The 288,358-nt window shown below is 37.4% G+C and overlaps 1 protein-coding gene across 2 annotated transcripts; it reads left to right on the top strand.

Moving 5' to 3' along the window:
• Positions 1-19,287: 19,287 nt before the first annotated feature.
• On the top strand, positions 19,288-213,848 carry LOC149267572 (secretory carrier-associated membrane protein 1-like). Of its 2 annotated transcripts, none has more exons than XM_089399159.1 (13): positions 19,288-19,661; positions 63,976-64,041; positions 90,877-90,987; positions 91,088-91,150; positions 91,699-91,732; positions 91,826-91,951; positions 156,073-156,135; positions 156,259-156,351; positions 156,445-156,491; positions 156,623-156,690; positions 210,941-210,986; positions 211,087-211,152; positions 213,564-213,848. In XM_089399159.1, exons 1-13 carry the CDS (start codon positions 19,605-19,607, stop codon positions 213,594-213,596), a joined length of 873 nt encoding a protein of 290 aa, XP_089255285.1. In that variant the 5' UTR covers positions 19,288-19,604; the 3' UTR covers positions 213,597-213,848. The 2 variants fall into 2 exon arrangements, with proteins under 2 accessions (XP_089255285.1, XP_089255283.1); XM_089399157.1 differs by lacking the exon at positions 213,564-213,848 and adding an exon at positions 211,833-212,073.
• The last annotated feature ends 74,510 nt before the right edge of the window (positions 213,849-288,358 follow it).

Consider the following 288,358-nt stretch of genomic DNA (forward strand, 5'->3'; position numbering starts at 1 on the left):
AAAGTTATAGCGAAAATTCCACGATGACCTGTTTGGAGCAGCGAAACCCTAGAATCCAAAGCTCTGATACCAAATGTTATGAAACCAGCTCACAAAAAGATAGAAAAGAGAGATCCACGCCTTAGAATTCAGCCTCTTCGAGGGGGCAACCTCCTTTACATTACATAAATGAACAATTCTTGGATGATACAAATGACAAAACCTCCTTTCTATATATAGGAGTCTAAGGAGTCACAATATAATCCAGCCGACCTAACAATAATAATATAAAGCCACAAAAATAACAATAGAGGGATTCTATGGGGCACATAAATAACAATATGGGGGTAATAGGGGCACAACAATATAAATAGGGGGTATAACTACAATAGTAATGGGGTAATCACTAGTATTATAGGGACCCAACACTCTAACACCTGTCTCCACTGAACTGTACATGCACTGAGTTAATTGATGTATTCTTCAGTTGCTTTATGAGTTAATAATTAGTGAATTAATTAATAATTAATTCACACAACTCATCACTAGTGTATTCTTTAGTTAGAATAAACTACAGCTAGTTCAACCAAGTCAAATTGAACACAACTCCATCAACTCCACAATCAACTCCACCAAACTCAACCACATGAGTTCTAACTGAAGTCCTGCATGCAATAGCTCAACTGACCCACAAGAAAAGCATATTTCCTTCTAACAGCTGCATGTGCCACATCTGTAGCTGTTACACTAAAAAATGTCACCTTGACTACTTACAGTTAGTATGGCTCAAATCAACAGTCATACTACCCTCTTAGGCAAGTCTCATGCCTCTGTTATCCATCTCAAACTCAAAGAAGAGAGAAAGTCTTGTAAAAACTATGTTTATCTCTGGGGTCGCAGGTTCTCTCTAGCCTTACCTGCGGGGACGCTGACCATGTTCACAAAATCTGCGTCCATGGACGCTCTGTATGTTAAGGGACAGGTGCGTCCCTCTGTAAAAGGCAAAATGCGCGAGTTTTATCTTGAAAAAGTTACTTGTGGTTACTTCTAGAACATTCTAGAGGTCGGTTTGATGAAATGGATGCGCCTCCAGTTGGTTCATGTATCTCTATTAAGGGGGAACTTATCCCATCAATAAGGGAGCTATCCCACCCAAAGAGGGGGATGATCCCATTGATAGTGGACCTGAATAACCTCTTTACAGCACTATAAATAAAGGCATTGAGCCAGAAGGAGAGGAGGTTGGAGCTATACATTTTCTTTGGGTAAATGCTGCAGGATTTAGGTCTTCCATTAGAGCCCTTGTGAGGAGAGATTGTCTTCACTTGATTCTACTTGGGAGAGGGTGAGCTTTGTCAAAGTAGAGGAAAACCCTTGATGGACCCTGGGAGGAACTTGCACAACACCAAGGCCAGGTTGTAAGAGTTTCTTTGTTTCGTTATTAATACAAACTGGTTTATTTTTCTCAATAGCTTGTGTTAATGAGTTATTTCATGTGTTCCTTGGTCTGCATGTTGAATATATGTTTTATTATATGAAATGCAAGTGCTTGGTAATTGTTTGATTGTTTGTGGTTGCAGGAATTGACTTGAAGGAGGAGCTCATCCGGATCGTCAAGAACGGACTTCAACAACAGCGTTTTGGAATAAGGTAAGCCTAAACACTTGTAGTTTTCATGTTGTAAAAGGTGTATTTAGAGAAAGATCACTCCATTTTGTCTTGTTTGTCATTAGAATGTCTTAGACTTCTAGGAAGGTCAGTCGTGTCCGCACCCTTGACAGATTCCGTGTGACAAATTGGCGACTTCGCTGGGGAATCCATTAATGAGAGAGTCTTTTCCTTTATATGAACTTTGCTTTGAGAAAATCGTTTTTATTTTCTGGTTTTTGACTGTGAGAATTAGTATTTGGGTGGCTTAGCTTTAGATTTAGTTAGATTTGGTTTTTCTTCATTTTTCCAGACGGACGCACCCTCTTAGTACTGCACAGTGCGTCTTTGGACGCGCTTTTGCCGTCTGCACAGAGCGGGGCCGCACCTGTGACAACGGGTTGCCTGCGTCTTCCTGTAAAACTTAAGAAAATTCCATTTTTGCTTTAAATTGCTTTTAGATTTTGTTTTTCCTTAGTGTTTTCTGCCCAGATCCTTTAGTACCCTGTCAAAAATCTTCACCTAAGCTTGTTCCTGCTCTTAGCTTTCATCAATTGGGTGTTTTGAGTCTCTTTCTTGAGAAATTCTTGATTTGGTTTCCTTTGATCATTACTTGGAGGTTTGTCTCAGTCTTTTCACAATTTTGCATCTTTTTGCTTTTGTTTTTGCAAAAAAATTTCCCCCTCATTCGCCGGGGGGGGCTAAATTGTGTATGAGTGTTAATCGCCTTTGAGTGTTTTTATGTTTTGATCTTTGGAACTCTCACCCAATTTTCTCAATTTGCACTTGATTGGTTCTTAGATCACATTAGAATCGTCTTGTGTTTGAGAATTCTTTTGCATAGATCACATTTGCACAATTAGAATTCTCATTTTCAGAATATTATTGAAGAATGTGCATAGATTACATTTGCATACTTTTCGAGTGAATTGTGCTTAGATTACAATTGCATAGTTTACATTCTGAAAAATCTATTGTAGATTTAGATCAGCTTTCTTTGATTTGAATTTACACAAAAATAAAAATAAAAAATGGTTTGGAATTGATTTGCATTAGTTTTTCTTGATAAAATTAGTGCATCAATTTTTTGCATTGTCGGAAGTGAATGGAAACTCTCTCCTTACTTTAGTTAGGATTCATCGAATTGGAAAGATTACATTATCATATTCGATTGCATTCAGTTGAGTCGGGTCATAACACCATTGGTTTCATCTCCATTTACCCCTTTGAGTAATAACAGCCTTAATAACACAGCGCTTAATTAAAATTCATCTAGTAATTTTTACATTTCTAGGGCTCTGATACACCAACATAGCTTAGGCTAGGGTCTTGGAGTAGGTGAGTACTTAACTCTCCAAGACTACAAAACCAAACAGATAGTTTATCTTGAGTAGAATAAATCCAATTGTTTCAATTGCACTCTGGGAAAGCTCCTCTTAAAGGAGAAGCACGAGCTCGTGTCCGAACCAGTGAGGGGATCATTCCCCCCTCGTTGGGAACGACGCCAGACAGTACGTATTACAAACGGTAAACCTCGGATTAACCATTGTCGAGGAGCCAGGGGTCACTTATCGGTAAACCTTGGATTGTTGTCAAGGAGCCGGTAAGGGGATTGAGCTTGCTACTCTGCCCTTGCGTGCTGTCGGAGTTTAGACTGTTCCCCCAGGTGTATTTGTTACTGTTGGTGACCTTAGTGACCATAATCTTTAGGGTTCTACCGAGGTGACGGTGGAGGGAAGGTCCCACTGTACCTGGAGCAGACGTCGGTTATACTCACTTGGATTTTCCGGGGGGTTCACTTCACTTCGAGACGGTTAAAGTGGAGGAACTTGTGCCGGTCTATTCATTAAGCAGGTTGCCGGGGTAACTGTTCCACCCCCCATTTCTGTACTGAATTCTGCGAGGTTGGGCTTCATCACCAACTAGTGTTTTCGGTCCGGAGAGCTTACTGTTTGTGTGTGGTTTGACTCCTAGATTTGATAGCGCGTGTTAATTTGTTTGTTTTTACTTTTAGAGACCATAGGTGTGAATTGTGAATTTTAGTTGTTAAGTGTGAATTGTGAATTGTTAATTTTAGTTTTAAATTGTTAATAAAATTCACTGAAGTTGAATATAATGGCAAATGTTCCGGAATTTATCAACCTAGGAACCCCTCCTAATGAGAATCCTAGTACTTTTCCTTACTTTGGAAATGTTGGTCCTCCTTATATGGCTACTTTGTCATTACCTGGATTTACAATAGGTTTACCAATATGGTTATTTTCAACTTCTTTGGCCCAAAATACTCCAATTGTTCCACCTCAACCGGATGCTTCACCTCAACAGAGTTCACCATCTCAACATCACCAACCTTCTGTTGACCCTTTACCTTCTTCGCCTAATTTTTCTTCCTCCATTTCTTCCTCTTCGCCTGGTAAAAGCCTTGATGTTACTAACCAGGAGGTTAAGAAGAAGAAGAAAGGGAAGAAGAAGAAGAAGAAGAAGAAGCAAGATAAGAAAGAAGTCAACCAACCAACCATGGCTGTAAGTGTTAGTTGTGTTGAGGAAAATTCCGACATGCACCGTAAACCCAAATACCCTTGCAGGCTTTGTAAGGGTGACCACTTCCTTGTCAATTGTCCTGGTATTCCAAAGGTCTTGGAAGTATGGTCAGAAAAATCTCATCAACTTTCTGTTGATCCATCAACCAGTGATAGTCAGGTTCCTGGGAAAAAGGTAAAGTTAGGTTTCCTTGTAAGTTATGCAAAGGGAGTCATCAAACTCACATTTGCCCTCACATGGATGAAGCCTCAACATTGTTGGAAAAACTTACTGTTCTACAGCAAGAATTTCCAAGTGGCTACCGTAAACTTTCTCCCAACCTACCGTCAACTGACGGAGTGATTGATCTAAATTCAAGTACAGTCGATCACACTCTCCCATTGGAGAGTGAAACTCATGTCACTCAGGTTGATGATCCATTAGTTGATCAAGTGGTCGATTCAATTTCACATTCGGTCGATCACACTCTCCTTTTCGAGAGTAAATTTCATACCGCTGATGTTCTTCTTGTTACATCGGATTCTTCTATGCCGGGGGGCATTTCACCTGTTCCTACAGAACCCCCTCCAAGTACTGAGGTCTTTTCCTTTGATTGGAATAGACTGACAGAACCTCGTCTTCCTTCCTCCATCCCTTTCCAAATCATTGTCAAGGCTGGTGGTAGGGACATACATCGTACTCAGGTAGATGAAGGTGCTTCTGTTAGTATTTTATCCTCAGCTGTTTGGAAAGCTTTGGGTTCCCCTCAGCTTGCGCCTATTACGCAGAATCTGAAAGCTTTTAACAGAACAATTAGTGAACCTTTAGGGATCCTTCCTAAGTTTTCTATTACCTTGGAAGGTAAAACTGTCTGTATTGATCTTATGGTAGTTCGAGGTCCCTTGGATTTCAATTTACTCCTTGGGCGAGACTATGTTTATGCAATGAAAGCTGTCGTATCGACACTCTTTCGCGTGATGTCTTTCCCTCACAATGGCAGTATTGTGACTGTAGACCAGCTTTCGTTCCCTAGTCTTGTCTCAACTACCAATAATATGACACCCCTAAATGTTCCTGATTCTAAAGTGGTATCTACCCTGCCACGGGTTAATTATGTGGCAACTGATCCCATGTTTTCAGTTACCAATGTAAGTGAGCCTCTCACTGGTTGCTCATCTTCCTTTGATTTAGATACGGTAATTGACATGGAAAACTCTATGGGATTACTTGAACACGATGTTCTTATCCCTTTTGAGTCCCTTGACATGTGTTCCTTCCAGAGAACTATTCTTCCTTCTGATGAAGATCTCTTGGAAGCCATGATCAAGGTGTGTCCATTGACATGATCAGTGTGTACGAGGATAGTTTGTTCCTCTCTCAACCTCGTTAAAAAATGAAACTGGATGGAACGAGGATAGTTTGTTCCTCTCTCAACCTCGTTAAAAAATGAATCAGGTACGAGGATAGTTTGTTCCTCTCTCAACCTCGTTAAAAAATGAAACTGGATGGAACGAGGATAGTTTGTTCCTCTCTCAACCTCGTTAAAAAATGAATCAAGTACGAGGATAGTTTGTTCCTCTCTCAACCTCGTTAAAAAATGAAACTGGATGGAACGAGGATAGTTTGTTCCTCTCTCAACCTCGTTAAAAAATGAATCAGGTACGAGGATAGTTTGTTCCTCTCTCAACCTCGTTAAAAAATGAAACTGGATGGAACGAGGATAGTTTGTTCCTCTCTCAACCTCGTTAAAAAATGAATCAGGTACGAGGATAGTTTGTTCCTCTCTCAACCTCGTTAAAAAATGAAACTGGATGGAACGAGGATAGTTTATTCCTCTCTCAACCTCGTTAAAAAATGAAATTGGATAGTACGAGGAAAGTTCCTTTTACTGTGTCAACCTCGTTAAAAAATGAATCAGTTAGGTATGAGGATAGTTCCTTTTACTGTGTCAACCTCGTTAAAAAATGAATCAGTGTGTTCGAGGATAGTTCCTTGTCTTGTGTCAACCTCGTTAAAAAAGAAAACAAGGATAGGTTATATAGATAGTTAGAAAGTAGGGTTGCGAGGATAGTTTTTTCTTGTATCAACCTCGTTAAAAAATGAAATAGGCTAGCATGAGGACAGTTCTTTTACTGAGTCAACCTCATTAAAAAATGAATCAGCTAGATTTTAGGATATGTAGGTAGATTGTAGAAAGTAGGGTTTTGAGGACAGTTCCTGTTACTGAGTCAACCTCATTAAAAAATGAATCAGGTTTGAGGATAGTTCCTGTTACTGAGTCAACCTCGTTAAAAAATGAATCAGGTATGAGGATAGTTATTTTCTTGTGTCAACCTCTTTAAAAATGAAACAACTCCCTTTTCAAGTTAAATATTGAAAGTAAACCTTCATTTCATCCAGCTGGTTGAATGAAATGAAGCCTGGGGGGCATGTACCTCGCTTTGCATCGTTATGCTGGGGGCATGCGAACGTCTTGAGCATAGTTCCTTGTCTTGTGTCAAGCTCGTTAAAAAATGAAACAAGGGTAGGTTAAGTAAGTAGATGGTAGAGAGTAGTCATGAGCATAGTTCTTTGTCTTGTGTCAAGCTCGTTAAAAAATGAAACAAGGATTTTAGAGCATAGTTCCTTGTCTTGTGTCAAGCTCATTAAAAAATGAATCAAGGTTTTTAGAGCACAGTTCCTTGTCTTGTGTCAAGCTCGTTAAAAAATGAATCAAGGTTTTTTAGAGTATAGTTTTTTGTTAGGTAGATTGTAGAGAGTAGTTATGAGCATAGTTCCTTGTCTTGTGTCAAGCTCACTAAAAAATGAAACAACTCCCACAAGTCTTTCCAAGATCTTGAAAGTAAAGCTTCATTCCATCCACCTCATTGAATGCAATGAAGCTTGGGGGGCATGTACCTTGATTTGCATCATTATGCTGGGGTCATGCGAATTTATAACAAGCATAGTTTTTCGTTTCAAGCTTGCGTAAACATGAAACCGAATCCGAGCATAGTTCTTTTCCTGTGTCAAGCTCGTTAAAAAATGAAACAAATCCTCCTCTACTTGAGTCGAGAGATTGACTAGATCTCGTAAATGTTAAGTTGTATTTTTAGGTTAGTTATTTCAGTTTTTTACGTAATTTTGGGTCGGGTCTTTCAACTGATCTCGTACTTGAACCTTCATTTCATCCACCATAGTTGAGTGAAATGAAGCTGGGGGGGGCATGCACTCTAGTAGTTATGCTTAGGGGGCATCAAGCATAGTTTTTATCTGTTTCAAGCTTTTGTAAAAATGAAACCTATCTCGAGTCAATTTTAGTTATTTTCAAGACTCGTTAAACTCATGAAAATCCCGAGATTATTTTGCTATCTTTCATTCTCGTAAAACAAATGAAAATGCCGAGTTCTTTCCGTCTTTTCCTGCTCGTAAATTGAAAGTCGGCCATATGAGTACATTTTTTTTATCATTTTTTCGAACTCATTAAAACTTACGAAAAAATGAAAACCATGAGTACATTTTTATCCCTTTTTCGAACTCGTTAAAACTTACGAAAAAGTGAAACCTTGGAGTTCTCTTTTAAGCCCTTTTCAGACTCTTAAAACATGAAAAGATTGCCGAGCGTTTCTTTTACACTCGTTAAAACGGAATTAAAAGACGGTCCCCTTTTAGCTCTTTTCTGACCGCAAAATCAGGAAAAGATTGCCGGGTTTTTGTCGTTTCAAACTCGATAAGGAAATAAAACGACGTGTCCTTGATCGCTTTTTACTTTTCAGGTCAACGACACTATTATGAAAGTACTCCTTGGTCGCAAGATCAAGCGGTTCCCCTAGGTATTATTTTATACTTTTTCGGGCTTGAGGGACACAAATGTACGAAAAAGTTCAACGTGGAGTCTCCTTTAGTTTTTTCAGACTCTCTAAAATTGAAAAACGCCGAGTTTCTCCTATACTGGGCTCGTTAAACTTTTACAGTAGAGGACCTGTTCAATTACAAACAGGAACGAACCACTCCTTCCTAGGGTTCGAATTTAAACTAGGTTGGACTCGTCCGAAGGATGAGCTTATAATCAAGCATATGTTATCCTCCTCAAGCTTGTTAAAAATAAAGAGGTACTTGCCAGAAATGGTGGGGGAAAAGAGAGAAGAATGAACGTGTTTGTTACCTTTTGTCTCAAAAGAAACTTTATTACCACTCTTGAACACGACACTTTTTCATTCACCTGGGTTGGGAAATCTTTTACCTCACAGTTGACCAAACCACTTTGAAAGTCTTTAACCGGGTTTCGGGGATTAACTTTGAGTTATTCGTCACCAAGCCATCTGTCGTGTCGTTATGTGTTCAAGAGGTCTGCAAGCAAAACTTTCATCTGCAAAATACTTGTCATCCATTTGACCATCCCTGAGTCAGTCCTTACAGCAACATTTCTTCAACTTGAACAATGATTTCGTGTTGCGGGCTTGCCTGCAACGGGTCGCTTTCTATCGACATCGACACATTATCTAGAAAGATGACTTAGGAATCGACAGTACCTTGAAGTCTGCATGCATCAATGGCAGGTTTCTCGCCTTTGACGTCAGTTTACATCATTGACTTTCGATCAAAGGATTCCGTGAAGTGTTCGACATCAAAACATCTATTCACATTTCACGGGTTGTGCTTGGTACTTTGAGAACCATTGACATTACTGGTGGTCTCTCTCACGCTTGTTAACAGTTTACATCATCGACTGGTAATCAAGTGGTTTCTAACATGTTCGACATCAAATCATTTAAATCACATGGCTAGAATCGTACCAATTCGGGAAGTAGAAGTGAAGACCCTGGATCTAGTTTCTACCATCCAGGCTGCGAGGAGTTTTGTATTCATTATCTATGTAGACTAATCCTAAACAGATGGCTACGTCCATACTGTGTCTACAAAAGTCTATTAAAATGATGTACTGCAAGATCATTCCTGTATCAGAATAGTTAGTCCATTAGTTAAAGTTTTGAATCTGAGTATGGGAATGCCTACCTCAGTGATGATATAATCTTATCCATGTATTTTGTGTTGAAAATTGCAGGTTCCAACCAGGCCATCCACAAGACAATCCTTGAAATGATAAAGCGCTTCACCCTTCCTAGAATTACAAAACCCTATTCTATTCCAGGCTTCGCACTTTAGGGGGCAATCTGTTACACTAAAAAATGTCACCTTGACTACTTACAGTTAGTATGGCTCAAATCAACAGTCATACTACCCTCTTAGGCAAGTCTCATGCCTCTGTTATCCATCTCAAACTCAAAGAAGAGAGAAAGTCTTGTAAAAACTATGTTTATCTCTGGGGTCGCAGGTTCTCTCTAGCCTTACCTGCGGGGACGCTGACCATGTTCACAAAATCTGCATCCATGGACGCTCTGTATGTTAAGGGACAGGTGCGTCCCTCTGTAAAAGGCAAAATGCGCGAGTTTTATCTTGAAAAAGTTACTTGTGGTTACTTCTAGAACATTCTAGAGGTCGGTTTGATGAAATGGATGCGCCTCCAGTTGGTTCATGTATCTCTATTAAGGGGAACTTATCCCATCAATAAGGGAGCTATCCCACCCAAAGAGGGGGATGATCCCATTGATAGTGGACCTGAATAACCTCTTTACAGCACTATAAATAAAGGCATTGAGCCAGAAGGAGAGGAGGTTGGAGCTATACATTTTCTTTGGGTAAATGCTGCAGGATTTAGGTCTTCCATTAGAGCCCTTGTGAGGAGAGATTGTCTTCACTTGATTCTACTTGGGAGAGGGTGAGCTTTGTCAAAGTAGAGGAAAACCCTTGATGGACCCTGGGAGGAACTTGCACAACACCAAGGCCAGGTTGTAAGAGTTTCTTTGTTTCGTTATTAATACAAATTGGTTTATTTTTCTCAATAGCTTGTGTTAATGAGTTATTTCATGTGTTCCTTGGTCTGCATGTTGAATATATGTTTTATTATATGAAATGCAAGTGCTTGGTAATTGTTTGATTGTTTGTGGTTGCAGGAATTGACTTGAAGGAGGAGCTCATCCGGATCGTCAAGAACGGACTTCAACAACAGCGTTTTGGAATAAGGTAAGCCTAAACACTTGTAGTTTTCATGTTGTAAAAGGTGTATTTAGAGAAAGATCACTCCATTTTGTCTTGTTTGTCATTAGAATGTCTTAGACTTCTAGGAAGGTCAGTCGTGTCCGCACCCTTGACAGATTCCGTGTGACAGTAGCTCAAACTGAAGTGCTCCAAGAGGATAAGATAATGTTTATAGTCCAAATATTATTATGAGACAATAATATTCGACTGTTCTATTTTTAGCCTGGCAATCTAAAAATAGAAACCGCCCATATGTCTAAAAATAGAAGTCCATCTATTTTTACCAACATGACCAATCATCCACAAATAGCATCCTGCAACTCATAGACCATGATCCATATGTCTAAAAATAGACAAAGTCTAAAAATAGACTTTGCGCCAAAAATAGCCTGCGGGCCCACTTAGTGAAGGCGACTTCTTTCTACTAAGCTCCATCATCTTGTTGCATTCTCAACAAGTCCCTTAATCAATCTCCACAGAGCATTAATGATGGGGCCAGCCCACGTGGTCTTGCCGTCTAAACGCCGATGTGTTATGTACTTACGATATGTATAACAATGTAATTGATTTTGGAAATAAATGTTATTTGATTTTTAATCTGCTTGGGTTACGGCATGGGTACCTTAATGGTCTGCCTGTTGGACAACTGTCCCTCCTCGGGATTTTGCAAAACCCGCCTTGGTTTGTGGTTTTACACTGTTCGCGCTCCTTTGGTTTTCATTGTTACTCCGGTCTTTGGCTCTGTGAGCTCTTGGCGATTCCTTGTAACTTCTGTATTTTCTGTTGTGAGTTTGTGAGTTCTGCCTGCCTGGTCAACGGAGTGGTGTGCTTCTGGTTGCGGTCGTGGTCTCAGTCGTTCTAAGTCTCGGCCTGTATGCTATTGTTTGCTCGGTGAAACCCTGGTAAGGTTTGCATTACGGGATTTGTTTGCATGTGTTTTCGCTGTCACTGTGGTATATATTCGACTTTAATGTCTGCCTCTGTGTGTTCTGGTCAATGTCTGCCCGTATCTCACAAGGGTTTACAGCTAGTTGAGAGCTGTAAGGTTCATGGTGACATTTGCTTCAGCTCTGGTTTGTTGGCTTCCAAATTCGACAGGTTGTGGTGGCATGCTCTGTTCGTCCCTCCGTCAACTTAACCTGGTAAGCTTTCGTTCTATGCTGGACTTTTCTTTAGCTGTTTGGTTAGAGTCTAATGGCCTGGCTCCTCTGTGAGCAGGGGGTTCATCCGGGTGAGAAATTACAGTTATGGCTTGCCTATCAGGTAATGGCACTCGTTTATCTTACTCCATAGCTTTGTTCTAGTTCTCCGTTTTTGCTTTTCTGTGGTTGGAACCTAACCCTTCCTCTGTGTGCCTTTGTGCAGGTGGAGCCATTCGTTGGTTTGGATGCTTGGACTTCCGGCTGCCCCGAACAGTATACGGGTAGAATCATTCTGTTGTTCTAGCTTTGCTTGGCTGGGTTTTCCGACTTGTAGGGTCTGTTTGTTTTTCGTTGGCCTTGTGCCGCTGTCTGTCGTTGGTTCCTTAGTTGTTAAGCTTGGTGGTAGCTTCAAGAGATGGGTTTGAACTCTATGCTGATGGCTTTTGTCTATAGTCGTGTCAGTTCCCATGTCTGCGAACTGGGTTGGTCTTGTAATTCTTTGAACAGAGAATGTGAATGCTTATATATATTTTGGACGACTATGTTATAATCCTGTGAATTTATGTGGAAATAAATCTGGAACCGCTCATGTGGTTTTGTTTACATACCCGTTATAAGTGTATACGCCTGAACACTATGATTGTGTGGCCTGCGCTGGTCGTTGTGGCTCTTCGTTTGATTTAGTTGTCTTTTCGTTCTGGTTCAGAATCTATAGTGATAGTTTAACAATGTTTACACCATAAAAGGAATGCACAGCATTGAATTGTACAGTATTTGAGGACGCTCGTAGGAATTGTATGTGCACTGAAAAAAATAATGAATATATTCTTTTATGTTAATTACTTTTTCACAGTCAAACCCGTATTGGGCTTGTTTTCCTCCTTTTATATCACTGTTCTCAAACAGTTGGATAACTGCTGTTAGTTGTTTTGTTGACGGTTACAGTAGTTATTTCATATTTGAAACTTATCCATAACTAGCACATTTTCCTTTACTTATATTTACAACAGTAATATAACTGTTCGGTAACGAATGATTCTAACTAATTACTACTGTTCCTAATTAGAAGTCATTACATTATTCTAGGCATTTTAAATAGAAAAGTAAAATAAAAACAACAGATAAAAATAAAGACAGACATGCTGTTCGTCCAGTGAGCTGTGTTCTCTGTCCTTCTCAGAAACCATGTCAATCTTCTTTCCGTCTTCACGCTGTTAGCGAGATGCTCCTACATCAGGCTCCCGGGGTAAAAGAAATTCATGGCTCCGTTCCATGAATTCCTCCACCGAATAACCAGCCTTCTGTATCTGCGTCGCGTCGAGCCATGAGCTGTCCTCCATTGGACGGTCTCTCCACTTGAAGAGGTAATGCAGATATTCTTTCCTACGTGTCTTCTTGGCTACCCGGGTGCTGAGGATCCCTTCAATCTCATGGGACTGGGCCGAAAGCAATTGTTTCTTCCAAGGATTGTCTCGAAACTGGGTGTCCCGTTTTGGCTGTACCACACTATCATCCTCTGCTTGGGCATTATATGGGAACAGATCCGCCACATTGAAAATAGGTGATATGCCTATGTCAGGTGGCAGCTGAATCTCGTAAGCATTGGCTGAAAATTTACGTAAGATTTTGCATGGACCAATTTTCTTATATTTTAGTTTATTATACGTGCCCTTAGGAAACCGTTCCCGGCGCAGGTGCGCAAGGACCTCATCCCCAACATTAAAATGCACCTCTCGTCGCTTTGAGTCTGCTTGCTGCTTGTATTTCTGTACGCTGTCCTGCAACCTTGTTTTGACTTTTTCATGAAGTTCGCTCATTGCTTCTGCAAAGTCTTCCCCATCTGCGCTTCTCCGTTCCAACTTTCCCAAATCTCACAGTTCATGTATTCCCCGAGGATGCATGCCATACAAGATCTGAAATGGGTTGTGTCCGGTGCTACGATTGGGTGAATCGTTATAAGCGAATTCTTCCTGGGCGAGAGCTCGATCCCATAACCGCGAATTTTCTCCAGTTAAACTCCGTAGTAAGTTCCCCAAGCTTCTGTTCACCACTTCCGTTTGTCCATCAGTCTGTGGATGATACGCAGAGCTGAAATTCAGTTGCGTGCCCAACTTTTTCCACAGGGTGCACCAAAAGTGTCCTGTGAATTTTACATCCCTGTCTGAAATGATAGTTCTGGGTAGGCCATGTAATCTAACAATCTCCGTGAAAAACAAGTGTGCCACGTACGTGGCGTCACTAGTTTTCCGGCAAGGAATAAAATGAGCCATTTTTGAAAATCTATCTACCACCACCATTACTGAATCATACCCCCGTTGTGTTCTAGGCAGTCCGAGAACAAAGTCAATGCTGACCGAGTCCCATGGCCTGCTTGGAACAGGTAGTGGTGTGTAAAGTCCAGTATTCTGACTGTGTCCTTTTGACAGTTGGCAGAATTTACACCTGTTTACATATCTCTGTACATCCCTGCTCATTTTAGGCCAATAATAAAAATGTCCGAGTTGCTCCAAAGTTTTGTTGATGCCAAAATGTCCCGCTAATCCGCCACTATGCTTTTCCCGTACAATATTCTCCCTCATTGAACAGTCCAAGATATATAATTGCCCACCTCTGAACAATAATCCTTCCTGCAAATTATAGTCTAACCATGGGCTTGCATTCCTTAATACGGGATTTTGGCAGGCTTCAAAAGCTTCCTTGAAATCCGTGCCTGTTTGGTACAAATCTTTCAAATGTTCGAATCCCAATACCTGTATGCTGCTCTCCTGTAAGAGCAAGGCTCTTCTGCTCAAAGCATCTGCCACTTTGTTGGCTTGCCCACTTATGTATTTTAACACGAAAGTGAAACTCTGCAAGTATTCTACCCACTTGGTGTGCTTATGGTTTAACTTGTGCTGCTGCATTACATATTGTAATGCCGAATTATCAGAAAACAAAACGAAATCATTGCCCAGCAGGTAGTGCCTCCAATGTTTTAAAGCTTGGACCACTGCATAAAATTCCTTGTCATATGAGGAATATTTCTGCCAGCTTTCATTTAGTTTTTCACTAAAAAATGCCACTGGTCTATCTTCTTGACTGAGCACAGCGCCAATAGCTGTTCCACTTGCGTCACACCAAACTTGAAAAGGTTTATTGAAATCGGGCAGCCTCAAGATTGGCCTCTCCGTGATCTTTCGCTTCAAAAGCTGAAAACTGTCTTCTGCCATCTTGGTCCAACAAAAAGGCTGACTGGCCTTTTTGATGGTCTCTAACATTGGTGCGCAGATTTCACTGAAATTTCTAATAAATTTTCGATAGAAACTTGCATTTCCATGGAAACTACGTACCTCAAATAAGCTCTTCGGTGATGGCCAACTTACAATTGCTGCAATCTTCTCGGGGTCCATTTTTAATTAATTTTCTGCAACTACAAACCCCAAATAGGCCAGCTCCTTCTGCAGGAAAGTGCATTTCTTTAAGTTTATCAGCAGTTTGTTCTGCTGTAACTTCTCTAACACCTTTCGAACATGTTGAAGATGCTGGGTTTTCCGACTTGTAGGGTCTGTTTGTTTTTCGTTGGCCTTGTGCCGCTGTCTGTCGTTGGTTCCTTAGTTGTTAACTATGCTGATGGCTTTTGTCTATAGTCGTGTCAGTTCCCACGTCTGTGAACTGGGTTGGTTTTGTAATTATTTTGAACAGAGAATGTGAATGCTTATATAGATTTTGGATGACTATGTTATAATCCTGTGAATTTATGTGGAAATAAATCTGGAACCGCTCTTGTGGTTTTGTTTACATACCCGTTATAAGTGTATACGCCTGAACGCTATGATTGTGTGGCCTGCGCTGGTCGTTGTGGCTCTTCGTTTGATTTAGTTGTCTTTTCGTTCTGGTTCAGAATCTGTAGTGATAGTTTAACAATGTTTACACCATAAAAGGAATGCACAGCATTGAATTGTACAGTATTTGAGGACGCTCGTAGGAATTGTATGTGCACTGAAAAATAATGAATATATTCTTTTCTGTTAATTACTTTTTCACAGTCGAACCCGTATTGGGCTTGTTTTCCTCCTTTTGTATCACTGTTCTCAAACAGTTGGATAACTGCTGTTAGTTGTTTTGTTGTCGGTTACAGTAGTTATTTCATATTTGAAACTTATCCATAACTAGCACATTTTCCTTTACTTATATTTACAACAGTAATATAACTGTTCGGTAACTAATGATTCTAACTAATTACTACTGTTCCTAATTAGAATTCATTACATTATTCTAGGCATTTTAAACAGAAAAGTAAAATAAAAACAACAGATAAAAATAAAGACAGACATGCTGTCCGTCCAGTGAGATGTGTTCTCTGTCCTTCTCAGAAACCATGTCAACCTTCTTTCCGTCTTCGCCCTGTTAGCCAGATGCTCCTGCATCAATTAATCTTGCTCTAATACCACAAATGACGCAGGAATCAACCATTATGCCCACAGTGTGCATAAACATTACATAAATTCTATATGCCCCAGGAATTTTAGCTCCCAACGAGTTAAAAACTTCGATAGTGAATGATTAAGGCCCCTTTAATAGTCTCATGCAGAATGATCTATAGACTAGCCACAGTCTATACTAAACCCCTCTTTAAACCTTAGTTTATAACCTTAAGCCTGCATATATAAACTAAACCCCATTCTTTGTAACTATGATAATTCACAAATTTACCACGTAAATCCTTCATATCGACGATTTCATGGTTATAAACCCTTTATACGGGCAATACAATCAAACATACCTTTTTTCACTTTAATGCGGGCTTTGCACACTTTCCAATAAACGCCTTTATCGCAATCGGGTTATCACTCCTCGCGGTCACACTACTCATGCCTCTATCACATCCGATATGCAATTACATAACTTTTTGGAATACATAGGAAACACCGGAAAACCAAAGAAAACCCTGCTTTACCCTTGGGTCTGATCTCAAATATTATACACTTGCATATATAAGTATCGTCAGGTCTGCTCTTTAGTTGTTCCAATCCTTTCTGCCGACCTTTACGATCTCTGATTATTGGCTATAGCTATATCAGAGTTTTGACATATCACATAATCGCCCATCGCAACTTCGCATGTCGGCTTTCCATTACCGCTACACTCCTCCGATCTCCGATTTGTGATTGAATCGCGACAGTCGATCTGGCACTTGATCTGACAGTTGTTGCTTCATCGGCGATTTCTCATCGCAACTGTCCAAGGGCTAACTCCGATATCTCCAAAAGGTTTCCGCCAATGCGACTTAATTGCTCATTCTTCTCTTTGCTTGTGTTTTTATGCACTCTTCAATGTTTCTGTAGTTTTCGGGTTTCTTCAAGGTTTTGCCTTTTGCTCCTCCGCTTCTCTGTGTTTCGCCGAATTCTAACTGCATATATTTATATTTCAAATCTCTGATTCATTATAATTCAACACTCAAAACAAACTTATATAGTCTGGAATTAAATCACTGTATATACATATATGAATGAAAAATTACATATCAAGTTACTCTGTCTCTCTGGCCTGATTCTTCACGTTAGTGGCCTCTATTCCAACTTTGCCTGTAGGCTTACAGACACTCCAAATATCTAACCTTTTTCCTAACCTGTCTAACGTATCTAACCTCTTGAATTATCTAAAATATTACAATTTATACAAGAATCGATTCATGAGCCAATTTAGTTAAGATCCAACAATCTCTCACTTTCTCCTAAAGTATCTCTTCAACTCCACCTCTATCTCAAACAAATCCTAAATGAAGCTTTTGAATCCCTCAAATCCTATTCAAACCAAATAAATTTAACTGCTTGGCCTGATCTCCACACAGGGAGGATCAATCAGCCACTATACCCTTTTTCTCAATAAATAAAACACTCTCACATATTTAAATAAATAAAATCAATTAAACTCTTGTCTTCCAACCCTTTGTTAGTCACAACATGTGATCATTCCATCACATTGCTGACCAGGTCTAAATGCTCTTGCATCACATAGTGAGGAGTAACGTTAACCTTCTGTATTGAGCAGCAAAGTTCTCACAGACATGGAACATGTCAAATAGTAATGAACTGAGGAGCAAAGTTCTTACAATGAGGAGTAACGTTAACCTTCTGTGCTGAGCAACAAAGTTCTCAAAGACATGGAAGATGTCATATACTAAATCTACCCGAACCGTTCCCGCAAGACTTTTTGCATTAGCAGGTACTTGCTACTTGGCACCTCTCGTTAAATTTGAAATTAACTTTATGAAGATTAGAAAGAACTATTATTCCATGCTCATTTTGAATGGTATAATGTTTTTGACTTGTAAGATTATTTTCAATGGTGTAATGTTTTTGACTTATATATTAACCAATCAAAATGAATGTCAAAGCTCTTTCCTAAAGATAAAATTTAGAAAAGGTGATCCATGCCATTGCGAATACGACAAACTAAAAGAACTCCATATTCGCTCATTTTAAAAGCGATTTGAAAATTGTTAATTTGAATTATTTTTTCCGAATAAGTTAAAAAGTACCCAAATTGTTAAATATTTAAATTTGAAAATGGAAAGAAGATAGACGTCTAAAATTTATTAATAAAAATGAAAGTCTGATATCCTTATTTAGGCATGCCGTTTCAAAATAAAAATGTTTAAATACATTTTATAAATGTTAATATAGTATAGTATGTTTTTATAATTAAGTCTTAATCAAGATTCTAAAATTTATTAATAAAAATGAAAGCCTGATTCCTTATTTTTTCCCACATAGTATGAGGCATGCCGTTTCAAAATGTCAAAATAAAAAATATTTAAATACATTTTATAAATGTTAATATAGTATAGTATGTTTTTATAATTAAGTCTTAATCAAGATTTTTTTGTTTGAGGATAAAATTTAGTATAAATGGGCTGGCCATTTTAAAATGCTAATAAAATAAATACTTAAATAAATTTTATAAATGTTAATACACTATTTAATGTGTTTATAATTAAATTTTAATAAAATATCTTATAATTGAAGTTGACCGTTGTTTATAATTAAAGTTTAATAAAATATCTTATAATTGAAATTACATTGTGTTGCATGTTAGGTTTATCGTTAGCGAGATTGTGGGTATGGGAAAGGGATTGTGCGCAGCAAAGTCAACGGTTATCTGAGTTTATAATGGTATTGTTTTTGTCTAATTTTTTAGATTTTTTGGTGATAGAATTTGGTGGAAAATTTTGGTGAAATTTTGATTTGTGTTATTTAAACTGTTTTTTAATTGTATATATGAATTTAATCTTTTGAAAAATTTCTAGGGCACTCACTTTTATTGTCCAAATATTACCTATCAACCTTGTGGTTTCAATAAATCCTTGCTAAATTTTAGAAAAATTACAATGAAAAATCTACTGGAAACACTTCCAAAAAAATCACTAAATACAATTCTTTTTATAGTTAAGTCTTCTACCAATCTACAAGAAGTTGCTGTTAACTATATAATTTTCCAAATTTTTATTTTTCAACTTCAAAAATAGTTTTTAGAGTTGTTTTGGGGCATTGATAATTGTTGAATTGAGACTTCTGTGATCCATAATAGTTATAAGAAGAGCTTCGCCGTAAATCACATATAGAAAGATCTTTGTCTACGCGTTTCGAGCCAGCGAGTGTCGCTCATCCTCAGGACAAGTTGAAGAAACAGATCCAGCGTGGCGTGTTAAATAGTCTGAGCAAGGCTTCCAACAGCTATCTAGATTAATGGCTAGCCTTAACTTGGGGACAGTCAAAAATCAAATTGATTATTTCAAAGAATAATTAGTTAAAATGATAATTTAATAATTAAAATTTTTTATTAAAGAAATAATTAAGCATTGATAATCTTGCTATTAAACAGTGGGACCAAACCCCTAGACCACATCCTAATAACTATGCTTCTAAATTCCTCACACAGTTGTAATTCAAAATTTACATATAACAACATTGAACGACAATTGAGCCTGTTCTTGACAATTATCCATAAACCTCTTCTTGACTGAAGAGTGCAGATTTCTAGGTGTTGTTGGCCTGTTCTTCACTGAAGAGAGCAGATTTCTAGGTGTTGTTGGCCTGTTAGAGAGCAGATGGTCTGTTACTTGTTGGCCTGTTCTTGACTGAAGAGAGCCGATGGTCTGTTACTTGTTGGCCTGTTCTTGACTGAAGAGAGCAGATGGTCTGTTACTTGAAGTGAAATTTGTGATTCAAACTCGCGACTCGTAGTCTCCATTCAGCAATGGCGGGTCGTGCAGATCCGAATCCCTTCGAAGAAGACGACGTTAACCCCTTCTCGGTACCAAACTTTTCTCTCTCACTCCATTCGATTTTGAGCTTCTCAGGTTATTCTGTTTGCAGATGTTTTATCCTCTTTTCTAAGCTCTTCTTATTGTGTTTTGCGAGCAGGAGTTTTTTTGAATTTTAATTTAGAACCTTTGCATATGTCAATTAGTTTTTTTAGAAGAAAAAGAATACTATTTTTCTATTTATAAAAACAAAAATCGAATACATATTTATGAAATTTGAAAGAATAACTTGGGCGTAAATCACATGTAGAATCTACATGTGATTTATGTCGAAGTTACTCTTTTAAATATTATGGATCACAGAAACCTCAATTCAACTATATTCATGAAATGTTTTGTAATCTGTTCTCGATTCTCTTACATCTCTTTTATATATATATCTTATAACAATGCATATTGTCCATAAAAAAACATTTCACAAACAAAACTGCCAACTCCTAAGTGTGATTGATGCATTCAGCATTTGTCATTACACCCTATTCATAAACAGCAAAATGTATCTTACAGGGTTCTTTTTGAGATTCTTACCAGATGCTAGATTCTATCATCAAGTTAGATAAAATGGGAAGATTAAACAGCGTGTAATACTTAAATCAATCAATGATGCCTTTCACCTCCCCATAAACTAGAAATTCCTCAAAACCCAGCTTCAAAAGAGCGATAATTTTAATTATCCACACAAGCTCTTAGTTAGAGTTTGAATTTATTGCATTTATTATAATTAGATTTACAGGCCTGGTTTATTGGAGAATAGGGTTTTCAAAATATGAATCAATAATTTGAAAGTATTTTCAGTTGGACACATAATTTTATGAAATTAAGTTTTTTAGTTTTAATAAATATATATTTCGAAAAAATTACATTGACAATATTCGGTGGAAGAGTTTCCAATCAGTCAGTGTGGTTCATCTGACAAGATGAAAAAGCAGATCTCAGGGCACAGTTAAATAAAGTGAAAAGTCAACTTAACCGCTAGAGGAATGGCTAAGAAACAGATCAACCAGCCAGTGTGGTTCATCTCCAGGACAAAATGAAAAAACAAATCTCAAGACACAGTTAAATAAAGCGAAAAGTCAACTTAACCACTGAGAAACGGCTAAGAAACAAATCTCATCTCAGGGGACCCTTAAATAAGGCGAAAAGTCAACTTAACCGCTGAGGAACCGCTAAGAAACAGATCTCATCTCAGGGGACCCGCTGAGGAACGGCTAAGAAACAGATCTCATCTCAGGGGACCCTTAAATAAGGCGAAAAGTCAACTTAACCGCTAAATTTGACTCTGATTTTTTTTTTATATAATATAATACTTTAATTATTTTGATGGACTGTTAGCTAAATTTTATCAACCATTAATAAGGTTCGGTAGAAATAAACAAATCGTTAACTGAGGATGCTGCCTGCAACCAGTACAATCCCCCAGCATTTTCCATTCTAAACGATCTTTGTAATAAAATGATGTGGGCGTAATCCATTCTAAACAATCTTTGTGCTAAAATGATCTGGGTCCCGTGACCCCTGGGATCATGGTGATTTAAATGTGAAGACAGCGGCATGTGAGGTCACCCAACAAGGTTCAATTTCTGTGGGAACGAATATGCTGTTTGAGGCTGGCGATTCTGACGATTTTGACAGAAGAGCACTCTTGTCGCACTGGCTTAAGGAAACATAAATGTTTATGCTCACTGTTTCACAATCATTCTGTCCTCCAAGGCTACTGAATTATTTCAACTTCAAATAGGAGCATTTTTAAGGAGGGGAGGGCAGGTGAAGGGATAGGATAGGAGTGGCCAATGGAAAAAAATAAAAATAAGAGATGGCAGAGATGTTCATCCATATTTTTCAGTTTTTTTATTACTTGAAGTTAAAAGTTTGATTTACTGGATGTTTGGCTTTGTTTACTAATTGAATATGGAATCTGTTTATTTATTAATTAATGTATTATTAAATTTTAAATAAGAGCATTTTTAGAAAGGGAGGGGAGAGGAAAATGAAATAAAAATAAAAAAAATAATAGATGGCAGAGATGTTCATCAGTTTTTTATTACCTTGGTGGAAGTTAAAAGCTTGATTCACTAAATGCTTTGTTTTGTTTACTAATTGAATTATTGAATCTGTTTACTTATTAATTAATGCATTACTATTATATTTTAATTTATGTGAGTTTTGAGATAATTGGTATGACTAGCTGCAAGAGCATTTAGATCATCAAAATCATGAAGATCACACCCAGCATGAGTCACATTAACTCTTAGCACAGATAGATTTTTTCCCACTAAACCAATGACATTTACATCATGAAATGCCTTGTCATCTTATATTCTAGACCTCTAAGTATTAATTTATTTTAATTTAATATTAATTAACTAAAATCATTTTAATTGAAAATTTATTAAAGAATCTTAAACTACTCCTAAATTTTATACTTTCTACTCAAAGAAAATTATAAGAGTGGTTATTATCTAATAATTTATATTAAAGTATAACGTTAGATTAAAATTATATAAATATATAGTTATATTAACGTATTAATTATGAAAAGTATAAATTCCACTAAGTTATATTAAAATATAATGCTTTCTTAATTTATGAAGTTTTATTAAAGTTAAATATAATTATATTAAAATATATGTTATGGTTTTATTAAAGCTAAATAGAATTATATTAAAATATATGGTTATAGTTTTATTAAAGCTCTACAGTGATATTAAAAGTGTAGAGTTATAAAACATCACTGGGGTGATGGATCATATCTAAATAACTAGCTAGACATGGGAGGTGGTTGAAGAGAATTAACATATGGTAAAGTGGATGGAGGTGGTAGAGACCAATTATATTTTTCGTTAGAAATGCTTTGAATGAGTTTCTTTGTCTGTTTTTCCCTCATCTTTGCATCATGTTACTACCCCTAGTTAAGAGTCTAGATATGAATTCCATCGATAACTGAATTGTGTGAGTTGGTTCATCTAATGGGTACCATGGGTGGATACATGGAGATAGGACCTCCCATGTTGAAAATGCAACAAGAAAAGTCTTAATATTTTATTTTTCCTTAATCAAATTGAGGAAATTCGAAATTCCACATCAGCAAACAACTTGGAGGAGTTAACTAAGGTGAAAAGGCTCTTATCACTCATTTAAGAACACTCAATTTGAGTTAATGAGTTGTGTTGGCTTAGTGGGGCCTGACCCAGGTTTGGAAGTGATTTAGCCAAGCAAATCCAGGTACTATTGGCCCTTTCGGCAACAGTCCGTGGAGCGCGGACTGAGGTCTAACCCGAAGTAGTATGGGAGCGTGCTAGAACCAGGTTTCCGTACCTTGGGGATGTCTGATATGTGGTGATTGATACACGATCCAACCTTTGCACTTACTGCGCTACACGCACTTGCGGGCGCCCCGCGACCTGTGATACTGTCTTCGTGCAGTTCTAGTCGCAGCGTGACCCGTGTTATTTACCCAAGTCTTCCTTAATTAGTCTCTGGTAGCCGATTACTTAGATTAAATTCACATATAAGCATTCATATACATAATTATCAATTACGCGTAGTAAATAATAGAGTAAAGTAACACATAACATCAACATACAGATTCAAGAATAGATGCACAAAATAAACTTCTTTATTAGCTTCCAAATCCAAGTACAATCCTACTTACAGACTCGACTTCGCCCTGCGCACTCAACTGCAGGGGTCCGCGCACTCAGCTGCGGACTCTACTAGGCCTTTGCGCACTCGGCTACAGAGCCTCTTCCTACTACTACGACCCAATACACTTCAACTTTCACTCTATGCTTTTACCATTGCTTCGCATCTATCCATTACTTGTTTTCCAACTCACTGGCTTTACACTTAGAGCCTCGCTCTATTTATACAATCCCATGGTCCGCGAACCATGGGTAGGCCGACACAAATTTACATTATTTTACAATTCTTAAGGCGAACAACCCTATTACTCATCCTATACATTCGCGCTCCGTGCCCGTACTTTGTGGAGTCTTACAATACAATGGACCAAAACTCAGGCTTTAAGCCCCAAAACCTGCTGCGGGGGATCCCATGCCCAACAAGTTGGGTTCAGTTAATTCGAGTTAGGGGGCATGAAGTTCAGTTGTGTGCAGTGATTCCTAAATTTTAGGATCCTAGGTTGAGTTAATTTCAGTTGTAGCAATTTAATATAGTTAAATTGAGTTATGGTGAGTTAAACTAGTTCTAACTGTTGGAGGAACTAGTGGAAGGTCAAGTTATGGAAGTGTGACTTCAACCACACTTGATGATCATCGAGATAAATGATCAATCAACTTAAATTAGCTCATGCATGTAGAGAATTCGAGTTACCCAGTTGAGATGGAGATTCCAAGGCAGTTTACTATCAGTTGTAGACTATTCCAATGTGTACAGGTGGTGCATGTAGTCAGAGGGAGAACCTAGAGAAATTCCGCAATCCAATTGAGGTAATTTATTAAATAATAGGGGCTAATTTCCTCAAGGACCAACACAATGAAATAAGAGCTTGGAGGGCTTGAAAATTGGCTAAGTGTAAAAGTCAGTCAGTGAGGCAAAGAGAGAGACCATACACTTGTAGGTTGTGCTCAGGCTTAAGCAAGCATATGCATTTATCTCTATTCTTTGATTAATGCAATACATATAGGAAGGGGTTTTGAGCAATTTCTTTCCCCTAGATAAATCTCTGTGCATGTGTGATGTTTCTTCTTGCATGTCTATGATTTGTGTTCTAGATTGTGAATTGAATTCCGCAGAGCAATAGAGTAGCTTCGAGTCTTGTGATTTAGTAAATTGCATGACCAGTTTCAAATCTACAGTCTAATTTCTACATGGTATCAAATCAGAATTCACAGCAGAGCATAAATTTCGAAGTTGTTATTGCAGGAGGATTGGATTTGCAGTATCAATTCTTCAGAGCTAGAAGCATGGATTTCTATGGAATAAGACTCGAGTATGCCCTTGAGGCAAGCTATAATTGTGTTTCTTGGAAGGACCACATGGAGGCAATGTTGGAAGATAATGGATTGAAGGAATTTATCGATAATGGCATCCTGAAATAATCAACAACTGATACTCAGAATCTAGCAAAATGGAAGAATTGTGTATCCAAGGCGAGAAGAATCATATTGGAGGGAGTACGTGACCACATTGTCTCAAATCTCCATGGGAAAGAGACTTTGTATCTAATGTGGAAAGAACTAACATATTTGTTCCAAAATAGTAGTGACCACAGGAAGCTAACGCTCAAGGATAAACTTCGAAATATCAAGATGCAAAACAACGAGACTACTTTGCAGTACCTGAGCAGGTTCACACAATGTCATGATGAACGTGGTCAAGTTGATGTTACTATTTCAGAAGATGATTTGGTAATCCTAGCCCTTATAGGCCTTCCCGAGAGCTGGCACAAATACCAAGATTCGATGAATTGGAGGGAGAAACTACCAAATTAGGAATTATTATGGTTTAATTTGGTACATGAAGAAATAATGTGGAATACCAAAGATGGGAGTTCATCCAAGGTCGAGGATGAAGAAAATTGTGCCTTGGATGGAAAGGAAAAGAAAATAAAAGAAAAGGGAAGAAATCCTAATCCAAACTAGAATCTAGTCAAGGGGGTAAGAAGAAAGACTTGTCCAAAATCAAGTGCTTTCATTGTCATGAATTCAGGCACTATGCCACAAAGTGTCCACACAAGAAGGCAAGAAAGAAGGAGCATGCATTAGCAACAACATGTGAAGCTTTGTCTTCACAGTTCGATCTTGAATTCACTCTCATCGCATGCATGACGGGAACAATGTTGGGAAGCGTGTGGTACTTGGACTTAGGTGCCTTATTCTACATGATGGGGAATAGAGAATTTTTCAGTGACTTGGAGGAAAATATCTCTAGATGAACATTGTGTTTGGAGACGATGGAAGGTACAACACGATCGATAGTGGTATAGTCACCTTTTAGAGGGAGTTGAGCTCCCCTCTCAGACTCAAGGATGTAATTTTCGTTTCAAGACTAATGAAAAATCTCATCTCTATTGCAGTTTTGGAAGACCAGGGTTATGATGTGATCTTCAGCAAAGGGAAAGCATTCCCGAGACACATAGCCATGGGACAGATGAAGAAGATCGAGGTTTGAGTCAAGAACATGTATTAATTTAGGTAAAATATACATGAAGAACCTTGAGGAGCAAGGCAAAGACTAGAGATATGGTTGTTGAGAGGGAGCATGTTAGACATCTCAACATGAAACCTCGGAAGGAGCCTCAAGAAGTTGTGGAACAACCATAAATGGAGAGAAAAAGAGGAGGAAGTGTGGAGATATCCACTAAAGTAAATACCTCCAGTAAGGGGACAATTCGAGCCAAGTGGGCAGAGAGAGCACATGCAGCTATACCTCCAAGAGCGAGGTGGAGCAATGTAGATCCTTAGTCCAAGAGTTATAGAAATTTGGGTAGTGTCGATTGAAGAATTCTCCTCATGGATCATTACCTTGCTACGGGGCCCCACAATATTTAGTAGTATGAGGATTAGTGTTAGCCAGATATTGATGAGTCCAGAGGATTTTTGACAGCAGAGCAGGAGGCTTAGTAGTAGAGTTAGCAACAACACAATTTTCCCAGTAGACAGTTGTAGACACAGTTGATTTAATGTTTTCTTGGATGCTTCTCAGTTACAAGTGTTGTAGGAGCAACAAAAATAGTGAGAGGTGTTTCATGCAGTACATTCCACATGTGCGGGATAGGGGTGAGTGATAATCCTTTTCTTGCTAAGAGGGAGTGTTGAAATCGAAGCAAGAAAAGACTCAATTTTTTATTTTGCCTTAATAAAATCGACGAAATTCAAAATTCCACATCAAAAAACAATTTGGAGTAGTTAACTGAGGTGATATGGCTCTTGTCACTTAGTTAATAACCCTAAATTTGAGTTAATGAGTTGAAGTTCAGTTTGTTTAAGTTGATTCCTAAAAAATAGGAGTCTAGCTTAGTTAATTCGAGTTAGGGGTGTTATGGCCTAAATCTACCTCACGATGAGAAAGGCAGGTCTAGGATAACATCAAACCACGCTTAACCTGGTAGCTAGACCTACCCGGTTGGAAGAGGGCTCTCTCCTTGTCAATCTCAAGAAATATGGCAAATAATGCTAGAGATGACTGATGTAACTACTAATTTTAGGCTAGGTATATGCTCAAAGGAGTTTGATTGAGTTTAAAGTTGGTTTGTTGGATTAGATGAGGAAGGTAGTTTTGGGTCTGGGGAATGAACTCAGATTTGCAAAGGTTTCTGTGGGGTGAGGTAGGTAAGTGTTTTCGTACTTCAAATTAGGTGTAATGATGAGTCCAAAGAATGGTGAGGAGTTTGAGAGGGCATGAAAGTGTCATGAGTCCTCTTCAAACAGTAGAAAACATGTAAAACTAAATAAACCCCAAGGCAGAGCACTGAAACATCAATGAATTCTACCTTTACACTTGATCCATTTAGTTATGCAGAGAAAAAGAGAGATAATGGCACACATAAACATATGATAAACTAAATCATAGAGGAGAAAACAATACTAATTCACCTTGCCACAAGAATCCCACAAAATGCTGCAAAACCTTGGTCTATTTCCTTGCCAAACTGCAGAAGTGATGTACAATAGTGCTCAAAGCATCCACAAGAGTCCAACCTTGACAAATGACTGAAAAAACACATGATATAGACATCCAAACCACCTGTGCTATCCATCAGGGGTCGAATCCATGAGAAAAGGGGTGGTTTCAACCATATCTAAACTAGGAACACAAAAGTAGGCAGTGGAACAACTTGCCTCTAAAACTTAGGAAACCAATTCATTACAACTCAAAACCACTTACAACTGATGTATCTACCTTCTTAAGTCAATTTTCATCATTTTTACATCATAGTACATCAATTTACATCATATTACATCATGAATTTGACCATGAGAGAGAAAAAGTCAAACTGGAAGAAAACTAGGCGAAATTCTGAGCAAACAGGCAAAATTGGCAATTTTTCATCCTATGCATAGCGCCATTTTTTCTGTTCGTAGCACTTTTTCCAAGCCACTTTTGGAAGGCTTCCCGAAGTCCAAATCAGGTGCAAGATAGCTCATTGGAAAGCTTGGTGAGTCTAATTTCTGGGGAAACTTCAATTTTTTGATTTTGAGTCCATTTTCCCCTCCAAAAATGAAATTTCCCAATACTGCTTCCTGTGTGGCCAAAATGTGGTAGAGAGGGCATTTTTTAGGTGTTTTTGACCCTTTTGGAGGTCTAGAACTTGTCAAAAATTCACAACCATTTCTGAGCAAGCATATTTTTTGGTGCTAATTCCAAATATGTAAGCCATTTTGCAAATGGAGGCGCCCATCAAAAGCGTAGCGCTGGTGGCGCTACGCACCTGCCGGAAACACCTGTTTTTTCCCTGAAAAATTCAAAAAAGTAAAAAATTTCACCAAATTTCTTGAAATTTGGCATGAGTGATTTGTGTTAGGTGCTATGCTGGACCAATCAATCTTCAACCAAGATCTTGAGCTTATCTTGCTCTTTTTTTCTCCTCAAAGCTCTCTTTAACTTGGCTTTTAGGCTTCTTATCCTTGTCTTACAAATTTTGTTTCAGGTCAAAAAGTGATAAGCCATGTGGTGGAACATTTCTTCTCCTTGTTAGCTTTATCAAGCAGCTTATTCAAGTGCATATTCACCTTCTCCAACAAATATTCTCGATCATTGTCTTTTTGTTCAATGGATGTCAACTTGCCCTTTGCCCTCTTGGACTTTTGTTGGTTTTCTTTGATGATCTGCAGCTCTAGGAGTTCTTATTTGTCGATAAGCTGCTTGTTTTCTTGCTTAAGGAAGTTGATAATCCACTTAGCCCTCTCAAGGTCAAGTGATAAAGCATGGATGATCGCTTCTTTCTCTTTGATGACCTCCTTGAGTCTTGAGCTTTGGGAGCCCAAATCAGTGTCCTCTTCCAGAATCAAAACAAAATTTCTCTCTTAACCTTCGGAAGGCCCTTCATCATGCAAAGGTTGCTTTCCTATATCCTGTACCTGTACTGCTGAAGAAGAAGGCAAATCCCCTTTCACCCCAAGTGAAGATATCATCTGCCTGTGGTCTGGTGAAGGAAACGAGACCCCTTCCACCCCTGGTGAAGATAATACTCGTTTGGTAGCTGCAAATAGTCTCCTTGTGCCTTTTTCATAAGTGACAAACACTGGCACGCCTGTTGTTTCAATCTCATGACCCTCTGGCTGATTTGAAGTCTCTCCTTCCTCTTGAAGCACTGATGGGGTCACCTGAGGGCTTTTGAAAACCTCATGTGAAATAAAGGTATCCCATGAAATATTCAACAAGCTTAGCTGATAAAAAACAATAATCTTAATTAATGAAAAATGGTAAATGCTACTGAACTTCTCAGGAAGAGGTTTCCTTTGCACATATGTAGCCATCTTCTCAATATTTTTGCATATGAAATATGGGAGGTTCATCATCCTCACCCTTGTGAAATGCATCAACAATATAACATGGTAAGTATACAAACAAGAAAACCTCCCTTCACAGGTGAAATATTTGATAATGAGTTTCAGGAGTGGAGCATAAGTATCTTGTAAGTATCTGAAAGGAAAGACCCTACTGATTTGCCTTTGATAACTAGCCTTGATGTAAGGCTCATAATGCTCTCTGCTCACATGCTCACATGTTTTCCCTTATTCCACTGTTCTCCCACATTAGGAATGCTTGTTGTTGTAGCTATGGTTTCAGGTGTCAAAGTGAAAGAGACACCAACTAGGTTCACCTGGCCATTGTGAAGATGAAGAACAAATAATCTAGCAAGCTCATAGTGATATTTCACCCTCTCCACCATCTCACAAAATTGGTAACAAGACTGATGTTTAAAACATGTTATTGCAAGAGGGCAAGCTAGTAACTCTGTGAGAGTGGTGGGCTCCTCCGGATGTGTTTCCCTCCTTTATGTGGTTTTTTTGGTGCATGAGCGTCTTGGGAAGAGCCACTGACAGTTTCATCATCCCTATCATATGCTGAATCTGTTTCCATACTTGCAAATGTGGAGTGAAGAATGATCAGTATGAAGAGATTTTTTAAAGTATAGGGTGACTGCTGTTTTTCTTTTGGGGATAAAAGGATTGACTGATAGTAGAACTGTGAATGAGGGTTTTAATGATGGAAGAATGGTTTTTGGGAATGTATAGGTTTTAGGAAATGAGAATTAGGGTTTTGGGAATGGATAGGGTTAATGCTTAGGAACTATGTATAGGGCTTAGGGTTTGGTGGTCATAGGGAGTAAGGTGAGTGCCAATGGAAGAGGGAAAGAGGAATGGATTTAGGGAAATTTAGTGCAGGGGCATGGGATATAGGAAAATAATCACAAGGGAGTTAAAACAACAAAAACAACAAAACCATAGACAATTTTGGCAAAACAGTTTGGAGGCAACTAGGGTTTCATTTTTGGACACTCAAATGACCACCATAGATGAAAAAATCTCTTGCGAGGTCAGATGAGAGGATTTACTTACTTGTTGAGAGGTTAGTTGTGGAATTGGAGGCTTGTGAAATCGATGCAATGTGTTTTGGAGCTCATCCAGCAGATGCGCCGCGCCAATGCCCAGGTTCGTAGCGCACTTTCTGTGCATAGCGCACGTTCAAATCCTAGTTCAAAACCTGCGCTCGGTGCGTAGCGCTAGACAGGTGCGTCGCGCCAGTGCCCAAGTGCATAGCACCAGATAGGTGCCTCATGCCAGTGCCCAGGTGCGTAGTGCCAGACAGATGTGTCGCGCCAGTGCCGAAGTGCGTAGCACCGGTGATAGTTTGAATTTTTGTTGCAAATTTCACTTCTTTCTCCTAAAAATGCGATTTTCTTCCTTGTGCTCTCTCTCTTGCACAAAATGAAGTCTTCAAACACCAAGAAGAACTTTATATCCATCTTGAATTTAATTTTTCATTTACAAACCCACTTTCCTAAAGTTCTTTTCACTTCGCTTTAAAAACCCTGTTTTTCATTTTGCAATTGACTCTTTTGGTCATTTGATGAATTGATGCTTGGATGTTTTTGTTTCTTTGTAGTGGCTGGAGTTGGCAAGGTGACCAAGGGTTGTAGCTAAAGTTTATTACATATGAAAACATTGAAATTACATAAAATTTGTACATGAAATAAAACCCTGTTTTCACCTCAAAACAGAGTTTTGAGGTAAAAACATTTTATGAAGCAAATCATCAGTGAAATTTGTGATTTTATGAATTTATTAGACATCCTCATGTGGGTATCACATTACATTGTTACAAATCACCTCAAATTTATTTTATAAAAAAATTAGGCATAGATGTTAGCCCACCTTATTTTAAAGGAGAGAGTAAAAAAAGTAAATTTATCCCTTGAAATTAGGAGTTACAACCTTCCATTCACCCTAATTTTCAAGAATAGGTATTATGATAGTTATTTCACCCTCCACATTCGTTGTAAAAACGGTTTTTTACTTTCATTTTCCTGTATTTCATGGTATTGGGGTTAATTTCAACAAAATGACCTTATTTTTTTGGAACAAATGGTCACAAAAGAATAATTCATTTTATTTAAAAATTCAAGTCTCTTATTTTCGTGTTTATTTAAAGATTGAATAATGTTCTTGCCATATTCCAAGTTTGCATCTGTTTAGTCATAATCATATAAAGAATAATGGAAAACATTTTTTTATATTTACTCCATAAGTCACCTTATATTTACATGTAAATAAATAAAAATAAAAATAAAGTGGAGTATGGTAAATAAATAAAACCTCTTTTTATACTTACTCCAAAGGTATGGTAAATATATATAAATATAAATAAACTAGAGGTATGGTAAATATATTTAACCTCTTTTTATATTTAGTCCATAATCCTCTTTCTATTTAAGAAGGATAAAAAAAGAGGTTTCATTTAAGTGAATCCTATGGGCCAAATACTATATTTATAAAAGAGGTATGGTGAATTAATAAAAATATAAATAAACGAGAGGTATGGTAAATAAATAAAACATTTTTTTATGTTTACTCCAGAAGTCACATTATATTTAAGAACATTCAAAAAGTGTGTTATATTTAGGTGAAGCCTATGGGCCAGATTATTATTAATACCATGCAAAAAAACATTATTAACCCTAATATTAGTATTAATAAAAATAAAGATGGCACATGGTATTGACCCATGGTATTCACGTGGAATGTAGGCTATTTAAAGGGGGGAATTAAAGCAGCATAAATCCATCTTTACTCTGGATCTACTCAGCCCCGGGAGGGATCAAATATTGTGATATGCAAACTAGCATAGATTGATCCTTGGGCTTGGTAGATCAAGGGTAAAAATGGATCTTGTAATTTAATGTCACTTAAACATTTTAATTTGGTTAAAATAAAAATCAATTATTAATTTTATTAATTTTTATAAATTAATGATAGTAGTTTTTAAGCTCCATGTTTATGATAACCCATGGTATTGACCATGGTAATATCATGGTATTCATGTGAGCATAGACTATTTAAAGGAGAAATTCTATGAGCTTAGATCCATCTTAATTTCGAGTCTACCAAGAGCTGAGAGGGATAAATAGATTTCATCCCTCCAAGAGTGGTAGTAAGTGGAGTTAAGATGGATATAGGTTGGTTTTTATGATAATGAATATATTAAATAGACTTAGGAAATTATATTATAAAAAACATCTTAAGGTGAATGGTTAAAGCTAGATTTAGTCACTTCACAAAATTTAGTAAAAAATACCAATATCTTCATTAATATGGTTTTTCTTATTTTACAAAAAAAAATAAAATCAAAACAGTGAAATCTTATCACTCTTTCCGCATCACCCTCGTAGAAGAGATAGTCAGTGCCCAGATTTCCCACCATTTTTCAAACGTTCTCAATATGATACCTTCATGAAAAAGTTAAGGTACTAATGTTGGATTAGTTGTTTAAAAAATGTGCTGGTTTGTACAACCTTTCATCTTCTCTGTTATTCTTAATTTGTCGTAATGATTTGTAGGGGTTGGGCCAGCGCTTGAAAAATATGCTGTTTTGTACAACCTTTCATCTTCTCTGTTTTTCTTAATTTGTCATAATGATCTGTAGGGGTTGGGCTAGTGCACCATATGGGGTTGGGTCAGTGCACCATATTGTCCTAAAAGGCGGAGATTGTGCACCAAAAGAAAATTAATCCACATGTTACAACATTTAAAAAAAATGCAAGACGTATGAAGGTAGTGAATTATGCTAATAAGCAATTTAGATTGGGAGAGACATAATGAAATTTTATTATTTAATTAAATATTTCCAATTAAAATAATAATAAATCTATATGTATATATTAATATATTGATTGGAAGGCTTCTCACAAGGTCACTTCTTTCCATTAGATCCCCTTCAGGCCTTTGGGATACCTACTAGTTTTTATATTATATAGTTGGTGCTTGCTACTTGTTGGCGTATTGGGGTAAACAAAATGTGTTTTGTTTTGTTTTGTTTTGTTTTTTTTTTCGCAGTTGGAGTCTATGGAATAAGAAAGAAATTTGATAGCTTGACAAAAGTGGTAGAGAAAAGATTAATCTCTCCTACCTTGACAGAACTAGTGGTCAAGATCAACCCCTACAAGAACTTTGTTGTGGAATATTATCAAAACTAATAGAAGGATATGAAAGAGTGTACAGTGAGAACCTTGACAATCATGGCCACTGAAACTTGCAACATTGTTTGTAGGAAGAGAAAATTATGTTTCTTTTTTCCAAACATGTATGTTAGTATATTACAATTTAATGAATATGTTTTCCTATTATCATATATGGTCTCATACTTTAACAAAACATTCCCCAAGACTTCACTTTTTATTATTCAGTCAAAGATTTGCCAAGATCTTAAGATTTTATAATTCAGTGACAGATTCCCCATGACTTTACAAGATAATATAATTCGGTGAGAAATTCGCCAAAAAAATTATATATACATATTATATTATTGATAAAATCGCCTCCCATTTTTCCTATGTATCATGAGGATTCGCCCATTTATTATACATATAAATTTAGGGTGGTTCTAAAAATTTTCCCTGCTTATTGAGGTTTTGAAGACCATGGTGGCAAACTCTAGACCTAGTGAAACCTAAAAACCCTAAAATGACTTTTGCAAATGGAATGAAATAAAAATGACAGCAAATGACCTGTACATGTGAAAATAGGCCAGCAGATAAATGACATGAGGGAAATTGACAAAGAATCATTGCCATCAGTTGATCCATGACCTAATGGAATGCAACCGATTGGATGAAACACCTAATATGCATGCAAAAAAGAGAAATTTGATCACTGATGGAGGGATGAAGATACCGACACTAACATTGGCTCCAATGGGGATGGTAGCTCATGAGAGGTGCCAAGAACCATAGATCTTTGGAAAGCAGACCAGTGTTTTCTTCCATTGGGCAATGGAGTCAATAAATTCCGCAAGCTAAAACCAATATGTTGCCTCAAAACTAACTCAATTATAAAGACTGAAAACTGACTCAAAAACTGACACTAAACAACCCAAAATTGAAACCAAACATTCAACTTTATAGCCTTCACTTCGGGCCCCAAACTGAATGAATGACAACAATACACACTTTGCAATGAGAGAAATAAAATGGTATGTACAATGACATATGTAACAACAGAAAATATCTCAAAGATAACACCGTTTCAGAAGCAAACCATTGACCGGCCCTCCTGGACAATCTTCCCCGTTTATTTCTTTCAATAGAAAAGCATTTTGACCTTGATACGTAGCAATCCTGTATGGTCCCTTCCACAGATTCTCAAACTTGCCATGCTTGCCTTTATCCTCGTTTATAGCATCCCATTTTAGCACTATGTCTTCAATCTGAAATTTGTCCGCCTTTGCCTTCCGATCATAAATCTTCTTAATTCTCTCTTGCAGCCTGAAGGTATTCTGAAAAACTTCCTCTCTCGTCTACTGTAAATGGATCATTTGGCTTATTCTTCGCTGTAAATGATCTTCCTTGCTGCCAGCTTCCTATAGAAGTTTAACAACCGAGATTGCGAGAGAAGTCGGGAACATCGTGTCAACACCATATACAATCTCGAAAGGAGACATGCTTATTGACTTCTTCTGACTTACTTTGTCTGCCCATAGTGCATTAACCAGTTTCTTATGCCAGCTCTTTTTGTTTGTTTCCAACAAATTTTTAATGATGTTGACAAATGATTTGTTTGATGATTCTGCCAATCCGTTACCTTGTGGATAGTATGCAGTAGAATATCCCAAGGTAATTTTTTATTTTCTACAAAAATCAATCATCCTTTTGGACTTGAAAGCTACTGCGTTATCTGTAATCAATTTGTTAGGACAACCAAAACGTGACAAAATATTATTTTCAAGAAACTGAATTATTACCAAGTCTGTAGCCTGCCGAGTGGGAATCGCCTCAATCCATTTTTTGAAATAATCTGTCGCTATTAAGATCCACTTGTGCTGAGCTGAGGATGTGGGATGAATCTCACCAATAAAATCAAGGCCCCACTGCTGAAATGGAGCACTAACTTCGACTAGCTTGAGAGGTAAAGGCTGCAACTTTCTCCTTCCCTGAAAAATCTGGCATTCATGATAGCTTGTGACAATTTTATAAACATCAGCGAAAAGGGTAGGCCAATAATACCCCACTCTCAAAATTTTATTGGCCGTCGTCTTCCAAAATAGGTGACCTCCACAGTCTCCTTTGTGAAAATCATCCATGACCTGTTTTGCTTCCTCCTCAACCAAACAATTCAGCAAAATGCCTATGGAATATTTCCAATAAAGTGCATTGTTCATAATACAAAATTTAGCAGCCTTCAATTTTAGAGTTCTACCTTTATTTTTAGCCATCCCTGGTGGCGGTTAAAGGTTCTAGAGCACATATACAATGTCTGAATACCAAGGAGAATGGAGAAAAATTTCAGATACCTAAACAAATGAACCATCTTCATCTTCTTCGGACATAGCAACAATCAGGTTTATGTCCGAGGCATGCAAATTAGACTCAGCCATCAACTTTTCTAGACCCAGCCCCTTGATCAGCTTTGTTAGATTTATCTCCAAGTCATATTCTAGCAACGCTGTGATCCATTTACCTCTCCTCCCTTTCGGATCTGTTTGTACCAAAACATCTTTGACTACTGTGTTAGGGACATAAGCAAGAATATGAGAGTGCATAATATATACCTGAAAATATTTCAAAGTTTTCACCAAGGCAAGAGCTTGCTTCTCAATAATGTTATATTTTAAGGCTACATCTCTTATTGTCCTACTGAAAAAGGCAATTGGCTTTTGAAGCTGGTCTTTTTTCTGCATTAGAATTGTTGCCATAGTATGCTCAAAAGCGAATGAAAATAATATAAAGTCTTGAGAATAATCTGGGCTGATTAAAATCGGAGCTGAAGAAAGAGCCAAATTTACCAGGTTGAAAGACTTCATGGCTTCTTCGGTCCACTTGACCACACTATCCTTCTTCAACATATTTGTAATCTCCCTCAAGTGTTCAGCTAGATTTGGCACAAAACGACGTAAGAAGTTCATCTTACCGTTAAATGCTTGGATCTCTTTCTTACTACGAGGAAAATCAATTTTCTGAATAGCTTCCACTCGAGCAGGATCAATGCGGATGCCTTCTTTGGATATTATGTGACCAAGAAGCTTTCCCTCGTCCATGGAAAACAAGCTCTTTTTGGGATTGAGTGATATTCCATATTTTCTACAACACTGAAAAACAATTTTCAGATGGTAAAGATGCTCCTCATCTGAATTTGAAAAGACAGTCAAATCATCAAGATATACTACTAGAAACACATCTTTTTCATTTGTGAAGGCGATGTCCATGGCGCGTTGGAATATTGCACTAGAGTTCTTTAATCTGAACGACATCTTGGCATAGTGGAATGTCCCCCACGGAATGGTGAATGCTATTTTGTCCCTGTCATCCTCATGGACCAAAATTTGATTGTAGCCAGAATACCCATCGAGCAGTGACAAACGAGATTCCCCAACTAATCTTTGGAGTATGTGGTCCATTTTCGACAATGGATAATTATATTTCAAGGACACCTTATTCAAATTTCTGAAATCAATGCACAATCTAATCTCACCTGTCTTCTTCTGCACGGGCACCAAATTGGAGATCCAATCTGAAAATCTTATCAGAACGATTATACCAGCCTTGTACAATCGGTTCACCTCTTTTTCTATTGATGGCAGTAACTTCGGATTTATCCTTCTTAATTTCTGACGAAATGGCTTTTGGTTTGGCTTGATTGGAATGATATGCTGAATTATACTTTTGTTGTACTCCTTCAAATCTGTATAGTCCCATGAAAATACATCAGAAAATGAAGAAAATAAACTAATGTATTTTTCTTTTACCTGAGGAGGTAATGCTTTTGACAACTTCACCATCTTTGGATTTTTTGCTGTTCCGATATTCACATCCTCAACTCCCTTCTCGGTCGGCACCAAGCTTGGTTTCCGAGCTACATCATCTTGATCAAATAATTCCTCTAAAGGCATTAAGCCTTTAGGGATGACATTGTCCTTCAGCTGTAAGACTTCCATCTGATTTACTTCTATGTCTGTTTCACCATCATCTATAGAAGTGTCTTTATATTTGCCTTCATTTTGCAGAAATTCTTCAATCTCTTTGTCATCATGAAACACCTGCCAATATCTTTGATTATCAGGGACAGTTGGGCGATGCTTCACATGAATTTCAAACTTATTGTTTGAATTCATTGGGATCTTTAAGTTACTTGCAGCTGTAGCAAGAGAATTTGCAATAACATTTTGTGTACGAGGAACACATGTCAAAGTATGATCTAGAAACAACTTCAAAATATCTAAAACCGCATTATGGTAAGCCCTCATTCGAGGATGTTTGGCTTGGTATTCACCCTTGACTTGTTTGATTACTAATTCGGAGTCGCCATAAACTGAAATTCTCTTTGCATTCAACTTCTTGAGGATTTTCAAACCAGCAATCAGTGCCTCATATTCGGCTTCATTATTGGAACAATCAAAAGCCAATTTATATGAACAAACTCTTACATTACTCGAGACTTTATTTGGTAGGAAAACAGGGCTGCGTATCCAAATACCAATTCCCGCACCATCCTTACCTACTGCTCCATCAAAGTCCATACTCCACAAGCCTGCTTCATCTTCCAAGTGCTGAAATTCTGCCTGCTCTTCTACCTTTGGCTGTTGTCCATCAATTTTCTATTGCTGGCAGAATGTTGACTGTTCAACGGTATTGTCAAGCCTTTGTCTCTCTTGATCAAGTACTGCTCTGAAATTTTCTTTTATCTTCAAAATATCTTCCACTTCAACTAGTTGACTATTCACATCATTAAAACTACTGTCAGAATAAAGAACAAAAGATTCTAAATCTGTATGTACATAATTAATTGAATGATTCAAAGGTTTTTCCTTGCTTGTGATCATATAATTCATCTTTTTCTCCTTATATAATTTCCTCAACTGACCAAACACGGGAGTAGTGGCATAGGAGAAATCTAACTGCAATGTCCCTTTGAGTTTTGCACTCCACGATCTAGATAAAAGCATGCCAAATCTAGGGGGAATGTCGGCCACAACCACATCCATGAGAACATTATTTGTTGGAATCTGATCTAAAGTCACAAAAAAATCCTAAATGAGACCAATACATCTGACCCTACCATAATCAAAGGAATAAAGATCATGATACTTGCGAGTGATGTCTAAACCCAATTTTTCCATAATTGCCTTTGGCATCAGATTATGAGATGCTTTTGTATCAAATATGGTGTTGTGCAAGACGTAATCATGCAATCTAAGGCTGACGTAAAAAGGGGCTACATCACTATCCTCAGATTGGCCTTCTAATGCCGGACCAAAAATAAGCTCGGGTTGGTCATCTTCCACATTAACCATATCAGACAAGGGATCTATATTCAAAATCTTTGACACTTGACCTTTATAACTGCTATTCTTCATTAATTTTGTCAAAGGTATCAACACTTTTAACTTAGCAATCTCATTCTCTAAGTTAAAGGCTGTAGTTTTCTCTACCTCTTTGAGTGGAGCATCCTTCTTTTCAGTCTTCTCCTTTGCTGCACTTGGCTGATTTGACTTGTCATTTGCTAATTGTGCTTTGCTGGAAGTAGGATCTGCTGCCTCCTTTCCTTTTTTCTGAACATTTGGAGAATCATTCTTTGATGGTGTTGCTTCCTTCCGCTTTTGAATTGGATTGATTGGTACATCCCTGCTCCTGAGTGAATACTGTCTTTGCTGCGCTGTCAATGCATTCATATATTCCCTCTGATTCTTCTTTTAGGACTGTTTCATTTGCTAATATAAAATATTCATATTTCTATACAGATGGGCTTTTTGAATACTCATGCTCCGTCATATAAATTGGTAAACCATTAGGTGTAAAAAATTGATTCTCCTCTCCTATCAGATTCTCATCATCATCTGATTCCGGGCCATGTACAAAATTCTGCTGTAATGGTGTTTTAACTTGCTGCTGTGCTGCTTGGTCTTGTGCTCTTTGCTCCCATTGTTTAATCCTGAACTGTGGTTGCTACTGACCACGGAAATTTGGATTTCTGATCTGTGTCTCGGGCTTATCTGCAATAGTTAATCTATCAAACATCTTTTCAATCTTGTGAAGCAAATGATCTGAGGAAGAAGCTTCTTCCTTTATGGTCACCTTCTTCTCGGTCTTCGCTCTAGCTCTCTTAGCTAGCAGATTTGCCTCCACACTCACTGCAATTTTCTGCATATCCTCCAATGTAGCCGGGTCTCTTTCTCTCAATTGATATGCCATGTCGGGATCAAAGCCATTGGGAAATTTTATCAAAGCCAACCCCATTGGTGGCTTTATATCAGCTGGAATAGCATCATAAATAGTATTGAATCCAACGCAGTAATCCTGGACACTCTCACCAACATTCCTCTTTATGTTTTCATACTTGGAAAGAATTTGGAGTGGATTTTTCTTTACCTCCCAACGATCTAGAAATTGTCTATGAAGAACTGCCAATGTATTGATAGTCCTAGCTGGCAATGCTCTGAACCACTTTCGCACTTCGCCTCCAAAAGTTTGTACAAATAATCTCATAGTCACATTTTCTTCATCTATCTCATGAAGGTCAAAGAAATCGTTCATCCTATCAACATGCTGCTGCGCTGTGATACCTTGGGTAGCATCAAACAATGGAATTTTACTTTGGTAATCAGCAGGCATAGCATCCAAGTTCTGTGGCAAAACGAGAGGTGCATATCGGGTAGCCATTGCTCTAGGTGGATTTGAAACTGGCCTTGGGGATGTAGGAGGAGTTGGAACAACAATAGTAGTCAATGTAATGGGTGTATGAGGTGTAGAAGGAGGGGAAGAAACGTTAGATGTTTGAGGTGTTGAAGGGGTTGATGGGGGAGAAGAGACAACGGGTCTCTCATCAGATATGGTGGACTTCACGGGAATGGTGGGGATAAAAGGAGTTTCAGTAGGAATTTTTGAACTAGATACAACAACAGATGAACCAAGAGTTGCGGATGCAGATTCTAAGAACTCGGGAATATTTGTAGCCACAATGGAAGTTTGAAGATTCAAAATATAATCATCAATTGATCTATTAGCCCTTTCAGTTTCAAGATCTTTGACAAACTTCAGATTTAGAACAGTAGCACCAATTGCACTTTCAGATTTAGTTTCAAACAATGATAGATCAAAATGTTCATCAAACTCAAGATCTTCAAGGTATTAAAAAACAATTGGACATGAATGAGATCTGAAAACCAGTATCACAGAACTTTCTTGCCGGAGAATTCTTGGAATGAGATTTGGGTTTTCATACATGGGAGGAGGATCAGGATTAGGATTGGCCCTGGTGTATCGTCTGGAAGCCAGTGTGTTGAATTATTCCCAAAATCAAATAGACATTACCAATTTGTCAGCCTATCAAATTCTAAACTCATCATCCAAAAGTATAGAAATGCTTTAAGATACTGCGGTAATAGTTTTCAGTTCTTCCCCAGTATGGTCGCCACTATGTTATGGCCTAAATCTACCTCAGGCTAAGAAAGGCAGGTCTAGGGTAACATCAAACCACGCTTAACCTTGTAGCTAGGTCTACTAGGTCTGGAGAGGGCTCTCTCCCTGTCAATCTCAAGAAATATGGAAAATAATGCTACAGATGACTGATGTAAATACTAATTTTAGGCTAGGTATATGCTCAGAGGAGTTTGATTGAGTTTAAAGTTGGTTTGTTGGATCAGATGAGGAAGGAAGTTTTGGGTCCGGGGAATGAACTCAGATTTGCAGAGGTTTCTGTGGGGCGAGGTAGGAAAGTGTTTTAGTACTTCAAATTAGGTGTAATGATGAGTCTAAAGACCGGTGAGGAGTTGGATAGGGCATGCAAGTGTCATGAGTTCTCTTCAAATAGTAGAAAACATGTGAAACTAAATAAACCATAGTCTATTTCTCTGCCAAACCGCAGAAGTGATGTACAATAGTGTTCAAAGCATCCACAAGAGTCCAATCTTGACAAATGACTGAAAAAACACATGATATAGACATCCAAACCACCTGTGCTATCCATAAGGGATTGAATCCATGAGAAAAGGGATGGTTTTAACCATATCTAAATTAGGAACACAAAAGTAGGCAGTGGAACAACTTGTCTCTAAAACTTAGGAAACCAATTCATTACAGCTCAAAACCACCTACAACTGATGTATTTACCTGCTTAAGTCAATTTTCGTCATTTTTACATCAGAGTACATCAATTTACATCATATTACATCATGAATTTGACCATGAGAGAGAAAAAGTCAAACTGGAAGAAAACTAGGCGAAATTCTGAGCAAACAGGCAAAATTGGCAATTTTTCATCCTATGCATAACGCTTTTTCCAAGCCACTTTTGGAAGGCTTCCCAAAGTCCAAATCAGGTGCAAAATAGCTCATTGGAAATATTGGTGAGTCTACCTTCTGGGACAACTTTAATTTTTTGATTTTGAGTCCATTTGCCCCTCCAAAAATACAATCTCCCAAGAATGCTTCCTGTGTGGCCAAAAAGTGGCAGAGAGGGCATTTTTTAGGTGTTTTTGACCCTTTTGGAGGTCCAGAACTTGTCAAAACTTCACAGCCATTTCTGAGCAAGCATATTTTTTGGTGATGATTCCAAATATATAAGCCATTTTGCAAATGGAGGTCCCCATCAAAAGCGTAGCATCGGTGGTACTACGCACCTGCCAGAAAAACCTGTTTTTGCCTGAAAAATTCAAAAATGTCAAAAATTTCACCAAATTTCTTGAAATTTGGCATGAGTAATCTGTGTTAGGTGCTATGCTGGGCCAATGAAGCTTCAGCCAATATCTTGAGCTTATCTTGCTCTTTCTTGCTCCTCAAAGCTCTCTTTAACTTGGCTTTTAGGCTTCTTATCCTTGTCTTACAAATTTTGTTTTGGGCCAAATAGTGATAAGCCATGTGGTGCAACATTTTCTTCTCCTTGTTAGCTTTCTCAAGCAACTTCTCCAAGTGCATATTCACCTTCTCCAACAAATATTCCTAGTCATTGTCTTTTTGTTCAATGGATGCCAACTTGCCCTTTGCCCTCTTGGACTTTTGCCGGTTTTCTTTGATGATCTGCAGCTCTAGGAGTTCTTGTTTGTCGGTAAGCTGCTTGTTTTCTTGCTCAAGGAAGTTGATAATCCACTTAGCCCTCTCAAGGTCAAATGATAAGGCATGGATGTCAGCTTCTTTCTCTTTGATGACCTCCTTAAGTCTTGAGCTTTGGGAACCCAAATAAATGTCCTCTTCCTGAATCAAAACAAAATCTCTCTATTGAACTTGAGAAGGCCCTTCATCATGCAAAGGTTGCTTTCCTTTATCTTGTACCTGTACTGCTGAAGAAGAAGGTAAATCCTGTGGTTTGGTGAGGAAATGAGACCCCTTCCACCCCTGGTGAAGATAATACTCGTTTGGTAGCTGCAAATAGTATCCTCGTGCCTTTTTCATAAGTGACAAATATTAGCACGCCTGTTGTTTTAGTTTCATGACCCTCTGGCTGATTTGAAGGCCCTCCTTCCTCTTGAAGCACTGATGGGGTCACCTGAGGGATTTTGAAAACCTCATGTGAAATTAAGGTATCCCATGAAATATTCAGCAAGCTTAGCTGATGCAAAACAACAATCTTAATCAATGAAAAATGGTAAATGCTACTGAACTACTGAGGAAGAGGTTTCCTTTGCACATATGTAGCCATCTTCTCAATATTTCTGCATATGAAATATGGGAGGTTCATCATCCTCACCCTTTTGAAATGCATCAGCAATCTAACATGGTAAGTATACAAACGAGAAAACCTCCCTTCACAGGTGAAATATTTGATAATGAGTTTCATGAGTGGAGCATAAGTATCTTGTAAGTATCTGAAAGGAAAGACCCTACTGATTTGCCTTTGATAACTAGCCTTGATGTAAGGCTCATAATGCTCTCTGTTCACATGTTGTCCCTTATTCCACTGTTCTCCCACATTAGGAATGCCTATTGCTGCAGCTATGGTTTCAGGTGTCAAAGTGAAAGAGACACCAGCTAGGTTCACCTGGCCATTGTGAAGATGAAGAACAAATAACCTAGCAAAATCATGGTGATATTTCACCGTCTTCACCATCTCACAAAACTGGTAACAAGACTAATGTTTAAAACATGTTACTGCAAGAGGGCAAGCTAGTAACTTTGTGAGTTGGTGGGCTCCTCCCGGATCTGTTTCCCTCCTTTATGTTATTTTCTTGGTGCATGAGCCTCTTGGGAAGAGTCACTAACAGTTTCATCATCCCTCTCATATGCTGAATCTGTTTCCATACTTGCAAATGTGGAGTGAAGAATGATGAGTATGAAGAGATTTTTTAAAGTATAGGGTGACTGTTGTTTTTCTTTTGGGGAAAAAGGATTGACTGATAGTAGAACTGTGAATGAGGATTTTAATGATGGAAGAAGGGTTTTTGGGAATGTATAGGTTTTAGGAAATGAGAATTAGGGTTTGGGGAATGGATAGGGTTAATGCTTAGGAATTATGTATAGGGTTTAGGGTTTGGTGGTCATAGGGAGTAAGGTGAGTGCCAATGGGAGAGGGAAAGAGGAAGGGATTTAGGGAAATTTAGTGCAGGGGCATGGGATATAGGAAAATAATCACAAGGGAGTTAAAACAACAAAAACAACAAAACCCTAGACAATTTTGGAAAAACAATTTGGAGGCAACTAGGGTTTCATTTTTGGACACTCAAATCACTACCATAGATGATAAAATCTCTTGCGAGGTCAGATGAGAGGATTTACTTGTTGAGAGGTTAGTTGTGGAATTGGAGGCTTGTGAAATTGATGCAATGTGTTTTGGAGCTCATCTAGCAGATGCGTTGTGCCAATGCCCAAGTGCATAGCACATTTTTTGTGCATAGCGCACGTTCAAATCCTAGTTCAAAACTTGCACTCGGTGCGTATCACCAGATAGGTACGTCGCGCCAGTGCCTAGGTGTGTAGTGCCAGTGACAGTTTGAATTTTTGCTGCAAATTTCACTTCTTTCTCCTAAAAATGCGATTTTCTTCCTTGTGCTCTCTCTCTTTCACAAAATAAAGTCTTCAAACACCAAGAAGAACTTTATATCCATCTTGACTTTAATTTTTCATTTACAAACCCACTTTCCTAGAGTTTTTTCACTTCACTTTAAAAACCCTGTTTTTCATTTTGCAATTGACTCTTTTGGTCATTTGATGAACTGATGCTTGGCTGTTTTTGTTTCTTTGCAGTGGCTGGAGTTGGCAAGGTGAACAAGGGCTGTAGCTGAAGCTTATTACATATGAAAACATTGAAATTACATAAACTTTGTACATGAAATAGAAAAACCCTGTTTTCACCTCAAAACAGAGTTTTGAGGCAAAAACCCTTTATGAAGCAAATCATCAGTGAAATTTTTGATTTTATGAATTTATTAGACATCCTCATGTGGCTGCTGATCTCTTATTGAGTTTTTGAATACCATGGTGGCAAACCCTAGACCTAGTGAAACCTAAAAACCCTAAAATGACTTTCGCAAATGGAATGAAATAAAAATGGCATCAAATGACCTGTACATGTGAAAATAGGCCAACAGATAAATGACATGAGGGAAATTGATAAAGAAACACTACCATCAGTTGATCCATGACCTAATGGAATGCAACTGATCGGATGAATCACCTAATATGCATGCAAAAAAGAGAAATTTGATCACTGATGGAGGGATGAAGATACAGACACTAACAAGGGGCATGAAGTTCAGTTGTTTTCAGTAATTCCTAAATTTTAGGTGCCTTGGTTGAGTTAATTTTAGTTGTAGCAATTAAATTTAGTTAAATTTAGTTATGGTTAGTTAATCTATTTCTAACTGTTGGAGGAACTAGTGGTAGGTCAAGTTGTGGAAATGTGACTTCAACCACACACAATTATCATCTAGATAACTGATGAATCAACTTAAATTTGGTCATGCATGCAAAGAATTCGAGTTACCCAGTTGAGATGGAGATTCCAAGGAAGTGTATTATCAGTTGTAGACTATTCCAATGTGTACAAGTGGTGCATGGAGCTAGAGGAAGAACCTAGAGGAATTACACAATCCAATTGAGGAATTTCCTAAATAATAGGGTTAATTTCCTCAAGGAACATTGGAAGTAAATTGGAACTTGGAGGGCTTGAAAGTTGACTAAGTGTTGGCCAAATTCAATCAATCAGGTAGAGAGATAGACTATACACTTGTAGGTCGTGCTTAGGCTTGAGAAAGCATATGTATTCATCTCTATTCTTTGGTTAATGCAATACATATAGGAAGGGGTTTTGAGTAGTTTCTTTCCCATAGAAATATCTGTGCATGTGTGATTTTTCTTCTTGCATGTCTATGATTTGTGTTCTAGATTGTGAATTGAATTCCACAGAGCAGTAGAGTAGATTCGAGTCTTGTGATTTAGTAAATTTCATGAGCAGTTTCGAATCTACAGTATAATTTTTACATCTCATAGGGTTGAATTTTAGTTGTGGATCATTCCAGCAACAAATTCCATGAATGCAGTAACATACCTAAGGGGGATGGCTTCAACTTGGCATAATTTCTTGGGAGTATGCTAACCAATTCTAAATATGATGAGGAAATCACAATTGAGGGTGAAAGATAGAGCTTTATTAGAAGGTGGATGTTATGGGCTTCACTTAATTCATACTTCTTTGAGTCTTCACAACTGATCTGATTCTTGCAGAGGGAGCCTATAAATGATACATACTGATTTGATCACCTCTTAAGGGTTATAAACTTAGGGATAATGGCTTTGACAAGATGTATAAGACAATGGTGGACTCTGAAAGCAAGGCACAACTTACAGTGATGGGGCCAAGGCACGTGACATGTGTAGAACAAGAAATGGAATGCATCCATAGCTTATTTGTATATGGGTGTCCTGCAAAAGGAAAATTAGCCATGGAGGAGGTAGATGCTATGGTGCAATGGGTTTTGGAAACTATGGATGTTGAACAAATCTTAGTGGAAACTCAGGGGTAGGCGCAGGATCTTGGAAACACGTGGAATCAAGAAACAAAATTCTTAAGTCCCGAAGAGATGTAGTGGACCAAAAGTCTCATTTTAATGCAAGCTATAGCTCGAGAGAGACTAGAAAGTGTAGAGTTGAAGAAACAACTCTTTCTCTTTGAGGAAAAAATTGAGGTTTTCATCTAAGGTTTCTTTGGGCTTACCATAGAAATCAAAGGCTCGGATGGAAATGGAGATCATGCAGACAACCTAGATGGAACATAACGTTCCAAAGAATGTCATGACAACCTAATTTTGATCATAGAAGATCCTCTCTCGCCCTCTTCAAGCCTAGCTAGTTCTTCAAGTTCGTGAATTCCAAGGTTCAATTAAAAAGTAGATCACTATAGGTGGTTCCCTACATGGCTACCTATAGTTTGATGCCTTTTAGTTATGCTAATGTATTTATTTCTTGTTATGTTTATGTCTCTCTCTTTTTTTTTATTATTATCTTGAGGAACTTATAGGGAGTAGAGCTTTTGTAGTATAGTCATAGAATTTTTTTGTTATCTAGCTATTAATAGACTTTGATGGTTGCCTTTAAGTAATTTTCTCTGTCAATGTGGACTAATGGGAAAACTTGGTTTCCTAGCAAAGCAAGCTGGCTTATGAAATTTTTAAAGGGGATTGGTTTTCTTAGTGGCAAGAACCCCAATAATTAGTCATGCTTAAATTTTATTACACAAACTCTGTATTTAAATGAATAAAATAAAATAAATAGTTATAAAGTTAAAAAATTATATATATATATATATATAAAATGCTTTTATTAAAATTTAATAAATTAACTGATGATAACATAATAATATTGCTCAATTACATTTATTGAAATTAAATTTGGTCTATCCCATTTTATTTATTTTGTTTTAAAATTTTAATTATGCTTGATAAAAGCTTTAATAAAAACATTTTTAAATCATTCTATTATATAGTTTTGACAAGTTAAAATATTGAATTTAGGCTTATGTGATCCATATCAAGTTTATTGAGAATTATGATGTGATTTTAGCTGAAAAATCTTCTCAATAAAGTTAAATTGTCACAAAATATATATTTTGTAACAAAGATCATAATTTAATAATTTAGTTTGAATCATTGAATAAAAAAAATTTAATATTTTGTTTAACTAAAGAGTTTTTTGAAATCCTAAGATTAACCTCTTCTACAAATATCTTGTATTGCATTTTCTAAAAATATTCGAACTAAAAACTCAAAATATATTTTTAAAATTAATTCGTACCGATAACTAACTTGCTTAACAAGAGAGATTTGTTTTCACTCCTCGTTAATCTAAATTATTACATTCATCAACACTAACAATTTCCTCTTAATTACAACCATTATTACTTGATGATCTAAGTATTAGAAATGGTTACAACACTTGATATCAATCCAAAAATTTATTTTACTTTTGCATGCTAGTGCATGTTGGTCTGCGCTCCATGTTGTACATACTTTTTCTTCCTTTTTCTCCAAAATATTCTGCGTATCTTTTTTTTCTTGAATATTTTTTTCCCTTTATTGTCTTCTTCATCTAATTCTTCCTTTGTATATATTTGTTCCTCAACTGGTGCTAATTGAACTTTTCTGTTGAATTGTTTAAGATTAAAAACAATATCTTCATGTTCTTTTATATCCTCTTCCACTACTATAATAGCTTAAGGAACTATAATGGTTACCTTTATCATTCATGTTTCATATTTTGATGTAGTTATGTAGCTTTTTCATACTTCCTTCCATATCCATCATACTTGGGCTTTGCAAGATGGGGTTTGCAAGCCACTCTTCAAGAAACGTTAATTCAGTTTCATAATCAAATTCAAAATTCACTACTAGGTTTTTCTCACCTATTGTTACTGCTCCAAAGGTGGTTTCAATTTACTTATTCCACACATGTATCTACATGGTGGACTTTACTTTCTACATTATATTGATACTTTTCGTATGCTTCTGCAAAACATTTCACATCATCTCTAATTATTTCTGTGATATCAAAATCTTCTTGTTACAATAGCAATTTCTCTGACAATTGCAACACTCCACAGACTGACCTTACTCTTCATTGTATGTCATTTCTAGAATATTTCAAGCTTCTTTGGATGTCCTTTTGGTTGCAATTTTGGGAGGAATTTTGTCATATAAAATTTTGTTAAATGAGAAACAATGTTGTTACATCATTCTTCTTGTTCACAAAGAGTTGATCCTTTGATCTCGTGTCATATATATCTGACTTGAGTGTTCCTCAAACCCATTCAAAACAATATTCAATAAATTATCTATTTGTAATCTAGTTATCATTTTAATGGCCAGAAATTCATAAATTTTACCTTAAAAAATATGGAGTTTAAATATGAGGTTGTAGCAAATAAGAATTGTTAATGAAATCCATGCTCATAAATATGAAGATAACTCAATCACCTTCTAAAACAACTATATAAAAAGAAACAAACCTTTTCAAATAAAACCCTTTTTTCTTTTATCTCTTCTTCTTTTCTCACTCCTTTTTAAAATCCTCAATTATCCTTTTCATTATATTTTTAAATAATAATTTAAAATAATTTAAAAAATATCCAAATCGAAAATAAAATTTCCTATTTCACATTGTTTTTAGTATATTCTCTCACATAAAAAAACCAGGTTTGTGTTCTGCGACATGCAGGGAACATATTTTTCTTCCTATGGCTAGCTTATATTAATGGTGGTAGGGGGCGTGATATTTGTTTATTTAATTTTTTTTTTCCAAAGCAGTGGTTTTTTATTTGGTTTTGTAGGGCTACTCACGAGACTGGAATTGTCATACATGGTTTTTTGTGTATTTTCATTGTATTCTCGATGGACGAGGCAGTGAACTATGAATATGACCTTGACTACTATGTAAACTCCTAGTCTAAGCCTCCAACCTGACAACAAAACATGGAGGCTTAGGGGACAAATGGTAGTCCCTCAGTAGGTATTTTAGAAGACACCAAGATCGTAACATATTTAATATCTGCCACTACAATGACAAAAGCCCGAAACTAAGTAGGGGGGATTTTTTTCATCATTGGGTTGGTTTCAAGGATTAGAGTTTACATATGCGAGCTCTTTTCTTGGCAGTGGGTTTTCTAGTTTTCCTTTTTTTTTTTTCTGTTGGAATACCAGCTTCAGTGGTTACCCCATTTCCTATCTTGGTCTCAACATAGGAAACTCCCTTTCCAATGGATTTACAACATGTTGATTTGACTCATAATGAAGGGTTGTGAGGGGAGAGGTATGCTTCAGGCACTTTGGATGTTATAAGTTCAACATGAGTGGATGGGTTACTCAAAATTATCCCATTGAGCCACTCAAATGGCATCCCCCATCTCAAACTATGTTGGGTTCATACTATTTCTATAGACGATGGTTACCCTTTTAACTGATAGGATCAGTCGCCAAAGTTAGAACCCTAGGGGTTCAAGAAACCATATAGGTAGTGCAAAAGGGTCAAATGCAGAGAAACATGTAAAGTACTTGGAAATCTTAGGGGTGTCAGTGAAATTTGAAGAACATAGGCAAGGGGGGCTGAAGAAGAATAATGGGAAGTGCACCAAAAGGAAGTTAGGGGTTCAAAAATTGGTCTCAAGTGAGGATGTGCAGGTGGCAAAAGTATTGGATATGGAGGATAAGATGTTGGTGGTAAAAGTTAGAGGGTGACGATCATCGATGGAGTCCTTGAAGGAGTGGGTGAAAAAGGAGTGGGGCGTTACGATAGAAAATACCTTGATGATAAACCTCTTGGAAAAGGGATGGTTCATGCTAAGCTTTGAATCAACTAAGCACGGTACATGGGAAATGAGAAAGGTATGGTGCATTGATTATTCCCCTATTTTGATGAAATGTTGGTCCCCTCTCTTCAACGAGAGTAAAGAAAGGATTGACATGGCTCCAGTTTGGGTTTGGCTACAAGGAATTCCCCCTTAGTTATGGTTGGTGGACATGTTACGGGAAAATGGAAATCACCTGGGTGATTTTCTGGAAGCATATCTATCTCATGTCTCTACCAAAATAATGTCATTTGTGCACATAATAGTTCACCTAGACCTAGCGAGGAATTTGAATAAGAACTTGATTTGTGTCATGGATGATTTACCCATTGACAGGTGTTTGATTATGAAAGGATCCCATTTTTGAGTTGAATATGTCACATGTATTGACAACTAATTAAAAATTATCCATATCCCTTCTCGGGCAAGAAGTGGTCATGGGACAAAAACTGTTGTAAGATGAGAGTTATTGAATTTTTTATCTCAATGTCTAAATCCTAGCCTCAAATGGTTCATAGGAAGTCAAAGGCACATGAAGTAGCAGGGACTCACCCAAAATCATCTCAATGAGGTCGAGAAGGATGAAGTAAGGGAAATGGATAACACACAGGGCCATATATGGGGACGTCCTCTATTGGTACTTCCCCTTATCTCCTCTCCATATCTACTATCTCTTCTTTTCAATGCATGGTTATGAGGTCGGGTCTATCATCAAATGTTCATTGAACCTATCTCATCTATGAAAGAATCATTGGATTCTATGTCTCATTACAACCTCAGTATGACATTATCTAAAGAACTATTCAAGACAAAATTTAGCGGTCAGGGGATAATATCACATGTCAAAACTAACATTAAGTCGATGGGAAGAAAATTAAACCTTTGCAAAGCCCAAAATAGATTCCTCATGGATGCAGAAAAGGTTTAAAAAAATTGATTATTGGGGTGCTTAGAGTAGCACAGGCCTGGGATAATCATCTCCATGATCATGCTCTCTTTCAACTCTAGGGTCTAGCTATTTCCTCTAAAATATTAGCTTTGAGAAATTTGATCAAAGTTGAGCACCGAAACATTCTTCTGCTTTAGGAAACCTTAGGGGATGGGGAAGCGATCTTGCTCTATATTCAATCTATTTCCCTAGGTTGGTTATTCATGGGGTCTGATGCAAGGGGCTGATCTAGGGGCCTTTCCATAGGACTCAACCAAAAATCTATCGAATTCCTCGACTCATGGATCTCTGAGATGGTTCAAGAGTAAAAATTTTCTTTGCAGAATCGAGGATGGAGCTCAGAAAAATAAATATCTATGGGCCTTATCAAAACCAAGCCCCCTTCTCGGACTATCTAATGAAAAAGTTCATAATTTCTATGGAGAACAAAGTGATCGGGAATGATTTGAATTTTCTAATTGGATCCTCAGAGATATGGGGTACCCATGCTAGAATTGATGCCCTTTTGGACTATTTTACTCAACTTCTTGTAGCCTAGAATCTAATTGATGTAGATATGATTAAATGCAAACCAACTTGGCGAAACAAAAGGGTAGGTGAGTCTATGATAGCTAAGTGCATAGATAGGTTCCTCATGGATGAGCCAGTGTTGGGAAATGTACCTCATGTTTGTCAGTGGATAAGATCTAGGTGGGAATCTGATCACCATCTAAGTCTCTTGGAATTAAAGTTGGGAATGCATAAACCACCTAGCCCTTTTAAATTTAATGTGACATGGCTCCAATATAACCAATTCATTGACTTGGTGAACGAAATTTGGATTCCTTATAATCGTGATTCGATAATCCCTATTGTGACCCAATTCACAAATAATTTGAAAATGGTCAAATAGGCAGTGACCCACTAATCCATTTAGAAGAAAGAAGGAGATGAGGAAGAGCTTAAATGGGTGGAGGAAGCCCTAGGAAGAATGGAGGATGATGATGGAGGAGGATATGAATTCGAGGAGGCCAAGCAAAAACTCTTGGAGCTGGAAGCTACCAAAAAAAGGATTTTGTTAGAACACAAAGAGTCATGGATATTAAAAAGCATAGCATTTTGGATTAAAAGTGGCAATGAAAACACAATTTTTTCAAAACTTTTCTAAGGGAAGAAATATGACGAACACAATATAGGCTTTAAATGACCTGAAAGGTGGTACAACATCCCCTTTCAAAGAACTCACCAATTTAGGAAAGAGGCACTTCAAGAATCTATATAAAGCATCCTCAAACACTTCTATTATGGAGGTGAGGCAGGTAGCACATCCATTATCACATTTCACCAATGACGAAGACAACTAGAACCTTATGGATCCTGTTACGGAAAAAGAGCTCCAGAAAGTCCTTCATAGTATGAAGAAAGAAAAGAGCCTAGGACCGGATGGATGGTTTGTGGAATTTTTGATGGCTTTTTATTAAACAATTAGGTAGGAATTGCTTCGACCGATGGAGGGATCTCGTCAATCAAGATGGATGCTTACTTATTTAATTAAACCTTCATATCCCTTATTCTAAAATATGATGATCCTCAATCTTATGAAGATTATAGGACCATATACCTATGCAATTGCATCTATAAGGTGATAATAAAAATAATTGCAAATAGGATCAACCCTATCCTATCCAGAAATGTTTCCAAAGAACAATTTGCATTGTTGAAGGACCTTCAAATCCATGAAACTATTGGAGTCACTCAAGGAGGTATTCACAACTTAAAAATTTATAATATTAAAAGGCCTAGTAATCAAAATTGACTTGTCCAAGGCATATGATAGAGTCAACTGGTTATTCATGAGGCTGATTCTTACACACATGTGATTCAAAGCCGCCTTTATTAACTCAATACTGAGTAGCACCACTATTATATCATTTGGTGTCCTAATAAATGGTTCAACTTCAGATGTCTTTCATGGAGAAAGGGGGTTGTGCCAAGGATTCCCACTATCCCCTCTTTTATTTCTTCTATCTATCGAAGGCCTCAATCAACTTCGATTGGATGCTAGGAGAAGGGGGGATCTGAAGGGCATAATTTTGGTTGAAGATCTGACAACAAAACTATTGGCTTATTGGGGCCTGACCCAAGTTCGGAGTTAATTAGCCAAACAAATCCCTGTACTACTGGCCCTTTCGGAAACTAGTATTAGAATTGTTTATCTAAGGTCTAGTCTTCTGCGGATTACTTGCAAAATGCAACGATCATTAAGAAAACCCAGGTCGGTAAAAAAGACAATTGAAGGCTCTTATGCACAGGGATTTATGGGAAAGGAGTCATGGCAATGTTTTGAATGGTAATCGAAGGTCGAATTACGTTACAGAGGTTCAGGGTGGCGTCGAAGGTTTAATGGGTTTTTACCGTGAAACAGGCAAAACGCATGAAAATGAGGGTTTTCACAGTTATAAGGTTTAACGGCCAACTTTTTGAATTTGGCGCGGAAATTCATATTAGGGATAATAGGTGGTTTATCGGGTTGGCGGGGAGGAAATATTGGAGGTCATCACACTGCTTATGAGGCGAAGGCAATTTTTAGGAGGGGTCACCCGATATACTCCAGAGCTTGACACATAGCCTTCGCGGGGTCGAGGAAAACTGCTTTATCGTGCGGGTAACGTTTGGCCATCAGGCGCAGCCGATATGGCTGTGGATCACTGGATGAGTGGGATGTTGATTAGACGATAATCAAGCAAGGGAAACGCGCAGGTGATAAAAGCATGCATTTAGAGGGGGCCTAGTGCTTTAAACTTTGGTGTTATGGGATTATTTAAGAGATTAATGATATGTTAAAAATCTATCGGGCGAGGCTTAATGAAGGTTTAATTTAGCTTTGGGTAAAGGTCGGGCGTTGGGTGAGCCCGATATGGCTGCACATCGTAGGATTTGGGCACAAATGATCAAATGGTGGTCGGGTGATAAAATAGCACGGACAAAACGTACAGAGGCTTAGGGGGGCCCGATGCTTTAATCACAAATGATTTGCGATTATTTAAGGTTAAGGAGGGGATTTTCTTATTTTGTCGGGATAAGGGGTAAACGTATAGTTTTTATTAAAACTAAGGGTTGGGGGTATTTACATAGGGATTTAACTAATATAAGGGAAAAGGGTTTTATCGGGGATTTATATAATAAAGTTAATAATTAATATGAAATTGACAGAGTGGGTATATCCTTAAGTAAAAAGGTCACATGTATGCATTTTGCGCGCTTCGCTTTATACTTAAGATAAAGTGTTTTTTGTGGGTTTTTGGGTGAAAAGGGATTTACATGGGGGGTTTTCACTTTTCTTAGGTAAATGAAGTTTATCCTTAGGAAAAGGGGTTTTTTCAGGGTGATGAAGGGGGAATGGATTTTATGAAGGGGGAATGAATTTTATGAAGGGGATTTTAGCACTTGATGTTCATAAGTCATTGAGCCGAGGGTCCGGTCCCACCAAAAGTCAGAGAAATGCTTTGAGCCTCTTTGACTTGTAGGATTTAAAGTACTAGAACATGCTTGTAGATGATAAATTAGTAAGTATAGGGGAAAATGAGTGAGGAAGAGCTAATCACATGATCTTACAAACCTTTGCCCTTTGCCTTCATAACTGATCATACATGTTGAAATATGTGTCTAAGCATGATGAAGGTGTTTTGATCCAATCAACTTTGTATTTCAACAACATTTCTTCTACTTACCCATTTCTTACCCTAACATGTTTTCTTCATTTCTTTAGGTGCATTTAGGCTAGCAAACCCTTATCATCTATTTTTCTTTCGACAAGTAATTTATCTAATACTAACCTTATATCATCCAAGGGCTCAGATTAAGCTTAGGAGCTCCTTTTATTTTTCTACCTATCTATGATCTTAAAGAGAGATTCTATACAGGCTGGCAGAATTTTTATGCTAGTGGAAAAACCTATGATCAATCTATGAAACCAACGTTTCGGACTAGCTAGGTGAGTCCATCATCAGGGCAATGAGATCTGTATTTTGAGAAGAGAGAGTCATGCAATGATGGACTCACCTAGCTAGTCCGAAACGTTGGTTTCATAAATTGTTCACAGGTTTTTCCACTAGCATAAAATTCTGCCAGCCTGTATGGAATCTCTCTTTAACACCATTAAGTCCCACCATGGAAGGGACATACTGAACAATGCTTTAAATTTTGAGAAGATGAGAATTTCAAGAGCTAGAAACCTATTCTAAACAACTATTAATAGCTCCTTAATTTTCTCGACTCTCTCTTCTCAAAATACAGATCTCATTGCCCTGATGATGGACTCACCTAGCTAGTCCGAAACATTGGTTTCATAAATTGTTCACAGGTTTTTCCACTAGCATAAAAATATCTATGATCTGCCAAGATTAAACTGTTTGGTCAGATTTTATTCTCTAATTATAAACATAAAATTCAAAGCATGAAATAACCAAGATTAAACAGTTTGATTACCATGGATTGTGGCATGAATAACAAGTTGCTAATGGCAGAAGTGTCCTCAGACACGTAATTTTATTAATCAGAAAAAATAATTACATAATTGATTTTGCAAGAGTTTACACCCGAACAACCAAACACTCTTGCAATGAGCTATTTATAAGCTCCATGTCCTAACTACCTCTAATTATGGATCACTTATTAAATAACAAGTGTCCATTTACATTAAATGCTATTCAAACCAACTAGCTAACTAATCTCCTAAAATAGAGCCTAAGATACCACACATTTGGAGAGTCATATCTTGTTACAACAATATACTAGTTCTAATTGTCTCCATTAAATAATTAATCATTCTAGAATAATAATTATTAATTTACTTTCTTAAATTAATAATTATTTTATTTCAATTTTATAACCTATGATAATAAATTATTTTTGGATCATCTAACATTCCCCCCTATGATCCAAAGATACATTACAACATATACCAAGTTCATCCCTGAACTTAGTAAATTTTATTCTGCCAAGCGGTTTTGTGAAAATATCGGAGATCTGATCTTCGGAAGGACAATAAACTGGCTTGAGGACATATTTGGCAATGAGAGATCTGATATGATGATACTTGGTGTCCACATGCTTTGTCTTTGAATGAAAAACTGGGTTCTTGGCAAGTTTGATGGCTGATTGGCTGTCAATGAATAATGATGTAGCTTCTGCCTGAGAAATGCCCAAGTCCTGCAAAATTCTGCGCAACCAAACAATTTCACATGATGCTTCCCATGCTGAAATGTACTCTGCTTCTGCTGAAGAAGTGGCCACTGTAGCTTGTTTCTTACAACTCCAAGATACTGCTGCTGACCCCATATTCATTAAATAACCTGATGTTGATGCTCGATCATCAATACTCACAGCAAAGTTGGCATCAGAATATCCACCAAGTACAAAATTTTTAGTCTTTGTGTAAAGAAGACCAAAATCTTTTGTTCCTTGGATATATCGAAGAACTCTTTTGGCTACATTCCAGTGGTTGTCTCGTGGTTCCTGCATAAAACGCGAAAGAATACTGACTACATAAGATAGATCAGGACGAGTATTTGTCAAATAAATCAAGCTGCAAATCAACTGTCTGTAAGTTGTACTGTCCACCTTCCCCCCCTTCAAATTTTGAAAGTTTCAAGTTTTGCTCCATGGGGGTGAGAACGGGCTTGCAATCTTGCATGCCAAATCGCTGAAGAACCTCTGCGGCATACTTACTCTGAGAAATGAAAATATGATGTGGACGTTGGAAGACTTCAACTCCAAGATAGTAGTGAAGTAATCCCAAATCTGTCATCTTAAAACCTGCATGTAACTCCTTTTTCACCTGTGCAATATGATCATCATGATTGCCAGTGATGATCAAATCATCTACATACATAACAAGAATTACCAGATATTTTCCCTGTTGTCGCACATACAAAGTATCATCAAATTCACTTCGTTGAAAACCGACTTTCTTAAGGTATTTGTCCATCTTTGCATACCAAGCTCGGGGAGCTTGTTTTAATCCATATAAAGCCTTGATCAATTTGCAGACTTTATGTTCTTGTCCTTCAACTTCAAAACCTGGTGGTTGGGTCATATACACTTCCTCCTGTAAATCCCCGTTGAGAAAAGCACTTTTCACATCCATTTGATGAAATTTCCATCCTTTTTGAGCGGCCAATGCAAGTGTTAATCGGATGGTGTTCCATTTAGCTGTTGGAGCAAAAGTTTCTTCATAATCAATGCCTTTCTGCTGCGCAAAACCTTTTACGACAAGTCGTGCTTATACTTTTCAAGTTCTCCCTTTTGATTATACTTAATTTTGTAAACCCATTTGCACCCTATGGGTTTAACATTTGCTGGACAATCAACAAGTTTCCAAGTGTTGTTATCAATTACTGCTTGATATTATTCAACCATAGCCTGTTGCCATTCTTCATGTTTTACTGCTTCTTTGTATGTGGAAGGTTCAGTAAAATCATTTGCTATCAAGGCAAAATTGCCTTCACTTCTATGTGTCCTTCTGGTGCCAGTTTTATTCTGTTCATCAGGCTTTACATCTTTCAAAAGTTGAACTGCCCATTTCGGAAGTTGGTGCTCACTTGTTTGCGCTTCTGTAAAGTCCCCATCATTGTAAAGAGGATCAATATAAACTGATGTTCGTCGTTCAAGTGAAGAATGTGGAGAATCACTATCAGAAGAACTGCTGTTGCTTGGAGATGCGGATGAACTGCTAAAAGACCCAGATGATGTTGCTGATGTAGATGGACTGGATGACTCATCTTCAGAGGAAGGAAAATCAAGTTCATACCAATTTTGTGAAGTTGGTTGACTTTGCATTTTTCCATTTCTTTTACTTCCTTTGGTTTCTAACTTGTGAAGAAGATTTTCAATTTATTCAGCACTCTTACTCTCTGTTTCATCAAAAATGACATCCCTGCTCACAATGAATTTTCCATTGGTCAAAAGACGATACCCTTTCTTCTAATTAGAATAGCCAATCATTATGCATTTTAAACTTCTTGAGTCAAGCTTAGTTCGTTTTTCTTTCTAAACTAAGGCATAACACACTGAAACAAAAACTCTAAGATGTTTAACTCGAGGTTTGAAACCAAACCAAGCTTCATAAGGTGTGATTCCGTATAAAGAAGCAGTTGGAGATCTGTTTCTTAAGTAGACAACTGTATGAATTGCTTCCGCTCAATATGTTGGACTTAACCTCTTGAAGGTTAAAATGGATCTCGCCATTCCTAACAAAGTGCGATTCATTCTTTCGACTACTCCATTTTGTTGTGGAGTGTAAACATTAGTAAGATGTCGTCTTATGCCATTTTCACTGCAATAAGTTTTGAATTCATTCGAAGTGAATTCTCCCCCATTATCTGTCCGGAGAGTACCTATCTTTTCTCTGACTTCATTTTCAACAAGTTGGCGAAAAATTTTAAACTTATCAAATGCTTCTGACTTGTTCTTCAAGAAGTAAACCCAAGTAATTCTGCTGAAATCATCAATGAATAGTAAGAAATATTTACAACCGCCAAATGAAGTTTGTAGTGGACCAAAAACATCACTGTGAACTAGTTGTAGCCGCCTGTTTGCACGCCATGAACTTGTTGGAAAACTTTCTCGATTTTGTTTTCCATAAATGCAAGCTTCACATTTTGCATTTTCCCTTTTGATTGTGGGAAGTCCTTTAACCATTCCTTGTTTCTGCAATTGAGAAAGACTCTCAAAATTCAAATGTCCATATCTTATATGCCATAGTCTTATAGGTGAAATACCTGTAGTCACTACCCCTGCAAAATCAGAATGCCTTGGAATAACTGTCCCTTTCATCCGTAACAGTTTTCCATCTTCATAACCTGTCATCACTGTTTTCAAGTTCTGTTTCACTGAATTAATCTTCACTAAACCATCTTCCATAATCACCTGATGTCCTGCTTGTCGAATCGTGACTAAAGAGAGCAAACTTTTCTTGAAACTGGGTACATACCATACATTGGAAATCATTTTTTCTCCAATACCAGGGAGAAAAACTTTTACTACTCCTTTTCCATAAGGAGTATGTTTTGTATCATCAGCAAGAAAAATGGAATTAAGTTGGAAATCTTGAAAATTCCAGAAAAAATCACGTCGACAAGTCATGTGCTGAGTTGCCCCAGAATCCAAGATCCAGGCATCTTCATAGTCACTTCTAAGATGGGATGAAATTTGTGATGCTGGTGAGGAAGTAAAAACATATTCGGAGTTATCTTCATCTTGATCATTTGCAAATTGTGCTGAATTCTGCTGAAACTTGGGAATTTTATTAAGTGATGTTCGACAATCTTCAGCATAATGGCCAACTTTGTTACATCTTCGACACACAATTTGACTTAAGTCTCTTCCTCTTCCTGAAGATTGTCCTCTGCCTCTGTTTTGACTTCTATTTTGAGATTGTCCTCTACCTTGATTATTATATCCTTGTTCTTGAAAATTTCCTCTTCCTTGGTTGTTTCCTCTACCTTGAAAATTATTTCTTCCTCCTCTGTTAAAATTGTTTCCTCTGATTTGGCTTCGACCTCTATTATGTGCTGCTTGATTCTGATTCCATCTGCCTCTTCCTCGAGAACTATCTGCTGATGACTTACTAGTGCTGGCCTCTGTGAGAAAAACATCTTCACCAACTTTCTTCTTCTTGCCAAAAGTTTTATCATGTTGACTCAACATTTCACAAAGCTCATCAAACTTTAGTTTCTCTAATTTCCCAGTTACTTGTAGAGTCTCTAAAAAATGCGTATAGGAAGAAGGAAGCCCAACAATTACAATTGTGACCATAAAGATATCATCAATTGCGGGAAAACCAGCATTAATAATTTCTTGCCTGATATTCTTAAGTCTTGAGAGATATTCGAGAACATCAATGCCTTCAGTTAATTTTTGTTGCAACAATTTTAATTGTAGATCGACTTTCTTTGATTCAGGCTGAGTATCAAAGAGGTCTTTAAAAGTTTTCAAGGCAAACCATGCATCTGTAGCATTTTCTATATGGACATACATTTCATCATTCACAGAAGATTTAATAAGAGCTAAGGCTTTAGTATTCTTGATTTCCCATTTTGCTAGTGCAACTGCATCTGTGGGTTTATTTGGCTTAACATCTCCATCACATATTCCCTGCCATAATTCATTGTAAATGAGTGTGCTTTCGATGAGACAATGCCATGTTTTATAAGATTTGGTGCCTTCTAGTTTGTCAGAATCAGAAAACAAATTAATCAACTTAGACATTTTAGCGTTGTAGCGTCGCACCAAGAATCAGAACAGAAATGACAAGATAGTCAACACAACACGCAAAAAACACGATCTATTGGGGCTTGGCCTTGACCCTCGAATAGTCGTCAAAACAGGAGACAATTGACTGAGCTTTGCACTTGGCTCTAGTCAATTTCTCAAAACAAAAGTGACTCGATAACAAAAGTGCCTTGAGCTGACAAAAACTTGGTTTCCTAGCACAAAAAAATTGAGAGGAACAATTCCTGGAGTTTGATACAAAAGAAAAGTCTTCATTCATACCCGAAATGAACTCTCCGCTAGTCAATGCTCCTGAAACTACCATAAAAGCAGTGGAAGGGATTTTAAACTGAGAAAAACCTTCAAATTATCCAATACTTGCAGCCATCAGACTCTACTGGTCCGTCAAACCATCTATCCCAGGCTGGGTTCTCTGGTCCTTTTGTGACAGAGAGAAGAGGATCTGGTGTATTCTCGATTATCAATAGCATTTCCTTGCAAGCAGATGTGGCTTTGTCTATTTTGTCCAAATCTTCTAATTCTTCCTCCAAATACCGAATTTCCTGATGCAGTATATTCAGTTCCACATTCCTGAACTGGTGCTATTTCTTGAGCATCTGAAAAATCAATGCCATCCCGATTTATGAACGCTTGCATTCTTGAAGGACTCGTTCCTCCAGTACCACCAATAACAGAAATACTTTTTATCTTTACATCAGACGTGAATGGTATAAAAACAATTAGCTCTGGATCACCATCATTTCTCTCCAAAAACTCAGATGAATTATCCAAACGTTGTTCCCAGCTTTTGAAAATAGACTTTACACTTCCTACCACAGATTCATTTAATGAAGAAACATGGGGCGTGTTAATGTGCTTGTAAAGAGACCATTCGGAGCTGCAGTCGTGGTCAGTGAAGCGGTTATGATCTGTGCAGATCCTCTCACAGTATCAATGCAATTTAACTTCGGAGAGAAGTGGCTACGCGTGATGAATAATGGAGAGAATCGATTTACATAGTTTGAAACAGAAAGCTCATCATCAAAACCAAAGATGATGATAAATACTGTATATATAAGAAACAACCAGCGATATGATATGTAAGGTTCGAAATCGATCAACAATATAGATTGGTAAAAAGAATGGCAGTTATCAATAATGGCAGAACCGACGACACCGCCATTGTGGACAAAAATACAAGCAGAAACAACAATATCATGGCCGCTTCTGTATCCAGTCGCGAGTTTCAGGCCAAACAGTGTTGAAGCGGAGCAGTAACAAAAATTCCAAAAAATAGGGGCAATTTTTGATAATACTAAAAAATGATTTATAGATTTTAAAAATCTAAAATCAATGATAAAATTTATTTTCTTTTTTAAACAAAAACTGGACAATTTCCATACCAATCATTTGCCGGTCAATTGAATGGAGTTTTCCAGGACTTTGTTGAGCTGGAATATCCTCATCACTTCCACTGCAGCATTACTGGAGCTCTGATACCACAATAATGGCAGAAGTGTCCTCAGACACGTAATTTTATTAATCAGAAAAAATAATTACATAATTGATTTTGCAAGAGTTTACACCCGAACAACCAAACACTCTTGCAATGAGCTATTTATAAACTCCATGTCCTAACTACCTCTAATTATGGATCACTTATTAAATAACAAGTGTCCATTTACATTAAATGCTATTCAAACCAACTAGCTAACTAATCTCCTAAAATAGAGCCTAAGATACGACACATTTGGAGAGTCATATCTTGTTACAACAATATACTAATTCTAATTGTCTCCATTAAATAATTAATCATTCTAGAATAATAATTATTAATTTAATTTCTTAAATTAATAATTATTTTATTTCAATTTTATAACCTATGATAATAAATTATTTTTGGATCATCTAACAGTTGCACACAATCATTATTATGCATAATGTAAATAGTAGTGGCAATTAGACTTGCACACTTTCATGGTCTATTTTTATTTTTGGGGTTCATATATTTTCATTTTTTTGACCTTTTCTTATTCCTTTTGTCCTTTGATTTTTCTTTTAGGACATACCCTCTTTACATTTTTTATTTTTTTTAATATGGAAAACAGTTGCAGAAAGCAAATGTATGTACAATATTACAAGGCTTAACCTTAGTCATTCAAAATTATGATTCCTATTGGTATAAGTACCTAACAGAGGCCAATATCTCTTGGAGAACCAAAATTCTTATTGCTCAGTTAAGGACAAATTCTCATCAACTCCATTTTGAACAGGGCACTGGAAAATGCCAAAAGAAGTGTGGGAGGAAAGAGTATGCATTTTTTGTTCTTCTTAAAAAGTGGAAACAAAAATGCATTTCCTTTTAGAATGTAATGCCTTCAAAGACAATAGGGGAAGTTATGCAGATATGCTGGCAGCTAGCTCTTGGGATAATTTATTTAGCGAGTGGTTTTTCGAGAAGCTTGGAGCATTTATTTTGAAGCTTCACAAAAAAAGGGCTGAATACATCAAGCAGATGAACAAACAATCTGTCCCATAGGCTATCTTTAACCTCGTGGACATTAAAATAATTTCTCTCTCTTTTTTATTTATTTCATATAGATAAAAACAACTACAATATAATTCAACGCAAAATGGAAAATCCTTTATAATTTTTTTAATTAAATATTTGTAAAATGAATCTTTAAAAATAAAAACTATATCCTATGGATATATTAAAATCTTTAAAGACATAAATATTACCACGTCAAAGTTGTAATATTCGAAAATATTAATTTAATATAATTTTCAAGCTATGTAAAAAATATCATTAAATCTAATATTCATATTTAAAAACTAATATTAATATTAATTGTTAATATATTATAATACTAATATTATTAGATTTAATAATTTTGGATAAATATTTTGAGTAAATGTTTGTATCTTTAAAGATTTGATCTTTTAAAATTACATGGATTTATATTGGTTTAATAAATTCCCAGATTTTGACATTTTAAGACTTCTTTTATCTTTTAAAATATTTTCAAAATTTTAAGTGAAATCAAACAATGACTTCGTTCTTATGAGAAAAATATTTTCCCATAAACCGTAGAATAGAGGTGATGTAAGGAGCTCAGTAGGTTGTTTTCCCATTTAGACCAGAAATTGAAGTGGAATGTAGACAATACTATTTTACTTTATTATATAGAATGAATCATGATATACATATATAAAAAGTTACATGCTCTACCATGGCAGCCATGAGTATTTATGTATTTTTAAAAGGTTGTAAAGTTCAGAGTGACTTTTACTGCAATCTGTTTCTTTTGATTCTCACTTTTGTTCACCACCTAAATTTCTATGATTATTGGTCAATATTTTGTGAACTTTTCATAAAGTTTGAAATACTTAGATGGATAGGAGAGAATTAGTATGCTATGCATGTGAAAGTTTATAACAGTCTATCCTAGCATTATATTTTCCTGGTTAGAATATTGCCATAAGAATGGCCCCATGGTGCAGAGGGAATTCAAAGAATTTTTAAAGAAGACTAATGAACCTTTTGTTGAAGTTACTGGGGAGGTATAATTTGGACTTGCAATAGTTCTTAGTTAAAACTCATTGTTATGTTGGAATTGCTCCTCGGCTTCTGACATATAGACATTGAACATGGTTGCTTTAGGAACCTGCTGTGCGGGCACAGATACCAGGAAAGCCACGTTATTCGGCGGGTCCATTTTACACAACAGTATGTGATGAACAACTCTATTACTTTTTTCACTGTATATAAGATATGCCATGTTCGGTTGGTTTATACATCTTTTAGTGTTTTTTTAAAGGAAGAAGAAAGTTGTAAAGTGAGTGTTTATTGTTTTTCGGTTCAAGTTTTTTTTTACGGATTTAAGTCCAAGAAAGAATCGTTCATAAAATGGTAAAATTTTTGTTAATCATATTAGTTGATTCGAAACGCATTGACAAATGATATTCCATGTGATTTTCGCCCAAAAATCTCTCACAAACTTGATATGGATCACAGAAGCCTGAACTCTATTTTTGTTGAAATGTTTATCATAAAATTGTTAAATGATTTTATTTTGAAATAGGGTTTAAGAATTTTAATTAAATAGATGGTAAAGATTTAATCTTCAAAGAATATTTAATTTTTTTAGTAGTCACATACTTTAAAGGTTAAGATTTATAATTATAATTAATAATTAAATTAGTCTAGATCCATCCTAAGTGCCTATCAAATCTAAGGTGTAAACTGGAATGAAAATGGATTTGATTCCTCTCCGCCCTTTGTTAGAACTTGAGTTAAGATGGATCTAGGGTGATTTAGCTCTCCACCCTAGTATGAAAGAGATTTCTTTATTTCTTTTTATGTTATGTAAATATTTTACTTGGTCAAATAAAATAAAATAATACAATTAAAAATTATATTTATTAATAAAATAAAAATAACCCTACTTTAAACATTTTTAGTGATGGTTTTTGAGATTCATGTTTATGCGAAGCCATGATATTCAAGTGGAATATAGACTATTTAAAAGAGGAAATTAAACCAACCTAAATTCATCTTAACTCTCCTCAACGTAGAGTGTTGAGAGGGATCAAACCTCTTTTAGAGTGAAAATAGATTTCATCCTTCTGGACTTGGTAAATCTCTAGTTAAGATGGTTTTATGCTGGTTATAATTATATTTATTAGTTTTATTTTTATTTTTTCACTTATTCGTAATATTTTAATTAATAACTGTAAAATTATTAATTTTATGATTTTATTTTATTTTTATTGTGGTGTAATTTAGTTAAAATGAATTTTCATTAGTGGTCCACAGAGAGTTGACCCTTCTGTGCCTGCAGGGGGCTTGTTCTGCAAAGGATCCACATGACCTTTCGCACTGTAACCCCGCATTTTGTAATCATTGAGATCTTTGATCAAAACGCAGAGACGAATATGCAGATTGTTGCTAAATTTGGAGAATAGTTGTCCACAGGTAGCCAATCAGTCGCCCAAGCTCATTGCATTGGCGGAGATCTTCCTTGACACCGACGCCTGCCAGAATTGACCCTTCTGTGCCTGTAGTCCCGCCTGCAGGGGGCTTGTTGTGCAAAGGATCCACGAGACCTTCCGCATTTTGTAATCATGGAGATCTTTATTAATTTGTATAAGGGCTCGATGATTCCGTTGGCAGCACGTCGGTGTTCGGCTTAGAATCTGCGCCTTCCGCCCTGGGTCACATGGAGGGATGAAGTTTGAGTAGCAAGGGATTTTCCCTCCGCCATTGTCGCACAAAGCTTTTCCAACAGAGTTGTTGGATCCACCAGCGATGTTGTGCGTTGTCCAAGTGATGGAGGAAATATATGAAGGATAAGATTCGACCCCGTCAGCAGCTCCAAGGACCAAACAAAAGTCCAATAAGCTTGGAATTCTTGTAGCAAAACATTTGGCATCAAAAGCAGCTCCAAGGACCAAACAAAAGTCCAATAAGCTTGGAATTCTTGTAGCAAAACATTTGGCATCAAAAGGGCCCATATCTATTAGAGGACACACTCTCGGAGGGAGATAAACTACAAGTCAACTATGAGTGAATTTAGAGGAATCAGTTCAACTACAGAAAACTTTGCGAGGTGTATAAGTTCCTACCTATTTTCTTCTTAAGTTTTTCTTATTTCCATGATAAGTACTCTTCATCTTTCTAAATCTCCCTCTAGCAAAGGGAGACCAAGTAAAATTACCCTAGAGAGTCTTTATGAGTACATTGAATTTTTAGAAAGACGAAGAGAAGAAAGAGAAAACCATTTAAAACTAGAATTAACTACAATGCCTGACAATAACCACAAATTCTTAGAAAATAAAATACTCTGACTGGAGAGTGAACTCCAAGGAATGAAAGGTAGAATTCAAGAAATCAAACATAGCAAGCAAGAAATGATTAAAGAAAATGACACTTTGAAAATGAAATTAAAAATCTAAAAGAACAACTACATAATAACTCAACGCTAAATAACATAGAGAATAAATTAGATATTAAACCCATAAAAGAAGAAATTAATAAACTAATTCTACTCCACCATGAGGGCCACACAAGAGAAAAACAATGAAGACACAATTAGAATTAGTTAAAGAACAACTAAAGACAAAATCTCAAATTTAAAGAACTTATCTCACCGAAGCAATAAGGGTAGGAAAGATACTTGACCATAAACATAGACTAATCTGTGTCAAGGTCAGTTTTAATGACCATAAATTAGATATACTTGGGAAATCTCCAAGCCTAAAAGGAACGGGAATATTTATAAATAAAGACCTCATTCCAGAAGACTAAGCTGAACTTAGGAAATAAGTACAAAACGTCAAGGAGGCAAGAAAAGAAGGGAAATGGGCCATCATTAGGAATCAAAAAGCTATTATGAGATATAGAGTGCCAAACACGAATGACAAATAGGGAATATCATCACTTTGGATCCTCTTCTGGAACTGTCGTGGTTTTCCATGGTGCAAAGGTCCTATGTTAAGTTGGATCCCGAGTGATATTGATCTTATTCTTTTAGTTGAAACTTGGGAGCACGACGAATCTCGGGTCCCTCACTTTGACGTGTTCTTTGGTCTACCTAGAATAAGAAAACTTCCACGAGAGGTTTTTCTGGTATTGCATGTTATATTAGGAACATTGTTTCCTCTCACATCTGACTTCATAAAACTGACCCCTTTAATCAATACATTTGGATCAAGATCTTTGATTCTACGACCAATAGGATCTTCCTTGCAATCTGCTATTTCGCCCCTCCCAACTCTACATCCTATAAGAAAAACAACTTGGATAAGAATTTTCCTTTCCATACCTTAGAAAAAGACATCTACAACCTAAGGAATGAAGGCAATATCCTTTTGCTTGGGAAAGTTAATGCTCGGACTGCTTCTAACCAAGCTATTATGTTAAGTAACAAATCTAGCCCCCACCCCTTGTGGCTTGATGAGGATGGTCACTTAACTAATAGATTCAAGAGAAAATATGAAGACATAATCGATATTTTATTCGGCAACGAGCTCCTCAAACTTTGTAGTTCTGAGGACCTAATTATTTGCAATGGTATTAATAAATGGCCTCTCTCCGGTCAGATGACCTATTTCCATGGGCTGGTAGCAGCGTCATGGATTATGTGATCTCTGACATCCATGTCGTCAACCATATTACAAACTTTGAGCTTCTTAATGGGTACGAGCAAGACTCTGACCACTACCTTTGTCTTTATCCCTCAATCTTGTTATGCATACCACCCACGTGCAGGAGACCAGTGAAAGAAAAAGTCACATTCACTTCGATAGAAGTAAGGTTGACCCTTTCTTAAGGGATTTGGAAAGGAATTTAGGCTCCCTAAATTATAATAACAACATTAATCAAATATATTTCCATTTTACTACTACCCTTTCTACCACCATTACCAAATTCTCTAATAAGACTTCGTATAAGAAAAAAATAATAAAACTTCCAAACCTTGGTATGATAAAGACTGTAAAATTGTCAGGAAAGCAATCAGAGGCGCCCCTAATGAAAGATTTAAGCTCCATAATATAAGTATATACAAAGCTCTCATTAAGAGGAAGAAGAGGTCATATATTAATAAGAGATCGGAGCATCTTCTCCACCTTTCTAAAGCTGTGCCCATAAAGTTATGGTGGAATGTGCTGGTTCGTAAAACTAAAGATAATCATTTTACCCCCCTAGAAAATTGGGATAACTATCTTAAGAAGTTGTATGATTCTCTAGACACCATGGGCACCATCTTAAACACTCCTATTAAGGATGATTTTTTTTCTTTGGAAGATGTGGAGTCTAGGATTAATAACCTCGCTAATGGGAAAGCCAAAGATATTGAAGGTTACCAAGCAGAGATCTTTAAAATGGGAAAATCTATCCTCATTCCTCATGTCCACAAGCTTCTCAATTTGGTTGTAAAGCATGTCTTCCCTAATCTTTGGATGCAAATCCTTATTGTGCCTATCTTCAAAAATGGGGACAAAAGCGTTCCTTCTAACTACATGACCGTTATGATTAGCCACATCCTAGCTAAGCTTTATGGGGCCATTCTAGAAAAAAATCTTAGCCTTTGGCTTGAGAACCAGGGTAAAAGAGTTAAAGGGAAAGTTGGTTTTAGGAGACATCACTCAAACATCGACCACCTTATCACCCTTAGGATCATCACAGAGGAATGTCACAGTAGTAAAACTGATCTCTTCTGTTGTTTTGTGAACTTTGGAAAAGCTTTCGACACTGTAGCCTTAGATAAGCTTTGGGAGAGACTTAAAGAGATCATGGTTCCTCCTGAACTGAGGATTGCTATGATCCGCCTCTACAAGACTATCATTCCGAAGCTTAAGACCAATGAAGGGTGGTCTAAAGATATTAAATGTAATATCGGGGTCAAGCAAGGTTCCCCCCTTTCCCCTACCCTCTTTGGTATTTACATCAATAAGGTAGAGGAGTGTCTAGAAACTACGAGCTGCAAAGGCATCAAGCTCGCTAGTATTATCATTACTCTTCTCCTTTATGCTGATGATATCGTTCTTCTTGCAAGGAGCCATGATGACCTAGACAAGCAGCTTAAGACTCTTCATGTATACTGCTCCAAGATGGGTATGACAGTTAATACCGACAAGACTAAAGTCATGATCATTAAATCCAAAAAGATCACCCATGGTAGTTTCATCTATGATAACCATTGCCTTGAGCATGTTTCTTCTTATAAATATTTGGGTATTGACTTTCCTCACAAGCTCAACTAGAATTTTAGCATCGAGAAAAGAATTATTGGAGCTTGGAAAGCCTACTATGAGCTTGAAAATAATTGTAAGTCAGATGATATTTACATTTGGAGTAGAAAAAGGTTCCTCTTTGAGTCTCTCGTCATCGTGGTTATCTTATACGGATGTGAAGTTTGGGGGTGTAGTATATCTAGGGAGTCGTGGACAAAGATTGAGATGATCCAAAAGCAATTCTTAACCTATCACCTCAAGGTAAGGGGAAATACTGCCTATCCTATCCTCTTTATCGAAGCTGGCATGTCGCCCATTGAAAGGGTGGCCATGTTTAGATATCTGATGTATAAGAAGAAGCTTCAAAATATGGAATCCAAGAGGCTCCCAAAAATTGCTTCTAACTTTAGTCAAAATCCCCACCTACACCTTAAGCCTGGGCAGCATCAGGATGCTCAGTCTTGGCTTAACCTTTGGGGGAGTAAGGAGGAGATCTTCATGGGAATAAAGGAAAATATCAAGGATACTATTGCCTCCAGTTTTAAGGACAAGATGTGGGATGCTAAGGAGCTGGAAGGTAAAAGGAAGCTAAGGTACTATAAGGAGGTGATCAACCCCACCCTCAATAACCAAAATTATCTCTCTATGTTGACTAGCACTAAGAAGAAAATGAACATCGCTAGGATTAGAACTAACTCTCATGAGGTTCGGAGTGAGACCGGGCAGTGGTCTACCCCCAAGTCTCCCCGGAACAATAGAATTTGTCAAATTTGTGATACTAAGAAAGTTGAACACGAAAAGCACTTCCTTTTAGATTGCCCAACTCTTGCCCACATCCACTCTCAATTCCATATCATCAGTCACACCTCCAATCTTCTTGACTTATTAAGCCAACCCAAATATAGCGATCTTGGAATGCTTATTCACTTGCTCTTTGATCACAGAAAGAAGATTTTGAAGAATGACAATTAGAATCTCTTTCTTGAGGTCCAATAGACCACATTGGTCTTAGTGGACGTTAATCATCGTCATCATCATCAATAATATATTTAAAATAAAATTATAATTTAATTAATTTTTAAATTTAACAATGTGAGTGATATACATATTATCTTAAAATAAATGTTATATTAAAACTTATAAATATGAGTAAACATCCTAATGAGCCTCAGTTTACAACAAGGATCTTGTAACTCCTAGGGCTACCAACTTTACTTTCTCAACTCGGGGTTTCGTACAAACATGGAGGTGATAGTGCTATATACACAACAGATGCAACATTCTACTCATGTCACTTCTCAACTGGGGCATTAGACCATTATGGTTCCAGACCAGTGTTCTATTGACTAGAAGGAGTCCGACTATTGACAATGAATGTAAAGCTAGTTCTAATGTAGGAAAGTAAAGTCTTTCCTATTTAAGAAATGAAAGTTACTGAATGGTAAAATGCTATGAAATACCATAAATCATCTAGCTAAGAAATAACACAAATTACTTGCAGAAACGAACTATGCTAACCTTGTAATTTATCCTCCATGCCTTAACTATCTCAGTTTACATTTGCAGAAAAAACTCTTTTAATTGCTAAATTCAGAAATGTAAATGCTATGCTATTTTGTCTGATCTTGTAGAGGGAGAAGGCATGGGAGAGTTGATCTTAGGTGGCACTGATAGGCATGGAATCCAAGATGAGGGCCTAACCTACTCTTATACTGTCATCTTTGGTCAAAAAAGGGTCAAACAGGCTACTACAGGAAACTGCTACAAGATGTCCTGATTTGCTACATGATGTCCTGGTCTGCTATAGGAAGTTCGCTGGTATGCCTTGGCAGAAGGCGGAGAGGACCTAGGTGAAGCTGGTTGGATGAGTTCCTCTCTGCAGATCAACAATCTCTGCAACAAAACCTATTTTTCTTTTCATTTATTCATCACTACATGTCAACTTGGAAAAGATGAATTGAATTTTGAGGAAGCTTATCTATTTATTGTTAAGAACTAGATCGATGAAATGGAATTCTTTTTAAGCTACACCAAACTTAAGGAAACAAGATAACAACTGTAGGTGCTTGCAACATCTGGTTCCTACAGCCTGTGTCCCTTTATCATAAAATGTCTGGTTGGTCGTGACGCTAGAGGACAACGCCTCTGTCTGGACATCCTTATTACAGACTGGTGTATCTTCTGTTTGGGCCGCTGCGTCTGTAACAGCCGCATGCTATTCCTTGCTGTCCTGAATGGATATGGGCTTAGCTTGAGTCCCCGTGGCCTTTATTTTATGGGGTTTCGTTCGGGTGGCTGCATCTCTTATTGTTGGGGTTCTTTTTGAGATTTTCCCCATTTTTAGGACCCTTATCTGCTGTCTGAGTTGTTTTATTACATTTAGTAGCCTTTTCTATTCCTTTCGCAGCCTCTTGATTTCATTCATCTTCTTCTTCTTTTTCTTGGGAGGAACAGCTGTTTCCTTGACTGGACTTGGCTGCTCAGCTGGGTTTTGTTCTTCAGGGATTGTGCCCTCACCCTGGCTTGTTCCCATATTTTCTGTTTGGAACACTTCTTCAGTGTTCTCGTCATCCTGATTAGGTTCCTTAGGGGAGGTAACCCTGATTTTATCTGCCACTTCTCGAGTGGCTTCTGCTTCTTCTTCTTCCTCGTCATTCATTTCCTCAGATGCACTCTTAGTCTGAGCAGAGTGTTCTTGTGACTGCCCTGCCTCAATATTGAGGTTGAGCGGGCTCTGGGGTTGAAAACACTCATTGATATTGGCCAAAATTTGGGCCAATTCACCTTCCTGCAATGGGCTTTGTAGTGGACTTGCACTAGAGCGCTCAGTTTCTTCCTCCAATTCCTTTTCCAATTCTTCTTCCACATTTTCCCCTCCTTCGAGTTGTGGGGGTTGCTCATCCTCGGAGCCTTGTATTTTTAAGGGTTGGCTACTGTTACCTTGGAGATTTTCCAACATTCCCCTGCTTCTCCTCAATCTGGAGGGCTGTCTACGTTTCTGCCGTCTAGTTGATGTGCTGGGGGTTCTTTTTCTTTTCGGGGCTGGTAAGGCCAATCCCCCGTCTATTGAAAATATCAATTCTTCCCAACTAGTCTGCTACTGAGCAAGAATACAACTGACTATTAATCGAATTAAACCATGATGAATTACTACGATTTATGTATGACGTGATTTCCTTATGCTTCGAGCGACGTCATGCAACAAAGAAATTAAATATGCAGGCAAATTTACAACACATTTCTGTTTTAATACTGCTAATAATTTGAGATGGTGTGGTCTTAACACATCCTTTTTCCCATCACACGTGATGTAGATTTGCACTATTCTGGCTGATTCTGCCCATGGTTCTCCCAGGGTTGCAGGTAGGACTCCTTTTCCTTTGACGGTAAGGTTCTGTTCTTTGTCCCAAAAGATAGCTATGGCCTCTTGAAGTCTCACTTTTTTCTGGGTCCATATTGGTCCAACAACTGGTAGTCTAGATACTTCAACAATTACCGCATTTGTTACTGTTATTTACCTTCCCCTCACCATGGAACGATCTTCCCGCAAATTCTGCAGAAATTCGATGGCCACCATTTCATGGGATTGCTGTAGTCGGGTCAGGTAGGCAATCCATCATGCTCTCTCTAGAATTTCTCGTGCAGCGTCAGAAATTATTAGCACCTGCGGTTCGCTGCGTATTTCTTTACCTCCCATTTCGTCTAAGCTTAGCACACTGTTAATTTTTTCAAAACATAGAAATGACAATGGAACAACACAATTGTGCATATTGGAAAATATCAATACCGTTAAACTTGCTATTTCTGAGATCTGATGGAGTCGTAGTACCTCCAAATAAGGAATTGACACATCTGCTAGTGTATTTTGGAGGTCACCCGCGCCCCCCCTGAAATATGATAGGTCGTCCTCGACCAGCAAATGGAGGAGCAGTGTACTGGACGAAAACCGTACGATAAAAAAAAGGAATGGCGTATATATCCATGACATGATTGCAAAAAGTAGCGAATTACTAAAATCGAGGCTTATGATGAAAATCATGAATAGATATGGAAATGCTATGAAATGATGCGAAAAATAGGGAAGAGGACAGCTGTCATAAGTAAAAATGCTTATGCGGTCATTATCCACTTTAACCATTATGATTGATTTTCAAACAATATTTCATGTGTAAGAGGTTCCAAAGGATTTTAAAGCATAACCTCATTTGAAATCAAGATAAAGATATAAGAAAAGGGTTTATAATGAATATTGATGTGTGAGAAATATGACTTCAATACCATCAGCAGAGCTCTGTTGCCCACAAGTGTTCATAACCTTGACAAAGTTGCTTTTTCACCCTTGGAACCATAATCCTTTATGTATGCCTAGGAAAGTGCTTTGTGATGTCAGAATGGAGGTCATTGTGCTAGCTTGGTAACTAGATGAATCACAATGCCATTCACCAGGAAGGAGTGAAAGGTGGGCAGGCCGACTCGTGATGAGACCTCCTGTTCCAAGGACTTTTTTATTTTTCTGATGTGCCTCTTGGATCATAACCCTGGTGTGGTGGCCATAGTGGGAATGCCACTTCACTGCTTCCTTATGATCATGGTAGGTTGGCTCTTGATGAGACCCCCTATCCTTCATCTGACAAATCATAGAATTGTTAGTAATCATATATATATATATCTATATATATATATATATATATATATATATATATATATATATATATATATATTCTTTTATATAGCACTTTCCTATTTATATACAGAGGATGGCTCAACACTCCTTAAGAGTAGGGATGGTGGAAGAAGTCTGAACATCTCAATAGAGGAAAATATGCCCTTATTCTTATTCAATAATAATGATCAAAGAGAATTATGAATATTAGGGAAGAACCAACATGATAAAAGTAATCAATCAAATTATTTTTAGTGAAAATAAAGACAACAAAGTGATATAAATAGTTGTGTCCTTTCCTCTTTTTTCTTATCGATACAAAGAAATTTCTCTAAAGATAACGATTTTTCTTTGGTTTGCTGATTTTAGTATCCTCTGGTTTTTGTATCCTTGCATAAATTTATATCTGTGCCTTGAAGGGATCATGAACAATGAACCATCATTCACAAAAATTCTCTAAATGATGTTTTTAAGAAACACACATACAAAAAAATGCACTCAAAAAGTGTTGTTCCTTAGATGGAACAGTTGTTGTTCCTTAAGAGGAATAGCAAAAAGAACATCTGCACACCAAACTGCGGTTCCTTTAAGAGGAACAACAAACAAAAGAAAAAGATACAGTCAAAACTGCTGTTCCTTAAGAGGAACAACAGCTGTTCCTTAAGCGGAACAACAAATAAAGCAAGCGCGAAATAAAATATTGATCCTTCGGCAGAACAACCTAAGAACATTCCAAATCGAAACTGCTGTTCCTTTAGAAGGAACGACAAAAAATAAAAAAAAATGTGAAGGGGGTTGTTCCTTTAAAAGGAACAATAAAAACAATCTAGCGGAAGTGCTGTTCCTTTAAGAGGAATAACAAAAACAATCTGGCGGAAGTGCTATTCCTTTAAGAGGAACAACAAAAACAATCACAGAGGAATGCTGTTCCTTTAAAAGGAACAACAAAAATAAACACGCAGAAGTGCTGTTCCTTTAAAAGGAACAACAAAAATAAACACGCAAAAGTGCTGTTCCTTTAAGAGGAACAACAAAAATAAACACGCAGAAGTGCTATTCCTTTAAAAGCAACAACAAAAATAAACACGCAAATGTGTTGTTCCTTAAGAGGAACGACTGCTATTCCTTTAAGAGGAATAGCAGTTGTTCGTTTAAAAGGAACAACGAAAATAAACGAGGGTGTGGAAATGTTGTTTCTTTAGAGGAACAATAGCTGTTCCTTTAAAAGGAATAGCAAAAATTGTGAAATACGCAGAAATGTTGTTCCTTTAGAGGAACAACAACTGCTCCTTTAAAAGGAACAACAAAAATTGTGAAATATGCAGAAATGTTGTTCCTAAAGAGGAACGACTGTTGTTCCTTTAGAGGAACGGCTGCTGTTCCTTTAGAGGAACAACAACTGTTCCTTTAAAGGAACAACAAACAAATGTAAGCACTCAAAATTGCTGTTCCTTAAGAGGAATGGCTGTTGTTCCTTCGAAGGAACAACAACTGTTCCTTAAGAGGAATAGCACGAAAAATACAGGCACGCAAAATTGCTGTCCCTTAAGAGGAACAATAGTAACAATCTATAAAAAAAACAATTTATACAGGCAAAATTAAAGAGAAAAATTTATATACAAAATTCAGAAACAAAAGAATTATTCAGTGAACTACTGCTGAGGAGGGGTTATCTTCCTCAGCAAGAATCTGCATAGTGGAATCTTCCTGTAATTGCTGGTAAAAGGATTCCCGAGTGAGTGGTTTGTGGTAAAGTCGCACTCGATGACCATTTGCTTTGAACGAATGTCCAGATCCATCAATGGTAGTCAATGTAATGGTGCCATTTTCATGCACTTTCTGTATCTCATAAGGTCCAAGCCATCGTGTCTGGAGTTTTCCTAGGAAATCCTGAAACCTGGAATCGTATAGGAGTGCCCAATCTCCTTCGTGGAAGATTTTCTTTTTGATAAGGGCGTCGTGCCATTTTGCTCTCTGCTGTTGAATTAATGCAGTGTGTTGAAGAGTTGAGAGCCTAATTTCATCTAGCTCGTTGATTTGTTGTAATCTGCTAGTCTGGGCTTCATTTAAATTCAAACCCACCTCCTGTGCTGTTCTTAATGTTTGTATTTCGAATTCTATTGGAAAGATGGGTTCTTTTCCAAATACTAGTTGATATGGTGAATGGCCGGTGGTATTTCTCCACATTGTTCGGTATGCCCACAAGGCCTCCGACAATCTTGAAGTCCAATCACACTTGTGTGATGCAACTATTTTTGTCAGTATTGCTTCTATGACTTTACTCGTGCTCTCTACTTGGCCATTTGTTTGTGGGTGGTACGGGGTGGTTATTTTGGGCCGAATGTGGTAAGTTTTTAATGTTGCAGTGATTTTATTACCTACAAATTGCTGTCCTCCATCCGTGATTATCTCCCTTGGGAGGCCATATCGCACAAATATTTGGAAAAGGAAATGTATTACAGAATCCTCTGTAGCTCTTGGAAGTGCCTCTGCTTCCACCCATTTGGTAACATACTCTGTTGCTACTAGAATGTATGTTTTCTGATTTGATGATGGGTTAATCAGACCAATAAAATCGAGCGTCCAACGCTCAAATGGCTCGATTACTAACTGTGGATTTAAAGGCATTTTGTCGGACTGTCCAGGGCATCCTGCTCTTTGGCAACTATCACAGGCTTGAACAAATTTCTTAGCATCTTTAAAGATTGTAGGCCAGTAATAGCCTGTTTGTAAAACCTTGTGACTAGTCCTGTGGTCTGCGAAATGTTCGCCACACGGTCTGTCACGACAAGATTTCAGAATGTCAAATATTTCGTCTTCGCGGACGCATCTTCTGATGTACATGTCCGCCCCTGTATGAAATAGGTAGCCCCCGATCCAGGAAAATCAGGTACTGCGTTGCACTATCGGTTTTCTTTCATTGGGCGTTAGATTTTTGGGTAATTTACCTACTGCTATATAATTTTCAACATCAGCGTACCATGGTGTTTTGACAGTAACAACAAACAAATGTTCATCTGGGAATTGATCTTCGACTGCTGTTGTGTCCGCTGGCTTTGGCATTCGTGAGAGAAAATTAGCTATAGGATTCTCTTTTCCAGGTCGATCCTTTATTGTGATGTCAAATTCCTGCAATAAAATCAACCATCTTGTTACTCTACCATTTGTAACAGGTTTATTTACTAAGTATTTTATGGCAGAGTGATCTATATATAAAACTACAGGATACCTAGTTATATAATGTTTAAACTTATTTACAACATGTATTATAGCTAAAAACTCTTTTTCAGTTACAATATAGTTTAGTTCAGTAGGAGATAGATTCTTGCTAATATAATAAATTGCATATGGCTTTTTATCTTCTTCCTGCCCAAGGACTGCTCCAATAGCTGTGTCTGAAGCATTTGATGAAATTTGGAATGGTAAATCCCAATTCGGGCCCCTTAGGATGGGGGCTGTCGATACAAGATTTTTCAGATCCTCGAAACCACAGTCACACTTATTTGTCCAAATAAAATCAACATTCCTAGTTAGTGCGTATAGAGGTGTAGCTATTTGAGAAAAATTCTCTATGAATCTCCTATAATAACCAGAAAAACCCAAAAAACTGCATACCTTTGTTTGTGTGGTAGGAGTAGGTATTAACAAAATTATCTGAATTTTAGTCGGATCTACCTGTATTCTAGCTACTGAGATATAATGACCTAGGATGAGTCCCTCGGTCATCATCATATGACACTTTTCATGGCTCAAGCAAAGCCTGGTGGCAATACATCTTTGCAACACCTTTTCCAATGTGTCTAGTGCTGGCTCAAAATCATCTCCATATGGTGTGAAGTCATCCATATATACTTCTAGCCCTTCATTTATTAAATCTGAAAAGATGCTGAGGATGGCCCTTTGAAATGTGGCAGGGGCATTGCATAGGCCAAAGGGTAGGACTCTGTAAGCAAATGTTCCCCAAGGACAGGTAAAAGTAGTTTTATCCTGGTCTTCAGGGGCAATCTGGATCTGATTGTATCCACTGAAGCCATCTAAGAAAGAAAAGAATTTCTTTCCTACTAACGTGTCTAATACCTGATCAATGAATGGAAGGGGGAAGTGGTCTTTCTGGGTTGCTTTGTTTAATTCTCTAGAGTCTACACATATCCTCCACTTTCCATTCTTCTTTGGCACCACTACTAGTGGAGAGACCCACTTGCTGTCAGATATTGGGTAAATAAAGTTTACATCTAGAAGTTTTTGTAATTCAGCTTTCACAATATCCTTAATATGAGGGTTTAGTCTCCGTTGGGGTTGGCGAATGGGTCTAGCATCCTTTTTTGTATAAATTTGGTGCATACATAGCTGGGGACCAATTCCTTTCATGTTCAGGAGATCCCATGCAAAATATTCCTTGTATTTTCTCAGTAGTTAGACCAGCTTTTCTTCTTGTTCAGGAGTTAGGTTTTTGTTAATGTTCAAGGTTTTTCCTGGATCAATCTCTATAGTTTTGTTGTTTGAAATAGAGGTAGTAGGTATTGATTGATCATGAGTGTCTTTGAGGGGATCTTATTCTAGTTCGTTATCAAATGCTGCCTCTATCATGTGACATTGTACATGGGATTTGGTTTTTGGTTGGTTAATGAAATTGTTAATGATGTCATCCTCTGTTTGGTCTTTAAATTCGAGGGCATCTTCTATGGTTAAAGGCGATCTAATGTTTTCTGTGAGATATGATACAGGTTGTTTGTTAGTTTTCATTATTGTTAGGCTTGGCTGGGCTGGAGGGTATAAAGCTAAATTCTTGACATTACTCCCTCTAGTTATAGTCATACTGCCTTGTCGGTAGCCAATGTAAGCATCAACAGTTGCTAGCCAAGGTCTACCTAAGATTAAAGGGTGTCCATCTAGCTGGTTTTTGGGATTAATGATTAGAAAGTCTGTAGGATATTCCCAGGAGTCTATAGAGACCATTACATCATGTAGTGTGCCTTCTGGTCTGACTACCGATCGGTCAACCAACTCCAATAAGGTTGTGGTTGGATCTAATGATGTAATACCAAGCTTTTGACAAGTGGTGGTTGTTAGGATATTGATTGCAGCTCCTAAATCAACTAAGGCATTTGGAAAGGAGTGTCCATTGATTTGCACCGTAACTATAGGATTCCCTGGGTCCTCATATTTTATGGGTGCCTCTCTTCCTGATAGTAAGTCAAATAGGGTGCCGACTACTTGGACGGTTGGGTTAGTTGTTATTCTCCTCTTTGGCTTTTTTATACATAACTCTTTGATGGTTTTTGCATAGATCGAGATATCTTGGATAGCCTGGAGGAGTGGGATCTTTATACACAAATTTCTTAGTTCTCCCAGAAGATCAAAGTCAGGATGTTCTATTGGGTGTGGTATGATTAGTCATTCTGGGAATGGGGGAGAAGAAGTGGTTGCTTGGTCGTGAGTTTGTTGTCTAGCCATATCCTCTTCTTGTAGTGGTTGTTCTAAAGGTAGCAAATTTTAGACTTGATCATTTTTATCTCCCTCAGTTTCTATTATGCGCCCAGACCTTAATTGAAGGTCATTGCACTCCCTTACCTCGGTTTCTAGTTCTGGTGCTTCGATTATTTGAACAGATTGAACCGGCCTATTATTAGGGTTCAGGTTGGGTTGGGCTGGGAGTTGTGGTCTTAAGTTGGTCTGAGGATTTTGTTGCAATGTATATGGTGCTGGAAGTGCAGGTTGAGGGAGAGGAATCGTTCCGGTTGGCTGATTCATAGGTCTTTGCTAGTTCGACTGCCAGGTTTGACTCTGTGAGGTGGAGGGTGACCATTGTGTCAGATATGAATTATTTTGCCAAAATGGTGGATAGTAAGGGAAGTTTGGCCAATTGGTTTGATTTGGCCATGGTGATGTAGGAAATGGCTGCTATGACCAGCTGGGGAAAGGTGGCTGATTTTGCCACATTCCATTACATTGCTGAGCATCATACTGAGGAGTCTAGAAAGAAGAGGATGGATCACTGGGTATACCTATTTATCGTGGCTACCATTGACGGCGCTGATTGAGTAGGTACATTGGTTCTGATTCTTCTTCTGCCTCCTTGTAGACTACTTTCAGGCCTGGGAGTGAGGGACAATTTTCTGTGGAGTGGTCTTTTGTGCAAATGGCACAGACTTGGACTACATCTAGTGGGCACTCTTTATGGCTGTGTTTCTTTCTGCATCTAGGGCAGAATATTGCCAAATTTTTCTCTGCTTCTGCTTGCTTTTGTTTAGCCTGCATAATGTCGAGCTGCGTTGTTAGAGTCCCTAGAATATTGGTTTTGAAGTCTTCCAGTAGATTCCCAATTTCTGCGCGGGTTACACCTCCATCGGAGATCTTGTTGTCCCTTGTGATTATGTCACATTCTGCTGGTTTTAGCCTTGTACTGCCTCTTGAACTCCTGATACATAAATCAATAATGTCAACAAAACTTTCCTGATATATGTCACCTTTTCCCATAATGTTTAATGTTTCAACCCATTGTTCCTTCATCCCTTTAATTAATGTAGTTTTTAACACATTGTCAGGTAAGGGTAAAGATGCATAAGGAGATCTCTGGAGATTGTATTGAAAGCGTTCTACATATTCCTCCAATGTTTCATTAGGTCTGGCTGTCATTTGAAATATTTCATCCTTTAATTCTCTAGACCTACAATAATCCTAATATTTCTTTAGAAAAGCCCCTTTCATCTGATCCCAGTCATTTATAACACCTCCACCTAACCCCATAAACCATCGTAAAGCTGCTCCTTTTAATGTGGAGGGAAATAGTTTTAGCTTTTGGGGATTGGTGGTATAGTCATACCCCCAACCTAATACATCGAATTCAAACAGAAATGCATCTGGATATTCCGATGTTAGGCCATGGAATGTAGGAATATGCTGGAGAGGAATGGCCTTTATAGGTGCATTAACTGCAATATCTACAATGGGATATTGCAGTGTGGAGGTTTGAGGTGTTTGCTGGTTCTGGGCCATTTGATCAAATATGTGCCAATATCCTTCTGGGATTTCTAGGGAGTTATTCCTAGGCTGAATAGAAGGAGTAGGAATGGCTTTAACAACACTTCCTTGGTCTGGGATAATGAGTGTTCCTTGCTGAACGATTATTTGGGGGGATTTTGGCTTTTTAGGTTCTTCAACTTTGTTTTGGATGATCTTGACAACACTTCCCTTATTTGGGCTGCTTAGTGTTTGAACTACTCCAAGAGGGGATCTTGGTTCTTCTATTTCCCCTGTTTCTCCTCCTCCTTCACAGAGATTACTAGAGTTCCCTTCTTGTAAAGAAATTGGGCGAGAATTCTCAATTTCTTGAAAATCTTGCTCAATTTCTTCTGTTTGGCTATGTACCTCAGCAAAGGCTACAAATGGTGATTCTGTGGCCCGAAGGGAGCTAGTAGGTTGTCTAGAAGCAACTTTTCTAGGACCTACTGATGGCTGAGATTCTACTTTCTTGATGATATCGTCTATAAAGGTCGATCGGCCAAGGGTCACCGGCCCCTTAGCTTTATCAGGTTTGGGTAGTGGTTTTTGATTCTTTTTCAGGCTTTTTCTACTTAGTCATGCACACAACTCAAATACTTATTTCTACCAAGAGTAATCAACAAATCTACAGGAAAGTGGGCGGGGGAGCAGTGCTGTTACATGCTCCGTACGCAGGTTCTTACCTTCCATTTTTAATACCCAATTCTCTCCTAGTAGGCACTTTATCAAATGCACACTACTCTTCTAAAAAAACAAATGGCTACACTCTCCCTGGCAACGACGCCAAAATGTTGAGGTATAAAAGATGTCTTTTGAACTCCTATTTATCCTACATTAATTATCAATCTAGGTACGATTTTTTATTTCAAGAGTGTACTCAGTTTGAGGCGGGCAATTTATTTCAAGAGTAATTTTTTCTAATTTGTAGTACAGTTCTAAATACAAGAGTAAATGGATGCTTGAAATAAAATTTAATTGCAATCAAAATAAACTTAATGCTCTGCAACTTAAATCATTCACTCAGAAAACTACAACAATTTATCAATCGAGGATGCAGTAGTGATAACTCTTTTCTCTGTCAACTGATATAAATGAAATCAAATATAAACAAGATCCATAATCTGAGAACTTAGACAGCGATAACCAATGTCCTTTATAATTGTTGATCTTACATTCCACACTAAAGCAATTAACTGGAAATGATAGATCACTAATGCTGCTAACAGAAATGTAGTAAAAACGCTCTTTGCAAAATACTTAAAAGCAAAACCAAATACTTGCAGGAAAGAAATAACACCTATCTAGTATGAATGAACAACAATGCTAACTTAATAGAAATGAACAACAACGCTAAATGGAAATGAACAACAACGTTATCTTAGTGGAAATGAACAACAATCTGTAATGAACTGCGAGGCTTTATAACTGAAATGAATAACGATATAAGTGGTAAAGGATAATAATCTTGTTATGATAGGAAGGGAATAACAACGTGATTCAATCACAGCTTATGCAATAAAATGATTCCATAAAGTATTAGAACTTGTAAAGACAGGAAACTGTAAAGCAATGCGATTCAAGGAAATGAAAAGTAAATCAAACCATCACACGACTGGAACTGTAAAATAATGGTACAGATAGCAAGTGGATCCACCAGGGTCGGGCCCTTAGCTGCTAGTGAAGCACCGTCAGGCTAATTCAGTAGGAAGGAATGGAACGACAACTGATTTATGTATTAATCATGTATAAAAAGTTTACAAGCAATCGTACTCTGTTTTAACCAACAAGAGTCGATGATCAAAGTAACAGCGCAATAGTAAGTTTTGCAAAATTATAATACATACCCCCCTGGGCTACAAGCATTGTCCTTTTTTTTAATGGCCAGGCGAATATATCAAGAGTACAGATAAGTTCTGAAGCAGCGATCCCTCAGGATCAAAGGATCCTGAGGGATTCACTCTATCTTTGATTTCCAGTTTATCGTTTTATCTTCTTGCGCTGATGCCGTGCTTTCCCTTTCTTCTCCTGGATTATGTGCTCTGATCTTGATCTCCTTGTCTGGATACGACTTCCTGGGGAAGGGAAAATAGTTGCTTCTACTTTGTCTTTTCCTCCTGAATAGTGGTTTTCCATTTCCTTCATTTTCCGTATAGAAAAAGACAATAATCAGTTATTTTGTATCAATCACAAATCTCCTTAATTCTACCATAATTATTTAACATATTACCATTTTAGAATGTAAATGAGTTATGATTCAAAGGAAAAGATAAAGAAATAAATGGCAAATGCATACCTTTTCCATCGCTCAATAGTTACTATCATTCATGACTATCTGACACATATGCATATGACTATACTAATCAAATATCATCTATCATGTATGTGATCATAGCATCAAAATACATGTACATAAACCTAATATATATAAACCTAATGCTTATAAAAATCCTTCACTTACTTACATGCATGCCAAACGTACAATACCTGTATGGCGATCTTCTCTTACCCCAAAGTCCAATGTTGCAACCTCATTATGATGATCTACATCTCTTGCTCTATCTTAGCCAACACATTATAATTATAACAACCAATAGCATCATGATGACCTAAATTACATACAATGACTTCACAAGGCATGTTTGACCTACATTTCATGCATAACTATAACCAAGGCCATGCATGCATAGCAACTACATATAGACATATAACATATGAGTACGAAACCATATACACATCATTCTCACCAGGGTACAGTCATCACTGCATGACCATATCAACTACACAAACCATGACCTCATGCATGAAAACAACAACCACATCATGTGCACTTGAGAATATGTGAACACTGATGTGCATAAAAAATGTATGTACAACCAGACGCTCATGACAACATACTCCACGACAACACCTTCAACCTTCACATAGCGAAATCACTACAACCATGCTCAACATGATGAAAATGCAACAAGCACCTGGACTACATGCATAAGGGACACATATGCAACCAACATGAAAGCATGATCAACACACAACCCAAGGAGAGTACAACCACGCTCTGATACCACTCTGTAACACCCTCCTCACACATCTACCCAAAAAACCGGTCAGCCGGGGTAAATATGCGACTAGAGGCCACTATGATATGATTCGACCTCCTAAGTCACGTTAAGGAAGTGAAACTGACAGAAACACACCATACAAACATTCAACATAAGCTTAAGGACCCTCACGAACCAATCCAACACTTTAGACAGCTTGCCCTTGGATCCCACTAAGCTTTTCGACAACTTAAGCCTTAGTGGCTCTCATGCTATAGGAATGCCAATGTCCATAAACCCAAAGTTTCTCTCACAGGCTTTCCTGCTAGTATCCAGAGACTCATTTCAGTAGTATGCCAGTGTCCCCGAGAGTTGAGCCACTTTTTCAGGCCCAGAGCCCAAGTCACTACCCAAAATTGAACCATCTCTTTAGAAGAGTAAAATAACATGGAAATAACATTACTAAAGAAAATACTTGTTTAAGACCTCAACTGAACCCCTACTAGCCATGACAAGCATTTTTTTAAACATATCATGAATATGTAAACTACAGGTGTAAATAACCATACTGAGCATAAGGGTCTCATACTTATCTGAGATTCCCCATGAAGCATTGATGCCTCAACACATTAAATAACATTCCATCAATTAGTCCATATTTACATTGATCATTTAGTTACAAGTAAAAACATGATGAGAGCCATACATAGCTACTGTCATAAAGCATATACATAACTACCATAATAGGGACAAAAATACCAATGAACTCATCGTCATATAAACCTCATATAATCTAGTATAATTATCATAGAAATACAACAATAAATAACCTCTTATTGATGATGAAAAATCCAACCTGGGATGGGACTTCCACGTTCCACCCGACTGTAGAATGGCTAAGCCAAATCTCTCTTCAGCCATTCACCCTTGTGCCATATTTCAAGCATGGATGTGAGATCTCATAGAACACATCAATCAAAACTCATCCATGGATTCCAGAGGCCATCCACCTCAACCTATGAAAAAGTGATTCCACCTCACGGTCAGACATCACAAAACCATCATTAGATTTGTCTTCATCCAAGCCTTCGAGGGCCTCTAGAGTATTTGTTCCAAGCAATGCTTCCAGGACTAGTAACTCAACCCACAACTGCTGTCGAGCTTCCAGAGTATTTGTCCAACCAAGGCTTCCAGGACTAGTAACTCAACTGACCAAGGGCTTCCAAAGCATTTTTCCAACTACGGCTTCTAGGATTAGTAACTCAACCTAAGTTGTTACAAGGCTTCTAGAGCTTTTTTCCAACGAGGGCTTCGAGGAACTAGTAACTCAACCCAAGCTAAGGAAACATGAGAACCAACCAAAAACAAACAACGAATGTAAACCTACAATCACCATGGCTATCCAGGAAATGGAAAGGCTAGGCAAATCCATTGCCAATCCAGGAAATCATCCATGCCAGTGATAGATCATAACCAAGAAACCACACGCATGTGCCATGCATGCCAAAACTAGTGAGGAAAACATACATGCAACTCGGTACTTACAAGAAAAACTAGTGTAGTTGTTGATCCCGATGCCCTCTTGCACTTTCTTGCTCTTCCTTTTCCTTCTTGCTCTAAGAATCCAAGTATGCCACACCCTCCAATAGTGCTCCAAGAAAATTCTAAGTCTCCAAGAGTATGGGAGAGAGAGAGAATAATGAGAGAGCTCCAAAACTGAAAGGAAAAAAGATTTCATTGGCCAAGCCTGAGCCAAGAGATTACACTCACTAAGATCTTTCCAACTGATCCTCAGAAGATGTTTTATTAATGAGGCCTCTATTTTCTTCATTTTCCATTATTTTCCTTCATTTTCCTCCTCACATGCAACCTGTGACCTTTGACCTTCCTTTTCTCCCAATTTCCTTTATTTTCATAAATAAATGTGCCAAAATGCCTTTTTTCCTTTCCAAATCCTTAGCCATTTCCTTTGTCAATTTCCTTAGCCATAAACAATCACAAGTGATCCCCATCACTAGGATTTTTCCCAACATTCAGCTTGGAATAATTGTCCCATCAACTGTGTCCTTCTATATTTTTACATGGATGTTTGTTACATGTTTTCATCATATGAGATTGCAGGTACACCCAATAGTTGTGAGGTGTATCAATGTACCCCACAAATATGCCCAACTAAGTTATTGGTTATAGATTTTTTCTTGCATCCTTGGTAACATGACAGTAGACTAATGAACCAAAGATCTTGAAGTGTTCCACATTTGGTTTCTTACCTGAAAAATCTTCTTCTGGTGTACTCATCCCAAGAATTCGATGAGGACTCTTGTTCTACACATATACAATTGTGTTGCATGATTTAGTGCACAAGTGCAATGGTAGGCCCTGATCATGTAACATTTCTCATTCAACTCCCACAATACTTATGTTCTTCCTTTCAGCCACCCCATTCTGCTGTCGGTTATGGGGTGCTATTAACTCCCATAAAATTCCTTCTGATGCATATAATTCCTTGAATTCATTTGACACATATTCTCCAACATTATCGCTCCTGAGAGCTTTAGCTTTCCTACCAGTGTCTTTCTCAACAAGTGCTTTAAATTTAAAAAATTTAGGGAACATCTAATCTTTCTTCTGCATGAAGAAAATCCAACATTTACATGAGAAATCATCTACAAATATTACATAATACCTGTGCTTGGCCATGGAGGGTGTCGAGAACTTTCCACACACATCTGAGTGAACTCTTTCAAGGATTGATTGCACTTGACTGTCCTTATCATGAAAGCTATCTTCGGTGTACTTACCTAATTTACACTCTTTCGATGTGTCTCTCTGCTCTAATGTACCATTGTGAAGTCATGTAGAAATTTGTTGCATGATCTTCAAAGCTCCGTGGTGCAAGTTACCTAATATTCTATGCCACAACTCACTGATGTCTCAACTTTGCACCTTCTTTGCTTTTGTTCTTAAAGAAACACAATCTTCTACATCCAATTTGTAGAGGTTCTTCACCTGAACCCCGATCCACTTCACTTGTCTTCAGGCTATGTGATGAAGGAAAGCATTTCCTTTGCTAAATATCACATTGTAGCCATAGTTCTCCAAAATGGAAACTCAAACCAAATTCTTCTTCAAATCCGAAACATACATGACATCTTCTAATGTGAGAGGAGAACCAAAATCCCTCTAAAATGTAATAATATCGATGCCGGTCACACTATACCTCCCATCATCTCCCATGATGTGCATCTGGAGGTCCTTCTCCTCCAAGTCACTGAAGAATTCTTTATTTTTGGTCATATAGAATGAGGTTCCACTATCCATATACCACAGACTACCCATCATCGATGTCATTATGCAACCAATGAGGGTGAAATCCATCTAGAATAGTGAAGCAAGAGCTTCACCTACCTCTCCTCTTCAGGGCTTCTTCCTGGCCTTCTTGTGCAGGCACTTCGTGGCATAATGTTCCAACTCATGACAATGAAAACATTTAATCTTCGACAAGTCCTTCTTCTTTCTGTCCTGATTGGAATCTGATTTGGAATGGGATGACTTCCCTTTCCCTTTATTCGCCTTTCCACTTAAGGCACAATTCTCCTCATCATCATTCTTGGATGAGGATCCATATATGGTGTTCCACCAAATGTCTTCTTGCACCAAGTCGGAAAAAAAACACTCCCACTCTGGTAGCTTCTTCCTCCCATTTACTGAGTCCTGGTAGCTATGCCAACTCTTGGGAAGGCCTAGAAGTGCTAGGCTAACCATATCATCTTCAACAATTGTAACACCAACACTTCCAAGATCATCCTGACATTGGGTGAACTTGGTCAAGTACTTTAGTATTGTGTCGTCCCATTCCATCTTGACTTTTATGAGCTTGTCCTTTAGCGCCAACGTCTAGTGGTCACTACTATTTGAAACAGGTTTGTCAAGGCCTTCCACATTGCACATGGAGTTTCCTTACAGTGGAGGTTCGAGACAGAATGATCTCAAACTCCTTATAGGATAATCCTTCTTGACTTTGTAACACATTTTCTCCACTCTTCCAGATCTTGAGTATCAGTGGCTAGAGGCTTAGGAATATCTTTGTCTTTGAATTCCTTAAGCTCATTGTCTTCTAACACTACCTCCATCCTGTCCTTTGAATAAATATAGTTCGAAATACCCTTAAGGGAATATTCGAGTCTCAATCCGTAGAATGACATCCTACTCGCTCTGAAGTATGATACTGCAAATTCGCTTTCAACTACAAAAGAGAAATTCATATTCTCCTCTTCTAGAGTGATTTCTTCTCTGATACCATGTAGAAATTCCTTGTAGATTTAAACTGCTAATTGTAATTTACTAAAACAATAGACTTGAATCTATTCTACTCATCAGCAGAATCAATTAAATGATCGCGAAATGACAAAGTATACAAGAGAAAGAATTCAATCAACACATTACACAAAGATTTCCTGGGGAAAGCCATAGCTAAAAACCCCTGTTATCTGTATATTGCATTCGTCAGAAAATATGAGAAGATTACAATGCTTTTCTCAATCTCGAGCAAGCTCTGCACTATCTCTATCTTTCTCACAACTTTCTAGACAAGCCCAAACCAATAGTTAACCAATTTTTCGCTTGCGCAAGTCCCTATTTCCTTGCACTGTTTCCTTAGGAATTAGCCCCCTATTAATTAGGGAAATTCCTCAAAGGAATTGCACAATCCATCATAGACCTTCCTCTGACTACATGCACCACCTATACAATTCATAGGATTATACAACTGATAGTACAATGACCTTGAACTCCAATCTCAACTGGGTAACTCTTAGATCCGACATGCATGAGTTATTTATGAGTGAATCATCAGTTAACTTGTTGATCACTTCAAGCAGCACCACACTACTAGACCTCCCACTAGTTCCTACAACAATTGGAACTAGTTTAATTGACTTTAATTCAGTTAAACTGAATTAATTAATTACAACTCAAAATAAAATCAACCAGGGCTCCTACAAAGTAGGATACACTCTACATGACTCAAGTTAGACCCTCAACTCGAATTAATGGAGCCAACTAAGTCAAATGAACTTAGTTAACTAATACAAGTTGTAATGAGATGTGGAATTACAATTTTATTCCTAATTTAATTTAATGAATTAATTAAATTAGTATTTTCTTGTTACATTTTCAACAAAGATTGTTTTGAGATGATAAAGAGATGGTGTTAATTGTTTTGTTGTTATTGACTATTGTACAAATTAATACATCTTAGATATTACTAATTTATATTTTTCTTAAAATACAAGTAATTGTTTTTCTTAATAATGAAGAAAATTATCTGTCATTGGTTGTCCATTTTTTTTTTTCATGGTAACTCGTGAATTGGTAACTTTGGAGTATTGTTCTGGGAAAGACCCAAGATCAAAACATAATGAATGCCACTGTTCACCTCAATATCAAGATATTCAATTTCTCCTGCTACGTTGAGCTTATAGGAATTACTCGTCACAATTTTCAACTTGTTCAAATTTTGGCCACACAGGCTAACATGCCTCTAGAGAGTAAAACCCATGTGGAGGGGGAATTAAACGCACTAGCTACACTTGAGCTATTATCATTTGTCTTCATTTATTTTAATTAGTTACTCCTAGCTAGGGTACGTTAAAATAGTCTTGCATTTTATACTCCTCGTTACCTGATAAGTTAGAATAGTCTTGCATTAGCACTTAAATTCATGGAAATCATCGACTGAGATAATCACATCCATGATAGAGTTTGGATGGGGTTATCATACCAAATGATGTGAGGTATAATTGGGATATCATATTAGAGAGCACCCCTATTTTTTGAAGGACATTATGTGCTTATCAACAAGGAAATACATTTAGGTCACTTAGATTGACCTTCTTTAGGGTCTTAAATCTAAGATGGAATTTTATTTTGATCATTTTGTGCGGTTAAGAGATAAACCTTATTTTTAGACCTACATATACATGCCAACAAAATATTCCCCTTTGTTAATTTAAGGTATGTTCCCATCGAATTTGTGTCAAAATAAGCCCTATAGGGTAGATAGTTTGGTTGAAGCCCCCCCTTCCAAGTCATTTTCCCTCTGTCATGAGGCACGAGTTTGATTTTCATTGGGTCCATCAACGTCAGGCACCTAGAAATAAAGTTGACTGGGTGGGTAAATTAGATCTATCTAGGAGCATTCTAGGGGAAATAAAACTTTGTGTCAAAATAGATCACCATGGCCCACAATTTAATAAGACTTACTAACTATTCCACTTGTAGGAGACTGACATACGATCACCTCATTTTTAGATCTCCTATCTACTATGAGGTTAGAGGGGAGGTTTTACTATATACACCTCTCCACATTATTTTGTTATCTATTAAAGAGATTTAAACTATTTTCATGGGGGATAATTTTCGATAGAGGTCATTGTCCTTGCATGGACCTTGTTGGCTATATCTCATAAAGAGGATCACCTATTTCTTCCCATTGTTCTATCCACTTATGGTGGAAAATGATAGGTTCAAGCCTACACCACTTTAGATACCAAATTTGTTATACCTTGGGTTTCCTCTTAATTCTCCACCTAGTGGTTTAATTGACCTCCATAAGACTCATAAGGATCTTTCATTCTAGACTCAAGACAAGCACCACTAGAATTATAAATATACTAGCACCAACAAATTCCACCACAAGGTTCATTGAGAGCTCTTAAATTAAGGGTTCCTCCTAAGATTACATAGCCATGCCCTTGACCCAAATATTCTTTGAACAACATTATTAAGTAGTGAAACCATTGAAGGCTATTGACAATTGAGGTGAAAAGTCTTCTTTTCTCTCCCTTCATTTCCCTTTTGCATTACTTTCAAGATGCCTTGACATCACAACTTTATAATGACCACAGTTTTTTATTGGGAAGAGATATAATTCATTTTATTCTCAACTTGAAAATAAAATATCATATTTAAAATTTTTCAATAATTAAAACGAATTATTTGAATATTAACCATAAATAAAATATTTGAATAATGATACTTGTAATTCATTTTATTCTCAGCATAAAATTAACGCATGGCACTTGAAAAAATATCATAACTTTAAGAACGTTGATGTTTGCAGTCTGCGGGTGGCCCGTCAGCAGCAAATTCAAAGCTGTCACCTCTGCCACCAGAACCGGCTGACTTCACTTCTGATCGGGATGTCACTGTTGGCATTCCACTTGGGAACAAAGTATGAGAGCTTATGAGATTCATGATTGTCAAAGTTACGAAAGTTATATTGATTGATTACTTTTATCGAGTTGATAACTTTTAACAAATGGCATATCCAGGACTTAAAGAAATGGGAAAGGGATTTGCAAGCATGGGAGGAAGAACTCAACAGGAAGGAGCAGGTATTTCTGCTCTTTGTAAAACAAAAGCACGTTGTTTGTTTTGATTTTGGTCATATATTTTTTTAGTATGCAGATTTATATGATGATGAAATTATTGGAATATTGTGATTTAGTTGAGGTATCCAAGGTTTTGGATGAACACTTCACCTATTTTTAAAGGCTTGGAACGTTTTTGAAAGTTAAAAATATGATAATGAAATTATTAGAATAAAAATATGATAATGAAATTATTAGAATATTGTGATCTAATTGAAACATCCAAGGTTTTGAGTTAACACCTCATCCATTTTTAAAAGCATCTAAAACAACCTTGAGATATGCTGAAATGTTCACCAGAAAAATAAAACATCTCAACAAAATCATACAGTGTTCAAAAAGTTTTTCCCATAATTATATAAATGTTTTCAAAATTTCCTAATTCAATGCTATACCATTGTCATTTTGATTTTTGAATCAGTTGAAGTTAGTAGCATGTGAAGATGTACTATTCTCAGAATCAAATGCTATGCATTTTAAGGTGCAAGCTAACCATTGTTGAATTACTGTAGGAAATCAGGAGAAGGGAAGAAGCTCTTGCCCGTAGTAAGTAGTCTTCTAATGCTGGATATATAAATTTGGCATTCTTTTCTGTTATTCCTCGGAAGTTTTTTAATTTTCTCTTGCAATCTTTTGCAGCTGGACGCTTTGTGGTCGAGAAGAAAAACTGGCCTCCCTTTTTTCCAATTATGAATCATGACATTGCGGGAGAAATACCTCCTCCTTCACAGAAATTGATGTATATTGCCTTTGCAACCTGGTTGGGTATATATTCTTCTCCTCTACAAAACCTCCCCAAAGTTTACGATTATTCTTGTTAGAGTACATTGCTTATTTAATATGTGCTACATGCTTGATGTAAGATGTGTGAGGATTGTAACTTAGTGAAATAGGGTGTAAAGAGATTAATGCATGCAATGGTTTACAGTTTGAGATTATCATTGAGATTTATTAATAATAATGTTAACAATGATAACGATAATAAGAAAATTGATTACTTGATTCGAATGTTTAACAAGAAATATATTGATGCTAACCTATATAAAGACGCTAACAAAGAAAAACTGATATAAAGAATTTGCACAAGTTGTAGACACCGAAAGAACCAAGGAGTTTGTCTCGATATTGAGATCGTTATTGGAAAGTGATGTAATTTTGTTACAACTTCCAATGAAAATAAAGTTGGTGCCTCCTAACGATGAGAGAGGGAACCAGCAATAAGATTCATGGCCCGAAGTGGGGTTTTGTATAGAGGTAATCACTTGATTTAAGTTTGACATTGAATAAATGTTAGAGGCAAATAATGTGCAGCAATTAAAAGAATAAATACACAGCAAATAACCATACACAGGCCCAATCAATTTGGGCTATGTCCATCAAACATAGTCATCGACAATTTTTTATTTTCAAACAGGAGAGTACCAGGAGAGTGTAAAATAATATTTTCCTCACAAACTCTCACCACTCCAAAACAATCCGTATGATACCTGTTTTATAGCGAAGAGAATCTAACTACCTCATAAATCCTCTCACATCAAATATAGGATGCATTAACTCTCTCCCAACAACCTGGAGCTAATCTAGCAACAAATTCCTATTGTTGTCACACATTAGAGATTTTTGCCTATTTTGTGAAACAGAAAATCTCAACAATCTCCACCTTGACAACAATTAGCCTGATGCCCTGTTTTTTTATTATTTTCATCTTTTTTGCAAGCCAAGAGAAGCCAAACACCAACGTAGCTTCTCTAACAAAACTGGTTTCGTGAACATGTCTGCACAATTCTCCTTTGTATGCACCTTTTCAAGAGAGACTACCCTTTCAGTGATAACCTGTCTTACAAAATGGTACTTGATCGGTATATGCTTTGATTTACTATGATAGGCCGGATTCTTAGCCAAATGTATTGCACTTTGACTGTCACAAAATAACTTGATGTTGTCCTGCAGCCTACCAAACTCACCAAACAAACCTTTCAACCAAATCGCTTCTTTGCAAGCATGAGAAGCAACAATGTATTCTGCTTCAGTAGTGGATAAAGCAACAATGTTCTGTAGCTTTGACATCCAGCTGATAGCTCCACCTGCAAGAGTAAAGACATACCCTGATGTTGACCTTCTCTTATCCAAATCACCTGCAAAATCAGAATCAACATATCCGCAAACAAATTCACTACTCTTATTGTAAGTGATACAATAACTACTTGTGCCTCTCAAATACCGAAGCACCCATTTCACTGCTGACCAGTGTTCTTTACCCGGATTTGCCATATACCTGCTGACAACCCCAACTGCATGTGAAATATCTGGTCGCGTACACACCATCGCATACATTAAACACCCTACTACATTAGCATATGGAATTCGAGACATAAATTCCTTTTCTTCATCTGAATTAGGACATAAACTCGAAGAAAGCTTGAAATGGGAAGCGAAAGGGACTGACACAAGCTTCACATTATTCATACCAAACCTCAAAAGTATTTTCTCAATATACTTTTGTTGTGATAGCCATAGCTTACCATTGCTCCTGTCTCTGAAAATCTCCATGCCCAAAATCTGTCTTGCTGCTCCTAGATCTTTCATATCAAATGTCCTTGCCATCTGAGCCTTCAACCTGTTGATTTCTTCTATGCTTTTGCTTGCTAAAAGCATATCGTCAACATACAATACTAAGATAATGAATATGCCATTTTTAAATTGCTTAAAATAAACACAATGATCATATTCACTTCTAACATATTTCTGACTCAACATGAAAGAATCAAACTTCTTATACCACTGCCGAGGCGACTGCTTCAGGCCATATAATGACTTCTTGAGCCTGCAGACAAATTTCTCATTGCGATGCTGAACAAACCCTTCCGGTTGTTCCATATAAATTTCCTCATCTAAGTCTCCATGTAGAAATGCAGTCTTAACATCTAACTGCTGCAACTCTAAATCAAGAAAAGCCACTAATGCTAACACAATTCTAATTGAAACAATTTTAACCACTAGTGAAAAAATCTCATGAAAGTCAATGTCGGCTTTCTGAGAAAACCCTTTTGCAACCAGCCTCACTTTGTACCTGTCTTCCGTATCATTCACACCCCGTTTCAGCTTGAAAACCCATTTACACCCCACAATTTTCCTGTCTTTCGGAAGCTTAACCAGATCCCATGTGCCATTCTTACCTAAGGCCATCATTTCGTCCTTCATGGCTGCTTTCCACTTGTCACTTTTCGAACCTTCTATTGCTTCCTGATAGCACAGAGGTTCATCGTCATTAGCAGTAAATACAACAGAAGTGACATAATCATCAGACCTTCTCGGTGGCCGTTTGATTCTTGTCGACCTCCTTAAGGATGTTTCTGGCGCTTCCTCGATTGGCTGACTACCATCTGTAAGAACTTCTTGATGATCAGTATCTGAGACCTGTTCATGATCTATACCTGAACCCTGTTCATGTTCTGATTCTGAAACCTGTTCATGACTAGTATCTGAACTATGTTCATCATGACTATCATTAGAAATGCTATCAAACTGAATGTACTGAAAGTCAGATACATCATCCTGTTTCAATCTACTATCTACATCTAACTGTACAAGAGAGGATTCATTAAACTTTACATCTCTGTTGATGATGATTTTGCAGGTAGTAGGATCCCACAATCTATATCCCTTTGTTCCAACACCATACCCAACAAAGATATACCTTTTAGACTTTGGATCTAATTTAGTTCGCTGATGTTTAGGCACTAGAGCATATGCATCACAACCAAACACTCCGAGTTTAGAATAGTCACAAGGGTGTCCTTTCCATACCTCTTGAAGAATCTTGCAGCCTATCGCCATTGATGGAGATCGGTTTACCACATAACAAGCTGTTGCCACCGCTTCAGTCCACAACTCCTTGTGCAACCCAACGTTACTCAACATACTCCTTGCTCTCTCTAGAAGAGTCCTATTCATGCGTTCAACAACTCCATTTTGCTGAGGAGTATAAACCGTGGTCTTATGTCTCTCGATCCCTGCATCCTTGCAATAGCTGTCAAACTCCTTGGAAGTAAACTCACCACCATTGCGAGTTCTTAAACATTTTATTGTTCTACCAGTGCTGTTTTCTACCAATGCTCTAAATTGCTTGAAAACTGAAAAACACCAGACTTCCTTTTCAACATGTAGACCCACACTTTCCTAGAAAAGTCATCAATAAATAATACAAAATAAGACGAGCCACCATATGAGGTTGTAGGGGCTGGTCCCCAAACATCTGAATGGATATAATCAAGTATGCCTTTACTAGTATGTTTGCCTGTTTTAAACTTTTGTTTACTTTGTTTTCCAAACAGACAATGCTTACAGAAATCTAACTTTCCAGACTTTAGATTTGGAAGTAACTTGCGCTCAGCCAAAATTTTTAACCCTCTTTCACTCATATGCCCCAAACTTTGATGCCATAAGTGAATGGAACTACTGTCATGTTCAGACATCGTAGACACATGATCTGACCTTGTACTTCCTTCTAACTGAAATAGATTTTCTACCTTCTTAGCTTTCATAACTAGTAAAATACCTTTGTAAATTTTCATTACTCCACCTTGAATTACAGTTTTATATCCATTTGAATCAAGTGCTCCTAATGAAATCAAATTTTCCCTTAAATCTGGTACATGCCTCACATCAGTTAACATTTTAGTTGTCCCATCAAACATTTGCAGTTGTATACTCCCAATTCCCACAATATTACATGTTACATCATTACCCATGTACACAACACCATCATCAATTGATTTAGATGTCTTAAACCAGTCTTTATGAATACACATGTGGTTTGATGCACCGGAATCTAACAACCAATGTTTACCATGATTTGACACATTAACTGATAATACTTCATCACTCAGACCTGAACCTGATGCTGAACCTGTATCTGTCGTATTTGCCTCCTTCTTCTCTGTCGAAGAATCTGCTTTAGAAGTTTGCTGCCGTCGCTTCCAGAAATCCTTCTTTAAATGTCTTGATTTGCCACAAAACCAACACTTTACCTTACTCTTCTTCCCTTTTGACTTTGAACGTGAGTCACTCGCCCTACTGGAGCGTCTTTCTTTCGAACGACCTCTAACCATCATAACTTCTCATGTAGAGGCTTCTGAATGCGACCTTCTCCTTGTTTCTTCCGATAATAATGATGCAACTACATCATCAAACTCAATAGTTTCTGATGAACTAAGACTTATAGAAGTAACAAAATGATCCCATGACTCGGGCAATGAGCACAATAAAGTAATAGCTTTATCCTTGGATTGAATTTTTACTTCTATACTTTGTAATTGCACCAGAAGAGTATTAAAAGCATTTAAATGATCAACAATCGATGTACCTTCCTTCATTCGCAAACAACTGTCGCTTCAGGAGAATCCTATTGGTTAAGGATTTGGTCATGTATAGTTTCTCCAGTTTCTTCCACAAACCAGCAGCTGTTGTCTCCGACACGATATTAAACAGGACATCATCACCAGACACAGTCGAATAGCACTGATTGCTCTTTCATCCATCTCGGCCCAATCATTATCTGTGATGTTGTAAGGTTGTTTGGATTTGCCCAACAATGCCTTTGCCACACCATGTTGGACAAGCAAATCGTACATCTTCACCTTCCAAATCTCGAAATTATTTTTTCCATTAAACTTCTCAGTTTCAAATCGGGCACTCTGAGTTTTCGCCATCTTGTATCAACCAAAAAACAATAATCTCCAAATCCAATTTTTAAATACCAACAATTAAAAAAAAATTGCCTATGCCTTATATTAGACTGTCTTTGTATTCATGAACTCTCAAACAAGTTGAGTCGAATCTATCAATTTCAAGACTGAGGTTATTGTATGGTAATAGATTCAGCAATTTAAATTTGACTCAACAGTAATACGATTATGCCATATATATAATGTTGCCAACATTTATAATTACGCATCAGCACAAATTTGAGGCGCACGAGTTATCATACGCACCAGTTATCACACGCAATCATAAGCACCAACAACACCAGCACGCAATGAATAAACCAGCCCTCACGCACACGCAGGTCCACACAGGTCTCCACGCAGGTTTAGAAAATACCTTCCACTGCACCATTCAATGCACCAGTACTCCGGGACTCCACGCAGCAAAGGGACATGGCCAGCACACAATACCACCGCACCACCAGCAATCAACTCCACGCAGGTTGTCTGGTCTGTTGGCCTCCACGCATCCGCAGTTGGTTTACGCCCAACGCACCAACAATCACAACAATCAATTGAACATACGCACCAGCAAGCACATACGCACCAGTGTATACTGATTTTATTTTCCCAGCGTAATACCTCCACGCACCAGCGCTCCAGCAACACACCACCAGCAATCAACTACGCACCAGCAGGTAAGGGAGTATGCGCTCCACCTCCACGCAAGCTTCTGTAGGCTCACACGACGCCTCCAACATGCTCTGATACCATTTGTTAGAGGCAAAAAATGTGCAACAATTAAAAGAACAAATACACAGCAAATAACCATACACAGGAGACAACAAATTAACGTGGTTCACCCAACCAATCTGGGCTACGTCCACCAAACATAGGCATCGACAATTCTTTATTATCAAATAGGAGATTACAAAATAATATTTTCCTCAAAAACTCTCACCACTCCAAAACAATCCATATGGATCCCTGTTTTATAGCTAAGAGAATCTAACTGCCTCATAAATCCTCTCACATCAAATATAGGATGCATTAACTCTCTCCCAACAACCTGGAGCTAATCTAGCAACAAATTCCTATTGTTGTCACACATTAGCGATTTTTGCCTATTTTGTGAAACAGAAAATCTCAACAATAAAGTTTGACATTGAATATATGAGAGTGACACAGAAATAAATTGTCTCGCTTAGTTGCCTACATGATTCTCACATCAATAAGCTGTGGGGCAATGGCTAAACAGATGCCAGAATTCGGAGACAAGATTACCACAATGTATCCAACACCATTTTCTCAGAGAGATGTGAAAAATGAAAGTTACTTGGACATTCACTCTAAATCGATACTTAAAACTAAGAAAGTACTTTAAAAAAGAATGATTGTATTTGTATTAAGCCGTAGACTTCGTTCCAAACCCTTTAGAAGTGTGCTTAAGTTTAGACTTAGATTTTGAGATGCAATTTAAAATAGATGGTGATGGGGTGTACTGTTAAGTCACTAGTGATGTGAAAGTCATTTGTTTAAATTTTTTTGGGCTAAAATTCAGTCATGTTAGGGCTCAAGACTTGTGCGATCTCTTGTGATTTTGACTGCTTAGATACCCCTGAAACACCCTTTCTCAAGCCAAAAATGTTTTATTAAAATACTTTGGTGAAAAATATTTGAAATTGGATAAAATTCTAGCATGCTAAATGCTAATATATATTTGATTTTAAAAACTTAAATGTCCCTAAATAATAAGTACTCAAATAGCAAGTTAAGCATACCAATTATCTCAAAAATAATATTATATATAGATAAAACTAACTATTAATTCCTTTAAATTTATTTATATAATTTTAATTAAGACAATTAAATAACATAACCATCCGATTCCCTTTAATATTCCATTTCTCTACGGGCACGTGAGGATGTGCTGTTTGGTCACATAACCACCCAATTTCTGTGAGTACTCCTTTCGGTAGGTTAAGTTTAATCATTGGAATGTTCTGACATATCTCTTTTTATAGTGTTGCACTTCATGGTGGAGATTTACCATCTTTGGTCATTGACAATTCTCCATGCTAAACACAATCCAGTGATTGTTGCACTAGTATTATTACGATGGATCATTTAAATAAATGCATGGGTAGTGTGATAATGTCAAGGATGTTAATCGATAGCGTGATAATGTTAAGGATGTTAATGTCCTGTTTTGTGCTTAAATTCAAATTCTTTTTTATTATTATGTAAATGAAAGCTTTAACTTTAAATTACATCAAATTATGTAGACACCAACCTACAAGAAAATCAAACCCCCTTTTCTTTGCAAGAACCAACTTGTTGGAAGCACCATCTTCTTAAATTTGCAGGAACGGACCTACTGGAGGAACAAACCCCCACTGATCCATAAGCACTCACTTGCTCAGCCTATCATATCTCTATTTCATCAATTTTCAAACACAGTTCTAAAGCCTTTTGAAAAAAAATATTGTTGTACCAATTTATTTAACTCTCAGATCTGTTGCCCCATGCTCTACAACAACCAAATCTTATTTTGATTCTTTGATCCAAATATGATTCCTTACAATTTCTTATTCTCCAATATGTTCTTTATCAAATCTATTTTCTGCAACCAAACTATGAATGCTTGAGATTTACATTTCTTTTAAACACACTAGTACTTTTCTATAGACTTAGCTCTTAATCATTAATTTAAACTTTTTCTATGTTCCATATCTATTCCTATTCACTCTTATGCTTAACTCCCTCTCATCTTCTTGTTTAGTTTTAAAGAAAACCCGTGTTTTCTATGTTAATAATAGCTCCAATGTGTTTTCTTGCATGGGAACTTATTTTCCTACATTGTCTCATTTCATCTTATAGACACTACCAATTAATTCCAGCCTAATTTATTAAATTTTGCATCCACACATGCTTTAATTTTCTAACTGAATTTGCTTGAACGCCAAATTTATGTCTTGTATCTCCTAGTAGTTAGCTCCTACGTGCACATGACTGCTGACCAGAACCATGGGCTTAAAACCTAAGGGCACTTAGCCTTGGACTCTTACAGATCGCTCATTAGTTAAACCATAGACACTTTCTATAGTGTTCCAAGTGCTTTGATTTTAATAAACAATTGAAACTTCACCAATGGGCCTCTCTATCTATTTGACAATTAACAAAGGGGGGGGGGGGGGGTCTGAGATTTGTCATATGCAATTAAATGACTCAAACCTTTTATTAGTACACCAACTGATCCTATGATATGATCACATCTAAGGACGAAGATGACACTTCGCCTGCCCCCCCTACTTATTTGACATTTAACAAAGGGGGGAGGGGGGGTGGACGGGGGATCTGTGTTCTATTATTTGATGAATCATATATGAGGGGAATATCTTCATCACTCAGTTCCAACTTCTCATCACCAACGCCCAAACATTCTATCCAGGGCATGGGTGGTCACTGATGGCTACTAGGCCCACAACTTTTCAAATTCTATCAACACTATGGAGCCTCACAAAACAACTCCCTGACTCGAATCCCAAATCTCTACAACCTCAACTTCTAGGTCATTGGCACCTGATCTACCACATAAGTTCTTTGCCACCTATCATGCCATGTCACTACCACATCACTTTCTAAAAGGTGTCCAACCATGTCACCTCCACGTGTCATTCGGAAAAGGGCCAATTGGCCACCTAAAAAGGCCAAATCCACCTTCCAGGTGTCATGTCTACATAGCACCATGTTTCCATATTATACATGTCACTGTAATGTGTCATCGTCTCACTGGGCCATGTCATTACTTGAGCCATGTCACTTCCACTGCATTTGCCACATCATGTCGGCTTACCGCTCGTCACTCACTACTCATTTGTTGAGAGTAGTTTATTTGAGCTAGGAGATCCAATAAGTTCTTAGGTGTTGGCTCCCTAGCCCCTTATGACCAGGGGCCTTACCACCCCGATAGTTACTTCTCCCCACCCATCATTGTTGCATGCTCGTCATTCGGACCGATGGTCCAATAAACGAATCCGTCACCTACATATGATGAGAAAGTCTTCGTTTGTCTTTCACTGCTTGTTGCCCAACCTTGAGGCCTCCATTTTGTTTTGACATTGATTAGATGGAGCTCTATTAGAACCATGAGCTTTAGAAACTATGACTAAGCTTCAAATCCTTATTTCTCCTGTTCCCTTGGGAGTTTAGCTAAATGTTATATATTTTTGGAAAGGCCTTCGAGAGGACTATCTTACCAAACACTTTTCATGTGCTTTTGAGAAAATTACCTATAGAAAAAATGCCTTCAAGATAAGCTACTCAGCTAACAACCTAGTCACCGTAAGATTAGCACACTGTTAATTGAACCGACCAATACATCAATAATAATATAAGCATCATGCATGAAAACTTAAAAAGATCTCCTTAAACTTTGACATCACTTGAAAACAATGACTAGACTTGGCACAATGACAACAAGTGCCGACATACTCAACATATATATAATGAGAAAATGAAATATATATTCTAAAATTGAAAAATATTTATATAAAATCATAAAATTAATTTCCAAAATAACGGTTCTTGAAATTTTGGTTTTCCCTCTCGTGTGTGTGTGTGTGTGTTTATGTAATGAGTGTGTGTGTGTGTGTGTTTATGTAATGAGTTATATATTTTAAAACTTAGAAATATTTAATGAAAACTCAATAAAATTTATGACAAAATTTGAAGCTTTTTCATTTATAAATAAAATAGCTTTATAGATATTATAATAAAAAAAATATATGTAAAATTAAATAATAAAAATTTAAATAAAAATGTTCACTTCTTCCCACAAGGCATATAATAGATGATGATGAGTTGTACTGTTAATTCACTTAGTGATATGAAGGTCATCGGTTCGAAACTTCGTGGGAAAAAATCCAACCATGTTAAGGGTTGGTGTGGTCTAGGCCAGGTGTGATACCTGGGTGATTTTGATGCCTTTGATGCCCTTAGGTGATCTAGGTGGCTCCAGAAAGGCTCAAGAATTAGAGGTGGCTTTGCAAAAGCTAAAAAATGAAATTCCTTGGATTGCAATAAAACTAGGATAAGATGGAATAACTCATCACAAGCTTTCTAATGACGTAAATGACATCTCAATCCAAGTTTGTATGCAAAAGTTATGACTAGTCAAAGTTTTGGTCAACTTGGCCCATTGGCTAAATTTAGCAGAGCACCAACTAAATTTGGAGGATCGCCAAATCTGGAGGTTCAACTAAATTTGGCGGTGACTAACTAGGCAAAAACTTGGTACTTAACAATGACGGTTTCCAATGCTTGGAAATGGAAAAATTGTTGCCTACTTAATTTTTCTGGTGACCATAAAAATCTGTCGACATGTTTTTGAATTTGTTATTCAAAAAAAAAAAACAATAAATGTTTTTTGGCCGGCTTTCTAGCGGTCAAAACTGATCAATCAAGCCCAAAACACACACACACACACACACACACACACACACACACACACACACACACACACACACACACACACACACACACACACACACACACACACAATGAAGACGTCGGGATCGAACCCGTCTGAGTCGAGTGGCTGGTCGACCCATTTCGGCAACTCCACTTAATAGAACTGCCCACCAAAAAACAACAAAAAACCAAGTATAAAAATGGCACAGAAAGTATGGAACCCAATCCATCCCTCCAATAGTTCGTTATTTTAACCAACATGCCAACACAAGTGGCGTTGGTAATTCTTCTTGGAGAATCATTTAAAAAATCATGTTCATTCGAGGAACGGAGGGAGGTTGAGTAGAACAACGATGAATTCAATGCCCATGGAACCATGATGTGGCACACAAACCGAGGGTAGAACCTTGACCAATGATGGAACCTAGAGTGGTCAAACCTTGACACATGGAATCTTGGAGGAGTCTTTTTAGATTCCTTGGAGTTGAATTTTGGTAGAGACAAAATTATGCCAAGTTTATACTCAGATTAACTAGAATTTCACCAGGAGTCTGATGGTGTGGTCAGTTTCTTGATATGACCAACCAATTTTTTGGAATTAGAATGTTGAGGTAGGAACCATGAAGGTGGAACCTTGATGCAGGAATCTGCAGGGACTTTGAAAGGTTCCCTAGAGGCCCAAAAATGACACTTTTAGAACCCAACCAAATTTATACTCATTTTCTTAGTTTTTCACAAGGAACATGATGGTGTGATTAGTTTTTCATCTGAGTAGCTGAATTTCAGTCAACCCACAAAAGAGAATATTTGAGGAATCTTTGAGATTCCTAGGGAGCCCAAATTTGACCAAGTCAGAAAGGGGTCAAGTTTACAGTCGGATTTCACGAATTTTCACTATAAATACAATCGTATAGTCTATTTCTTCACTAAAGATGTTCATTTTCAGGCCAACCCTAGAAGTGGAGGTATAACATGCATTGATGCCATGCCTTCTTTTGATTTTCATTGAGATGGTCATTTGATGTTGACATCCTTGTTTTCTATTTTGTCAGAGGATCCTTGTATGCCACTTCATGTGAGAGTTTGGTATTTTGTCATGCTGAAGGATAAATTTTATGAGTGAGAGTTATTATAGAAGAGCGTCTTGTGGAGAGACATTCCACTATAGTTAAGGGAGTTCTTCCTTGTATTGACAAAGAATACATCATGTACTCATCATCATCTTGAAACATTTAATGAAGCGAGCCACTCTTGACATCGAGCCCAGAGACATAACCCACACTAAGTGAACTCTGTTATCAACTTGTGTGTGTTCTTTGATTTTGATAGCGGTCGTTATGTTTCCTTCTTATTTAAGGTATGCACATATGTTTTTTCATACTCTTTCACATGCAATTATGCTAACATCATAGAGGTAAAATATCTTGGTTAATTCTGGTAGTTGAGAGAATCCATATCAAGTTTGGTATCTAAGTGGTCTTCTTGCTGATGGGAATCGCGAGTGTGAATGATAACGATAGATTGAATGTGAAATAAGAAAATAAAATGAAGGATCACAAAGATATCTATGAGGCCTTCTACAGGATGGCAAGCATGGTAGAGATAATGTATGCATATTATGAGGAGAAAATGGAAAAAGTGGAACAAGAGAAAGAGAGAGTAGAGGACAATGCTCCATCTCCATCTTCGAGAGAATATACTTATTATTATTCTTCTCATCATTCAAATGCAGAGATCAACTAGAGCATTCAAGCAAAGGGTGCTGAATTAAGGAGAATTCTACAAGAAGAATAAGAGGTGAATCAAAGATTTCAGCTTCAATTATGAGCCACAGAAGAGGCCTTGGAAAAGTTGAAGTGCAACGAAGGCTTAGCAAAGCCATCATCACCCGCTTTAGAATCAACAATTGAGGTAAACAATATCGTTAATTCTTAAATTTTAATTTCACATGATGCTATTTCTATTGGAAGCCTTGAGGTACCCATCACATGAACCAACATAAGACTCCTTTCCAAGATGGGGTATAAAGGAGGAGGACTTGGTGTTAATGGCCAATCAATGACTCAACAATTGGAGGTTGTACAAAGACCCCGATTTGTAGGATTTGGATACACTAAAGGAGAATGTTCGAAGGAAGTAGAAGCTTCCAAGCCATTGTTGAAACCATTAAGGAAAGAGGATTATGAAAACACATCACAATCTTTTGTGAATGTGAGCATTGCAGAGGAAGAACTAAGACATGCCAGGATTGCACCAGAAACAACCAAGCAAGGTATAAGAAGTCTCATTATGCTAATTTTCATTTTGATTACAAGAAGATTAATGATGGGCATAAATTATGGCATATAAAACTATTGTGAATATAAATCCCCTCTAGAAATAGAGGTGATATCTCTAGCCCAATGAGTGGGCTAGCAACAAATTGAACAAAATAATGTGGACTTTCATAGCTTATGTTCAAAAATGCAGAGAGAGAGAGAGAGAGAAACCTACCTTGCTCTGATGCTAATTGCTCAATACTTTGGTCATGGCTTCGATCCCTTAGCTTCAAGGCTCACTCCTTGCTTGTTCCTTATGTCCGAGTACCTGTGAAAGAGATCAAAAGACAATACAAGATAGAAGAGAATACATAGTATATATCAAACATAAACTACTTGATATATCAAGGAGTATCAATCTAAATGTATAAATATTTAGACATTTATGGAAAGTGAACATCAGATGTATATATTAATGAATCAAAAAGGGAAGCATATAACCATTGCCTTGATGTTGGAGACCTCCTTTTGGTGGATGTCCAAGTCCAAGCCAAGACTCTTCAAGCACTCCTTCTCCAAGTTATATGGGAAACATTTAGGCATAATCTCAGGATAGGAATGTAAGCAATCAATGGCCAACCATTTGGGAATGGAGGGGATTTTATTTATAGGAAGGGAGAGGGAGTTAGGGATCCACAAAAGAGGGAGGAAGGTCCATATCTCAAGGGTAAGGCCCTTAAAGGCATGATCAAGAGCTCCAAATAAGAGGTTTCAACCATATCTCTACACAAAAACATCCAATTCACTATTTCTCGAAGTTTCTAGCATACGAAGCATAAATCCCCTTTGCGGATAGAGGTGATATCTCTAGCCCAATGAGTGGGTCTAGCAAAAAGCTGAACAAACTAATGCAGGCTTTCCTAGCTTATGTCCTTTTGGTGGATGTCCAAGTCTAAGCCAAGAATCTTCAAGCATTCCTTCTCCAAGTTAGATCAACAACATTTAGGCATAATCTCAACATAGGAATGCATGCAATCAATGACCAACCATTTGAGAATGGAGGGGATTTGATTTATAGGAAGGGAGAGGGAGTTAGGGATCCACAAAAGAGGGAGGAAGGTCCATATCTCAAGGGGAAGGCCCTTAAAGGTAGGATTAAGACATGGATGAAGAACTCCAAATGAGAGAGATGGACCATATCTCTACCCAACAACATCGAGTGCGCTATTTCTTGAGGTTTCTAGCACACAAAGCTTCTCCTCTATTTTGAGAAAACCTGCCATAAGAGGTTCAACGTGAGTTTTCATATCGAAACCTGCAATGGAAGCGCTAGGTAAAAGGATTGCAGCCTTCCATCAGGACGAGAAATGTTATGAAACCAGCTCACAAAGTAGAAGAAAAGATAGATCAATGACTTCAAAATCAACCTCTTTGAGGGGGAAACCTCCTTTACATTACACAAATGAACAATTATTGGATGATACAAATGATGAGACCTCCTTTATATATAGGAGTCTAAGGGGTCACAATATAATCAAAGCCGAAATAAAAATAATAATTTAACGACACAACAGTAACAACAGTGGGCTTCTATGGGACACAATAATAACAATACGGGGACAACATGGGCACTGCAATAACAATAAGGGGCTACAATGACAATACTAATAAGGGAATGCACTAGTATTATAAGGACCTAACATTCCCCTCTCTTTCAAAAAAGTGTTTTCCTCAACGCTTGAGTAGTTCTGGATGCTTCTGTATAAAATTCTCATCCTCCCATGTGGAATATTCAATGGGTAAGTTCTTCCACTTGATGAGATACTATCAAATTGATTGATTTTGTAGCTGTCAAGTTCTTGTTTCAGTGATTGATTCAGGTTCCAATATGATTTTTCATTCCTCATAAAGTTCTGGCAATATTGTTTGAACTTGAAGCTTGTCACCTATAACCTTCTTTAAGAATGAAACATGGAAAACTGGGTGCACTTAGGAATATGCAGGAAGTTCCAATTTGTATGCTATAGTACCAATATTTTGTAACACCTTGTACGAACCATAATAATTTGGTGATAATTTATTATCCTTATTAGCTTGCTTGAGGGACATTTGTTTATATGGTTGTAGTCATAGAAATACCTAGTCACCCACATCAAAACCTATTTTGCTGTGATGTTGATCTGCCTATTGTTTCATTCAATTCTGTGCCAATGTTAGGTTATCCTTAAAGAGTTGGAGAAATTTTTGTTGATTCTTGATGTGATCTTCCACTACTTGAACCTTATAAATTTCTCTTGAATATGATGTGATGTACTGTGGATGATATCCATAAAGTTCCATAAATGGGGTCATTTTTTTGCAGTATGGAAGGAAGTTTTATACTACCATTCAGCCAGAGGCAACCATTTGACCCATTGTGTCTGTTTATCATATATAAATCATCTAAGATATCCCTCCAAACATTTGTTCACTATCTCAATTTCCCATAAGATTGAGAATGATAAGATGATCTGCGAGCTAACAGAGTACCAAGACAAGAAAATAATTCTGTCCAAAAATTTGTAGTGAAAATAGGATCTTTGTCACTTACAATAATCTTTGGGTTTCCCTGTAGCATTTGAATTGTTTCCATAAATGCAGTAGCAACTATAATAGATTTAAATGGATAAGATCATGCACAAAAGTGTGCATACTTGGTAACTCTATCAACTACCACCACGATGACACTCTTTCCTTCGGACTTGGATAAACCTGTGATAAAATCCATTGAAACCTCCTCCCAATGTTGACTTGGAATGGATAAAGGTTGTAATAGACCTCATGTCTTAAGCATCTGCAACAATATTTTGCTTCCCTTTTTTGTAGATGATTTCAAAGTCATAACCCAACATCTTTGTGACCCATTTTTGCTGTTCTTCTGAAGATAATATTTGTTCTAAAAGGTATTTAAGACTATCATGATCCATTTTTACCTTGAAGTGTCTTCCGATTAGGTAAGGTCACCATTTCTTAAGTGTATGTAGTATTGCCAACATTTCCTTCTCATAAATAGTTTTGTGTAAATACTTTCCTTTGATTGGGCAACTTTCAAAAGCAATGGGTCTTTCTTCTTGCATTAAAACAACACCAATTCCATTTCTTGAGGCATCACATTCCATAACAAAGGTTTTTGTGAAGTCTGGCGTAGCTAAGGCCAGTGCTTGGCACATTGCCTCTGTAAGATGTTCAAAGGCTTTCATTGCTTTTGGAGTCAAAACACATCTTTCTTCAGTAATGTTGTTAGAGGTGCTGCTATTCTCCCATAATTCTTCACAAACTTGAGATAATACCCTGTCAACCCGAGAAATCCTCATAGATGCTTTATGGATGTGGGGATTTTCCATTCCTTAACGAATTTAATTTTTCTAGGGTCTGCCTTAACAACTTCATGAGATACAATATGACCTAAATATTCCTCCTCTTGTACTCAAAAGAAACATTTGGAGGTTTTTTCATATAATTGTTTCTCCTCCAATAGTTTGAGCACTCTATCAACATGTTGAACATGATCCTTCCAGGACTTGCTGTAGATTAGTATATCATTAAAAAATACTAACACAAATTTTCTAAGGAAGGGTTTGAAAATGGAATTCATCAAACCTTGAAATGTAGAAGGTGCATTGGTAAGGCAAAAAGGCATGACGAAAAATACATAATGACCTCATGAGTTCTAAATGTTGTTTTCAAAATGTCTTCAATCTTCATTATGATTTGATGATATCCTGAACAAAGGTCCAACTTGGCAAAGTAAATTTCTCCATGCAATTCATCCAATAATTCATCAATAACAGGAATGGGAAATTTATCTTTAATAGTGAGCTTGTTGAGCTCCCTATAATCTGGACACATGCACCATGATCCATCCTTCTTTTGCACCAACACTACTGGAGCTAAGAAATAAATTTGACTAGGTTGAACTATACCAGCCACTAGCATTTCTGCAACCATACATTCAATTTCACTCTTTTGGGCATATGGATATTTGTAAGGCCTGATGTTTGGAGGAACGCTTATTGGAATCAAATGAATAGCATGATCATGATCATGAATAGGTGGGAGGCCTTTGCAAGTCTCAAATACCTTGGAATGATTGTCAAAGACTTTTTGGAGATCTGGATAAATAGATGATTTCGACGTGGGAACCTCTAGCGAACATAATTGTGTAATTACACCACGTTTCTCTTTATTTAGAATCTTTGTCATGCTGTTAGAGCTGATTATATTTCTTGTTTTCCCTATGATACCCCTTAATTCAACTTCCTTTCCTTCTGAAAAAATTTCAAGAAAAGTTCTTGAAAATTAAAAGCTATCGTACCCAATTATTGTAGCCATTGGACTCCTATTACAACATCAACACCACCCATTTGAATGAAAATAATTGGACTATTGAACACATATTCTCCCATGGATAGCTTGATATTATGGCACTTTCCAGAGAAATTTATGGTTCCTCCATTTGCAACCATCACTTGACACTCTGGTGCTGTATATAGGAAGCAATTCAATTCCTTCACTATCTTACAATGAATAAAATTTTGGGTATTTCCCGAATCAATCAACACTATTACCTTTTTCTTTTTGATATGTCCTTCTATCTTGATATTTTTGGGAGTGGTAATTCCAACCAATGCATTACAAGATATGGTCATATTCATTTCTTCTTTCTCTAGGGTTTGTTCCTGGTGTGTATCCTCTTCTTTTGGTGTTTCTTGTTCCTTTTCTTTTTCCTCTTCACAATCTATGTAAAATAATTTCTTCTCAGCACACTTATGACCTTTAGTGTATTTGTAATCAAAACTGTAACAAAGCCCTTTTGCTATTTTTTCTTCCAATTGTTGTGGTGTCAACCTTGTAGGTTGTGGAAGGATAGGGGAAATAACATTTCCATCTTTATAGGTGTGATTGGTAGGCTTCCTTGTTGCCATGATTTTACTTTCAATTTTTCTTGCAAACTTGAATGCCTTTTCCAACGAATCAGGTTCCCAAATGCGATCCTCATGTTGGATGCTATCATTTAAAGTCCATATGAACACATCAATCCTATGCTCCTCTAGAATATCTTTTACCGTTATATTCAATTTTTGGAAGTCCTTAATGTGCTCCACCATTGAACCCTTTTGTTTGAGATTTATCAATTGGCTAAAAAAGGTGTTGCTTTTTGTATCATCATAATGTGCTATCATTTATTCCATAAAAATTTCCCAAGTGACAATTTTTTTACGAGAGCAAAGCCATTGAAACCATAAAAACTGATTGGGTTCCAAATATAAAGTTGTAATACCTTTTGTGCGTTTTTCACATTATGGAGATCGAAATATTGCTCCATTTGTAGTATCCATGTTACGGGATCCTTATCACTAAACTTCCTCATATTGATCTCTGGAACACAGTGGGTCTTCAATCCAACATTAGAGTCTATGAGATCGTGACTACCATGTATTTTTTTGCATTATGAGTTCCCTCTACTACCTTTTCTCCATTAGGAAGCATTTCTTGTAGCAACTTTTCCAAAGCTCCTTTCAAACCTTCCATGTTTTTCTTCAAATCTTCAATGTTTATTTCTAAACCATCCATCTTAACTTCCATGCAATCCATCTTAGCTTCCATGCCATTAATTTTATCTTCCATACCATTCATCTTAGCTTCCTCGCCTTTCTTTATACCATCCATCTTAGCTTCTGTTACTTTTTATGAGAGTGAAATTTGTTGCACTTGGTCTCATAATTTTGATATATCATGTTACATTTCTTCTTCTTTTTCATGCTTCATGCTAGATATTTTAGGTTTCTTACTAGGTGTTTCCATTTTCTTTCTTCACGACATAAATTAATGATAATTATGCTTCACTATGCCCTTTGAATTCCTTCAAACTAATTTTTCAAACCAAACTTATGCAAAATTTTAAAAAGAATACATAATGTTTTTCACTTTGTAGGAGCTAGATATTGAATCTGCTGTATCTCTGTAATTTCGTATCTCCAAGGTCTGAAATGTCATCGTGAGGTAGCCCTCTGAGTTTTCTTTCCAACCCTGCAAGTCTGATCAAGATTGGATTCTCCAAGAAAGCGTTATTCCAAATCTCCCAAGATGACATGATTATAGACTAGTTCAGTAGAGCGAATTTGTACAAAGTGCCACGTGTCATAGTTTTGACCTTCAGACTTGGAAACGAAACACATAAAACTACAGTTCATCTTCTTTCTCTACCATTTAAAAAAATTTAAATCTGATCTTCATAGAGAAAGTTATGATGATTTTTCCCAAGTCACCTGTTTGAGATACGATTCGAGAGCCTACAAAAACCCTAACTTCCTTGGATCATATCTTCGAAAATATAGTGAGACAAGATCTGCAATTTGTACCCGAGGTTCATCAAAATTGTAGTGAAAATGGGTTCTAATTTCAAGTTCTGAAACTTCGTAGAAAAAAGTTATAGCGAAAATTCCACGATGGCCTATTTGAAGCAGTGAACCCCTAGAATCCAAAGTTCTGATACCAAATGTTATGCAACCAGCTCACAAAATAGAAGAAAATATAGATCAATGAATTCAAAATTAGCCTCTTCGAGGGGGAAACCTACTTTACATTACACAAATGAACAATTCTTGGATGATACAAATGACGATACCTCCTTTCTATATATAGGAGTATAAGGGGTCACAATATAATCAAAGCCGACATAACAATAATAATGTTAAGGGTGCAACAATAACAATAGCGGGCTTCTATGGGGCACAATAATAAAAATATGTGGACAACATGGGCACAAAAATAACAATAAGGGGCTAAAATGACAACAATAATAAGGAAATACACTAGTATTATAGGGACCTAACATAATCAGTGGAGGAAAGAGCGTTGGTCCTGAAATTTAGTGTTTCAGTCAACCTTCTCCATAATTGACTTAGGGAAGTTTTTCTTCCATTCTTCGGGGATGTTTCAGTATGTGTTTCATGATGAGTCCACTTCAAAGTTATCAATATTTTGGCACCTCATAATGTGGAACAAGAAGTGAAGAGGAGATGTGACAAAATACCATGTAACAAAAACCATGTGCTTTTTGTGGTTTGCATAACCATGTTGTTTCCAAGTGTTGGAAGAGAATGCTAGAAAGGAAAAGAATAAGATATGCAGACCCTTATCCAAATCAAATAAGGAGCAAGGTCAGAAAAGTTTGGAGGAAGAATAATTTTTGTAGTCATTTAAACAAAGGTGGACATTAGAGAGCCACATGTTGGGAGCTCCACCTAGAGCAGTGACCAAAGGACCAGAAATAGCCTAAAAATAAACCTGTTACTGAAGAAAATCAGTGAGAAAGCCAATTACAGGAAGATATCCCATCAACCTGGTTGGGTAAGAGATGGGTAGCATTTTTAAGTAGTTGAGCATGGCCACATTTTGTAAATCACATGTTGTGATATGTTTGTAAATGTGATGAATTGTTTTCCATCACTAATGAATGCAACATGATATGTTTTTTTCTTTTGTTGATAGTTGATCCTTGCACTAGGAAGCGCAAGCCCCTCTGGGTCCTTACCCTCTGCGGACAAGCGGCTTCGCTCCTTCTTTTTTGCCTATCTTTCTTCCCCTAAAAGCCTGAGCTCAAGACCTTTCCCCCCCTTATCAAGAAGGGCATGACCTTACCGCCTGAAGTAATGGTTTATGTTACGATTCAAATGTAAGATTGTCCAAAGTGTGTTTTATAAACTCTTGGCAAGTATGGGGCTTTCTTGGGTCATGATAGGTATTGTAAAGGTACATGTATTTTGCAAGATGTACTATAGGTTTGTACAAATGCAAGTGTCAGTTCATCACTTATGGCTCTGAAGTACAAAGGTGAAGGAGAAGGAAGTGTGACTTGTTAGGAAACTTGTTATGTATGTGGGGGAGTACAATATATTGTAGATAATGTTCACGCTTTTGAGGACCAAAATCTCCTCAGTGAGGAGGAATGATCTAGGTGGCTCCAGAAAGGCTCAAGAATCAAAGGTGGCTTTGGAAAAACTCAAAAATAAAATTCCTTGGATTGCAATAAAACTAGGATTAGATTGAAGAACTTGTCACAAGATTTCCAACAACACAAATGAAACCTCAATCAGAGTTCGTATGTAAATATTATGGCTAGTCAAAGTTTGGTCAAGTTGGCCCATTAGTTAAATTTAGTAGAGTGCCAACTAAATTTGGAGGCTCTCAAAATCTGGAGGTCCAGCTAAATTTGGTGGCCACTAACTAGGTGATAAATTGGAACTTAATGGTGATGGTTTCCGGTGTTCGGAAATGGTGAAATTGTTGCCTACTTAATTTTTCCAGTGACCCTAAAAATCCGCTGACGTGTTTTTGACTTGTTATTAAAAAAAAACAAATTTTTTTCTTTTTCTTGGTTGGCTAATGGTCAAACCCGTCCAATCATGCCCAACACACACACACATAGATATATATACCGTTACAACACAGCTGGTGGGGATTGAACCCGTGCCGACCGGATGGCTAACCTCACATGTATGGATTAATTATTTAAAAACTCCACTTAATAAAACCACCCACAAAAAAAAAAACCAAGTATAAAAATGACATGGTGGTTATGGAGCCCAACCTTCCCCTCCAACAGTTCTCTATTTTAACCAACGTGCCAATGCAAGTGGTGTTGGTAATTCTACCTAGAGAATTATATAAAAATATTGTGTTCATTTGTTTGCCAAAGGAATGGAGGGAGGCCGAGCAGAATAATGAATTGAATTTAATGCCCATGGAACCTTGATGCAACAGATAGACCGAGGGCAGAACCTTGACAAGTGATGGAACGTGGAGTGATGGAACCCTGACATAGGGAATCTTGGAGGAATCTTTCTAGATTCCTTGTAGCTGAATTTTGACAGAGACTGAATGATGCCAAGTTTATACTCAGATTAACTAGAATTTCGCCAGGAGTCTCGTGGCATGGTTAGTTTTTTGATCTGAGCAGTGGATTTTTCATAATCAAAATGTTGAGGGTGGAACCATGAAGGTGGAAAATTGATGCAGAAATCTACATGGAATATGAAAGATTCCTGGGCGGCCCAAAAATGACAGTTTCAAAACCAGGCCAACTTTATGCTATATTTCTCAAATTTTCACAAGGAAAGTGGTGGTGTGATTAGTTTCTTTGTTTAGACAACCAAATTTCATTCAACCCAGAAAGAGAATCTTTGAGATTGTTAGGGAGGCCAAATTTGACCGAGTCAGAAAGGGGCCAAGTTTGCAACATGTTTCTTTAGCAAAGGTGTGCATTTTCACGCCATCCTCGGAAGTGGAGGTATAAGATGCATTGATGCCATGCCTTCTTTTGATTTTTATAGAGATGGTGATTTGATGTTGAGATCCTTATTTTCCATTTTGTCAAAGGATCCTTATATGCAACTTCATGTGAGAGTTTGATATTTTGTCATGTTGAAGGAGAGATTTTATGAGTGAGAGTTCTTATAGAAGAGTGTCACATGGAGAGACATGCCACTCTAGTTAAGGGAGTTCTTCTTTGTATTGACAAAGAATACATCATGTACTCATCAAAAACTTGCAACATTTAATGAAGCGGGCTCCTCACTCTTGACATCGGGCTCGAAGACGTAAGCCACACTAGGTGAACTCCATTATCAACTTGTCTGTGTTCTCTGATTTTTATAGTTGTAGTTATGTTTCCTTCTTCTTTAAAGTATGCATGTGGCTTTTCATACTCTTTCACATGCAATTCTGCTAACATCATAGAAGTAAAAGATATTGGTTAATTTTGGTAGCTAAGAGAATCTGGATCGCTGGGTAGCGGCTTCTCAAGCCACAGGTCAAGCTTGATGTAATCTATGGAGAACTCAGACAACTTGACCAAAAAAAATGTTCATTTTTATTTCAATGTTTAAATATTTTAATAAAATTTATACAAAAGTTGTAAAGCTTATTATAAGTGGGGTAGTTTACTTGGCAAGCACATGAAAGTGTAAAGTAAATTTAAGTGTAAGGTCCCATGTTCAATCCCCTACATGTCTAACTTGTGTTTCATTTACATATGGGGAAGTGCACTTAATGATTATAGTGGTAGTGGTTGGAATCAACCCTCTCTCACTCGAATATGAAATTGGAGCAATTGCCAATTCCTTTAGCAAAAACGAAAAAATAAAGAGTTTTAAAATGATCTATATAGACTCTAAAGGTACATGATTAGGTTTATTGAGGTTTGGGGTTTATTTTTTGGTATTTTATAATATATACATGCTTGGACCACAATTCATAGTGCATGGGCTCAACCCCTTATATAATTGTCAAGTTGGGGGAGCACCCCTCTTAGGGGATTTCGATGGCAATGCCCCCAAAATGAAATCTTTGGAGAATTTTCCTTGTAAAATATTATAGTTTCAATAGTCAATTTATACCATTCATCATTAGATAGTAGATCATAAATAGAAATTATGCTAGGGACTTTTCCCTAGAAGGTAACCCTATTTTGAGAGGGGATTATATAAGAACTATGTATTCATTGAGAACTGTTAAAAATTCTTGCTAGTTATTCCAGTATTTAGTTTTCAGGATAAAATATCGATGTTAATGTGTGTGCTTTTCATTGCATATTTTCTATTTTAATTAATAATATGTATGCAATAATTATATTATACAAGATTATAACCTACATTTGTCTCACATACTATATATTAATGTTTTATATAAAGGTATATGATGTTAGTTTAGAGGATGATCCTTGGGTGGGAAATGCTCATACGCTCTTGGAGCACATGGTACAAAATTTGAGGAATATGGGATACTACACCCTCTCCCATATAGTGGACCTTTCAACCACAACTATGTGGGATCAAGATTGGATTACAATAGATTACAATAGAATAGTTGGGTTTTAGAGGAGAGGATGCACATTTCTAGTGTGTGTTTTTAAACAAATTAAAGATGGATCGTGTCGATATCCATGAGAATTTGGACACATTTGTTTTGGTAAGTTCTTGTATAGGACTGTATATTGTAAAGTGAGGTTATATCACTTTGATCTATGAGCAGTAGGTTGATCCTATGTTGGAAAACTCATGTTATATGTTTGTTAGTTTGGACAAAGGACATCTAACCATCTCAAAAACCACTGAAGGATAACTTAATGGAATCCTTGACGACTTCTACTTCTCTCTTTGTAAGATATGGAAATACTATAAATTCATTCTTAGGGATACATTTGAGGTTCCAATCATAGATAACTTGACTTATGATGTTAGCTCAAAAAAATCGACATCGAATATCAGTTCATTATGGAAATTATTGTCTATTAAAGTGTTATTATTTAAGTGTAGGAAAAAATAAGTGGTCAATGACTCATTCACCAAGACTATGAAAGGTGATGAGTTTCAGTGGTACTGAGACTTGGAATCCAAATGCTTAGGTCAATGTAAAGACATAAGAGGGCCAAATGGGAGATTATTAAACTTTGTTGACCACTTATGTTATCCTTGGAGGTTGATGTGTTAGAGAAGTCAACATAATTTCATGAATTCATGTCTATCGTCATTGACTAGGGAATCTTGGCACAAAACACCAATGTTTTCCACAATCCACATACGTGGACCTAGAACCAAATATTGTGGGCCACCATCCCACCATGGTTGATGTAGGATTGCAGATGTTTATATGGTTATAATTTACATGATGTATTGGGTTAATTAGTGTCTTGTATTTGTTGAAGTCAACATGTAACACAATTGTGATTTTAATATTTGAGTGTAGTTTCCTTTACATATAATAATGAAGATAAATACTTAGTCTTTAAATGATATTCTTATCTATGGATTTATATATATCGGTAGCATTAAGTAATTATTATTATTACATATTTATTCTTGATTGTTACTTTGGTTGGTGTATAGAAATATGTAGATATAATGTTTTATGATCAATATTGATCTAATTGGAAGTAGAGTATGTTGATGGACAATCAATATGCACTTCACAACAAAGCAATAAATGCTATATAGGATGGGATATACATTGTTGGATTTAAAATATTTTATATCAAATGGTGTATATTAAGTCAAATATAACATTTATTACATTGCTATAGGATGCATATTGTTTCCACATGTTAATGCTATATTTCCATATCGTTATCACTACTATATATAAGTTTATAATATAGCAAATCCTATAACCCTACATGCTTGTTCATGTATTTTGAATCCTTCACTAGATAAGTTTTAACTCTAGATGAAATCCATTCTTTGGATATGGTTTGTATCATGATTTTAGTTCTTGATCTATAAACTACTGTGGATATTCAACTCGACAATTCGTCACAACAAATCTACTAAAATATATTAGAAAATTTAAAATATACACTATGAGGGTTTATTTCTTCTTAGATTTTTGGACATGTTAATTACTATTTATTGTTTATGCATGAAAATTATAATTATGCAGAAAATAGAGAACAGTGAAATAAAAACTCACAAACCATAATTGACACAATATATATCCTAGGAAACCCTTTACGAAGAAAACCAATTCGGAAGGTAAGGCTGGTATGATCTTTCTATCTAAATAGAAAATCATTGCAAGTACAAATAAGTACGGCCTATGGCCTTTGGGCTAATACAATGTGCAAATCATCTTCAAGTGCTCTCTCTCTATCCCTCTCATCTACTCTACTCATCTATGGGACAAAATGCTCTCGAAAATAATTAAACACCTTTTCCTCCTAATGTCTTGGTCTGTAACACAACCTAATAGCCTACTAGTGGTTAATTTTGACTCCTTTAACTCTTAATTAGAGTTAAAACATTAACTCTTCTAAAGTCTTATTCATCTTGATCATGTGGCTAGCCCCTTTTGCATGAGTAATGGGGTTGACTTGACATCGTTTTAAATTATGGTGGTCAAAATAGGAAGGTCAACATTAGAGTGACATAAATTTTGCATACAGATTCTGATTGAGGTGATCCTTGCATCATTCTAAAGGTTTCTATGTGTAGAATAGAAAAATAAGGTATAATGCTAAAGTGTCTCTCGCCTTGAACAAATTTTGTGTTCTCTAATGATCATGCCTGACCTTTGTGGATTTTGCAATGTCTCTTATACCTATCTATGGATTTTCCAGATATTCTCAACATTTTTTTCTGTCCTTAAGGCATTTCATGTTAGATCCTCCCTCACTTCTCGTTGCTTCCCATATGCAATATCCAAAGGTGAAGTGGATGTATTAAAAAAAATAAGTTTCAAATGTGGAATTAATAGTAGAAGCGTGGAATGTTATGTTATAAGAGTATTGTACATATACCAAATTTTCATCCTAGGTCTGTAAATGCTTCTAATTGTAACCTCTCAAAGGTTGCATTAAAGTGTTGTTGAATTTTTTTGTCTGCCCATCCGTCTGTGTATCAAATGCTATAGACCTCTTCAACTTCAATTCCATATTCTCCCACAATGTATTCTAGAATGCACTAATAAATATTATGTCCCTATTTTCAATCAAGATTCTTGATATCCCAAAGTTCACCAAGACCTATCCAAAGAAAATGGTTTCCACTTCTTTCTTGTTGATGGTCTTTTTATAGGGAATTAGAACACACATTTAGTTGAACCTGTCAACTACCATGAACTAGTAGTCATGTCCCTTCCTAGTTGTTGGTAAACGTCGTACAAAGTCCATGGAAATGATTTCCCAAGAACACGTGGGTATAGGTAAGTGATGATATAGAACATGTTTATTGATACTAGGCTTGTTGGTACAACAAATCATGCATCCTCTTATAAGCCTAGTTACTTGTTCTTGCACCTCAGGCCAATACACATACCCCTATAAGTTGGCCACTATTTTCCCTCCACCAAAGGGATCTGCAACCTTGGAGGAGTGAGTCTCTCTAATCAAATATAAGCACTCATCATTAGCAAAAAATATCTTATTCAACCTATATAGTAACCTAACCTAGAGATGGTAGTCAACTATGATGTCACCATTGTGCACATGAATATGGCTCTACAACTGTTGAAACACCTCCTTGAAGTCCTCATCCTCTAAATATGCCTCTTTGTATTCATCATGGGTGAATATCTGTTAGGGTCCCACCCTAACCCCCTTATTTATGTAATGGGATCGAGTCATAGTCAAGAGTCAATAAAACCCATATTATAATTGTAAGTGGTTAACCCGCAATTAATGACGGAACCACAGTTAGTTGCAAATGGGCCGTAGTATTAGATAGATGGCATTAATAAAACCCATGGTATTGATCCATGGTATTGCATGTATGAGTCATATATAAAGGATAGAGACTCCCTGCGAGGAGCATCGTGTCTTATCTTTGTATCGAGCTCTGCTCTATTGGAGGTTTCCCCCTTGAAGAGGCCAGTGAACATTGCTTTCTGAATAATAAAATATTTGCTGTTGTATCTAATTATTCTATGTTCTGGGTATCTTTCTTCGCATATTCTGTATTTGGGTATCTTTTTGCAGGTTAAGAGCATAACAAGTGGTATCAGAGCACTTTCTAGGGTCAGTGGGATCTCCATTTCTTAGCAATTTTTTTTTTTTTGGCTAGAGATGTGTTCCGACGTCTTTAAACCACAGGATCTGTCGTTGAGCGCATAAACTTGCGGATTTGGGGAGGCATGCACGCAAGAAATACAAGAGGTGGTCACGCTTGTTGGACTCCCTTGTAACCCCTGTGGGTACCCCTTCGAGTAGTAACGCATTAGACAGAATCGCGTATGGACTGTCTTCCAAGTACCTTCTCGGTATATCGGAAGCCCCTTAGCTCCTCTGCAACATCGCCATAGATAAATCGTCGACCATCTTGCTGCTACAATACACCGAGAACAACACTAGGAGAGATTACTCGCCCGTATGATAAGGTAGTCGGGTTGTATGGCTAAGGGTACGGTTGATCCTCCTTAGTTAGAGCCCTGAAACATTGGGCCGAGTACTACTATTAGACCCTTATGTATTTTGCGATCTGTAGCACCTGACACTCCTCGAGACCATAGTTCCCTTTTCTATCTGGGGATCATGCATCATCTCTACCAGATCAATGCGCAAAGAGGTGCAGCAGCAGCAGACATCAATCCCGCAGTTCCAGACCAGCCATTCCGATCTATTAGATCCATCAGATCCGTAGCAACAGTCTGTTCCGCCGCCCAGAGATATCCGATCCGCCATTCAGATCTCTCAGATCCACCAGATCTGAGTAGTTGTGTGGGGTTCCTATACCGGGGTATAATTTTCGCAGGACTTTTGGCAGCATTGACATTTTGAGGATTTGGCGACTGCAGTATTCATAAGGAAGGAGTAAAACTCCGTTAGGAGTTTGAAAAAAATTTATTATTTTTTAGGTGGTCCCAATTTTCAAGAACTTTATGTCGGTGCATGGTAGAAACTAGAGCTCAAGCTATGGCCAATGAAAGGATGGACAAACTTGAAGAATCCTTGCAATCCCTCCGAATTCATCTTGACCAACTAAATAACATGATCTCGAGCATAATCCAGAAGGGCAAGGAGGAAACCCATGAGGAGGTGTATAATGGAAATGGACACAGTGAGGGTGAGTCTAGCCACTCTCCTCATTTTTGGCGCAACCACCAACAATCCCGTCAGCGACCTCCCAAGTTGGATATGCATAAATTTGACAGTTCTCACTCGGCAGCATGGATAGCACAAATGGAGCAATATTTCAATCTGAATAACATCTTAGATGATGAGACTCAGCTTATGGTGGGGAGCATGTACTTGGAAAATGAAAGGTGGCAATGGTGGGAATGGCATCAACATTGCAATAGACCTTTTCAGGCTTGGACCAAATTCAAAAAAGCTCTTATAGACCGCTTTGACCAGGAATCTTATTTTTTGGGTCGTCTTACTAAGCTCTGACAGACTGGCATAGTGGATGAATATATTACAGCCTTTGAAGCCTTAGCCTTATGCACTTGGGGTCTCTCAGATGTGTTCTACACAGAATGTTTTATCAACGGTCTTAAAGAAGCCATAAAAGCCCAATTCCTCCTGCACCACCCTCCCACATAAACGGAGGCTTGCAAGGTAGCTCGTAACGTGGAACGTGCATTAGCAGCCCAGTATAGTCACCCAACTTTCTCCGCTAAAGGTCACCCTCCACAGGCTCCCAACACGACTCAAACACTTAAGGTCCAAAAGGTGTCACCTGCAGAAATGGATGAAAGAATAAAGCAAGGATTATGTTACTATTGTGATGAAAATTACTCCCTAGGTCATAAATGCAAGGAGCCAAATTTTTTTCAAATTGATGCCACTGACTATAGCTCACCAGAGGAAGATCCACCACTTGAGGAACAAGAGGCGCTAGAAGAGGACAACCAAAAGGATAATGTCTCTGACGAACCAGTTATTTCGCTGCATGCTTTGGCAGGGATTTCTTCACCTCAAACTCTCAAAATCAGAGGTTTTATTAAACATCGTCCAGTAGTAGTCTTGATTGATAGTGGAAGTACACATAATTTCATCCATCAAAAAGTCGTGGAAGCAGTGCATTGCTTTGTACGAGCAGTTTCTAACTTCCAAGTCCAAATTGCAGATGGGGGCACAATGAAATGTGAAGGCCGCTGTGAAAATGTCAAACTTCAAATGGGGGATTATCAGTTGAAAACCCACATGTTTGCCATCCACATGGGAGGATGCAACATTGTCATCAGCGTTGAATGGCTCTGCACTCTGGGGCCAATCACAATGGATTTCCAGGAGTTATATATGAGTTTTAAGCAGAAAAACTCCACACATACCCTCCGTGGACTCCAGGCGGGAGCTCCCTCTATCATCAGCTCGCATAGGATGGAAAAATTGCTAAAAAAGGGCCATCATGGATTTATAGCTCAATTTAATGCCATCCAGGCAGTCGAAACCAAGTCTTTGCTGATGCATCTTGAGGTGCAACAGATTTTAAATAACCATCTGTCGGTCTTTGACAAGCCTCATGAGCTTCCACCCTCGAGAGGGGAACATGATCATAGCATCACCTTGGTTCCAGGGGCCCAAACACCAAATGTGTGCCCATACAGATATCCGTTCACCCAAAAGAATGAAATAGAAAAAATAATCAAGGAACTTTTGGAAGCAGGTGTCATTCGTCCCAGCATTAGTCCTTATTCATCACCGGTAGTCATGGTGCTCAAGAAATATGGGGAGTGGCGGATGTGTCCAGACTTCAGGGCCCTCAATAAGTTGACAGTCAAAGATAAATTTCCCATTCCGGTGGTTGACGATTTGCTGGATGAACTCAATGGGGCTCAATTCTTCACTAAGCTGGATCTTCACTCGGGCTACCACCAAATTCGCATGAAGGAAGTTGACATTCCAAAGACTGCTTTCAGAACTCATGAAGGCCATTATGAGTTCCTGGTCATGCCATTCGGTCTTTGTAATGCCCCCTCTACTTTTCAGAGCCTTATGAACCACATTCTCAAACCATATCTCAGGAAATTTGTCCTTGTCTTCTTCGATGACATCCTCATCTATAGTTTCACTTGGGCTGCACATCTTCAGCATGTAGATCTACTCTTGCAACTGCTCCGAAAGCATAAATTATTTGTCAAGATGCCCAAGTGTTCGTTTGGCATGGAAGAAGTTGAGTATTTGGGCCACATTGTGGGGTGTGAAGGTGTCAAGGTGGACCCCAAAAAGATCCAGGCATTGCAGGATTGGCCTCAACCTAAGACCTTGAAGAGCTTGAGAGGATTTTTGGGTCTCACAGGCTATTATCGTAAATTTGTCCACTACTATGGTCGCATAGCAAAGCCCCTCACTCAACTCCTGAAGAAAAATTCATTCTTCTGGAATGAGGAAGCACAACAGGCATTTACAGCTCTCAAAATGCCATGTGTTCCACTCCAGTCTTAGCACTACCTGACTTCACCAAATCTTTTGTCATTGAATGTGATGCTCCGGGTATAGGTATTGGGGTGGTGTTAATGCAGGAAGGGCGACCTTTGGCCTTCACAAGCCAACAACTAACTGGGAAGAATCTGGGCCAATCTACCTACGAGAAGGAAATGATGGCCATCTTACATGCAGTAGAGACCTGACGACCTTACTTATTGGGGCGACATTTCCAAATCTGCACAGATCATCACAATCTTAAATATTTTTTGGAGCAATGCCTATCCTCCCCACAACAAAATAAATGGATCGCTAAAATGCTGGGATATGATTATGAGATCATTTACAAGAAAGGGAAAGACAATAGTGTAGCAGATGCATTATCTGGCCAATTTGAGGAGGAAAGTACTCTGCTAGCAATTTCCCTCCCCATTCCAGAATGGATTGAAGAGGCTCGTAGGGAATGGTTTTCACATCCCGGGCTCTCCAAACTCATTTCTCAATTGCAGGTAGATCCAAATTCCACCAAGGGCTACGCGAGGCAGGATGAGATTCTTCGCTATAGGGACAGAGTTGTAATAGCACCAACATCCACCCTCAAAAGTCGCATTTTGGCAGAATTGCACTCATCCCCCATTGCAGGACATTCAGACTTTCAGAAGACGTATGCTCGCACCAGAAGATCATTTTTTTGGACAGGCATGAAAAAGGAAATCCTTACTTTCGTAGAAGAATGCGATGTTTGTCAACGCCACAAAGGGGAGACCGTCAACACACCAGGCACATTACAACCGTTGCCCATCCCGGCATCAATTTGGATGGAGGTTCCTATGGATTTCATTACAGGTCTTCCAAAGTCAGGAAACAAGTCAGTCATCATGGTGGTTGTGGACAGACTTTCGAAGTATGCTCATTTCTGCGCCCTACCCCACCCGTTTACACCAACTTTGGTCGCTCAATATTTCATGGATCAGATCTTCAAATTGCATGGCATGCCCACTTCTATTGTGTCCGATTGCGACCCGATCTTCACCAGTAATCTTTGGCAGGAAATCTTAAGGATACAAGGCACTCAACTAAAACTCAGTACTTCCTATCATCCGCAAACAGATGGTCAAAATGAAGTGGTCAACAAATGTCTGGAAACTTACCTTAGGTGTTTCACTTCAGAAAAGCAACATCTTTGGGTACAATGGTTACCTCTTGCTGAATGGTGGTATAACACCAACTATCATGCCACAACCAAAATGACTCCCTATGAAGCAGTATATGGTCAACTCCCTCCTTCCCATACTTCTTATATCAAGGGGTGCTCAAAAGTACAAGCAGTGGATCAACTCCTACAACACTGCGCAACCATGCTCGCCTTAGAGAGAATCTTCATCAAGCTCAAAACTGCATGAAGCAACAGGTAGACCAACATCGCTCAGAGCGCTAATTTCAAGAAGGGGATTAAGTCTTTTTGAGGCTGCAACCATATAAGAAAACATCACTCAAAGACAAGGGTTGTCAGAAACTATCCCCAAAATTCTACGGACCATATCAAGTACTTCAGCGCATTGGAGAAGTGGCTTACAAGTTCGCCTTGCCACCTACTGCAAAAATCCATCTACTTTTCCATGTCTCATGCCTCAAGAAAGTGATTGGGAACAATTTCAGAATTCAAACCAGTCTACTTGAATTGGAAGAAGAAGGGTCAATCTGGCTCCAACCTAAACAGGTCCTAGACACACGAGACAGGCACCTGCGGGGCCGCATGATTAGGGAAGTCCTCGTCAAGTGGAAAGACACCTCTCCGAAAGATGCAACTTGGGAACCAGCCACTATTCTTCAGCAGTTTCCGTAGCTTCAACCTTTAGGACAAGGCTAGTCTTAAGGGGGAGGGCATGTTAGGGTCCCACCCTAACCCCCTTATTTATGTAATGGGATCGAGTCATAGTCAAGAGTCAATAAAGCCCCTATTAATAATTGTAAGTGGTTAACCCGCAATTAATGATGGGACCACAGTTAGTTGCAAATGGGCCGTAGTATTAGATAGTTGGTATTAATAAAACCCATGGTATTGATCCGTGGTATTGCATGTATGAGTCATATATAAAGGATAGAGACTCCCTCTGAGGAGCATCATGTCTTATCTTTGTATCGAGCTCTGCTCTATTGGAGGTTGCCCCCTCGAAGAGGCCAGTGAACATTGCTCTCTGAATAATAAAATATTTGTTGTTGTCTCTCATTATTCTATGTTCTGGGTATCTTTCTTCGCATATTCTGTATTTGGGTATCTTTTTGCAGGTTAAGAGCATAACAATATCTGCATGTGCATAAGGGTTCCCAAAGATGTGATATTTGATGTGGGCGGATTTGAATGCATGTCATATAACGTTTTTGTGCTTCCTTTGTTATACTTGGTCACTAAATGAAACTATTGTAGAAACCCTATCCATTTGTAATTTATAGTCTGTTGTGGCTTACTCTAGGCCTATATGTACTTTAGTGGCTAGTGATATGTGTGGATTATTGTCTACTTTTCCATCATATAATATTTCCACTTCACAACTTGCTCTAGGAAATAGAGATCCTTGTAATAGGTAGGGTAATTGAGAACATCCTCATGAAATACTTCAGAATGTTGACATAAAGGCCTTCCTCTTGGCATTAAGACTTCCAAGATAACATACGCACTTGCATCTATCTCCACCTCAATGGGATCCTACACATTTGGTAATACCAAAACTAGTGCTCGAGTGATATTCTTCTTTAGCTCCTCAGAGACCCTTTGCTTACCCCTTCACCATTAATTTTTTTTACCGCTTTCTGTTACAAAATTAAGTGGTGTTACTACTACTAAGAATGAGGCTCTGAATTTCCATAGGTTCTATGCTACCCCAATAAAAATCCTAACCTCAAAACAATTAGTAGGAACTGACCATTTCATGATGGCCTTCATCTTGGAAATATTTATCTTCAACTCTCCTCCATCGATCACTTATGCGAGATACACTAAAGGCTACTATGAAAACTCACAATTCTTGATATTTTCTAGTAATTGGTGCTTCTTTAGTGTATCCAACACCAACGTCAAATGTGAGATATGCTCCTCTTAGGTAGCATAGTGTACTAGTATATCATCCTAATAGAAAATAAAAAATGAATCTATAAAATGGTGTAGTGTATCATTCATTAAGCTCATAAACGTAGGTAGTGATTGCATAGGAAAAATGGAATGACTAACCACTAATACAAACCTTGCCTGGTTTTAAAGGTGGTCTTCTAGGTATCTTCTTTTCAGACTCAAACCTAGTGACATCAAGACATTACATCTCGCTTGCTCTAGTTTATCGCTTGTTGCAACAGATCTAATAAATCATATATTCTCGGCAATGGGTACCTATTCTCAAGCGTACTTGTGTTTAATGCCTTGTAATATATACACATTTTCCAAGTCCCACCCTTGTTTGGCACAATCATTACAAGTGACCCACATGGTGACATAATCAATTGAATGACACCCTATTCTAGTAGCTACTGCAACTACTTTTCACCTCACTTACTTCTATAATAGACTGCCTTTATAGCCTAATGTTTGGAAACTGGGAATCCAAAAATAACTATATCTCATGCTCCACTTCCCTCTTAGGTGGTAGTCCCTTGATCTCCTAGAACACATCCCTATATGGATGTAGCAACTCATATAGTTACTATTTTTGTTTCTTAGTACATCCCTCCAAGGATTCATTTTCTCTTACTAACTCTTCTATAGACTTATTATCTCTTAAAATAAGTAAAACATACTTCTTTCTTGAACTGATTAGTTTATTGGATTGGTTGGAACTTGCAAGTGAAATTTTGGACTTTCCCTTGTGCCCATTGATGGCGAAGTATTTTCCACCCATCATGAGGTGGTGCTAACTATCTCTCCACATGAATATTTTATATAGTGTGTACATATAGGGACTTATGAAGACCACTCCACATACATTAAGGAGAACTTCATCTAGTTCTATTTCATCAATAAGATCAACACTAATATCAAATCTAGTTTTGCATTACTTTGTTACCATTATCTCTGCATTCTTCTTTACCCATCCAAACAGATATAGGTTTGGATGATCATTACCTTCCAATCCTAATTAGTTGACCAAATTTTATGCAATGAGATTTTCCTATGATTCTGACTCAAACACAACATCAATCTTCGTAATTTTAACCTGTATCTTTATATGGAAGAGTCTAGTATTTTTCATTCTCTTCCTATTACTGAAGGATACTCAAATTCACCTCCTTATACACTGATGTAGATACAATATTCTTATCCATGTCTAAGCTACTTTCATCCCAGTTGCTTGAATTAGTGGCCATGAGATTCTTCTTCTCATTATCTTTATTTTTTTCTTTGGGTTAAGCTCTAGATGAAATTTCCAACCCGTTTCCTCAGTATGATTGTTAATGTTATTATGGTTGTAGTGGTTATTTGGATCTTTTCACTGGTGTCATGTGGTTGTCATATTTCTATCGTTTCCACCTTCCCACTTCTTCTCACCCTACTTAGAAGCACCTTGGTGATCCTTCTACTTCAATCCACTTGATTTCATTTTCTTTTACCCTATGTTCTCCAAGTATCGTGCCTATACAAAATCCTCATCCACCGATATGGGCTTGAAAAACATCAATTTCTTTTGTAGATGGCTATGTCTACCCCATAGATACTTGAGGAGTACATATGGGTTCTTTGGCGAGATACCCAACATTATGGACGTATTTCTAAATTATGTGGTGTACTTCCATACACTTTGTCCATGCTTCTGCTTAAGGTAGTGCCGCCCAATCATTAGTATTCTACATACCCAACAAGGTAAAATTGCTAATTTTTGAGGTTTTGAAATCTTACCATTTAGTCACTAGAAAATCTTCCTCCAAATTCAAAGTCTCCATCTATCATTCCCACCAGGTCAAGGCACATGAACCTTAATTTCAGTTGAGCAAATGAATTCTTTTGTTCTTCCTATATATGGTGTATGCCAAAATTAACTTCTGATTGTTGCAACTAGTGATTTAGCTTTAGAGCATCAATCTCACCTTGAAACAACTTGATGTTAAATTTCACTTCCATTTTGAACAGGGACTGTGAATGGTTCACTAAACTTGAAATCGGTTGATCTTTTTTAGATTCATTCTTCGACTCCTTCTCTATTTATTCCCAATCTCTTGATTGTACCTCTATGTTAGAACCCTCATCTTCTTCAAATATCCCAATATTATTGGTTACTGTCACCAGGAGGAGCCTCACATTATGATTTATATTTGCAACTTATGGTTCTCATTACAAAAATATCTCCTATGCGGGATGAGGAGGGTTATTCATAGATTTGTTAGTGTAGGCTTTAATCCCGTACAGAAATTACCTGCATACGAATTCTAAATCACAGAAAAATAAACAATGCGAGAGCATAACACATAAAACACATATACACAGAGATTTCCCCCTGGATCCCAAAACTGGGACTACCATCTTGATTTTTCATTATATTCCTTTCAATGTTACAATACATATTTATACATGCCGAAGCATCCAATACCATGGACTGAAAACCATCGCGTCCAAAACCAAGGACCGAAAACCATAGGTAGGTTTGCCCAACCTAATATAGGGTCCAAAGAATATAACACAACCCACCAATCTCCCACTTGTTGTTTTCTTTCCACAGGGGGCCAGAGGAGAGCTTAGTCATTTTTCCAGCCCTGAAATGCCCATTGTTTCTCTACACCAAGAGAACTTCTCAGAGCTCATAGATTTTGTCAATGCATCTGCAGTATTCTTCAAAGTGTCCACCTTTACCAGCAACACCTTTTTGATTTCTATCATATCCCTCACAAAGTGATACTGAACATCAATTTGCTTTGTCTTTGAATGATAAGCAGGGTTCTTTGCCAAGAAAAATGCACTTTGGCTGTCACAGTCTATTCTTATAGCTCCCTTTACTAACCCCATACTTGAACACAACCTCTGCAACCAAACTGATTCCTTGCTTGCATGAGTGGGTGCCATGTATTCTGCCTCTACAGTTGATAGTGCCACTACAGATTTTTTCTTACTCATCCAACTGACTGCACCTCCAAATAGGTTAAACACATACCCACTTGTAGATCTTCTCTGATCCAGATCTCCAGCCCAGTCTGCATCAACAAAGCCATGAATATCCAACACTCTGTCCAATCCTGGTCTTCCTTGGTAGCACAGACCATAATCACTAGTGCCACGCAAATACATGAAAATCCGCTTCACTGCTGTCCACTGCTCCTTCCTTGGTTTTGACATAAACCTGCTCAATACTCCCACTGCATGTGCAATGTCTGGTCTAGTACAGACCATTGCATACATCAGGCTACCGACTGCACTCGCATATGGAACACAGGACATGTCCTCTTCCTCTTCTTGTGTCTTGGGACACTGTTCAACAGATAACCTCACACCTACATGAATAGGAACCTTCACCGATTTACTATCCTACATATTAAACCTCTGCAGTATTGTCTCGACATACTTCCTCTGGTTTAACCAAAGCTTCCTCTTTTCCCGATCTCTTTTAATTTCCATGCCCAAAATATAGTTTGCAGCACCAAGATCTTTCATGTCGAATTTGGAGGACAATTGGGTCTTCAAGTCCTGGATAATTTCTTTGTCATTTCCAACCAGCAACATATCATCCACATACAAGACTAGAGAAATAGCACGGTCACCAATTAATTTAAAATACACACAGTGATCTGCTTTGCTTCTAGTGAAGCCAAGTCCCCGTATAAATGTATCAAATTTCTGATACCACATCCTTGGTGACTGTTTTAACCAATACAAAGAATTCTTTAACTTGAATACCAGTTCTTTCTTACCCTTCACCGCAAAGCCTTCAAGTTGCTTCATGTAGATTTCCTCTTCCAAATCCCCGTGAAGAAATGTTGTCTTCACATCCATCTGTTCTACCTCAAAATCAAAAGTAGTAGCAACAGATAAAAGTAACCTAATAGAAGTTACCTTGGCAACAGGAGAAAAAATATCACCAAAATCAATTGCCGGCACCTGGGAATAACCTTTTGCTACCAACCGAGCTTTGTATTTCTCCACCTTCCCTTCTGCATTTGTCTTATTTTTAAACACCCATTTGCTGCCAATGGGTTTCCTTCCAGCTGGCAACTCCACCAGATCCCAAGCCTCATTTTTGTGCAAAGATGCCATTTCATCAACCATGGCCTCTTTCCAGAGTTTTCCATCCTCTAAATCTACTGCTTCCTTCACAGTTCTGGGATCATCATCAGTAATAGACAAAGCAAAATTTGAACATAAAGCAGAAGGACTATACCTTTCTAGCTGCCTTCTTTCTCGAACTGATCTTCTCATAGCCGGAGTTTGTGGCTCTTCATCTTTTGATTCCTCCTCTGCTGCAGAGTCTGATTCTTCCTCCTTTAGCTCAAACTCTATCTTATCAAGTTCCTTTGGTTGAAATTCATGTTTAATAACATCTTTTACCTCTCTGAACACCACATCTCGGTTGTACACAACCTTCCGTGTGACTGGGTTCCAAAGCTTATAACCCTTTAAACCATCCTTATACCCAATAAAGATGCACTTTTCAGATTTACTATCCAACTTGGTTCGTTTCTCCTTTGGAACATGTACATATGCATCACATCCAAATACCCTCAGATGTGAAAGAGAGGGTTTCTTACCAGTCCATACTTCTTGTGGAGTCTTATCCTCCAACGCTGATGAAGGTGACATGTTGACCAAGTAACATGCAGTATCCATCGCCTCTGCCCAGAATTCCTGTCCTAACCCGGCACCACTGAGCATGCTTTTTGCCCTTTCCATCAACGTCTTGTTCATCCTTTCTGCGACTCCATTTTGCTGAGGTGTATATGGAGTAGTCTTCTGTCGTGCTATACCACACTTCTTACAAAACTCTTCAAATTCCTTGCTGCAAAACTCTACACCATTATCTGTCCTCAACACCTTTATCTTCTTCTCTGTCTGATTTTCCACCAGAGCCTTAAATTCTTTAAACCTGTCAAAGACTTCAGATTTCTTCTTAAGGAAATATATCCATGTATTCCTTGAGAAGTCATCTATAAATGATACATAGTACACAGACTTACCAAGTGATGGAACCTTCACAGGTCCAAACACATCACTGTGCACAAGCTCTAATATCTGTTTTGCCCTCTTACCACCAGAGGGGAAACTCACCCGATTTTGCTTCCCATATACACAATTTTCACAGAAATCAAAATCCAGAGAGCTATTACTCATACCTTCTACCATACCTTTACCATGAAGTATTCGAAGGCCCTTCTCTCCAATATGTCCAAGCCTTTGATGCCACAACATGGTCTTCTCTCCAGAGACCACTAGATTTTCAGCTCCACTTTCAGGAACCACAAAACTGTTGCATCCATCAACAAAAGTGCTACCTTGCAGCTTGTATAGAGTTCCAGTCTGAACTCCTCGCATCAATATCAATGCTCCCCGAACCATCTTGCAGGTATCCTTCTCGAGCACCGTTTTTACACCTGCATCATCCAACTTGCTTACAGAAATCAGATTTCTGGCCAATGCAGGAATATGCAGAACACCTAAAAGTGTTCTAACCCTTCCACCTTGCAACTTCAACTTTACTTTTCCGCGACCAATGATTCTAGCCTTCCTATCATCTCCTAAGAAGACATCACCACCATCATATTTCTCATACTCTCAAAACCACTCTCTATGGGGAGTGAAGTGAAAGGATGCACCTAAGTCAATCAACCATGCCTCATGATCTACATGTGTACTCGAAGAAGCCAAGTACACATCCCCACCTTCATCTGAGGTGGTTTTCGCCTCTGCCGAAGGAGTATCATCAGATCCCTTTCCTTTATCAGGAGCTTTAGATTTACAGTCCCTTTTTAAGTGCCCTTCCTTTCCGCATTTCCAGCACACCACCTTTACAGGTTTTCCTGGAAATTTAGATCTCCCTCTAGATTTAGATCTCCCACTTGATGACTTATTTTTGTTTCTATTCTAGGACTGTCCTCGTATAGACAAGGCATCACCATTATGGATCTCCATATTTTTCCGTCTCATCTCCTCCATTAGCAAGGCTGAGACTATTTCATCAAACTGCAAAGCAGTTGCATTGCTACCTATTGCAATAACTAGACTATCCCACGAATCTGGTAGAGAACACAAAAAGTTGATGCACTTATCTTCATCTGAAATTTTAATATCAACAGACGCTAACTGACTTACCACAATATTAAATGCGTTCAGATGCTCTATCACCGAGTCTCCATCTTTCATCCTCAGGTTATACAACTTTTTCCGCAGGAACAATTTATTCACCAGAGACTTAGATTGGTACAAAGTCCCTAACTTGTCCCACAAAGCCTTCGCCGTAGCTTCCCCTGATACATTCAGCAATACTGAATCTGAGACACACAATCGTATTGTGCTCTTTGACTTCCGATCCAACTTCTTCCATTCTTCATCGGTCACTCCCATTGGTTTAGTACTTGGATCTACTACGATCCACTGATCTTTATCCACCAACAGATCCTCCATCTTGAGTTTCCACAACTCAAAACTCTGACCATTGAACTTCTCGATCTCTATCTTTCCGCTGCTCGCCATCTTCTTTCACCACCAGAATCGATCTCATAGATCTCCCACTGAACAGGGTCTACCACAGGCCCGAGCAAAACCCCTCAGCAACAAAGGCATCCCCTTGAAGCCAAAACACCTCTGATACTAAATGTAGGTTTGAACCCCATACAGAAATTACCTACATATGAATTCTAAATCACAAAAAAATAAACAATACGAGAGCATAACACATAAAACACATATACACAGAGATTTTCCCCTGGATCCCAAAACTGGGACTACCAGCTTGATTTTTCATTATATTCCTTTCAATGTTACAATACATATTTATACATGACGAAGCATCCAATACCATGGACTGAAAACCATCTTGTCCAAAACCAAGGACCGAAAACCATAGGTAGGTTCACCCAACCTAATATAGGGTCAAAAAAAAAAATTTCCCGGGGCGCTGCCCCGGACCCAGTAGAGGGGGGCTACCCGCCCCCCTCAAACTCCTCGAACAGGGGGGGGCTACCGCCCCCCTTGTGACCCCCCCGCTGTGTAATCGGTGAAACGAAGGGGGGGCTCCGCCCCCCCTCTAACCCCCCGGTTCACTACGTGGGTTAGTCGTGGAAAGAATATAACACAACCCAACAGTTAGCCATGACTAAGGTTTTGCAACTTTTAGCTTAAATGATCTAGACCCCCTGCAACTCCCCATAATATACCCAAAGAAACTTTCTCTGATACTAATATGACCCATAAGATGTTGTGGGCATTACACTGGACAATTCATCACAACATATTTATTAAAATATATTAGAAAATACAAAATCTACACTGAATTTTTATTTCTCCTCATAATTTTAGATTTGTTAATTATTGCTTGTTAAATATGCATGAAAATTATTATTATGCAATGAATATTTGTTTCTCCTTAGATTTTTGGATTTGTTAATTATTGTTTATTGCATATGCATAAAATATAGAACACTAAAATAAAAACTTGCAAACTTCAATTGACACAAAATATATCATGGGAAACCCTTTTGAGATATAACCCAACTGGAAGGTGAGGCCATTTTGATGTCTTTCTTGAAGAGAAAATGGCTATTAGTACAAAGTAGTAAGGCTTATGGTCTGTGGGATACTAAAGTGCACAATTCCTCTCTATGTTATCTCTCCCTATCCCTCTACTCTTCCCATTTTCAGAATAAAATGGACTTGAAAAGAATGAAACCCCTTTTCTTCTTAGTGGCCTGGTTATAACACAACTTGATAGCCCAATAATGGTTAAGTTTGACTCCTTCAAATCTTCACTATAGTTACAACATCAGACCTTATGGAGTCTTCTTCAGCATGATCACACAGGTGGCCCATTTCCCATGAGTAATGGAGGATAATGTGGCATCCTATAGAATTATGGTGGTTAAAACAAGGATGTCAACTTTCGATTGGAATAAATTTTTCTTACACACTCTGATTGAGGTGATTATTGCACCATTAGAAAGGTGTATGTGTACATAATAAGAAAAAATGGTGTAGCACTAAATTAGGAAAATTTCAACCCTAAAAAATTGTTTAATTCCTCAAACATCTTGAGAAGGTTTCAGACCCCAATTTGCGAAATTGGGTCTTGCCGATAAAAATGTCCTATGAATTGATTCCTCCACTTTTTCCACTCTGAAAGAATTAAGATGGATGAAAAAAAAATATAATTATGTAGTATTTTTGGCTTCGATATGAAATAATGCAAAAGTTGAGCATGATACATTATCTTGAGAATTTGAAGGTTGCACTGGCTAGTAATATTTAAATTTTGAGTTTACCATTCTTGCTCAATGTTTGTAAGGATATAATATTTCAAAGAATGATATTTTATTATAAAATCTAAAAGCATAATGAGCACAATGTGTGAAAATTTATAGAATTAAGACTCCACATTTTTCATTCATAAAATTATTAGTGGTTGAATGGTTTTCAAATTAATCGAAAATATAATCTCTTAATCGAAGGTATAACAATTGTTAAGTTAATTCATTTTTATTGTATTTCAATATAATAAAAATTTACCATTTGAAGCTTGGTGCTCATAAGGATGTTTATGCAATTTATTTTTATTGAGTCACAAGGTGAAATTGCTTGCTTTGTAGCTTCAAATGGGTTTAATAAAAGAACAAGTGATGCTTGTAGTGGACATGTTTTTACTTTTATAAGAGAAGGTAAAATGTAAGAAATTGGTCTATGTTCTAGATCAAGCAATATGATCCTTAATGAGTTGTATTGTACTATGATTTTCACAATACATTGTAACTTATCCTTTTTTAGTATATTAATACTCTCTCATTTGGTTTTCAATTGAAATTAAATCAATTCCAATATTTCTTGCTCCAATGTATTCAACTTTTGGTACTGATAAGAAAAAAACATAGTTCTTTTTGCAATCAAACAACCAGACTAGATTCGAGATGAAACATATGTTGAAAAGTAAACACATAATCATCCCCATCACTAAACATTTGGAGTGTGCATGTTAAACCAATTGAATCAAGTTTTTTTCTAAAATACTTAATGCCATAATGAAATGCATGTTTGATATATTGAAAAAATCCTTGTTGTGGACAATAAATGAATCTTTTTCATATTGCATGAACCTATGAAAAACTAAAAACATAGGCAATATCAAGTATAGTATAAGTAAAATACATATTCTACCATCATGTTTCCCATAGACAGTGGCAATGAATTTGGGAGAATCACAATACTTTATAAGCCCAACTACCTAATGTAATGTAGCATAGAAAGGTTTGCAATTTTCATTTTAAATATCTTGAAGAGATGTAAAGCATATTTCAACCAAGGAATAAAGATAACATAACCCAACTACACAACTTGAATGCTAAGAAGTAATTACAAAAGATATAGGTTGGTCATTTCAAATGCATCTTTCAATTTTGATCCTAAGCTAAAAATTGAAGTACCATTGTTTCTAGCTATAATCAAAGAATTCACATAGATCACAATTAAGAAACCACATCATTCACATGCAATGAAAAATAAAGTGATCTAATTCATAATGCTAGAATCCCAATGGAAGAAGCAAACTGTCAAATTTCTAATGCCATTCCCTAGGTGTTTGTTTCAACTTTCAAATGATATAATTGTTTCTTCAATATGCACATAAGATTATTGTGTTACATAAAACTATGGGTTTTCTCCATATATATTTCCTAAATGTAAGAAGGAACTCTTCACATCCATTTGATGGATCTCCTAACCAAAAATTGTAGCAAGAGAAAAAATTATATATCTTGGCTACGCGAGAAAATGAATCCATGTAGTCTATACATTCCTTTTGAAGGAAAACTCTTTACTACTAGTCTAGGATTATGAGCCCTAATAACTCCATCTAATGTAAAATGTGTCATATATACCCCTTTACATTTTAACACTTTTATCTTATGGATAGGGAGGGAATATCCAATTTTTTTCTTTAGTAAGGAATTATATTCCTTAGCCACATCATTTTTACACTTATTGATCACATGTCTCTAGAAGATGCACACCTAGAGAAACATTCCCTTGTTTTTTCTACACATGAGTCTTCCTTCAATAATTTGCATAATCCACATCACTACTAACAACCTCAACGGTCCTTCTTACCCACTTAAGATAATGATTCTCCCGTATCAAAGGTGTCCTACAACACCTTTATCGTGATTAAACCTAACAATGTTGTAAGTGGATTGATATTTACCATTTCAACTTGTAGTATATTCAATTATAGGAATTCAAGTAGAATTTGGGTAGTCAATTTAAAATGTATGTTGGTTAATTTAGAAATTGAGTGCATTACAACTTGAACACAAGACTCAAAAAAAAAAATTACCTCTTAACTAGAGGTTTCCTAGACATTAACTTTGAATTTTGAGCCATATTGTTATAGTGAAATATAAATAAAACAACAATAACAAATGAAAATATTTCAACTTTCAACAACCCCAATCAACTAGGCAAATTCAAAATATAAGATCCTAAATCATGTTGATATATTTTAACCCTCTAAGGAAATCTTACCATACATATAACATATTTGAAAATGAATTATGACAAATGTAAATATAGCCCCCCCTCCTCCCCCCAAAAATTAAAAATAAAAATAAAAAAACCCAAACTTCTTCATTATACATGTCAATTTATTTAAAAATTGTACCCTTAATTTATTTCAAACCAATAAGACATATAAGTGTTTCTAAATACTAAACCATGAAGACATAGATGACTAAAATCAAAATAAGCAATTATACAAGTAATGAACAATTGGGGAGTTCATTAATATGTATAAATGAGAAATTCATGTATACACCATAGCCTTACCCATGGCTAGTACAATCCTCTAACTCTCCAAAACCTTAGCTAGGGAAAATAGTGAGAACCATATCTCACATCAAGAAGCTCCAATAGGTTGAATTCACACAAGCATGTACTCAAATACAAGATATCTTCACTTCTTATTTAATTCAACAAGTATAACCCATGGTTTCATCTCAAAATCCTAATCTCTAATTATCAAGCAACTTAAACCCTAATCCTGGTATTCAAAATGCTCCAAAAAGTTTAAAAAAACTTAGTGACTCAAAAGTAAGAGAGATAAGGTATAAAATATAATCCAAGAGAAAGAGGAATATTAATGCACTCCTTTTAGTCTTATAAATACCAAAAGTATGATAAGAATCAATGAATGTGAAAGGACTCTTTCCTTCCTCCATATATATGATAGATAATGGATGCCAATAATACATATATGGACCTATTGCCTTATAGGAAACCCACAAAAACACATTTAGCATCACATGTGTGTAGTGATACCCTTAAGGGTATTAATGTTGAGCTCCAAGCTTATGTCATTATTAGCAAGCTTGCAAATGCAAGGGAACAAATAGAATGTACCCAAAATTCCCCCTTTAAGTATTTAATGATTCCAATGAGCCTCCCAATCCATGCATTTCCACTTAGTCTACTCCCCTTGTGTCAACACTATCATAATCTAGGCACTAAAGTCAACTATAGACCACCATGCAAGCATCCAAGCTAGCCCATCTTATTTAAGTCCCAATTCCTCCTCCAAGGTGCTCAACACTCATCCCATAAGACAAGGAATTCTCAAAGCAAGAAACCTCCTAAATGTGGCCAACATGTAGAATCTAACTAATCTATCTGAAGGAATTTCCCCAAGTAATAATGTCATGTAAGCACTTAGCTAAGGTTAAAAATCTATTAAGCCATTTCCAACGTGAAAATATATCATGGACCATCTCTAATGTGCAAATCCATCATCCACCATCAAAGGGTTGATCATACACCATGTACTCCAAATCTCATGGAGAAACCTAGAAACATTGCTTGAACATGTTCATAGTAAATCCAAAACATAACAATGCATGCTCATCAAATATAACATCTCATCAAATGATCACTTCTTTCTTAATTAGATAATAGTTGATATAATTTCAACTCTTAAGAAGAGTTGATCATTATACATCTTTTTCACTCCTCTTGAGGTCCAACATTTTTTCACTTTTCATTTGGATTATGAACCCAGTCTATGTATACAAAGGTATCAAGGTGTCAAATTGATGCTTCCTTCAACTCTATTTCCAAAGAGGAATGACATCTCATGTTACCCTTGTAACAATCCTATTTAGTACGAAATTTGAGAAGCTAAAAACCTCTTCCAAAAATTTCTCTGTATTCCCTTTGTTTAAAGTAAACATCTATGCATTTAGTCAAAATTTTGTTACCTCTCAACACCATTTTTCTAGGGTGTGCAAGACATTGCTATTTTCCATGAAATATCTCTACCATTTTGGGATAGGTTTCCTTCAAAGGAATTAGTCACATTTTTCTCTTCCATTATCGAACCTCAATCATTCATAAGGAAACTAATATGAATTTAAGAAAATTCCCTAAACTCATTGAAATTATTTTTCTAATACCATATCCTTTGTATTCGAGACATAAACCTAGGTAAACATGTAATATTCATCAACAAATGTGAAATATACCTAGAACTATTAAACAAGGATGCTTCATTGTACAAAGGTCACTATGCACAAGCTTCAACACTATCTTTTGACCTCCAAGATTTCCCTTTCTCAAAATTTTCTTAGTGATGCTTACCAATAGCACATCCCCCACATGAATTTTTATTAGGACGCTTACCGTATTCAACATTCCTATGAAATTTAGAGGCATTTATCTTTCATGCCGATTTTACACCCTTAAAGTCAAAAATATATATATAGTCTATTTTGAGGTCAAGTATACCCTCACCAACAAACTCAAAATTTATATACTCCATACTTGAATGTAAGGATACCTTCAACCAAAACTTCAAATTATTGTTAATATCACTCATATAAACTTGCTTAGCTAGTTTGGGTGAGTTGTGGAATGAAAAATTAATTTGCACTTACATTAGGTACATGGTAATCATCATGGATTACACCATTTCCACAATCTACCCTACCAACACCAATAACATTAAGTGCATAGTCATCCATGAAAAACATCTTCTCTTGTTTTCCTTCGTGCATGAGAAAAGATATGAGTATTATTAGCAATATGAAACAAATGACCAGACTCAACTATCCATTCTCTTTGATAAGTATGAGAATGTAACACTTGATAGAAACCATGTTTTGATAATAAAAAAAAAGTATGATTACTACCACCTTTGTTGTATTGTTCACATCATTGGTTAAATGGTCATTTGTTTGCCTTCAAGTCTCTTAATATTATCCTCAAAGTAAAAAACTTTAGACTTCCAAGAAGTCTTTGCAAAGTTCCTTGCATTTCCATAGTAATAAAACATCTTTGTTATCGATTTTCTTAGCATATTCTTGACTAACACCTCTATCCTTTCTTCTATCAATTTAATCTTCACAATTTTTATCAACATCTCCATTATGCCCTTTTACTTGATTCCTTCTAGACCTCCTTCTCTGTAATTCTATTTGCCTTTCCCTTAATGAAATGTGAATGTTGTATATTACTAATCTTCCCTTGTTTAATTAGTTTTCCTTGTGCCCTAATCAACAATGAGAAATATGAACCAAAGTAACATAAAAAACCATGTGTTTTGAGATTCATTATAATCAATTCTCTTGATTTCCCTTCCTCATGGAGAAATTGATTCCACATCTTCTTAAGTTTAATTCTAGCTCCTTAATACAAGATAATAATCCACAAACCTATCAAAAGAGAGAGGTCATATCGAGACCAACTCTTTCTCAAGTTATTTGTTCCTATTAAAGATGGACTTCTTATGTTCATAATTAAGATTAGGGATGACAATGTTTTGTGGATAGCCACAATGCTTTTCATTTTAGCAAAGTCTCCATATTTTATGCCAACATTCCATAGTTTCATCCATTGCGTTATACAAGCTCTTGCTTTAAATAGATATACATACTTTCAATTGAAATTAAATCAATTCCAATATTTCTTGCTCCAATGTTTTCAACTTTTGGTACTGATAAGAAAAAAACATAGTTCTTTTTGCAATCAAATAACCAGACTAGATTCGAGATGAAACATATGTTGAAAAGTAAACATATAATCATCCTCATCACTAAACATTTGGGGTGTGCATGTTAAACCAATTGAATCAAGTTTTTTTCTAAAATACTTAATGCCATAGTGAAATGCATGTTTGATATATTGAAAAAATCCTTGTTGTGGACAATAAATGAATCTTTTTCATATTGCATGAACCTATGAAAAACTAAAAACATAGGCAATATCAAGTATAGTATAAGTAAACTACATATTCTACCATCAAGTTTCCCATAGACAGTGGCATTGAATTTGGGAGAATCACAATACTTTATAAGCCCAACTACCTTATGTAATGTAGCATAGAAAGGTTTGCAATTTTCATTTTAAATATCTTGAAGAGATGTAAAGCATATTTCAACCAAGGAATAAAGATACCATAACCCAACTACACAACTTGCATGCTAAGAATTAATTACAAAAGATATAGGTTGGTCATTTCAAATGCATCTTTCAATTTTGATCCTAAACTAAAAATTGAAGTACCATTGTTTCTAGCTATAATCAAAGACTTCACGTAGATCATAATTAAGAAACCGCATCATTCACATGCAATGAAAAATAAAGTGATCTAATTCATAATGCTAGAATCCCAATGGAAGAAGCAAACTGTCAAATTTCTAATACCATTCCCTAGGTGTTTGTTTCAACTTTCAAATGATATAATTTTTTCTTCAATATGCACATAAGATTATTGTCTTACATAAAACTATGGGTTTTCTCCATATATATTTCCTAAATGTAAGAAGGAACTCTTCACATCCATTTGATGGATCTCCTAACCAAAAAATGTAGCAAGAGAAAAAATTATATATCTTGGCTACGTGAGAAAATGAATCCATGTAGTCTATACATTCCTTTTAAAGGAAAACTCTTTACTACTAGTCTAGGATTATGAGCCCTAATAACTCCATCTTACATTTTAACACTTTTATCTTATGGATAGGGAGGGAATATCCAATTTTTTTCTTTAGTAAGGAATTATATTCCTTAGCCACATCATTTTTACACTTATTGATCACATGTGTCTAGAAGATGCACATCGAGAGAAACATTACCTTGTTTTTTCTACACATGAGTCTTCCTTTAATAATTTGCATAATCCACATCACTACTAACAACCTCAACGGTCCTTGTTACCCACTTAAGATAATGATTCTTCCGTATAAAAGGTGTCCCTACAACACCTTTATTGTGATTAAACCTAACAATGTTGTAAGTGGATTGATATTTACCATTTCAACTTGTAGTATATTCAATTATAGGAATTCAAGTAGAATTTGGGTAGTCAATTTAAAATGTATGTTGGTTAATTTAGAAATTGAGTGCATTACAACTTGAACACAAGATGCAAAAAAAAAAATTACCTCTTAACTAGAGGTTTCCTAGACATTAACTTTGAATTTTGAGCCATATTGTTATAGTGAAATATAAATAAAACAACAATAACAAATGACAATATTTCAACTTTCAACAACCCCAATCAACTAGGCAAATTCAAAATATAAGATCCTAAATCATGTTGATATATTTTAACCCTCTAAGGAAATCTTATCATACATATAACATATTTGAAAATGAATTATGACAAATGTAAATATAGCCCCCCTCATCCCCCCAAAAATAAAAAATAAAAATAAAAAAACCCTAACTTCTTCATTATACATGTCAATTTATTTAAAAATTGTACCCTTAATTTATTTTAAACCAATAAGACATATAAGTGTTTCTAATTACTAAACCATGAAGACATAGATGACTAAAATCAAAATAAGCAATTATACAAGTAATGAACAATTGGGAAGTTCATTAATATGTGTAAATGAGAAATTCATGTATACACCATAGCCTTACCCATGGCTAGTACAATCCTCTAACTCTCCAAAACCTTAGCTAGGGAAAATAGTGAGAACCATATCTCACATCAAGGAGCTCCAATAGGTTGAATTCACACAAGCATGTACTCAAATACAAGATATCTTCAATTCTTATTTAATTCAACAAGTATAACCCATGGTTTCATCTCAAAATCCTAATCTCTAATTATCAAGCAATTTAAACCCTAATCCTGGTATTCAAAATGATCCAAAAAGTTTAACAAAACTTAGTGACTCAAAAGTAATAGAGATAAGGTATAAAATATAGTCCAAGAGAAAGAGGAATATTAATGCACTCCTCTTAGTCTTATCAATACCAAAAGTATGATAAGAATCAATGAATGTGAAAGGACTCTTTCCTTCCTCCATATAAATGATAGATAATTGATGCCAATAATACATATATGGACCTATTGCCTTATAGGAAACCCACAAAAACAAATTTAGCATCACATGTGTGTAGTGATACCCTTAAGGGTATTAATGTTGAGCTCCAAGCTTATGTCATTATTAGCAAGCTTGCAAATGCAAGGGAACAAATACAATGTACCCAAAATTCCCCCTTTAAGTATTTAATGGTTCCAATGAGCCTCCCAATCCATGCATTTCCACTTAGTCTACTCCCCTTGTGTCAACACTATCATAATCTAGGCACTAAAGTCAACTATAGACCGCCATGCAAGCATCCAAGCTAGCCCATCTTATTTAAGTCCCAATTCCTCCTCCAAGGTGCTAAACACTCATCCCATAAGACAAGGAATTCTCAAAGCAAGAAACCTCCTAAATGTGGCCATCATGTAGAATCTAACTAATCTATCTGAAGGAATTTCCCCAAGTAATAATGTCATGTAAGCACTTAGCTAAGGTTAAAAATCTATTAAGCCATTTCCAACGTGAAAATATATCATGGACCATCTCTAATGTGCAAATCCATCATCCACCATCAAAGGGTTGATCATACACCATGTACTCCAAATCTCATGGAGAAACCTAGAAACATTGCTTGAACATTTTCATAGTAAATCCAAAACATAACAATGTATGCTCATCAAATATAACATCTCATCAAATGATCACTTCTTCCTTAATTAGATAATAGTTGATATAATTTCAACTCTTAAGAAGAGTTGATCATTATACATCTTTTTCACTCCTCTTGAGGTCCAACATTTTTTCACTTTTCATTTGGATTATGAACCCAGTCTATGTATACAAAGGTATCAAGGTGTCAAATTGATGCTTCCTTCAACTCTATTTCCAAAGAGGAATGAAATCTCATGTTACCCTTGCAAGAATCCTATTTAGTACGAAATTGGAGAAGCTAAAAACCTCTTCCAAAAATTTCTTGGTATTTCCTTTGTTTAAAGTAAACATCTATGCATTTAGTCAAAAATTTTTTACCTCTCAACACCATTTTTCTAGGGTGTGCAAGACATTGCTATTTTCCATGAAATATCTCTACCATTTTGGGATAGGTTTCCTTCAAAGGAATTAGTCACATTTTTCTCTTCCATTATCGAACCTCAATCATTCATAAGGAAACTAATATGAATTTAAGAAAATTCCCTAAACTCATTGAAATTATTTTTCGAATACCATATCCTTTGTATTCAAGACATAAACCTAGGTAAACATGTAATATTCATCAATAAATGTGAAATATACCTAGAACTATTAAAGAAGGATGCTTCATTGTACAAAGGTCACTATGCACAAGCTTCAACACTATCTTTTGACCTCCAAGATTTCCCTTTCTCAAAATTTTCTTAGTGATGCTTACCAATAGCACATCCCCCACATGAATTTTTATTAGGATCCTATATAAGGAGTCCATGAACCATATTCAACATTTCTATGAAATTTATAGTCATTTATCTTTCATGCTGATTTTACACCCTTAAAGTCAAAAAAATATATATAGTTTATTTTGAGGTCAAGGATACCCTCACCAACAAACTCAAAATTTATATACTCCATACTTGAATGTAAGGATACCTTCAACCAAAACTTCAAATTATTGTTAATATCACTCATATAAACTTGCTTAGCTAGTTTGGGTGAGTTGTGGAATGAAAAATTAATTTGCACTTACATTAGGTACATGGTAATCATCATGGATTACACCATTTCCACAATCTACCCTACCAACACCAATAACATTAAGTGCATAGTCATCCATGAAAAACATCTTCTCTTGTTTTCCTTCGTGCATGAGAAAAGATATGAGTATTATTAGCAATATGACACAAATGACCAGACTCAACTATCCATTCTCTTTGATAAGTATGAGAATGTAACACTTGATAGAAACCATGTTTTGATAATAAAAAAAAAAGTATGATTACTACCACCTTTGTTGTATTGTTCACATCATTGGTTAAATGGTCATTTGTTTGCCTTCAAGTCTCTTAATATTATCCTCAAGTAAAAAACTTTAGACTTCCAAGAAGTCTTTGCAAAGTTCCTTGCATTTCCATAGTAATAAAACATCTTTGTTATCGATTTTCTTAGCATATTCTTGACTAACACCTCTATCCTTTCTTCTATCAATTTAATCTTCACAATTTTTATCAACATCTCCATTATGCCCTTTTACTTGATTCCTTCTAGACCTCCTTCTCTGTAATTCTATTTGCCTTTCCCTTAATGAAATGTGAATGTTGTATATTACTAATCTTCCCTTGTTTAATTAGTTTTCCTTGTGCCCTAATCAACAATGAGAAATATGAACCAAAGTAACATAAAAAACCATGTGTTTTGAGATTCATTATAATCAATTCTCTTGATTTCCCTTCCTCATGGAGAAATTGATTCCACATCTTCTTAAGTTTAATTCTAGCTCCTTAATACAAGATAATAATCCACAAACCTATCAAAAGAGAGAGGTCATATCGAGACCAACTCTTTCTCAAGTTATTTGTTCCTATTAAAGATGGACTTCTTATGTTCATAATTAAGATTAGGGATGACAATGTTTTGTGGATAGCCACAATGCTTTTCATTTTAGCAAAGTCTCCATATTTTATGCCAACATGCCATAGTTTCATCCATTGCGTTATACAAGCTCTTGCTTTAAATAGATATACATACTTTCAATTGAAATTAAATCAATTCCAATATTTCTTGCTCCAATGTTTTCAACTTTTGGTACTGATAAGAAAAAAACATAGTTCTTTTTGCAATCAAATAACCAGACTAGATTCGAGATGAAACATATGTTGAAAAGTAAACATATAATCATCCTCATCACTAAACATTTGGGGTGTGCATGTTAAACCAATTGAATCAAGTTTTTTTCTAAAATACTTAATGCCATAGTGAAATGCATGTTTGATATATTGAAAAAATCCTTGTTGTGGACAATAAATGAATCTTTTTCATATTGCATGAACCTATGAAAAACTAAAAACATAGGCAATATCAAGTATAGTATAAGTAAACTACATATTCTACCATCAAGTTTCCCATAGACAGTGGCATTGAATTTGGGAGAATCACAATACTTTATAAGCCCAACTACCTTATGTAATGTAGCATAGAAAGGTTTGCAATTTTCATTTTAAATATCTTGAAGAGATGTAAAGCATATTTCAACCAAGGAATAAAGATACCATAACCCAACTACACAACTTGCATGCTAAGAATTAATTACAAAAGATATAGGTTGGTCATTTCAAATGCATCTTTCAATTTTGATCCTAAACTAAAAATTGAAGTACCATTGTTTCTAGCTATAATCAAAGACTTCACGTAGATCACAATTAAGAAACCACATCATTCACACGCAATGAAAAATAAAGTGATCTAATTCATAATGCTAGAATCCCAATGGAAGAAGCAAACTGTCAAATTTCTAATACCATTCCCTAGGTGTTTGTTTCAACTTTCAAATGATATAATTTTTTCTTCAATATGCACATAAGATTATTGTCTTACATAAAACTATGGGTTTTCTCCATATATATTTCCTAAATGTAAGAAGGAACTCTTCACATCCATTTGATGGATCTCCTAACCAAAAAATGTAGCAAGAGAAAAAATTATATATCTTGGCTACGTGAGAAAATGAATCCATGTAGTCTATACATTCCTTTTAAAGGAAAACTCTTTACTACTAGTCTAGGATTATGAGCCCTAATAACTCCATCTTACATTTTAACACTTTTATCTTATGGATAGGGAGGGAATATCCAATTTTTTTCTTTAGTAAGGAATTATATTCCTTAGCCACATCATTTTTACACTTATTGATCACATGTGTCTAGAAGATGCACATCGAGAGAAACATTACCTTGTTTTTTCTACACATGAGTCTTCCTTTAATAATTTGCATAATCCACATCACTACTAACAACCTCAACGGTCCTTGTTACCCACTTAAGATAATGATTCTTCCGTATAAAAGGTGTCCCTACAACACCTTTATTGTGATTAAACCTAACAATGTTGTAAGTGGATTGATATTTACCATTTCAACTTGTAGTATATTCAATTATAGGAATTCAAGTAGAATTTGGGTAGTCAATTTAAAATGTATGTTGGTTAATTTAGAAATTGAGTGCATTACAACTTGAACACAAGATGCAAAAAAAAAAATTACCTCTTAACTAGAGGTTTCCTAGACATTAACTTTGAATTTTGAGCCATATTGTTATAGTGAAATATAAATAAAACAGCAATAACAAATGACAATATTTCAACTTTCAACAACCCCAATCAACTAGGCAAATTCAAAATATAAGATCCTAAATCATGTTGATATATTTTAACCCTCTAAGGAAATCTTATCATACATATAACATATTTGAAAATGAATTATGACAAATGTAAATATAGCCCCCCTCCTCCCCCCAAAAATAAAAAAAACCCTAACTTCTTCATTATACATGTCAATTTATTTAAAAATTGTACCCTTAATTTATTTCAAACCAATAAGACATATAAGTGTTTCTAATTACTAAACCATGAAGACATAGATGACTAAAATCAAAATAAGCAATTATACAAGTATTGAACAATTGAGAAGTTCATTAATATGTATAAATGAGAAATTCATGTATACACCATAGCCTTACCCATGGCTAGTACAATCCTCTAACTCTCCAAAACCTTAGCTAGGGAAAATAGTGAGAACCATATCTCACATCAAGGAGCTCCAATAGGTTGAATTCACACAAGCATGTACTCAAATACAAGATATCTTCAATTCTTATTTAATTCAACAAGTATAACCCATGGTTTCATCTCAAAATCCTAATCTCTAATTATCAAGCAATTTAAACCCTAATCCTGGTATTCAAAATGATCCAAAAAGTTTAACAAAACTTAGTGACTCAAAAGTAATAGAGATAAGGTATAAAATATAGTCCAAGAGAAAGAGGAATATTAATGCACTCCTCTTAGTCTTATCAATACCAAAAGTATGATAAGAATCAATGAATGTGAAAGGACTCTTTCCTTCCTCCATATAAATGATAGATAATTGATGCCAATAATACATATATGGACCTATTGCCTTATAGGAAACCCACAAAAACAAATTTAGCATCACATGTGTGTAGTGATACCCTTAAGGGTATTAATGTTGAGCTCCAAGCTTATGTCATTATTAGCAAGCTTGCAAATGCAAGGGAACAAATACAATGTACCCAAAATTCCCCCTTTAAGTATTTAATGGTTCCAATGAGCCTCCCAATCCATGCATTTCCACTTAGTCTACTCCCCTTGTGTCAACACTATCATAATCTAGGCACTAAAGTCAACTATAGACCGCCATGCAAGCATCCAAGCTAGCCCATCTTATTTAAGTCCCAATTCCTCCTCCAAGGTGCTAAACACTCATCCCATAAGACAAGGAATTCTCAAAGCAAGAAACCTCCTAAATGTGGCCAACATGTAGAATCTAACTAATCTATCTGAAGGAATTTCCCCAAGTAATAATGTCATGTAAGCACTTAGCTAAGGTTAAAAATCTATTAAGCCATTTCCAACGTGAAAATATATCATGGACCATCTCTAATGTGCAAATCCATCATCCACCATCAAAGGGTTGATCATACACCATGTACTCCAAATCTCATGGAGAAACCTAGAAACATTGCTTGAACATTTTCATAGTAAATCCAAAACATAACAATGTATGCTCATCAAATATAACATCTCATCAAATGATCACTTCTTCCTTAATTAGATAATAGTTGATATAATTTCAACTCTTAAGAAGAGTTGATCATTATACATCTTTTTCACTCCTCTTGAGGTCCAACATTTTTTCACTTTTCATTTGGATTATGAACCCAGTCTATGTATACAAAGGTATCAAGGTGTCAAATTGATGCTTCCTTCAACTCTATTTCCAAAGAGGAATGAAATCTCATGTTACCCTTGCAAGAATCCTATTTAGTACGAAATTGGAGAAGCTAAAAACCTCTTCCAAAAATTTCTTGGTATTTCCTTTGTTTAAAGTAAACATCTATGCATTTAGTCAATTTTTTTTTACCTCTCAACACCATTTTTCTAGGGTGTGCAAGACATTGCTATTTTCCATGAAATATCTCTACCATTTTGGGATAGGTTTCCTTCAAAGGAATTAGTCACATTTTTCTCTTCCATTATCGAACCTCAATCATTCATAAGGAAACTAATATGAATTTAAGAAAATTCCCTAAACTCATTGAAATTATTTTTCGAATACCATATCCTTTGTATTCAAGACATAAACCTAGGTAAACATGTAATATTCATCAATAAATGTGAAATATACCTAGAACTATTAAAGAAGGATGCTTCATTGTACAAAGGTCACTATGCACAAGCTTCAACACTATCTTTTGACCTCCAAGATTTCCCTTTCTCAAAATTTTCTTAGTGATGCTTACCAATAGCACATCCCCCACATGAATTTTTATTACGATCCTATATAAGGAGTCCATGAACCATATTCAACATTTCTATGAAATTTATAGGCATTTATCTTTCATGCTGATTTTACACCCTTAAAGTCAAAAAAATATATATAGTTTATTTTGAGGTCAAGGATACCCTCACCAACAAACTCAAAATTTATATACTCCATACTTGAATGTAAGGATACCTTCAACCAAAACTTCAAATTATTGTTAATATCACTCATATAAACTTGCTTAGCTAGTTTGGGTGAGTTGTGGAATGAAAAATTAATTTGCACTTACATTAGGTACATGGTAATCATCATGGATTACACCATTTCCACAATCTACCCTACCAACACCAATAACATTAAGTGCATAGTCATCCATGAAAAACATCTTCTCTTGTTTTCCTTCGTGCATGAGAAAAGATATGAGTATTATTAGCAATATGACACAAATGACCAGACTCAACTATCCATTCTCTTTGATAAGTATGAGAATGTAACACTTGATAGAAACCATGTTTTGATAATAAAAAAAAAGTATGATTACTACCACCTTTGTTGTATTGTTCACATCATTGGTTAAATGGTCATTTGTTTGCCTTCAAGTCTCTTAATATTATCCTCAAGTAAAAAACTTTAGACTTCCAAGAAGTCTTTGCAAAGTTCCTTGCATTTCCATAGTAATAAAACATCTTTGTTATCGATTTTCTTAGCATATTCTTGACTAACACCTCTATCCTTTCTTCTATCAATTTAATCTTCACAATTTTTATCAACATCTCCATTATGCCCTTTTACTTGATTCCTTCTAGACCTCCTTCTCTGTAATTCTATTTGCCTTTCCCTTAATGAAATGTGAATGTTGTATATTACTAATCTTCCCTTGTTTAATTAGTTTTCCTTGTGCCCTAATCAACAATGAGAAATATGAACCAAAGTAACATAAAAAACCATGTGTTTTGAGATTCATTATAATCAATTCTCTTGATTTCCCTTCCTCATGGAGAAATTGATTCCACATCTTCTTAAGTTTAATTCTAGCTCCTTAATACAAGATAATAATCCACAAACCTATCAAAAGAGAGAGGTCATATCGAGACCAACTCTTTCTCAAGTTATTTGTTCCTATTAAAGATGGACTTCTTATGTTCATAATTAAGATTAGGGATGACAATGTTTTGTGGATAGCCACAATGCTTTTCATTTTAGCAAAGTCTCCATATTTTATGCCAACATGCCATAGTTTCATCCATTGCGTTATACAAGCTCTTGCTTTAAATAGATATACATACTTTCAATTGAAATTAAATCAATTCCAATATTTCTTGCTCCAATGTTTTCAACTTTTGGTACTGATAAGAAAAAAACATAGTTCTTTTTGCAATCAAATAACCAGACTAGATTCGAGATGAAACATATGTTGAAAAGTAAACATATAATCATCCTCATCACTAAACATTTGGGGTGTGCATGTTAAACCAATTGAATCAAGTTTTTTTCTAAAATACTTAATGCCATAGTGAAATGCATGTTTGATATATTGAAAAAATCCTTGTTGTGGACAATAAATGAATCTTTTTCATATTGCATGAACCTATGAAAAACTAAAAACATAGGCAATATCAAGTATAGTATAAGTAAACTACATATTCTACCATCAAGTTTCCCATAGACAGTGGCATTGAATTTGGGAGAATCACAATACTTTATAAGCCCAACTACCTTATGTAATGTAGCATAGAAAGGTTTGCAATTTTCATTTTAAATATCTTGAAGAGATGTAAAGCATATTTCAACCAAGGAATAAAGATACCATAACCCAACTACACAACTTGCATGCTAAGAATTAATTACAAAAGATATAGGTTGGTCATTTCAAATGCATCTTTCAATTTTGATCCTAAACTAAAAATTGAAGTACCATTGTTTCTAGCTATAATCAAAGACTTCACGTAGATCACAATTAAGAAACCACATCATTCACACGCAATGAAAAATAAAGTGATCTAATTCATAATGCTAGAATCCCAATGGAAGAAGCAAACTGTCAAATTTCTAATACCATTCCCTAGGTGTTTGTTTCAACTTTCAAATGATATAATTTTTTCTTCAATATGCACATAAGATTATTGTCTTACATAAAACTATGGGTTTTCTCCATATATATTTCCTAAATGTAAGAAGGAACTCTTCACATCCATTTGATGGATCTCCTAACCAAAAAATGTAGCAAGAGAAAAAATTATATATCTTGGCTACGTGAGAAAATGAATCCATGTAGTCTATACATTCCTTTTAAAGGAAAACTCTTTACTACTAGTCTAGGATTATGAGCCCTAATAACTCCATCTTACATTTTAACACTTTTATCTTATGGATAGGGAGGGAATATCCAATTTTTTTCTTTAGTAAGGAATTATATTCCTTAGCCACATCATTTTTACACTTATTGATCACATGTGTCTAGAAGATGCACATCGAGAGAAACATTACCTTGTTTTTTCTACACATGAGTCTTCCTTTAATAATTTGCATAATCCACATCACTACTAACAACCTCAACGGTCCTTGTTACCCACTTAAGATAATGATTCTTCCGTATAAAAGGTGTCCCTACAACACCTTTATTGTGATTAAACCTAACAATGTTGTAAGTGGATTGATATTTACCATTTCAACTTGTAGTATATTCAATTATAGGAATTCAAGTAGAATTTGGGTAGTCAATTTAAAATGTATGTTGGTTAATTTAGAAATTGAGTGCATTACAACTTGAACACAAGATGCAAAAAAAAAAATTACCTCTTAACTAGAGGTTTCCTAGACATTAACTTTGAATTTTGAGCCATATTGTTATAGTGAAATATAAATAAAACAGCAATAACAAATGACAATATTTCAACTTTCAACAACCCCAATCAACTAGGCAAATTCAAAATATAAGATCCTAAATCATGTTGATATATTTTAACCCTCTAAGGAAATCTTATCATACATATAACATATTTGAAAATGAATTATGACAAATGTAAATATAGCCCCCCTCCTCCCCCCAAAAATAAAAAAAACCCTAACTTCTTCATTATACATGTCAATTTATTTAAAAATTGTACCCTTAATTTATTTCAAACCAATAAGACATATAAGTGTTTCTAATTACTAAACCATGAAGACATAGATGACTAAAATCAAAATAAGCAATTATACAAGTATTGAACAATTGAGAAGTTCATTAATATGTATAAATGAGAAATTCATGTATACACCATAGCCTTACCCATGGCTAGTACAATCCTCTAACTCTCCAAAACCTTAGCTAGGGAAAATAGTGAGAACCATATCTCACATCAAGGAGCTCCAATAGGTTGAATTCACACAAGCATGTACTCAAATACAAGATATCTTCAATTCTTATTTAATTCAACAAGTATAACCCATGGTTTCATCTCAAAATCCTAATCTCTAATTATCAAGCAATTTAAACCCTAATCCTGGTATTCAAAATGATCCAAAAAGTTTAACAAAACTTAGTGACTCAAAAGTAATAGAGATAAGGTATAAAATATAGTCCAAGAGAAAGAGGAATATTAATGCACTCCTCTTAGTCTTATCAATACCAAAAGTATGATAAGAATCAATGAATGTGAAAGGACTCTTTCCTTCCTCCATATAAATGATAGATAATTGATGCCAATAATACATATATGGACCTATTGCCTTATAGGAAACCCACAAAAACAAATTTAGCATCACATGTGTGTAGTGATACCCTTAAGGGTATTAATGTTGAGCTCCAAGCTTATGTCATTATTAGCAAGCTTGCAAATGCAAGGGAACAAATACAATGTACCCAAAATTCCCCCTTTAAGTATTTAATGGTTCCAATGAGCCTCCCAATCCATGCATTTCCACTTAGTCTACTCCCCTTGTGTCAACACTATCATAATCTAGGCACTAAAGTCAACTATAGACCGCCATGCAAGCATCCAAGCTAGCCCATCTTATTTAAGTCCCAATTCCTCCTCCAAGGTGCTAAACACTCATCCCATAAGACAAGGAATTCTCAAAGCAAGAAACCTCCTAAATGTGGCCAACATGTAGAATCTAACTAATCTATCTGAAGGAATTTCCCCAAGTAATAATGTCATGTAAGCACTTAGCTAAGGTTAAAAATCTATTAAGCCATTTCCAACGTGAAAATATATCATGGACCATCTCTAATGTGCAAATCCATCATCCACCATCAAAGGGTTGATCATACACCATGTACTCCAAATCTCATGGAGAAACCTAGAAACATTGCTTGAACATTTTCATAGTAAATCCAAAACATAACAATGTATGCTCATCAAATATAACATCTCATCAAATGATCACTTCTTCCTTAATTAGATAATAGTTGATATAATTTCAACTCTTAAGAAGAGTTGATCATTATACATCTTTTTCACTCCTCTTGAGGTCCAACATTTTTTCACTTTTCATTTGGATTATGAACCCAGTCTATGTATACAAAGGTATCAAGGTGTCAAATTGATGCTTCCTTCAACTCTATTTCCAAAGAGGAATGAAATCTCATGTTACCCTTGCAAGAATCCTATTTAGTACGAAATTGGAGAAGCTAAAAACCTTTTCCAAAAATTTCTTGGTATTTCCTTTGTTTAAAGTAAACATCTATGCATTTAGTCAAAATTTTGTTACCTCTCAACACCATTTTTCTAGGGTGTGCAAGACATTGCTATTTTCCATGAAATATCTCTACCATTTTGGGATAGGTTTCCTTCAAAGGAATTAGTCACATTTTTCTCTTCCATTATCGAACCTCAATCATTCATAAGGAAACTAATATGAATTTAAGAAAATTCCCTAAACTCATTGAAATTATTTTTCGAATACCATATGCTTTGTATTCAAGACATAAACCTAGGTAAACATGTAATATTCATCAATAAATGTGAAATATACCTAGAACTATTAAAGAAGGATGCTTCATTGTACAAAGGTCACTATGCACAAGCTTCAACACTATCTTTTGACCTCCAAGATTTCCCTTTCTCAAAATTTTCTTAGTGATGCTTACCAATAGCACATCCCCCACATGAATTTTTATTACGATCCTATATAAGGAGTCCATGAACCATATTCAACATTTCTATGAAATTTATAGGCATTTATCTTTCATGCTGATTTTACACCCTTAAAGTCAAAAAAAAATATATAGTCTATTTTGAGGTCAAGGATACCCTCACCAACAAACTCAAAATTTATATACTCCATACTTGAATGTAAGGATACCTTCAACCAAAACTTCAAATTATTGTTAATATCACTCATATAAACTTGCTTAGCTAGTTTGGGTGAGTTGTGGAATGAAAAATTAATTTGCACTTACATTAGGTACATGGTAATCATCATGGATTACACCATTTCCACAATCTACCCTACCAACACCAATAACATTAAGTGCATAGTCATCCATGAAAAACATCTTCTCTTGTTTTCCCTGGTGCAAGAGAAAAGATATGAGTATTATTAGCAATATGACACAAATGACTAGACTCAACTATCCATTCTCTTTGATAAGTATGAGAATGTAACACTTGATAGAAACCATGTTTTGATAAAAAAAAAGTATGATTACTACCACCTTTGTTGTATTGTTCACATCATTGGTTAAATGGTCATTTGTTTGCCTTCAAGTCTCTTAATATTATCCTCAAAGTAAAAAACCTTAGACTTCCAAGAAGTCTTTGCAAAGTTCCTTGCATTTCCATAGTAATAACACATCTTTGTTATCGATTTTCTTAGCATATTCTTGACTAACACCTCTATCCTTTCTTCTATCAATTTAATCTTCACAATTTTTATCAACATCTCCATTATGCCCTTTTACTTGATTTCCTTCTAGACCTCCTTCTCTGTAATTCTATTTGCCTTTCCCTTAATGAAATGTGAATGTTGTATATTACTAATCTTCCCTTGATTAATTAGTTTTCCTTGTGCCCTAATCAACAATGAGAAATATGAATCAAAGTAACATAAAAAACCATGTGTTTTGAGATTCATTATAATCAATTCTATTGATTTCCCTTCCTCATGGAGAAATTGATTCCACATCTTCTTAAGTTTAATTCTAGCTCCTTAATACAAGATAATAATCCACAAACCTATCAAAAGAGAGAGGTTATATAGAGACCAACTCTTTCTCAAGTTGCATAATTTGACTTTCATCAACCTTGTAGAACAACTTCAAAATCTCCTAGAGTTCACTTGGTTAGTGTATTCCACTAGTACAGAACCAAATCTCCCTTGAAATGTAGGTCATCATAATATCTATAATGTCATTTTTGTTCCTATTAAAGATGGACTTCTTATGTTCATAATTAAGATTAGGGATGACAATGTTTTGTGGATCACCACAATGCTTTTCATTTTAGCAAAGCCTCCATATTTTATGCCAACATGCCATAGTTTCATCCATTGAGTTATACAAGCTCTTGTTTTAAATCGATATACATACTTTCCAAAACCTTCATTCAAATTTGCATGTACAAACCTATTGATTCTTTCTAGATAGTTAAAATTAATAAAACATGAGGTGGAGACCAATTGGTTTGTCTAGGGTTTAGTCCCCATCAAATCTCAAGTTCAAATCTCGTGGGAAGGGGTTAAGGTTGGGAGCCAATTATGGGGGTTACATTATATCATGGGGATCTAGGCTTAACCAAATCTCACACAATCTTAGTGAGAAAATTCCACAGTTGAGGAGATCATTGTTCCATCAAACATTGTAGTTGGCCCTAGATTAGGCATAATCTAGTATGAAAGTGATAAAGTCCCACTATTGAGGAGATCATTTCTCATTCAATGATCATTCTTCCATCCAACATTATAGTTAGTTGTGACCTAGGCACAATCTAGTATGAAAGTGACAACATCCTACCATTGAGCAGATGGTTCTCCCATCCAACATTGTAGTTGTTTGTGGCCGAGGCATAATCTAGTATGAAAGTGACAATATCCCACTATTGAGGAGATAATTTCTTTTTCCAACATTGTAATTGGCCATAATATAGATATAATCTAGTATGAAAAAAAAGGTTAAAAACTCACCTTTGAGAAGATCATTCTTCCATCTAATATTATACTTGGTCCTAACTTAATCATAATCTAATATAAAAACAAAGACATCCCATTGTTGAGTAGATTGTTTTTTCATCCAACATTATAATTATAATTAGTATTCATATATTGTTGAGTAGTATTCATAATTTCCTAGTGATATAATGCCTACCTAGATGTCTGGTAACAATAGTAACCAAAGATTTCAAAATCTAACATGTAACCATAGTAACCAATAATTTCAAAATTTAACCTGTAACTTGAAATTTAAAGATTTCAAAATTTAATATGTAACCTGTAATCAATAATGCGGTTTTGTCATTTGGCTATCAAATATTGTCGTTTGCCCCTTCAAATGGTCTTCTAGAAACCCAAGTTTGCATGGAAATCTGCATAAATTAGATTCTAATTTAATGTTTGAAACCTTGCAGGCTTGCTGTTGTGCCTTGTATGGAATATCATCGCAGTGAGTGTTGCATTGACGAGGGGAGTTGGTGAGTGTTATAATTCTTACATCATTTTCGTTAAAATTGCTTTATTTTTTTCGATAAATATGTCCAATTGTGATATTTGTTTTCTATGTGCTTCTGGAATTTATTAAATTTGGTTAACTGCAGCGATCACTAACTGGCTACTTGCTGTAATCTATGCTCTCGCCGGTTGCCCTGGGTCTTATGCCCTGTGGTACAAACCTTTATACCGTGCCATGAGGTATATCATTTTTTGTATTAAAAATTACATTTAGGAGAAATGCATGTGACATTATGAGAAATGTTCATCCATTTTGTTGCTTTGGATATTCGGGAAGGATAGTGCTTTAAGGTTTGGCTGGTTTTTCTTAACATTCATGGTAATTTCTACCCTCCACTGTGTGTAACTTGTAATGTTTCCCTCTCTAAACAAATGTTCTGTAAATTGATGTTTTGATATGATCGATGGTTGAACTGCTATTGAGCTCGTAATGGTCTTTGTTTATGGCAGTTTCACATTGGCTTCTGCATATTTGTTGTCGTTGCCCCTCCAGTTGTCGGCAATTTGGCATCGTTGACGTAAGTGCAAATATGTTGTATTCAAACTATTAATGAATGCATGCCTGCAAATGTGTTGTATTCAAACTACTAACAATTGCTATCGTGTTCATTTCACTTTCTATTTTAGTATCCACATTCAAATAAAAGTAGATCTCCATTGCTACTAATTTGCAAGTAAAAGTAGATCTCCATTAGAAACAGAAAGACAAAGCTAGTCACGTAGAGCAATTGGACTAGGTGAGAAATCATTCATAATCCTTCCTTGGAATTGATTGAATAATTCATAAAATTCACTACAATTTGATTTAGCACGTATGTGCTATTTCAGGTACAAAGTTGAAGATGAAATAAATAGTTAAAACACTCTATTAATATATAAGAGATCACGTTTATGTAGATGCTTAGAGCTTATTACAAGTTGATACAATCTTCATCTCTTGAACCTTAACTAGGGAAAAAATAGAAAACTTTAGCCACCAAAACCTTTGAGCTAGGAAAGACTATTAAGCCAAGTTGATTTCTACACCAAAGATACTCCTTGCCTCAAACACTTGCTCCCCATAAATGTGCAATTAATGTCATTCTCTGAGTAGTAGGTTTCAAAGTGTTGAAGAATGTAACTAGTGTCTTTCTTCATAATTGTATTTGAGTGATAATGTAATGTATTTATAAAAAAAAAAGAAAATGGAATTTTATTGTAAAAAAAAATTAACTTATTAAAACAAAAATTTCATGCTTGAATCAATGATCAAAAGATCAAAACACCTATTAAGTGCTCTAGAATTTTTGTATTGTGTCAAAGTCTAAGTCAATATATTTTAGGCCTTTCTTGGAAAATTTAAGTCAACAAAAAATATTATTTTAATCATGTAAACACCTTCTCCATCCAACCTGCCTCCACCACATCAAAGACATCAAGTCAACTTCAAACAGTTAATGTCTGCCTCAAAAGAATAGAATCCAACCATTATATATAACAAATGAAGTTGACCTATTTGGAATGGCTCACTCTGAAATTTATTTTTCTATTTGACTTGTCAAGAAAGGGATGGAGAAAAGGTCAAGCTAAGGAACCTCTACCACGTGTAAAGGATCCGTGATTGAATTTCAAGGGCTGAAGTCTCATGATATACTTCACATATTGTAGGACATAAATTGCTGGCTAAGCTTAAGGATTGTAGAGAACTACGAAAATTTGTTGAAGAAACGATGTTGAATAGGTAGATTTGACTGAAAATTTGACTTGGGAGGCTAATTTTATGGTTGAAGGAAAGTCTGTAAGGTATTGATCATCTCAATCTGATTTTAATATACTAGTGGAAGAGTTTGATTGGGTTTTCCTTCCATAGGGGTTTTGCTTAGGCTAAGTGGTACATCTTGTGTCCTCTTTTAGTTCGTAATATTCATTGTTTGACATTGTTCTTGATGATAAAAATATACTAAATTGAAAGAAGAACTTATAAGAGAAACATCACAAGAAAATGCCAAAGTAAAAGAAATCATTTAAGAAATATCCTAAATTGTTGCCCTAATAAATTTCTCAACATGGTATGAGGGCTAAAGTCAAAAAATCAAGACAACAAGAATATCACTTTAGTGTTAAAGAAAAATAATTTAAAATCTGCCTTGGAAAAACCAAACTATCTAGAAAGGAAACCAAACCAAACCAATGTGACACATTTGTAGGCATGTTCATAAATTCTTACCTCTGCAATTAGATCATAGACCTAGGTAATTAAGCTGCCGCCTAAAACTGAAATACTAAAGTAGTGAGAGGAGCATAGAAGCACTTTTTGGAGATCGAAGTAACTAGGCTATAAGCCTAGTCAATACTAAGATTCTTAAAGGAGAAAACTAAGTGCCAGGTATGAAATTAAGATCTAAATTACCTCGAGTTTCAAAGATTCTGGGGTTACCGAATAAAAAAATGAGAATATTCTTTATGACCTAGAAAGAAGGTCTTCATATCAAGTAAAGTGTCTACTTACCAAAAGAACCAAGATCAAATATATTTAGAGGCACTAGAGATAATCTCTGAAGGAGCCAATATTCTTGTAAAGGAGGATATATATATATATATATATATATAAAGGAGGATATATATATATATATATATATATATATATATATATATATATATATATATATATATAAAGGAAGGTTGAGTATCTACAATAGGTGAAGAATCAAAGGACATATCAAGTGTTTGCTCATTCTAGTGATCAAAATAGTCATGTAGTGGCCTCTACATCTGACTCAAACTAGAATTTAAAAGGGATTGTATTTTGAATTTGCATCCCTGATTGATACTTTAAGAAAAATAGTGAATACAAAATTTGATATATAGCTTATCGTTGAAGAAAGAAAGAAGTCATTGATCAAACTTAATTTCTCTGTTTCAATGAAGGAAGAAGCATTTTACAACAACAAAAGAATTTGCTCAAATTCCCTTGTACCAAGCATCTCATCAAGGTCTAAGTATTATTTTTGTTATTTATGCCTTAGTCATCTAACATTATATATTCAGTTTGCAAAGAAGAGAAGCAAGCTCAATGAAACATCAAATTTTCAAGCATAGTAGGCTGAGGTATGTAATCTTGAGGTATGTATCAGATAAATACTTGTTAAAAGATCTCCCATGCAATTTTCATAAGTGTTTGGTTATTTAAATTTAGGGTTGTCTAGTTTTTATTAAAAGTTGTTAATATTTAGGAATTATAAAACCTAGATAGAACATATCCTAAGTCATGATATCTAGGGCTTGTAATATATGTCAATTATTTGTGAAAATAGAACTGAATATTTTTTACATAATGCCTCTAGAACTAGTTAAGATTTGTACTCAAAATCCCTTGAAAATCATTTAAGGTAATGAAAACCCTAATCAATCATTATGTTATTATACTTGCACATTTTGGTTGTGTTTGTCAATAAATATTTTAGGGACATATTGAAGGAAGAAAAAGTTGGATTCTTGGGCACAAATTAACTCATATGGTATTAGAACTTGAAGATGGTAAAAGGGAGTCTTCAATAAGGAAACCCTACAAGGTTTGTAAAAGGAGCAACTCAAGGTATGTTCAAAGTTCACATGATTTATTGCTAGTCTCCCTCACACAAAAATTTATGATTAGTTTTGGAATTTACTATACATAACCCACTCTCTCATATCTAGGTTTTTGAATCATAAGGATTCTTTTATGGGTGATTAGTCTTTGGATTGAATCTACCCTTATCACATTATCTCTTAATGTTTTCTCATTTTGGTGAAACCCTAACCTAGAGGGTTCATTGTAAAACCCTAGCCTTTAGATGCTTAGGGTATGCTAAAGATGACACCCTAGTCCACTTTAGGTTTGTTGATAAAGTTTAGAACGTGTAATGAAATCTTATGCTCTTGATGTTTATGGTTTGTTGTTGATGTTTAAATTATATGATAAAATCCTAGATTTTAGGGTTTGGTGAATTAGGCTTTATGAAAAAACCTTTGCAATAATCAAATGAAGACCTCAGTGTATGATCTTGTGCATGATTGAAACCCTAGTCTAATCAAATTTTTATATATCTAATTTTTGAAACTTAATTTGTGTATCTAGGGTTTACAATAAAAACCCTAGTAAGAGATGGATATAAGAATGAATCCCTAGATATGAAATGATAGTATGCTAATTTGATTGTTGATAAATCAAATCTATGGTTTATGAAAAAAACCGTAGTAGAATTTGACATAAAGTTATGGGGAATAATTTTGAAGATATAAATCCTATGATTATGTTTCTAACTTGATTTACTTATCTACAACTTTAAGTCTCAATGATGGAATCAAGGGTTTGCAACAAAAGGCCTAGCAAGTTGTTGAAGTCCAAAATATAATAGTTATAACCCTTGTTGACTATGAACCTAATTAGGTTTATGTATTTGATTCCTAAAGCTTGATTTTTTTGATGCTTCCTTTATAATGACATGATTTTGATATAGTCAACTTCATGTTTTTGTATATTTGTACTTGGTTGTACTTTTTGTTGAAAATTTGTAGGTACATAATCTTCAAGATGTTGAAGATGTTCATATTTGAAGATGATTTGATAATAATGATGATGATGATAGATAAGAGAAGCTACAAGAATTTTGTATAGATGACCTTGTTTCCATAAGAAATAATGATGTTCCTAAAAGAATGAAACTTTGAAAGGTTGAAGTTTCTCTGATAATATGAAAAAGAACCTATAAGAATGAAGTTATTGATCTCCCTAAGTTGAGACGGATCTTGGATCAAAGAAAGGGAGTATCTCCCTAGTTGAGAGGGAGGGCATAATGTGAAAACTAAGACCTTGAATAGCAAATAAAGATCATGAATGAAGCCTTGTGGATAGATACTCGTGAATGACAAAGTTGTAAATCAAGACTTTGATGATCTGGAAGAAGTGTTGACGTTGATTTTGATGCTGCTATAAAGTAAAAGAAAAACCTTCCTGTATGTGTTTGAATAATATGATGATGATCTAAGAAGCATCAGAATGATTAAGGACCCTAAAGGTTTGTGTTAAATATGTATATATAGTGATAGCTTATTACTAATTGAGGTTTTGTTTGTGAAAATATATCCATAAGAAGTTTGGTGGATATATCTAGTTTAGTTGAAGCAAAAAGATGCTTGGGAGGACATTTTGGTAACCTATGATGATGTCTAGATGCTGAAGTAGGGAGGGTGGCATTGGTTTTGGAGCTTCAACCTTGGATACACACCTAGATCCATGTGTTGGTGTTAGAGTTGAAGGTTGATGATACCTAGAGTGGCTAAAGCTTGGAGAACACCTTAGTCGCACCTCATTAGATACCTTGGTCAAGCATATAATCTATGGTATTGTGTGTGGTATAACTCTTATTAAAAAACATCATTTTGATATCTTCGATGTACCTATGTATATATGTAATTATGAATACCTTCCTAGTTAAGAGGGAGTGTCGAAGAATGTAACTAGTGTTGGTCTTCAGAATTGTATTTGAGTCATAATGTAAAGAAAATGGAATTTTAATGTAAAAATAAATTGACTTACTAAAGCATGGGTTTCATGCTTAGGTCAATGGTAAATAGGTCAAAGCACCCATTCAGTGCTCTAGGATTTTTTATTGTTTCAAAGTCTATGCCAATATATTTTAGATCCTTCTTGGGATATTTCAGTCGAGAAAGAATTATTATTTTGATCATGTAAATCCCTTCTCCATCAAGTTAACCTCTAGCACATCAAAGAAATCAAGTTGAATTCAAGCAGTTCATGTCAACCTCAAAAGAATATACTCCAACCACTATAAATAGCAAATGATGTCGACCTATTTGGATTCACTCTCTGAAATTCGTTCTACAATTTGACATGTCAAGAAAGGGATGTGAAGTCTAAAGAAATAGGAAAAAAGTTCGAGTGAAGGAATCTCTCCCACATTTGTAAAGGATCCATTATTGAATTATAGGGGCTGAAGTCTCAGGATATAATTTAGATACTACAAGACCGAAATCACTAGCTAAGCTTCATGATTGCAAAGAAATCTAAAATTTTGCTGAAGAATTTATGTTGAATAAAAAAGGAAGATTTGACTAAAAATTTGACTTGGGGGGCTCACTTGATGGTTTAAAGAATGTCTATGAGGTCTTGATTATCTCAATCTGATTTGAATCTACTAGTGGAATAGTTTGACAGGGTTTTCTCCTCCATAGGAGTTTTTCCCTCGCTGAGTACCTATATCTTATGTCCTCTTTTAGTTTGTGACATTCATTGTTTGGTATTGGTCTTGATGATAAAAATATAATAAATTTAAAGAAGAACTAATCAGAGAAACATGACAAGAAAATGTCAAAGTAAGAGAAATCATTTAAGAAAAACCTTAAGTTGTTTACCTAATAGATTTCTCAACACCAAGCCCCTAGAATTATTCTCTCATAAGATATTTAAGATATAATTCTTATTTTATACAATTTGGTTTACCAAACATCTTAGATTATTTACCTTATTAGGGAAAAACCTTAACCCTAGAATTGCACTTAAAATTCTCATAGAACCCTAGGGCTCTATGAAAAAGAAAGAAAATATGATAAAGATTATGAGAATATCTACTACACTATGTTCTTCACATATATAATACAAGTGTATCATTAATGAATCCATGAAATCAAGTATGAACAAGTGATTCTCTTATCCCTTTATTTATATGAGAGTGAGGGATGATAAAAATACAATTGTGGAGCTAGTTGACCACAAGAATCCTATACACAAGATGATATGCCCACATATAAAGTTCTCCCTCTATAAATGACATGTCAAGATCCAAGATGAGTATATCCAACAAGTATTTCTTCAAGGCATGAGCGCTCCAAGAGATGTTAACTGCTCCACCTTCTCAAGCCTCCAGAGCTCCAACGCTCCTCCTGTTGTACCTCTGAGATGATAATGGTCAATTGATCATGACAGAGCATCTAAGATATTTGTTTTGGGGTTTTGGTTTTTATGGAGGACCAATACATAAAACAAATTATAAGAATGATGTATTTAACTCTTTTTTATAGTACTAATAAATGACCAAAGGGCTACTATTTAACTTCACACAATGATTTAATTTGATAAGATGTGCAGAAAGAATAGTAAGGAGATATGATTACTTTAAATTTTAGATAGAAAGATAAATCATCATAAGTGGGAAAACCTTTGACCAATGTTCAAAAGTTAAACAAAATATGCTTAAAATTACATAAGATACTGACAATTTTATGATTTAGAGGGAGCCTTTCAGACAAACAGTCCAATATCTCAATCTCTTTATAATAATAACTTCAGAAGGAATTTTAAGAATAATTGTAACACATTTATTCTCACCTGATATCTCTGTAAAACTTAAACATATGTAGAATTAACAGAATGAATGGAACATATGAAAGCCTTATAGAAGAAAAAGAGACTGTATGATATCAAATTCAGAATCCTTTGCTTTATTATCAGTGATCTAGAAAAAGCTTGTACATCAATGCTTACAAAATTTCTTATGGAAAGGTACCACCTTTAATAACTCGTAGAAGAGAGTTATTTATACTAGTTTGGATAGAAAAAAAAATATCCTAAACTGATTACAAAAATAGCCTGAAAGAAAATAGGAAAAGAAAACTGCTAAACGATGTGTCCCTATTAGGTAGGAAGTTGTTGATGACTATTCCTTCAAAAACTATTGTGCTATCTTCTTGTTGGGATGGAAAGTTAATCAATTGTTTTACACAATTGATCCCACCTCTCCTCACTTGGTATCTCAAGATTTACCATTCTTCAAAATATCTCATCAACTTCGATATATCTTTCAAAATTGGGTTTAGTGAGAAAAATATGTCCAACTTCATATTTGATTGTGAGGTCAGGGCTCAAAGCTTTTAGAAACTCTTTGCTAGTCATCTGTCTTTTTATCTTGCAAATTGACTGCTGTCTACTACAATAGTATATAATTTTTCATAGTAATCATCCAATTTGAATAGATGATCATTTGATGAGACTAACCTTGGTAACCCTTTCTTATTCAACATACTGAATTTAGAATGAAACCTTCTGCAATGTTCAAAGCTTCACACTTTGTTTTCAACTGAGTTAGTAGATTCTTCTTCATTAGGACTTTCTTAATCTCGAAAATAGTAGCTGTCCTATTTGGAATATTTATCTCTTGTAACTGTTGCCTAGTCTTAGAGTTTATTACATTGATCATCCCTGCTACTTCTTTGGATTTTGTGCCCAATGTTACCCTCTAATTATCAATCTCTATTCTGCATCTAGAAATCAATTCTTGATGCTCAAAAATAATTTGTATGGATGGCCATACTTCTGTTATGGAGTGGTTGATATCTAACTAGATGTCCTCTTTGGCTTCGGCCAAAGTGTCTTCCATTAGAGTCTTACTCTCTAATTGTTTAACTTTGAGTTCTAACCTATCTGACTTTTGCATTTCCTCTATATACAAGGTATCATTCTTTACCTTCTATGACTTCGGGGTTCGGAACTTTTGGAGTAAATTTTCATTCTGTTGTTTTTGTGCTTGTAACTCCTGTGATAACCTTGTTGTTTCAACTGTTGCTGAAGATGAAGCAATGTTAGTGGGAGATGAGCTTGACTCTGTACTTGCTATGGGAATTGATGTTACTGAGGTTACAACAAGCTATGCTGCCTCCTTTTCCTTGAGCAATTTTTCTATTTTCTCTTCCATTTTCTTGATCTGTATGTTTTTCTCAATAATGAGCTTCAACATCTCCTCCCTGTGTTGTTCATTTTTTTCCATCTCTTTGGTTTGTGGATCCTCAGTTGAAGGCAGTTTCAACTGTTTCTTCAAAGCTGCTATCTCTATATTCTTCTTCTTGAGTATTTCTTCAATTGCTTTACAGTCTTGGGGATCATATCCAATTTTAACAATAATATCTTCTAAAGACTTTAATTTGTTATCTTTAGCTAAATATGAAAAATTTTCAATCTTAAGCTATGACTGGACATTTGACAAGGCAATTCTGAGATTGGAAAGAGACATGGAAGTTGTATTCATTGTTGAAAATAACATTTCGCTTGATTTCCTATGCAAATCCATTTGATCAATATGATGTATCTGGTTTACATCAAATACAAATATGGTATTTTTGTAATCTACTGTGGATTGTGGAAATGGAATTTGAGCTTGCAAAAATTCCATTTGCATCCTTCCTCTTTCACTGTCAAATGCAAAGAGAATTCTGTGTTGAGAGGTGTATGTCCATTTCCAAAACTGACTATACATTTGTGACTTAATATTTTCATATTTTTATTTAATTTCCGGAAATGTTGAGAAGATATAAATATCTTTTGCTGAGTTGATCTCAATTGACTAAATAATCTCCACAGGTTCAGTTGAAGAATGAGTTGAATAAGTAGAAGGAGGTTTGGGATTAGTGGTCCCTGCTGATGAAATATCTTCTAAATCTCCAAGATCAATTATTTCTGGTGGCTTTCTCCGTGGTGATATTGACAATCTGGTGTTCAATTTATTTTGTAGTATAGAATAATATTTAATTGATTCTGTAACTGACTGAGTTTCCTATCTGGCTCTTTTGTGCTGAGTACTCTGAGTGACTGGAGTATTTTCCTGTGTAGTGATTATAACCTGTTCATTGCTTCTAATAGAGTCCCTTCAGACCACTGCTCCTGGTTCATAAACTTCTCCAATTTTGGCCTAGGAGTATGGTTGTAAGGTGTTGCCTTCAACTTAACACTTAGGGCTGAAATGATCCTAAAAGGATCATAAGACCAGGTGAAGCTTGGCTGGAGATTCATGTTCTTCAACAATTTGTCTACCTTTGTACCTGTAGACCTAGTATTACAGATGAATGTCCCTACCTTGGCTTTGAGTTTGAATTGTGACTTTTTCTTACCTGAGACAAAATGGACTTCATCCATATTTATCATCTGCCTAATGTATTCGAGTGAGAATATCCTCATTGGCACATACTTAGGCAGTTTTTATGGAGCTAGCTCACTGCCATATATCCTAATTTCAATGTAGTTCCGGTACAGATACCAGTCACCAGTCTTGGTTTGTTCAGATAGGTGCAATGTTTTCTTAATTTCTTCTCCAATTCTGGGCTCTACCTGGCTATTGAGTAATTGAAGAACTGGATGTACAAAAGAATCTATAAACTTTGATGATTTTGCTTTAACTAACTCTGTCCAGTGAATCACTAATTGATTCACTCCTTGCTCATCTTGCCTGTTAAGCTGAATGTGCAATGAATCTCCATGCTGAAAAAAAATCAAATGGATTATGACTGAGCTATATCTGAACAATCCTTGTGTGGTAAAATTCATAAATTTTTCATGTATATTATCAACCAAGAACTCGCTATAATTATACATGAAAGCAGGTTGATATTCCTTATTGAAAATGGAAAAGAATCCAAGGATGGATTCATCAACAAGTTGATCATTTTCATAGCCTAGGAGGTATGATAGCAGGGAGATGATATGTCTAGTGGCTTCAAGGAACATAGAAGATGAATAAGGTGGGTTTCTCTTGGGTAATTCAACATCTTATGGCAAAAAAAGTTCAAAAATAAGGGCTCTCTGTGGGAAGGTGAGTTTATTATAAAGGTCCATGAGAGTTGCTAGTGAGAAATAGTTAAGGGAGTGAGATGAAGGTATCATTAGCATTTGGTTTATACTCTGAGTAGTAATGGTGATCAAGATTTTTCCATAGTGAGTCATCACTATTCTTTGCACAGGATCATACCTGGCTTGACACCAAGTGATCAAATAAGGGAAATGATGAGTTTTGGGAAAGGAGAACAAGGGAAAAAGTGTCTCCTAGAAACAAATGGGATCTTCTTTATCTGTATATTTATGCTTTAGCCACAAATGCAATTCGTGGAAATCGAATTCACATTCATAGTCGGTGACTTTGAACAGGGAGTCTGCAAGGGGAAGGTGATCCAAGTCAAGCAAGGCTGTAAATCGATTCCCTTCTTTGGTAGTTTTCTGTGTTTTAATTTTGGGATCCATCTTGCTGCAAAGGGTGGAATATGAAAATCGATTTATCTGAAAAACGGATGACAAGGGAAATATACACAGAGCAAATAAAGCTTTAGGTGATGTGAATGGAAGCAGAAATGTGATAAAGGGTAGAGCCATGAGCTATTTATAAGTAAATTTTGGCTTAATTTTCTGTTTAGAATCTAACCGTAGGAAATTTATTACAGAGGAGAGGGATTAATTGTCTAACCGGAGGGTAAAACTGTTAAATGAGGCTGGCAATGGGATAAGAGTGTATGGCGCAACAGATTTATGATGTGGCAGTTTGTGAGTGGGTGAGGGATAACAGATTTGTGACGTGGCAACTTCCATATGGAGAAGGGGATAACGGGTTGATGATATGGCGTGGGAGCGAGGTCAACCATTGGAAGAGAGGAAACCGCCAGTGGAATTTTTGGGGGGGGGGGGGGTTGGAGAGGTGGTTTATGGTTTTGGGATTTGGGGGCCCGAAATGCTATGAAAGTGACATGTAGAAAAAATGGGTGGCAATTGAAACAAATTTTCAAACCCCCCCGGTCACATTAATGGGAAACAGTTGAAGGGGGGCTGAAATTCTACCTCTGCCGCTGATCCTGGCGTCGTTAATTATGTCTGTTGAAAATTCTCGGTGGTTATTTGGCATTGATTTGATGTTTTTTCGCTTCCATCCATATGGAAAAATCATGCATTATTGAATATTTGCAAGGTAATAAAGTTTATCACAATAATTAAACCCCGATTAAGGAATTTAAGCATTATTTAAACTAAACAACAAATTTCAAAGGCGCATTTGAACTAGCAGCCTTAATTTTTATTTTCTAAAGAAAATATTTTCTTATTATTTCTTATCTAACATTTTATGATTTGCCTTCCTTTTTTAGAGAAACTACCCTTTCATTTTTTATGATATGGACCTAAAATGATAATAGATCCTAACATTTTTTTATTTTCAATTTTGTTTTTGGTCCATATCCTAACTTGTCATTTTCAATGGTATTTTGATTTTTTCAACTAATGGCTAACTTATCAAAAACAAAAATGCTACAACATCGACTCCAACTGGGGACTTCTTTCTCCTGTAGAATGCAGAGAACTTGCAGATCCATGTGCCTTCTCCTCAGGCTCTAGAGTCTTTGCTGTAAAAAATCATACTGACAGTTGGAAAGGTAAATAAAAACTGGAATTATTACAATGATGGTAGTAAAATCTATTTCAAACTTCTCAATACTGAATATAATGTTTCAGAAATCTTCCATTAATAGGAAATGTGGAATATTGTCCCTCTAGATTTTGCAACACAAAAGTGTTGTTTCCTTTTACTTCAGCAATACTTAGAGGTCCGAACCAGAGGTTGTCAAACTTTCCATGTTTTCCTTTGTCTTCTCTTCTGGAATCCCATCTTAGAACTAAATCTCCCTCCTTGAAGTCCCTTTCCCTGGATTTTCTATCAAACAGGCTCTTTATTTTATTCTAATATTTTTTCAATTTATATTGGACTTCATCTTTGTTCTCATTTAGTTCAATGATTTGATTAATCCTCCTTGAAAAATCATCAGGTTCATCAGTTGATTCTTGTAGAAAGTTTAAAACAAGAAAATCCAAGTTGGTAGGGAAAATTGCATCTTTCCCATAAAATAACTGAAAAGGAGACTTTCCAGTAGATCTCTTTGCAGTAATCCTGTTTGCCCACAATGCATAAATTAGATGACTGTCCCAACTGTTTTTATGATTTGCTAAAGTTTTCTTGATAACCTTTACCAGCCTTTTATTAGATGATTCTGTGAGACCATTGCCTTTAGGATAATATTGAGTTGAATGGTGTAAACAATCTGATATTTCTGGCAAAACTCGATTTAACACTGGAAAATGTTGTGGCATTGTCAGTAACAATTTTCTATAGGCAACCAAACCCGGATAAAATTTTTTCTTCAATGAATTTGATCATTACTACATCAGTAGCATTTCTTACTAGAATTGCTTCCACCCTTTTAGTAAAGTAGTCTATTGCAGTGAGGATCCATCTGTGCTGAGTGCTTGAAGTAGGATGAATCTCTCCAATAAAATCTAATCCCCATTGAAGAAAGGTGCTAAGACCAATGTTGGGATAAATGGAAGAGCTTCTGGATTTTGATTACTAGTAAACATCTGACAAGGGAAACAACTTCTGACCTTTGCTCCTACTTGTACGAACAATGTTGGCCAAAAAAATACTTGCCTTAATATCTTATATGCTATTGCTCTCCAAGAATAATGTCCTCTACAATATCCTGCATGGAATTGGTAAATGATCCCTTGAGCCTCTGATTCTATTAAACATAATAATAAGATATTGAGTGGGTCTTTCTAGTACAAATTTGCATTTATGATGCAATATTTGACTGCTTTCAATTTGAGAGTTTTACATTGACTTTTGGAAAATGGTGCAGGACATTCAAAATTAATCAAGAAATTTACAATATCTTGGTACCAATTTGATAACAGAAATTTCTCATCAATATGTATAGAAATGGTCTGATCTGAAGTGTTCTTGTGGATTCTTTTCTTCAGGATGTTGGGAAGGTTCTTGTGGATTCCCCCCTTTTGCATAGACAGAAGATTCTTGTGGATTATTCTCATTTGAATTTTGGGAAGGTTCATGTGGATTCTTCCCTAGTATTTCCAAAACAGAGTTGATGCCTAGCACTTTACAATTGGACTCATCTAGAAGCTTAACTAATCCTTGACCCTTTACTAGCTTTGTGGTTTTGATAGTTAGATCATACTCCAAAATTTGGGTGATCCATCTACCTCTCCTCCCATCAGTATCTGGTTGAGTGAGAACAGTTTTAACAACACTGTTGGGGACATAAGCTATAATGGTTGAATGTAAAACATACATCCTAAAAGATTTCAAAGACTGGACTAGGGCATAAGCCTGCTTCTCAATTATGTCATATTTGAGCTCAGCATCTCTCATGACTTTGCTGAAAAAGGCTATAGGTTGGTCATGGGAATCTTCATTCTTTTGTAGTAAAACAGTAGCAAGGGTTGTTTCAGAGGCAAAGGAAAAGATACTAAATGGTTTGGTATAATCAAGACTGGCCAAGGTTGGGGCTTTAGAAATAGCTTTCTTGATTTGATCAAATGCATGTCTAGAAGAGACAGTCCATTTAACCTCATGACCCTTTTTAAGCATATCAATTATATCTTTGACAATTTCAGCATAATTGGGTATGAATCTTCTTAAAAAGTTGATTTTACCAAGGAAAGCCTGAACTTCCTTTTTATTTCTAGGTAATGATAATGTTTGAATGACTGATACTCTATTTGGATCAATGACTACTCCATTTTTAGAAATTATATGGTTGAGAAATTTCCCTTTTGTGATAGAAAATAGAGAATTCTTTGGATTCAATGATATTCTGTATTTCCTACATCTTTCAAAAAGCTTCATCAAGTGCTTTAAATGTTTTTGATCAGAATTATAAAAGACTGTAAGATCATCAAGATAAATAACAAGAAATTTATTTACCTGGCCTACAAAAGTTATATCCATAGCTCTTTGGAATGTAGCTCCTGCATTTGTCAAACCAAATGGCATCCTAGCATACATAAAATTATGCCAAGGTGTTGTGAAGGCAGTATTTTCCTTATCCGATGTGTCGAACATAATCTGTTTATAACCAGAAAAACCATCTAACATAGAAAGTCTATTAGCTCCAGAAACTTGTTGAAGTAATTGATTTATCTTAGGTAATGGATAGTTATCCTTTAGTGATGCTTTATTTAAGTTCCTAAAATCAACACAGAGTCTAATTTCACCATTCTTTTTCCTGACAGGTACTAGGTTGGCAATCCAATTAGAATATCTTAGTGGAAGAATAATCTGTGCATCTAACATTTTCTTAAGCTCTTTCTCAATAGTTGGTAGAAGAACTGGGTTAATTCTTCTGAGTTTTTTCTGGTAGGGTTTAGCTTCAGTTTTTAATGGGATCTTATGTTCAATGAGGGATGTGTCATAGGTTTTAAGATCAGCATAAGACCAAGAAAAAACATCTTTGTACCTTTTAAGTAAATTAAGATTTTCATTTTTAACTTTTAGGGCTAAAGATGTAGAGATTTTTATATTTTTCACTTGTTCTTGGGTTCTAATATTGATTTCTTTGATGTCATCTTTAGGAGAAATGGATGGAGGGTTTCGAGGGACATCATTATAATCAAATAATTTCTCTAAAGGAATTAACCCTTTAAGAATGAATTTGTTTGATAATTGTATGATGTCATGATTTGCAATTTTGGAGTTTAGTTCTGGATCATCATTAGCTTAAGGATTAATCATGTCAAGATTGTCTTCATCAATTTGCAGAAGAGAAAATTCACCTACAACTTGAAGGAGGGATTTTAGTTGTTCATCGTCATCAAACACCTGCCAATGCTTTTGGTTATCTGGTATGGATGACCTATATTTGACCTGGATATGGTATAACACTTGTGTTTGATAAGGAATTTTAAATGACTTTGGAAAGACAGCTAAAGAATATGCATGTATGTTTTCATTTCTAGGGACATAAGTTATGTTGGAGGCATTAAATAAATTTTTAGTGGAATCGCAAATCTCATTTCGATAAGATCTAAGCCTAGGATGCTTTGTTTGGAAAAGATTCCTAACCTCTCTCACAATGAGTTCGGATTCAGTGAAGACACTCAAGTTGTGTACCTTTAAACTTTTGGCTAACTATAGTCCTAGAAGGAATGCCTTGTATTCTGCTACATTATTAGTAACTCCAAAATCAAGTTTACATGATTGTGTAATGTTTTCTTTTTTTGGTGAGATTAATACTACCCCAGCCCTGCTCCATCCTTTGTACAAGAGCCATCAAAGAATAACTTCCACACATCAGTCTGATTTGATATAGGGTTTTCAACTACATCTTCAATTTTTACTTGAGATTCATGTATTTGATTTGAAGAGAGTTGCAAGTAGCTAAATCTTGATCAATAACATAGATGGGGTGGTTCCTTGGTTAATATATTTTACATACAACACAAATCTAACTTCTCTATACAACCTAAGTTGTTCTCCCCCATAAACCAAAATAGTGGCATAAGACATGTCCATCTGAAGAGTTCCCCCTAATTTGGCACAGAAAGACCTTGAAAGGAGCATTCCAAATTTGGGAGGGATATCAGTGACAACTATATCTAATACTATGTTTTTTTTTCCCTCATCATTGTTTTCTTTTCAGATTTTTTTTCCTCTTCTTCTAGATTTTTTGGATTTTCCCTTTCTTTTGGATTGTTGTTTGGTACTCTTTCCTTTTATTATTCACCTATTTATTCCTAAGTTATTTATTTTTTTATAATTATTAGGTTTATGGAACCTTCCTTATTATGTTCTTAATTTTTAGATTTTATTATTTTTTTTAAACTAATTAACTGATCATTTGGTATACATTTAAGTTCAATTCATAATATAATTAGTAACATATTTAGTTGATATAAATAGTTTAAACACATTATCTGATGAATTAATTAATTAATAATACTTTAGATTTTTATCCTAATATTTCATATTTATGTGAATTTATATACAAGGATAATACTTATATATCATATTTTCATAGATATAGTAATCAAATTCATTATTTAACTTATTATCTTTTTAATTGATACTTTATAAGATTCCCTACAACATTATGGTTTTAGTTGTAGTTAGATGAAGATAAATAAGCAAGTTAACCCATTATTTCATTATTTGAACTAATATCTATATTTTTATCCTAGTAATTAGCATCAATATGAATTTATTGAGTTGAAAATATTATGCTTAATTACTTTTAAATAAAAACTTAAGAAAATAATAAATTATTTTACCTTCTTACTTCTTATTATTTTAATTAAATTTAAATAGCTTTATTTAATTACATATAGACTTATATAAAATAAATTTAACAAATTAACCAATTTATTAATTAAATGTCTAATTCTTCCCTAACTATTTAGTAACATATTTAGTTTATATAAATAGTTTAAACACCCTGCCTCAATAATTAATTAATTAATAATACTTTAGATTTTTATCCTAATATTTCATATTTATGTGAATTTATATATAAGGATAATACTTATATATCATATTTTCATAGATATAGTAATCAAACTCATTATTTAACTTATTATCTTTTTAATTGATACTTTATAAGATTCCCTACAACATTATGGTTTTAGTTGTAGTTAGATGAAGATAAATAAGCAAATTAATCGATTATTTCATTATTTGAATTAATATTTATATTTTTATCCTAGTAATTATCATCAATATGAATTTATTGAGTTGAAAATATTATACTTAATTACTTTTAAATAAAAACTTAAGAAAATAATAAATTATTTTACCTTTAATGTTCTTAGTTCATATTATTTTAATTAAATATAAATAGTTTTATTTAATTACATATAGATTTATATAAAATAAATTTAACAAATTAACCAATTTATTAATTAAATGTCTAATTCTTCCCTAAATCTTGGTCGGGTCAAAAATAGTTGTTGCCCAGCCTTTACCTTTGGTCAAATTGGTTGTTTCTTTTTAGCCGTTGGAATGCCCTATCTCTCTGCTTAATCTGTTGCCAAGGTCTGGTTCTTCATCTTGTCCTCACAATGAACCACACTTGCTGATTCGAAACACGTTGATAAATGAATTTCGATGTGATTATCGCCAAAAACCTATCTAAAAAACTATGTTTTTTACTAGGATTTGGGCAAGAGTGACTACTAAATCCTTAATCAATCCTAGATAAGGTACCCTCTTGGAATCAAAGGTGTACAAATCATGATAGGATCTAGTTATATCAAGATTTAAATGATCCATGATGGTTTTTGGCATGAGATTATGTGATGCTCCAGAATCAAGAATACAATTGCATAACATGGAGTCATTTGTCTTCAGTGTCACATAGAAAGGGGGTATTATTTCATCTATCATATATGAGCTAGGACCAAAGATAATTGCTGGTTTTTCATCTTGAAGGCTAATAACATCGCTTTCAACATCAACAAAGGTGTTTTGTATCCATTTGGAAACTTGATTTTTATATTCAAAGTTTTGAAAGTGGTATAGGGATCTTAACTCTTTCTAACTCATTTTCAACATTAAATGTAGTTATGACAATTTTATCAATTTGAGCTGTATCATTTGACTGATTTAATGGTCGAATAGTAGTTGTCTGAGTTTCAACAACTTTGGTATGAGGTTCAATTGTTGGAGGTTCCTTAAGAGGTCTTCTGGGGCCAAGTCTAGGTCTGAGATCATATCTTTTGTTTAGCTCTGCAATTAGAAATTCAGAGAAGGCATGGTATTTGGAAACCTGTGAGGATTCCTGATCTTCTTGAATTTGTTTATTCTGTGAAAGAGGAACAATAGTGGTCTGACCAAAAGAGGTATCCATATTGTTAATATCTTCAGTGATAGTCATGGTATTGTCATCATGCTATTGATCATCGATCAACAAAGGAGTTGGAACCTGCTGATCATTACTAGGCCTTTGAAGAATTTGTAATTGTGGAGTTCTTTTGTATTGTCCTTGATTCATATTTTGAGTTCGAGTGACCGTCTGTTAAATGGTTCTGGGTCTAGTTTCAATCTTGGAAATTCTATTGGATAGGTTTCTAAGAAGTGAAGTGATCTCATCAATTTTGGAATCTTCAGTTTTATTTTTCGAAGAAGTAGAGGCCTCTTAACTAAATTTAAGCTTTCTTTGGGCCTTTTCCTCTTTAGCTTTCAAGGTGGATGAGGTAGCTCTATTTGCTTCCACCTCTATCGCATTGTTCTGCATGTATTCAAGAGTCCTAGAAGTTATTTATCTTAACATTACAACAAAATCATCTTCTAAGGTTTGAAAACCTAGATTTGGCTGCTGCTACAAGGGGTTTGCAATCAGGAGGCATCTTATGGTAAAGTTTGTTGAACGTTTTAATAAAATCAGCTACAGGTTCACCAAAGTTTTGTTTTAGTTCTTCAAACTCAGTCAAAAAGTAAATAGGGTCTTTCTTCACACCCCATTGGTTTTTGAATATATTTGTTAACTCCTCCCATGACCTAATGGAATTTGCAAGTAACTACCTAAACCAGGTTCTAACATTTCCCTCAAGAGATTGGACAAAAAACGTCATGTAATTTTCTTGTTCTACGTTCATATTATCTACAAAATCTAGAAATGCTTGAAGATGGTCCTCAGCTGAGGAACCAGTTTCTCCATTATACCTAGGAAGGTGTTTTAAATATCTAGGAGGGAATGCATCGAGGTTTTGAGGCAAAACTAAAGCTGCATATCTAGCTTGTACAATGGGTTGGAATGCCATAGTAGAAGATGGTGTATGAGGTGTTTGAGTAGATGATGAAAAAGAAGAGGAAGATGGTGATAGAGAAGGTGTATATCTGTGTGGAGGTGAAGAAGGAGGATATGAAGAAGGAGGAGATATCCTAAATGACTTTAAGGGAGTCCTAATAACTAACTTCTAAACCTATGACTGAATATCCTCTTTTGTTTCAAAGAGTGGGTTTGAGTATACAGAGAAGGTCCCTTCAGGTTGTTCAGAAGTAGAAGGGAATGAATAAGTAGTGGGGGATATGAAGTCTGTAGGTTTGAATTCAGGTAAATGAACATCCAATTCAACCTCAGATTTAGGTGATTCTAATGGTAGTGAGGGTACTTGATATGTTTCAAGTGAGTGAATAAGGAAAGCTGATTTAAAATCAACTCCCTTACCTAAAAGTTCAGAAACCCTAGGTGATAATTGTGTCCAATCTGGATTGGATGGAATGTTCCTAAAGGGATCTGATGATAATATATCTTCAGACTGCAGGGCTGAAGAAGAAGAAGATGGATGAAGTCTTCTTTTGGAATTGGCCCTTCTCACAAGTTTTTCTGGATCTGGCAGAGGGCTAACTGTGTCAGATTCAGAATGGGATCTAGTGTGCTTAAAAGGTGCCAGTTTGGTACAATGGAGTCGCCAGGTGAAGAATTTTGACCTATATAGACCTTTAGTCACCTTTAAAGGAATAGGATTTATATCGTTGTCCCAGGGAAACTAATCAAATTCGAGTCCTTGACAACAGTGCCAGATTGATGTTGTACCTCTGAGATGATAATGGTCAATTGATCATGCCAGAGCATCTAAGATATTTGTTTTGGGTTTTGGGTTTTGGGTTTTGGTTTTTATGGACGACCAATACATAAAACAAATTATAAGAATGATTTATTTAACCCTTTTAAATAGTACTAATAAATGACCAAAGGGATGCTATTTAACTTCACACAGTGATTCAAGTTGATAAGATGTGCATAAAGAATAATAAGGAGATATGATTACTTTAAATTTCAGGTAGAAAGATAAATCATCATAAGTGGGAAAACCTTTGACCAGTGTTCAAAAGTTAACCAAAATATGATTAAAATTACATAAGATACTAACAATTTTATGATTTAGAGGGAGCCTTTCAGACAAACAATCCAATATCTCAATCCCTTTATAATAATAAATTCATAAGGAATTTTAAGAATAACTGCAACACATTTATTCTCGCTTGATATCTTTGTAAAACTTAAACATATGTAGAATTATCAGAATGAATGGAACACATGAAATACTTATAGAAGAAAAAGAGACTGTATGATATCAAATTCAGAATCCTTTGCTTTATTATCAGTGATCTAGAAAAAGCTTGTACATCAATGATTACAAAATTGCTTATGGAAGGGTACCACCTTTAATAACTCATAGAAGAGAGATATTTATACTAGTTTGGATAGTAAACAAAATATCCTAAACCGATTACAAAAATAGCCTGAAAGAAAATAGGAAAGGAAAACTCCTAAATGATGTGTCCCTATTAGGTAGGAAATTGTTTATGTCTGTTCCTTCAAAAACTATTGTGTTGTCTTCTTGTTGGGATGGAAAGTTAATCAATTGTTTCACACAATTGATCCCACCTTTCCTCACTTGGTATCTCAAGATTTACCATTCTTCTAAATATCTCATCAACTTCGGTATATCTTTCAAAATTGCGTTTAATGAGAAAAGGATGCCCAACTTCATATTTTATTGTGAGGTCAGGGCTCAAAGCTTCTAGAAACTCTTTGCGAGTAATTTGTCTTTTTATCCCTACAAATTGACTATTGTCTGCTGCAATAGTATATAATTTTTCACAGTAATCGTCCAATTTGACTAGCTGATCATTTGATGACACTAACCCTGGTAAACCTTTCTTATTCAACATACTGAATTTAGAATGAAACCTTCTGACTGCAATGTTCAAATCTTCACACTTTGTTTTCAGTTGAGTCAGTAGATTCTTCTTCATTAGGACTTTCTTAACCTTCAAAATAATATTTGTCCTATCTGGAATATTTAACTCTTGTAATTGTTGCATGGTCTTAGAGTTTAGTACTTTGATTATCTTTGCTTCTTATTTGGCTTTTGTGCCCAATGCTGCCCTATGATTATCTATCTCTATTCTGCATCTAGCAATCAATTCTTGCTGCTCAAATTTTTTTTTAATGGATGGCCATACTTCTGTTATGGAGTGGCTGATATCTAAGCAGATGTCCTTTTTGGCCTTGGCCAAAGTGTTTACCATTAGAGTGTTACTCTCTAATTGTTTAACCTTGAGTTATAACCTATGTGACTTTTACATTTCCTCTACATACAAGGTATCATTCTTTACCTTCTGTGACTCCAGGGTTTGGAACTTGTGGAGTAACTTTTCATTCTGTTTTTTTGTACCTGTAACTCCTGTGATAAACTTGTTGTTTCAACTATTGCTAAATATGAAGCGAATTCAGTAGGAGATGAGCTTGGCTCTGTACTTGCTATGGGAATTGCTATTACTGAGGTTACAACAAGATGTGCTGCCTCTCTTTCCTTGAGCAATTGTTCTATTTGCTCTTCAATTTTCTTGATTTGTATGTTTTGCTCAATAATGAGCTTTAACATCTCCTCCCTGTACTGTTCATGTTCTACCATATCTTTGGTTTGTGGATCCTCAGTTGAAGGCAGTTTCAACTGTTTCTTCAAAGCTGCTATCTCTATATTATTCTTCTTGAGTATTTCTTCAATTGCTTTGCAGTCCTAGGCATCATATCCAATTTTAACAATAATATCTTCTAAAGACTTTAAATTTGTTATCTTTAGCTAAAGATGATAGTTTTTCAATCTTAAGTTGTGGCTGCACATTTTACAAGGCAATTCTGAGCTTGGAAAGTGACATGGCAATTGTAGTCATTGTTGAAAATAACATTTCACCTAATTTCTTATGCAAATACATTTGATCAATAGGATGTATCTGGTTTACATCAAATGAAAATATGGTCTTCTTGTAATCTGTTGTCGATTTGAGAAATGGAATTTGAACCTGCAAAAATGCCATTTTCATCCTTTCTATTTCACTATCAAATGCAGATAGAAGTATGTGTTAAGAGGTGGATGTTTGTTTCCAAAACTGACTATACATTTGTGATTTAAGATTTTCATTATTTTGTTTAATTTCTAGAAATGTTGAGAAGATATTAGTATCTTTTTCTGAGCTGATCTTAGTTGACTAAATAATCTCCATAGGTTCAGCTGAAGAAGGAGTTGAAGAAGTAGAAAGAGGTTTGGGATCAGTGGTCCCTGCTGATGAAATATCTTCTAAATCTCCAAGATAAATTATTTCTGGTGGCTTGCTCCCTGGTGATATTGACAACTCGGTGTTCAATTTCTTTTGTAGTATAGAATACTCTTTAATTGATTATGTAGCTGACTGAGTTTTATCTTTGGCTCTTTTGTGTTGAGTACTTTGAGTGGCTGGAGTATTTTCCCGTGGTGTGATTATAACCTATTCATCTGCTTCTAAGAGAGTCCCTTTAGACCACTACTCTAGGTTCATAAACTTCTCTAATTCTTCCCTGGGAGTATGGTTGTAAGAGGTTTCCTTCAATTGAACTCTCAGGGTTGAAATGATCCCAAAAGGATCATAAGACCAGGTGAAGCTTGGCTGGAGATTCATGTTCTTCAACAATTTTTCTTCCTCTATACTAGCAGACCTAGTATTACAGATGAATGTTCCTACCTTGGTTTTGAGTTTGAACTGTGACTTTTTATTGCTTGAGACAAAATGGACTTCATCCATATTTATCATTTTCCTAATGTATTCCAGTGAGAATATCCTCATTGGCACATACTTAGGCAGTTTGTATGGAGCTAGCTCACTGCCATATATCCTAATTTCAATGTAGTTCTGGTATAGATACCAGTCACCAATCTTGGTCTGTTTAGATAGGTGCAATGTTTTCTTAATTTCTTCTCCAATTCTGGGCTTTGCCTGGCTATTGAGTAATTGAAGAACTGGATGTACAAAAGAATCTATAAACTAAGAGAATGTAAACTTTGATGATGCTGATTTAACTAACTGTATCCAGTGAATCACTGATTGATTCACTCCTTACTCATCTTTCTTGTTAAGTTGAATGTGCAATGAATCTCCTTGCTGAAACAAAATCAAATGGATTATGACTGAGGTATATATGAACACTCCTTGTGTGGTAAAATTCATAAATTGTTCATGTATATTATCAGCCAAGAATTGGCTATAATTATACATGAAAGAAGATTGATATTCTTGATTGAAAATGGAAAAGAATCCAAGGATAGATTCATCAAAAAGTTGATCATTTTCATAGCCTAGAAGGTATGATAGCAGGAAGATGATATGTCTAGTGGCTTCAGGGAACATATAAGATGAATGAGGTGGGTTTCACTTGGGTAATTCAACATCTTCTGGCAGAAAAAGTTCAAAAATAAGGGCTCTCTGTGGGAAGGTGATTTTATTATAAAGGTCCATGATAGCTACTAGTGAGAAATAGATGAGAGAGTCAAATGAAGGTATCATTAACATTTGGTTTATACTTTGAGCAGTAATGGTGATCAAGATTTTTCCATCCGGATTCATCATTGTTCTTTGCACAGGATCATACCTGGCTTGGCACCAAGTGATCAAATCAAGGAAATGATGAGTTTTGGGAAAAGAGAACAAGGGAAAATGTGTCTCCTAGAAATGAATGGGAACTTCTTTATTTGTATTTCTACTTTAGCCACGAATGCAATTCGCGGAAATCAAATTCACATTTACAGTCGGTGATTTTGAACAGGGAATCTGCAAGGGGAAGGTGATCCAAGTCAAGCGAGGTTGTAGATGGATTTCCTTCTTCGACAGTTTTCTATGTTTTAATTTTGGGAGACATCTTGTTGTAAAGGTGTGGAATATGAAAACTAATTTATCTAAAAAATGGATGAGAGGGGAAAATATACACAGAGCGAATAAAGCTTTAGACTATATGGATGGAAGTAGAAAAGTGATAAAGGGTAGAACCATGGGCTATTTATAAGTAAAATTGGGCTTAATTTTCCATTTAAAATATAATCGTAGGCAATTTATTACAAAGGAGCGAGATTAATTGTCCAACAGGAGGGTAAAATGGTTAAATGAGGCTGGCAATGGGATAGGAGCGTATGGTGCAATGGATTTATGATGTGGTAGCTTGTGAGTGGGTGAGGGATAATGGATTTATGACATGGTGGATTCTGTATGGAGAAGGGGATAACAGGCGGATGATATGGTGCGGGAGTGAGGTCAACCGTTGGAAGAGAGGAAAACGTCGATGGGATTTCGTGGGGGTGATGAGGTGGTTTATGGTTTTGGGCTTTGGGGGCTCGAAATGCTACAAAAGTGACACATAGCAAAAATGGGCGGCCATTGAAACAAATTTTCAGACCCAACCTGTCACGTTAATGGGAAATGGTTGAAGGGGGGCCGAAATGCTACCTCCGTCGTTGATCCGAGCGACGTTAGTTGTGTTCGTTGAAAAGTGTTCGACGGTTATTTGGTGCTGATTTGACATTTTGTTGCTTCCATCCATATGAAAAAATCATGCGTTATTGATTATTTGCATGGAAATAAAGTTTATCACAATAATTAAACCTCTATTAAGGAATTTAGGCATTATTTAAACTAAACAATAAATTTTAAAGGCACGTTTGAACTAGCAGCCTTAATTTTTATTTTCTAAAGAAAATATTTTCTTTTTATTGCTTATCTAACATTTTATCATTTGCCTTCCTTTTTTAGAGAAACTACCCTATCATTTTTTATGATATGGACCTAAAATGATAATAAATCCTAACATTTTTTTGTTTTCAATTTTGTTTTTGGTCCATATCCTAACTTATCATTTTTCAATGGTATTTTGATTTTTTCAACTAATGGCTAACTTATCAAAAAAAAAAATGCTACAAGACCTCCTACATCACGTTCTCTTGTGGGTTCACCCTATGTACATGATCACTCCCTTAGCCATAGAATTCTCAATTCAAGGAAAATCCTATGTTCAAGCAACCGAATATCTACATGTCATCTGTGACTCAACACCTTCCTTTGGCATGCTTAATTCTCCCCATTCAAAACTAGTTGTATTTCAAGTAAGCTATTCACTCTGACATGCATGGATCATGAATAATGTCGTGATGCTTTATATGTATCTAATTATCCAGGGAAGAATTACACATGAGTTTCGCTGTTGTATTATTCTTTGATATTCACCATGTGAAGGTTGAGTAAAATATTGTTTGTTAAATTACTTCGATAAAGGCCCACAATTTTGTGTAGTGATTGTTTCAAGGGATGCTAGGGTGTGTGGCCTTGTATTTTTGGGTAGGACCCTTGTGGAGTAACTATCAATGCATATCATGATGGAGGAACATTATTTTAGCTTTGTGAAGGCATTCATGTTGTAGGTTGTAGTTCCAAAATGATGTTGTTGGGTGTTACTTAAAACACTTTTCCCATAGAGAGGGATTGCTAGATTTTTAGGTTATTGCAAAATGTTTTCTCATTATTGGTAGAGAATCATGTCTCCTACCCATTCATGGAGATATGGATGGATTAGTTTGTATGTATACTTGAACATAAAGTCTTGGCATGGTTCCCTTACCTAGGAGGTTGTTACCCTAATTAGCATGATGAAAAAACCATTGTGTGCATAGAATGGGGGGATTGGTTAATGAGGGGAGCACCTACAAAGAAGGAGGATTTTTGGGAACTTAGCCCTTGGATCTTGAGGCCATGTAAAATATAACTTGTATGTTGGGGACTTGACTTGAACATACTATGTGGAGGTTGGTGATTGACTTGAAAATAATATGTGGAGGTTTGCGATTGACTTTAACACATGTTGAGGAGGAGCATGTGCGATTTGTAATCACATTGGAATATATGATAATAGCATTAGTAAGATAGAGGGCATGTGATAGATAGTTAGAGGATTTATTTGAATGATCATAATTATATATTGTAGCATAGGGAAAGAGGGATCATTGGATTAAAAACTTGTTGGAAAGTGCACCATGTTTGAAGAAGGGTGTTGGGTCTAAGGAGGATCATGCATGGAGGTTGTTTCACTTTTAAGGTTGGATAAACATTAGTTGGACACATATACATAATTTTATTATAGAAGTATTCATATGGGGTCACCTTGTTGATTACTTGTATGGGCTTGTGCATTTATTTATGTTAATGTTCCTTACTTAATTTTATGTATAAGGGACGAGAGAGATCTTGTAATCATTATGATCATTATATTCTTCTTTGTAATTTTCTTGAAGTTAAAAGGGTTCATGAGGAGACCTTAGGAGATAGACATTAGGGTTCATGATGAAACTCTAAGAGCTAGACATTACAGTTCATGAGGAAGCCTTAGAAGCTAGATGTTATGGGCTATTGAGAAAACCCTAGGCAGAGATAAGGAGAGTGTCAAGCCAGGAGGTAACTCCTCAAATGAGATTATACTATTCATTTGGGTTGTTCATAGCTATATACATGAGGGAGTGACTATTGAGTTTCATCTCTTGATTACTCTTCATTTTCTTTTATTAACTATTTAAACTATTTACAATTGTTCATCCAATCCCTATGATTAGGTGTCAACATTCCCCCCCTTAATATGAAGGGATGTTGGTGAGTCCAATCATCGTTCTGTATCTTTCAAGCTTTTCTCTTCCAAGTGCTTTGGTGAAGATGTCTGCAATCTTCTCATTAGTGGAACAATGGTGAAGATGGATTGTTTTGGCCTCAACATGATGTCGAATCAGATGATGTTTTGTATTGATATGCTTCGTTCGATCATGGAACTTTGGGTTCTTGTCCAACTTTATTGTAGAGGTATTGTCAATCATGAGTGGAGTCGAATGTAGTTGTTTTACCTGCAAATATTCCAGAATTTTCCTAAGCCACACAATTTCTTTTGTTGCCTCAACTACTGCCACATATTCTTCCTCTGTTGTGGAATCTACTGGAACTGATTGTTTGCGTGATCTACAGGAGACAAATCTTGATCCAAGACTCATATCATAACCCAAAGTAGATACCCCAGTTTCTTTGTCTCCATTGAAGTCTGAATCAGAGTATCCAATCAAGCTGAAGTCGCCCACCTCTGTATACTTGAGTTCAAAGCCTTTAGTTACCTTCAAGTACTTTAGAACTCCTTTTGCAGTAGACCAATGTCCCTCACAAGGATTTTTCATGAACCTGGAGAGGATTCCAATAGGAAATGAAATGTATGGTCTGGTAGTAGTCAGGTATTTGAGACTTCCTACAAGTTGTCTATAATTTGTTGCATCCTCAAATTCTTTTCCTTCAATGGATGTGAGCTTTAAATTTTGTTCCATTGGATTAGTTAGAGGATTTCACTTAACCATGCAAAACCTATTCAAAAAATCTCCAATGTACTTCTTTTGAGAAAGGAATATGGACTTTGGATGTTGAGTTACTTCAATACTAAGATAGTAATGAACATATCCAAAATCAATCATTTCAAAACCTTCCCTCAATTCCTTCTTTATGGATGCAATGTAGCTCTCATTATTCCCTGTCATCAAAATATAATCTACATATACCACAAGATATACAACTATTTTTCCAACTTTCTTCACAACAAAGTTGTGTCATCAAGATCATAATGTTTGAAATTGAGTTTCAGAAGATGCTTAGTTAGTTTTTCATACCAGGCTTGTGGTGCTTGTTTGAGGTCATGTAAGGATTTCACAAGTTTTCATACTTTATGTTCATGTCCTTTCACAACAAATCCTTCAGGTTGGGACATAAAAACATTCTCTTTTAGATCTCCATTCAAGAAAGAAATTTTTACATTCATTTGATGGACTTTCCAACCGTTCTGAGCTGCCAAGGCAAAGAGTGTCCGAATGGTAGCCCATTTTGCTGTGGGGAAAATGTTTACTCATAATTTGCCCCTTCCTTCTGTGAAAAAACTTTTTCCACAAGCTTGGATTTGTGCTTGTCAAGTGAGCCATCAACTTTATACTTGTTCTTGTATACCCACTTGCATCCAATTGGTTTGGTTCCCAATGGAGGATCAACCAGCTTCCAAGTGTCATTCTTTATCAAGGCATCATACTCCTTTTGCATCACTTCTTTCTGTTCATCATAAGAAGCAGCTTCTTTGAAGAAAGTTGGTTCAAAATCTGTAGACAAATTCAATTCACAATCATAAGAAACATCCATATCAATAGGTGAATCAGAGTCATCCACATCACCTCCATTTTTACGAGTTGAATTTCTAGTTCTAGTATTTCCAACCTCATCAGGATGAACACTTTCAAGTGTCTTTGTCAACCACTTTGGGGGACCTTTTGAAGATGGTCCAGTCTACTCAATTGATTAAGTTGGGACTAAATAAAGATTGAGTCTCCCGATTCTATCAATCACATCACTCAAATTATCATCAGTTGTTGGAGTTTCATGTGGGGGAGAGAGTGATTTAGAAGAAGATTCCACAGGTTGATCCAATATAGGAATCCCCCCTTCAAGATGTGGAATCTGATTATCAAATTCTTGAAATGATTTTACATTTGAAAATCTATCCAAGTGATCAATTCGCTGTTTAACAATATTGTTAGCATTGGATGATTCAAGAAAGATTACATCTCTAGATACAACACAATTTTTATTGAATTCATCATAGAGATGGTATGCTTTAGAGGCGTTTGAATACCCTAGGAAGATACACTTACAGCTCCTTGCACCAAGTTTGTTTCTATGTACCTTCGGTATCAAGGCATAACAGGTGGAACCAAAGACCCTGAGATGCTTTACCGAAGGAATGTGCGCATACCAACTTTCATAAGGAGTCTTGTTTCTAATAGAACTAGATGGAAATATATTCTTTACATATACATCACATAGAACTGCATCGGCCCAAAACATAAATTTTACATTCTTGAAAAACATCATGGAGCGCACCATATTTAAGATTGTCCAATTCATTCTTTTAGCTACTCTTTTCTGTTGGGGATTATAAGGTACAATTGTTTGATGTTTGATCCCATGTTGGTGAAGATAATTTTCAAATTCATTTGAAGTGTATTCTTTTCCATTATCAGTGCGAATAAGTCAATATGAGATTTTGCATCATTTTCAATCCATGTATGAAAGTTCTTGATTGTTTGAAAAGCATCAAATTTGTTCTTCAATAAATAAACCCAACACATTCTGGTGTAGCCATCAATAAATGTCATCATATATTTATTTCCATTTGTAAAAGGAACTGGCATTGGACCACATAAAACTGAATGAACGAGTTCAAGTTTTCTATGTGCTTTGGAATCTGAATCATGAACATACTGCTTGCTATGCTTTCCTAGAATGCAAGCATCACATTGCTTAAGCTTCCTAGGAATTGTAGGCAAACTAGTAACACCATTTTTCTTCAACAAGAGGAGGCTGTCATAGTTTAAGTGTCCAAATCTAGCATGCCATAATTAACTTGATGGAAATGTACCTTCATCATAATGAGAATTGTATGAAAAATTTGTGCACAAGTAGAGGTACCCTGTAGCTTGTGAAGCCTTTCTTCTTCTATCCCCGTCATGACAAGTGAGTGATCTGATGCTTTTCTCACCTCAACCTTGCCATCAAACATATGAATGGAGTGTCCTTGCTGGCGAATGTGGACCAAGGAAAACATTTCTCCTTAGTTGTGGGAGATATAAAACATGATGCAAAAGAAAGTCTGGAAGATGAGGCAATTTAAGCCTGATTGTGCCAAGCCCTGATGGCTTGAGTTTTGATTTGTCTGCAAAGTATACTGCTCCATCAACATTGTCAGTAAATTCTTCAAAAAAATCTCTTCTAAAAGTCATGTGGCAAGTTTCTCCTGAATGAAGCAACTAATCATTTTTCTAAAAAGCATGTGAAGCATTAAATAAGTCTTCATTTACTCCAATATTGCAGTGTGCCACAACATAGTGAGAGGATTCAAGTGATTTACCTTTCTCTTTGTCATTATTTTTACCTTTGGTTTGGTTTCTTTCCTGCTCAATTCTGTCCCAAGTGATATGAAATCACCGGTGAATGATCTCAGTTAATTAATGAAGGTATTACAGACCCATGTGTTGGGGTGTGCCTATGTTATTTTAAGAAACGGATCGATAAGATTGCGAAATACACGAGCACTTCAAACAGTAAGAGAAACACAGTAAGCAAATACAGAACACAACAAATTTAATAAGGAGTTCACCCAACCCTCTTGGGCTACATCTCCTGGTCCAGCCTTCAATGGTGGCCTTTTCTATTATGTCTTAAAGCAGATATTTTACAATAAGGAGCTCAATTTGAGTCTCACTTAACAGAGAATGATCAGTAGGATTGTGGTTGGATCCCCCAAGTCTCTAGAGTACACAAACTCCCCTTAATGAATCTCGACCTTGACTGGTCTCAGTGGTATGAGTCCAATTTGGTACTCAATACCTGACAGGTCTACATAGAGGAGTTGCTTGAACCTCTCAAGCCTTTTCTGGAGTTCACAGACTCTCGGACTCTCTCTGTTCTGTTTGCTCAATGCGGCCTTTGCTCTGCAGGTTAGCTCGGCCTCTTTGTTCTCTGCAATTCACTTCTTTCTCTCTACTTCTGTTCCCCTTGCTCTTTGTCTGTTCATGGATTAAAGCGAATCTGCTCCTTGACTGTTCATTTTCGCTTCCCGACTCTCTGGATCGCCTGCCTTCGTCCGTTGGAATTCCCCTGCTCTGTGTCATCATCGTTGTGTAACGCTTCACAGAGAGGTGACCACCTATTTCCTCATGAATTGAGTGTTAGTTCTCTTTGAATCGGTTGTTATTTCCGTTGCTCCAAGATCGACCATGAAACTGATTCCTATGCCAACTCATCGGTCATGTCATGCCTCAAATATCATGTACCTCAGTCTATTTCCCCGTGAAATCCGGTCTTCCAATGGGTTGATTCTTTGCCATTGATCTAGAGCCTCCAGATCCTACAATCTCTGTCTATATCGTGCGAGTAAGTTGCTTGACCGTTACTCATGCGATGTATGCGGTTTTCTCTCACATCCGCTGGATGCGTGTCACCCGGTGTGTGGCATCGCGCTGAACTCAGCCAAACCTGCTTACCGCTAGAAGTGCATGCGATATCCAACCGATTTTGGGCGCAAGACCCACCTTCTGATGGTTTTCGCATGGTTTCCTGTTTTCCTCGTGACCGAGCGCTTGGGGCTTTCCTTCATTGAGAGTTTTTCCCTGCGATGCTAATCACGTATCAGAAACTGCCTCTGTTTTTGGATTTGAGCTTCCGATTGCCAATTTGCATCTATGCTCAATCTCCATGGGCCAACGGTCAGCGCGCTTTGACCGAGGGTCCTCGTTGTTCTGTGCTGGCCACAAATTGCCATTGTCTAGAGGTCATTTCTGATAAGCTCGTCATTCATAAGATTTTGAAGCCTGACATAATTTGAAACAATCATGGAAATGTTTAAGGATCCAATTCGGATCACGACCTTCCCACTGAAAAAGATTTTGGACCACCAAAAGTTGGTTTTCAAGCATCAAATAATTGAGGGTATAGCTGTCTCACTTGTTCAATCTCTATCCATTTTTCACTGCTTGGTTTTGAACACTTGAGTCCAATCCAGAGGTACTCAACATCTCCCCTGCGCGTCGTCCTCACCTTCATGTCCAGAACCATGTCTTCCTACAATTCATTGAGATATTCAGGGAATAGATTATCAATAGAAGGCAATTGACTCTCCTCTTTGGGATCTTCAATCAATGAAGGTTCAAATAGTCTCAAGCTGTCTACATTAACGACTGAGTAGATGTGCATGTAAGCTAGTAAATCAAGGCGAAAAGTATTCTTACCAATTTTCTCAAGTATCTTGAAAGGTCCATGCCTTATTGGCTTTTGCTTTTTACCTTCACCTTGCATTCTTTCTTTGCTGATATACAGCCAGACTTGATCACCAACTTGGAAACTATGCTTCATTTGATGCTTGTCATGCCTTGCCTTGTATTTGGCTTGGCTCTTTTCCAGCTATTCTTGTACTTCCTGGTGAATCTCTTGGATTTGTTCAATGAATTTGGTTGCCTTGTCCACATCACTGTGTCCATCAACTGCTATGTCTTTACCAAAAACAAAATCCAAGGGAGACCTTGGTGTGAAACCAAAACATGTCTCAAAAGGAGATTTGTGTGTAGAAGAATGTTTTTCTCGATTGTAAGCATGCTGCACATAACATAAATGTTAATCCCAAAGTTTGGGATGCTTGCTGTAATGGCCTTTGAGCAACCGGACCACTGTCCTGTTGACTACTTCTGTCTGGCCATCTGTTTGTGGATGAAAGGCTATGCTTTTCTTTAGTTTGGTGTCTATCAGTTCCCACAGACTTGACCAAAACTTCCCAACAAATTGGATGTCTCGATCAGATACAATGGAAGTGGATAATCCAAAATGGACCCATACATGCTGAAAGAACAACTTTACAGTTTGTTCAGCTATAATCTGTTTGTTACAAGGTATCAAAATACACATTTTGTTGAACCTATCCATAACAACATAGAAATAGTCATGACCTTTCCTAGATTTAGACAGTCCTCCAACAAAGTCCATGGAAATACTTTCCCAAGGATGAGAAAGAATTGGTAGTGGAGTGTACAAGCCTAGTTTTCTATTGCTGGGCTTGCTTTTAGCACACATGGTACACCCTCTTACATATCTAGAAACTGTCTCATTCATTTTTGGCCAATAACAAAATCTTTGCAGTTGTGCAATCGTTTTACTTACCCCAAAGTGACTTGATATTAGAGAAGTGTGTGCTTCTTGAATTATCTTTACTCATTCAGTTTGTGGAATGCATAGCTTCCCACAATGATACAAGAGTCGGTCCTTAACATGATAGTCCAATTCTTCTACTTGTTTGCCTTGACTTAAAGTTTCATATACATCTTTAAAATTTATATCTTGAGCATATTGTTCAATGTAGCTCTCATGCATTACTGAATTATGCTTAAGTATAGTGGATGCATTATAATAGGTCTAGATAACATATCTGCAACTTTATTGTGTATGCCCTTTTTATATCTGATGACTAAATGAAACTGTTGTAGAAAACCCATCCATCTATAGTGTCTTGATTGTTGCAACTTAGTTTGGGAGTGTAGATATTGAAGTGGTTGATGATTAGTATGTATAACTGTCTCTTTTCCCATTAAGTAATGTTTTCACTTTTTCACACTCTGTACTAATGCATACAATTCTTTATCATACATGGGATAGTTAACTACTGCAAAATTAAATGTCTCATAATGTAACATATGGGTTTACCTTGCTGTATCAACACTGCTCCCATGGCATAGTCATTGGCATCTTTTTGGATCTCAAATGGTCTTTGAAGATCGGGTAGTGCTAATACTGGTGTTGTACTAATCTTTTCTTTCAAGGTGTCGAAGGCTTTCTACTGTTTGCCTCCCCACTAAAACACCTTGTTCAATCCTGTTAAAGCATGTAAGGGAGCTGAAATTAAGGAAAAGTTAGAAATGAACTTTCTCCAATATTGTGCTGCTCCTAAGAAGCTTCTAACTTCTGTAGCAGATTTGGGTTTAGGCTAGTTTACAATGACTGCAACTTTAGAGGGATCTATCTTCAATTCACCACCCCCTACTATATGACCCAAATAATTCAAAGATGTTTTGCCAAATTCACATTTTGAGAGTTTAACATAAATTTTTTCTCTTTTCAAAACATCTAGTGTCTGCTTAACATGCTTTAAATGTTCTTCCCACGTTTTTCTAACTATAAGAATGTCATCTAGATATACAATAACAAAATCATCAAGGAAAGGTCTGAGTACATCATTCATTATTCTCATGAAAGTAGCAGGAGCATTAGTTAAGCAAAAAGGCATAACCGGCCCCTCATACAATCCCTACTTTGTTTTGAAAGCAGTCTTGCATGCATCTTTTTTTTGCAACTTTGACCTAATGATATCCATTATGCAAGTCTAACTTGGAAAAATAAACAACTTCTTTCAATTGATCTAATAGATCATCTATGCAAGGAAGGGGATAACGATTTTTGACTGTTATCTTATTGAGTGCTCGGTAATCAATGCACATTCTCCATGAGCCATCTTTCTTTCTTACCAAAACGATTGGAGACCCACATGGTGATGTGCTAGGTCTGATGAATCCCTTCTCGAGCAACTCCTGCACCTGCTTCTTGATTTCTACATTCTCTAAAGTGGACAACCTGTACATTCCAATGTTAGGCAATGGAGCATCTTGTTGCAAATTAATATCATGCACTGTTTCCTTTTTGGGTGGCAGACCTTTAGGTTCTTGAAACAAGATATCATATTTTGAAACAACTTTTTCTAAATCAGCTTGTTGTTTAGCATCACAACCCTAAAATACGTTGGTTTTATCAGGTTTCTTTTCCTTTACAACCATCACTAAAAAATGTTTGCATGAATTTACAATTCGTTTCATCTGCCCCGAGTTTATGAGAGTATAATTATTCTTGAGCTTATGAGCTCTTACAAAGTATTCGATTCCATCTTTAACGAGTAGATTCTTGTTCTTAGCTCTATAGAAAATAGCTTTTCTATCATACAAGTAAGGACTTCTAAAACAATTCCACATATATCCAGAGGAACTATATCTAACTCAACCTCATCTACAAATGCTAACCCAAAAGAAAACTTAAGTTTACATTGTCTAGTCACTTGTAGTTGTGCTTTATCACTTAACCAACCTAATGGGTATTGTTTCTTGTGAGGGGTAGTCAGTAATCCCAACTTCTTTACAATTGCTTCAAAAATTAAATTTACTTGTGAGCCATTATCAAAAAAAGTATCAATATTTTGATTCTTGGAAATAACTCAAATATGGAAAAGCTCATGTCTTTTTCTCTCATTTTCTTCATCATTAATAGATTGTGCAGAATTACTAGTAGATGCTTCAGAATCTTTACCTTTTATACCTATGGCTGCAATGGTTGTTTCATCTCCTGAGTCCGACCCCAAATCTTTTTGAATAGCTGCAACAATCTTCTTCTTCTTGCCCTCGAACTTCTTAGGTCTCAGCATCGGATGCAGAATCCAATAGTGCTCATCATCATGCCCATCCTTCTTACAGTGAGTGCATGAAGACTTTCTTTTCTGTGTAGTGTTGGCCTTCCTCTCTTTCCATTTCTGTTCTCTTTTCTCCTTATTCTTGCTTGCAATGGGCTTGGATGATCCTCCAACTTCTGCATTCCCGTTCTTTCCTCTAGCTTCTAGATGTGTAGCTTGAATAGATACCTCATCTATACTAGGGGGATTAAACATGAGGATAATGTGCCTCATGTAGCTGTGTAGACCACCTATGTACTTCAACAAAGTCTCAGGTGAGTCTAATGAAATTACTAGAATCAAAGCTCTCTTTCTAAATTCTTGGGTGTAACCTTGTACACTTTGCCCTTTCAATTGGTGAATAGTTTGCTAGCTCATCATGGCTTGCTGCATGTAAGCCAGTGGATAGAACTTCTTTTTCATTGTAGAAACAAATTCACTCCAAACAAAAAGAATCTTACCATGTTTCTTCATGTCAGCTTGTGTCCTGCCTTCCCACCATACCAAGGTAGTGCCTCCAAGGTGTAGGCTGGCCAGTTGAATCTTACTCTTGTCTGAGTTGATACTCTGCACTCTGCAATAAACATCAATTTGTCTGATCCAATTATCCAACTTATTTGCATTCAACTCTCCATCATATATTGGTAAATCAAATTTAACATCTAATTTAATCAAAGATGTCTTCTTTTTATGTTCAGGGCTATTAGGAGGTGTGAGAAATTTTTCTTCTTTCCCTTTGCGTTTTGAGTGGTCATGGAGGAGAGATTCTTCTTCTCCTTTTTCTTTGGAGTGTGACGAATCTTCGTCTTTACCTTTCTTAAACTCCCTGTACATTTCCTCTACCATGGACCTCATGGCCAAGAAACTATCTATGAATTGGGGGTCTGGTCCCAAGGGACTTTCTCCTGATATTTTCTTCTTAGGACAAACTCTTCCAATTTCCAGGTTAGTTTCGACCAACTCTCTTTCTCCTAATTTAGGCTTTGATCTAGTTAGCATTCAACAACAAATCTAACACAAGCTTGTCTAACCTTAAACAACCTAGAGCTCTGATACCACTTGATTTGAAATCACTCGTGAATGATCTTAGTTAATTAATGAAGGTATTACAGACCCATGTGCTGGGGTGTGCCTATGTTATTTTAAGCAACAGATTGATAATATTGCAAATTACACAAGCACTTGAAACAATAAGAGAAACACAGTAAGAAAATACAAAGCACAAAAAATTTAATAAGGAGTTCACCCAATCCTCTTGGGCTACGTCTCCCGGTCCAATCTTAAGTGGTGGCCTTTTCTATTGCGTCTTAAAGCAGAAGTTTTACAAGAAGGAGCTCAATTTGAGTCTCACTTAACAGAGAATGATCAGTAGGATTGTACTTGGATCCCCCAAGTCTCTAGAGTACACAGACTCCCCTTACTTAATCTTGACCTTGATTGGTCTCAGTGGTATGAGTCCAATTTGGTACTCAATACCTGACAGGTCTACATAGAGGAGTTGCTTGAACCTCTCAAGTCTTCTCTAGAGTTCACAGACTCTCGGACTCTCTCTGTTCTGTCTGCTCGATGCGGCCTTTGCTCTGTAGGTTAGCTCGACTTCTATGTTCTCTACAATTCACTTCTGTCTCTCTACTTCTTTTCCTCCTGCTCTTTGTCTGTTCATGGCTTAAAGCCAATCTGTTCCTTGACTATTTCTTTCCACTTCCCGTCTCTCTGGATCACCTGCCTATATCCGTTGGAATTCCCTTGCTCTGTGTCATCATCGCTGTGTAACGCTTCACAGAGAGGTGGCCACCTATTTCCTCGCGAACTAAGTGTTAGTTCTCTTTGAATTGGTCGTTATTTATGTTGCTCCAAGATCGCCCGCGAAACTGATTCCTTTGCCAACTCATTAGTCATGTCGGACCTCAAATATCATGTACCTCAATCTATTTCCCTGTCAAATCCAGTTTTCCATCGGGTTGATTCTCTTCCATTGATCTAGAGCCTCCAGATCCTACGGTCTTTGTCTACCATTACTCACGTGATGTAAGCAATTTTCTCTCACATCCGCTGGACGTGTGTCAGTCGGTGTGTGGCATCGCACTGAACTCGGCCAAACTCGTTTATTGCTTGAAGTGCACATGATATCCAATCGGTTTTGGGTGTGGGACCCGCCTTTTGACGATTTCCTATTTTCCTCGTGACTGAGCACTCGGGGCTTTCCTTCACTGAGAGTTTTTCCCTGCGATGCGCTAATCGCATATCAGAAACTACCTCTGTTTTTGGATCTGGGCTTCCGATTGGAAATTTGCATCCATGCACGGTCTCCATGGGCCAACGGTCAGTGCGCTTTGACTGAGGGTCCTCGTTGTTCCGTGCTAGCCACAAATTGCCATTGTTGAGAGGTCATTTCTAATAAGCTCGTCATTCATAAGATTTTGAAGCCTGACATAATTTGAAACAATCATGGAAATGTTTAAGGATCCAATTCGAATCACCAAGGCAACTTTCATGTCGATGCATCATGTGATCCATCTTGATTGCAACATATGCAATGAAAACATGACTTTTCTCATTGAGAGTGTCTACCCCCCCCTCGCCTCTGAAATTTAATCTTCCTCTTCCTCTTCGACCACCTATTCTTCTGGAAGAATATTGAGTAAGATTATTCTCTCTATGTGTAAGACACACAACCTCTTCAGAAGACTTAGGAGCTATCTTCTTCCAAAAATATTTCTCTCGTTCAACAAATTTGTTCACAAGGGAGTCAAAGGTAATTTCTTTGAGGTTTCCATTTGCTTGCAATGACTCAAGATAATTTGAGTAAGTGGGATAAAGTGCCTTGAAAAAGCTATTAGAGTAATGTATAGTTAAACATTAGTGACTTTGATATCATGCATAATAGATTTTACTTCTGATGCAAGAGCAAGAGGATCATCATTTTGTAATTCAAGGCTGAACAATTTAATCATGAGTTGAACAAATTCAAGTGCAGAGTATGAGCCATAGAGTTCCTTCAGTTTTTGTAATTCTTCGAAAGAATTTGAAAATGGCAAAATATGGTGACTCACCTCTTCATTTACTGATGCTGCAATCAAGGCATAAGCCTTGTTGTTCTTATTTTCTCAATTGGCGAATTCCTTGTGTGAGGTAGGCTATTCTAGTTCTTTGTCTCAGTCTCCAACACACACTCCTTTCCATAGCTCATTAAAAATAAGAGTGTGTTTGATTTTCCGTGACCATTTTGGATAGTTCTCCTTGGCGGTGAGAAGCACTCCCACAATAGATATCAATTAATGCATTTTAAAAATCTGTGTACTGTAAAAAAATATATATTTATGCTGCCAATATATAAAATATTTTCGCTTCTGGTGTTAAAAAAAATTGCACTGCAATAGCATTATTCTGAAAAATGCAATTCTGTTAGCAATATGACAGAGGCATTAATGGGGGAGGGATTATATGGGGAAGGAGTGGTATGAAGGAGGGGATATACGGGGTCAATACAAGTCGAGGTAGAAGCAGAACAACCCCGTTAGTAAGTGGATATACGAGGAGGAGGGGCTGTTTACTACGCATATGTGTGGAGAGGCCGAGGTAAGCGTACTGGAGAGCCAACACTGTAAGCGGAGGCGAGAGCTACTAGCTGCATATTAGAGCAGAGATAACAACATATATTGGGAGCAACGTACAATGTATTAAGAGCAGCGTGGAGTGGTATGAGAAATGGGAGGTCTGACAACAGAACGCTGGAAGTTCTTATGGGAGAAATACAGTGAAGAGAGGCAACAAAGGCTGGAAAATGGTTCCGCTGTGCAAAGAGGCCTCAGCTGAATCTAGATGGACAGAATTCGATTCGAGAATGAAATCAATAATTAAAACAATTGATGTAGTATACTATAAGACACTGCAACAATCAATATGAAAAGAAGACTCATTATTGAGTCGATCACACGTCTATCTTCTCTTCCCCTTGCATCAACATAGGGACCAGAACATTCTAGAGTTCATTCTTTTCAAATTGTTGAAAGGGAATGAATGATTATGATACGACATAAGAAAAAAATTTAGACCATTGACCTAGCATGTAATATAGATTGACACCATTACTTGTTTGCTTCCTCCATAAATCGAGTGACTAGACCATTAAATATTGCAACCCAAAAAGAGAAGTTCATGACAACACCAGGATGAATGTTGGATGAGAGATAACTGCAATGAGAAGTAACATAATGGAGCAGGTATTTGATGGGTATACCAATCATTACACCATATTATCACGTAGAGGGTAGAGGGCAAAGAAGAATATGGTAGACTGCAGGAAATGTAGGCCAAATTTATGAAAAACGGCAGAAGGGAGTTACAATGGCAGACTACAATGCCTAAAATGGAGCTGGCTCTGATACCATGTTAGGCCAGGAGGTAACTCCTCAAATGAGATTATATTATTCATTTAGGTTGTTCATAGTTATATACATGAGGGAGTGATTATTGAGTTTCATCTCCCAATGACTCTTCATTTTCTCTTATTAACTATTTATACTATTTACAATTGTTCACCCAATCCCTATAATTAGGTGTCAACAGAGAGAGGGAAGTTGTGGATGTTCTTGAGGAAAATACTACTGTGAAATGGTAAGGTGTGAGCTATGTATACAAATCCAAGAGAAAGAACATGGAATTAGAGGCCATGTTTCTTTTGGCTCTTATTATAGCAATATGTTTCTACCCTAGTAGAATACACAAAGAGTGGGCCTCACATCTTGTAGGATTTTGAACCCTTGTTATTTATGGATGTAAGGGAAGAGTAAGATCATGGAGGGATAATATATAGCGGTATTTATATTGGTGTGATGTTTTCCATGGAAAAAAAATAAGTTATTGTATTCTTGGTATTCCCTGGAGGTCTTACTACTTGCCTTTATGCACGAGTTGAAGAACCACAATTTAATGAAATAGACCCTAATATGAATGTGAACACTTAGATTCTAACATTAGAGTTATGTTTCCATGTGATCAAGGTGGATCCAGAAATAAAAATGGCCTTGAAAATATCTCAAAAGTAAAATTCATTCTATGGAAGTGAAAACAATACCAGATCATAGTACTCATCACCCTCATTCCAACGGTGCAAACAACACTCAAATACGAGTTCTTAAGCTCAAGTTATAGCTGGTCAAAGTTCTAGTCAAACTTAGCCAAGTGGCAGTCACTAACAAGGAAACAATTTGGCAGAGTCCCGATGCATGAAATTCGGCCATTGGAACAGATGAATTTGCTGCCTATTTAATTTGTCTAATAACCCTTATTTTCTGGCAGAAGATTTTAAACTACATGATATGAAAAGAAAAAAACAAAAAAATGTATTTTTTGGAGTTGGGCTGCCACCCCCACTACCCCACAATGGTAATTGACCAATGACACAAATATATATAACATATTTTATATCAAAATAAAGGGTGGGAGGGCCACCCCCAGAAGACCCACCTAACCCTGGTGGAGCCAACTCATTATATAACCACCGACGAATATATTAATACAAACCGCGTTATATTGTAACTGCCAAATCACATTAACTACCGACGTTAAACCAACAATGCACTATATATGTAACACATCACAATAAAAATGGTTCCATGGGGTTCAACCTCAGAACCACTTCAATTGTAAGCCTTAACACAACATTGCCAACCAACGGGCCAATGACCCAACATTGGTAGGTTCGTCGGCGTGTTTATACTTAAACCCTCATTCATGACCATTCATGGAGGCAGAGTGATGGAGAACTGATGGAGTTTTGGGTATAGAACCTTGAGTGATAGGCGCTGTGGAACCGTGAGCAAGGGTATCATTGAGATGCTCAAAAGATTCCCTTAGAGGGCCAAAGGTGCTAGTGTCAGAATTGGACAAGATTTTAGTTGATTTTTCAAATTTCTGTCCTAGGAATCCATTTGTTTAGTCTGTTTCTCCAGTCAAGCTCTCCATTTTCAGGCCATCATCCTAATTGGAGGTATAAAGGGTCAATTTTTGTAAAGTTTCTTGTAATTGATTTCTTTGATGCCACTTAATAAAATAAGGCCTCCCCACTTTGAGTAGGGCCCGAAGACATAGCCCACATTGGGTGAACTCAGTAATAAAATTGTTTTTGTGCCTTTGATCCGCTGGTCGCTTTATTATTTTCTCTTATTTTTCATGTGTTTAGTTACTTGGTTCATATGCTCTTTTATATGCAATTCTGAATGCATCCTTGAAGTTAAAATATTTGGATCATGTTTGGTATCAGAGTAGGTCTTCTTGATGCGAGTTGCATGAGTGAATTCTAACCAAGAATAAGCTCTAAAGGGGAGAAGGAAAACTTAAATCATTTGATCCCAAAGTGGGGTGTGCACCATGAAGACAGAACATGGCAGATGAGGAAGCTCGAATAGAGGAAGAGAAAAATTATCACAATATCTTCTTCACCATGGCGGAGAAAGTTGACAAGTTGTTTGCATAGTATGAGAAGAAAATCAAGCCTAAGAATAAATGTCCAGATGACCATGCATTGATAAATAATGAAGGTGGAGGAGGAGATCCTCCTGAACTTCCCTCTCCATCCTCTATTGACAATTCTACTTCTTCTTCGTCTTCTCATCCCTCTAGGAATACATCTAAGAAGCCATTTTTAAAGCTATATGTAAAGTTTGAGTTGGCAACTTATAATGGAGAATGTAATGCAGATAAAATAAATAATTGGATTAGATATATTGAGCTTTATTACCAAATTCATCAGATTGAGGAAGGTGAGGCAAAGATATAATTACCATCTCTCTGACTGAGTGGCACCACTCTCGTATGATGGGAGAGCGAGTTGCAGAAAGGCAAATAAAACTTGGTTAATCTCTTTTCTTCTTGGTCCGCTTTTTTTTTTTTTTTTTCTTTATTAAAAGATAAATTTTATCCTTTCGGTTATCAAAAAAATTCGTAAATTGAATGGAAATACTTGCAGTAAGTTAAGGATCAAAATGTATAAATATTCATAGAAGAGTTTAGAAAATAAGCATTGAATTTGTGAATTTCACTTGATTCACCTAAAACTGTAACAAAGTATATTGGTGCTTTACATAGTTACATCATACATTATTTGTTATGATTTGAGCCTACTACTATTGATGTGGCCAAGGTGAAGTCCATTCACCTTGAAAGAAGGGGAAATAATGATAACAAAGAGAAACCAAAGAAATCATCTTTAAAACCTCATAATGGCAAGTTCAAAGGAAAAGGAAAGGGAAAGGACAAGAAGGAAACTACAACCAAAAAGGAGGAATGAATGAAGCCATCTTGCATACATTGCAAGAAGGAAGGCCATGATGATGAATAATGTTGGAAATTTCATCCGTTGAAACCAAAGAGATTTGGTGGAAACAAAAAGCAGAAGATGGTGGAAACCATGTACCAAGACCTTGGATTCGATTTTGATGATGAGATATTGATCACAATAGTGGGCACACAAGGTACTCTTCTCTTCATGTTAATAAAAATTTTGAATCACATGCAAGTAAAATTTCTTTAAATGAGCATCTTGTTAACGAACGAAAGAGAATTGAATTGTTCCACATTAGAGTCATAATGAAACATACTAAAGTGGAAACCTTGTTTGATCTCGGTCACAAGAAAACTTGATTTTAGAATCCTTCGTTAAAAAGTTATGATTAGAGACCAAGTATCATACGAAACCATACCCTCCTAGTTGGGTGTGTGATAAAGCAACATTACATGTAACCAAGTAGTGTAGATCTAGATTTGTGGTTGCATCCAAACTAGTTGAGGAGGTTGATTTTGATGTTGTACCCTTGGATATTTGTGGTATGGTATTGGGGAGTCCGTAATTTTATGACTAAAAAGAATTTTTCTTTCACCATGAAAACAAGTATCATCTCACGAAAGATGAGGTGGAATCCATTGTTAGAGCTCATCACGCCAAAATCAGTGCCAGTATTGTAAATGTAGGTCAAATGAAGAGATTGATTAATTCCAGCGAAGGGTGGATGCTCAAGGTTGTGAGAAAAAAAGATGCCGAGACATCTGAATCTTTCCAATTTTGTGATCCCACTCATAAAAAAGAATTGTATGAAATTGTTTCTAACTATGATGGGATTTTTCAGGAACCAAGTGGGTTTCCTCCAAAGAGTGAGATCTAGCATGAGATTGACTTGCAGCAGGATGCTCCTTTACTGAACATTGGTATGTACAGGTTGTCAGCCATTGAGATGGAGGAGATAAAGAAGAAGGTACAATAATTGTTGAACGAAAGAGTCATAAGGCCAAGTTCTTCTCCCTGTGGCTCACCTATCATGTTAGTGCCAAAAAAGGATGACACATGGAAGATGTGTGTGGCTTACATAGAAATCAATAAAATAAAGGTGAAGAATCGATACCCTCTCCCTCACATTGATGATTTTTTAGATCATTTGAAAAATGATATGTATTTCACAAAGCTAGACGTGCGCAATGGTTATCATCAAGTCAGGATTGTAGAAAAAGATGTTTGGAAGACTGAATTCAAGACGAAATAGGGGTTGTTTGCATGGTTGGAGATACCATTTGGACAATGCAATGCTCCAACCAAATTCATGAGGGTGATGAATGATATTTCCAGGACATTTCTTGATAATTTTTTACTTGTGCATCTTGATGACATTCTTGTTTACAGTAGATACAGTAGGACATGGGATGATCATATGTGTCATGCTAAAAAAGTGATTGATGTTTTGCAAAAAGAAAAAAATGTATGTTAATATGTTGAAGTGTGAGTTTTGGAAGACCTCTTTGGTTTACTTAGGTCACATTGTGGGTGGTGGACAATTGAAAGTATATCCTTCTAAAATTGATGTGATTGTAAAGTGGTCTAAACCCGCTAATGTTACATAGGTTTGTAGCTTTTTGGGTGCAGTACAATACTGGAGAAGGTTGATTTCCAACTTCTTCGTCATTACATCCCCCTTACATGCATTAGCAAGTGTGAAGAAAACCTTTAAGTGGGGAGGAAAGCAATAGAAAGCCTTTGATGCAATGAAATAAAAGACCACCACCACACCAATTTGTCCCTACCAGACCTCCAACAGCCTTTTGGGATTGAGACCGATCCTAGCAGATACACCATGGGAGAATTTTTGATGCAACAGAGGAAACTTGTATGTTACCATTTGGAGACATTCTCCCAAGACGTTGTGAACTATCCCACATACGACAAGGAGTTTTATGCCTTGGTTTAAAGCATGAAGACGTGGAAACACTTTTTAATCGACAAAGAGACTATCATTCACACAGATAACCAACACTTGAAGTACCTTTAGTTGCAGATCAAGATTTATCAAGCACGTCATTTTAGATGGATGGAATTTCTTTAGTAGTTTCACTTGGTAATAAAATAAAAAAAGGGTACCAACAATAAAGTCGCAGATATGCTTTCTCGCCCTCCTATTTCTGCGTCTATAGTTTTGCAAAATGCCTTTTTGTCTTTTGAAAGTTATATTGAACAATATGCTGATGATGATGATTTTAAGCAGATTTATGCAAAGCTGACTCAAGGATCATACATGGATAATTACCATTTGTATGAAATTTGTTGTATCACCTTGGAAAAATTTGTATCTCCACCAATGAATGAGAACATTTAATCAAAGAGGCACAGACCTCACTTGTGTCAGGTCATTTTGGTGTAAGGGAAAACTTTGTGTCATTTCCAGAGGTTGTGTTATCAACCTCACATTAAATATGTTGTGACTCAATATGTAAATGGATGTGTGTTGTCTTCAATGAGCAAGCCACTAATGAAAATTGGGGCTCTACACACCACTCCCTATTCTGAGTCGTCCATGGGAAAGTGTGTCGATGGATTTTGTAGGCAGTTTTCCTTTGTCTAGGAGAGGTCATGACTATTTGTATGTCGTTGTGGATTGATTTAGCAAAATGTGCATATTAATGCCTTGTAAAACAAAATTAACTACATAGCAAGCTACTCATCTTGTCTTCCAATTTGTATGGGTCTAAGTTGGGCTACCCACATCCATTGTGTTTGATCGAGACTCTCACTTTCTTGGAGAGTTTTGGATGAGTTTGTGGAGAATGATGGACACCAAGTTGAAGAGGAGCACACCATTTTATCCATATACCAATGGAAAAACAAATGTTGTCAATTGCATCGTGATATACTTACTCTAAGGCTATTGTGGCAAGCATCCCAAGTTCTGGGTCGAGAAACTTCCTTATGTACATCATGCATACAAATGAGCAGTGCATTTATCTATGTAGAGCTCACCATTAGAGACATGCTTTGGTTATTTACCAAAGGATCCCTTAGACATGGTCTTTGGGAGAGATGAAGATTCCAGTGGGAAAGATGACGAGGACAAAGCACGTAAGATGATTCTGCGAATTTAAATTATTCACCAGGTAGTGAAGCAGTAGTTGGAGAAGAGTCAAGATCAATACAAAGAAGGACATGACAAGAACCGTGTCGATCACCAATTTCAGGTTGGAAACAAAGTGTGGCTCCACATCAGCAAAGGTAGAATGAAAGGGGAAGGAAAGAAGTTGTGACCAATCCGATATGGCCCATTCACCATATTGGTGAATATTAGAGACAATGCTTTTCATATCGATTTTCTAGCATATATGCACATGTACTCAGTGGTGAATGATGAGAAATTGAATCTTTATGAGCCTCCATTGATAATGGAAACTGAAGAGGTTGGATAGGTTCCTACAATGGATGATTTTGCACCAAAATAGTTGGATAAGCTATGAGAGGAAATCATGCTCGGCATGAATATCAAGACTTCATGATGGGGAGACATGGCATATCTCCATATTGGATTAAAAGGAATGCATCCAATTAAGGCTCAATGAATGAAAAAGGAGAAAGTGAGGGAGAAATTCCCTCACTTTCCAATTGATTGATAAAGCCTTTGGCGGTCCAAAAGGTCCTTAGTAGGGAGGAATGATCCAGGTGGATCCAAAAATAGAAGTGGCCTTGAAAATAGCTCAAAAATAAAAGCCATAATATGGAAGTAAACCTAAGACCAGATTGTAGTCCTCATTGCCCTGATTCCAATGGTGTAAACGACACTCAAATCCAAGTTCATATGTTTAAGTTATAACTGATCAAAGTTTTGGTCAAACTTGGTTGTCTCTAATGAGGCAACAATTTGGCAGAGTCCCGAAACAAAAAATCCGGCCACCTGAGTGGGCGAATTTATCGCCTCTTTAATTTGTCTAATAACCCTTATTTTCCAGTGAAAGATTCATAACTATGGTTTAGAAAAAAAAAACAAAAAAAAAAATATTTTGTGGGGGGCGAGGGGTGGGTTGCCACCCCCGCCACCCCCAACAGTCATTGACCAATGGAATTGATATATATAACATATTGTATATTAAAAAAAGGGTGGGCAGGCCACCCCTAATGGACCTACCCAACCCTAATGGAGTGAACTCATTATATAACCGCCGACGAATATATTATACAAACCTCGTTATATTGTAATCGCCGAATCACATTAACTACCAACGCTAAACCAAAAATGCACCATATATGTAATGCACACACCGGAAATGGTTTTGTGGGGTTTGACCCCGAAATCACCTAAACTGCAAGCCTTAACACGATGCTGCCAACCAACGAGCCAACGAACCAACATTTGTATGTTTTATGATGTGTTTGTAATTAAACCCTCATTCATGCCCATTCGTGGAGGCAACATGGCAGAGCTCTAGGCGTGGAACCCTAAGCCACAGAGGTTATGGAACCATGAGCGAGGGAATCATTGAGATGATGAAAAGATTCCCTTAGAGGGTCATTGGTGCCAGTGTCAGAACTCGACAAGTTTATAGTTGATTTTTCACGTTTTCGCGCTAGGAATCTATCTGTTCAATTTGTTTCTCCACCTAAGCTCTCCATTTTTAGGCCATCATCCAAATTGAAGGTGTAAGGGTCAACTTTTGTAAAGTTTCTTGTAAATGATTTCTTTGGTGCCACTTAATAAAAGAAGGCTTCCCCACTTTGAGTAGGGCCTAGAGATGTAGCCCACATTGGGTGAAATTCATAATCAAATCATTTTTGTTCCTTTTATCTCCTGATGTTTTATGATTTCCATTTATTTTTTCGTGTGTTAAGTTACTTGATTAATATGAAATTTTGAATACATCCTTGAAGTTAAAAGATCTGGACACCATTTATTTGTGTGGTTTGCAAACTGTAAATAATACTTTTGTGCTAATGTAAAGACCACATGATACATGTTCCTTGGAGCTAACAAGGATATGTTGATTTCTGTTCTTGCTTATTGTGAATAATTAGTGGTGGCTATGATTTTCATGGTTTCTCAAGCTAGGGTTTTTGTACTAGTTGATGATTGTACTAGTTTGTGTTAAAACATGAGTATGTAGATGTTCTTCATTTCTTACATACATACATACATACATACATACATACATACATACATACATATATATATATATATATATATGTATATATATATATATATATATATATATATATATATATGTATGTATATATGTACATATATATATATATATATGTATATATACATATATACATATATACATATATATATATATATATACATATATACATATATACATATATACATATATACATATATATATATATATATATATATATATATATATATATATATATATATATATTGTAACTATAGATTTGATTTTTAAGTTGTATTACCTCTTTATTGGGTAATTTCCAACACATGTTGTTCATATTGATCAAACAAAATGTCACATACCTAATTCCCTCAATGAATTACAGAGGTTAAAGGGTACCCAAAATTTTCTTTTTCTTTTTTAACTAGCTTGACAATAAAATTTGTTACCATTTTGTCACATACCCCTACTAAATTCATCCTAACACACTTGCAACAAATTGATTTTCATCTCTCTTACATTTTTTCAAACACTTTACATGTAAAAATTTCTTTAATTTGTATACAACCAATTAATTAGTATATATTTCATGAAACATTTTGTATGAAATCAAATAAGAAAATTTTATGATTCGACTTATAACATATTAATTGAAATATACCACTCAATCATGCAACTTTTGTTTTTTTTTTGAAGTATTTTATTAAGTAGATGTACAAAAATCACAATAAAACACTTTTAACACATTTATTCAAATGCTATGCATGCAAATAGGCATAGATAAGCTACACTAATACCATTATACAACCATGTTAACATATAGAAATACTATCCTCATTCAAAAAATAACATTTTTCATTGAGGAATTTCATCAAATAGTTTGTATGGATTGAATCTTTACACCGTTTAGGCATTTATTCAAACACTTTGCATGCAAAATAATATAGCAAGTTCCTTGGGGAATATACCCTATATTATAATAGTCTAAGTCCTAAACTAAACCAGATGATCAGTGAGAGTTCCCCTAACTATGGTCCAAGTTTCCACTTATGAAACCTCATAGAAAGAAATTTATAGTAGAAATGTCACAATGAATTGTTTAAAGATGCATTTGGGAATACAAACTTCCTCTAATAATATTTCTTAAAATTTCACAATCCAAAATCTTAAAATTGGCCTAGAGCATCAGTGGGATTTCCCCTCACTATCTTCCAAGTTTCAGGTTTTGGAACCTCATAGAAAAACAGTTTTGTCAAAAATTCTGAGATAGCCCGACTTCCCCATAAATCACATTTTGTATTCCATGTTTAAAATCCAAGAATGACCCAAAAACTCCTCCTCAAATTATTTATATTAGAGGAAAAGTTTGGTACTTATATCATGTATATGAATTAAAGAAATTGCAGCATGCAATTAACAAGGAAGGCATACAATTACCAAAATTATCATGCATCACAATTCATTTAAAGTCCATATCCTAGTGAATTCAAGCCCACTACACTTATTTGATTTCAAACTTTATTGTCATAACTAACACCAAGATCAATAAATTAAATGATATAACAATGACATGTTGGACACCTAATCCTCTAAGGGTTGGTGTGGAAGATGAATACTCAAAGGGAGTCGAAGAGACCACTTGGAATATGAAACCAAGGGTTAGTAGACTTGTATAAATATTTATCCTTGTGAATAATATATTTTTCAAGGTTGTTCATTCATATTATTGTCTTCACCATGGTATCAAAGTCAATTCATTCACAATTTTCTCAATCTTGTGTGAGATACTTGTTTTTGTGACCTGTGTAAACTTGCACTTATCTGTCTCAATGAAGCTTGTAGATTGGTGTCTTTCTAAGCATCTGTCAGGGTAGAGGTAACGTTTCTCAGCTCTATGCATAATATTTCTCTTTTCGATGTGGGGCACTCCTCTCACAGACCATTTCATCTCTCTACCAGCCATTTCACTCAATGTTTCTCTAACCTCTACTTTTGTTGCTCCGGTAGTACCAAAATTTTCCTTGCCATCCTAAGGTATCTCACAATTTTTCTTGATTCTCTGTGTGTCAATCAATACCCATTTTTGCATTGAACGCAATGCATGGAAGTAGAAACATTCTTTCAGGCTTACTCTTGTTCCAAAAGCATTGTGAGGACATAGTTCGAATATTGAATTTAGAAAAGTATACACATCCCCTTGATGGTTCAATGTACATTGGTTGGCTCATATTATATGTTGTGAGTTTATCTCAGCTTGAATTTTATGTATGCTTGTTAATGTTGAATTTCCATGACCTTGGGTCTAGGTTAGAATATCAAAATATTTGATGCTACCAAACCAAGAATATCAACCATAAACTACTTTGTACAACATAAATATAAATAAGTAAATCAATGTACACAAATATACACAATTTTTAACAAATATTGTACAATAATGTACAACCCAATCTTCATTATATTAAACCAAATATGAATAATACAAAATTCTATGGTATAAAATATACAATGACAAGCATCGTTGCAGCTTCTATGTCGTATCTTTTCCTACCAATCCTTCGCTTATGTTATGCTCACTAGCTGCCCCTTAGTCCTTCAAAGCACAACACATTGAGAATCCAGAAGGGTTACCAACTAACAATGCTGCAAGTCACTTCTACTACATGTAAACAATTTGATCAATGATGCTCTCTAGTTTGGCCAATTCATGAGCTCCAAATTTCCAGGATAATAGTCACCTTTATCCATTAAGGTGTTGCACTTCGGCACCAAAATTCACCCAATATTAAACTCCTCTTTGTCACATCAAGATAGCTTGTCTAGGGCTACATTACATAGCCAACACACCGCCCTCCACCAGATCAATGGCACCTAATACTACACTGTAGAATCTGCACCGATGAAGGCTTATGGTCACTCAAACAAGCCTCCAAATTGGCTCCCACAGGTTGCTCCAAATATGATCCAATTATGGTCAACTTCTTTGACCCAACACTCCTCCAAAACACTGCTCCAAATTAGTTTGCACACTATTTTTCATGACTATTCTAGTTAGGGCACTTACTGTAGCCCTAAACTCTTCCAATAGTCCACAAACAATGTCCTTAAAGGTTGCGACACACCCTTAGTAGACACCTCCTTAGCTACGCTATTGCCTAGGATGTAGATTAGCTCCTATGCAAGCCTTGTTGTCATACTATGGCCTGTGACCTAGCACACAACAACTCATAGGTTCCGGTCTCCCAAAACAGTTCCCAAACAAGTGTCAAACTAGCAACGTTTTAGCCCTCAAGGACTTGGCATAACAGCTAGCACCCTTGGCCTTCATGACAGAAACTCAAAACCTGTAATGAACCCAAATGACCTCCTTTCTCACATTGTTCTTGTCTCCTTATGCCGCAGTTAGGGCAAGAGTTGTCCTCCTCCTCAACGAGTCCTTTCCTAGAGAATGTGTTTCACAAGATGGATGCCTTCTTGCCTTGTCTTCACCTTGTATCTATATCCAATACAAGGGCTCCTACAACATCATAATTTAGGGGTTTCCAACCTATCATATGCCTAAAAATCCTTAGGCGACCTTGACATTCGCATTGCAAACCCACCATATAACTTCAAAAAATCACTGCTCCACTTCTACAACTTGGAATTAGACGATTCTCGAAGCATTTGATTCATCTTTCTACCTATCGTCTCATGCCATCACATGTAGAAATGTGCTCCCAGAAATGCCCAAAACACGATTTGGTGCAAAAATCCATAATTGGGTTCCAAGCCCATAAGTGACCCTTGTGGCGCTTCTCCCTCCAAACCCCAAACCATAGGGCTTGGAGTACCTCCCAAGCTACTCATTAAGCATTAAGGAGCACTTTCTCTCGTGAAAGACCTCAACTTCTTGCACTATTTATTAGTGGTCATCCTTAAACCACCACCTCATATGAACATATTTCAGAGAGCACATTTAGCCTAATGCTTCCATCCATATTTTTTCACATTTTGTATTACAACTTTCTCTTGGACTCATACATACCCCTTCGGATTAAGGGGGGGGGGAGGTTGGACACCTAATCCTCTAAGGGTTGGTGTGGAAGTTGAATAGTCAAAGGGAGTCTAAGAGATCACTTGGAATATGAAACCAAGGGTCAAAAAACTTGTATAGATATGTATCATTGTGAATAATATATTTTTCAAGGTTGATCATTCATATTCTTGTCTTCACCATGGTTGTCTTTAACACAACAAACAATCTTGCATGTCACTAAAACATCTATGTCAGAAATATCATTAACACACAAATAAATATTTATCTATTACAACTAGAAAAATATTGAAAACTATAGTAGGGAGGCACATTCCAACCCATCATCGGCTTAGATGCGCTACAAGTTTTCTCACAGTTGGCATCCCCCATGCCAGATATTGATTCCTTAAGGAGAACTTAATTCAGGGGTATTTCAAACACCCGTTGATATTGTATTTTAACACCAAATGTGAAGAACATTCTCCTTCACACACATAGGAAAACTCAATCAACCTTTTCATTTTTTACCAGGTTGACATTCACAAAAATACCATGCAGATTTGCATAGCAGAAGGGATTCCTTCTCTAATCTTTGCAATCCCTCAACCCTCCTCTCTTTAGTGCTTTATGTGCCACACACAACTAGGACCATTCCTAGTCGTCAAAGCCATTTAGTCCAAAGAGAAAACACTATAACACATTCATTTCTTGTCACATAAGTTGTCACTCACAACTCTTAACCAATCATAAGGTCTAAATCTCTCTGGGTCTTGTCACCAATCCTTTTTCCAATTAGTCTTTTGTAAGCGAGAGAGATAGAGAGATGTCTCAGAGAGTAATAAAAGAGAGAAAACTTGAATCTTAAGAACCAAGAAGAACCGCTTGATTGTTCATCTCTCTCTCTCTCTCTCTCTCTATATATATATATATATATATATAAACACTTGACAAGTCTCAAGTAATTTCGGTCAAATTATCGGTTCATAAGGTGATCAAATAGAAAAGAGAAGCCACCTAAGAGTCATGTGGAATACTAGCGTGAACCTAGCAACATTAATAATATAGACAACATTAATAATATAGATTTCATTTTAAGTGATACTTTTAATCCATATCTCAGATTGATGAAATATTTACATCATCGGAAATATCTCACTGAGTTAGACATGATTATAACATCAACATTTATTTCCACAAGTTTTAGAAAAATGAAAACTTTTTTGTAACCCTATATATTGTTTCTAAAGTTAAAACATCAATTACATCTCCCAGAACCCATAATAAGAGAATGGGGTGATAGGTGGTGTTAAAACAACTTTCAACAACCATTGAAATGATCTCAACCTCACATATTAATCACACCTCCCACAACGGATAAAATACAATGGGGTGGTAGGTGGTGTTAAAACAACTTTCAACAACCATTGAAATGATCTCAACCTCACATATTAGTCACACCTCCGACAACCCATAATAATACAATGGGGTGTTAGGTGGTGGTAAAACAACTTTCAACGACCATTGAAATGATCTAAATTACCTCACATATTAGTCATATCTCTATCATTTCAATTAGTCTAACTCTATCATTTCATTTTCTTAGGCACAAATTTCAATGAATATTCATTCATAAAGAGCATTTTCACTATGTATCCAATTTAGAATTTCAAACAATGTCTTCGTTTATGCACCCAAACATGCATGGATATCTTGTCATGAGTGTGCCATACCTGCACATATTTCATGTTATTCATATATATCTTTTTCTATTAAATTTATTTTTCAACTTTTCTTTGTTTTCAATTATTCATATGACAAGTTTGATAAGAATAAGTGTAACCACACTACTTTAGTTCATTCAGTAGTTAATAAGAAGCGATCACTCTTGCATATATGCCATATGAACATTCTATGTGACAGGGAATTTATTAGGTTGTATTAAACCCCCAAAAAAAAATAACAAGTAGGTTTCATAATATTTTCATAATAAAATATATCAACCAAGAACAGTTTTCAGTTTTCATTCCAGGAAACTCTTTTTTAAGCCATTTTCATTTCATATGATCCACATCTGCCCTCTAATGCAACTTTGCAAAGCTGGTCAAGCTAATTAAGAATTTCATCACAATTCTCAAAAAATTCTAAATATTTTTTCAAAAAAAAATATACAGGAAAACTTAAAAATAAATAAAAAATTCATCTAGAAGTGGTTTATTCACGGGTTATATTGACTTCTCTAACAGCCAAAAGAGATATAACAAATAGATATGACAGGTACAATGAATTCATTTAACGTTTGAACAATTGAGTGACAAACGTGTACAAGAATTTAAGTTTTTGTTTTTTTTCGCTTCTTTAGGAGACAAGGTGATTGAGAGATTCTCTTATTGATATTATTTAATCTTTTAGTGTGTGAATGGATGTGTTATATTTGTCATAATATTTGAAAGAATGATTTTTTGACTTTTTTTTCTAATTAATTAGTGTGGTTATATTTGTCATAATATTTGAAAGAATAACTTTTAAACCTGTTTTTAATCAACTAGTGTAGTTCATGGTCAGGACCGAACATGAACACACTAATTGGTTCAAAACAGGTAGACAAATGTATGTCTACATGTAATTTACACCGAAATTATTCTTTCACATATAATTCTTTTTGAGTTTCAATTTTCTGATCGGGTAATTTTACATTGTTTCAGAGAGTTAAATATTTTATGTTTTTGTGATGATTTTCCAATAATATGGAGGTAATTAAAACATTCATTCTGAGATTTGTAGTTTTACTGTTACAGGGGTGTCTTGTCAATCATCTTTGTGCTTAACAGTACTTTTGTTACGGTAAGAATTTATCCTATTTTCTCTAATTATCTCATTGTTAAATATATTGGGGCAGTGCGAATAAGATTTCTGATTCAACTATTATATTTTTCATTTTCAGATTTTTTATATAGTTGGTTGTGCCCTATTTTGTTTGGAGACGCTACTAAGCGTTTGGGTTCTTCAGGTAAGTTTAATATTGCTTTGCTTTTACTATATTATTTAGTTTTACATCTATGGAGAGCTGTGGAATATGTGGCCATGTAATACATGTAAGTGCCAATGTTTTCTGTGCAATCTGGCAATTTGGATTCTTGAAGATGTTACTTTTGTTAGCTATTGCTATGTCATTTGGTAATTTGGTTTGTTGGGAATGCAATCATTTTGTCAGATTTAGAATTTGTTTTGGTATATTATCTAGAAATTGTTGGAAGAATCACCGCACCTCTATAGAATTTGTAATTTCCACTCTGGATCTTACTAGAAATTGTTGGAAGAATCACCACACCTCTATAGAATCTGTAATTTCCACTCTGGAGATCTTAGTCACTGGCTTGTAATGTTTACCAACACTAGAAAGTTTCCACAAAAATTTAATTTTCTATGGATGTAACCATTTTCTCAGTTATTGCACTTGTTTTGTTACATCATCTTGTATTTGTTTCAGTTCCAGGATGAGTATACATGCCTGTAATTAGGAGTTGTGTGTTGTTTTCTTACCTGGCTTTACTACAATACTTAGTTTGCAGATCATATCAAGTTCGGTGCTCAGGGATTTTCCTTAGTATTCTATTACTTGAAGAGTTTATACAATGTCGTGATGGTTAGTGGTATTTGTTTATACTTTTTATTTGTTTTGTTCCACAGAAAGTATATGCGTACTTCAGATCATCGGGTTGATCAACTGAAATGGTGCGTGAGGGACGCTCTTGAAAATCAACTCAGCAACAGAGCTATACCTGATGTAGAATTTGTCCAGGATGCCTTTTAACTTCCAATCAGCTGGTTAGGGATTGGAGATGAATATCTCAGTATTTTAGGAGTATTCTATATGGCATTTATTGTTTATAGCAACTTGGAAACTATTTTCAAGCTTCACATGAAATTGTATCAGACTGACTTGTTTTTATGCTTTTTATTGTTTTTATTTCAATTTAGCTATATTAAAACTAAAAGGCAAGAACTAGTGAAGGTATAAAGTTTGTTCTTCACTTATGGTAATTTTTATAATGATGATTTTTAAGATATTTTATTTATTTTTATTTTTATTTTTATATAAATCAATGTTTTCCAAGCTTTGAATTTTTTTAAACATGGTTTTTTTTTAGAAATTATTTTATCAGAGCATTGTATACTTTTATGATTATATACTAGCAATTGTCCCAAGAGGTACAAAGAGAGTCCGATAGGATTATTAAATTGGGATTGTTGAATTTTTGTAGAAGAGTTAATTGGTTTGTGGAAAACCTTGTTTTCTTGGACTGGATCAGTGCAGTTACTTTTCTTTAGATGTTTTGTTTATATCTATATTACAAGGAACACATTGAATGTCTTATTTCATTTTAGAGTAAGTTAATTACCCAAAATCAAGAAACCTCTATAGATGGCCAATCATATACTAAGAATACATCTCATTCATATGCAATACCAAATCCATCTTTTCTATTCTTTGAGTAAAATTTCAAAAGCATGAACTATGTGGTGTCTCCTACAACACCAGTGTCTAGAAGAAGAATACCTAGAACAATATATAAGGCCAATCATCCTTTTAGTGGTTGACGACGCCTTTCCAACATGGCCTATTCACTCAAATTCCAATCACTATCTACCTATATTTTCACCTTGCCATTATTATAAACCACATGTTCCATTACGGGTAACACCAATTATGTCTAGTTATATACTAGTTTGGTCATCTTTGGTTATTATAAGTCCTTTCATGGCTCTAAGGCTGCGTCAAGGTAGTTTTCAGGGTGGTGCGACAAGAGCATCCACTTCTTGATGTCGGTGTTTATTTGGCTAGAACTCTGTCACTTACCATTTTGAATCTATTCCACCTAAAGTGCGGAACAATATCCTTCAACTGAGAACAAGGGAATTTGGTGGTAGACCATATTTCTTTGATATTGAAATCATTGGAAACATCTTCAGGTGGACTCCCGAGCCTAGGAAGTTTCGCAAACGAAGACTTCACTTTCTCTATTTAGTGGCTTTGCACCATCAACTCGAAACCAAGGCAACTCCAATGCTCATTTTCAAGTCATAATATTAGACTAATAGTCTATTATGTCACTTGGTCACTCACTTTTGCATTTGCTATGTTTAGTTCTCTTATGTTCTATGGCGATCCATATGTCTTAGAATTCTATATATGAACATTGTTTGGTTAGAATTCCCACCAAGCATCAATGCAAGTAATTGTTAGTGGCTATATAATTAAACAATTTCCATATATTTTTTTATGTCCTTTTTGGCTAAACCTCAATGGAGGAGTAATGGTTGCTAAATCCAACTGTTAAAGGGACCCACAGAGTTTTTGGGAAAACATTTTCTCTTACCTTTTATTTGTTTATACCTTTTATTTGTTTTGTTCCACAGAAAGTATATGCGTACTTCAGATCATCGGGTTGATCAACTGAAATGGTGCGTGAGGGATGCTCTTGAAAATCAACTCAGCAACAGAGCTATACCTGACGTAGAATTTGTCCAGGATGCCTTTTAACTTCTAATCAGCTGGTTAGGGATTGGAGATGAATATCTCAGTATTTTAGGAGTATTCTATATGGCATTTATTGTTTATAGTCAACTTGGAAACTATTTTCAAGCTTCACATGAAATTGTATTACGGAATGTCACTATCTTTCTGGACTGATTTGTTTTTATTGTTTTTATTTTAATTTAGCTATATTTAAACTAAAAAACGTGACTGTATAAAGTTTGTTTTCACTTATGATAATTTCTATAATTATAATTTTTAAGACATTTTATTTATTTTTAATCATTTTTATTTTTATATAAATCAATGTTTTCCTAACTTTGAATTTTTTTAAACATGGTTTAAGAAATTATTTTAGCAGAGCATTGTATAATTTTATGATTATATAAAGTCAATGTTCCAGATACTTCCAAAACATTTGGTAATTTTGTTTTAAATAATATAAAAAAAATATTATTTATTTATTATGAATATAACCTTATTGTAAGTAGATTTTATTTTTAATATAGCTTTGTTTTGAGAATTTTTATTTTGGAAAAAGTATTATAATAAAAAATTTAAATATTCCTAGTATAATATATTTTATTTTTATAAAAAAAATTAAAATCATTTATTTTATAAAAAATTTTAAACGCTTGATTCATAATTTTTCATGTGATTTTTGTTCAAAAAGTTTTCATATTTACATTTTATCTTATTTAGATTTTGTATTTTATTAAAAAAATTATAAATATTTGAAAGAGAGAAAAGTTTGTATTTTATAATATTTTTTTTTAATATTTAAAAATGTGAAAGAAGGCTTCCCCACTTTGAGTAGGGCCCAGAGATGTAGCCCACATTGGGTGAAACTCACAATCAAATCATTTTTGTTCCTTTTATCTCCTGGATGCTTTATGATTTCCATTTCTTTTTCATGTGTTAAGTTACTTGATTAATATGCAATTTTGAATACATCCTTGAAGTTAGAAGATCTGGACACCATGTATTTGTGTGGATTGCAAACTGTAAATAATACTTTTGTGCTAATGTAAAGACCACATGATACATGTTTGTTGGAGCTAACAAGGATTTGTTGATTTCTATTCTTGCTTGTTGTGAATAATTAGTGGTGGCTATGATTTTCATGGTTTCTCAAGCTATGGTTTTTGTACTAGTTGATGATTGTACTAGTTTGTGTTAAAACATGAGTATGTAGATGTTCTTCATTTATTATATATATATATCTATATATATATATATATATATATATATATATATATATATTTGATTTTTAAGTTGCATTACCTCTTTATTGGGTAATTTCCAATACTTGTTGTTCATACTGATCAAACAAAATGTCCCATACCCAATTCCCTCAATGAATTATAGAGGTTATAGGGTACCCAAAACTTTCTTTTTCTTTTTTAACTAGCTTGACAATAAGCTTTGTTACCATTTTGTCACATACCCCTACTAAATTCATCCTAACAAACTTGCAACAAATTGATTTTCATCTCTCTTACATTTTTTCAAACACTTTACATGTAAAAATTTCTTTAATTTGTATACAACCAATTAATTAGTATATATTTCATGAAACATTTTGTATGAAATCAAATAAGAAAATTTTATGATTCGACTTATAACATATTAATTGAAATATGCCACTTAATCATGCAACTTTTGTTTTTTTTTGAAGTATCTTATTAAGTAGATGTACAAAAATCGCAATAAAACAGTTTTAACGCATTTATTCAAATGCTATGCATGCAAATAGGCACAGATAAGCTACACTAATACCATTATACAACCATGTTAACATATAGAAATACTATCCTCATTCAAAAAATAACATTTTTCATTGGGGAATTTCATCAAATAGTTTGTATGCAATGAATCTTTACACCATTTAGGCATTTATTCAAACACTTTGCATGCAAAATAATATAGCAAGTTCCTTAGGGAATATAACCTAAACTATAATAGTCTAAGTTCTTAAAACTAAACCAGATGATCATTGAGAGTTCCCCTAACTATGGTCCAAGTTTCCACTTATGAAACCTCATAGAAAGAAATTTATAGTAGAAATGTCACAATGACTTGTTTAAAGATGCATTTGGGAATACAAACTTCCTCTAATAATATTCTTAAAATTTCACAATCCAAAATCTTAAAATTGGCCTAGAGCATCAGTGGGATTTCCCCTCACTGTCTTCCAAGTTTCAAGTTTTGGAACCTCATAGAAAAATAGTTTTGGCAAAAATTCCAAGATAGCCTGACTTCCCCATAAATCACATTTTATATTCTATATTTAAAATCCAAGAATGACCCAAAAACTCTTCTTCAAATTATTTATATTAGAGGAAAAGTTTGGTACTTATATCATGTATATGAAATTAAAGAAATTGTAGCATGCAATTAACAAGGAAGGCATACGATTACCAAAATTATCATGCATCACAATTCATTTAAAGTCCATATCCTAGTGAATTCAAACCCACTACCCTTATTTGATTTCAAACTTTATTGTCATAACTAACACCAAGATCAATAAATTAAATGATATAACAATGACATGTTTGACACCTAATCCTCTAAGGGTTGGTGTGGAAGACGAACACTCAAAGGGAGTCGAAGAGACCACTTGGAATATGAAACCAAGGGTTAGTAGACTTGTATAAATATGTATCCTTGTGAATAATATATTTTTCAAGGTTGTTCATTCATATTATTGTCTTCACCATGGTATCAAAGTCAATTCTTTCACAATTTTCTCAATCTTGTGTGAGACACTTGTTTTTGTGGCCTGTGTAAACTTGCGCTTATCTGTCTCAATGAAGCCTGTAGATTGGTGTCATTCTAAGCATCTGTCAGGGTAGAGGTAACGTTTCTCAGCTCTATGCATAATATTTCTCTTTTCGATGTGGGGCACTCCTGTCACAGACCATTTCATCTCTCTACCAGCCATTCCACTCAATGTTTCTCTAATCTCTACTTCTGTTGCTTCGACAGTACCAAAATTTTCCTTGCCACCCTAAGGTATCTTACAGTTTTTCCTGATTCTCTGTGTGTCAATCAATACCCATTTTTGCATTGAACGAAATGCATGGAAGTACCAACATTCTTTCAGGCTTACTCTTATTCCAAAAGCATTGTGAGGACATAGTTCGAATATTGTATTTAGAAAAGTATACACATCCCCTTGATGGTTCAATGTACATTGGTTGGCTCATATTATATGTTGTGAGTTTATCTCAGCTTGAATTTTATGTATGCTGGTTAATGTTGAATTTCCATGACCTTGGGTCTAGGTTAGAATATCAAAATATTTGATGCTACCAAACCAAGAATATCAACCATAAACTACTTTGTACAACATAAATATAAATAAGTAAATCAATGTACAAAAATATACACAATTTTCAACAAATATTGTACAATAATGTACAACCCAATCTTCATTATATTAAACCAAATATGAATAATACAACATTCTATGGTATACAATATACAATGACAAGCATCGTTGCAGCTTCTATGTCGTATCTTTTCCTACCGATCCTTCACTTATGTTATGCTCACTAGCTGCCCCTTAGTCCTTCAAAGCACAACACATTGAGAATCCAGAAGTGTTACCAACTAACAATGCTGCAAGTCACTTCTACTACATCTACACGATTTGATCAATGATGCTCTCTAGTTTGGCCAATTCATGAGCTCCAAATTTCCAAGATAACAGTCACCTTTATCCATTAAGGTGCTGCACTTCGACACCAAAATTCACCCAATCTTCAACTCCTCTTTGTCACATCAAGATAGCCTGTCTAGGGCTACATTACATAGCCAACACACTGCCCTCCACCAGATCAATGGCACCTAATACTACAATGCGGAATCTGCACCGATGAAGGCTTATGGTCACTCAAACAAGCCTCCAAATTGGCTCCCACAGTCTGCTCCAAATATGATCCAATTATGGTCAACTTCTTTGACCCAACACTCCTCCAAATTAGTTTACACACTATTTTTCATGACTATTCTGGTTAGGGCACTTACTGTAGCCCTAAACTCTTCCAATAGTCCACAAACAATGTCCTTAAAGGTTGCGACACACCCTTAGTAGACACCTCCTTAGCTACGCTGCTGCCTAGGATGTATATGAGTCCTTGATTAGCTCCTATGAAAGCCTTGTTGTCGTACTATGGCCTGTGACCTAGCACACAACAACTCATAGCTTCCGGTCTCCCAAAACAGTTCCGAAACAAGTGTCAAACTAGCAACGTTTTAGCCCTCAAGGACTTGGCATAACAGCTAGCACCCTCGGCCTTCATGACAGAAACTCAAAGCCTGTAATGAACCCAAAAGACCTCCCTTCTCACATTGTTCTTGTCTCCTTATGCCGCGGTTAGGGCAAGAGTTGTCCTCCTCCTCAACGAGTCCTTTCCTAGAGAATGTGTTTCACAAGATGGATGTCTTCTAGGCTTGTCTTCACCTTGTATTTATATCCAATACAAGGGCTCCTACAACGTCATAATTTAGGGGTTGCCAACCTATCATATGCCTAAAAATCCTTAGGTGACCTTGACATTCACATTGCAAACCCACCATATAACTTCAAAAAATCACTGCTCCACTTCTACAACTTGGAATTAGACGATTCTCGAAGCATTTGATTCATCTTTCTACCTATCGTCTCATGTCATCACATGTAGAAATGTGCTCCTAGAAATGCCCAAAACACGATTTGGTGCAAAACTCCATAATTGGGTTCCAAGCCCATAAGTGACCCTTGTGGCGCTTCTCCCTCCAAACCCCGAACCATAGGGCTTGGAGTACCTCCCAAGCTACTCATTAAGCATTAAGGAGCACTTTCTTTGGCGAAAGACCTCAACTTCTTGCACTATTTAGAAGAGTTCCAAGAACTGCACTAAGCATTCGAGTGTTAGTGGTCATCCTTAAACCACCACCTCATACGAACATTTCAGAGAGCACATTTAGCCTAATGCTGCCATCCATATTTTTTTCACATTTTGTATTACAACTTTCTTCTTGGACTCATACATACCCCTTCGGATTAAGGGGGGGGGGGGAAGGTTGGACACCTAATCCTCTAAGGGTTGGTGTGGAAGTTGAATAGTCAAAGGGAGTCTAAGAGATCACTAGGAATATGAAACCAAGGGTCAAAAAACTTGTATAGATATGTATCATTGTGAATAATATATTTTTCAAGGTTGATCATTCATATTCTTGTCTTCACCATGGTTGTCTTTAACACAACAAATAATCTTGCGTGTCGCTACAACATCTATGTCAGAAATATCATTAACACGCAAATAAATATTTATCTATTATAACTAGAAAAATATTGAAAACTATAGTAGGGTGAGGCACATTCCAACCCATCATCGGCTTAGATGTGCTACAAGTTTTCTCATAGTTGGCATCCCCCATGCCAGATATTGATTCCTTCACGATAACTTAATTCAGGGGTATTTCAGACACCCGTTGATACTGTATTTTAACACCAAATGTGCAGAACATTCTCCTTCACACACATAGGAAAACTCGATCAACCTTTTCATTTTTTACTAGGTTGACATTCACAAAAACACCATGCAGATTTGCATAGCAGAAGGGATTCCTTCTCTAATCTTTGCATTCCGTCAACCCTCCTCTCTTTAGTGCTCTATGTGCCACACACAACTAGGACCATTCCTAGTCGTCAAAGCCATTTAGTCCAAAGAGAAAACACTATAACACATTCATTTCTTGTCACATAAGTTGTCACTCACAACTCTTAACCAATCATAAGGTCTAAATCTCTCTAGGTCTTGTCACCAATCCTTTTTCCAATTAGTCTTTTGTAAGCGAGAGAGATAGAGAGATGTCTCAGAGAGTAATAAAAGAGAGAAAACTTGAATCTTAAGAACCAAGAAGAACCGCTTGATTGCTCATCCCTTCTCTCTCTCTCTCTCTCTCTCTCTCTCTCTCTCTCTCTATATATATATATATATATATATATATAAAGACTTGACAAGTCTCAAGTAATTTTGGTCAAATTATTGGTTCATAAGATGATCAAATAAAAAGAGAAGCTACCTAAGAGCCATGTGGAATACTAGTGTGAGCCTAGCAACATTAATAATATAGATTTCATTTTAAGTGATACTTTTAATCCATATCTCAGGTTGATGAAATATTTACATCATCGGAAATATCTCATCGAGTTAGACATGATTATTACATTAACATTTATTTCCACAAGTTTTAGAAAAATGACAACTTTTTTGTAACCCTATATATTGTTTCTAAAGTTAAAACATTAGTTACATCCCCTAAAACCCATAATAATAGAATGGGGTGATAGGTGGTGTTAAAACAACTTTCAACAACCATTGAAATGATCTCAACCTCACATATTAATCACACCTCCCACAACCGATAATAATACAATGGGGTGATTGGTGGTGTTAAAACAACTTTCAACAACCATTGAAATGATCTCAACCTCACATATTAGTCACACCTCCCACAACCCATAATAGTACAATGGGGTGTTAGGTGGTGGTAAAACAACTTTCAACGACCATTGAAATGATCTAAATTACCTCACATATTAGTCATATCTCTATCATTTCAATTAGTCATAACTCTATCATTTCATTTTCTTAGGCACAAATTTCAATGAATATTCATTCATAAAGAGCATTTACACTATGTATCCAATTTAAAATTTCAAACAATGTCTTCATTTATGCACCCAAACATGCATGGATATCTTGTCATGAGTGTGCCATACCTGCACATATTTCATATTATTCATATATATATTTTTCTATTAAATTTATTTTTCAACTTTTCTTATTTTCAATTATTCCTAGGACAAGTTTGATAAGAATAAGTGTAAGCACACTACTTTCGTTCATTCAGTAGTTAATAAGAAGCGATCACTGAACATTCTAATGAGAAGGAATTCATTAGGTTGTATCAAGCCCAAAAAAAAATAACGATTAGGTTTCATAATATTTTCATAAATAAAATATATCAACCAAGGACACTTTTCCTTCAAGGAAACTCTATTTTAAGCCATTTTCATTTCATATTCAGTTAACAAGTAGGTTTCATAATATTTTCATAAATAAAATATATCAACCAACGACAGTTCTCATTCAAGGAAACTCTTTTTTAAGCCATTTTCATTTCATATTCAGTTAGTCGAGCCCTTCCACATCTGCCTTCTAATGCAACTTTGCAAGGCTTGTCAAGCTAATTAAGAATTTCATCACAATTCTCCAAAATTTCTAAATATTTTTCCAAAAACAAAAAATACAGGAAAACTTATAAATAAATAAAAAATTCGTCTAGAAGTGGTTTATTCACGGGCTATATTGACTGCTCTAACAGCCAAAAGAGATATAACAAATAGATATGACAGGTACAATGAATTCATTTAACGTTTGAACAGTTGTGAGTGGTTGAACAATTGAGTGACAAACGTGTACAAGAATTTAGATTTTGTTTTTTTTTTCGCTTCTTTAGGAGACAAGGTGATTGAGAGATTCTCTTATTGATATTATTCAATTTCTTAGTGTTTGAATGGATAAGTTATATTTGTCATAATATTTGAAAGAATAACTTTTTGACTTACTTAACGCAGTTGAATCCCAAAAAATGATATCTAATATAATGCATTTCGTAAATCCCCCATACTTAAATTCAAAAAGAGTCAAGGGATCTCTACTTGAATGGTTCATGAGGCACAATACTTGCTAAGGTTTTGCAAATGGGGTAGCAAGCTAAGTGGGCTTGATTGTGGGGAAAAACTCCACAGTTAATCGCGCTTGAGCCAGAGGAGTTCTGGGATGGGTGACCTCCTGGGAAGTCCTGGTTACCGGGTGCAAGCCCCGGAAGTGATGATTGATGCTATGTGATTCGTTCTCCACATTTCACTAGTTTCAATCCCACTTCTTCACCCTTGTGAGCATCACCCGATGCAATGAGTGCTAAGTGAGCTATTCAAAAATCATGAGAAATTAGTCACTTTACGACTACCTCTCATGGAAACCAGTTGAATCCCAAAAAATGATATCTAATATAATGCACTGCGTAAATCCCCCATACTTAAACTTTTCGACTTGTTTCTAATCGGCTAGTGTAATTCATGGTTAGGACAAAACCATAAACACACTAATTGGTTCAAAAAGAGTAGACAAATGTATGTCTATATGTGATTTAAGCCGAAGTTATTCTTTCACATATAATTCTTTTTGAGTTTCAATTTTTTGATCGAATAATTTTACATTGTTTCAGAGAGTTAAATATTTTATGTTTTTGTGATGATTTTCCAATAATATGGAGGTAATTAAAACATTCATTCTGAGATTTGTAGTTTTACTGTTACAGGGGTGTCTTGTCAATCATCTTTGTGCTTAACAGTACTTTTGTTACGGTAAGAATTTATCCTATTTTCTCTAATTATCTCATTGTTAAATATATTGGGGCAGTGCGAATAAGATTTCTGATTCAACTATTATATTTTCCATTTTCAGATTTTTTATATAGTTGGTTGTGCCCTATTTTGTTTGGAGACGCTACTAAGCGTTTGGGTTCTTCAGGTAAGTTTAATATTGCTTTGTTTTTACTATATTATTTAGTTTTACATCTATGGAGAGCTGTGGAATATGTGGCAATGTAATACATGTAAGTGTCAATGTTTTCTGTGCAATCTGGCAATTTGGATTCTTGAAGATGTCACCTTTTTGTCAGCGATTGCTATGCCATTTGGTAATTTGGTTTCTTGGTTTCAAACATGGTTTTTTAGAAATTATTTTACTAGAGCATTGTATAATTTTATGATTATATAAAATCAATGTTCCAGATACTTCCAAAACATTTGGTAATTTTGTTTAAATAATATAAAAAAATATTATTTATTTATTTTGAATATTACCTTATTGTAAGTAAATTTTATTTTTAATATAGCTTTGTTTTTAGAATTTTTATTTTGGTAAAAGTATTACAATAAAAAATTTAAATATCTATTGTTTACTCGTATAATATATTTTATTTTTATAAAAAAAATAAAATCATTTATTTTATAAAAAAATTTTAAACGCTTGATTCAGAAATTTTCATGTGATTTTTGTTTAAAAAATTTTCATATTTACATTTTATCTTATTTAGATTTTGTATTTTATTTAAAAAATTATAAATATTTGAAAGAGAGAAAATTTGTATTTTATTGAATTGAGGCTTCTGTGATCCATAATTAGGGGTTGGTCGATTTAGCCGGTGGAGTCTCTGCTCATACTATTTAACATGATAACCTGGATTTGTTTCTTCAACACAGGTTCGCATCCACAAAGGTTTTTCATGATGTAATTTTTGCCCAAATTCTGCTTACAATTTGTATTTTATAATAATTTTTTTAATATTTAAGAATGAGAAAAATTTATTTTGTCTCAAAGAAGCTAAACCATTGGTATATTTTACAGCGTGAGGATTCCTTTCTATTCGCTTTGCTACCATGTTGTGGAATTGGGAAACATGCACAGTAAAGTCCAAGTTTTGAAAATTTTTAGATGTATTATTAAAAAAGAGGGAAAATGAGTTTTGGTCAGAAAATAGATTTTGTGCATATTGATAAATGGATTCGATGAAGGGTAACCCCAGTTGCCGTGAGGGTTTGATCAAAATAGTTACAAATGCGTTGGGAACAGTTACAAATTGGTTGAGGAGTGGTATTGCATACTTCAGCTAAATCCATCTCCCGCCTCTGGTAGCTTTGTTCTGACTCTGCTCTGCTCCTGCAGCAAGAACATCAAGAAAGTCTACTCTGCATCCTCTATCAACACCTTAGAGATGATTTGTCAGCAATTGTTAATGTTCAGCAGATTGCCAAATCAACGCTGCAAAAGGCATTGCTTCAAGATGTGCCGACCTCTGGGTTTGATGGTTCTGGCATAAATTCTGCTCAAAGACAGGTACAGGAATGGCTTACTGAACCCCAAGTTCGCATAGTTGGAGTATACGGCATGGCGGGAGTTGGGAAAACTTCTTGCCTCAAAATGGTGTACAACAATTGTATCAATGTCTACCAACATGTGATTTCGGGCACGTAGAGTCATTTTCGAAAATCGCTGAAGCGCCATATACCAGGAGATCGGCCCATTCCAGGCTTTAAAAAACAATGGGGAGTTTTAAAATAACAACAACATCCTTCACAGTTACTGTGACTGCGAGCCTGATATTCTCTCTGGCGATTTGGAGATCAATGAAGGACCGTTTAGAGGAAAAACCATGAATGGCGCCATGGGGTTTGAGCTTTTTCATTAGATTCTTGATTTAGACAAATAATCAGTTAATGGATTGTACTGTACTATGTTATGATTGATATGATAGATTTGAATTTATTTAATGTTCTAACAATTAAATCAAATAGTCAGTTAATGGATTGTGCTGTACTATGTTATGATTGATCTGATAGATTTGAATTTATTTAATGTTCTAACAATTTTATGTAAGAAGCAGTTTTTGATCCATCCGATCCTGCTGGAGACCAGGTATGTTGGTTATACGTGTCCCCAATTTTATTTAACATACTTATATTCTCATCACGTTCTGGTTTGGGCACCGTGAAATCATTTTCGGAAATTGCTGAAGCCCCACATACCAGGGTGGGTTTAAAAGAACAATGGGCAGTGTCTGTTTGACTCACTTCTCAGCATACATATGTTGTGAATGTCACGAAATGTTTTATTATTTGGAATTGGCTGACACCTTCTTAATTGGCTGACACCCGTGAATTATTAACAGATTTACTTTTGAGAGACTGTTAGGAAGTTTTTCATTAGTTTTATGAGTTTTAATTCATTATATATTGAAGAAGTTTGAATGTGCATAGCCTTAGAGCTAAATTGGTTTATAAGTTTGGATGTGTATAACTTTAAAGCGGAAACTGGTTTTTGTTTCTAAGGATTGGTTTTTTATTTTGAAAGTTTCCATTGTCATAAATTTTGTAATAATTTTTTATATTTATTTTTTTAATTATATATTTTTTTACATTTTAATTTAAGTTTATGTAAATTTCAAAATATATTATATTAACTATTTTGTTGTTAATATATATATATATATATAGCATGTGGAAAATTATCATAAATGAAGAAAAATATCATATGTTTTGTAATCTTGTGTCCTTCAAACTTGTTTTAAAATTAAAAAAAAAACTTTAAAACCATAGCAGTTACATGGATAACACAAGTAACTCAAGGATATAGCTGCAACTGTAACTCAATCTTCCGCCCTTGCTTTCAATCTTTTCTATAAATCCTTACCTTCAATGCCCATTCACATGTCACTATTGTTTCTCAATTTATGACTTACCACGTTTCCTTTACAATAGCTGGTGCAAATGCTAGTTAAAAATCTGTTCATATTCTTTAGTGCCAAAATTGGTTGTTATATATGGTTAAAGTATTTAGAAAAATTCTCAAAAACCATAAAAATGAACAAATAACTAAAATCTTAATAATAAGAAATAAAAATACAAAAAAAATTAAATAATAGAAACACTTATCTTCTTTTTTTTTTTTTTTTTTCTTTTTTGGATATGAAGCTATTCCTTTTGGGTCCATATTTTAGCCTAGGTTTAAAATTTTATTAAGGTTAGGTTGGTATTTAATTTTAAATATACTAGTTTTTAAGTATTAAAAATGAGTATACAAGGATTGAAAATATTTTAGTAACATTGAAGTTAATAAAATTGTTTAAAAGTGATTTAATTTTAGTTTTATAAATATTGGGAAGAAATTTATTTGAATTTTTGAGATAAATAATTTACATTAAAATTTGAGTAAAATATATTGGAAGTAATGCTTTCATGATTTTCAAGTTGTAGTGAGTTGTAATTGTGTGAGTTTTTAAGTTAATAGTTGTATTAGCTATTTTTAGTATTCTAGATTGACTATTTTGATTTAGAAGTATCATGTATTTCTATATATGTAATATTTATGAGATCAATAACATCATTGTGTGATTTGTGTTGTGTGAACAATCTCTTGTTCTTTCTCTACTTTCTAACATGGTATCATTGTGTGATTTGTGTTGTGTGAACAATCTCTTGTTCTTTCTCTACTTTCTAACATGGTATTAGAGCTGTTTCTGGCTTCATTCGTTACGGGAAGGCTATGAAAATATGAAGAACTTTGACTTTATAGCTATTGAAATTAATGGAGCAATATGTATTATTGGAGAGAGTTTGTTCTTTAGTTGTGTGTGAGTCCTAGTTTAGAAATTAGTTCCTATTTTCTAGGTGATAGTTCTAACTCTCCTATTCTCATGTAAACCAATATATTCTTGATGAATAATGATAAATGTAGAGCGTTCCCCGTGAGGCAAGTGCAACATGTTCCTGAGAGTTGCTAAGTTTTAGAATATATTTTGTTTGTTCCATTTTTTGACATGGTATCGGAGCATGGGATCAGAGGCCTGTGTGCTGTTTATTAAGTGACGTTGAGTCCTTGAAGGTGGATTGCACGATCTCTGGTGTCGAGAGCGAAAGCCTCTCCCTGGTGTGTGGCATGTGAGAGTGAAAACCTCTGCTTGGTGCGTGGCGTGTTGGAGCGGCTTGCGTGCATACTCTGAGTGCATTTATGTTTGTGCCTCTGGTGATTGAATAACCCATCAAATCTATTGGTGTAGCGCCAGGTAAGGCTATCGGTGGTGCCTTCGTGCGGGAAGTCGAGCAAGTGTGGTGGCAACTTCTATCGGTGGTGCCTTCACGTGGGAAGCTGAGAAAGTGTGGTGGCAGCTTCTATTGGTGGTGCCTTCACGTGGGAAGCCGAGAAAGTGTGGTGGTAGCTTTTCGTGAGCATACGCATCGGAAGCGTGGTGGTATATCATGTTGAAAATAGCAACAAGAAATGCTAAAAATAACATTGCTATAAATAGCATTTCAGGATACATTCCAATTTTAGTTAGTCCTTGAACTAAAATTGAGAATTAAAATTCGAATTTGATCTTAGCAGCTGTTTGAAAAATAATTAATTAATTCATCTTAAGTTAATTAGTTGGAGAAAATCAAACATGAAGTCTATGTGAAGACATGCAACAATTATCCCTTTGATTGAGGAAGTTATCCCTTAATTAAGGAGATCAAGATGAGTTGTAATTAGTTAGCTCAGTTAACTGAGTTAAGTCTAGTTAGATTAGTTCCAACAGTTTGTGGAACTGCTTGTGAATTCAGTTAGTTAATGCATGCATGCATGTAACTAGTGTACTTCAGATAACTGAATATTCTCTCATAAATAACTCATGCATGTCAGTTCAGTTAGAGACCCTGTTGAGATCAGAGGATGGGACAATGTACTATTAGTTGCAGGAATATTCCATTGAAGATATCTCTTGCATGCAGAAGGAATTCATTCCTTGAGGATTGTGTAGTTATTTCTGAGTTTGGTGAGTTGTGTGAGAGGTGAATTCACACAGGTGGCAGCCAGAGGACCCAGGAGAAACTGTGCAAGGAAATAGGAGGCTTGGAGGAATGAAGGAAGGTATATGTGTTGTCTATTCTATCTATGGGCAACATTGAGGGACTATATTGAGAGCTGGATAGCTTGTGAGCTAAAGCTTTGTGTAATCCTGAGATATTTCCACTTGTATGATACTATAGATAGCGAGGTTTTGAGCTGAGGCTTTCCCAAGAGTATTCTTTTGTGTTCATGTGTGATTGATTTCTTATTCTCTATTTGATCTTGCTCAAAATCGATTAAGCTTCCACAAGTTTGTTTGTAGAAGTAGATCAAATATTTTGCTTTAGTATATTGCATCATCAGGTGATCTACAATGAGAATTTCTACATGGTATCAGAGCAAAGGTGATCAAAGCGGAGAACAGTATATAAAGAAGGGAGAAGTTTGAAGTTTAAAGCCTGTCACACAGAATAAGTCGATCTTGCGGACAAGATAGACCTTCCTAGAATCTAAAGAAGACCTAATGACAAGCAAACCAATCAGACACTATCCTTCTCTAAATATGCTTTTATAAACAAAGGCAAACAAGTGTTTTAGGCCTACCTTAGGTCCAATGCAAGTTTGTGGATTCCCTCGCTCCTTCGATCCAAATGAGCTCCTTTGTCGCGAATCTGCAAACACAAACAAGAAAACAAATTAAATAGCACCTGAAAAGCCAATATCATAAAACATATTTAACATGAAAGTCAAGGAATTCATGAAACAAATGACATGAGACAATTTGTTGAGAAAAATGAGTTTGATTGTATTAATTCAAATCAAGAAGAACTTTACAACCTGTGCCTTGACGTTGTACAAGCTCCTCCCAGGGTCCAACAAGAAGTCTCCTCTACTTTGACAAGTTTCACTCTCTTCCCAATGAAGCCAAAAAGGTATGTGATCTCTCCTCTTAAGCTCAACTAGGAAGTCTTAATTTCACCAGCATTTACCCTAAAAAATGTTCAGCTTCTAACCTCCCTAGCAACCAGCCCAATGCCTGAATTTATAGTGCAATGGAGGGAAGTTACTAGGTCCTCCTTCAAAGGGATAAAACCCTCCTTCAAAGGGATAGCTCCTCTCATCAAGGGATTAGCTCCTTCTCTTTTGGGATGCATGAACCACCTAAGAGCGGCCAATCCACATCAAAATTCCTTCTAGAATTAATCCAAAGTGAGTTTTTTAGAATAAACTTGCGCCTTTTTGACTTCCACAGGGGTCTGCACCCACACCTTTAGGGACAAAGCAGGCAGGTCTGCACTTTTTGTAAACAGAAGGTGCGGGACCGCAGGTAACAGTGAGAGAAAGTGCGGAACTAGAGTTTTATTGATTTTCAATGTCTTTCTCTCATTTTCAAAGCTTGACTTGAAAAGCTGAGGTCTGAGACTTGCTTAGGAGGACAGTACAAGTGATGATAGACCTATACTGACTGCAAATAATCATGGTGACGATATTTTTGTGTAACAGATTACCCCCTAAAGTGCGAAGTCTGTAATAGATGAGGATTTCATTTATCATTTAGGAAGAGTGAAGTACTTTATCATTTCAAGGATCATCTTGTGGAGAGCCCGGTTGGAACCTGTAAAAACATTCAATGCAAGATACATATATGAGATCATATCATCGCTGAGGTAGGCATTCCCATACTCAGATCAAAACTGACCTAGAAAACTAACTACTGCTTTGATACAGGAATGATCTTGTAATACATCACAAGTATAGACTCATGTGGACACAGTATCGACGCAACCATCTGTTTATGAATAGTCCATTATATAATGAATACAAAATTCCTCTTAGCCTGGATTGTGGAAACTAGATGCAGGGTCTTCATTTCTACTTCCCGAAACAGTACGATTCTATCCATGCGAATGAATGTGTTGGAGTCGAACATGGTAGAAACCACTTGATTACCAGTCAATGATGTAAACTGTTAACAAGTGTGAGAGGAACCACCAGTGATGACAACGGCTCTCAAAGTACCTAGTACAATCCATGAGATGTGAATAAATGTGTTAATGTCGAACATGTCACAGAATCCCTTGATCGAAGGTCAATGATGCAACCTGTCGTCAAAGGCGAGAAAGCTACCGTTGAGGCATGTAGATCCCAAGGTACTGACGATTTCTAGATCATCTTTCTAGATAATGAGCTGAAGTCGATAGAAAGCGATCCGTCGCAGGCAAGCCCACAACACGAAATCATAGATCAAGTTGAAGAAATTTAGTTGCAAGGACTGACTCAGGGATGGTCAAGATGGATGACAGATATTTTGCAGATGAATGGCTTATTGGCAGTGACCTCTTGAAAACATAACGACACGACAGATGGCTTGGTGACAATTGACCCAAAGTTAATACCCAGAAACCGACTGAAGACTTTCAATGTGGTTTGATCAACTGTTAGGCAAAGGATTTCCCAACCCAGGTGAATAAAAGTGTCGTGTTCAAGAGTGCTTACTAAGTATGAAAAACAGGCTCATTTTTCTCTCTTTTCCCCCACCATTTCTGGCAAGTACCTCTTTATTTTTGACAAGCTTGAGGAGGATAACATTTGCTTGATTATAAGCTCATCCTTCAGATGAGTCCAACTTAGTTTAAATTCAAACTCTAAGAAGGAGTGGTTCGTTCCTGTTTGTAATTGAACATGTCCTTTACTGTAAAATTTTAACGAGTCCAGTATAGGAGAAACTCGGCGTTTTTCAATTTTAGAGAGTCTGAAAAAACTTAAGAAGACTCCAAGGTTGACCTTTTTCGTAAATTTGTGTCCCCCAAGCCCAAAAAAGTATAAAATAATACTTGAGAGAACCGCTTGATCTTTACGACCAAGGAGTACTTTTTGTAATTAGTGTTCCTAATCAGAAAAAGTAAAAAAGCGATCAACGACACGTCGTTTTATAACAAATATCGAATTTGAAACGACAAAAATCCGGCAATATTTTCGTGTTTTTATGGTCAATAAAGAGCTGTAAGTGGACCATCTTTTAATTCCATTTTAACGAGTTTAAAAGAATAACTCGGCAATATTTTCATGTTTCAGGAGTCAGAAAAGAGCTTAAAGATGACTCTAAATGTTTTTCCGTCGAAAATGATAGATTTCACCTTAATAATCCGTTATCCTGAACAAAACGCAAACATTACTCATACTTGTTTGAAATGGATAAAAACATTGCAAAAATACCTTTCCAAAGTGAAACATAAACAAATTTGCAATTTATTTACTCAAAAAACTTATAAAAATGGCTTTCGTCAATTCATTTTTACAGTTTGAGTTTTGGGTGAGAAAATAGTGCTTTTGTTCAGAAAACTTCCCGTGAAGATTGCAGAAAATCGAACTATCAAAATCGAACGCCGTCTTCTCCAGGTAATCCACATCATCCTACTCTTCATTTTTAACTGTTTCATTTCTTGTTTTAGGCTTTCATTTCATTTTTGGGAGGGTTTCTAGGCTTAAAAACCGCGCGCGGGGGCCCGCAAGTGTACCATTGCCAGCCCGTGGACCCCGAATTTTTCTCCATTGGGAAAAAGTCAGGGGTCCGCACCTTCCAGGTAGGCAAGGTGTGGACCCACGCACTGTGTCTAACCCAGAGGGTGCGTTCCCCGCCGCAAGGGTTTTTAACCCAAAAATTCTCAAAATTGACCCAAACAATTTAATTTCTAGCATTATAATTTATCTTTTTACTTGATGTAGAGAGTACATCATGCTAGATTGGCGTGAACGAGAGCATGAGGACGTGGATGCTGTCGAATTGAATCACCAACCTTCAATCGATGTATTGAAGGCCTGCGGCTTGTACAAATTCTGGGCCATTCCTAGCATGAGGGCCCAGGTGGATTTCTTACAATGGCTGGTTGACAGATGGAGCATACAGGACCAGTGCTTTTTCATTGGTGGCCACCAGCTTGAAATCGAGCCGGCAGACATATATTTCTTGACCGGTTTGCTTAAGAGAGGGGAAGACTTGACTCTATTCGGGGCTAGGCCAGGTGGCTAGTCTGTCGATAGCCTTCGGCTAGAGTTCTGCAACAGCCAGGCTAGAGACAAAGGGATAGACATAAAAACCATATCCCTTCCTGAACTCATGGTGATCGCGTTTACTGTCACCAGACTTTGCGGGGGTGTCGCATTACATGTTGCCACCGGATCCCAGATGCATATGGAAATTGACTGCTTTCGAGGTACCATCTTCAACTGGTGCGATGCTGTGTTGGCCAATGTGATAGGCCAATTGACCAGAGCCAAGAACAGACAACTAAAGACCTTTGGTTATGGGGCTTTGGTTGTGAGCTTTGGTCTGGAGAGGGTTCCCATGTTGATCCCGCAACACCTTACTATTGGAGGTGGGCTTCCTCGAGAGCCCAAACTGATGCGATGGGTCGCAGTTATGGCCCATCATCCGAACGAGGGGACAGAGGTTGTCTGATTCAAACCTGAGTATTTCCAATGGTTGGAAAACCAGGTTTTTTCTATTCAGGACTTCCCTTACACTGGGGTAGATTTTCATGGTGACCCAGACATGGCTCTTCCACCAAGAGAGCAATGGGATGACTCAGGTAAAATCTTTTTCAACATTTTTCCTATTTTAATTTTTTATTATTTTTCCATCGTCCCAAAACTGATAGTAAAAGTTTCAAATGCAGATGTGGGTCCACAACGACCAGGTGCTCTCCAGCCTTACGAGAGGAAACAACCAATTGCAGCTGCGCCAGCCCCACAGGACGAATCAGCAGAGGTTTTGGCCGAGTTGGAGGGTCATCTAGAGCGCTTGACAGGAGATATTCCGGAGACCACCATAGATGACATCCATCGTCGACTTCAGCACTATGTGATTGGGGTCCCAGGACCTTTTAGGAGGTTCCTTTGCAAGGTGGCCCGTGCAGTGGTTTCTTATCGAGATCATCACCAGTGATAGGATGATCGCCTATTGTGGGCACATATGACATTTTTGTTTTTTGTACTTATCATTTTTGCCAATTATAAGGTGTTTTTCAACCTATGATCGAGGACGATGTATTTTTTGACACACTCCTATATATATATCACTATTACCGGCTTATCTTGTAAATCATGTTATGGAATGGTTTTAAATTTACATGTATGATTATTGCAAATGTCTACTTAACATTCGAGAAGCAATTGCATCTGCTAATGTATTTAAAGATCTTGGAATATGCTGATACTCAATCTAATCAAATTCATGTTCCAAGAGACGCACTCTCAAAAATAATCTCAATAACACTGTATTTCTAATGGCATACACTCTATTAAGTTGTAATACAACGAGTTCAGAATCTAACCTCACTATCAAACTCCGAATCCCAAATGAAATAGGTTCAGATAATAACTCAATCACTGCACTATACTCGGCAATGTTGTTCATTGTTTGACCGAGGCTTACCCCATGCATAGATACCAACTCGTCAGAGGGTGAATAGATAACCCAAGTTGTGGAAGAAATGTTCCGTGTATAACCACTGGCACCATCAGCGAAACCAATGTATGTCTGGAGAGGCATCAACATCTGCAATATCAAGAGTAAAACCAAGATAAGCAGGAATAATGACGAAAAACACTCTCTAAGCTAAGCACACTGTTGAAACTAAAACACAGCAGCTAGAAAGAAAATCTATCCTAACTAAAAATCTCCACCCATTCTTTAAGCATAATACCTCTTCAAGTAAAGACCATTTCTGGGTTTACCCAAAGAGTCCCCGTCGAAGTCTACCAATTCATAGGCCCCTTTTGCTAGCTTTCGCTTGACAACATAGGGACCATGCCACATAGGAACGAATTTTCCAGCGCCTAATTTATCATTAGCTTGATCGTAAAATAAGATTAGATCTCCTTCTGAAAATTCGAGGGGTCACATTTCGATCATACTGGGCTTTCATACGTTTTGCGTGAGTCTCGATCGCCAATGTAACATCACGTCGATTCTCATCTAATTGAGCCAAGTATAACAAACGCTTTTCCTCTTCGGAAGTGGCTGGAAGTAACTTGATGGCCATTTGCAATGACGGAATTTCGCATTCAATGGGTAACATAGCTTCCAGACCATAAACTAGTTGTAAAGGAGTGAACCCTTTTGATGTTTTTACTGAAGTTCGGTATGCCCAAAGCGTTGAAAATAGCATGTTATACCAATTCGACCGATGAATCCCAATGATTCGTCAGATCATGATGACTAAAAATTTGTTGATGGATTCAACCAGACCATTAGCTTGTGGATAATAAGGAGTTGAACTATCGTGACGCAAACCAAACTGGGCTGTAAGTTCGGTCATCATAACGTTTCGAAAATGACACCCATGATCAGTGATTATCGCTTGTGGGACACCAAACCTAGCAATTATATGATTGAACACGAAAATTGCAGCTCTCTTGCCGTCTGCCTCAAATGTAGGCATCCCCACTTGGTAAAATAATCTACCGCAAGGATGATATACGCATGCCCCCGGCCGAGTGAGGGTTACATGTAATAAAATCGATACCCCATTTGGCAAAAGGACCAATGGCAATTATACGGTGGAGAGGAGCAGGTGGAGCGCGTATTTTTCGATCAAAAATTTGGCAGTTGTGGCATTTTGGACCACAGTAATACAATCTTTAAACGAAGACGACCAGAAGTAGCCAACGCGCAATATCTTTTGGGCTGTGGAATACCCAGACATATGGCCGCCACACGCTCCAGAGTGACAGTCATTTAGAACCCTTTCAGCTTCCTCGTGAGTTAAACAATGTCGAAAAATAGAGTCCGCCCCACGGCGATAAAGAGTATCTCCAATAATCCTCAATTGTTGGGACTGGAATCGTATTTTCCGACATTCAGACCTTGAAATTTCTGGCCGAAAGGATTGGGTTTGGAGATAAACGATGATATCCCCATACCATGGATCTAAAGTGCTGATTAGAAACAAGGATTCGTCCACAATGGGCTCCTCCGCCACAGTTTCCGTGTCAGCACACGGGAAGTCACACATTAACTCCACAAAAACTAAAGATTTCTTAGACTTAGATTTCTCAAATTCCAAGTCGAACTCCTGTAGGATAACAATCCATTTAGAGTACTTGTCCCCTAGCAATTGCTTGGTCAAAATGTAGATCATAGGGTTGCAATCCGAAATTACTGTAGTTTTACGTAGTAAAATGTAGTGATGAAAACGTTGGACAGCTTGAATAGTTGCCAATGCCAATTTCTCCACATGTGAATATTTTAACTCAATTGGATTTAAAGTTCAACTAAGGTAATATATCACATGTTGAGTTCCGAATTCATCTTTCTGAACGAACACCATTCCAATGGTGGAACGAGAGGCGGCGAGATACAAGAAGTAATCCTAGTTGTAGTTGGGAGGATGCAATAACGGTGCATGGGTCAACGTGCGTTTTAGTGCATCAAAAGATTTTTGAGCTATCTCATCCCAATAGAAGGGAGTATTCTGTTTCAACAACCAGGTAAAAGCCTTTGTAACCTTGGCGTAGTTAGGAATGAATCGTCGTAAAAAGTTTGCTTTCCCTTGCAAACTTTGGAGTTGGCGAAGACTCGAAGGAGGAGGCAATTTGACGATAGCTTCAACCTTCGAGGGATCGACGCGAGTGTCAGCTTTCAAAACTACAAACCCCAGCAACCGACCCGTTTCTATACAGAAAACACATTTGTGTGGATTCAACCGAATCCGATAATGCCTACACCTCATAAAAATTGCTCGTAAATGGACGAGGTGATCAACTCGATGTAATGAATGAGCAGGCAAGTCATCGAGATAGGGTTGCACAATGTGCTTGATGTCATGAAATGCATAAGACATGGCCCTTTGAAAAGTTGCTCTGACATTCTTGAGCCCAAAAGGTAATTTGCAATAAGCAAATGTCCCCCATGGACAAATGAAAGCCGTTTTTGGTTGATCAGTAGGTAGAATATTGATTTGATTGTATCCGGAAAAACCATCCATGAAGGAGAATATTTTTCTACCGGCACAATCATCAATGATTTGATCGATATAGGGAGTTGGGTAATTGTCCTTTGGACAGGCTCGATTAATGTCCCTATAATCAATACATATTCTTATTGTTCCTTGCTTTTTGTTAACTGGAACAATATTCGATACCCAATCCGTTAATGGGATCGGATAAATGAAACCTGCTTTGAGTAATTTTTCAACTTCTGCTTTAATTGCAGCAGCTTTTCTTGGGTGAATCTGATGCAAACGTTGCCAGACGGGTTTAGCATCCGGGTAAGTCTTGATCTCATGAACAACAATCGCGGGATCAATTCCTGGCATTTCCTCATAGGACCAGGCAAGCACGTCACGAAATTCTTGAAATAGGGCCTTATATATTTGAATTTCATCATCTGTACACGAGGCACCTATTAGCACTTGAAATTTCACCTCAGGTTAAAAAGGCAAACCTCAAAGCTACATCAAACCATTCAGCCTCGTAGCTAGCCCTACGGGGCAGGAGAAGGCTCTCTCCGGTCAATCTCGGTAGATCTTCAATGGGATGAGATGACCAACACGGGAACACTGATATTAGGCTAGTAAACTGATTTGAAGGTTGATTTTGGGGGTTTTTGGGGTTTTTTGGTGGCAAATTGAGGAGCTGCAATTTTGGGTGCGGGGATTGGACACAGCATCTGCAGGGGGGTCTTTGGGGTGAGGTAGGAGCCTGTATTGATGTCTTTAACTGAAGTGGATGATTAAGAAGAAAAATAAGAAGGCTAAAGAGAGCAAACAATGAATTTGAATTCTCTTTAGATAGTGGAAAACATAGAAATTAAACAAATTTAAAAGTAGAGCATGGCAAGCATGAATTCTGACTTTATCACTTCATTTGTTTAATATGCAGAAATATAGAAAGGAAATGAATCACATAAAAAATCTTACAATAACATGAAGAAACACACCATCAACACATGAGTCCACAAGAATCCCAAAGATGACTGCAAAACCCTGGTCTTCCTTAGCCAAAAATTGCAGAGATATAAGTGATAATACAATGATAGCTTCTCCCTCAAGAGTCCAACCATGAAAATGAGAAAGAAAGTACATAATATAGATGATCTAACCTCTTTCCCTGCCTCCATGGGTTGAGCTCACTATCCTAGGAGCTGTTTGAACCACTTCTAAACTAAGCACTACAAAATAGGCAGTCAAAACAACTTGCCTCTATAAACTTGGAAACCAGTTCATACATTCAATTTTTACTCTTTACATGAAAGAAAATTCTAGAATAGATAAAATAGAGTAAAAGTATCCAAAAAGTGTCATAATTACACCCAAGAGGACCACCATCCACCTCAAAAAGTCAAACTGGAGCCAAACTGCGTTTTCTGGGCTGAACTCGTCAAATCTGGTAAAGTTTCCTCAACGGGTCGCGCACTTTGGAGCTCTGTTTGGAGGCCTTCCCGGTGTCAGAATTAAGTGCAGGATAGCTCGTTGGAAAGGTCTCTGAGTCGAATTTCCAACCCAACTAGAATTTTTGGATTTGGAGGTCATTTTCCCAGTAAAAAGTCAATTCTCCCAAGACTGCTTCTGCAACTCAAAAAAGGGGCAGAAAGTCAAATTTTGCCTGTATTTTGACCTTCTGAAGGCCCAAATCCCCATAAAAACTCAAGTCCATCCATAGGCATGTGTAACTTTGCATGGAAAATCTAGAAATGTTGAGTTTTTTCAAAACGGAGCTACGATGACAAAGGGTCTCACTGGGGGTGAGACCCGTTGAGAAGCCAAAACTTGTAAATTTCCCAAAAATACCAAAATTACCCAAAATTCTCCAAATTTTTTGGGATTTGTGCTGTAGCTGATGCTAGTGAGTGCCATGATATTTGAGGGATGCCTCAGCCAAGATACGGAGTGGATTTGTCTTCTTCCTCCGCCTAAGAGCCTCGGAGAACCTCCTTTAGAACATTTTCATCTTGGCTTTGCATACATGCATTCTTGCCCAATAGTGATTCTTCATGTTTCTCAACAACTTTTTCTCTTGGTTGGCCTTAGCCAATAGCCTCTCCAAGTGGGCATTCTCCTGAACGAGCAGTGACTCTCGGTTAGCAGGCAATGGATCACCGGGCCTCCTACGGTTCAAGACTCGGTCGCTACGAATCCTCCATAGCTCATCAAGTGCCTTCTCCTTCTCTAGCTGTGTGTTCCACTGCTCCAGGTAGGTGATGGTCCATTAGGCACCCTCAAGTCTCCTCTCTAAAACATCATTTTCAGCCCTAAGATGCTGAATGATCTCCTTCGCCTCTTGGCTAGGAGAACTGGCCTCGAGATCAATCACCGGATCCTCATGAATCATGGGCTCTTTGCCCCTTTGCAGTACCTGTGCTGGTGAAGAAAGCGAGGCCCCTTCCACCTGATGTGGAGATAATACTCGCTGAGCTGAAGATGAAGGTGAGACCCCTTCCACCTGCTGTGGAGATAGTACTCGCCTAGCTGCTGCAAATAAGGCCTTTGGGCCTTTCTGATAAGTGACCAAAGGAGGAGAGCTGACATGTCTGGTCTCAAGAATATCATGCTACTGTGATGGCCTTCCCTCCTCATGAACAACCTCAGGGGATGAAAGGGATAACCTTGAGAGCAGCAAAACAAAACCCGATCTCTACTTGCATTTTGACATTTTTAAAGCAAATATACATGAACTTCTCATTTCAACTTGATGGCATTAAAACACATTTCCCATGCTCATTTTTCTCTATCAAGCAAAATACTTTGATGATCAGAGGCCTACCTGCAACCTTGAAGAGATTTGGGGTCATTTGGTAGCTTACTGGCAAATTTCTGTGGAGAAATCCCCAACGGGTCGCGTCCCTCCCAACAGGTCGCGCACGTTTCTTTTCTGAACTGTAGAAGAGCTCTCAACGGGTCGCGCACCACCCAACGGGTCGCGCTTTTGCAGGAGGTTTTTGGAGGCCTTCCCGATGTTGGAATCAGATGCACGATAGCTCGTTGGAAAGGTATTTAAGTCTAATTTCCAACACAACTGGAATTTTTCAATTTGGAGTTGATTTGACCTATCAAAAATCAAATCTCCCAAGACTGGTCAAAAAGTGCCAAATGAGGCTGCCTCAAGGAAGAGTGCTGTTGCAGTCAACTTTTGAATGCCTTCCTCAACGCCAAATTGAGCTCATGATAGCTCATTGGAAATATATTTGTGTCTAGTTATCATGTTACCCATCAAGAAAATCATTTGGCCAACCAAGCTAGGAGAAAACTTGATTTTCCCAAGGTCACTTCAGAGGTGTCTTTGATTCTCCTGAGGCAACGATATGCTTGACATTTATCTCAAACAATGACACCTGTGAAAAAAGTGAAGGAGGTTTTTCGTCTTTGGTATGTTTTGGACCAAAACCTCTCTCAGTTTTCCAAAATTCATCTTTTATTTCTCTGAAACATCATTTGAGTGAAACTTGTCCCGATGTGTGAAACAAGGAATTTTGTCGAAATGAAGCGAAATGAAGGGGATAGGGGGCTTCTAAATTATTGGGGAAATTTTTGGTAGTGGGGAGGGATGTTAGGAAGCAGGGGAAAGTGGAATCGCAGAAATTGAGCGAGGGAAAGGGGTCCAAAAGGGCAAAACACAGGCCCAACCTAGAAAATTGCCAAGTTGTAGCTAGAAACTAGGGTTTGTGCAAAAATGAGGATTTTGGGGGATCTCAGTGATGGGAATCATTTGATAAGGTATATGAAGGATAGGGGAAGGTGTATGAACATCTGGATACAAGTTTTGCCGATGATTTGATCGTCCAAGAGAAATTGGCTTTCAAAATCCTAGGAGAGGGAAATGACCTTGCCAAGGCACAACTGAAGCATGAAAAAGATGTAAAATGACTCATTAGACACTGACATGACCATGAAAACCCTATGAATGATGATAGACTCAGCTGAATGGTGACATGGACCAACATTTTGACAACTTTAGAAGGAGTTAAGGCAAACCCTAGACCTAATGCCTAGTGACCAAATTTTGCTTGAAAACTCTTTGAAATGACAAAATTTGACTTGGAAACTCTGAGACCACTTTGTAAGAGCATATTTGATCACTGGAGGAAGGCTGGGAAGACTGACACTAACAACACCTATATGAATGTTCTCAACAATTCCAGGCTTAACCGAAATGTCAATAGGAATAGTTCGAGAGATGTTTCCCAAATTTAACTCTAAATTAGGATGTTTCATTGGATTCTGAGGTTCCTTGACATATTCAGTCGTAAATATTGATGAACAATCATTTTCAAAACGATCATTCTCAGGTAGAAACGAAGATCTGTGATGGAGATCTTCCCATGGTAAATCATCGACACATAGGATTTCACGAATTTGCTCATCAGAGTGAACAAGTTCAGAAAACGTGATTGAATCCGAGCTTGATGTGAAAAGTGATCGGTCACGGACCACATTGATTAAGTCAATTTTGGTTGAAGATGGGTCAGAAAACGATTGCACGGCCTCATACGCAATTTCATATGGACTCAAAGGCATGACATCACCAAATGAGTCTATCTCAGATTCAGAAGGAATGTTCCAAGGATCATCATAAACAATGGTGTCTGATGTGATCATATGAATGGTTGCAAATGAAGACGATGCGTTGATCGGAGGAAAAGGAAAATTTCCCAGTAAACCGGCATCTTTAACTAGTCCTACTCCAACATCCTTATATGGGATAGTCATTTGCCAATATGCTGAATACTTTCAAAAGAGGCTGGGTCGGATGAAAAGTAAGCCAGCTGGTCTATTGTTAGGATCTTTCCATTATGAGGAAACTTTATAACCCGAAAGACCGATGAAATGACCACTGTCATAGTGTAAGACCAACTTCGACCCAAGAGAAGGTTGTAATCTAAAGGGGCATCAACTACCTCCACATCTAGATTAACAGTTTTTCCTTCAACCCCTATAGGCAAATCTTGTAGAATGCCAAAAGGATGAAACCCACAGCCATCAAAGGCCTTAAGAATCTTCGAGGATTGATTTAGCGAAGGAGAACCAAGCGATCTCCAATACTGTATCGACATAATACATGTTGAGGCTCCCTCATCAATCACAGTCCAATGGATAGGCCTGTTTTTGACGATCACTAGAATCTGGAAAGCCATTTGATGAGGTAAGTGCGGTGTACTATTTTCTAGATCAAAATTATTAGGTTAGAGTCCTGAACGTCAACAGCTCCTATAGCCGACAAAAGTAATTTACGCTGTGCTGGACATGATTGCAGCACTTCCAAAGCCGACATTGTTGAGGGTGAAACAGCTAAATCCTCAACAATGTTATAGTTCTGGGCCGCTCTCGCATGTGGATTGAAAGCTGACTTTCGAAGTAGACCCTTGGCGGGCGGTTTGATTACCAAGTTTGGATTAGGTTTCTCGAACTGTAGTGGATCGGAACCAGGAGCTGAGGTTGATGGATTAGAATGAGAAGATTCTGCTTCTTTACCATCAACAGGAATTTTACTACCATAATCATGCGATCGAGTCACAATCCTAACATGGGACATCATCAGTATGGGTTCTTCATTGGCACTCGAGGAAGAACCTATCATCTTACTGTCTTGACTTGGAAAAGGATCCTTCAAAACAGCAGGCGTTTGGGAACCTTTGACAATCTTCGCAACCTCTGCACAATGAGGGCAGTCTCTTGTAAAATGTTCATCATCACAAATGAGACAAGGATAACGAGGTTTGCATTTTTCATCATTGAATTCCAATTTTTTAGGTTTCGCCTTTGAATTTTTGTTCGTTTTATTCTTCTTCTTCCCTTTCTTCTTCCCACCGGATTTGGATTTGGCTGTAGATGATTCTACAATGTGAATATCGGCGGAAATCTCCATAGAAGAATCTCTTGTCGGGGAATCAGGCAAGGTTATGATAGGAGAAGAATTCTTAGAAGACTTCTTCTTACTCTTAGTATTAACCGTACCAATCATACCATCAGTGGCATGAGATCCCGAGGGAGCTGCAGCGATTTGATTTTGCTTGGGAAGATCGGGGATTTTCTCGTGTAACATACCTGACTGAGTATAGACCAAGTCAAGGTACTGTGCTTGAGCAATTACTTGCTCCTCAGTAACAACTCCGGCTTTAGCTACATCTTTAGTGATTTTTGGCAACAAAGACTTTACAAACCATTCAACAAAGATCTGATCAGGAATAAAAACCTTCACTAAACGCCGTCGACGTCTCCATTCATGAATATGATCTGAAATGTAAGTGGACGTCGATTGATTTAACGAAGTTAACAATTCCGTGCCATTGTCATATTGGATCGGCAACTGAAAATGAGTTAAAAACGTGGTAGCTAATTGACTAAAATTACAAAAAGTGCCTCGCGCTAACTCAATGTACCACTTGGCCAAGTCATCACTGGAAAAGTCATAGATGGATTGAATCATCTGAAATGGAGTTAGACGCACACCAGAGGTGATAAGTCATCACATGGTTTGACGGGTCCTCTCCTGATTTTCCTTCGAACTTAGGAATGTCACTAGGCAACTTATTCAGCATTGGTGGCCAAAACGGAAGATAATTAATGGGATCGCTCATTAGGCGCGACAAGTCAAGCAAGTCTAAAGTTGCGATAAACAGTAACTGATGATTAGGGTCCCTAAAACTCTGGGTCATGAGACCAACCCCAGGAGGAGGATATCCAAGATAACTAGGAATAGGAATTGCATTTGGGATATTGTATCCTCCCGGAAAACCAGGATTGACCGGACCGTACTGCGGTTGCTGAGGTTGTTGATATGTGTACCCAGGGTACAGTTGATACTGATAGACTCGCTGCTACACAACAGGACCGAATTGGTACTGTTCCTGGTACGGTTGATAAGTAAATTGTGGTTGACTTGTGACAACCGTACTTGAACCAGGTTGTCCTACAGGCATCTGAACCGAAGTTTGAATCATGGATCGAGACGATGGTAAAGATGTCTGAGAAGTAGATACAGGAACAGTAGAAACCGGAGCTGTCGATACTCTGGAAGTAGGTGGGGTAGATTGAACAGATGTTGCGGCAGTTGTAGCAGTCGTTTGAGGCGGAGTACGAGGCGTACTAGGCCCAGGCTGAGAAACTACCGAAGGTACAGAAGTTTGAATATTAGACTAGACAGGTTGCTGGGGTGTACCAGAAACTAAGGGTTCTCCAGTTTGAGATGACAACTATACATTTGGCTGTAACACCTGTTGAGTTTGTGATGGATCCCACACTAAATTCATCCCGGGGTACTGACCCATAACAGGTTGAGAATATTGAGGACCATAACCGGGTTGAGGGTAGGATTGATAATTCAAAGGTACATTTCCCGTTCCTTGAACATATGATTGACCGGAGGGTGGTTGGAAACCTTGGTTCGAGTACTGACCTTGGGGTTGATACCCTTGAGGCACGTACTGATACTGGGGTTGACCTTGAGGTATAAATTGATACTGGGGTTGACCTTGCGGTACATATTGAGTATGGGGTTGACCTTAAGGAATGTACTGTCCCGTAGGTATGTACTGTCCTTGAGGTTGCCCCCCAGATGCAAATTGAGTGCCTTGAGGTTGCCCCCCAGGCGATAATTGAGGCTGCCCCAGAGGCGGTAACTGGCCACCTTGAGGTTGAGGATTGGGAATAGAACCTGACATCATGAGAATATATTCTACGCTCATCGGTTTAGTACCATTGCTTCCAGTTAATAACCCTTGTTCAATGGGTTGAGGAGATGCTCCCAAAAAAGTACCAAAAATTGACTGATACCCAGAGGGAACAGAATGACCGCCGTACAAAAAGGATTCTGGCGATTGAGTAAACATGGAAACCTGTCTTGACATATTTAACAGAGGATAATAACCTCTAGGTGTTGGGTGATAAGGAACACGAGGTGGTGAAAAACTTAACCTTGGGGTTTCCAAGAAATTAGTCAAAGAGAGATACCAAGTACTGCTCCTAGGTGGACTGTAAAAAATTGATTCACGCTCCTTTAGCTCAATAACGGGTTGATTTTTAGGGATAGGGATGCCTACTTCTTCTTCCGGAGTAGCAAGCTCTTCGATAGCTATAAGTCCAGAAGGAAGATCTTGGGTGATTATTCTTTCTACCATAGGTGAACCAAGACCACTAGAAGATGGAGAAGAAAACCCCGATGTTGGAGTAGCAGCAAATTCACTTTCAAGTTCGGATATTTTAGGTTCCTCACCTATATCACTAGTAGATGAAAAGCTACTAGTAACTTCGGAAACAGACACTAATTTTGGATTATAATCTGCCACTAAAGCTTGAAAATCAGAATGTACCACCAAAGAAGACTCTCCTTCTTCAGGTGGCCAAACTCTACTGTCTCTAGGAGTTACGAGGACTTTCAAACCTTCAAGCTGGCTTGGTGAAAACTCAGGAGGTTGGCCCCGAAGTCTACAGGACTTCCTCGGTAATTCAGCCACGGTTAAAAACTTTTAACTAGTTCACATGCAAACAAAGTAAAATCTCAATGAAAACCACCTAAAGCCTCTAAAGAACCAAACAAATTTGAATCACATGCCTAAGGAATCTAGGAGATCAAACACATACAAACAGTAACTTTCCGTACTGAAAACACTAGTTGGTGATGAAATCCAACGTCACAGAGTTCAATACAGAAATGGCGGTTGGAACAATTACCCCGGCGACCTTCTTAATGAATAGACTGACACAAGTTCCTCCACTTAACCGTCTCGAGTGAAGAGAACCCCCCAGAAAATCCAAGTGAGTCTAGCCGACGTCTGCTCCAGGTACAGTGGGATCTTTCCACCACTGTCACCTTAGGAAGAATCCTAAAGAAATGGCCACTAAAGTTACCAAGTGAAACAAATATACCTGGGGGAACAGTCTACGATCTGATACGCATGGAAGGGCAGAGTAGAAAGCTCAATCCCCTTGAAGGCTCCTTGACATAATCCAAGGTTTATCAACAAGTGACCCCAGGCTCCTCGATAATGGTTAATCCGAGGTTTACCGTTTTTAATACATGAATATCTAGCGTCGTTCCCAATGAGGAAGGATTGATTCCCACACTGGTTCGGACATGATCTCGTGCTTCTCCTTTAAGAGGAGCTTTCCCACAGCATAAATGCAACAATTGGATTTCTTCCCTACCACAAGATACAACTACTTGTTTGTTTTTACTGTCTTGGAGAGTTAATTACTCTCCTACTCCAAGACACTAGCCTAAGCTATGTTGGTGTATTAGAGCCCTAGAAATAAAAATGTTACTAGATGAATTTTACTTTAAGCGTTATTTTTATTGGTTTTTGTTTAAGTCAAAAGGTGCGGAGATGAAACTCGTGATATGAAGAATCGACTCAAAATCACTAAAAATGCATCTAAGATGATTTAAACAATCTTTTCTCTTCGATGAACTTCTAGCTAGGAAAGAGTTTGAGAATGAAAAATACTTTGTAAACACAAATCTTTCTTAGCACACAAATTAAAAGAAGAGCTTTTGTCCTTTCCAATGCACTCAAAACGAGACAACTAGTTATTTCACAAAAATTTCCCTTTTCTTTTCAAAGCACTCAATCATTACAAAAACAAACTTTTTCAAAAGAGATTTTTTTTATTTTTTTATAAAACACTCAAAACTATGGAAATGACTAACTTTGAGATCTATAAATTATAAAACCCTATTTGAAGTCAAAGCCTACAAGATGTCTTTTCTAAGGATGTTTTATTTAGCTAGATGTAAGCTAAGGACCAATTTATGCAGAATCACAAATCAGTCAAAAACAACCAATTTTGTTTTCTTTTAAAAATGAAAATCCAAACTTCAAACTCAAGCTTTTCGAAGTTTTGTAAAGAGAAAACACAAAGCGGATTCCTAAACAAGGGTAGATTTCATGAATGGTTAGACTCATAAGAAGACTGGTAGAAACCAGGGTGATCTGAGGTCCCTACAACTTCTAAGCTCAGAGCTACTACAAGACCAAAATGAAAAACAAGCCCAACAAGAAAAACTCCTAGGAATTTCACTTAAAACCCTAACACCAATGAAATCAATCTAAGGAAAGCTTATGACAGGTTATATGCAAGTCTGGGCAGTGGATAATAACTTCTAAACAAAAACTAAGCTGACTAACAGAGGAAATCTTTGGTTTTTCAAAATTTTGACAGGATCCACAGGCCCACAGTTAACACAGGTGCGGTACCAATCTGTGCTAAAAGAAAAAGTGTGGATAAGTACACACTTGTTATAGACAATTTTGTGCCTCGCAACATGGAGCATGAAATGTCCATAATTACAGGGATCCTCAGTCCCTAAACATGTTGTTCTTACCCCTAGAAGAACAAGGTCAGCAAACTACAACACTTCCCATCAGTTCTCCACCTGAAAACACTCAGAAACAGGCTATTTTTGGATCATGTCAGCTGGTCCACTGAGCATCTGCGCTGGAATGCAACTGCTCCTCCTTATACCTGCGCTGAAAGTCAAATCTAATGAAGGCTACCTGCGTTGGGCGAGATTGGCCAAGTGGCACAGTCATTCTGCAAGGTGTCAATTGCCCAGGAAGCTTCCAAATTGACACTTGGTTCAAGGGATTCGCCCTGTGATGAGTAAGAGGTACTTGATCTCCATGTGTAAGCAAGGATCTCCAAGTGGACTCAAGGACTGAAGTTTAACTGAAGAGGGAGAGGACACAAGGCAGCTTTATGTCAGTCTCAAGCTGACTCATCCTCTCTTCTTCTCTCCTACATATAGAGCTCTCTCATGAGGTCTAAGGAGGCGGGAATTTTGTGCAAAGCAAGGAAGTGCTGTTGGTTTACAGTTAGAGTTATTGGGTGATTGCTTTCATAGAGGTGAAGAGGAGATTTCTTGCTGCTGGGGAGGTGCTGCTGGATTGGAGCCATTGATGGTTGTAACCTTCTCAGAACCCTTTTACTTCTATCAATAAAGCTTTGAATGTTCTCCTATATACTTGTATTGCATTGATGTATTGTATTTACTTGTATATCTGATTCACTCTAATCCATGCATCAGTTATGAGTACATGTTTCTTGTAGTTTCCCTCTCTTGTTTGTGCAGGATCTGTGTGTAGCTGGGCCGGCAAAGGGAGCAAGGAGCTGGGAACAAGAGACAAAGAGAGAGGACAAGATCGACAAAAGCGAAAGACACCGGTTGGTCAATCTTTTCTTCCTTCTCTGTACTTTCATAAAGGAAAATATCAAAGCTTTACTTTCAGTTGTTGCTAAGGACTGTCACCCTTAGAGTAGGGATAGGGTCATCCGAGTCGGATACTTTTCCCCACAACAAACTGGCGACTCCGCTGGGGAGCCTAGTATCTTGTTGGTGTTTGTAGTATCTTTGTTATTCATTTCTTGAACCAAAGAGTACCAAATCGAAAAGCTTTTGACTATATCAAAAGCGAAGTAGAGGGCCTGCTACTCTTGCTCATTTATTGAGCAGATTCATGATTTGAAGAGCTGATCTACAAAAGACTCTTGTACTCTTTGTGATAGCTTTTCATCCTCTTGATCATCCCTTAGCTTGTACTTGACCTATAGCTTTTTATTTCAGCAAAAACAGTGAATTTTTGAGCTTTTTATGACCCGGAAATCCTTGTAAACGCAACTCTCGTGTCTCAGTGCAGGCTGTCCAAAGGCAGTCTGCATTTCAGCGCAGGTACTCCCTTTGGGAACTGCGCTGAGAGTCAGTTTGACAGACCAGATCCTGCGCTGGACCAGTTAGCCAGTGTCTTGCTGAGGTTTCCCACTGAGTCTTGGCCCTGTTTTCACTGTTATTTTGCTGCTGATTGCTTGTCATTTGTACTTGCTGTAAACCAACTTTCCTTGACATTATTCCGCCTCAGTTGTGTGATGAAACTGTGATTGTTCTTTCAGTATTTCTTGTTTCAGTTACAGTTTCCCATTGTGAAAAGCAAACCAGTATAGCTGTGGCCTCTTAGATCCTGAACTGTAAAAGTGTCGTCGTGATCTTAAGAGCTAGTTTTATTACTGTTCATGGCTATTTGAGTTTGTTTGTTTTTCATTTTATGGTTTGAATTCATACATTTTTAGTGTAAAAACAAGTACCTGTAAGGCGTCTTTTGATTTTAGACAAAACTTGTTTGTTTACGCTTCAAATTGAATTCGAAAATTATACGACAATTTCCTTTTGTTTACATCAACATTAAAGGAAAAGAAAAGAAATACATGCATCTTGCATTTTCATTTTGATAAGTTTGCATGATTGATCTAGGAGAAAGTGCATTAGTTTGTGCTTTGTGCTCTATGTGGAAAGATAATGTTTTTCTCTCCCCTCAGTAGTTAGGATTTTCAAAGCTAAAAAGATTGTAAAGCTTGCTTATCATTTTAGCTACATTTAGGAATTTGTACCAATACATCTCGTGGTGATCCTGAAAGACAAACTGCTAAAGAAGATCAACTTAAAATATATTGAATGAATCTAAAAACGCTTTGTAACATAACGCTCACAATAGAGGTCTAGGTAGAGACGTGTTCCGGCGTCGTTAAACGTAGTGACTGTCGATCTCTACGAAGGTGGGTGATTCCTCCTGAGAGACGATAGCACTAATACGGACTTGTGCTCCCGCGTACCGTCGCGTATATTGGGAGACCCCTATAGGCATTTATCCTTTACCCTTAGGAAGCCGTGTCGGCCGCCCTACTGATCGCGATGCAGTGAACACAGCATTCACGAAGACCGACCACCCGTACCGTAAAACGTATTCTGTGGTTTCGCGAAAGGTTTGGCACACCCTCTGCCTAGATCTCCAGAGCAGTTTCTTTTGGCCTTTTTCAAACTCTATAACTGAAAAAGTCCAACCGAGCATTTGTCACTTCGGGCTCGTTAATACATCGAAGGCGACTAGAGTCATCTTTAGCTTTTTCTCGACTCTTAAAACATGAAAAAGCAAAGTTGTGTCTAAAGCGTCGTTATAAAATTTATTTTAAGCGGAATAATCATCACCCTTCGCTCGTTGATCTTCGAAGTTAGTCCACCACAAGTGGAAGTTCCTGTAGAATCGCTAAGAAATCTTTTGGATAGACTAGATATGTCTGAACAACCGTCGACATCTAGGACTGTGTCGTCCGACACAGCTGCAGCAGAGCCTCCTGCTGCTACTCCAACGATGTTCGCTGGTATACCATCTGTCCCGGCGAATTGTCAACAACAAGCCGGAGTCCAATCAGGGACAACGACATGGTTAGTTCCTATTTCTTCATCCGGATTATCATCTGGTATTTCTTATGTTGAAACTCGCCAAATTGATCCATTTGGAGGTCAATCTGGGCAATCGATCCCCTTGAGTTCCGGATTGATACCATATGGGGGGCAGTATGCCCTTTCATTACCTCCTCCGGGAGGATGCCCATCCGTGAGTTCACAACAAAGTTCAGGTCAAACTGGAATTACATCCAGCGGTTGGGTACCAATACTGCCTCAACAACCAGGAGTTGTATATTCTATGCAACCAGTCCACCCTGTGTCGAATGTTGCCACTATACCTGGTATGGTGATTGCGTCGCAAGTACAAGCGCTGCCTACTGTATGTCAACCCCAAGTTTCTCAGGTTGCCATACAACAGCCTCTTGTCTCGACATCTCAATCGCAACCTCAGGTCAGTGCCTCCTTATCTGGAGTGACTCAGGATCAAACAAGTACTGTGACTCCTCATCTTGGTCAATCATCTAGTATTGGGCATCAGCAAATGGTCCAACAACCAGAGCTGGTTAGAACTCAACAACTGCAATTCCAGCAATCATATCAAGGACCTGAGCAACAAGTCTTTGTAAGTAATGGGCAACCATACTATAATGGTTATACCCATCAACCTTGTCAAAGTTTCCAACATTATGCTGGTATGCAAAGACCCACTGCTCAGGCGATTCCATCTTATCCTAGATATGCTTCGCCTAACCTGAATCAACAGTTGCCCTTTGTAGCAACTCTAGAATTACCAGATCTAAACCGGCTGATGAATGATCCAATTGCTTATGCCCCTTGGTGGCCAGCGATTCCACACAAACTTCCATCAGACATTCCTAAATTTAATGGAAATCCTGGTGAAGACCCGTCGAATCACGTGATGACATTCCATCTATGGTGTTCATCAAACACCCTGAATGATGATTCGATAAGACTTCGCCTTTTTCAGAGGACGTTAACGGGTCCAGCGGCAAAATGGTATATTGAATTGCCTAGAGCTTCGTTCGACAACTTCAGTACCTTAGCTACAACCTTTTTAACCCATTTTCAATTACCGATAAGGTATGAAACGGGAACAGAACTCCTTACCAACTTCAAACAGACAACGGCCACTCATATATCTGATCATATACATGAATGGCGACGTCGTCGTAGGATGGTAAAAACATATGTTCCCGATCAGCTATTAGCTGAATGGTTTATAAAGTCATTACTTCCGGCCATAACGGAAGATGTGGCCAAGGGGGGAGTCATAACAGAAGAGCAAGTTATAGCTCATGTGCAATATCTAGACTTGGTTTATACTCAGTCTGGCACGCTCTACGACAAAATACCTGACGCCCCTAGACCGGAATTCTCAATTCCTCCTCCTCCTAAATCAAACAATGACTCTCACGCCGGCGATGACATGATTGGCAAGCACAAAATTTACAGTCAAAATGCAAATGAAAAACTTCTTGCCTCAGAAGTAAATGCCATGTCGACCGACAAGGGCAAAAAACTGAAGCAACTAGGGGGCAAGAAGAGAAAGACAGGAAGAAAAAGGAAACCCCCGGCAGGGTGTCATATATGCGATGAGGATCATTGGACGAAATATTTTCCACATATAGCTGAAGTTAAGAAACTCTTCAAGAGTTCAAAAACTCCAGCAGTATTGACTGATCCGTTTCCTAATCCAAGTCAAAATCTGGTTGCTAATCAAAATACTTCCGGATCCCAAGTGCTTATGTTGTCTACCTCGAAGCAACAGAATAATGCTTTGACAAGGAGTAAAGATTACGGGAATCCAAAGCTGTCGAACAACAAGGTTAATGAACGACCTAGTAGTTCAACAACAACTTTGACCGAAGTTGTGCCACCCATCGTTCCTGAGCCAATGATAAAGTCGCCAAAGGGAGTAGTACACAAATCGACATTTAATCCTCGTGCCAAAGGAGCACAGAATTATAATATAGTAAAGGACCTGGCCCAATCGCCATCCACTATGTCGGCACTTGAAGTACCACAAAATTGCCCCTCCCAAGAGCAAGATTTATTATCAGCAATAGGTGGGATTGGCCCAATGGATTCCAATCTTGTGGCCTTTGATCATAAAGGATATGACCCTCAGTTACCAGCTCAACTAGCTTTCCTTATTCAAGTGAAAGCCCTCAACAAAACTGTTCATCGAACAATTATTGATGAGGGGGCATCTACATGTCTTATGTCGATGAGTTGCTGGAAAGATTTAGGCTCACCACCCTTGTCGAAATCGTCAACGACGTTAAAAGCATTTGATGGACGATCATACACTCCATACGGGATTTTAAGTAACTTGCAAGTTGAACTGGGGGGAAAAACAGTAGGAATTGATGTTGAAGTAATTGATGGAAACCTCGATTACAACATCCTACTAGGAAGGCCCTGGATCTATGCCATGGCCGCGGTTGTGTCGACCTATTTCAGGAAGATTGCATTTCCCTTCCAAGAAGGAATTACAATCGTTGACCAACAAACTTTTCTCCCCAACAGTTCACAAGTTACAGGAAGCATTCCAATGATCCATGGAAGGAATCATTTGCTTCAAAATATCGGAATAGGTCTCCTAAAAGACCCTGCCTTAATGGGTACTTTCGCCCTACCGCCTCCAAGTAATCTGGCGGGAGTGGACACGGTGGAAACCTACAAAATGAAATCTAATCCAATCTTCTGGTTGGATTCGGAAGATTCCTAAATATTTTGTCGGCTTCGAGGATAGTTCCTAACTCATGTCAACCTCGTTAAAAAATGAAATAAGGAGTCCTGAGGACGGTTCTAATCTTGTGTCAACCTCATTAAAAAATGAAACAAATCCCCGAGGTAAACCTTCATTCCAACCACCAAGATGAATGCAATGAAGCTTGGGGGGAACCCTCCTTTGACATGCGTCATTATGATGCTGGGGGCATGCAAAAGAATCGAGCATTTTTTGTGTAGAAGTTCATGCTCGTTAAAAAATAAACGTAAATTGTGAGCAATCTTTCCCTAGCAGTTCAAGCTCATCCAGAAAAAATGAACCGGTAAACAACCTCGAGAAATGTAACCTTTGAAAGCCATATTAAAAGCCCTTGGTCGTGTTTATATGCCATCACCTCCATCCGTTCATTTGGCCAATCGTTCACCTCCATATGTTTGTTTACCCATTTTGAGGAACAGCTGCGAAGAGTGATTTCACTTAGCCATCCTTGTGACGCTGTCGTGATTGGAGAATTCCAACCTGTACCTGGAATCTGCTGCTATCCCTGTTCATCACTCGTTCCTCAAAAGACGAGTCTTCTTTGAGATCTTTTCACTGACTCGTAAAATATGAAAAGTTTGCCGAGTTTTGGCCTTCCAGCTCGTTAAAGCTACCGGAAAGTTATCCCTCCTCTAGATTTTAATCTTTTTGGACCTGAGGGATTATTGCACAAAAAGATCGAGCGCTTGTTTTGTTCGGCTCGTTAAAGCAACCAAAAATTCATCCCTTCTGTATTGTTTTATACTTTTTCGAACTTAAGGGATTAGATGACGAAAAAGGAATTTTGGAGTTAACTTTTCGTGCCTTTTCAGACTCTCTAAAAATGAAAAGGACCGAGTTTTCCTTGTCGTTAGACTCGTTAAAATGATTAAATAGCGACAAACTTGTCTTTAGACGAGAACGAGTTTCCCTATCGCTAAGCTCGTTAAATCATAGCGATGGGCTTGCCCGAAGGGCAGGTTATAGAACAAGCATATGTTATCCTCCTCAAGCTTGACAAAAATAAAGAGGTACTGGTCAGAAATGACTGGGGAAAAATTGGGAGAACATCAAAGCTTAATGGTAGAAAGTCGCTCTTGAACATGACACTTTCCTTCCGTACCACATCGGGTTGGGTTGTTTCATTCACCGGACTCATCACCATGGTCTTCGCCAAACCATCCACATTTTGGGGTAATGCTACCGATCCATCGCATCAGTGTCATTATATGTTCAAGAGAGGTCATTCTGAAAGTGTCAACCGTGTCCCATCCACTGCCATACATTATCCTTCATCCATTCATGATCGCCACCCTGAATCATATATCACAGTTTGTTTTCATCTCCACTAAAATCATTAGCTCCATTCCGTGTCATTGATGTGGGATTCATTAAGGCCCTCCTTTGACGGATCGCTTCTTGTCGACTTCAGCTCATTATCCAGGAAGTTGATCTAGGAACAACCCCATCAGTACTTTGAAGCTTGCATGCCTCAATGGCAAGTTTCTCACTTCCGACGACAGGTATACATCAATGACCTTCGACCAGAAGAGTTTGCGTGGCGTTCGACGCCAAGTCCTTTATTCACGCCACGCGAATTGTACTGCAGTACCTTGAGGGTCATTATCATTATCGGTGATTCCTCTCGCGCTTGTTAACGGTTTTTCATCATTGACCGGTAATCAAGCGATGTCTTTCCATGTTCGACTTCAGCGAAATTCTCACATGGATCGACTTGTACTTAGAGTGAAGATCGAACGAGTTCGAAGACCCCGGATCTAGTTTCATCCATCCGGGCTGCGATATGTATTCAGGAAATATAAAAGCATTTGTCATGTACATCATTGCAGCAGATGATCATCCTATTCAAAGGATGATAATTTCAGCAGAGAATTATCTGTCTATCATCAGACGATCGTCTGTTCTATGTACCAAAATGTATTTATAAAGCTGAGCATGGGAATGCCCGCCTCAGCTAGATCATGAAAACAGAATGAAAAATAATGTATTGTATTGTATTGTATTACAGGGCACCTCTCAGCACTTGAATGAACTTCGGATCCTCTGGATAAAGCATTTCACCCGATAAACGACCTCATACTTTAGGGGGAAACTGTTATAGACAATTTTGTGCCTCGCAGCATGGAGCATGAAATGTCCATAATTACAGGGATCCTCAGTCCCTAAACATGTTGTTCTTACCCCTAGAAGAACAAGGTCAGCAAACTACAACACTTCCCATCAGTTCTCCACCTGAAAACACTCAGAAACAGGCTATTTTTGGATCATGTCAGCTGGTCCACTGAGCATCTGCGCTGGAATGCAACTGCTCCTCCTTCTACCTGCGCTGAAAGTCAAATCTAATGAAGGCTACCTGCGTTGGGCGAGATTGGCCAAGTGGCACAGTCATTCTGCAAGGTGTCAATTGCCCAGGAAGCTTCCAAATTGACACTTGGTTCAAGGGATTCGCCCTGTGATGAGTAAGAGGTACTTGATCTCCATGTGTAAGCAAGGATCTCCAAGTGGACTCAAGGACTAAAGTTTAACTGAAGAGGGAGAGGACACAAGGCAGCTTTATGTCAGTCTCAAGCTGACTCATCCTCTCTTCTTCTCTCCTACATATAGAGCTCTCTCATGAGGTCTAAGGAGGCGGGAATTTTGTGCAAAGCAAGGAAGTGCTGTTGGTTTACAGTTAGAGTTATTGGGTGATTGCTTTCATAGAGGTGAAGAGGAGATTTCTTGCTGCTGGGGAGGTGCTGCTGGATTGGAGCCATTGATGGTTGTAACCTTCTCAGAACCCTTTTACTTCTATCAATAAAGCTTTGAATGTTCTCCTATATACTTGTATTGCATTGATGTATTGTATTTACTTGTATATCTGATTCACTCTAATCCATGCATCAGTTATGAGTACATGTTTCTTGTAGTTTCCCTCTCTTGTTTGTGCAGGATCTGTGTGTAGCTGGGCCGGCAAAGGGAGCAAGGAGCTGGGAACAAGAGACAAAGAGAGAGGACAAGATCGACAAAAGCGAAAGACACCGGTTGGTCAATCTTTTCTTCCTTCTCTGTACTTTCATAAAGGAAAATATCAAAGCTTTACTTTCAGTTGTTGCTAAGGACTGTCACCCTTAGAGTAGGGATAGGGTCATCCGAGTCGGATACTTTTCCCCACAACAACACTGTGTCAAAAGGCTAGGGTGCGGTCCTCTCCCAAAGCTATGAAAAACGAAAAATAAACCTGGATCTACAATTTCTACCCAATTTCACACACAACAAGCCAAAAATAGAAACAAAAACACAGTTTTTCAGGTCAAAGTAAAAAAAAGGAAAAAATCAAGTCCCCAGTATGGTCGCCATTTTGTCACTCGGAATAAGTCGATCTTGCGGACAAGATAGACCTTCCTAGAATCTAAAGAAGACCTGATGATAAGCAAACCAATCAGACACTATCTTTCTCTAAATATGCTTTTATAAACAAAGGAAAACAAGTGTTTTAGGCCTACCTTAGGTCCAACGCAAGTTTGTGTATGCCCTCGCTCCTTCGATCGAAATGAGCTCCTTAGGTCGCAAATCTGCAAACACAAAAAAGCAAACAAATTAAATAGCACCTGAAAAGCCAATATCATAAAACATATTTAACATGAAATTCAAGGAATTCATGAAACAAATGACATGAGACAATTTGTTGAGAAAAATGAGTTTGATTGTATTAATTCAAATCAAGAAGAACTTTACAACCTGTGCCTTGACGCTGTACAAGCTCCTCCCAGGGTCCATCAAGAAGTCTCCTCTACTTTGACAAGTTTCACTCTCTTCCCAATGAAGCCAAAAAGGTATGTGATCTCTCCTCTTAAGCTCAACTAGGAAGTCTTAATTTCACCAGCATTTACCCTCAAAAATGTTCAGCTTCTAACCTCCCTAGCAACCAGCCCAATGCCTGAATTTATAGTGCAATGGAGGGAAGTTACTAGGTCCTCCTTCAAAGGGATAAAGCCCTCCTTCAAAGGGATAGCTCCTCTCATCAAGGGATTAGCTCCTTCTCTTTTGGGATGCATGAACCACCTAAGAGCGGCCAATCCACGTCAAAATTCCTTCTAGAATCATCTAGAATTAACCCAAAGTGAGTTTTTTAGAATAAAATTGCGCCTTTTTGACTTTCACAGGGGTTCGCACCCACACCTTTAGGGACAAAGCGGGCAGGTTCGTAGTTTTTGTAAACAAAAGGTGCGGGACCGCAGGTAACAGTGAGAGAAAGTGCGGAACCAGAGTTTTATTGATTTTCAATGTCTTTCTCTCATTTTCAAAGCTTCACTTGAAAAGCTGAGGTCTGAGACTTGCTTAGGAGGACAGTACAAGTGATGATAGACCCATACTGACATCAAATAATCATGGCGACGATATTGTTTGTAGAAGTAGATCAAGTATTTTGCTTTAGTATATTGCATCATCAGGTGATCTACAGTGAGAATTTCTACATGGTATCAGAGCAAAGGTGATCAAAGCGGAGAACAATATATAAAGAAGGGAGAAGTTTGAAGTTTAAAGCCCCTCATTATAGAAATCGAATTCTTATCACATCTCAAATTTCACCAATGGCGTTCAACGGTTTGAGACTCGAGTATGCCTTTGATGGCAGCTCAAATTATATAGCCTAGAAGGATCGTATGGAATCGGTATTAGAGGACAACGGTTTGATGTACTTCATTGATCAAGAAGTCCCCAAGCCAGCAACAGCTAATGCCCAAGAATTGGCGGAATGGAAGAAATGTGTTGCTAGAGTGAGGAGAATTATTTTGGAGGGAGTTCGAGACCACATTGTCTCAAGTATCCATGGGAAGGAGACACCATTTTCAATGTGGAAAAAATTGAAGGATCTATATTAGAACAATAAAGATCAGAGGAAGCTGGCGCTGAAAGAAAAGCTTTGGAAAATCAAGTGTGAAAATGGCGACACAATCTCTACATATCTGAACAAGCTCACCACCTAGAGGGATGAGCTTGGAAGTGTATGAATCATGACAGTCGATGATGACATGGTGAGTCTTGCTCTCCTCGATCTTCCTAAGAGATGGCATAGTTACCAAGACTCAGTAAATGGAAGAGAGAAATTGTGAGCTTGGGAACGATTGTGGTCGAATATAATGCATGAGGAGATAAGGAGAAGCATCGGAGATGGTTCTTCATGAAAGCATGATGATGAAGAAAATCTAGCCTTAGTGAGTAAGGTGAGGAAAGGGAAAGGGAAGGCTTCCCATTCCAAATAGAGTTCTTCCCATGGTGGGGAGAAGATTGACAAATTAAAAGTGCGATGATTTCATTGTCATGAGGTGGGCCATTATGCAACAAATTGTCCACAGAAGAAATCCAAGAAGGGATCCTCGAAAGAATCAGATGGTGAGGCACTGGCCTCACAGTTCGAATTGGATTTCACCTTCATCACATGCAAGGTTTCATCGATGGTGGGTTGTGTTTAGTACCTGGACAGTGGAGCCTCATTCCACATGACTGGCGATAAGAGTATATTCAGTGCCTTGGAGGAGAAGGACCTCCAAATGTGCATAGATATGGGGAATGATGGAAAGTATTGTGTTTTAGGTGAAGGCACGGTTGTGTTTTAGAGGGAGCATGGAGCTCCTCTCACCTTGACTTATGTAAAGTATGTGTCTGGACTGAAGAAGAACCTGGTATTCATTGCTATGTTGGAAGACAAAGGCTATGATGTAGTCTTTAATAAAGGAAAGACATTCTTGAGGCACATCGACACTGGATAGACCAAGAGAATCGGGATTTGAGTAAAGAATCTCTACAAGATGGAGGTAGATGACTGTGCTGGATTGAGTTCCAAAGCAGAGTTGGTGCAAAGCCAAGATATTGGCAAGTTATGGCATAGAAGATTGGGCCACTTGCACCATGGGGCCTTGTTGGCTTATATGGGCCTAACCCAGGTTTGGAAAAGTTATTTAGCCAAACAAATCCTGCACCTGGCCATGGTCCATGCATGGGCCGACTCTATTTATATTTATTTACATTATTTTTGGGTGGACTACCCTTTGACTCAATCCTACTATAATTCGTGCTCCGCATACTTTGGAGTTTTTACAATAATTTAATCCTACTTTTTGGGCTTTCTTCCCTAAAACTCGTTACGCGGGACCTCCACTACCCAATAGTCCCCCAACATAATCATCGTGACTCATCCCAAGTCACTCGCTGGCACAGCTAGATGCTCTACCTTGGCTTCGCGATTCGCCTCCCTGTGAGTGGTGCTCGTCATCCTGCTGCTCCTTCATTGTTTCTTGCAACGCTTCGTCCGACTCCTGCTTTGATGTTTCTACCATGTCTTGCAACTGAAGATGCTCATTATGCTCTACTTGGTTAACACAAAACACCCCCTCATAGTATTTTAACACGAGCGGGGGAGCCGCATATGGGACCTCCTGGTACCACTACAGCGACTTTCGACTGTCGTATCTTCTCTTCGCACTATCTGCCACAGCTTGTGTTGCAATTTTGCAAGACCCTGGCTATTGTCCGTAAGATCCCAATCTTCGAGGGACATCAGAGATGACTTATTAACTGCATATCTACCTATGGTCGCCGTTTGTCTATCCTTTCGTTTTTCTGTTGTAGTGCACTGTCCTACCCTTGGGCGAAGTGATGACAGCCAGACCAATTCTACTTCGTATTCCCTCTTTTCTGGTACATCCGCTACTGGTGATGTTGCAGCTTGTAGGATAGCCGCAGCTGTCACCCCAATACTCCTTAGGAAGTCCTGCTGCTCCATTGGCAAAATTAATACCTTTAGGCACATGCCTTGTGCAGAGATAATGAACAGCTCCATCTGTGTTTCTGAAGTGTAGGCCACCCAGTGGATTCCCCTTGGTGATTTATAAGCCATGCAAATTTCGACTGCACTAATTACCGTATGTTCTATTTCATGTAAAATTTTTGTGTAAAACCTGTGGCAGCTCGTTCCATATCTGGTTCGTATTGTTTCTCTTAGTTTTTCATCGCCCGCTCCCTTTTTCCATGATGGAGACATCTTGTCATGAATAGTGATATCAACGCTCATCATTCCTTTTATCAGTGCATCTGCGTGAGCCTTCTCGTGCGACTGCGACCCTTGTGTTTGGTCAAATGTACGCGCACCGTAGTACTTGCGCATTTGTTCCCCAGGTTGCTTTATCGTCCCCCACTCTCTTACAACTGGGTGAAGCGGTGAGACTATTTTCTGAACGGCTAGTTAGGCGGTTGGCCTGCTCGTGTAAAACTTGAGGCGATTTCCATTCACTCTTCCTAGGAAGGGGTCTCCATTGAGTTTAGCCAACTGAACCGCGTCCCCAGCGGTGACTTCTTTGATGACATAGGGTCCCAACCAATGCATGCAGAGTTTTCCCTGGAAATTTTCAAACTTACAGTCACAAAGCAATACTAGATTGTTCTCCTTGAAGGTGTGCACCTTGATATGGCAAGCATTCCATGCTTTCTCCTGCTGTTTCTGTACCTGTTGATGGAATCTAGCCAAAAATCGTTCCTCCTCCAATTCTTCTAGCTGTGTGAGCCTCTCTTCCAAGGCCCTGCAGTCTGCCATACCTATGATTGACATGATCCGCAAACTAGGCACAATATATTCCATAGGCATAACAGCTTCCTTGCCATAGACTAAGTGAATCGATGTTTTGCCTGTCAACTTCTTGCACGTTGTTCGGTATGCCCATAGCACAGTAGGGATACGCAAGTCCTAGTCATTACGTCACACATTACAGACCTTAGTCGACGTGGTCTCCAAAATTTTGTTGAAGGCCTCGATGGTCCTATTTGATTGCGGATGGTAGGGCGTACTTTATTGGTGATATATTTGAAATTCCTCCATGAGTGCGCTGATCGTTTCATTCAAAAAATGCGTTCCCCTATCACTCATGAGAATTTTGGGGCAACCAAACCTGGTCAGGACATTCTCGAACAAAAAATTTGCTACTGTTGTAGCCATTGAATCCTTAACTGGTTGCGCCTAGGCCCATCGGGTCAGATATTTGGTCACAATGATGATATAACACACGCCCATCTTTCCTCACGGTTCAATAGGCCCGAAGAAGCTAATCGCCCATTTCTCAAATGGTTGTAATGTTATCTGTGGCTAAAGTGGCATTTCATCCCTTCGCGACGGTTTGCCCATCTGTTGACATACATCGCAGGCCCAACAATATGCTTTCGAATCTTCATGTAGAGTAGGGCACCATAATCTGGCACAAAGAATCTTCTGGGTTGTGACACGACCCACATAATGTCCGCCAGCAACCCCTCCATGTGCTTTTGCTAGGATCTGTCCACGCTCAAATTCCGGTACATATCGACGCAATATTTTGTCATTTCCCATATTGTAGAGGTGGCCTGCAATTACGGTAAAATCTACTGCGCGTATCACTAATTCCTTCTTTTTTTGGACAAAATACCCCTGCGGCGTAGTGACCGTAGTTAAAAAGTGGATAATATCTTCAAAGTGACCATCTGCAATGCACACGACGTATAACTGGGCGTCCGGGAGTCCCTCCTCTAGATTTGTTGGTTCTTTGCCCGTCTCAATTCGGGATAGGTGATCCAGACTTGCATTTAGACATCTCAGCTTTACAACAACTTCAAATTCATATTCTTGAAATAGTAGCAACCATCGATAGATGCGCACCCAACATAGGCTTATTCCCTAGGTATTTGAGCGCAGAGTGATCAGTATACATCTTAAAATGTCCGCTGAGCAGATAGTGACAGAACGTTTGGAGTGCGTATACCATTGCCAATCCCTCTCACTCAGTAGTAGAGTAATTCTTTTCTGCTTTGGACAACCCGCGACTTGTGAATGCAATCGGGTGATCAATTCCTTCCACGCCTTCTTGAGTGAGTACCACACCCAACGCGATACACGACGCATCAACATTTACATGAAATTCAACGTCTCACTTTGGAAAGACCAAGAAAGGGGCAGGTGCCATCTTTTCCTTAAGCATTTCTAGGTTTTTGTTGCATTCCTCATTCCAGAAATACGTAGCATCCTTTGTCAGTAACTGTTCCATTGGATCCATGATCTAGGTGTAGTTTTTTATAAACTTCCGGTAGTAGCCTGTGTGTCCCAATGTAGCGCATAACTGATTTACACTTCGCGGTGCTTGCAAATTTAGTATGACAATGATTTTTTTCGGATCCACCATCAGTCCTTTCTTACAAACCACATGGCCTAACAAGTTCCTAAAAGGGACGAGGAAAGTACACTTCTTTAGATTGAGCACAATCTGTTGCTGGCGGCAGGTATCCAACATCAATCGTAAACTCGCATCATGTTTCTTAACCAAGCCAAATATGGTCTAGTTTGTTGGGTTGTGTTATATTCTTTCCATGTAGTTAACATGGGGTTTGAGGTGTACCCGTAACCCTACTTTATGGAGTCCGGGGCAGCGCCGCAGAAAATTTTGGTTTTGGACCCTATGTTAGGTTGGGCGGACCCACCTATGATTTTGTGCATGATTTTCGCACATGTTTTTGGATGCGATGGTTTTTGGTCCATGGTTTTGGACGCGATAGTTTTTGGTCCATGGTATTGGATGCTTCGGCATGTATAAATATGTATTGTAACATTGAAAGGAACATAATGAAAAATCAAGCTGGTAGTCCCGATTTTGGGATCCAGGGTAAAATCTCTATGTATATGTGTTATGCTCTTCAATTTTTTATTTTATGTGTTTTAGAAGAGCCCCGAATTTGGTAACATTTTGGGCTCATTTGGACTAATTACCCTTGTTCAATCCTTCATTTTTCATAACTTATGCATTATTTTTTAGTATATTTATGTCATTTGTACGAATAAGGTTAGTCACTATTCCTAGGTGGCTAACACGTGCTCATTTCAGGATTTTTTGACACATGTTGGAGAAAAACCGAGCAGACATGGGCTAGGAGACAGCCAAGCTTGGGTTGAGGATTCGTAGGGGGGTTGTCTATGGCATTAAATAGCCTCCCTCGGGATCTTCACCCCCAACTCCGAGCTCCAAAAGCCACCAAAACTGGATCTAGAAGGCAGCCAAATAGATTTATTGGAAGGAGCTGTTCACTCACAGTTTGGGCAGCCAAGTCCCATAGATTTAGGAGGCCATCTAGGGCCTCGTGGTGTATAAATGTTAAGGCCTAAGCCTTCGAAAAGGAATTTTTGAAAAACTCTTGCATATTCTGTACTACAGGGCTGCTAGCTCTGTTTTTTTTTTTGTAGCCATTGTTGGCATAACTCTTGACTTATGATTATTTTTTGATAATGGGAAGCAGTCAGATTTGATATCAGCTCTGAGTTTTCTATAGGAGCCATAGCTCTCGGGGTTGGGCCCAACCTGAGAGCCTAGGGCCTCCTTCTTTGTATTGTTATCTTTCCTTTAAGCACTGTGATTTTCCTTTTATGCATTTGAAACGTGGTTTTGTTGAGCAAGATTTAGTTGTGTTGGTTAAATAGGTCATTGTTGAGGAATATAATTGCTTCAGATGTGTAGAATAGATTGATAGGATAATAATTGATAAAGCTCCACAAAAAGGGTTGCCTGCACTCTCAGTTTCACCTCTCCCTTATTGGATCAGGGGCTAGAATTGCAGAAACAGTGCTGCCCAAAAAAAACACTAGTTTGCTTGACCATGCAATCTTTGGTGTAATGTCTTCATTTGTAGAAGTTAGTCATGCGTTCAGACCTTTGTGGATGTTTCTTTGATTAATTGCTATACATGGTTCTCTTTGGAAATAAAGCTGATGTTCATTTGTTTCATTGATAGTTAGGATAGATTGGCTAATATTTTTATTGTGTGCAGGATTCGGTTGATTCGGTTAAGTGCACACCGTTCAGGGCATATCCATCTCTCTCTCATCCACCTAAGCTTCGTCCAGGCCAGCTGCTTCATCTCCTAGTTAGCTTCCTCGTCTCACAACTACTCTTCTGCCCACGTAACCCTACCTTCTTGCTCTTCCATTGCCTTAGCCTTCCTTAAGTCAAGTTAGCTTTCCACATCCTCTCATCACTTCATCCATCAGTCACTGGGTCATTTTAGACCCCTACCATACTTCTCTATCCATTCATGCATCCTCTTTCACTCACCCATCCTCCAAAATCCAATTTTAGAACATCCTATAGAAATTCCTGAACATCCTGTAGAAATCCCTGAAACATCATGTAGAACCCCTACAGACTTCCTGTAGAAGCTCACAAGTGAGGTTGCTGGATAGCCAAACTTTGTGAAACTCTCTGGAAGGGTGTTAAGGACTCCTTAGACCCTCTCTAAACCTTTCCAACCTTTTTCAAGCATTTCTCCTCCTTGATCCACCCTTGCACAGTAAAAAGCCAGTTAAAAGCACATGCATGATAATTCTAACAACTTATTCAAAAATACAAAAAGATGTTTTCTTCAGATAGAGGTAGTCTAGACACATGTATTTTACCTTCATAGAAGTAATGGCCTCCCTTTCAGTAGTTTGCATGCTCTCCTTTGCGTCAGTAGGACTAGCCGGTAGAATTAGGGTTTGATAGGGTTTGCATTTTTTTTTGGCTTTCAGTTTCTTTCTGTAAGTAGATCAGCTTCCTCTGAGTTAGCTTCCATCCATCAGTTAAAAAGCTTCTTCTAAGAGCTCATAGAAGTTGGCTTGAGCCCTAGCGGACTTGTGCCAGCTGACCAAGTGACAGCTGTGGCAAGAGCTAGTACTTGCGCATACATCACCGTCGCTTCCAAGTTTGTTATGAACTACCGGGTTGATAAAATTAAAGAAGGGAGTTCCAGCATTACTACTGCAATACTGGGGCCCACCATCTTTTTGGCGCCGTTTCCGGGGATCGAACCTAGGTCACCCCCCTGCTAAAATGATTGCTCATCCCTGAGCAACTAGTCTAGCTCCTCATCTTTCATTGCTTTAATTGCCACTCTCACATCCCAGGCTTCTGAAGTAGTATCCTCCTCATTGTCATGGAACCCGACCTTCTTTTCCACCTCTTCCCACTGCTTATGCTCTTCTTTTTCTGTGCTTCCTTCTACCAATCACAAAAGCAAAGGTGGGCTTAGCTTGAGGCCGATCCAGCTGGCTTGGAGGTTCTGCATGGACTTCTTGTAGAGAGGTACCGTACTAGGCGCTCCCTCATTCTAGTTGGAGTGTGATACTCCCTGATTTTGAGGCTGTGGGACAATGTGTTCCACCTTCAGGTGCAAGCATGAACACAATTTTCCCCTAATAATCACTCCATATCCTCGAAATGTGCTATAGCCTAAGCCTTCTGATACATGTATTTTAATAAAGCCTGAGGGTTGGTTGCTAGGTGTTGGTGGGCAGATATCAATGCAGTGGGGTCCCCTGGCTCTGCTCTAATTAATAGTGGTTCATGTAACTCTCGGTTCATAACATCTTAGACCTCTATAGCTCTCTTTTCTTCGTGGTTTAACCATGAGGTAAATTCCATCAGCTGCATATCTCCCACGACTGTGTAGAACTCTGATAGCTTGGCCTTGTCCTCTGTTGAGTTGTTGTTGCATAAATCTGTGAACTGCGGGGGGTTTTGGATTTGGGAGATACCCCTCTATGCTAATGCATTAATTTGGAATTGCAACCACTGGTCCCATAGGTGTAGGCCATAAGATTTGGCAGCTGCCTACATTGTAGAGCATCCATAGCCCAACTGGCCATGCAGGCCAGTTGTGCCTCTTTTTCTTGCAACTGCTGTTTGAGAGCTTGTATCTCTATATTTGCTTGCAATTCCCTTTCCTGTAGTTGCTGGATTAGTTCCTCAATATCAGATTGCATTCCTTCTTTGCCTTGAGGTTCTGCTGTAGTGTCCTCTGATGTTGTGCCCCTTTCTTTCCTCTGTTCCTGTAGCTGCAGTTTGAGCTTCTCATTCTCTTCCTGTAGAAATACTCGCTGGCAGTTTCTCACGTGTTTTGCCATAGCTAATTCCCTTCTTTCCTCCTTGAGTTGTCCCTCCAAGGGGCCTATATCTACTACTCCTTTAGATTTATCTATCCTCATCCATGTGTGGGTTCTCACTCTTTCTTCCTCCAGCGCAAAGAAAAGCGGAACTATAAATTTTTGTGGAATAATTTTCCCAGCCTCCAAAAAGTTATAATAAGATCTCAAGATGGGTTGGGGGCTAGGCTCCATAATGTGTTCTACCTCTTCTTCCATTTGTGGTGATGTCGCTGCCTCCCCCTCCATTCTTTCAGTCTCCTTGAGCCTGGCTAATGCTTCCTGTAGAACTGCTTCAGCATCCTGTAGAGGGGTTTTTGATGCTGACCTTTCGATTCTCTCCCTCCAGGTAGTTGTCTTCGGGCTCCCCTGCTCATAATTGACTGATACATTGGAGGGGGACTTCTCCTTTGGCGAGGTAGGGGTGTCTTCAATGGTAATTGGGTCTTTGGATGGAGGTTGGGGCCTGCCGGTTTTAATTCTTACACTTCTCCTCGCTTTGAAATACAGAGGAGTCTCCCTCTTTCGTTTCTCCTTTGGCTTGGGAGAGGTACTTAGGGTGGCCAGCACAGTTGCTGCCTCCCTAGCAAGAATTTCAGCCGTTTTCTCCTTCTTTTTTCCTTTCTCAGGACTTCGTGCAGAAAGCCCTGTAGTGGCTGATTTTTGGCTTCCTGTAGAAGCCATTTTTAACTTTCCTGTAGAAACAGACGACACTGTTTTAGCCTGCTTGGCTCAGGGTGATTTTTCTTTCAATTTTGCTGAGGCTGCCTTAGAGGTGCCCTCACTGACATGGACTTTTTTTAGTCCATTCCACCCTGCTCTGTAGTCATTTCTCCCTGGGTGTTAGTGTGGTTTTGTCACCCTCTGTTTTGGCAGCTTGGTTTTTCTCTTGTTTTCCCTTGTGTTCTTTCTTTGGTGTTTTGGCCATGGTTCCTTGGCCTTTACCTTTCTTCTCTGCTTGAATGGGTTCCTTATCCTTGCTGTTTGAGGAGGTGAGATCCTCAGCCAACACTCGGATGTCATCATTCTTAGTCAAATTTTGAAAGGTTTCCCAAGAGAGAGGGACAGTGTACATGTGGAGTGCATCTTCCACGAGGATCTTAATGAGCCTATGATGGGCTATCTGGTCTGGCGTTCCCTCTCTCAATTTGGTGGCACACTCAGTCATGGACTGTAGGAGAAAGTAAGGAATGATCAACCTTTTCTCTGAGGGTAGGTCCATTTGGTGCCTAAGTTCTGTGTTGAGATTGCAACAAGATGATGGAGCTTAGTGAAAAGAGTCGCCTTCACTAAGTGGGCATGTAGGCTATTTTTGGCGCAAGTCTATTTTTAGACATATGGATCATGTCTATGGATTGTAGGTTGCTGTTTATGAATGATTGGTCAAGTTGGGAAAAATAGATGGACTTCTATTTTTGATCAAAGTGTGAGTGATCACAGTGTGAGTGATCAAAGTCTATTTTTAGACTGGCTGTCAAAAATAGAAAAGTCAAATATTATTGTCTCATAATAATATTTGGACTATAAAATTGATCTTATTCTCTTGGAGCACTTCAGTTTGAGCTACAGAGGTGGCACATGCAGCTGTCAGAAGGAAATACGCTTTTCTTATGAGTCAGTTGAGTTGTTTCATGCATGACTTTAGTTAGAACTCAATCAGTTGAGTTTGGTGGAGTTGATTGTGGAGTTGATGGAGTTGTGTTCAGTTTGACTTAGTTAAACTAGTTGTAATTAGTCTAACTGCAAATAGACTAATGATGAGTTGTTAAACTAATTATTAACTCATAATACAACTATAGAATACATCAGTTAACTCAGTTGCATGTCAGTGCATGTTCAGTTCAGCAGGAACAGGTGTTAGAGAATCATATTTCTATCAGTTGTGACTATAGTTGTGCACCAGATCTTGCACAATCAAGGGATTGAGTATGCCAATGAGTTTGCTCATGTATTTTCCCAGTTTGTAGCTTGTGCTCACGTCCAACAAAGTGTGAGTGATTATTTTGAGGTGAAATACGAGTTTGGTAAGTCATTCTCATCAATTCTTGAGCAGGTATTGAGTAGTGGAGGCAAGCAAGCAGTGGAATAGATTTGGAGATCAGATCTGAGCTGTATTGTGTGTAACAGGTGGAGCTAGTACTGGATTGCTTGTGATAAGCATTGTACTTTGTAATGTTACATGGTCTCAATCATTAATATACAGATAGTTGGGGTTTTTAGTGAGATGCTTTCCCTGGGTTACATACTGTGTTAATGTGTGAATGCTCTTGATGTTTTATTGTTATTGATGCTGCTATATTGATGATCAATGTAGAGGAGCTTATGTATTTTGTATGTATTCCACAATAGTACATGATTAGGATAATCTCCAATGAATATTTGTTAAATTATTCAAAATTTCTACATGGTATCAGAGCTGCTTGATTTGTAGAAGAGATTTTTACAGGATATCAAGCGATGATTTATCATCAGATCTACTATTCAGGAAGTGTTTACATTCTATTTCTTCAGGCAGAGTCCGTATTCAGGCTAGGTAGCCTCTGGATTCATCCTTCCTTTGGAAGGTGAGATATCCGGTAAAAACCCATACAGTCAATCTCTGTACCAGAAATATTTTGTTCTCACGAATCTTAGATCGGAATCAGTTGAGTTGGTAGCTGATGGGATTCGAATTTGCAGCAGTGTTGTTGAAATGTATTTCAACGGATTGCGAATGTTATTCCAAATCAAGAGCGACCTGGCGCTCAAGGATAAACTCAGAAACAATAAAGGTGAGAATGGATCTTCATCAAAGGTATCTGATGAAGAGAATTGCATTTTGGCTGCCAAAGCAAAGAAAGGGAAGAGAAAGAAAGCTTCTCAGTCTGGTGCGAAAGGCAAGAAGCAGGATATGTCCAAGGTGAAGTTTTTTCACTGTCACCAGCACGGACACTATGCCACTAATCGTCCGCAGAAGAAGAAGAACAAGCAGGCTGCTGGATCTTCAGTAGGAGAGGCTCTAGCCTTACAGTTTGAGCTTGATTTTTCATTGATCGCATGCTTGGTTTCAAGTGTGATGGGATCAGTGTGGTTCTTGGACAGTGGTGCGTCTTTTCACATGACGGGAGATAGAGATTTGTTCTCTGATCTGGAGGAAAAATATCTTGGAGTGCACATCGAGATGGGCGATGATGGTAGATACAGTTCGACCGGTATCGGTACCATTTCCTTTGAGAGGGAGTCTGGTAAACCCTTCGTATTGAAGGAAGTCATGCATGTTCCAGGATTGACGAAGAATATAATCTCAGTGGCGATGTTAGAAGACAAGGGGTATGATGTTGTTTTCAGCGAGGGAAAGGCTTTCCTGCGCAGCAAGACAACTGGTGAGACTCGGAAGGTAGGGGTTCGAGTGAGGAACCTTTATCATTTGCATGTAGATGGATGCACAGCAATGGCAGGCAAGGCAGAAGGATTGGTGAGCTGGGATGATGGCGAGTTGTGGCACAGGAGATTGGGTCACCTTCACCATGGAGCCTTGAAAATACTGCAGCAAATCACTACAGGGCTTCCTAAAGGCACACTTGCGCAGTCAGATCAGTGCAAGGGGTGTACTTTGGGGAAGTTTGTGAAAGCCACCTTTCACAAGAAGGATAGTCGCGCCATGGCGATCCTTGAGAGAATTCACACAGACGTGTGTGGACCTTTCTCAGTTGCTTCAACAGAAAAAAACAGGTATTATGTGATTTTTGTTGATGATTTCTCTCGTAAGTGCTGGATCTTCTTCATGCAGAAGAAGAATGAGACATATTCAAAGTTCTGTGAATTCAAAGCACTGGTCGAGAAGGAGTCGGGGAAGAAGGTGAAGGCTCTTAGGAGCGATAATGGTGGTGAATACATCTCGGACGGGTTCAAGGATTTCTGCAAGGCAGAAGGGATTCATAGAGAGCTCATAACTCCCCATAACTCATAGCAGAACAGGGTAGCTGAGCGGAAGAAAAGAACGTCGTGGGTGCTGCACGGGCAATGTTGCATGATCAGGGCCTACCCCTTCACTTGTGGGTAGAAGCATGCAATACAACAGTTTATGTGCAGAACTGTTGTCCTCATAGGATACTTGGCATGAGTACACCCGAGGAGGCTTATTCTGGTAAGAAGCTTGATCTTTCTCATTTGAGGATTTTTGGTTCTAACGTTTACATGCATGTGACGAAGGATGCCAGGAATAAGTTGGAGCCGACAACAGAGGTTGGGATATTTGTGGGGTACATTGATACGCCCCACAACTATCGTTTGTATTTGCCAGACAGTGGTAAAACTGTTGTGCGACGGGATATAAGATTTCAGGAGGAGAAAGCCATGAAGTGTTCGCTTGAGAGGGAGCTACACTTGCATGCAGATGAGGAGCTATTAGTTCCTAAGGATGAGCTTCAGGATGTGGATCAGCCACAGGATGAGGTTCATGGAGTGGACGAGTCCACTCATGCAGCGCCAACCATCAGAGGGCGAAGGCGCTTGACAGAAGCTGAGCGACTGGCTCAAGATGCAGAGAAAGTTGTAGGACCACCTATAGCCCAACGCAGGCAGAGACAGTCACTTGATCGGTACACTGGATACATGGCTCTTATGAGCAAGTGTGTTGTGATTGAGCCATCCTCTTTCGAGGAAGCTATGGAGGATCCCGCATGGGTAGATGCCATGGTGGAAGAGTATGATTCTATTGTCGGAAATAGTGCATGGGAGATTGTTCCTAGACCGGAAGGGAAATCAGTGGTGGGTTCGAGATGGATCTACAAAGTTAAGCAGGCAGATGACGGGAGTGTGGAGAAGTACAAGGCAACATTTGTTGCCCAAGGCTTTTCACAGATTGAGGGGATCGATTATGAGGAGACCTTTGCACCTGTTGCAAGGTATTCTTCCATATGGACGATTCTTGCTCTCTCAGGGCAGATGGGATGGCACATTCATCAGATGGATGTGAAGACTGCGTTCCTCAACAGAGTCATTGAGGAGGAGGTGTACATTGAGCAGCCCGAAGGCTTTGAGGTCTTCAGCAGCGAGTCGCATGTGTGCAGGCTCAAGAGAGCACTGTATGGGTTGAAGCAAGCACCACGTGCTTGGTACACACGGATAGACGGTTATTTCACAGGACTTGGATTCTCCAAGAGCGAGGCAGATACTAACCTATACCAGATTGTGGTGGAGGGTAAGTTGCTTATCATTGTACTGTATGTTGATGATTTGATTCTAATGGGTGATGAGCTGTTGATACTGTCATGCAAGAAGGATCTTGCTATAGAGTTTGAGATGAAGGACTTGGGCATCCTTCACTATTTCCTAGGATTGGAAATATGGCAGCGCAGTGGTGGACTGTTTGTTTCTCAGGTCAAGTATGCTCGGGAGATACTGGAGAAGTTCAACATGCATGGCTGCAAGCATGTTGATACTCCTCTTCCTGGAGGTTGGAGGAAGGAGGATGCCACTTCGGGAGAAGAAGTGGATGCCACTGTTTATCGACAGTTGGTGGGGTCGCTGATGTATTTGGTCAATACACGACTCGATATATGCTATGCAGATAACCAGCTTTCACAAGCTATGGTTAAGCCTACCAAGCTCTTCTGGAAGGCGGGCAAGCATGTATTGCGCTACTTGAGAGGCACATCGGGATATGGTTTGTGGTAACGACAGGAGGATGAGGTGAAGCTATGTGGCTTCACAGATGCAGATTGGGTAGGGAGCCCAACAGACAAAAAGAGCACATCAGGAGGGGTCTTCAGTATCAGATCGACAACAGTTTCTTGGTACAGCAGGAAGCAGAGATCTGTGGCACTCACTTCAGCGGAGGCCGAGTATATGGCAGCAAGTTTGGCTGCATGTGAGGCTATATGGATGAGGAAGATCCTGGTTGGTTTGTTTGGTTCTCATTTGGATCCTACTGTGATTTAGTGTGATAACCAGAGTTGCAGTAAACTCTCGGCTAATCCTGTATTTCATGATAGATCTAAACATATTGACATCAGGTACCATCATATCAGAGATTGTGTGCAACGGAGGATTATGTTACTTTCATACATTCCAACGGAGGATCAGGATGCTGATATTCTGACGAAGGCTCTCACCAGGAGCAAATTCGAGTACCACCGAGGTAGGATAGGGGTTGTTGATAATCCATATCTTTTGAAAGGGATTGTTGAGATTGAAACAAGATGATGGAGCTTAGTGAAAAGAGTCGCCTTCACTAAGTGGGCCCGCAGGCTATTTTAGGCGCAAGTCTATTTTTAGACTATGTCTATTTTTAGACATATGGATAATGTCTATGGATTGCAGGTTGCTATTTATGGATGATTGGTCAAGTTGGGAAAAATATATGGACTTCTATTTTTGATCAAAGTGTGAGTGATCAAAGTCTATTTTTAGACTGGCTGTCAAAAATAGAAAAGTCAAATATTATTGTCTCATAATAATATTTGGACTATAAACTTGATCTTATTCTCTTGGAGCACTTCAGTTTGAGCTACAAAGGTGGCACATGCAGCTGTCAGAAGGAAATACACTTTTCTTATGAGTTATTTGAGTTTTTGCATGCATGAATTCAGTTAGAACTCAATCAGTTGAGTTTGGTGGAGTTGATTGTGGAGTTGACGGAGTTGTGTTCAGTTTGACTTAGTTAAACTAGTTGTAATTAGTCTAACTGAAAATAGACTAATGATGAGTTGTTAAACTAATTATTAACTCATAATACAACTATAGAATACATCAGTTAACTCAGTTGCATGTCAGTGCATGTTCAGTTCAGCAGGGACAGGTGTTAGAGAATCAGATTGCTATCAGTTGTGACTATAGTTGTGCACCAGATCTTGCACAATCAAGGGATTGAGTATGCCAATGAGTTTGCTCATGTATTTGCCCAGTTTGTAGCTTGTGCTCACGTCCAACAAAGTGTGAGTGATTATTTTGAGGTGAAATACAAGTTTGGTAAGTCATTCTCATCAATTCTTAAGCAGGTATTGAGCAGTGGAGGCAGGCAAGCAGTGGAATAGATTTGGAGATCAGATCTGAGCTGTATTGTGTGTAATAGGTGGAGCTGGTACTGGATTGCTTGTGATAAACATTGTACTTTGTAATGTTACATGGTCTCAATCATTAATATACAGATAGTTGGGGTTTTTAGCGAGATGCTTTCCCCGGGTTACGTACTGTGTTAATGTGTGAATGCTCTTGATGTTTTATTGTTATTGATGCTACTATATTGATGATCAACGTAGAGGAGCTTATGTATTGTGTATGTATTCTGAAATAGTACATGATTAGGATAATCTCCATTGAATATTTGTTAAATTATTCAAAATTTCTACATTCTGTGAGCAGCCGGAAATGATATCCATACACGATGTTGAATCGCCCCTCGCACGTGATATACTTCATAATTTGGAGGCTGACCTCGCTCCAGAACGACTGTAGGTTGGTCCTTCAAACTCCATTCTTCTCTTCTGAGAATTGTTGCTCTGGAAAAAATAACTCCTTCTTAGCTTTCTGACCCAGTTTTCTCTCCTCCTTATCCCAAGGTACCCCCATCGGTAGATCAACGACTCTGCTAATGAACTGTAGGGTGAGTCTGAGGGTCAAACCTCTGAAGTTGACAACGGCCAACGTCTTTGACTTTCGCTACAAGGATCGCAGGAACTCTTCTGCAACCTCGTCATCGTGACCGTGAAGCTTGTCACAGAATGATATCCATCGTGCACGAGAAAACAGGTCCACCACCTAAGGGGTTTCTCATAACTTCTTTGAATCTGTAGGTTCTTTTCTAATGAACCCTCCCGGCATGGTAAACACTTGCTATGTTGGCCTGAGCCTGCCTGCTCGTATACAAAAGTGGGTCTTTGGGATTTCCTTAGACAGAGCGCAGAGCTATGCCTTTGTTATGCACACAGTTTATAAAATTCACGACTGTCTACGAGTGAGCATTGACAGTGGCTCAATTATGAATGAAACCCTAGAGAAAATCCCACATACACACTACAACAACAATTCTCATGCAGCAATAAGAAGATGCTTGCGAATTCATGCACAGACTGTAATTCACGGTTTCCTACCCCTTTAACACGTCAACTTCACCACCTTTCAAACCAATTGCATGGGAGGACTATGTTCAGGCTTACCTCATTCTAGAATTGCCACCTTCGACGTGAACAGTTCAATTTCCTCCGTAACGTTGAGCTTCCTGTAGAAGTCGTGCACGGGTGCTGGGGAGCGCTTTAGTGGTTATGGGCCTTCTGTGGAGCAATAGGATGTTGGAACAGGCCGAGAAATCGAAGTAATAGCCTTCGGAAATTTAGGATGCACACTCAACTGCAAAGCGGTTGAGAATAAATGAGTGCAGTGCGGCATACGTGATCTAGCCGGCGGATTTGAATTTTTGCAAAATTCGTGGCGCGGGGGTGAGCTGTCCCCATCGGCCTGTTGGCCGACGTCACCTGCTATCATTCCGCTGCATGTCTTCCTGACCGCCGAATCATTCCTTGTATATCTACCGCTGCCACTCCTGTTAGATCGCTCCTTCTCTCCGACTGGATGCTTCCCATGTGTCCATTTCCTGTCTCATCGACACAGCCAAAGCTTTTCATATCAGACGAGGTCATCGGGCTGGTTGTGGTGGCCAGTTGAATGGCTACCCGACTTGTTCAATCCATTCATTTTCATATTTACACACATTTTAGAGCATCATTCATGTAATTTGACGAAACAGGGTGAGGCACTTACCTGTGCGGCCGTGGACGTGATTTTTCTCATGCTTCAGGACGAGGGGTGACAGATCCGCTTGTTGCCGCTTCGTGCACAGGCACGGGAGCTCCTTTTCGTTGACTGCTGCTGGTTATGAGACCGGTTTCCTAGCTGTGGATGGTGCATGCGCCGACTTCATGAGTTGCAGGTATCTTCATGGTGTGTGCTCTCGCCGGATCAACTGCTACAGGATTCCTGTAGGACATCCTATAGCTGTTTCTCCTCCTAGGGTGCATGCCGAAATGGCGAAGTCACGTTCACAGGTGCAGGGTCCCTAGATCGCCTTGACAGGTAGCGCATTGGGCCTCTGCATGCTTTATTTTCCATTTGAAAATTATTTCTTCTGAGAGTCCAACGTTCTGGTATGACTGTGCAGGTATTTCAATCGTATGGCAGCAATGGTGGTGGAAGGAGTCGACAACAGTGGGTGATGGAGAAAAACATTGGTCACATGCCTCCTTATTGGGCTTCGAGCTTCAAATTATTCTACATAATCGGTCCTGGCCCGTCCAAAGATCCTACAGGAAGTTCCTGTAGAAATACAGAACTTCCTGTAGAAAGTCCTGTAGCTTCCTGTAGGAGGCTAAACTATGACCAGATTGTGCCCAAACCTTGGAAGAGATGAGTGTTTATGGAGGGAATGCTGGTGAGGTCGCCTGGTAGCATGGTAGGGACCCTTGTTCTTGAGTTGAGAGGCCTCCTTTTTGCATGGAATACCTGCAACCTGCATTAATTTCCAAAGATTGAGCCTGTTTTTTTATTTCTGCCTCCTTTTTTTTCCGTTTTTTTTTTAGGAGACAGCAGGGGCACCTCAAGGAGGTTTTCACCCCTACTATCTGCCTTGGGCGCCTCAAAGAGGTTTTCACCCAAGGGTCTTTTTTATTCCAATTTTTTCAGAGAGACTGTTGGGCAATTTATTGGGCTTAAATTGCTGCATTAAATTATCAACCAGGGAAACTCGTAAGCTTGTGATGATGCCAGCAAAATATATGCAGGAGTAGGCAACTAACTCTATGTCTAACTGAATGATTTATGATTCAATATAATATGCATTGGAAGAGGCTCCTAACTAAGGAGGTCCTGGTTGTCCTTCCCTACAGTATCATAGAGAAATCATTAATTACATGAAACTAAAAACTTGAAATGAAGACAAGAGAATGAACTTAATTATTGTTCAGATTCAAGTAGAGAGAGAGACTAACTTAGTCTCTTGATTGTCCTCTCGTGTACTAATCCAAACTAAACTAAGAGTCATTCATAAGCATAAGAAATGAAATGACTTGAAATATAAAAGCACAAAAGAATGAATTTCAATTACCATATAAATCAATGGAGAGAGAGCCTAACTTAGACTCTTGGTATCTCCTCATATGATACTTGAAACATAAAAGCAAAAGAATGAATTTCAATTATCATACAAATCAAATAGAGAGAGAGAGCCTAACTTAGACCCTTAGTTGTCCTCTCATATGCTGATTAGATTCTAATTTAAAACTCATTCATCAATCACAAACAAATCCTCAAACATCTAAACAAGTAAATGAAATAAGATCTAAGATGAAATAAAATGTTTCTCTCATCCTTTTAGAGTGAGCTCAATTCTCTTAAGAACAAGACAAAATATTCCATATACTACATTAAGGAAAATTAAATCTAAAACTACATAATGGAAATGTATGAAAAATGAAGCTTTATTCTATTCCATCATAAGTTGGATACATGCTCTAAGAGTCCTCTCTTTGGAATGGAGGAGGTACTCCTATTTATACAATAAGATGAGATAAAAAACTCATAATGATGATCCACTAATCTCTCTTTTAGTTCCATACATTTCTCAACCATCTAGACACATAACCCTATCCTCCATGATTTCCTCCATGAGGTCCATGATTTTCTCCATGATCTTTTCCATGAGGCTTATCTTATCAAATTCGAATTTGATCATTCAAGGCCACATAAAGATGCCCTGGAAGCTTCCTTTGTACCTACACATGTCAACAAACTCATTCTAATTGTTAGGTATAAGTATAAGCATATTATTTTCTAAAGTTTAGCCATAAATTCACTTAAAAATGTTAAGAATTAGTAAACTTTGGAAAAGCATAGTTATAACCCAATAATGAGGTAAATGGAATGATGTGGAGGTGGAATGGAGGTGACATGAAGGTAAAATATGAAGATATTGGTGAATAATGGAGTGAAAATAGGGACCATTTTGAGGCCCAACAGAGACAACAGGGGAGCCTCAATGAGGTTTTCACCCCTACCATCTACCTTGGGAGCCTCAGAAAGGTTTTCACCCAAGGATCTTTTTATTATGATTTTTTTTTTTTTTTCTTTATTTTTTTTTTTTATGATGCTTAGGGTATGCCCAAAACAGAGGCAAAACCCTTCTCTATGACCAACACTGGTTTTTCCACAGTTTTGATGAACTCTTGCCTCTAAAGAGGTTTCCTGTAGATCTTTAGTCGATGCCCATTGACGAGCATGGGGATGGTTTCCTCATCAATGGTCCGAATAAGAACAAACCCATTATCATTACACTTCTCCACTGCATATGGTCCTAGCCATCTTGTCCTCAGCTTCCCCTTGAAATCCTTATGTCTGGAATCATACAACAGCGCCCAATCTCCCGGTTGGAATTTCTTGTCATTGAGGTGCCGGTCATGCCATATCTTCCTCTGGAGTTGAACCACTTCTGAGTGGAGAAGGGCCTGCATTCGGTGTTCATCTAGCCCATTCAGCTGCAATAACCTTTCTTGTTGGGCATGGCTGAGATCTAGGTCCAGCTGAGCTTCCATCCTCAATGTGTTGTACTCGAACTCAATTGACAGCAAAGCTCTCTTCCCATAGACTAGTTCATAAGGTGTGAAGCCGGTTGTGGTCTTCCAAGTGGTGTTGTAAGCCCAAGTGGCCTCAACCAGGCGATCTGCCCAATCCTTTCTGCTGCTGCTCACCACCTTAGTCAAAATCCCTTCTAATGCTCTATTGGTGACTTCCACCTACCCATTTGCTTGAGGATGATAGGGGGTGGAAGTCCTATGCTTGATCTTGTGATGAGCAAGAAAGTCTTAAATTAAGTTGGAGGTGAACTGACTTCCTTGATCGGTGACTAGCTCTCTTGGGTAGCCAAATTTGTAGAAGATGTTTTCTCTTAAAAACTCAGCCACCTTCTCTTCTGTCACTGCTTTGATTGCCTTGGTTTCCGCCCACTTTGTCAGATAGTCTGTGCACACAATGATGTAAGACCTTTGCCTTGAAGGAGCATTGATAGGACCCAAAAAATCCATACCCCACTTCTCAAATGGTTCAAGAGTCACTTGAGGTTGGAGAGGCATTTCGTCGCTTGGGGTTGGCTTCCCCATCCTTTGGCATCGGTCACATTGGCTGATATATCTCTTGACATCTTGATGAAGCGTGGGCCAATAGTAGCCTGCCTGTAGAACTTTGAAGGCAGTCCTCTTGGCTGCAAAATGTCCTCCACAAGGCCCATCATGATAGGTTAGGAGGATGTCAAAGACTTCCTCCTCCCTGACGCAACGCCTTAAGATCTGATCGGGGCCAAGTTTGAACAGGTTGCCCCCGATCCAAGTGAATGAGGCACTCTTCCTTACAATTCTGCTTTTCTCTTTTGAAGATAGATGCAGAGGGATCTGTGCTGAGACCAGGAAGTTTGCTATATCAGCAAACCATGGAGAGAGTACTGAGGTAGCAAACAGATGTTCATCTGGCATCTGGTTGTCCAATGTTCCATCTTCACCTGCAGGTAAATCCAGTCTAGACAAGAAGTCAACAACAACATTTTCTTTATCTGGTTTGTCAACGATAGTCAAATCAAACTGCTGCAACAGATGTAACCATCTAATAATACGAGCATTCACATCAGGTTTATTCATTAAATATCTAATTGCAACATGATCAGTATGTACAAATGTTTGATAGCCAGTGATGTAGTGGCGAAACTTGTTTAGGGCGTGGACCACGGCCAAGAACTCTTTCTCAATTACAGTATAATTCAGTTCTGCCTTGGATAAGTTTTTTCTGACAAAGTATATGGCATATGGGAGTTTTTGTTCAACCTGTCCTAAGGTTGCCCCTATGGCTTTGTTCGAGGCATCAGTGTAGATGTGGAAAGGTAGGGCTCAGTTTGGACCTCTCAATATCAAGGCGGACACCAACTTATCCTTTAATTCATTCAGAACCCTTTGACAGTCGTCCGTCCATTTGAACTCAACATCCTTTTCTAAGAGGCTAAACAGTTGCGAGGCTAGCTTACTGAAGTCTTTAATAAATCTTCTATAATATCCTGCTAAGCCTAAGAAACTCCGAACATCTCTTACCTTCTGAGGAGGTGGAACCTTTTTGATGAGAGAAATTTTATTAGGATCCACCTGCAATCCTTGGTGAGAAATGGTATGTCCCAGAACGGTCCCTTCAGTCATCAAGAATTCACATTTTTCAGGACTAAGGGATAGGTTCATCTCAATGCACTTGGTTAGAAATTTTCCCAGATTGGAAAATGCTTCCTGGAAGTTGGACCCATAAGGGGTGAAGTCATCCATATAGATTTCCACCGAATCATGGACTAGCTCAGAAAAGATGCTCAATACTACTCTTTGGAAAGTGGCATGAGCGCTGCATAGCCCAAAGGGAAGGACTCGGTAAGAAAAGGTACCCCAAGGACAAGTGAAGGTGGTCTTATCTTGGTCTTCCGGGCTGATTTGGATCTAGTTATACCCATTGAACCCATCTAGGAAAGAGAAAAACTTCTTCCCCGCCAGTCCATCCAACACTTGATCTATGAAAGGCAGAGGAAAGTGGTCTTTCTTGGTGGCTTTGTTCAGTTCTTGGTAGTCCACACAGATTCTCCACTTTCCATTTTTCTTGGGTACGAACACCAAAGGGGACACCCACTCGCTATCCGAGACGGGGTAGATGAATCCTGCATCCAACAGTTTTTGCAACTCTTCTTTGACAATGTCCTTAAGGGCTGGATTCATTCTCCTCTGAGGTTGTCTGACCAGTTTACAATCTTCCTTGATGTAGATGTGATGGGTACAGACCAAAGGATGGACTCCTTTCATCTCCTTATAGTTCCAAGAAAAAGCATCTAGATGACTGGCCAATAGACTATACAACTCCTTTTCCTGGGAAGGAGATAGCGAGGAGCTGATCTTTAACATTCTCTCGGGGCCAAACTCCACATTTTTTACTCTAGGAGAGAGTGGATCGGTGACACAAAGGTCCACTAAGGTGCTGGCTTGAGTATCTTCCACCAATTTCTCTAAGGACAATGCACTGAGAGGCGGATTCTGAATCAAGGTCTCAATCAAATCATCCTCGGTTTGAGGACCTCCCCTGGTGGTTTCTAAGGTGCACAAGGGTGCAGAGTACACCTCATCCTATTCTCCTTCTTCCAACCAAAGTGGTAAGTCATGCTCTAATAGAGGTTGGGCAGGAGGGTATAGGACTAGCTTCTTGGACATAGGACCATTTTTCATGGTCATGTTTCCTGCTTGGCAACTTATGTAAGCATCCGCAATGGCTAACCAAGGTCTTCCCAAAATAAGGGGGTATCCAGTAAGCTTTGCCTTTGGTTGAAGAACCAAGAAGTCCGTAGGATACTCCCAAGAGTCAACAGAGACCAAGACATCCTCCAAAATCCCTTCGGGAGTCACGGTGGAGTGATTTGCCAACTGCAGGACCGTCGAGGTCTTCCTTAATGAACCTTGAAGGTTGAGTTTGAGCATGGTATCCCTGGTCATCACATTAATGGCAGCCCCTAAATCAATCAAAGTGTGGGATATGATGGTGCCATTGATGTGGACATCAACTATAGGACTCCCAGGATCCAAATACTTTGGACAGATTACTTGCCCCAACATAAGATCAGACAGTTGTCCTATGACATTGATGGTTGAGGCATCTCTTTTTCGCCTGCCTGGGTGCCTGAAACACTTTTCCTTAACCAATTTGTTGTATATCGGTACATATTTGATGGCTTGGAGAAGTGGTATTCTCACACACAACTGTTTGAGTTCTCCCAGAAGCTCATTCTCCTCTGGGTCGGGTCGTGTGGTGGCTGTTAGTATTTTAGGAAAGGGTGGAGTGGCTTTAGGTTCACTTTCCTATTTATCTTCCTCGTTCTCTGGGGGAGGAGGTTGGCGACCTGGAAGAGTCTTCCCGGATTGCAGGTTGATCTCCTGGATCTCCACAGCATAGGTAGGGCATGTTGTTTCCCCGGTATATACCTGCTGGGTCTGTCGGTTGTTACGGTTTGGGTTCGGTTGAGCAGGAATTTGGGGTTGTCTTGGAGGAGCAGGAGGTAATGGTTGTGGTTGAACTAGTGGTGGAGGCAAAATGGCGGGAGGAGTGTTGTACTGGGGCCTCCACCCCGGTTGAGGTGCATTCCACTGAGGCTGTGGCTGGACATGGGAGTGAAACAAATGAGTAGTGGGCTGAGTATGGTATTGAGGTGGGTAAGACCATGGAGGAGGCACAGACCAGGAAGGATGAGCAGGGGGACCCCAAGAAGGCATATGAGTGGATTGGTAGGGGCTATAATAAGCTTGGGATGTCCCTTGCATCCCCTGCTGGTAAGGTATAGGTACATGCGGCCTCCTTTGGTTGAGGAAGTAGAGAGGTTCAGTGGGTGCCTCGGTTCCTTGGTACATGGCCTTGAACCCAGGTAAGGTTGGGCATTGGTTTGTGGGGTGATCCTCCTCACAAACGAAACATACCTCTACCGAGTGTAATGGACACTCGTTCTTAGGGTGCGTCCTTGTACACCTAGGACAGAAGATGGCCAAAGCCCTCTTAGCTTCCTCTTTCTTTTGCTGGATTCGGAATGTATCAAGTTGTATGGCAATGGTCTCTCTCACCTCACTTTTGAGGTCCTCCAACTGATTAACAAACTCATGCTTGGAGAAAGTAGCACTAGCTGAAAGGGGGTTTCCCCTACCTCTTTTTTGGGCTGCCCTAGAGTGGTTTCTAAACATTGTCTTTATATCCTCATACGGTAGTTGGTAAATATATCCTCCAGCTAACATGTGAAGGTATCTAAAAGGTCTTCAGGGACTCCTCAGAGCAGGACCAACTTGAGAGATTTAGGGTCAAGTGTGCACCTAGCCCGTTTATAGCTAAGTTGGAAACTTTCCTCATAATCTTCTAAAGACTCATCATTTCCCATGGTAATCTGAAAGATCTCTCCCTTAGCTTCCTTGGACCTACAGTAGTCCCGGTATTTGGTATTGAAAGCTTGCTGCATCTGAGCCCAAGTGGTGATACTGTTTCTAGGTAAGCCCATGAACCAACGTAATGCTGCATACTTGAGGGTAGAGGGAAAGAGTTTCAGTTTTTTCTCATCTTCTGTATAGTCATAGGTTCGACAAAGGACAACAAACTCAAACAGGAAGGTATCAGGGTCTTCAGTAGTCAATCAATGGAAGTGAGGTAAAGCAGAGGGGCTTATGTTTTTCATTTTCATGTCTCCATTGGTCTCTCGGATGGGAAAGGCACCTTCTATTTTCTCATCTTATCTTCCATTCTCAGCCATGGCTTCAGGTGGAGTGGTTTCTAACTCTTCTTCTCGTATAGGATCTTCGTATATCTCAGGAGGCTCGCCTATAGGTTCTTCTGGATCACTGTCACCAAAGAAGAGAGAAGGGTGACTCAGTGAAGTGGTGGGGGTGTTGGGTAAGAATTTGCCGGTTTTATCTCTGTTCCTACAAGGCATGAAATGGAAAGGATTTTGATTGCTTTTTTCTTTTTCTGCTTGTACCTGCAAAACTGAAATAGATTGAACTGCAACTAGCTATCTTGCTGAAATGAAAATGTGGAATTGAAATGAAAGCAGGAAATGGCTAATCTATTTTTCTCAAATGAAATTGCAGGAATGAAATGCTAGTCTACGCTTGCAGAATTGAAATTGCTAATCTAGGCTTGCAGAATTGAAATTGCTAATCTACGGTTGTAGAATTGAAATTGCAGAATTGAAATGCTAACCTATGAAAGCAGGAAATATCTATTTTACTTTTGCGGAAATGAAATTACAGGATGGAAATGAAATAAACTATCTAGCAGAAGGCGAGTGTAGAAAAATAGAAGAAAAGAAACAATCACCAATACTCTGACGCTTCCCCGACAACGGCACCAAAAAGATGGTGGGTTCCAGGAGTTGTAGCATTATTGCTACAATACTGGAGCCCACCAGCATGCAGGTAATTTTTTTACATGGTTAAAACCAACATTTGGTATCAGAGAAGTTTTGGCTTCAAGGGGATGCCTTTGTTGCTGAGGGGTTTCACTCGGACCTGTGGTAGACCCTATTCAATGGGAGATCTGCAAGATCGATTCTGGTGGTGAAAGAAGATGGCAAGCAGTGGAAAGATAGAGATTGAGAAATTTAATGGTCAGAGTTTTGAGTTGTGGAAACTCAAGATGGAGGATCTATTGGTGGATAAAGATCAGTGGATCGCGGTAGATCTAGGTACTAAACCAATGGGAGTGTCTGATGAAGAATGGAAAAAGTTGGATCGGAAGGCAAAGAGCAAAATATGATTGTGTGTCTTAGATTCAATATTGTTGAATGTATCCGGGGAAGCTACGACAAAGGCTTTGTGGGACAAGTTAGGGACTTTGTACAAATCTAAGTCTGTGGTGAATAAATTGTTCCTGCGAAAAAATCTGTATAACCTGAGGATGAAAGATGGAGAATCGGTGACAGAGCATCTGAACACAAATAATATTGTGGTAAGTCAGTTAGCATCTGTTGATATTAAAATTTTAGATGAAGATAAGTGAATCAGTTTGTTGTGTTCTCTACCAGATTTGTGGGATACCCTGGTTATTGCCATAGGTAGAAATGCAACTGCCTTGCAGTTTGATGAAATAGTCTCAGCCTTGCTGACGGAGGAGATGAGACGAAAAAATATGGTGAGCTAGAATGGTGATGCCTTGTCTGTATGAGGACGGTCTTAGAACAGACACAAAAATAAGTCATCGAGTGGGAGATATAAATCTAGAGGGAGATCCAAATCTCCAGGAAAACCTGTAAAGGTGGTGTTTTGGAAATGCGTAAAGGAAGGGCACTTCAAAAGGGACTGTAAATCTAAATCTCCTGACAAAGGAAAGGGATCTGATGATGCTCCTTCTCCAGAGGTGAAAACCACCTCAGATGAAGGTGGGGATGTGTACTTGGCTTCTTCAAGTACACATGTAGATCATGAGGCATGGTTGATTGACTCAGGTGCATCCTTTTACTTCACTCCCCACAGAGAGTGGTTCTGCAAGTATGAGAAATGAAATGGTGGCGATGTATTCTTAGGGGATGATAGGAAGGCTAGAATCATTGGTCACGGAAAAGTAAAGTTGAAATTGCAAGTTGGAAGAGTTAGAACACTTCCAGGTGTTCTGCATATTCCTGCATTGGCCAGAAATCTGATTTCTGTAAGCAAGATGGATGATGCAGGTATGAAAACAGTATTCAAGAAAGATACCTGCAAGATGGTTCGGGGAGCACTGGTATTGATGCAGGGAGTTCGGATTGGAACTCTATACAAGCTGCAAGGTAGCATTGTTATTGATGGGTGCAATAGTTCTATGGTTCCTAATAGTGGAGCAGAAGATCAAGTGGTCTCTGGAGAGAAGACCATGCTGTGGCATCAAAGGCTTGGACATATTGGAGAGAAGGGCCTTCGAATACTTCATGGTAAGGGTATGGTAGATGGTATGAGTAATAGCTCTCTAGATTTTGATTTCTGTGAAATTTGTGTATATGGGAAGCAGAATCAGGTGAGTTTCCCCTTTGGTAGTAAGAGGGCGAAACAAATATTAGAACTTGTGCACAGTGATGTGTTTGGACCTGTGAAGGTTCCATCACTGGGTAAGTCTGTGTACTATGTATCATTTATAGATGACTTCTCAAGGAATACATGGATATATTTCCTTAAGAAGAAATCTGAAGCCTTTGACAGGTTTATAGAATTTAAGGCTCTCGTGGAAAATCAGATAGAGAAGAAGATAAAGGTGTTGAGGACAGATAATGGTCGAGAGTTTTGCAGCAAGGAATTTGAAGAATTCTATAAGAAGTGTGGTATAGCACGACAGAAGACTGCTCCATATACACCTTAGCAAAATGGAGTTGCAGAAAGAATGAATAAGACATTGATGGAAAGGGCAAGAAGTATGTTCAGTGGTGCTGGGTTAGGACAAGAATTCTGGGCAAAGGTGGTGGATACTACATGTTACTTGGTCAATAGGTCACCTTGATTAGCTTTGGAGGATAAGACTCCACAAGAGGTATGGATTGGTAATAAACCGGTATTTGGATGTGATGAATATGTACATGTTCCAAAGGAGAAATGGACCAAGTTGGGTAGTAAATCTGAAAAGTGCATCTTTATTGGGTATAAGGATCGTTTAAAAGGTTATAAGCTTTGGAACCCAGTGACATGGAAGGTTGTGTATAGTCGAGATGTGATGTTCAGAGAGGTAAAAGATGTTATTAAACATGAAGTCCAACCAAAGGAACCTGGGAAGATAGAGTTTGAGCTAAAGGAGGAAGAATTGGACTCTACAATAGAGGAGGAATCAGAAGATGAAGAGCCACAAACTCCGGCTGTGAGAAGATCAATTCGAGAAAGAAGGCAGCGAGAAAGGTATAGTCCATCTGCTTTTTGTTCAAATTTTTCTTTGTTTGTTACTAATGATGATCCCAGAACTGTGAAGGAAGCTGTGGATTCAGAGGATGGAAAACTCTGGAAAGAGACCATGGTTGATGAAATGGCATCTTTGCACAAAATTGAGGCTTGGGATCTGGTGGAGTTGCCGGCTAGAAGGAAACCATAGACAAAAAATGGGGGTTCAAGAAGAAGACAAATGCAGAAGGAAAGGTGGAGAAATACAAAGCTTGGTTGGTAGCAAAAGGTTATTCCTAGGTGTTGGGAATTGATTTTGGTGATATTTTTTCTCTTGCTGCCAAGGTAACTTCTATTAGATTATTTTTATCTGTTGCTGCTGCTTTTGATTTTGAGGTAGAACAGATGGATGTGAAGACAACATTTCTTCACGGGGATCTGGAAGAGGAAATACACATGAAGCAACATAAAGGCTTTACAGTGAAGGGTAAGAAAGAACTGGTATGCAAGTTAAAGAAGTCTTTGTATGGATTAAAACAGTCACCAAGGATGTGGTATCAGAAATTCGATACATTTATACGGGGACTTGGCTTCACCAGAAGCAAAGAAAATCATTGTGTATTTTCAATTAATTGGTGACCGTGTTATTTATCTGGTCTTGTATGTGGATGATATGTTGCTGGTTGGAAATGCCAAAGAAATTATCCAAGATTTGAAGACCCAATTGTCCTCCAAATTCAACATGAAAGATCTTGGTTCTGCAAACTATATTTTGGGCATGTAAATTAAAAGAGATCCGGCAAAGAGGAAGCTCTGGTTAAACCAAAGGAGGTATGTCGAGACAATACTACAGAGGTTTAATATGCAAGATAGTAAACCGGTGAAAGTTCCTATTCCTGTAGGCGTGAGGTTATCTGTTGAACAGTGTCCCAAGACACAAGAAGAGGAAGAGGACATGTCCCGTGTTCCATATGCAAGTGCAGTCAGTAGCCTGATGTATGCAATGGTGTGTACTAGACCAGACATTGCACATGAAGTGGGAGTATTGAGCAGGTTTATGTCAAAACGAGGAAAGGAGCATTGGACAACAATGAAGTGGGTTTTCAGGTATTTGTGTGGCACTAGTGATTATGGTTTGTGCTACTAAGGAAGACTAGGATTGGATAGAGTGTTGGATATTCGTAGCTTTGTTGATGTAGACTGGGCTGGAGATTTGGATCAGAGAAGATCTACAAGTGGGTATGTGTAAAACCTATTTGGAGGTTTAGTTAGTTGGATAGGTAAGGAACAATCTGTAGTGGCACTATCAACTACAGAGGTAGAATACATGATAGCCACTCATGCAAGCAAGGAAGCATTTTGGTTGTAGAGATTGCGTTAAAGTATGGGGTTAGTACAGGAAGCTATAAGGATAGACTGTGATAGCCAAAGTGCAATTTTCTTAGCAAAGAACCCTGCATATCATTCAAAGGCAAAGCACATTGATGTTCAGTATCACTTTGTGAGGGATATGATAGAAGACAAAAAGGTGTTGCTAGTAAAGGTGGACACTTTGAAGAATATTGCAGATGCATTGACAAAATCTGTGAGCTCTGAGAAGTTCTCTTGGTGTAGAGAGACAATGGGTGTTTCAGGGCTGGAAAAATGACTAAGCTCTCTTATGGCCACCTATGGAAAGAAAACAAGAAGTGGGAGAGTGTTGGGTTGTGTTATATTCTTTCCACATAGTTAACAGGGGGTTTGAGGTGTACCCGTAACCCCACTTTATGGGGTCCAGGGCAGTGCCCCGGAAAATTTTGGTTTTGGACCGTATGTTAGGTTGGGCAGACCCACCTATGGTTTTGTGCATAATTTTTGCACATGTTTTTTGGACGAAATGGTTTTTGGTCCATGGTTTTGGATGCGATGGTTTTTGGTCCATGGTATTGGATGCTTTGACATGTATAAATATGTATTGTAACATTGAAAGGAACATAATGAAAAATCAAGCTGGTAGTCTTGGTTTTGGGATCGAGGGTAAAATATCTGTGTATACGTGTTTTATGTGTTATGCTCTCGCATTGTTTATTTTATGTGTTTTAGAATTCATATGCAAGTAATTTCTATACAGGGTTAAAACCTACATAGTCATCCAGGTAGACTTCTAAGAACTTGTGGATAAATTCTTTGAACGTGGCTACCACAATACGAGAAAATATCGTCGGTGCATTCTTCAGCCCAAAGGGCATTACCGCATACTAAAAACAACCACATTTGGTAGCAAACGTTGTCTTCCTTCAATCCTCTGGGGCGATCTTGATCTGATGGTACCCGGAAAATCTTCCTGTGAAGGAGTAGGCTTCTTGTCCGCCCACATTTTCTAGTACCTCATTTGTAAAGGGTGTTGGAAATGGATCGTTAACACAAGCATCATTGAGTTTCCATAGATCTACGCAGATGCAGATCTCGCCCGTCTGTTTCTTCTCCTGTTCGACCATAGGACTTGCCCAATTGGACTCCTTGACTGGTTCAATAATTCCTGCTGCCAGCATTTTTTCCAATTCTTCGCGGACCTTTGCTTTGTATTTTGGATTCAGTCAGTAGGGTCACTGTTTCACTGGCTTTGCATCTGACTTCAAAGTTATTTTCATCATCCCTGAGTCTCCTAGAATCCCTGTCAACTCCGTAATTTTTGTAGGGAATAAATATCGGTATTCGCAGAGCAACTCAACGACCTTTTCCACTGTGGCGTCGTCTCAATAGTCCCTAAGTGTAGCATATTTCAACTCTTCCACTGTTCCGATATTTACTTGCTTTGTTTTCAATGGTGCCGTGATGTCTAGATCTTCTATCTCACGACTGTGCACCTCACGACTACCTTCAGATTCTGGTATATTGATGTTACGCGGGTCATCCTCATCATCTTCTACTTGTACATTGTAACATGCTAAGGCCTGGCTCAACTATCACGGCCAGTCTGACGGCATGACTTCTTCTGGTTCCGGCTGTGTTCTAAACATGGCGATTTTTACTAACTGTAATGTGTTTCCCATGCTATCCATGCATTAATCTTCAAAGAGAAATGTCGACAGAAACCCTTCACGCAGGATATCCCACTCGCTGGTGCCATGTCAGAGCTTTGTTTCCGTATACCAGTTCCTTGGAATGACATCTAGGGTATGATAAAATAAGTGCACCCATTCTAGTTGAGGCTTCGTACCATAAGCTTTGGTCCATTTTCTCAGGTGTATGCATGGATTCTCTCGTCCATCATATTTCTCCGTTATTCGTAGCGTTGGCTTCCCAAATCTTATCTACATCATGCACCTGCAGCTTTGCCAATCTTCGAAGGTTCCTTCATGGGTACCCCACCATCGCGTCGGTGTCATGCGTAATGCCCATTTTAGCGCATCAAACCGTTGGTACTCTGGTACCGTGCTTTCAAATTTAACCAGGAATTCATCCACTTCTGTCAGTCCATCATACATTGGTAGTTCATGGGTTTGAGCTTTAATGCAATACAAGGATTTTTTCATCATATTACAGTGTAGCGTGGTTACCCCATTCACCCTGTTTCGTTGCTCATCTTCTTCATCTGAATCGTTGGTGCATGAGCTGGCATAGCCCCACGAGGGTCTCCTCTCTTCCTTTGGCCCATGTGCAACAATCTTGTAGATACAATCCAATGCATCGTCACTTTCATCATTGCGCACAGGTTCTATGTAGCATGGTCCTTCTGTTGGATCTAGTGGAACAACTACTCGGAGCGACTTCTTCTCAAATATCATCTTACTCTATTTGAGCTCAATAACCCCATTCATGTCAGTAGCCCAGTCGACCCCTAGCAACGCAGGGTATGGGCTATTTTCATCCATGATTTCAATAACTTCGAAGTCCACCCGGGGACTTACGCCATCAATATCTATTGTGATTCCTTGCAGCCTTCCCATGGGCAAGATCCTCTGCTGATTGGCCATCTGCAATTGGATAGGATACCATTGCATTGTAGGATTATCCATGTGCTGCCAAGTCTGTTTAGGTAATACGTTTGCATCCGAACCTAGGTCCAGAATGACCTGATCCATCTCGTAGTCGCCAATCTGCACCATTAACCGCATTTCTTGACCCATCTGCGATGTGTGTCTTCCTACTTTTCGGACTGCGTGAGGTTCACCCCACCCTGCGCATCTATTCATCACTTGCTGTAACCCCTTAACTGCCCTGTTGTCATGAAGTAGTTTTATGCATGTCTCTAAGAAGGTAGTCAACATCGAGGGATCCCTATCCGGCTCAGGCCAATCCTTACTACCTTGGGTAGAGATGCCTGTGAAGCTTTCCCTAACTTCCATATTGGTTTTCCCATTGACCTCTACTATGGCTACGCTGCTTTGCACTACCATGTTTACCATGGGTTTGTCGTCACGTGGTTCATATCTCATCATCTGCACGTTTTGCGTTGTTGTAGGAGGCACTGCCTTTTTATCGTGAATCTGCGCTATCAACATGGGGCAATCTAGAAGATCATGATTGAATTGCTCACAATAAGGACATGATACTTGGGTTGGATTGGTACAATCCCACACATAATGTCTTGGTCCTCCAAAGTTGTAACATGTTAGTTTTCCATGACCCCTTTCTAGTCCCATTCCGCCCCATCCTCGACTGCGTCCCGGGAACCCACCGTGCGCAAATGCCGCGACTAGATCCTAACCTCACACCTCAGTATACATTCTATAGGCAAGTACCTGGTCCATCAACATTTGATAGCTATGACAATCTCTTTCTTCATGACCCACCGATCTACAAAAGTTGCAAAAGAAATTTTGGGGGGTCTGGTTGTATTTGGGCAATAGATGATAGTTGTTAGTGTTGTGCTTCCCTCCTACCTGACAGATTGTGCTCCAGAGCGAGGCAATCGTGCTCGACCCTACCTGTACCT

Source organism: Pinus tabuliformis, chromosome 6, assembly GCF_031772625.1.
Source record: "Pinus tabuliformis cultivar Carrire ecotype Pingquan chromosome 6, CPIR1, whole genome shotgun sequence".
Lineage (NCBI taxonomy): Eukaryota > Viridiplantae > Streptophyta > Pinopsida > Pinales > Pinaceae > Pinus > Pinus tabuliformis.

Bases quoted from the DNA above. Each gene is read 5' to 3' on its own strand.
- LOC149267572 (XM_089399159.1), top strand. From the start codon at position 19,605: ATGGCGGGTCGTGCAGATCCGAATCCCTTCGAAGAAGACGACGTTAAC. The intron at 91,733-91,825 runs GTAAGTAGTCTT...AATCTTTTGCAG, and splicing joins GGAAGAAGCTCTTGCCCGTA to CTGGACGCTTTGTGGTCGAG. The intron at 210,987-211,086 runs GTAAGAATTTAT...TTTCATTTTCAG, and splicing joins TTAACAGTACTTTTGTTACG to ATTTTTTATATAGTTGGTTG.